This window comes from Rosa rugosa, chromosome 1, assembly GCF_958449725.1.
Source record: "Rosa rugosa chromosome 1, drRosRugo1.1, whole genome shotgun sequence".
NCBI lineage: Eukaryota > Viridiplantae > Streptophyta > Magnoliopsida > Rosales > Rosaceae > Rosa > Rosa rugosa.
This window is the reverse complement of record NC_084820.1, coordinates 48,799,027-49,065,102: the sequence shown is the minus strand read 5'-3', so window position 1 is coordinate 49,065,102 and position 266,076 is coordinate 48,799,027. Positions and strand designations below refer to the sequence as shown.

The window sequence follows — 266,076 nt, the reverse complement described above, 5'->3', positions numbered from 1 at the left end:
TAAATTTCAACCAAAACCCTAAACCAAATTATACTCAAGACTGTTGCTTTCAATCCCAAAACACAAACTAAAACATAATCTTGCATTCATAGGAAGATGAGAAAATCAAACAACAAAACTGGAGTTCAATCCAATCCCCAAAATGCCAAAATCCATAACCAGAAAGCTCAGAATTGAATTAAGGAAGAGAGAAAGAGGAACATACCTACCAAGCCAATTGAGAAAAGCCTCTCACAAACCCATTGATGAATCTGCAAAGTGATACAATCATGTAGAGAGAGAAATATCTCTTTCAACACTCACAGTCTCCAAATCGAGCTTTTGAAGAAGAAAAGCTTCCTCCTTGACCTCCTTACTCTTCCTACCAATAATGAATAGAATGAATCTACAATAAAGTTGTAATCTTTATATAAATCAAAGAGATTTGAGTCTTCACATACTAGTGGAGTTGGAGTGCAAGACGATGAGGACCAATTTGAAGCTCTGGCTGCAGATGAGACCCTTGGAATTGTGGATTTCAGAGCAAAGCTCAAGCCACTGGGCCGGGTCGCCGGAAACCCGATCTCGAGGAGATGAGGATGGCAACAACGACGGGGACTTTGGTTTGGTGCCTGAGAAGCCAATCGCACTTTAATATTCCGACGAGAGGAGTGGCAGTGAAGGAGGAGTTGCCGGGATTGGGCTTGAGGGGAGGTAAGAGGAGGAGTTATTGTATAGGCTCCTAAAATCCCAAGATTTTTTTTTCCTACTATTACGAGTTTTGGGAGAAAAATTGTGTTAAATGTCAAATTTAGCCCTTTAAGTGGCCCATGGCAGCAGTTTGTTCGCACTAGCTTAGCACTTAACGTCCAATTTGGATGCCTGAGAAAATTTTGGGCACAGTTGATGGAATTGAAAGCAAGGGGGTGTTGTTGATGAAATTGAAAGAGGAGGGACTAACATGATGTTTCCATGGAGGATTCTAGAAGCATTTGGCATCATCCTTGGAGAGTTTTAAGGGATTACAACATGCAGAAAGGATCGAATCAAGTCTAGATACGTTGCTTGTTGCTCACTCCTATTTAGACAAAATTAGAAGATGAAAAACAGAAAAATCCCTTATTATTTCCGCAAATATATCTTCTCCAAGATTCTAGAGACTTCTCATTGGTTGGTTGACGCAGAAAAGCTTACATGGATATATTTGATTGGTTGGAACTGTGTGGATCAATCAGATGATTTCTAGAAATTAAAAGAACGATCTAGAAGACTTGGAGACTAAGCCTTGCCATCCCCTATAAATATACACCCATTCTAACGTCAAGTCTCGTTCATTCTTTCATACACCAAAATTCTCTCCACTCTCTAATCTTAAGAGTTATGCATCTTCAAGTAAAGAGGAGGAGAAGAAGAAGAAGCCGTGAGCCTCCCTAACCGCCATCCTTCCACCTTGTACCGGAGCCATTAAAGACTTGCTTTCAAGATTCAAGTGTTCAATGTCTTAAGTGCTCTTCATTCATCCCTTTCACGATGTAATTCAATCTTTTTCCTTGAAAACTCTTTAGTTTTTCTTTGTTTGAATTTGTGAACAATGACGACTAGTTAATATATAACGTTAAGGGCAAAGTTTAAAGCCCGTCATTATTCTTGAATAAAAATTGCGATTTCTATATGTTAGTTTTCATGTTGCTTATGTGAGTTTGCTCAATTGGTTTTGCTCAATTGAAATTTTTTGTATGTTGATCTCAATTGGTTCAAAACTTTTAGGATTTGTATGTAATTGGTGCTAGATTTTAGGTTAACAATTCACATAATAGTTTTGTAACCCTAAATCATAAGTAATAAAGACTTTGGACAAAAGTTGAAATCAATTGATGAGGATTGCAAATAGATTAACTTTTTCATACTAGGTTGTGCACTTAAGTTGACATCCTTTCTTTGTTCTTCGTGCATTGAATATGTTCTTTAATAGCTAACTTTTTAGACTGATTGCATGTTCAATAAGATTAATTTAGGTGCTTTCACTTAGATTAATTACTTAAAAAAAAGTAAAAAATGGGAAATCGTTTGCTTATTATTGTTTCACAAGATCAACATTTTTTTCATAACATAGAAAATCAACTATAGGAATTGTAATTGGAATTATTGCATATGGTTGTGGTTTTTATCTTTGTTCCTTGCATTCCATCCTTGTATATGTGCTTTTATGTTTTATTTATTTTATTTGTTTTAATTTTCTATTTCATAATCCTAAAATCCCCCTAATTTCGATCTCATGTAATTTTGTTTATTTTTGTAAATAATGCTTCATACTTTTATTAATTCTTTATTTGTTTATGCAATTACGGGATACCCTCAATCCTTGGTTTGAACGGTCCCTATTTATTCTATACTGACAACTATATTTTGGAGGGTTAAATTGCGCGCTTGTTTTGAGCATATCAGAGATAAGGTGGAGGTTGCTATGAAATTTAAGTGGCGACTGCGAAACGATTGTCAATGCCAAGTTAAGATTGGCTCACTTGAAGTTTACAAGGCTGAGAACCACAACGCCTGCTGTTTACCAAACGGCTCTGCTTCCATCGTTTGAAACTCAGTCCCCTCCATCGTGTTCAACTACGCTGACGCCACCCTTCGCTGCCACCTAGCTCGCCGCCTCGTCCAAACCGGCGTCACTGATATCTTCACCATTCCCTGCACTAACTGACAACAACCACAATGACGATGATGATCGCGAAAATGATGACCTGATGGAGAAGATCAAGGAGGTCACTCCTAAATTGAGAGAGAGAGAGAAGTCATAGAAGACTTCGCAAGAGTTTGGTCACCGGTCGCCGGATTCCAGCCACCGTCACCCATCAGACTTTTCTAAAAACCTTGCCGAAGGTCCTTAAAGAAGTCGTTAGAGATCTCATAGGTCGCCGGAAACGTTTATTGCCTCCAAATAGACCTGTATTACCCCCAATAAACCTATATTGCCCCTAATAGACCTTTATTGGGGGGCAATAGAGATTCATGAAACCTCGTCGGAAGTCTCCAAAAAGGTTGTCGGAGATTTCATACAGACCCGAAGAGGTTTATTTCCCTCTAAGGCTCTAATAGACCTGTATTACTCCCCAATAGACCTTTTGGAACTAATCTTCTTAAATTTAGACAAGTAAAACTTTAATTAAGGAGAAAAAAAATAAGGAGATTACATCATATAAATTCAAATACGCGACTTGCGGCCGGTGTTTCTTTCGACTTTCTTTACGCGCCTCCCCACTCCCGTCTAAACAAACCAGAAAATTCTCACACCAATGGATCTCGCTCCGATGAAGCGCGACATCGACGACCTGATATCCCAATTCGCCGCCGCCGATTCGACTCGCTTCACCGATATGAAGCAAGTCTGGCTCTCCAACAAGTTCTCCTACATCTACGACGCGCGTCCCACTTGCACCAATTCCCTCGCCCTCTTCATGCAATCCCTCTATTCCCACTCAATCGGACACCTAATCTCCCCCGATTCCTCCCTGTCACGACGGCTCGGCGGCCTCTACTGCCTCTACTGTCTCTACGAGACCCAGCCCTTCAAGCCCCCTTTCAAGGTCTACCTATCCCTCGAGGAGCTCAAGAAGCTCCGGAAGATCGTGGCCGACGCCAAGGTCCGGGGCGTGAGTGCGGCGAGTGCCGTGGTGAAGCGGATGCTGGAGAAGAATGCGTTTTTGTTCGGGTGTGTGGAGACGAACGAGGGTTTGAAAGGGAAGGTGGATGAGTTGACGGAGCTGGAGAACGCGAGGATTAAAGCGGCGTGTAAGAAGTTGTTTGATGATACCAAGATTGAGGAGTTTATTCACATGGATTTGGGGATGGAGGTTGATTTGAGGAAGGTGAAGCAGATGTGTAGGGATTATGAGGAGTTGAAGAGGGTTGCGGCGGTGGAGGGCGGTGATGAAGAGATGAAGGGGGTTTCCCAAGGTAAGGAGTTGGTTGGGGATGCAATGGAGAAGATTGCCAAGGAGTGGGATGCTCAGAGGGAAGTGTTTTATCGGCAGACGGGATTGAGTCAGAAACTGAATGAAGAGGAGCAGCAGCAGCAGCAGCAGCAAGAAGAGGAGGGAGATGATGATAGTTTCGACAAGGAACTCGAACAAATGCTCTCTGAAGCATGATGGTGACTGTACTGTAGGTATTCAGCAAGCTGTGTTTGTCTAGTTTTGTTTAACTTGAGTTTCAGACTAGACCTACCGATGTTGTTACTTGTTGGATAATGATTTTTGCTTTAGCTTGATTAATAGAACTTTTTGATGTCATCTTATCATGGTTTCAGTTTTATTGTTCTATAGTTAAATACCCTATATGTACTGTCTAGATTAGTACATTAATAGAGAAACTATCCTAATTATGTCTAGGTTGCTATTGTAGCTCTCTAGATTTGTTCAGTGGATAATGATTTTATATTGCAGTGAGTAACAATCGGTTGGGATGTAGTGACATCCATACATTTCCGAAAAAAAGATAGTACTACTGTCTAGATTTTGGTTTAGATGCTTTTGAGTTTCTGAGTTCATTCTTGATGTTCTACAGATTTACCCAACGCATAAAAAGCAAGAATATGTTTATGAAGCAGTGCTTAATGAGGTCTGAAATGATGAGGTATGCGTAATTTCATTCAAATTCATAATCGAGAAAAAGAATTAGAAGACATGTATAAACAGAGAATTCTTGAGTAGATAGCCGAAATGTTTTAATGAAAATCATTGCTGTTTATATTCTTTAGATTACTCATTCAAACCTTTCATTCTGTATCTGTAGGTTGTGCAGCCCATAGTTCCAGTAATTTTCCAACACACAAAGGCAACTAGTTATCCATATGGACAAACAGGTTAGCAGCCTCTCAAATTGATGTTGTCACTCTCTCTTTGAACTTTATTTATCGCATGTGGATTGTGCATCCAGAGAAATGTTCATATGATGAGATCTCAAATCCACAAATAAGATGATAGCCATTTTGCTTTTGAATTCTGCAGCTATATCCTTGTATTTGTTAGACTCAAATCAATCTTCATTCTTCTGTAAGATGTTTGTTAAGATTTCCAAAGCATCGCAACACCTGTCAAGGGTCAGCTTGTTCCTTGTGCTTGAAGTCTATAGCAGTCTCTGTATATTATTGATAAAAATGTTCCAACCGTTTATTGGGCTTTTCAAGTGAGTTAGTTCAGTGTTCATTTTGACACATCTTGTTGAGGGTGCAAACTTTTGCTTAACTAAGTTTCATATGACTTCCTTTGCTTTTATTCTCATTAGGTAATTGGTAAATATAACTTTCAGGATAATTATGGCATGAATCGGAACAGCAGGGAATAAAACCTTCAGTTGGTTGAAAACTGCTCGTAGATCAGATCACTAGATGTCCAATTGAACTATGAGCTAGAGGTCTTTTTACTTTTGTTTGGGCCATGGCGGCAGTGCTCCTAAGATCATAGAAGCAATGCTGCAGAAAAAGAAGATTTGTTGCAATGCAGCTCCATAGGAACCATAAATAGTAACGCGTGAAATATTAGCAGAAATAGAAAGGAATGCTGTAACTGGGGTGGGTGTGATCAAACCTATCCCTTTTTTGGGTCGACTCATAAAGTGATCCATAAACATCAGTAAAAGCCAGAGCATATCAGAAAGGCGATACCAACAGCAGTGAGAAGCACTCCGGCTAATAGAAAAAGAAGCTATAAGCTGATGATAATGAGAGCAGTACCGACAGCACCAATAGCATGCTTTCCAATTCCCTTTACTAGGGGGGCCGTCACCAGGGCCTATGATCCAACTCCATACCGAGATGCCCTTCTGATGAGTCTCTCTTTCTTAGGTTTAGTCTGTAGCTTCACTTCCTGGAATTTTGGAATTTACTGATGATACTTTATCTTCAAATTATTGTGCTTGCTGAACCTTTTCACTTGAAGTGAATCGGAGATGGTAGGTTCTCTTGTATGATGCCCCTTCAGATCTCGAGGACATTTCAGTCTCCTCTTCGATCACTGCCTCCTATTACCTGGATCTGTGAGCTAATGTTTTAACATGGTGGAATCCTGATGTAATCTTGCACTTGTATTTGGTGTGGTAATAAGGAAGGACGCTTTGAGCCGTGCAGCTATCCCTTTTACGGGAATATACAAACCAAAGCTTTAGAAACACAGGCTCTGCTTTCTGGTCTCAAGTTATGTTCATCTTTGAGTTTAAGAAGATTGAAGTGGAAGGAGATGCCCAAGGTGTAATCAAGAGCCTGGCAAGTACTAGTTTTGATTTCAGTGAGGAAGGAGTTCTCATGGATAACATAAGAGATTGAAGTTAGAGTTTGGAGTCAATTTCATATGGGTTGTAGCAACGTGCAGCAAAATTTGGATGGCTTTCTTTTCATCTTTCGCTGATCACCTTGCAGTAAAGTTTTTTAAATAGCTTCAAGGGTTAGCACCTGTTTTACAGCTCACCAGATTATTCCATGGTTACTATGTACCAATAATCCACCAGTTACCACGTAACTTTGGCATTCAACTAAACCTCGATCTGCTTTCTATATCTCCATCTCTTGAACCCCATTGTAATTATTGATGAAAGTCTGTCATGTATTTTTAATGGCCAGCTTGTTCCTTGTGCTTGAAATATATGTTTTCTTATTAATTGAAAATGTTCCAACTTGCATTGGGTGTTTTTTTTATTTTTTCATCATTTTTTTCAAGTGAGTTTTGTTTTAGTTTTGGCGCGCTGCAATTTCTTTACTTTTCCTATTGGTTTGGTACTGAGTGCATTTCACTAGTTAATCTGTTACCGGCCTTTGTTGACGTTACAATTTTCCTTGAATTAAGGTGTAGTATTTGTCAAATTCAGTCATGATTCTTCAAGCTAGTTTACTCAGTTCTTATCTATGCAGATTGTTTCTGTGTTTCTATTATTCTTTTAAAAGATTGCAAAGGGAGTGGAATAGAAACAATTCTCTTTTAATAGATCGACTTTCATGCTAGTTCTTGCTTCAGCCCTGCACTAAATCCTAGGTGGTCACTCAATGTTAGCAAATCTGAAGTTCTAAGATCTGATTGCGTTTTTCCAAGTGAGTTCGGCTTCAATTTGGGCATTTTGAAGTCCTAAGCATTTCACTAGGTAACTTTTCTGTATTATTAATTGATTGCTGCTATGTAAAGCTGGAAGAAGAAAGTAAAAATGCAGAGAAAATATAAAGATGCTAGGATATTTTTCTTGTGTTGATGAGAAAAGCTACAACACACTAATCACTTATATGATAAAGCAAGCTCTGATGAAATCATTACCGGCCTTAACTAACTACCTAAAGCCTTCACGTAGTACTTGCGATGTGTATTGACTCTAACAATCTTGAGCTGCTCGGGAGTGGTGATGATTCATGAACTGCGGTCCATCAGTAGACAATGTGCGTTGTTGCAACTTGCTTGTATTTAACACTATGGGATTAAGCATTGGTTGCAACATAGGTGCCTGAATGCTGATCAGTACCTAGTTCCTCTGTAAGGATTTCTGCAAATTGATCCATAGACGGCGCCAATTGATTGGAGAGCAAGTTCTCCTATGGCAACTTTAAGTAAACATCCACTTCTCATGTTTTTAGGGATAGGGTTTGAGGCAAGAGACAGGGTTGATATGTCATCGCAGTTAGAACTGGTGCAGAACGACGAGAGATTAATTCCTTGATAAAGGAGCAGATCCAAAAGTAGTGCCTTGATAAAATGGTCCCTGCACATATCTCAGTGTTCTTTTAATAGCAGCGAAGTGATTTTACATGACATTTTGCATAAATTGACATACTGTTTTTAGACTCTAGGTTATATCAGCCCTTGTAAAGGTAAGAAGCAACAATGCTCCTACATTAACCAAGGCAAGAAGTGGTACTGGGCTTGTTATCTATCATGCTGCTTTGTTGATGATGATATGTCCTGTGCATATTCAGGTGGAAAAACTTTAACTTCCATCTGTGAGATATTGAATGTTGCAGGCCGAGAAAGTAATGTAACAGCCCAAATCCTTCATTTCAAACTTGTTTTGAACCGCAACATCGTTACTTTCTGCGCTGATCATATCATCTACATGAGAGCACTGAATTCAAGTATGAGGTAACCTCTCATTCCAAGTCCCCTTGGTTCCTGCTCGAGACCACAGAGAAATTTAACTAAATTGCAGACACAATTTGGATGCACAGGGTCCTAAATGCCTCCAGGTTGAGCCATAAAAAACATACTTCTTTAAGCACTTAATGAAGAAAAGCACTCTTCACACCCATTTGATGGAGCTCTGAACCAAACTAAGCTGCAAGAGCAAGAAATCCTTCCCATGATTGCTACTGGTGATCATGGGATGATCATTAATGGTAAACGATGTCACAATGGAGAAGTGCATCGAAATATTGATCAGCTGACAGTGCAGAGGGATATTAAAGATGTGTTTCATTGTTGAGCTAGAAGAACTCTTACTGATGTTACTCAAATCACCATGCAACATCAGAAACTGATAGGTGCCCGACTTCCACTGCTGGAAGATGAAGTTGGTGTTGAGTACACAAGGTGAGGCTGTGCAACCGAGTGATACAGGAACACATGGTGCAGCTGAAGGTTGGGGCAGTGAGATGGAGTGGATGAAGTTGATTTGTGTGATTTGAAAGGAAATTGGTATTCATCAAAGATAACATACCTGGAGATAATGCACTTGCCTGAAATAGGATTATATCAGATACAGCTCTCATATCCTAGAGAAAACCTTATAATAATGCACGTTACAGTCTTGGTGAGTGGTGTGAAGCTTATTAAAGTTGTATGGTTTCAATAAAGGAAAGAAAGAAAATCCAAAAACTCTAACGTGATTCAAAGAAGGAATGTTATAAAACACAAGTTAGGTGATTTCATGGACAAGTTTTGGGAAAGGCATTCTATTTATCACGTACACTGATGGAGAAAATGGTAACCTAGTAAATTTTCCTGAGAGACAAGACTCAGACATTGATTTTCAGGAATCAGAATGAACAGATAATTGGACTTAGATGACATGCTTGCGATAATAGTACTGGAGGGGTGACCGAGTCCTCTGTGCCAAAGTGAGTGAGAAACTCAGCGACAAAGTACATTGCTGTTATTATGCTATGAGGTTGACCATTATTAACAATGAGACCTGAATCAGGAGCATAACCAGTATTTACAGCATGGTATATAGGTTAACAATTCTTAACAAAAAAATAAAATAAAAAATACAGGATTTGCCACATTGTAGGTGTGTAGACACTGGGGTAAATGTACAGCTCACGTTAGCAGGTTATCCATTATTGGTGACAACAGGAATAGAGCCATAGAGGAGTAAGCAGGAATTAAGCCAGAAGTGCTAACAGTAGAACTACAAGAATAGCTAATGTGAGTAGCAGCAGTAGTATGTAGGAGTGGATGCATATGCATTATAACTAGGAGTAACACTACTAACAAGTTGCAGAAGAGGGTAAAAATGCAAAGAAAAGATTTCTTCTATTGTACAACACCCTAATGAATTATGTGATATGCTACATGTAAGCTCTAACTAAGCATACTAACTGCATAAAGCCTTCAATTCATCGCTGCCACATGTGTGACTAACAATCTTGAGCTGCTGGTTATGATTCACTGTATTGTGGTTCATCACTGGACATTGTAGCCTTGTCACAACATGTATTTAACATTATAGGAGGCCTAACATATATATACATACACTTTAGTCATCAAATCTTGCAATTCCTTGAATCAAGTTGCAGTTTTTCTGTGTCTGCTATGAATTGTTCCTTCTGTAGATTGTTTCTTTTTTATTCTTCTTTCAGAAAAATTCTCCTAAAGACCTAAATAAAATTGTAGGATATCAGTCAACCCTAGCAAATGTGCATTCCACCTTCAAAAGAGGAGAAGATATATATATATATATATATATATATATATATATATATATATATATATATTCTATGGTCCCATTAGCTTCATGTTGGAGACTGGAAAAGTATAGCATAGATCAGATTACTGAGGCGTAAAAGTTTGAGTTGTAGAGACTCATAGCTGATTCATTTCGCTGTTTGTTAAAATTTTGTGAAAGTTAAGGCCAGTATTTCAAACTGAAATCCGACAGTCCATGACAACGATCGGCAATATCTGAATATCAAATCCTGAAATGTTGTTATTACAGTTCACTTAAAATTTGTATTTATAATTTGCTGCAGCTCACTTAAATTATATATGCAGTCTCAGATAAGAGTTTTTGCACCTAATACCTCCTGTTTGAGTTAACATGCATGATTATTTGGTCGTTCATCAATTAGTAGGAAGTGACAAATGAAACTGGAGACTCTTTTGCATTGATTGATGTATGACATAGAATGATTCTGAGACTCGTCAAATCTATTGTTAAGTACATACTCCAGAAAACCTCCTTTTTATTTATTCTTTCTTTCAATTCTTATTAAATATATAGTCAATTTTGCATGGCACTACTTGGTAAGCTTTTCACCTGAAGGCCAAGACCACTATTCCATCCACCCTTCAATTCTCAACTGCCTCTCAAGGTTGGGTAGGAAGTTATTAACCTTTTTATGTATGATCTTATGAGCTAATGTTAATTGTGCTAACATTGAGTTGCAAGCTGTGGCATCCTTCTTTGACTCAATTCCCAATGAGACTGCATCCCAAGGAGAATGGTCTTTTGGCGTGTTGTCAGTCCCTACAAGTCTGCAGCCATACAGATTGCGTGTCGTAGTAACTGCTTGGTGGTTGGAATTTATAACTAAAAATCGTACGTATTATTAGCCTTAGGGAGATGTACATTACTATATTGGAAGATGTTCATTGATGTTCTGAGTAAGTTCTGGTGTAGTGAATGATAGATAGTCTTGAAAGTCTGCAAAGAATTGTTGGACCCTATAATATGAATGATCAATGGTGAAAGGTAGATCATTTAGCAGTATTCCTTTGATCTTACTAGAATATTCCAGGGTGGCTCAATCATGTTCAAAAACAAGTGGTGACTGTTTAATGAAATTGGACTTCTTGTCTGAAAAGTGCTAAAAACATCTAATATGGTTGCTTGGTATTTAGCATTCTTGTATCTTTCATGTATAATGTTTATGATTCTTCTCTTCTTCCACTGACATGCTATTATTGACCTGGGTAAAGAGTTTTCATCAGGAGAAACAATTGCTCTATTTTGAATTGCAGAAAATCAGATGTTTGCATTTTGAACAAGAAACCACAGTTGAAAGAATAGTACTCTGGAACAGATGAGCTGGAATTCAAACCCTATACATGACTGAGTCATTTTGCTGTATTATGAGTATGATGCTATATTCTCTCATTGCAAATCAGCTTTTATCTTTTTCTGAGAAAGTTAAATATTCTTCTTTGATGACCATATCATATTAGTCTCTCTTTTGTTTGTACGTCTTTGGCCCTTTCTCTTCGCACTTTTTGTAGACTGCATCATTTTAGGTACTCCCCACCTCAAATTTATCAACATTTTTGGGTTACTACTTTATCGTGAAAAGAGAAAAAGAAGAAATTCATTTATGGTGTTCCACCAATACCTGTTTCACTAGAAAACTGAAATTTCTTCAAATCAGAGGTAAAGGAAAGCAAGCTGATAGCTAGATAGATCTTTCTTGTGGGTCAGTTAGGTTTCTCTTTTTAGTTGTTTTCCTCAACTGATGTTAAAAAGGGGTATGTGAATATAGAAGCAAAGAGAGAAATAGAATAGGATCACCTCAAACCAAATTAATACTATTTTTCATTTGTTTTATAATAATCATGTGGTTGCTGCAAAATATCTACCTTTCCAAACTACCAATGCAGAAAGGAACAGTAGTGAAACTGAAAAAAATAACATTATGGTTTGATGATTTTGAATTGCAGATGAATTTAATCATAACCCATATGGCACCAAAATTTTAATTATAGATAGTGATGGATCATAATGGTGCTACTGACTTTTTCTTCTATTTTGTTTCATTTTATTTTATTTTTCTTATAGATTGTCAGGAACTTCAGTTATCATCAAGATTCTCTTATGCCCAACCTAAGGTCAAGGGTAGTTGATGGAACATAGTATGAAAAATCACTAGCTCAAATTATGAATTTTCATTGTGCTAATCTTTAATAACTGCATGTTAGCAACAGTCTGAAGCAAACAAGACTAATTCACTAAAAAAAAAAAATCAATAAGATAACATAGATATGTAATGAAAGATTAACAATGGGATTGTATGAGGGTTTACAATCCTTCCTGATCTGAAGCCATTGATTACTAAACAAGATCTTCTGCACTGCCCTCGGCGATGTACTCTATATGGAGTGAGGTGAGATTCTGAATTACTAGTGTTGGACAGTGGAGGACCTGTGTTCATAACTTCATATAGAGGTTGAATACTGAGTTCGCTCCCATAAGTCATCTAGTAATCCAGTAATAGATCCTACACTTTACCGTAATCAGAAACAATAAAGATAAAGTCCACAGGAATAGAGTTCCATAACAACTCGAGTTACTTGTTCTGTAAGCCATTAACAGTTGTTGTACTATGTGTAAACTTATGATCAAGTCCACTGTTAGTTTGAAATAATGAATTTGGAACGAAATGGGTAGAGACTAGCGTCTTTCTTTTTTTTATTTTCTTTTTTTGGATAAAAATTAAATATTTGTAGTGGAATAAGCTGAAAGCAATAGTACTAGCAGTAAAACTGTTACATAACAAAGAACTTTTAAATTATAGGTACTGATCCTGTGATTCATCCCCCTATATTCTCCCCCAGATAGCAACAGATTTATAACATTACTAACTGTGTGTGTCAGTATATTTAATAGTAGGATGATGATGGTTCCTTGAAGTTTCTGACAAGTGCTAAAGCTTTCTTGATCTTATGATTTTGTATCTTTCTGCATTGCATGAGCTCTTTAATTATCAGATGTTTCTGCCTTGGTTGAGGATGCCCAAGTTTCATTTAAATAAAGTTTCAATTGAATATTTGCTGTTGTAGTCTGTACTAGCTATGAGTTCTTGCTTCTGCAGAGTGCTTTTGTTCTTGTTTTGGACAATTATGCAGAATAAAATTATAGAAGATCACAGCATATTTAAATTCCGATTTCAATTTAGGAAAATGTCTATGCTTTTAGGTTTATGTTGGGGAGTCTGAAAAGATGACATGCATCAGGTCAGTAGGGCATAAGTTAGCTGTAAACTAGCAGTTGTTTATCAAATTTTGGCGAAAGGCCAATATTTCAGACCAGTAACCAGCCATCCAATATAGATGGTTACCATTATCTGAAGATCAAATTCTGTAATTTTCCCAGTAGAGTTGTCTAGCTAGGTAGTCTGTTGGTGTAGCTAATCTACCATTTGGCCTGCTTGAAACCATTGAATTTCTGGAATGACTAATCTCTTTGTGTTGTTGTAATTCAGTTTCAACATATTCTAGAGTGTAATATATATCATAAACTAGTAACAACTTTTCTTTAATGAATTAGAGAATGGGATATGCTGAAAGAAAGACATGCTTTCTGAGAAATTAAAGTTGTATGGTAAAACTGAATGATAATACTTCGTAATCATTTTCTGCTATTGGATTTCTCTGTAAAATTTCAAATTGTTCTTGTTTAGTTACTGGTTTTATATTCTACTGACGAAGCTAGTGACAGTCAGCTGTAATTTTCTGTGGCCTATGTGATTTCTGGTAAAAGCTTTTGGTCACCTAATCCTTCTGTTTGTGCACACATGATGATTTATTTGTTCATCAATTACTAAGAAGGGAGACCTTAGGTGGAAATCAAGTCTTATTTTCAGTTGGCATGCCCTCGATGTTATACTATGACGTCCCTAGTAATGACTACCATAGGATTCTTCAGAGACTCATCAAGATCTATTTTTAAGTGCATACTCCAGAAAATCGCCTTAGCATTTATTTCATTTCTATCTAATAATCCGTTAAATTTTGCATGGTGGCATCTTTTCACCTGAAGGCCAAAGGCCACTATCCCATCCACTCTTCAATACCTAACTGCCTCTCAAGGTTGGATGGGAAGTCATAATTAACCTTTTCTACATATGATCTTAGAAGCTAATGTTAATTTTGCTAAATTACATCGAGTCCTCTTGCATCCTTATATGACTCAATTCTCGATGAGACCACGCTCATCAAAATGTGGATGGTCTTTTGACTTGTCATAGGGCCTACGAGTCTGCTGCCATGAGGATTGCGTGTCGTACTAGTTTGCTTGAAGATTTCAATTTTATACTTCAAATATCATTTTGTTAGTCTCAGGGAGATGTACATTACTATTTTGGATGATGCTCATTGATGTTTTGATGAAATTCTCGTCTGTTGAACAATAATCTTGAAAACCTAAGAATTATTGAACCTTAAACTACCATTTGATGGCGAGAGGTACCTGATATAGCTGTCTTTGTTAGATATATATATATATATTACTTTAGTACTAACATTTTTGAGGTTGGCGTAATCAGGTTCATCAGAATTGGTGACTTGTTGAACTAATGAATTTGAACTCGTTGTTATAGTTGGAAAGTGCTAAAACATCTTAATGGCTGCTTTACATTTATCGTGTCTGCTATCTTGATATCTTATATTATCCTAAATGTATGAACTAAAGGTTCTGAGTTTCTTCTGGTGACCTGGAATTGAATGATTGAAGTACTATGTTTTATTTTTGATCGATTTCCCCTAATTTGAATAAACTAGTCAAAGATATTTGAACAGGAAAGAGACTTGATCTTCATTACAATTTGGAACAAGTAAAGTAGGACTGAATCATATTACTGCATAATCTGAATGTGATGGTGTAATCTCTTACTTCCAAAGCCAACCCTCATTAGCACATCTTTACAATTCGTTAACTTTCTTCTTTGACAGCCTTAATTTTCTCTTTATTCTCTCTTTTGTTTGTATAGCTTTGCCCGGCCCCCTTTTCTCTCAAGTCCTTTTTGTAGACTACATCATTTCAGGTATTCCCTACCTCAAATTTATCAAAATTTCTTCGGGTTAATCTGACTTACTTTATCCTGAAATTGAACAAAAGAAGGAAATCCATCTATGTGTGACATAAATACTTGTTTCGCAAGAAAACTAGAATTGCTTTAAATCAAAGGTAAAGCAAAGCTAAGAAAGGTAGACAGAAAGAGGGAGATAGCTCTTTCTTGTGGGGTGGGTCTTTTTGGTTTCTCTTTTTAGTTGCTTTCCTCAATGGATGTTAAAAAGGGATATATGCAATATAGGACGATAGGTAGAAACCAAAAAACGAACCTCAAACAACTTAATTAATACTGTTTTCTTTATTTGGTTTATGAAAATCATGTGAACTATCTACCATTCCAAACTACCAATATTGCAGAAAGGAAATTAATGTGGTGAAACTGAAAGAATGACATTACAAAATTGGTGATTTGAATTGCAGATAAACTTAATCATAACCCATATGGCACCAAAACTTTAATTATAGATGGTGATGGCTCATAATGGTGCTTCTGACCCTTTCTTTCTTAGTTTTTATTTTCTTATTTGATTCTTTATAAATTGTCAGGAGCTAAAATTTTCATCAAGATTCTGTTGTGCTCAACCTAAGGTCAAAGGGTAGTTGATGGAAGAATGGATGAAGTGGAAATGAAAAAGATACAAGCTGCTATGAAGTGAAAATGAAAAGTTACAAGCTGCTTTACCATGAAATGTGATTGGCTCCAAATCCTCCAATGGTGTTGTTCCGTCGAGCTACTTAAACAGTTAAACCTGCTTGCCACCAAATTTTTTTAAATAATGACCTTGGTCTGAAGTTGAGCACAGATAATTGCTTAGCTTAACCAAAATTATGGAAGTAGGTTTTTGTTATCTTTCGAAGCGGTAAAAACTATTCTCTGGAACCTTATGTAAAACTGAAATACTAGGGTCCAGTTCAAGGAACACATAAATTTACACATATTTTTACACTATTTATTAGCCTTTAGATGAAACTACATCCAACGGCTCTTATATCTTTAGTAAATGATGTGGCAAGTGTGTAGGAATAAAATACATTCCTTTATTAAACATACAAAAATGGAAAAAGGGATACTACATTGAGAAAAAATAAAGCAGATGACTCAATGAAACAACCAAGCGCCACCATCGTTTGTAACTGAATCAATCGCGCCACCATGTTCTTGGCAAACAATGACAAATCAGTTTTTCCGCGACTCTCTTTCTTTTGTTTTTCTTTCTCTCTCTTTGTACATAATATGCTCTCACTAATATCTAGCCAAGGATTAGCCGGTCGCCATAAATGGATGAACCAGACCTAGCTTGTATTTTTATGCAATTTCTTTCTAGCATCATAATTGATAATTGATGTGGTAATGAGAAATTCTTAATGTGAGGATTTGTGGATTGAAATTTTGACTAGATTATCATTGAAAATTAGAAAGGTACATGAGTTTTCAATTCATGACATCGAGAAAACCTACTGCCATTCCGTAATTTCATATGTGTGCAATCTAAGATTGATCCATCGATATGTGCCCCTGTACATGGTATTCGATCGCATCTTCCAATACTGCTTGACAGGTTCTTAATAAGCTATCTCACTTCAATAATTCTCTTCACTTTGATCTACTTGGGATATCTGGTTCATTCATGAATATATTTGGATCGTGCAGGGAGATAATTATCTATGGTCTCCTTTGGGGGTTTACTAATGGCGCACCACCATATATAGACAAATAGCAAACATCTTATCTGCTTTGCATGAATTATGAGAGAGAGGAGGGGGAGGGGGCTCTGTTTGTCGCTGTCGAGGAACACATATGGTGGTATGGCTGGCTCAATTGTGGTGGCGGGTAGGTTGTTGTTTCCTTTTTTGTTGAATTTATTTTCAAAATTCTTATATTTAATAAAGATGATATGGTTTATTTTATATAAATTGCTACATCATTTAGTGAAGCAATATGAACCATTGGATATAGTCAAATCTAATGTCTAATAAAGAGTGTAAAAATATGTGTAAAACTTTGTGTCCCTTGATCCTGACCCTTACTTCTAATGCTGTTTGATAATAGAGTATTATTCCAACCTAATTGGATTGCAAAATTATTCCTAGACTTTGTGAACTTAACCGGGTAACACATACCCCGGCCCTTATATTCTTGCTTGCTTACTTGGATGTTGTGATGGTTAATGATTTGTGTTTAGAATGACATGCTTCCTAATACTTGAACACCAGTTCATATAAAAGTAGAAAATGTTGGTCCCTTGAGGAGGAAGGTCTTCGATCAGATTGCCTAACTCGCTTGTTAGATCGGCCAATAGAAAGTCGTCAAGTGGAAATTTAGAAAAGCAGTGATAATTTGATAATTTTGTGTTGAAAATAAAAAGTATTTGCACTATTGATTTTGTTTATCCGTATAATTATCCTAATTTTATTGACTGGCTAGATAAGTTTGTTAATTAGATAGTCTGATAATAAGAAGCTTGAGGATACCTCTTGTTGCTTTCAAAACCCTTGGAGTTTTCCCTCGCAAGGTATATATACTTTGCTTTTGTTTCTATTAAAAGTTGTAGGCCAGTTTGGGCATAGCCTTTTTTCTTTTAAAGCAAAGATATCATTTTCATTGTTCCTCCTCTTCATTTTGTAAGAATTATTGACACCGAAAGCAAACATATAAGCCAAAAAAAATCTACTTACTACCACAAACCAACAAAAATAATTTGCAAGAATGCATTAATCAACATTCTCCTATTTTTCTTTATATGTAAACATATCACTTTCATAATACAAACAAATCATAATTTTATACGTCATATTTCATTAATAATACAAACATTTCATAAATTTGTTCTATCCAATCCGAAATAAAGACGTTGAAATTGGAGTCCTGTGCTCAAATTCGATGAAATTTTGCTTTCCTTCCATCATTTTCAAATTTTAATTCAATTAATACTTGACATTTACGTGTGCAATTTTACGTTTAAGGAGAAAATAATTTGCCCTGCCTCCTCCTCCTCCTCCTCCTCCTCATGTGATGTTACTGTTGTCTATTTCCCAGGAAGTCCAACTCCAACATATTAAGATTAAAACGCATTTGAGTCAAATACTGGATTGGGGTGGTTTTTCAATTTTCTTAAATAACTCGAAAAGCTTGGAGGCAAATTCATTAATTGCATTCACTCCTTTGGATCCTTTAAATGATATAAAGACACAGGCAGATAAAACTAATGTTAAACAATGATACCAGAAACCTCACACTCACAGGTCACAGAGTCGCGTACTGGTTGTTCGTCATGACTGAACGTTTTGACCTTTAACAATTGGTTAGCTTCAACTTCTTGTCTTCTTTCTTCCACGGCTTGGCTTCTAGCCAAGCCCCATTCATTTTTAATGTTTTTCTCTTCTTTTTTTTTTTCAAAAATGAGGTGATATTGTCAATAATAAATAATTTTACTTACTCTCCATTACCCTTGAGCTTGACAAGGTTAAGCTGGAATTTGGTGAGCATTGTTGTGAGGGTCGGAGTGTGTTTGTATCTAGTGTTGTGGGGGTAGCCGGGTGTACGTTGTGATTGCTGCTAGATAGGCACTTGGTGGTGTGAGACATTAATGTAATTATGATTCTATAATTTAAACTTTATAGTCAAAATTAATTGGCAACAGTTGGAAAGACCCAAATTTTTATAAACATATTTACAAGGCCTCCATTATTTAATATGAGATTTACATTCTCAATAATTCCTACACCCCGACTTGGACTAGCTAGGCTATTGTCTTACTAAACAAGAATGACATCAAATTGATGATTACTTTTTTATCTTGACATGTAGTTATTTGTAGAAAGATAAGAACTTAACTATAGGGTTGTGTTGGCAGTACGTCACTATATCACTGGTACATATGGTTAAGAAACGTAATTATAGGTAGATTAGGAAATAATGTAGATAACCATTAACCAAGCTAGTTGATGTTGAATCCAAATCAAGTTGCTTAAGAGAATATTATGACCATTAGGTCATAATTACAATAAAGAAGAGCAACTATCTATATAATATTGATACTTATCTTGCAGTTAAGAGTCCCTGCTGAGTTAGCTTCCAATGAAATGGCCGGTATTCATATAATGAGATGTGAATCTGATTCATTCGAGTTAATCCACTTAACATAAAGATTGCTTGGCTTCTTTAACACCCAAAAGTAAAGTTATTGCTGATGAGTTTGTTTGGAATCTATAATTTGTAATATAAAAGATTGGATCACCATTGAAAACAAGGTTCAACCACAACTTTCTTTCAAAGATTCCATTTTGGAATTATTATGCTAAGAATGACACATGAGATTTGTTCGAGGAAAGTGATTTGAGTATTGATACATAATTATAGACTAAAAATGTTTCCCAAAGCCAAAGCCATGATATTTAAACATATATTACCTAATTCTTTCATATTGTATTTTGACCTAGTAATGATTGCAAGAGCTATTAGTATTTTGACCTTTTTTTTTTAGAATTAATGTGAAAATGCCTTTCAACATCCATTCTTATTAAAAAGATAAAAAGAAATGTTAGAAGACATTTTTAGATTTTTTATCTTTTCTAGAAATGGAGATGACACATAATACAACTTATGTTTAAGGAAAAAGAGATTTGAGAGAAATTGTAGAGAGAATTGTAGGGAGAATGTAAATCATATTATTGAGAATAGGAGCCCTATATATAGGGATTACAAAGTACTAGTTCTAATGTTACAAGGAATACCAATCCGTGTAGGATTGGGAAATCTAGAACCTTCTCTCCTATTGCTACTCCTAGTTTGATAAGGCACACTAAGTCGATTTTCCTTCAACACTCCCCCTTGTGCCGCTCAAACTTGGTGGTGACGCTTCATCCGTTGCCTCGTTAAAAACCTTGCCAGGTAACAAAAACCCTGTGGGATAAAAATAACCCTGGTCGAAGGACAAAAAGAGCACAACACGTCCTTCACTCTTCGAGATCGAACATGTAGACATCATAACTCCCCCTGATGTCGATATCTCCCCCTGATTGCTACAATCGTGGGAGTTCGGATAACTTTCTCAATCCGATGCTCTTCACATGTTTCTCGAAGGTGGATTTAGGTAACGACTTAGTGAATAAGTCTGCTACATTATCCTCTGATCGGATTTGATTCACTTCAATCTTTAGAAGTGATTGTTGTTGCTGATTATAAAAGAACTTAGGCGATATATGCTTGGTGTTGTTGCCCTTGATGAAACCTAACTTCATTTGCTCAATACAAGCTGCATTATCCTCATAAATGCATGTAGGTTCATCTGTGGTAGACTTCAAACCACAACTTCCTTGAATGTGTCGAATCACTGATCTTAGCCATATACATTCACGAACGGCTTCATGTAGAGTAATAATCTCTGCATGATTCGAGGAAGTAGCGACAAGGGTCTGCTTTGTAGACCTCCAAGATATCGCAGTGCTTCCCATGGTAAAGACATAACCCGTTTGGGAGCGACCTTTGTGAGGGTCAGAGAGGTACCCTGCATCAGCAAAACCCATCAAGACATCATTGTCGTTTTGATGGAGGGGGATAGGGTGAGGCCGGCCACCCTTGATGGTGGTGGCGGCGTTGGTGGCAACATGGCCGGCCACTATGTTATGGTGGACGGCGGCTCCATGCCTAATGGGGTCCGATCCCATTCTTCCGTCATTCCTTTTCTCTCTGTAGGGATAGAATAGGCCCATATCAATCGTACCTCTTAGGTATCGAAAGATGGTCTTTACACCAATCCAATGGTGGCGTGTTGGCGCAGAGCTATGTCGAGCTAACAAGTTCACTGCGAATGAGATATCCGGTCTTGTGCATTGAGCTAAGTACAATAATGCGCCTATTGCACTCAAATAGGGCACTTCGGCCTCTAATGGTTCTTCGTCCTCATCCCTTGGACGAAACGGATCTTTTCCGGGCTCAAGACTACGGCCGATCATGGGAGTACTCGCAGGCTTCGCTTTATCTTCATTAAAGCGCCTTAGGACCTTCTGAGTATATGCAGACTGATGGATCAAAATCCCATCACTACGGTGCTCGAGTTCTAAACCGAGACAAAACCGTGTTTTCCCAAGATCTTTCATCTCAAATTCGGATTTCAAGTATTTAGCAGTTTCCTTCAACTCATCTAGAGTTCCAATTAGGTTCATGTCATCGACATAAACTGCTACGATTGCAAATCCGGAACTTGTTCTTTTAATGAACACGCATGGGCATATTTCATTGTTAATATATCCCTTCCCAATCAAGTAGTCACTTAGACGGTTATACCACATCCGTCCGGATTGTTTTAATCCATATAGTGAGCGTTTTAATCTTATTGAAAACGCGCTCCGTGGTTTAGAGCCACTTGATTTGGGTAATTGAAGTCCATCTGGGACCTTCATATATATCTCTGAATCTAGATCCCCATAGAGATATGCTGTAACCACATCCATAAGCTGCATGTCAAGTTTTTCGGAAACTACCAAACTGACAAGGTAGCGGAACGTTATAACGTCCATTACGGGAGAATATGTCTCCTCGTAGTCGATTCCAGGGCGTTGTGAGAAACCTTGCGCCACAAGGCGGGCTTTATATCTTACCACCTCATTTTTCTCATTACGCTTTCTAACAAAGACCCATTTATGGCCAACAGGCTTTACACTTGGGGGTGTCTGCGTTACAGACCCAAATACCTGTCTCTTTGTTAGTGAATCCAATTCAACCTGGATCGCATCTTTCCATTTAGGCCAATCTGCTCTTCGTTGACATTCTTCAACAGAGCGAGGTTCGATATCATCATATTCTATAATTCCTTTTGCAATATGATATGCAAATGCATCATCAATCGCCATAGAATTTCTATCCATCATCTCATGTACACTAGTGTAATTTATGGAGATCTCTCTATTCTCTGGAGTTAGTTCTGACATTGGAGCGTCCCCCAATGATGTCTCTTGGACATAACCATAATCCGGAATATTCTCATGAGATGGATTATTCACATCGATGATTAATGGATTATTTTGTGCCAAACTCGCTTTCTTTCTTGGGCGAGAATCCATCGAACCTATGGGCCTCCCGCGCTTCCTGGCAGGAGCCGTGGGCCTAGCCACAACGTCACCATCACTAGGGACGTTGGCGCCATGCTCAAATGCCCTTGAGATGGCGTCATGTCCTCTGATTTTAGGGACATCAATCCTTGCAGGCACGTTTGCAGCAGGTATGTGTGATCTCGTCACTTTAGCGATATCAGAAAACGCATCAGGCATCGATTCTGCTACGTTCTGAAGATCGAGAATTCTCCGCACTTCAATTTCGGACTGTGCAGTTCGGGGATCAAGATGAGACAGAGTGGGGACAGACCACGACAATTCCTGTCGTTCCTGTTGAACATTGATGTTCTTATCTCCCCCTAACGACGGGAAGACTGTCTCATCGAAGTGACAATCCGCAAATCTAGCGGTAAAGAGATCGCCTGTCAAGGGTTCTATGTAGCGGATAATCGTTGGAGAATCATATCCAACGTAGACGCCTAATCGTTGTTGAGGACCCATTTTGGTGCGCTGTGGCGGCGCAATAGGCACATATACTGCACACCCAAATATGCGTAAGTGTGAGACATTAGGCTCATACCCAGTCACCATCTGGGACGCAGAAAATGGTTGAGTGGCAGTGGGCCTTAGACGAATAAGCACAGCTGCATGCAATATTGCATAGCCCCAAGCAGAAATAGGGAGATTGGTGCGCATTACCAATGCCCTAGCGACCATTTGTAGTCGTTTAATGGCGGCTTCTGCGAGACCAGTTTGGGTGTGAACATGAGGAACAGGATGTTCAACATCAATCCCAATGGACATGCAATAATCATCAAAAGTCTTTGATGTAAACTCTCCAGCATTGTCTAATCTTATAGACTTAATAGGATGATCAGGGTGGTGAGCCCTTAACTTAATTATTTGTGCTAGGAGTTTAGCAAATGCAGCGTTCCTTGTGGACAATAGCATGACATGTGACCAGCGTGTCGATGCATCAACCAATACCATAAAATATCGAAATGGTCCGCATGATGGTTGAATAGGTCCACAAATATCACCTTGGATTCTTTGCAAGAATGGTATATATTGTCTTTAGTGTCCTTTGCATAGGATGGTCTCGATCCTAATTTTGCTAAAGAGCAGGCTATGCAGAACGAATGATGGACTTTAGAGACAACCAATGAGGATTTTGGTTTAGCCATGAAGTCACAATTGACTTTAGAAGTAGAAGGAGGAGTCAAACAATGATCCATGGCGTCAATGCCATGTTGTTGCCGTAGGGGGTAGACGGCGCCGGCCCTAAGTGGTCGGTCTTGCACAGTCTTGGCGCCGTGAGGCGCAGGTGCATCTCCTCGAACCAATTTTTGGTTTTTACTTCTCTTCGTTCTGAAGAATGGATGTCCGTGTGAAGTCTTTAATATACGGATCATCATATCACGACCTGGGTGTCCCAGACGGTCATGCCAAAGCCTATATGTGTCAGAATCCCATAAATCATATAACATGATTGGATTCAATTACTCGAATAGTGGTTGCATACAACCCACTAGATCGACACATAAGTTTCTCTAATACTCGTTTATGTCCGTAGTCATTAGAGGTGATGCAAAAGAACTCTTGTCCATTCTCACAATGCGTTTCCACATGAAAACCATTGGCTCTTATATCTTTTAAGTAATAAAGTTCGAAAAATATGTCCATGACATGAGATAAAATAAATCGATACTTTATTAATAATAGCCAATGATTACATCAAAGTTTCGTGACCATAATCTAATCCAAAGTAAAATCAAACATTAGACAAATTGTAGTCACTCAATTCGTTCGGTAATTCCAATTAAATATGACCAGGGAAGTAGAGAGATGTCGGTGGAGCGAAGCTCTCTTAAGTACCACTAATCTCAATTACTTTCCTAGACATCATACTTAATTGAGTACGCCTAGAGGAAAAGAGATAATCCAATGAGTCATTTTATTGATTAAGGCATAATTGCCATTACAAAATTCTTGGAAAGTATAAAAGACTATTCTAATAAAAATCTGCGGCATTTTGTCTTCATCGCCAGATTTAAAGTCTTTGTGAACTCGATGTCTTGATCACCATGATGCGGCTACCTTCGTAGGTGCATTGCAAATTCAGGTCCATTGATCAGACGTTCCATATCAGAAATAGACACCATAAAGAGGATTCTCCCTTGATTGAGGCGCATTGGCGCAATATGCATAGTCCCTTGGACTGGTGGCGTTGGAAAGTGGTGCCCATGGCCAACGTTGGCTCCATGGTTTCCAACCCTATTTCCCTCAAAATCACGCCTCCTACGATCGTGCAATTGTCGCCTTGAGCGATTACCTTCTTGAGCATTTCGATCTTATGGATCATGACGTCGATGGCGACTTTCTCTAGCCATAGGACGATGCTCTTGATAGCTATCTTGAAGCCTATCAAATCTTCTTTACACAAGTTCATTGCCATGTCTTTCAGTAGTGGCCATAGCTTCAATAAGCTGTTGAAAACTTGTGATCCATCTTGCATTTACATGAGTCCGGAATAAGTCAGAGGACCTCATAGCACAGGCGGGGAAGGTATTGAGGGTTTTCTCAATCAACTGGTCTTCTGTGATCATCTTTCCACAGAGACGCATCATTACTTTGATGCGGAGGGCTTCCGAATAAAACAGCATGACCGTGTCAAATTCAGAGAAGCGAAGATTTTTCCATTCTGCTTCTGTATTCGGAAGTATGGAGTCACGAACATTGCCATATCGTTCGCGAAGCGCATGCCAAAGCTTTATGGCGCTATCCTCATTTATGAACTCAAACTGTAGGTCACTATCCATGTGACGTTTCATGAAGGCAAGTGCCTTGGAATTATCTTTCTCAGTTTGAGGGTCTGGAGCTGTTTCTATAGGACAAAGCTCTTGGATAGTATGCAATAAATCACTGGCAATAAGGTGGATCTCGACATCAGTGACCCAAAATAGGTACCTTTTGCCTGCATAATCCAATGGAACAAAATCGAGTTTGTTCATGTTTGACATCCTGAAAGATGAAAACAAGAACAAGTTAGTTTCGGAGTCAATGCTTCCACGAAAACTAATATAAATAAGATTTCCGAGCTATGCTACCAAGAAATCGATTTCCAAGAATAATTGGATTAGACTGAAACAATGATGTTTGTATGGTCAAAATAGATGCTCACGAACGCTCTTAGTCCGTAGCATACGAACGCTCTTAGTTCGTTAAATCGATGCTTACGGACGCTCTTAGTCCGAAGTCTTACGAACGCTCTTAGTTCGTTAATTGCGTGAATCCCCACGATTCCGCTTTTCAAGAATCGAACCCACGTTATAAGAAAGGTGGGATGTAGAAGAAGGGAGGTTGCAAGTCCCCGAAGAAAAAGAAGGAGAATTTAAACTTCGGAAAACAAGAACTTTAATTTAAAAACTTACTTGTTGAAAATTCGGAGCAGATTCTGTTCTGAACAGCTTGTACTTCGATTGGTGTACAGATCTCAATATAACTCCGATAAGGCTGAAATTCGGAGGTTAGATGGAAGAGACAGAGACGAACAACTTTTATGAAGAAAGTTTTTCGATCTGAGCTTCCGAACTAGATGTTTAGAGGCTTGCAGGAGGACGGATGTGCACAGGAACGGGAAAAAGATGCAGTGGGTGTGCGTTGGCTTGTTTGCGCAGCAGGGATGCTTCGGTGGCAGCAGGCTGGAACGCAGGGGGCTGCAGGGAGAGGACAGCAGGAGCTGCTGTGCAAGGTTGCAAACGCACGGGCGCGCGGGCTGCAGCGAAGGCTCGGCTAGCTCGGGCTAGGGGCTGCTTTGTGAATGAGTTTTGGTTTTCTGTTTTGTGGTTAGAGTCGTGCTGATAACGTGTTTAAGGAAAAAGAGATTTGAGAGAAATTGTAGAGAGAATTGTAGGGAGAATGTAAATCATATTATTGAGAATAGGAGCCCTATATACAGTGATTACAAAGTACTAGTTCTAATGTTACAAGGAATACCAATCCGTGTAGGATTGGGAAATCTAGAACCTTCTCTCCTATTGCTACTCCTAGTTTGATAAGGCACACTAAGTCGATTTTCCTTCAACAACTTAGTTATTGAATAAAGAAAATTGATCCACATGTTCTTGCCAATTAAACTTGGTAGAAAAGCACGCACTACCTTTGAAAAGAAAATCAAAAGACTCGAAGTACGAGTGCTAGTCTACAATGTCTACCATATGGAGAGAGATGTCCCAATCCCGTCATTAGAACATTTTGCTTTTTTTATTTTTTATTTAATTTTTTATATACGAAAAAGACTTATTAATTAGAGCTGGAAGCCCCTAAGACAACCACAATTTACAATGTCAAATAGTAAGGCTCTTGAGGCCTCAAAGGGGACTCTATTGGTCCAAGTTGAACCTGTTACAACATTATGACCTAAATTGACAGTGGCATCAACCATGAAGTTGGCTTCCCTAAAAATGTGTTTGAAACTAATAAAAATAAAACCTATGGATGTCTCAAATAATCTTTAACAGTTTCCAAGGGGGTTGAATACGCCTGTTTACTGCGTCTATGACCAGTTTGGAAACCCCTTCCATTTGAAGTGTTGTGTAGCCATGTTCTCGTGCACATAAGAGTCCATCTCTTAGTGCAATAGCTTCTGCCAAAGGTATTGTGGTGGATCCAACATTTTTGGTAGCTGCTACAAGGGGATTACCATGACTGAACCTTTTGCTTCTTTCAGTCTTAAAAATTTTGCCTAGTGATGGCAATCTTAAAGGAAACCTAGACAAAGAAGGTTGCTCTATAAAGCTAGCACTAACATCAAGCAATCAACCACATTTACTGCTTTCAATACCTTCGTTTTTTTTTTTTTTTTTGAGAATACTTTCAATATCTTAGTTAGAAATGTACCGCTATGAATACTCTCCACATCCAAACAAATCCACAAGACCTCACTACCCCAATATGGCAATCTCCGTTGCGTTGATTGCCAAATGCCGACTCACGTCCACTACACCTCTTAAATCAACCCAGACGACCATCAAATACCGGCACACCTTCATCTTCATTCTCATATTCACGCAAAAGCTACCATCCCTAACTCATCCACACCACGTCCCAATCCCACAGTTTTCCACCAAAAGCCCCCTATATGATCCCTTGAGTAGATAGATTGAATCTCAAATTGCATACCTTTACACGACACAATGTACATGTGACAAAAAAAACGCATTGACACAAATAAAGAATCACCCATAACGAATGGCGATAAAGCTCAAAATAAACAATGATTATCCCTTTGCTCAACAGATTAGCGAGAAACCCAAGACAATTATTCATCGCTAAACATCAAATTTTGATCATATGAATTTATCAAAACTCCACATAATTGAATAATGAGATTATTAATGAGGTATTATAATAACTGATGTGACAGGCAAATCCAATCAATCTACTATATAATTGAAACAAAATAAAAAATGATGAGCAAGGTAGAATTTTCACTACAAAATTGTTGTTCTATGGAATCGAAAGATAGTTTGCTTTGTCATGTAAACGTCATATAGGAAATTTTAGCATATGAAGTTCCATGTACTTATGGAAAGGGATTCGAGCCAAAAAGCCGAGCCAAAGCTGTGATGGATGGAATCTGAAAATACCGTTGAGCGAAGCGTTGGATATTCAACTGCTTCAAGTCAAAGACTCAAAGGTAGTTGAGAGTCTCAATCCACGTAGAATAGCTAACAGTCAACCCCTACCAGCCTTCTCACCCAAATCAAAACAAAAGAGAGAAACACCCTCTCTTTCACTCCATTTTTGTTTTTATATCCTTAAATCAACCCGCACCCGCCTCTCTCAGCTTCACCTGCAACTAGCTCGCCTCCATTACTAACCATAAAACAAACCCTTTAGTCAGTTGCATCACCTCCTAGCTGTACTACTACTACTAACTAGTCGTCCTCTCTTAATATAACACATGCACCGCGCTTGATTGCCATGGGCGTCGACATGTCCAACAATCCACCAACTTCTCGCACCAAAGACTTCTTTGCCTCCCCTGCTCTCTCCCTCAGCCTCGTACGTATCATCCTCCTCCTCACATTCTCCACGCACCCTTTTTACCATTTCCATGTCTTTCTTTATTGTCTTTTATTAGTTCTTGTTGTGTTTCTCACTTTGGGTTTGGTTGGATATACATATAGGCTGGGATTTTTCGAGATGCCGGGACTCCGGGGGAGACGGCGGCTAATAGGGAGGGGGAAGAAGGGGATGAAGGGAGCGTAGGCGGCCGCCGGAGGTCGAGAGAAGACACGGCTGAGATTAGCAGCGAGAACTCTGGTCCAGCGAGGTCGAGATCAGCGGAGGACATTGATTTTGATGCAGAGTTAGGAGAGCCAGATGAAGATGATGGAGATGGAGACAACAAGAACAAGAAGAAAAAGAGAAAAAAGTACCATAGGCACACCACTGAGCAAATCCGAGAAATGGAAGCGTGAGTAGTTCTTAATTTAATTTCCTCTTTTCTATGTTGAATTTGAATTTACCAATGCGTTGATTTTCAGCTTGGAACACTTAATTCAATGAGTTTTTCTTTTCTTTTTTTTTACAAACCCAAGTTTAGTTTGTTGGAAATTGGGTGAGACTTTGAATAGTGCACACGGTTTTGGAATTATTGGTCGGTTTTGAGTTGTACCGGTCTCTCTTTTATAAAAATTGCATGCCACACTAAGGATGCAGCTTTAAAGAATATACTTTAACAAGTACTATGTTCTAGTGCTGCTACATCAAAGATTCAAAAGAGTTAGTGACATGATCACTCATAAAGAAAACAAGATTGAAAAGTTAAAGATAACACATAGTGTTTGATTAGTGGCCTCCCTTTTTGCTCTTTGTTTTTATGTGTATTAGTTAGCTACAGAAAAGAATACAATTGAAAAGACTGATTAAAATCCTGATGAATGTGATTGGTTTTCACCTCAGTGTTTGTTGTTTTATTAATTTCATTGGAATGCTTGCAGGCTGTTCAAGGAGTCACCCCATCCAGATGAGAAGCAAAGACAGCAGCTGAGCAAGCAGTTAGGCCTTGCTCCAAGGCAAGTCAAGTTTTGGTTCCAAAATCGCCGTACCCAAATCAAGGTAATTTTGTTTTTTCACCATTTGTTTTTTTAAGTCGAATTGTGAAAACTGTAATGAAAATGGGGATATTGGTGTTTAAAGGCTATACAAGAGCGCCATGAAAACTCGTTGTTGAAAGGAGAAATGGAGAAACTCCGAGACGAGAATAAGGCGATGAGGGAGCAAATAAACAAAGCTTGTTGCCCCAACTGTGGCAGTGCCACGACTAGCAGAGATGCCACCTTGACAACCGAGGAGCAACAACTCCGAATCGAAAATGCGAGACTCAAATCCGAGGTAATTATGTTTACAAGAGCACGCCTGATTGATGCTACTGTAAATTGAGTAATGTAACGAGTCTTATGTCCAAAGTTTGAAGTAACGGGGGTACACGAACTTATCTTTATGTAGGTTGAAAAACTCCGAGCAGCTCTAGTAAAATACCCTATTGGGACATCCTCTCCTTCCAGCTCTACTGGCCAGGACCAGGAGAGCAGAAGTTCTTTGGACTTTTACACAGGAATTTTCGGTCTTGAGAAGTCGAGGATTATGGAGATAGTTAACCAAGCAATGGAGGAGCTTCAAAAGATGGCCACAGCTGGAGAACCACTCTGGGTTCGAAGTGTTGAGACAGGCCGTGAAATACTTAATTATGATGAGTACATCAAAGAGTTCAACATTGAAATGCCAGCCAGTGGGCGGCCAAAGAGATCCATTGAGGCCTCAAGGGACACGGGTGTGGTTTTTGTGGATCTCCCAAGACTAGTTCAGAGCTTCATGGATGTGGTAAAGACTAGAACAATTTTCATACTATTGCCTTGTAGGTACAGAATTGTAAGCTAAGGTTTTGTTTATTTTTGTTGTAGAATCAATGGAAGGAAATGTTTCCATCTATGATCTCAAAGGCTGCCACTGTTGATGTTATTAGCAATGGCGAAGGAGACAATAGAAATGGTGCTGTACAATTGGTAAGCATGTTATCTGCAAGTACTGTCGTCGTTTCGTTTCTCCAAAATACTTGCAAGTGAACTAAAGACAAACTATCGCTTTTGATTCAAGAAAACTCAGAGGTTGAGTTTGACTGCAGATGTTTGCAGAGCTGCAAATGCTTACACCTTTGGTGCCCACCAGAGAAGTTTACTTCGTTAGATGTAGCAAGCAACTGAGTCCTGAACAGTGGGCTGTTGTTGATGTTTCAATTGACAAAGTTGAAGATAACATTGATGCGTCCTTGGTGAAATGCAGAAAACGTCCCTCTGGTTGCATCATCGAAGACAAATCAAACGGCCATTGCAAGGTATACAGATGTGTCATACAAATTTGATCCCACATTTATAATCTTAATGCATAGAATATAAGAATGGATCAATTCATCATTGACTACTTTACAAACAAGGAATGAAAAACTATACAAGGTTTTGACAGCTGACTTTGGCCAGGGAATGGAAAACTACACAAAAATGAAAACAGAAACACAGAGGTGAAAATGAAAGAATCATGCATACATTTATATGCTGCAAACAAGGTTTATAATGATATAAGTATGGTCTACAGGTAATCTGGGTGGAGCACTTAGAGTGCCAGAAAAGCACAGTTCAGACCATGTACCGGAGTATAGTCAACAGTGGTCTGGCATTTGGTGCAAGACATTGGGTAGCGACGCTGCAACTCCAATGCGAAAGGCTTGTTTTCTTCATGGCAACCAATGTTCCGATGAAGGATTCAACTGGTATGCCTAGTCAAATAAACTTCAGATATACTGATTGCCTCTTATTAGATGAAGAATACTGATAATTACTGAATACCAGGAGTAGCCACATTGGCTGGGAGAAAAAGCATTTTGAAAATGGCACAAAGAATGACATCAAGTTTTTGTCGCGCAATTGGAGCATCAAGCTACCATACCTGGACCAAGATCTCAAGCAAAACAGGTGATGACATTAGGATTTCCTCCAGGAAGAACTTGAACGATCCGGGAGAGCCTCTTGGTGTGATCTTGTGTGCAGTTTCTTCAGTATGGTTGCCTGTCTCTCCTTATGCCCTCTTCGATTTTTTGAGAGATGAGAATCGCAGGAACGAGGTTTGTAGCCATGACTACCTACAACTCTGCAACTCTGCAACTCTGCTAATCAATAATCTTGTTACTAGTACTATAAGATCTGACATTAATTGTTCTTCAATTGCTAGTGGGACATTATGTTAAATGGGGGTCCGGCGCAAACAATTGCAAACCTATCCAAAGGACAAGATCGTGGCAATGCTGTTACTATTCAAGTGAGCTCTCTTTCTTTATACACTATGAATAAGCCTCATATTTCTAATGCAAAATGTTCATATAATTTTCTAATACAGCCATGCATTTCAATCTTTCAGACAATGAAATCAAAAGAGAACAGCATGTGGATTCTACAAGATAGCTGCATAAATGCTTACGAGTCCATGGTGGTTTATGCTCCGGTGGATATCACTGGCATGCAGTCTGTGATGACAGGATGCGACTCGAGCAACATGGCCGTATTGTCTTCAGGGTTCTCAATTCTTCCAGATGGGTTGGAGTCGAGGCCTATGGTCATCACTTCCAGGCAAGAAGATCGAGGCAGTGACAGTGAAGGAGGAACTTTGTTAACCGTAGCATTTCAAGTCTTGACTAATACCTCTCCTACTGCCAAACTAACTGTGGAGTCTGTAGAGTCTGCCAACACTCTGATATCATGTACTTTGAGAAATATTAAGACGAGCTTGCAGTGTGAGGATGGCTGATCAGCTCAACTTTATGAAGTAGCTAGGAATAGGTTACTGTCAAACATAGGTTTTCATTTTTGGCTGAATTATCAGTGGTTTTAGCAGATGAGGATTTGCAGTTTGTTTCATTCGTTTTTGGTCAGAATGGTGGACTAGGTTTGTAAGAAAGTCTACAGAAATGTTCTGGCAAAAAAAAATTTATTCACAATCTTTATAATTTATAATTGTACTAGTTTCCTTGTATATAACTATTTATCAATGTGATATTGTTTTTAATTTTATTGCACTGTGTTTCCTGAAAAAGGTTCATATAGGCCATAGATTACAGCAGAAAATGACCTCCAGATTTGCCACACTAAAAGCCACTCCAAAAGAAACAGCTCTAGATTATCGGCCAGCGACGTCCAGTGTTTTCAGACCAAAATATAATAAATTCAGTTTAACCCTAAAAACTCCTGTACTTACAGTACGAGGATACCACTTGCATAAGAATCTAGCTAAACGAACACTCTGTTGGTTTAAAGAAAGAAGCATAGTAACCTAGAACTGAACGGCAGGAAGTCAGGAACACAAACGACCAGCATATTCAATTACAATCCGGACAATATTGTCTATGAACTAGCACAAAATATTTTCTTAACTTTACAGATTTTCAGCATCAAAAGTCACTTCAATGAATCTCAGCACATGAATTCTGACCAGCAACATTTGAAGCGTTTGTAGCTGCATCAGCAATTATACATATCCTTTTCCAGTTAAATTCTTTTAAGTTGCAAGTGTTTAAAATTAAAACAATATACTTGCACCTATTTCAGTCTATCGTCAAACCAATAGAATCCAATTTTGGTTCCCAAGTTCCATAATTCCCCTGCCAACCAAAATTGCAATTTTCTTATATAAATTGGTAGTGGGCAACTCATATGGTGAAAACATCATACACTCTGGGAACGGAACAGTCCCAGCAGGAATCTTTTTAACTTAACAAAAGTGATTTTGGAACATGCTCATGGAAACTCAAGCACCAACAAGAATTCAATGGTAAAATGGAAGAACCATTCAAAAGCTAAAGTTCTTACTGGAAAAGTATGATTCTTATCAAACAACTGTTCAGCAATTCCTCCTAACAATGAATGAGACGATAAACTCCAAGTATAAGTTCCATTGCTCATTAGTATTGACCAAAGCTACCTTCGGGTAACCAAAAGGGCAGTCTGTTGGCATTACTTTGTTTATCAAAAGATTCAAAACTCAAAAAATTGCAGCTAGTGACAAACTTAAACTTCTTTTAATCTCAGGAGCATATATCTTGAACTCTATAAAATACAATACTCAACCTACAAAAGTAGCACATTTCGACAAAACTTCAGCACGCAAGCAACATCCTTTCATAGTTTTCTAGTGACTTTAACCCACAATTACCACATTTAGGCCCTCTTAAGTTCACATTCATCAACTTGTCACTCTACTCTTGTATCTATCAGACTGTATTCATTTCAAAATCCAATATGTTCCACTTCTTCAAGCACTTATCACTACCTCCATTGGCCATCCAACAAATCCCAAATGTGAAACCTAAATAAATTCCTAATTTCAAAGAATGACTACAATTTCATAATGACACATGGTGATCATTATCAAACAACTGTTCTGCAGTTCCTCCTAACAATATTTGAGATGATCAACTCCTAGCATTAGTTTAACTGCTCGTTAGTATTGACCATAGTTACCTGACCAAAAGTGCACTCTGCTGGCATTACTTTGTATATCCTAACTCAATAGCCTACAGCTAGATAATCAGCTAGTATTGAATTAATCAATAATTCTTGAAATCTCAGGAGCATGTATCACCCACTCTTTGAAAACAATGATTCCCAACCTACAAAAGTAGCACATTTCCATAAAAATACATCAACAAGCAACAGTCTTTTATAGTTTTCCAGTGGATTTCCCACAATTGATCAAATTTAGGCCTCCTTCTTTCCATTGATCATACTTGTCACTCCACTCTAGTATCTATTAATCCGATTTCATTGACAAAGCCAATATGTTCCCCTTCTTCAAGCTGTCAAGCACTCATCACTACCTCCATTAGCAATGCATCAAATCCCAATCGAAACAAGATATGCATACCATTAGGACTAGAGGCATAAACAAATTCCATGACAACCCATCAAAATCACACCAATTTCAAGCACGAAAAAGCTCAAGCATTGCATTACTTTCCACCAAATTACACTAAATCCACAACATCATCACAAACACTAAGCACAGTTTCATTCCAAAATCACAAAACCAACAATGAAACAACAACATGGACCTCACTCTAAACCTGCTGAGACTCCAAAGGAATCCCAAGCTCCTTCGGCGCGTCTTCCTCCCCGGATTTCTTCTTCGCATTCTTCGGCGGAAGTGGCACGGCAATGAAAGTCTTGGTCTTGCTGATGGGTCTGCTCTTCTCAAGCTGGACCACGTCGCCGACCTCGAACTGGTTATCCGGGTCATGGGCCTGGTACTTCTTCTTCTTCCTGACCCTCCTCTTGTACTTTGGGTGAGGGGCTAAGCGAGTGACCTCCACGGCGACGGTCTTGTCGTTGGTGGAGCAGACGACTCGGCCTTGAAGGTACTTGAGGGCCTTGATGGGTTGGAGGAAGGTGTGGCGTAGTGGGGTTGGGAAGGAGAGAGAGGAAGTGGGTTTGGAGAGGAGAGTGAGAGGAGTTGAGCCATGGATGAATTGGGTTGAGAGCTTGGTGGGAGAGAAGGGGAGGAGTGAAGCTGTGAGTGACATTGTGATGGAGTTTGACAAAGAGTGTGTCTTGGGATTTTGGGTAGAAAGGGATGAAAGGATAAGAGAGATGGGATGAGGTGGGTGTCTGCCGCGCGGGTCTCTCTATCTTTTGGATTGAGATTTATAATTTCTTCTTATTATGGATGTTTAATGCAATTACACGATTAAACGAGTTAAAAAAAAGGGCTATCAAATCTATAAAAAAAATTGGCTCAAAAAGAGCTAAAATCATTTTACCATCATGAACTTTACACTTAAAATTGATTGTGCCCCCAAACTTCTAATTTGATCGCATGTGCCCTTGTACTCTCCAATTTGATCAATTATGGCTAATCCTTCACTAATCTATTAATTTATCCATATATTATTGTCCACTCAAACTAGTTTTTAGCCTTTAATCATGCAAGAAACACACTATTTACATGATCAAGGCTTAAAATTGACCCTAAGTGGCATGCATTGTGACTAATTTATAAAGAAATTAAGCAATTAGTTTACTAATGATTATGATTGATCATATTAGAGAATATAAGGGCATATCTGATTAAATTAAAAGTTCAGGGGCACAAACGATTTTAGGCATAAAGTTCAAGGAAGTAAAATGAATTTAGCTCAAAAAAGAAACCCTAGCCACTAGAGTCCCCAAAGACCGGAGTCGATTTTTCTGCAATTCCTTGCACGTCTGGCGGCGACACAACGTCTAGTCTGGCCTCTTACCTTGCCGACGTTGCATTATGTTGCCGGATGGGTGTTTTGGTGCTATGGCTCGATAGGAAGTGCTGCCCTCATAGTTAGATGGAATTGATCGGTGTCGGGCTCAGATGCGATTTCTCGAGGCACTAGGCCATCGTCACGAGGCTTAGTCTTTATCTTCCATGTGTGACGCCAGCTCTTAGTTTCTACGGCATCTGGTTGTTCTGGTGATTCAACTCGGTTGGGTGCAGATCTACTGGAGGTTTCCACTATTCGTGATTTTGGTGGTTGATGGCGTTCTGGTTTGGCGGAGGAGATGGCAGAGGAGGGTTGTGCTGCTGTGGTACGATGGTCTGTGCAGAGGGAACATTGTTGGTCTTAGTTTCGGGCCAGTTCTGTTGAGCTGTGGGTTGGGCTCTTCCTTGTTGGGTTCCATTAGGCTACAGTCTTTTAGTTGGTTTTTTTCCAATTTTTTTATCTACAATAATTTCCTACCTTGTTAGAGAAAGCTATGCACTTTTGTGCACCTATGTCTTTTATTTTTAGGCTTGCTATTTCTATGTCTTTTCATAGTTCATAGGCTTGCTTTACAATAAGTGAGCATGGATGTTATATATATATATATATATATATATATATATATATATATAAACACACCACTTTTTCTTATTTGCCTCATGTATTCAAGGCAGTGGAAATGTATGTAATGTATTACCCTAGATTGAGTTTTTAATGAGATATCGTTTTGATTTGATTCAAAAAAGAAATTATTAAACGAGTTTTATTTACATTGATTTTTGACAGAGATGATGGTTGAATGTTGACCAGAGTAATTTTCGAGTTTACATGGACATATCTGTGCATATTTTAACATCAAACAGTATCCCGGCTTATCCCTTCCTTTTCTTCACAAAACCTCCTTTTTTTTTTGACCTCCTTACAAACAACCTTCAGAGATGCGAATCACCTCTGAAAATGCTACTTAGCAACCTCCGACGACGATGACACCTATGACCTATGACCATTTCCAGCAAGATGTTTAAGCAATAAGTCGAATATATAGTTCATCACTTCAGCCGACTTCTACTGAATTATGCACACTTTTTCAAAGAGAGACTGCCAATATTATGCAATTCTCGTCATTTCTCTTTCCTTCTCTCTCCTCATCGTGGTTCAACTATATTTTTCTTGTTCCATCTTCTCTTTCTCATTTTCATTCACAAGCGATTATCGTAATCACTCTATTTCTTTTTGGTTTACAGATTTATTGGTCACTAAAGTTTGTCTCATTGATGGACTGAGATGAAATCGCCTTACTTGAGATTACATTGAGGATCATCAAGATCAAAATTGGTGAGCACTAGAGCTCGCTTACCTTTGCTGACGATGTGTCGACAAAAGCTTCCCACAAAAACATAAATGCACATTTTCCCACAAAGATGTTATTTGTAGAAGCCTCTCATAATAGAAGTAAACAAAAAAAAAGGAAGCACGTATGTCGATGAAACTTTCGTCGCCAAAAGAGCCAAAAGACTCCATAGTGTTTAATTTTTAGACTTCAAATAAATTTTCTCTATAAATTATTGCTTATAAGCAATAACATTTCTAGCTACTTGCTGGCGAAATGGTTTATTACTTTTAGATAAAACTCTTCTTTAATTTCATTTTTTACTTTTAGAAGATTGAAAAAGTGAGGCCATGAAAAAGTAAAAAGATTATGATTTCAAATGATTTGCTAACTTTTGGTCTCGATCAAATATCGTAAATATGAGAGCTTTCTAATGAGAACCACTAAAATAAGGTCTAGTTGATAAATTTTTTGTGAGACTCACTTTTCGATTACATTTCCCCAAATCAACCGTTAGATGTTTGATATTCAAATGTAGATCATTTATGCAAATTTTCAACCAAATTGAAATCGTTAAGGCATTCATAATTGTGATTAATCAGTTATGAACATGAACGGTTCATGTTTGACATATTTGGTTTGTCCATTGATTTGATCTAGTTTGGTACCTTAACAATTAGCAATTTGGAAGAAAATTTTCAAAAGTCATCTACTCATGCGCGCATACATAAACATCGAACGGTTGATTTCCCGTAATGTAATTAAAAAGTGAGTCTTCCAAATTGTTGATTATAAAGACCTTATTAAAGTGGTTGATTAGAAAGTCCTCAATCCTCTAAACATACCCATTATAAAAACACAACATATTGTTTTCCATTAACTATTTGCACCATACTTATTTTTTATTTATAGAACTATTTGCCTTCAAATTTGAAATTTTGGGATGGTGAAATTATTTTTTATCGTCCTAAAAATGAGAACTACTCTATAAAGAAGGCACATTTCTCCTTTACTATAACATTTTATACTCAAAGTGGTGAAAATGACTTCAGAATTATTCAGCCAAGAAGAACTACAAATATTTATGTTTAATTGATTCTGACCAGATTTCTGATTATCAACAAGGATAGGGTTATCCTGCTTCCGCTCCACATGGCATCTCATAAGTAAAGCTCGATATCCTACTAAGCGAATCCATCATACACGTGTCATGCTAAGATCCATGCAAAACATCAAAAACCCAAACACACTCATCTCCCTCCCTAAAGTCCTTCCCAGCTGAAACAGAAAACAAAACTAGTACTTGGTCAGATAGAGCGAGTCGACCTCCATTTGATAAATCACCATGGCATCTTTGGCAACCTTGGCAGCAGTTCAACCAGCCACCATCAACGGCCTTGGAGGAAGCTCCCTCTCCGGGACTAAGCTCGTCGTCAAGCCCACTCGCCAGACCCTCAGACCCAGAAATGTCAGGTACTGTAAGTTTGTATTTCCATGCATGAAGAAGAACAATGGTTTACTTATCTTCTCATTTTGAGCTTATTTCTTATGTGCTGGTGTGTTTGTTGGGTAGGAGTGGTGCTGTGGTGGCCAAGTATGGAGACAAAAGTGTTTACTTTGACCTTGAGGATCTGAGCAACACCACTGGAAAATGGGACTTGTACGGCTCAGATGCCCCCTCACCTTACAACCCTCTTCAGGTTCTCTATCTCACCACTTTCATCAGTGTTTAGATTTTAGAATCATTACATAACATATGTGTGGTTTGTTTTGATCCCAAAAAGAAAGAACCAAAAAAAACTAGGAAAAAATCATTAGTGTTTAGATTTTAGAATCACTACATAACATATGTGTGGACGTGTGGTGTGTATTGATCTCAAAAAGAAAGAACCAAAATAATCAAGAAAAAAGAAGAAAGGAAATGTGCTTTCATTGAGAGTTGTACTCAAGACGGGTGCTCTAACCAACTGAGCTATGAAAGCTTTTGACACAACTTCCCGATTTGCTGTACTCATTCATAATTCAGCCATATTATCTTTACTAATAATATTTTAAACGCAGTCATCTATCTTTTTCTCACTGTAAATAAATTATAACACATAGGATATGATATGTCTATAATCCTCTGTCATCTAAAATGTCGTGGTTGATCAATAGCTTAGAGTAACAGCCATATTAGTTTTGGTTACTAATTTGACCTAGTACTCATCTTATTTATCATCGTGCTATTTAGCCAATTAATTCACTATGAAATTGAAGAAATGCTAACAGATACATTGCATATTTTAGACTGAAGTTACTAGACATTGGATGAGTTAGTATAACTAAACTGTAAACTATGCAACTTCAGAGCAAGTTCTTTGAGACATTTGCTGCTCCATTCACCAAGAGAGGGTTGCTGCTCAAGTTCTTGATCTTGGGAGGGGCTTCCACCATTGCTTACCTTAGTGCCACTGCCTCAGATGACCTTCTACCCATTAAGAAGGGCCCACAACTTCCCCCAAAGCTGGGACCACGTGGCAAGATCTGATTTTACTTCTCTGGGATTTTCATCTTTGAAATATTTTCAGTGCATGTAATGTAATTGCTTCTCTATTTTTGTACTTGTAAAGTTTGTCTAATGTGGGAGTAAGACCCTTAATTGATTATTCAAGGATATCCTTTCTGGTGCAAATCCGGGGAACTTTCTGTTTTAATAGATTATTTTTTTACTATGATTCTTCAAGGTCATTTGATATCAGATCTAAGGTTCTTGATCACTTAAGTAAGAAATTTACGATCAAAATATTGCAGACTGTCTCATAGAATTTGTAGCAGAAATTAATGCGTCAGCTAGGAACCAACTCTGTCAAAGAGAAGTCTTCAAAACTATAATTCATTCAGACTACAAAGCCATGTCTCTACAGATTAAATCATATGCAAAATGCTTGATATACACCCCCATTGGATTATCTCATTTTTCCCTAATTACAAAAGGAATGAATAGAATGGAAGTAAGTAATCACAGCTCAAAGAATGAACATACAGGATTTCAGAAGGCCAAGAATTTTAGCTCTTCTATGTTTCGATATCTGTCGTTCACTCTCTGTTGTTTTTGGTTCTTTCTCCTTTCATTAATCCCTATAAATGCTGTTAGTGGCGTGCTGTTGGACTTCTCATTCCACCCAGAGTCTCTAGATATGAAATCTTCTTGTTGGTCACAATGTTGGCTAATTTCTGTATATGTGGATGCTTGACCTCACCGTCTTCTGCTGCAGCCTCTTGTTCCTTCTTTGCCTCGCTGTCACCTTGATCACAGCCCCAACCCATGAAATCCGACAATGTCATCGAAGTGGGTGTCTCTGTTCCCCCATTATCTTCTTTTAGCATGCTCCTATCTGGAGAAGTTGTAGGTGATGATGTAGTTTTTTCTATGAAATTGTGCCTTTTACTTACTGCTTGTAATGGATTATGCACAGCGTAATCTGCATAGAGTACATCTTCAATTCGAGACAACACAGTGAAGGCCAAGCTCTCTAGTATTCTTGAATAGCTTTCGAGAATAGCCTGCCCCACATCCTATGAAGCCAAGAAATAATCCTTCTTATAAGCTCATAAGCATAACCAAGTGTTACATGGGTACATAATAATTGACTACAAACATAATATAAGTACTACTGAGGAAAATGTGGACTAGTACTATAGAATCAAGAAGTCAAAGAGGCTCTTACCGCGTTGTATTGAATTTTACTTATGTCCAATGAAGATTGAGGGATTCCAGGGAACCTCTGCTTGAGAAGGAGTAAGATGGTCTCTGCTCTCTCTTCAAAGAGCTCTCTCTTTTCCAAACTCACAGCTGATCCCCAGCCAGATTTCCCATCTTTTTGGTTCATCTTTCTCTTCCATATCACCATGGAAGCCTCCATTTTGTTTTTGAGGTCTAGAATTTTGTGGTCAGACGATAAGTCCATGGCACAAAGAAATTGGTCCGGATCAAAGAATTCGACTGTAATACTCCTATAGATTTGGTCACCAAGACTTGCCCTCCCATTCTACATAAAACACAAAAAACCAAAAAAAAATTCAATAGAGAACTCATCAAGGGTCTAAAATTGCAATATTGTAGCATTTTAATGAGACTAGTTCTAGTTCCCTCTTTCTTTACCTTGGGAAGGGATTCAATGTAGTTTTCGGGAATCTCCATTTCTGTTAAAACTTGAGCATTTATGGCCATGGCTGCTTTAAGCACTTGGTTGACACAATCTTTTTGATACTGCAAGAATTTTCTTGCCGCTTCTGATAAGCCATCTGGTGGAACTTTAGGAGTAGGTAGCCACCATTTGTCATCTTTTCTCTTTGCATTCCCTTTCTCCTTCTCATCAGCATCTTTGGATACATAATAGAACTCCTGATCGCCTCTGAAGTTATCTAGACAGTCCTGATTATTATAAGCTTCTGTTAGAGGAATAAAATCCATGTAGATTAACCACATAAGACATTGACCATATGGCATTGAGGACATACAATAAGCATTGCATCAAGCTTTTTCAGGGCAGGAATGTTCATGAGAAGATCTGTCCGTTGCCGGGTCACCATTATCTATCAAATCAAAACACACAACCTCTTATCAAGATGATGTGAAATGTGTGCACAACGTAAGCGCTAGAAGAGATTAGATTGTACCTCCATATTGGATCCATCCTTGTTCTTCTGTTGTGAAGCAACAAACTCAACAATGTAATCGGTAACACTTAACAACCAATCTATTTCTTTTCTCCATCTTGCTTTCCTATCCGCAGACATGGGCTCTAGGCGAGTTTGCTCTCCAAAAACAGAAGCTGAATTGCAAATGGAACAGAAATTAATTGAGGGATATGGAATCAGAAATATACAATTGGCCTTTCCAATAGAAAAATACTAATAATATGGCAATGCTACCATCCGTATTTCATTTCACATGACCCTCTTAAGATTCACATTAAAACCTTTTGCACCACATTTACATACCGGCGAGGTTTGTGATGGCATTGGACAATGCCAAAGCTGAAGAAACGCCCTTTCCTCCGCCAGACATATCTTCACCCAAAAGCAATTTAGCAAACCTCTCCCTCATCTGTTCCATATCTGGATGAAAAGCCAAATACCAAATCACATAAAAACTCGATCACATAAACAAACTATTTGATCTCAGCTAGGGATTACATCAAACACCATTCTTGTCAACTCACCAGATTGCTTCTGCTTTTCTTGGGCTTCTATGGCAGCGGTGGCGGCTTCCTCCGTGCTCAGCCTTGGCTTGAGGCCTTTAGCATCGGGCTCAGTAGGCGTCTGACTTCCATCCCCACTATCTTCATCCTCAAAATCTAATGCTGTTGAAGTCTCAATGCTCAAGCTCTTGGCATGCCTGCCTGCGGTCCCATGAATCTCCCTGAGATGGTGCAACCTTTTCTTGTAAGTCTCTTCTTCGTCTTCGAGAGCCCGAACCATTTTCAGCTTTTTGAGAAAGACCTTTATAGAATGGACAAGGGAGAACAAGGCATGAGCGCTGCTGTTCAACCTATTGCCAGGGGTTGATGGAGAGGGATCAATCTTGTCGGCTAGCTGCAACTTTCTTTATTGTTTTACTTGCAGGACAAGGTAGAGAGAGAGAGAGAAAGAGCGTAAAAAGAATGAGAGGTTTCCAACTGTTCAAGAACAACAACGACCCTTTTTCTTGTTGTTGTGGGTGTGGTTGTTGACGATCATTATCTCGTTTGTTTTTTCAGAAATCGGGGAAAGATGTATGTTCTTTGGGTTTTGGGGGGGATTAGTTTTCCTTTCTTTGATGTGGGCGTTGGTGGAACGTGGGGTGCATGTTGTGAGGGATTTCAAAGTGATGGAAAAGAAAAACAAATGTTTGATATTTTTGATGTTGTGGGGGGTTTTTGGATGGTGGAGGTTTTGAAATGGAGGTCAAACAGAACTTGAATCCCGGAAAGACAGAGGTGCAAATTTCTAATTTTCCAGCTCTCTTAAGTGGACGGTTCTGATGGGTCAATACTAGTTCCTCCATTGAAATTATTCATTTCTTTATATATGGGAAGCCACAGAGAGAGATAGAGAGAGATCTAGAAAAAGAGATTGTCTCTCTAATAATTTTTTGGTCAAGGAAAGGGAGAGAATTTAGTTCCTCATCAATTTCTTAAATCATTACTCTCCAAGATCCGGTACGTAATAGGTTCCACCTGCTTATACCGCAGAGAGTAATTTGGTTTTGAGAGTTAAATCCAATTTATGAGCATTGCCTTCTTGACATTAAAGCACAGCCTATTAACCCACCATTTTGGTTTCTACTCGTGAATCTACACTAAACAGCATTTAACATTTTTTTTAACGATGAAGATCAGCTCAATTTTATATACCAACAAGTGGTACCCAATGATACACTCCTACGGGGTAGACAGAACGCCGTCATTTAGGATATACAAAAATCATATTCTAAAACAAATAAAACCTGGCTTATCCAGAGTACACCCACTTTTTAGAAAGTCCGCGCATCATTATTTTAGCAAAAGCCTAGATTTTTAGAAGCAGGTAAATAAAGATTTGAACCGAGTAACTAGTCTTTGCAATCTTCCCACACTCAAAAAAAGAAAGAAGTAGCCATAAGTCAATGTCCTGCACTCCTGCACAAGCAGCTTAATTCTCCAAGGAGCTGAAATCTTGTTGAGCACACAGTTAATGAGAACTTTTGAGTCGCCCTCAACCCAAACATGAGTAAAATGATTTAGAAGAGCAGGATTTAAACCATCTCGGAGAGCAGTTACTTCAACAATAAGAACCCCTGCTTGACCAATTTTCTTTAAAGTAGCAATGAGTGGATTACCATCTTCATTCCTAATCACAAAGCCAGTAGAAGCCACACCATTTCTCACAGAACCATCAAAATCCAGTTTAACCTTATGAGAATCAGGAGGTTGCCATTCAATGTGAATGACTTAGAAACTTTCCTTTTAGGAACATGAGGATTAGCCTGACAGTAACTAGTTCCAAAACAAGGAGCCCCCATAAAAGGTTTGAATTGGGAAGGAACTAGCTGCTGAAAGACTAATCTGTTCCTTGTGTTCCAGATAGACCAAGCAATGAATAAATCGATATAATATCAAAGGGAATATCAGGATTATAAAACAGATAATGTAATCAATCAATAAAACCACTATTCCAGAGTAAAGGAGTATGAGAGTGAGAATTTAGATTCCAAACTTATAACGCAAAAGAACGGTTCTTGAAAAGATGATCAATAGTTTCTACTGAGAATGACAAAAGGACAGTTGGGAGAAATAGCACTATAGTAAACAGAAAGTCTCTATCTCTAGTTTATTGCTCAGACATAATTTGGGCAATCCTAATTTGATAATTACAAAGGTGCTGCTTTACTCTATATATTTTGTGTTTCAACTTTCAACAGAACCTGTCCTTAATCCTCACTGATTGCAAACGCATTGCCAAATGCTGATGTCGGATTTAATCATTTATGCATAATTTTGGTTTGTTTTTGGTCGTAATTGATCAGGGGAGAACTCTGTAGATGCCTTGCTGGAAGCCAAAGGATGAAATTCCCCGATAGTTCCCATTTGCTATTTTTCAACACTATAATAAAACAGTAGATTTCTTAGTACTTTCAATAGGCCTCAGTGCTTCACAGATGTTTTTGCGACAAGTCATACACTCCTAGTCATATCTTGGACTGGAGCAAATCTACAAAATTTCTTGGAGCAAGTAGTAGAACAGCCTAGCAGTTAGCTCTTCCCTCTCCCATTTGGCCAAGCATGGTTTCTTTGTGCTGCAAAGGCATTGTTCTTTTGTGCTATGAAAATGGAACTTTGATACATGTTCGGTGTACAATATACTAATGTTCAATGTTCAATATGTCCTCTTTTGATATATGCATCTTCCCTTTATCTGTTCTACCATTTGGTTGAATCCAATCAGGTTGGCCCCGCTGAAAATAACACAGATTCATTGTTACATGCATATAAGAATGGTGACAGCAAGAAAACTTAGAATTATATTGGTTATTTTGCACCAATGTGCACTCACCTTCCTCAAGACAAATGACGAGTACAAATAGCTACTTCCCATTCATCTTGTGATAGTGTACTTGGATATCACAAAGCAAGAACAAAAAATGTATCAATACCAAAACTGATACCAGACATCATGATGGTGATAGATGTTAAGGGCCAAACAAGTACGACTGTACGAGTAAAGAACATACTCTGATCTTGGTTACCGTCACCTAATGCACCAAGCCTCCACATTAACTCTACGTATTCTGGTCTTTTCATATACTCGTGCACAAATTCATGAGAGTTCTTCACAAAAATTAACTCCATATCATACTGCAAGAGGTCAATACATTTTAAAGTTGTATGCATATTAGAAGACTAAGAGAGTGCAACACCTAAAGTATCAACAACATCAAATTTGAACTATAACTGACTTAAAAGTTAAAAAGCATGTCAATAGCTGAATGAGCAGCATAACCATCATTTTTCTTAAGAGAAACGTCAAAACCATTTCAAAAGAAGTTATACCTCTTCTACCAATTATTTGAATACATGAAAGGGGATGATCCATTCAGGGCAATCAACAGCATCCTGCAAAGCAAAGAATTCAAACATAATGATCTAGAATAACATTTTAGATACAACCAATATTAGCAAAAGCGATAAAAACGAAACAAGTTAGATACCACCAGATGAAACTTGTACTTGATACCAAAGGGGCTTGAAGACTTAAATTTCTGAGCCACACATTATACTTTCGTCAAATTAGAAGGAATTTTTTTTTTAATATCACGTCTCAGCTTGGACAAGAACTAAATATTGGAAAGAGCGTATAAATCAAAGGGCGTATAATTGCAACATTAGTTTAGATACCTTTTCAGAAAATTCTTCATTGAATTGCATCCAGTAGACACTATTTCCAAAGAATAAGCCTGCAGCTGAACAATCAAAGACAAAATAGTGTCACCAATCAATAATGACCAAAAGGGAAAAATGTACAAATTATTTTGTATGATACTCAAAAATGTTATGCACAAATACAAGGGAGAAAATGCTCCCATTAGCTTCATCAGGTGATCACACACACGATTTTTCCTGTAAAACATAAGTAAACAGAAGTATACAGAACATAACAGGAAAAGGAAATAGTCAGATAAAATATCTTAGTATTTGTTAGAACAATCATCCAGTCACAACCAGGCCTTTCCATGTGCCTCCCTGCCTTCCCTCTTGGTCTTTCAACTAAATGTCTGGCATTCAACTTCAAGAGTTTTCCATTTCTAAATCCAGAACTCACATGCATTTCTCTCTAAAGAACCATACAGTGGGAAGAAGCAGAGAACATTGCTCATTGCAAAGTGGTCTAAAGCGATGGTAGTTATTTATTCATTTTATTTTCAGAAATCCCCTAAAACCACTTCACAGACCCAGGCTAGAAAGTGGGAACAACCCCTCCGTCACGTGATTGGCATACAACTGAGTACTCAGCAAGGAAGGATCCTCACTGAGGGCTACCATTTAGTGGAGCCCAACACTGACAGAATAGATTGGTAAGGTTGATTAAGGCCTTGATACTTTCTAGAGAGAATCAGGGAAGTTGAGTATAACTCCACTGGTTTCATTCACAAGTACTAAAACATCTTCTAAAAGTGGATTATCATGCCAACAAATATCCCATATTCCACAACTTCCATTAAAGGCTCCTTTCACCCGTATCCTAATGAACTCCTCTTTCCACTGAAGCCAAAAACAATCAAACTGCTTATCAGCTTATGTGAGGATTTACTCGACAAAGAGCGTGATTTCTTTTTCTTTAGCATCACTCTAAAGCAGAAGCTCTAAGGTGTAAAATAACCTTCTCTCAGCTTTTTGATAATCACATTAGCGTCTGGCATTGTTCCAATGAAAGTTCCGCCCGGGCAAAGTAAGGCTGAAACATTAGCCAAGGCTCTCCGTGCTCGTGCTTTAGTGGACCAGGAATAATGCAAGGCAAACTACAAGATAAAATGTGATTTGGCTTATGATGGTTCGGTTTCAAAGGCTATCCTCACTTCCTATTTTAATTAGTTGCAATATAAATGTATTCTATTGTTGCATGAAGGATTACCTGGCAACTGCAAATATCAAAGGGTGTATCATCTGCTAGGGCTTTATCCAGTCGAACCTGAAAACATGAACATGACATTAATATTTATAGGGAAAACAACTACTCTTAGGATTCATGTCCACACACGCTGCTTAATAGCTGATGGTTGACTGAGTGAAGCACAGGCAACCTCACTAGGGAAAAAGTTATGGTTTAGCAAGCAGCCATTACCTCATAGCAGTCTCCACAGATAAGTCATGCAGGAAATGTAAACTTTTTACGGCGTTGATGATGATCGGCATCACCATTGTAACGGGTACGACAATCTTCTATCTGTAAACAGTTTAAGAGATGATAATAAGATTGTTAATGATGCACATTTAAAAAAAAAAAAAAGGGGTTCTGCATGTCTTGATAAGGACTTGAGCGCCGAGATGTCATTACTTTGTTGGTTTGTCCTCAGGAAATCAAAATGCCATACTTGGAAACAAGAAATTGGGAAGGGTGGTACTGAGAAGAATTAAAATCATTTACTGCTACAAAGAGGTCTGCGATGAATCGGCACATTATGAGGTTGTCCGGGAGTTTTTTTTTTTTTTTTTTTTTTTTTTTTTTTTTTTTTTTCTGTTCTTTCTCAAAACAAAAGACAGAAATGAAAACAAGTGAATAACAAACAAGCAAAAAAATTAGCAAAGTTCAGAAAATAGTACCTTCCATGGGGGGAAGATCGAATTCTAATATTAAACAATAAGGATCGGTTAACACCTCTATGAACTTCTCAACTCAGGACTCCAGAAATCATTTGAATATCATCCTTATGACTAGAAATTTCCACAAGTTATAGTTCTCCCAACCGCATTCCTTATTTCACAAGAAAAAGACTTTTAAACCGTACCAAACCAGAAACTAATAAGCACTCTACAACATTGACCAAGGACACAAACTAGAGAACTGAATAAAAGACCAGCAATGCCGTGGCAAAAATTTATTCTAAATTTTGGACTACAAAAAAAAGACAAACTATGAGGAAGAGCAGAGATGGGCAATGAAAAATAATTCCATCACTGTAAACATTATCTATAAAAAGAATGTCAACCAATGAGTTAATTATAATAAGATTTCTGCACTTACAGAGCCTTCAGCAATATCAATGCCAACATAGTACCCAATTTTGGCCTTGTCCCATTTGATGAGATCACCTCCCTACCGAAATAAGATATTAGAAATTATTTAGTGAAACAAAAGGGGAGGGGGAGATAAATGGACCACCAATACCTTGCCGCATGCAAGATCAAGAACAGCATCTCCTCGGTGAGCATAGAGCTGAATTAAGACACTCTTAATCTGCTCGATAAGAGAAGGAACCATATCAACAACAAAAGTATAGAGTGAGATCATACCATTCAAGTACATAGAGGATTAAAAGACCAACCCAGTTGTTAAGCTTTTTTAAATGGATGACCGGACTAGCTTCTCGTTCTTCCAGAGTTTGATTTGTCCTTGCACTATAATGATCGGCCACTTTTCGTGCAAAAATCTTTGTGCTCTCATCCTCCAAGAAATTTGAATCCTGTGAGAGCACAATGTATGACACTGTGATTAAGACAAAACCCCAACAAAATGCTTGCATTCACCATATTGCATGCGTTGCAGGAAATACAAATGAAGCTTTCAAATTCAGATTCCTCATCATTTATCTATTAACATATCCTTTTTCTTTTGCCTTGTTGTAGTAACAAGAAAGTGTAGTTGATTCAAAAAAGGGGTAACAATAAAGAGTACCAATTGCGCAATTAAGTTACCAACAATGCAAGGTGGGAAACTAAGAATCCCAGCTCGAAGTTATCAGCATAATAATGCTACACCTATAAATTACTAATCGAAAACATGAACAGAAAAACACTTGAAAGCTTTCATCTTTCTCCCTTACACTCACATTCCCAGCAACCCAAATTACCCAATACAGAGCAGACTACAAAACTACAAGACCCAGATCCAAAACCCCTCAAACTAACCAAAAAGATCAAAACTTTACCACATGAAACTTACAAATCCGAACCAAGGAGCAAAAGGGTATGCAAACATTACCTTCTGGGTTGGCTTTGAATCTCGATTGAGGAGGCCCAACAGAGGTTGCCTCGTTTCATGGCCAAGGATCAAAATGGCACTCTCACACAATTTGGGTTCTGCTAGAGAGAATCGAATGCGGCTCAAAATCAGAGCTTTTGCTATCGAAAAGCAAAGAAACAAAAACGGTAGTATATTGATAGTGGTTTTAATGAGAGAGACAAAGGCTTAAAGGGGCTTTTGGGAACAAAGAGCAATGGCTTTGACTACGAGAGCGGCGGCAGCGGGGCCCACTCGCGGCACTGGCTTCGTTCCTCCGATGAACTCTCCGCCGCCTAATCCTGGAGTAGAGGCTGAACCAAGCACCAAGCTACGAGCTTTATGTTGGTTATTCAATGTTTCTCGACTTTATGAATGTGACGCGACAGAAAACCATTTATATGTATTTGTTATTACTTGGGAGACCAAGAGCTTGAAAACCCATCATAGAGCTGACATTGATTTTGTATATATTGTAATATCAATTTCTAGTATCCTTGACATTTGACATTAGCTCAAGTATCTCTCTTTCATTTGGAGAAAAAATTGGTCAACACTACCCTTTTTAAGCGACTGAAAAACAGTGGCCGTTGAAGAGGCTAGGGTCCCAGGAACCCATGAATATGATTATGTACCACGTACACGGTACACCCTATGTTTTTTTCTCGCTGCTAACAGTACATAGGTAACGAAATGGATTTAAAATCACTTTCCTTTTAATGGTCTTTACAGAGGCAATAGCAGTCTGTCAGGTATATTTCATTTGTTATGTCCTAACCATGTTAGGTCGATTTAAAAAGATCGATTCCAACTGTAGCTGTTTTGTTAAAATGCAAATGCTTTGATTGGCCTGTTACAATCCATTTATGTCGAGGATCAAGTTAGAAGGAGACAACAGAATTTCAAATGTGTTGTAGTATATATGAAACATGTTGTATTGTTTATTGTATAAAATGTCTATGTCATGTATAAGATAAGTATTTGAGTGAATAGCATAGGTATAGTGACTTGTGAGTCAAGCTTTATGCCAATGGAGAACAAGTGTGGCAATCATCATCACAAACCACAATGTGGAGCTGCAAATGGAGATGCCACAATGGAAGGCTACAAATGAAGATGCCATCAAGTTGTATCATTATTTACTTCAAATGTATCCCTATAAATACCTCCTATTGAATGAAATGAAACACACACTTGAATCTCTATTCCCTCTCTCTCTCTGTCAATTTTGCTTGTCCTTAAACACGTTATCAGCACGAAATTGCTCTAGAATTAGAATCGAAATTGAAAAGAGTAGAGGGAGTTCAAAATCCGATCGAAGTCATTTTTCCAAACCAACAGAAAACCTCCAAACCCTAACTCATATCAAAGCCCTTGATCCAAGAAGCCCAGAACCGGTTTTAGATCCTCCAGAACCGGCCGGAAACCGCCTGAACCGGCCACCGGAAAAACTGAACCGCTGCCGGACCGCTGCCGAGTCCTGCCGAAGTGCTGCCGAGTCCTGCCGAAGTGCTGCCGAGCCCCTGCCGAAGTGCTGCCGAGCAGCTGCCGAGACCCCTGCACAGCCCCTGCACAGCAGCTGCCGAGATCTGCCGAGGCCCCTGCGCAGCACCTGCCGAAGCCCCTGCCGAGTCCTGCCGAGACCTGCCGACAGCACCTGCCGAGTCCTGCCGAGCACCTGCCGAGGACCTGCGCAGCAGCTGCCGAGCACCTGCCAAGGACCTACGCAGCAGCTGCCGAGCCATCTGCCGAGCAGCTGTCGACAGATCTGTCGAGTAACTTTCCGGCAACTCTCCGGCCACTTTCCGGCAACTTTTCCGGCCACTCTCCGGACACTTTTCCGGCGACTTTTCGACAACTTTTCCGGCGACTTTTCCAGCCATTTTCCGGTGACTTTTCCGGCAACTTTTGGGCAACTTTTTCGGTCATTTCCGACAACACTATTTCAAGGTATTCTTTACTAAAAGTTCCCGCTTTTGAGTTTTTTTTTATTTTTCTCCTCCTTTTTCTTTTTGGGAACTTACAATTAAAAAGCGGAATTATAGAAATTCACGCTAAACGAACTAAGAGTGTTCATAATATTCGGACTAAGAGCGTCCGCAAGCATCGACTTATGACCCTATTAAACATCATTGTTTCGGTCTAATCCAAATATTCTTGGAAATTGATTTCTTGGTAGCATAGCTCGGAAATCTTATTGTTTTAGTTTTTCGTGGAAGTTTTAAACTCCGAAACTAATACATCTTTTTCTTCTTATATTTCAAGGATGTCGAATGAACCTAGACTCGAATTTCAAATCCTTGACTCAACTGGTTCGGATTACCATAGTTGGAAAACTGACGTTGAGAACCATCTCACATCAAAAGGGATATTGCCCATAATCCAGGAACCAAACGCGGGCCTTGTGTTCCAACGAACACCCATAAAGCATGCACAAGCAATTATCTTGATGCGACGCCATATGGACAAAGCACTCAGATTAGAGTACATGTCCATCAAAGATGCAAGGGACCTATGGGTAGCGCTAGAAGAGCGCTTTGATAATATCCAAGATTCCCTCCTCCCTGACTTGAAGGTTCAATGGAACAATATACGCTTCTCCGACTTCAAGTCTGTTGCTGAATACAATTCAGAAGCTCTTCGGCTAAAAGCCATGCTGAAGTTCTGTGGAAAACCTCTCACAGAAGAAGAGCTAATTGAGAAGACTCTCTCCACCTTCCCCGTCGCAGCAATTATACTATCAAAGCAATATCGCACTGAATTTAATGCTGGACGACTTACGAAGTTCAATGAGCTTATCAATATTTTGTCAGTGTTTGAGAAGCACGACAATATCCTTGTGAAGAATTATAATTCAAGGCCCGTAGGAACCAAAAGCGTTCATGAGGCAAATTATAATGCACCCAAGAAAGGGCGCAAGGAGCGGTACCCTACTAATAAGGGGCATGTATACCCTAATAACAGGGGACATGACGGACGAATGGGTCCATACAACCGCCCCAATAAGGAAGGAAACCGCAACTTTGGAGTGAGCACACGTGGTGGCAATTCCACACGTGGGAAAAGAGAATATAACAACACTATGGGCCGTAACACTGTGGGCCGTGGAGGTCGCATAATACGCCGTGGTAGTAGCAGCAACAACCCGCCTAGGGAATATCCACAACGTGCACCTCAAATAAAGAAAGTCAACCACAATGACGTGTGTCATAGGTGTGGATCAATCGAGCATTGGTTTAAGCAATGCCAAGCAAGTACTCAACTAGCTGCACGCTACAAGGAGTACAGGGAAATGAGGGAGCAAGAAGCTCACCTTGCTGAAGAAGAAGATGGTGAAGATGTTATTCTCACCATAAAAGACTTCAAAGCTGAAAATGAAAGCACGAGGATGCCGCAGACTTTGATTAAAATAGTCTTTTCTATTTTCCAATAAAACGGCAAATGTGCCTTAGTCAAATAACAATTGAATTGACTCTTTCTCATGTGGCGTACCCAATGAAGTATGATGTCTAGGCAAGTAATTGAGATTGGGGTATTTAAGCGAGCCTCGCTCCACCAACATCTCTCTACTTACCTGGTCATATTTTATTGGAATTACCAAACGGATTGAGCAATTACAATTTGTATAAAGTTTGATTTTATATTGGAATAAACTTTGGAAACTTTGATGTAATCATTGACTATTTTCCCTATTAATAAAGTATCGCATTATCAATGTCATTGACATGTGTTAATATTCCGAACTTTATTTTTTCAGTATGTCTTCGGGAGAATTGGAATGCCTTCTTGATAGTGGCACCACACATACTATATTACGACATAGGCAATTATTCTTATGGATGACGCCTAGTCAATCTTCAGTGACCACGATGGCAGGACCATCTCAATTGATTCATGGTCGTGGACCAGCTCAATTTCTATTGCCGAATGGCACAAATATTAATGTCGCCGAAGCTTTATATGCTCCAAGGGCTGGAAGAACCCTATTAAGTTTTAAAGATATAAGAGCCAATGATTTTCATGTGAAAACACATTGTGAGAATGGACAAGAGTTCCTTTACATCACCTCTAATAACTACGGAAATACACGAGTATTAGAGAAACTCATGTGTCGCTCTAGTGGATTGTACGCAACCATTATTAGAGTCATTGAATCCAACCATGTCATGAATGAAAATTTATGGGATTCCGACACATACAAACTTTGGCACGACCGTTTGGGACACCCAGGTCGAGATATGATGCTCCGTATATTAAAAACTTCACACGGACATCCATTCTTTAAAACAAAAGGAAGTACGAACCAAAGAAAGGTTCAAAGAATTACTTCTGAAGCATATCATTCGTTTTGCAAAGCTTGCTCTTTAGCAAAAGTAGGATCAAGACCATCCTATGCAAAAGACATTAAAGAAAACATACCATTCTTGCAAAGAATACAAGGTGATATCTGTGGACCTATACATCCAACTTGCGGACCATTTAGATATTTTATGGTGTTGGTTGATGCATTGACACGTTGGTCACATGTCATGCTCTTATCCACAAGAAATGCTGCATTTGCTAAACTCCTAGCACAAATCATTAAGTTAAGGGCTCACCACCCTGATCATCCTATTAAGTCAATTCGTCTTGACAATGCTGGGGAATTTACATCAAAAACTTTTGATGATTATTGCATGTCCATTGGGATCGAGGTTGAACATCCTGTCCCTCATGTACATACCCAAAATGGTCTCGCAGAAGCTGCCATTAAAATACTTCAAATGATTGCTAGGGCATTGGTTATGCGCACCAATCTCCCTATTTCTGCTTGGGGCTATGCAATATTACACGCAGCTGTGCTTATTCGTCTAAGGCCCACTGCCACCCAACCTTTTTCTGCGTCCCAGATGGTAACTGGGTATGAGCCTAATATCTCACATTTACGCATATTTGGGTGTGCAGTCTATGTGCCAATTGCGCCACCACAGCGCACTAAAATGGGTCCTCAAAGACGATTAGGCCTTTATGTTGGCTATGACTCTCCAACCATAATCCGCTACATAGAACCCCTGACAGGTGATCTATTTACCGCTAGATTTGCGGATTGTCACTTTGATGAGACAGTCTTCCCGCCTTTAGGGGGAGACATGAACACTAATGTTCATAAAAAAGGACAGGAATTGTCGTGGTTTGTCCCCACTTTGTCCCATCTTGATCCCCGAACCGCACAATCTGAAAAAGAAGTGCAGAGAATTCTCGATCTTCAGAACGTAGCAGAATCGATGCCTGATGCGTTTTCTGATATAGCTAAAGTGACGAGATCACACATACCTGCTGCAAATATACCTGCAAGGATTGATGTCCCTAAAAGACATAATGCCATCTCAAAAATACATGAGAATGGCGCCAACGTTCCCTCTATGGGTGACACATTGGCTAGGCCCATGGCTCCTGCCAGGAAGCGCGGGAGACCTATAGGTTCGATGGATTCTCGCCCAAGAAAGAAAGCGAGTTTGACACAAAATAATCCATTAATCATAGATATGAATAATCCATCTCACGAGAATATTCCGGATTATGGTTATGTCAAAGAGACATCATTGGGGGACGCTCCAATGTCAGAACCAACTCCAGAGAATAGAGAAATCTCCATAAATTACAATAGTGTACATGAGATGATGGATAGAAATTCTATGGCAATTGATGATGCGTTTGCATATCATGTTGCAAAAGGAATCATAGAATATGATGATATCGAGCCTCGCTCTGTTGAAGAATGTCAACGAAGAGCGGATTGGCCTAAATGGAAAAATGCGATCCAGACTGAATTGGATTCACTAACAAAGAGACAGGTATTTGGGTCTATAATGCTGACACCACCAAATATAAAGCCTGTTGGCCATAAATGGGTCTTTGTTAGAAAGTGTAATGAGAAAAATGAGGTGATGAGATATAAAGCCCGCCTTGTGGCACAAGGTTTCTCACAACGCCCTGGAATCGACTACGAGGAGACATACTCTCCCGTAATGGACGTTATAACGTTCCGCTACCTTGTCAGTTTGGTAGTTTCCGAAAAACTTGACATGCAGCTTATGGATGTGGTTACAGCATATCTCTATGGGGATCTAGATTCAGAGATATATATGAAGGTTCCTGATGGACTTCAATTACCAAAATCAAGTGGCTCTAAACCACGGAGTGCGTTTTCAATAAAATTAAAACGCTCACTATATGGATTGAAACAATCCGGACGGATGTGGTATAACCGTCTAAGTGACTACTTGATTGGAAAGGGATATGTTAACAATGAAATATGCCCTTGCGTGTTCATTAAAAGAACAAGTTCCGGATTTGCAATTGTAGCAGTTTATGTCGATGACATGAACCTAATTGGAACTCTAGATGAGTTAAAAGAAACTGCTAAATATTTGGAATCCGAGTTTGAGATGAAAGATCTTGGGAAAACACGGTTTTGCCTCGGAATAGAGCTCGAGCACCGTAGTGATGGGATTATGATCCATCAGTCAGCATATACTCAAAAATTACTAAGGCGCTTTAATGAAGATAAAGCAAAGCCTGTAAGTACTCCCATGATCGGCCGAAGTCTTGAGCCCACAAAAGATCCGTTTCGTCCAAGGGATGAGGACGAAGAATTATTAGAGGCTGAAGTACCCTATCTAAGTGCGATAGGCGCATTATTGTATTTAGCTCAATGCACAAGACCGGATATCTCATTCGCAGTGAACTTGTTAGCTCGACATAGTTCTGCGCCAATACGCCGCCATTGGATTGGCATAAAGACAATCTTTCGATACTTAAAGGGTACGATTGATATGGGCTTGTTTTATCCCTACAAAGAGAAAAGAAAAGACGGAAGCATGAGATCAGACCCCATGAGGCAAAAAACCACCTTCCGTAATGTAGACGCCGGCGACACCATCAATGGTGACCGACGTTCTCCTCCTCCCCTCCATCAAAATAAAAATAATGTTTTGATGGGATTTGCTGATGCGGGGTATCTCTCTGACCCCCATAAAGGTCGCTCCCAAACAGGTTATGTCTTTACCATGGGAAGCACGGCGATATCTTGGAGATCTACAAAACAGACCCTTGTCGCTACTTCCTCAAATCATGCAGAGATTATTGCTCTACATGAAGCTGTGCGTGAATGCATATGGCTAAGGTCTATAAATAGACACATTCGAGGAACTTGTGGTTTGAAGTTTACCACAGATAAACCTACATGCATTTACGAAGATAATGCAGCTTGTATTGAGCAAATGAAATTAGGTTTCATCAAGGGTGACAATACTAAACATATATCACCGAAATTCTTCTACAATCAGCAACAGCAAACACTTCTAAACATTGAAGTAAATCAAATCCGATCAGAGGATAATGTAGCGGGCTTATTTACTAAGTCGCTACCAAAAACCCCTTTCGAGAAGCATGTGAAGAGCATCGGATTAAGAAGGTTATCCGAACTCCCATGATCTTCAGGGGGAGAATAAATCAGGGGGAGTATCTAGAAACATACTCCACACTTAATGCGCGTTGCACTCTTTTCCTTCGACCAAGGTTGTTTTTTCCCACAGGGTTTTATTACTTGGCAAGGTTTTTAACGAGGCAATTTCGAAGCGCACGGCTTAGACAAATACTATCGACATGAAATATCCAAGGGGGAGTGTTGTAGTATATATGAAACATGTTGTATTGTTCATTGTATAAAATGTCTATGTCATGTATAAGATAAGTATTTGAGTGAATAGCATAGGTATAGTGACTTGTGAGTCAAGCTTTATGCCAATGAGGAACAAGTGTGGCAATCATCATCACAAACCACAATGTGGAGCTGCAAATGGAGATGCCACAATGGAAGGCTACAAATGAAGATGCCATCAAGTTGTATCATTATTTACTTCAAATGTATCCCTATAAATACCTCCTATTGAATGAAATGAAACACACACTTGAATCTCTATTCCCTCTCTCTCTCTGTCAATTTTGCTTGTCCTTAAACAAAATGACTCCTTCCATATGATTATTACAAATCCATTGCATATACTGCCTCTAGTCATAATAAATACATCCTGTGCAATGTCATTTAAGTCCTTTCTAACAATTTTATCCTTGCATGTTCTCATATACAAATTCTTGTCTGAAATCATTTCATCCAAATGAATGATTGATTCTGTTTCTTTTGTTATTAAGCGATGGAAGGGAGTGATCTGTTTTTGGTTTAATAAAACTGAGTTCGTGTGTTGTTTTATGGATAACCTTGTACATATATATATGATTGTGCAGCTAGCCATTTCTTTCCATATAGGCTTCTCTTCATTCTTTTCCTTGGTTGATATGTCTCCGTCTTGGTGAATACTTCAGTAGTCTAAATTTTATCACACATCATGAGTTCCCTTTTGATGTACTTTGATTTGTATTGGATTAAATATCTGTTTGTTTGCAGGGCTTAACAAGCGTACTACCTCAGAAGGACTACATAAGGCCTTTTCTGCGTTTGGTGAAGTAGTTCAAGGTGTTCTTCTGTGAAATTGTTGGCTTTTTTTTTAAGATTTAAATTTTCGAAACATAAACTAATTATTCTCTATTCTATACAGCTCGAGTGGTGACTGATCGGGTATCAGGATTCTCCAAGGGATTTGGTTTTGTAAGGTATTCAACCTTAGAAGATGCTGCCAGGGGCACACAAGGCATGGATGGACAGGTAAGTTGGCAGTATTCTCGATACTGTTAAAGTTGGTTCGACTTTAGACACTAAGCTAAAATAGATTCTCTTAAAAAAAAAAATGAAACAAATTAGATTTTAGTAATTTTCATGTCGTCTCCTCCAGCCAACAAAAGGGGTCTGTTTTACTGTTAGGGTGATCCACCACAAACGGTTAAAATAGTAAATTTTTGAAACTCTTTCTAGTGAAGATGGAACTTACTGATTATTTTTCTCAAACCAAAAAAATTAAAAATTAAAAGGCTTAAGAGCATCTTTAGCAATGCTAGCCATTTTTGAATCAAATTTTAACCAAAGTAGCTAAAAAGTCATTTTGGCTAGCCACTTTAGAAATACGCTTGCATCAGTGCTCTCCATTATAGCTATTTTTGAATTTATATTATTTTTTAAAGGAAGGTTAAATAGTTTAAATGTATTTAAAAATTACATAAAATAACTCAAAATGAATGTTATAAATTATAGAGAGCCTCATCTCGCTCTCTATATTTAGGAGCGAGATAGCTAAAAGTTATAATGGAGAGCCACTTAGGAGTCTAGTGCAGCTGTTAAAATATATAAAAAGCTAAACATGCTCTCCAAAATAGCTAAGGAGCCAAAATAGAGAGTCTGCTAAAGATGCTCTAATAGCCAATTTGCTACCCTAAATTTTCACAATTAGCCAATTTGCTACCCTAAGTATTATTTCTGCCAATTTGCTACCTTCTGTTTTCAAAATTAACCAATTTGCTATCTTTTTCGTCATATTAATTTGTCAATTTCTTCGTCCAAACATGAATTAATTTTGAAAATCTAAGATAGCAAATGGCTAATTTTGAAAATTTATGAATGTAAGTTGGTTAATCTTGAAATCTTAGAGTGGCAAATTTGATGGAAGGGTAGCAAATTGGTTAATTTTGAAAACCTAGGATAACAAATTTGACAAGACCTGCCCCGAATTCCACCCTGAAATCCGAGGTGGCCCTGTGGGGCCCATCCAGGGGCGGAACCGTCATTCGGTCTGACGGGGTCCGGACCCCCCCCCCCCCCCCCCCCCCCAAGCTTTTTATTAAGTACTAATCTGATTTAATTGGTTTAAATAAGTAGTGTAATAAAAGAAACAAAAGTCAAAATAATTAATTTTTATTATCCCAAATAGGCTTTCGATCTTTTCTATTTACTCCATTGCGATGGTAAGATGGTTCTCTTTGGCACTTATTTTTTGCAATTCAAGCAAACAAATCTATATAATTTCATTAGAATTTTATTTTTATAGATATAACTATCATAATTTTTCTTGATTATATTTTGGTCTTATTTGATCAATGATTGATTAAATTTGTTGGTTAATTTTTTATTTTAGAGTGTGGAGCAGGTACGCTTTTTTTTTTTTTCTTTTTTCTTTTTTTACCTTTAAGTCTCGGACCCCCCCAGGCTTAGATCCTGGTTCCGCCACTGGGCCCATCTTAGGAATAACACTACCAAAAAATCAGCAGAGTCACCCCTAAAAATGGACTACCCAACCTGTAGAAACACATTCACATTTCCAATAAGCTATCCTTAAACTCCTAGAGTCACCCTGCTCCCCAAATCACAACAACTCCACAAGCAACTGAGATCCGAAATACAACATGTTCCAAATACACATGTAATTCCCAAACTTTAAAACAATTGCCCCAGAGGTTATCAGAGCAATCTAAAAGTGGAAAATAATTCAAGTTACAAGTAGGTTCAATAAATAATAACCTACAATATAGAAAACAACAACAGCAGATGCTATGCTCTGAATCCTACTATGCCGAATCAGCTACTCTGCAGACTGGGCATTTGAAACTGAAGGGCCCAGGGGAAAGTAGATAAAAACGTTAGCGTGAGTGGACAAAAATAAACCATTATAAAGAAAATGAATTTTATACTTTCCCACGTTTAATCCTTTAAAAACCCGATGCATGCAACAATTAAGGAAAATAATCCGAATGATGTTCAGCTCAAGAAAACCGACTAGCCCCTCTAGTCACAAACCACCAAGTGAAAAGACTGAAACTCCGATACTCAAGAAAATAAGACCAGCCCAGCTGGTTAACAAGATCGGACTAGTCCTACTAGTCAAGTAACAGAAGGATATGGGGAAGAAAATATCACCATGCAATGAAGGGAGCCTCCCAGGCTCTATGCTCAACTCACCCACAAACACATAGTAAGCAGGGAGGAGTACTAATAATGCTTGACTACACCCACATGAGGAGGAGAACTAATAAATCAACCCAGATATGGTGAAGAAAAATAATAGAAAACCGAAAACAAGTAAAGCTTCCCCAAAATCTCACAACAAGGCACGAGTACGATTCCCAACCGTACTCAGAAAATTTCATGAGAAAACAAATGAATCAACGACGTGTCCCACACACCAAGATGTTCTCGAATCAATAAACAAATAAGCGAGCGAGAAAATAATAGATAGATAAAGTTCCATCAAAAATCTCATTTTCGAAAATCTTTCAAAAGTCTCAAAATCGACAAATGATAATATACTTAATTCCGAAAAATCATATCGGAAAAACTTGTCGAAAATCACCATAAATCTTGTATTTGACCATCGTGAACTCATATCCGAAAATCGTGATGGAAATCCAATCAATACTAAATTATAATATGAAACTAAAATATATGCTCGATAATTGAAACGATAAATGAATAAATCAATAATTCAGAAAATAATTGCATGCATCATTTAAATCAAAGGTCCACACACAGTATATGGCTAACGTGGCACCCAAGCGTAAGGATCCTCATCGAGCGATGGGTCGGTACCTCGTCTTGTATACAATTATATTCCGTAAACAACAATCCGACAAATAAATACTATTCTAACGGAACCCCACGTAAACCAACATCTCCATTACTTCTCGGATTCAACCCAAACTTCACCACTAACACCAATTCGTTAATTTAACGGTTTCTTCGGCAGAACCGAGAGAAATCCGACGGTCGGATTCTCTTAAATCAATAATCAAAACTCCCCCCTTTGCATAGTAGAATCTTCAAATCCTCGATTCTCCTTCCACATCTCAAATTGGATCATGAAACTTGGAGGGATTCATCAGCAGAGGATGGGTTTTCGATTAGACCTAGTTTCATCGCCAGATATGGCCGGAATCGGAAGAAGTCGGCTGTTGAAGCAAACTGCTACATTAAACTTTGGAGGTTCGATTTGCAGTTTTCCGGCCAAATCGCCATGAGCTACTACCACAGATGTCTCAAGGAGGAGGAGGCGGTTCGAACCCACCCGGTAGCACGCCGTCAGGTGGCCAGACTGCGGAGATATGCCGGAAAAACGAAAATTGCCAAAGAGAGAAAGGGAGAGAGCTCGAGGGAGGGGAGAGAGAGAGTTACTGCGGTGGTTTCTGGAAATGGAAACCTACCACAGTAACTTCCATTTATATAGAAACTTACTTCAAATAGTAACTTTAGTTTTTCAGCTATAACTTTCGCATATGAACTCCGATTTATACGTACCACATATGCACGGACTCGGTTTAACGTCCTCTACGACTTTCATGAAGAAAATTTTCTCAAAAATGATCCGAACAAAAGGTAGACTTTTTGGTTCACTAAAAGTATCGAAACGAAGTAAAAAAGTGAAAGTAATTGTTGTTTATCGTCTAAATGACTAGTAAACAAGTAAATTGAGATACAGGACGTAACAAAATTAACTTGAACAAAACCTAGGTTGGCAAACTGACACTAAGGTGAAATCTAAGGTAGCAATTAGAGAAAGGGATTCTCTAATCATCAATGTAGAGAATCCCTCTCATGAGATTGTCTCTGATTATAGTTATGTCCATGAATCAATACTGGAGGATGCTCTGATGTTTGAAATGATTCCAGAGAACAAAGAAATCTCAATGGATTATGAGAGTGTATGAGTTGATGGAAAGATCTTCCATACACATTGATGATGTATTTGCATACACTGTTGCTCAAGAAATCATAGAGCACGATAATATCGAACCACACTCTGTTGCAGAATGTCAACAAAGAGCAGATTGACTAAATGGAAAGAAGCAATCCAGGCAGAACTAGATTTTCTGGCAAAGAGACAAGTATTTGGTCCGGTAGTGCTAACCCCACTAAGTGTAAAGCCTGTAGGACATAAATGGGTCTTTTTCAGAAAGCGTAATGAGAAGAATGAGGTCCTAAGGTACAAGGCTCGCCTTGTGGTGCAAGGTTTCTCACAACGCCCTGGAATTGACTACGAGGAGATATACTCTTCCGTAATGGATGTTATAACGTTCCGCTACTTAGTTAGTTTGGTAGTTTCTGAAGGACTGGAAATACAGCTCATGGATATGGTTACTGCATATCTCTATGGGGATCTTGATTAAGAGATATATATGAAAGTGCCTGATGGCCTTACATTACCCAAGTCAAGTGACTCTAAACCACGGAGTGCGTTTGCAATTAGGTTGAAACGCTCACTTTACGGATTGAAACAATCTGGGCAGATGTGGTATGCCCGTCTAAGTGACTGGTTAATTGGGAAGGGATATAAGAACGATAAATTATGCCCTTGCGTATTCATAAAGAAAACAAGTTCCGGATTTGCAATTGTAGCTGTATATGTCAATGATATAAACATAATAGGTATTCTTGATGAAATAAGAGAAACCGCAAGCTATTTGAAATTCGAATTTGAGATGAAGGATCTTGGGAATACTCGATTCTGTCTAGGCCTTGAACTAGAACACCAAGTTTGTGGAATACTAATCTACCAGTCTGTGTATATCTAAAAGATGCTCAGGCGATTTAACATGGACAAAGCGCATCCTGCTAGCACTCCCATGATCGGTCGAAATTTGGATGTAAAGATCGAAAGATCCATTTTGTCCAAAAGAAGATGACGAAGAGGTGTTTGGAGCTAAAATTCCCTATCTAAGTGCAATAGGCGCATTATTGTACTTAGCCCAGTGCACTCGACCAGACATTGCATTCTCAGTGAACTTGTTAGCTAGATTTAGCTCAGCGTCACTGGAATGGTATCAAGAACATACATTTTCCGATACCTAAAAAGAACCATTGACTTGGGACTGTTCTTTCCCTACAGAGAGACAAGAGGGACCGCAGATGGAACTGCAATTCCTAAAGGAAATGTTGATGGCAAAAGCGCCACCCACTACACCGAGACCCCAAATAATGTTTTGGTTGGTTTTGCTGATGTTAGGTACCTCTCTGACCCACATAAAGGTTGTTCCCAAACTGGTTATGTATTTACCATTGGCAACAAGGGGATATCTTGGAGATCAACCAAGCAAATCCTTGTGGCTACCTCCTCGAACCACTCTGAGATCATTGCTCTACAGGAGGCGGTTCATGAGTGTATATGGTTAAGGGCTATCATTACACATATTCGAGGGACTAGTGGTTTGAATTCTACCACTGAAGAGCCTACTTGCATTTATGAAGCAGCTTGCATCGAATAGATGAAGCTAGGACATATCAAGGGTGATAATACAAAACACATATTGCCAAAGTTTTTCTACAATCAGCAACAACAGACTCTCCTCAAGATTCCAGTGAATCAAGTAAGGTCTGAAGAGAATGTGGCAGATTTGTTTACCAAATCATTACCTAAGGTCATATTTGAGAAACATGTGAAAAACATAGGAATGCGAAGACTTTCCAAGCTCCCTTGACTGATGTAAGGATCAGAAGGAGGTGTAGACTTCAGGGGGGTCTAACACACACATGTCATCAACAAATGTAATAGGTGCGTTGTGCTCTTTTTCTACGACGAAGGTGTATTTTTCCCACAGGGTTTTTATTTGTTAATGCTCAAAGTCCGGCGGTAGCCGAACCTTCGTTTAATGCGGGTCCGGTGGGCGGACCGCTACTCTGTAGACTCGGTGATCTTCGCTAGCTGTCAAATGAAAGACAGGGCGTCAGAGGGAGACCGCGTTGGGCGGTCTTCACTTCTCCGATGCCTAAGTCAGTCGATGTATATAGACAGCATAACAATAAATGAGTAGTAAATGCGTAATTAATGAGGAGAGAGGAGAGAACCTTTTATAGGTGAGGAGAAGGCTGATCTTCTCCTTGTTTTCGATGTGGGACTGATGTGCTTCAGTTCCCAGCGTCAGGAGCTTCTGATGCTATCTTGGCACGGCGCGTGGCGGCGCGTCAGCGGTGATCTGGGGGTGATCCGAGGCTCAGGCGGTAGCTCGCCTGGCAGTGTATCCGTAGGCTACTCCTTTGGCGGGAATTTGTACCTCTGGCGGTACAATGAGCATAGCCCAATATAGCTAATTATGCTTGTAAATGTACATGTATGTACATTATTGTTGCTTGGCAATGTTTTTAGTGAGGCAACAATTCATGCACCATTTCATCTTTGACTTGGCACAAGGGGGAGTGTTAAAGGAAAACACGTTATGTGTCTTCGTCTTTGTCAAAGTAAAAGACGAAGAGGGAATTAGGAAATTAGCGGTTACAGCTCAATCCATCTATTATTGTCATTATTGTAATTGCTATTACCATTGTAATCCTCACCCTATATAAAGTGACTATCTAATAAAATGAGTAGACTAATTTTCTCCATTTTACTTTTACAGATAGGAGGTGTAAAAAGCATAGGAGGTCAAGTAAGTAAATTTGGAGGCTCCAATAGAAAAACTCTTTGTGTTTATCTTTTATATCTGTAGTATACTTGGCCTTTATTATTCCTTGATATCCTTCTGTTTTTCTTTATATACCAATTTAGACTATATCGGTTTCCACAATATCCAGTGCCTTTTTTCTGCCTTCATTTCCCTTTTATTTTTCTCATGACATGTTGCATTATATTGGTATAATTATATTTGTATAATTGCTATACCCGATTACTTGATGAACAATTAATATATTACTGCAATTAATATTTTAAATAACTACAGTAACTTATTATTTTTTTTTTTTTTGACTTTGTCAAGGGGAACCTAAAGGCTTCCTAGGCCCAAGATAAATCCCATTCGGCACATGTGAAATGCTCCAATTGTGCATTGCAGCACAGTGCCTGGCCACTTTGACAGCTTCGGGGTTCGAACCTAGGTTGGGGAGCACACCCAACTAGGCAAGAACCACTAGGCCACTTGCAGTAACTACAGTAACTTAAAAAAAATAAAATTATTATTGTTATTAGTGCATATTCGCTCACTTGGTTTGGTTGTATTCTATTAGTTAATTCATATTCATTATACCAACTCCTTGTAATAATCACCAGTTCACAACCTTTCTAAGCGTTTACTCTCTAGTCTCTACTTTGGTAGAGGTGGGCAAAGCGAAACACAAAGGGTACCAATCCCAACCCCAAATGGACTCCATTGATGTGTTCATGCAAGTCCCAACATCGATAAGCGCTTATTTAGAACAAGAACTCGATAAGCGCTTCAACGTCCTCAAGCTCTGGACTGTCCCTAACAAAACCCAGTTCATCAAGGACAACTCCAGTTCCATCCGAGCCATCGTCGGCCACGGCGGCGCTGGAGCTGATGCCGAACTCATCGACAGTCTGCCCAACTTGGAGATCATCTCCAGCTTCAGCGTTGGGACGGACAAGATTGATTTGAAGAAATGCAAGGAAAAGGGTATTCGGGTCACCAACACACCCGACGTGTTGACCGATGACGTGGCTGACATCGCCATCGGGTTGGCGCTGGCGGTCATGCGGAGGCTGTGTGAGAGTGACCGCTATGTCAGGAGTGGGCAGTGGAAGAAGGGTAACTACAAGTTGACCACAAAGGTTCCTTTTTTGTTCTTTCACTGTTTTATTGGTTGTTGTTGGATTTGAATTCAATTGGATTGTTTGCTTTGCTAATTTGCTTGTTTGGTTGTTCTTATAGGCAACTGTTGAAGTCAACTATTGTCACTGTGCTGTGTTAGTTGGGTTTATTGGAATTCCCGGTTCATGATTGTGGTAAAACGTTGACTAATTGTTAACATAGAAAGGACAATTATGAGAAATCAGTAGTCAGGGGCAAGAACAGTGCTTGTGCAAATTAGTAGTCGGTCAAGGTTGCTCACTGAAGATGTCTATGTTGCTATTAACAATATGTGTGTTATTAGGCTTTTCATTTTCTACCATGAACTTTTATTGTTCTGATGTAAGGATTGCATCAACCCAGCAAGATATATTAAGGGTAGTTGGTGTCGGTTAATATAGTGATATGTAATGTACATTTGGTTTGTGAAGAAATATTACTTTGGAGTGGATTGTGCATTGTTTTGTGTAGTGTGTGAAATAGACAATGCAAATTAAATTTCATGTTACCCAAATTCTTGAAATTACATGGTAGAGTTGGTGCTTGTTTCTCTGTTTTCTTTGCAAAGGTGATCGATATTGGTTGAACCTGGCATTTCTCTAATTATTCTACTCTTCTGTGTGTTGCTTTGTGTTTTTACTACTGCTGTGGAGTTTTTAGTGCTCAATCGTTTGTGTGATTGCTTCTGCATTTCTACCTTTCATGTAGAAAAATGCTGCACAGTTGGATTTAGGACCTTTGGAGCTTTTCTTTTAGCTGCTTTTGGCGATATAGCCATGTTAATGGAACCATAAAATGGAAAGTCTTTAAGATTACCATTTCTGGATGCCCAAGGTGTTATTAGGGTAGTTTGGTTGTAATATATTTCTGATAGATATTAGTGTCATATATTGATAGTTTCAAGTTACTAGCCTTTGATTATGCCTCCAAGTTGTATATTTGCTAGAAGAACTTTTTAAATTGGACATAGTAGTAGCTTTCATATAAAATGTCAAGAACTTTTTTGCTTTACCGTTTTGTCTTCCTGGTATAGATTGTTTCCCCGTTTGTAATATTATTTTTATTCATTTCAGTTCACCGGAAAAACAGTTGGTATCATCGGTTTGGGAAGAATCGGCAAAGCAGTTGCCAAGAGAGCTGAGGCTTTTAGCTGCCCCATTGCCTACTTCTCCAGAACAGAAAAACCAGAATTGAAGTACAAGTATTATCCTACTGTTGTGGAATTGGCCTCCAACTGTGATGTTCTAGTTGTTGCGTGCCCACTCACTGAAGAAACCCGCCACATTATCAATCGTGAAGTCATTGATGCATTGGGGCCAAAGGGTGTTCTCATTAACATTGGGAGGGGTCATCATGTTGATGAGCCTGAGTTAGTATCTGCACTGCTAGAAGGCCGATTAGGTGGAGCCGGCCTTGATGTGTATCAAAATGAACCAGAAGTACCAGAGCAGCTGTTTGGTCTTGAAAATATGGTGCTCTTGCCTCATGCAGGAAGTGGTACTACTGAAACTCGCAATGCAATGGCTGACCTTGTTATTGGGAATCTTGAGGCTCACTTCTTGAACAAACCATTGCTGACCCCTGTGGTTTAACAGTTTGAGCATCAGTATATAAAGTCCATTGGAGGCATCACTACCGCACTACTGTCTTCTTCAATAACTAAAATCATTGTTTCTGGAATGGAAAACTCATGTTGAAACAGCTGATTGATACCTGTCCACTATTGAAATTATATCATGGCATTTAAAAATATATATTTGGCTTCTTGGTTTAGTGATTGGTTGCATTGCACTCACTCATCCATCTATTTCAAAGCAAACTAACTTATAATTTGATGAGCAAAGGATGATTTTGGATAAATATACGAAGATTGCTGCTGTAAATGGAATTAGTTGTGGAACGAGAACAGAGAAAACACAGCAATAAGACCAAAATTCTTTTCATGTTTTTTATTTGGATTAAATTCTGCTTACTACCCTGTAATTCTGCTTACGACCCTGTACTTTCAGGGGTTCATCAGTTCAGTCCCTACACTTCTAATTTAATCAGAAAAGTTCTCGCACTCTTCAATTTCATCAAATCGATCAATTTCCTCATCATTCCGCCAATTTCTACTGTTTAGGTGCTGACGTGTCCGGACGCCGTCTGATCTGTCAGATTTGTGGGACCTTCCCACATGCAAAATTCCCAAAATGCCCATAGACTATGAGAGTGAAAATGGGGGTTCATCATGATTGCTACCAACTTCCATATCACTCTCACTAAAACCATACCCACGGACCAAACATGGTTGCTTGGCCAGCAATTGCTGCTTCAACACCATCTTCCTCAGCGATTCATCGCTGTGTTTCTTAACCACCGCCTTCCCATCCTCCACCCGGGTGGCTGCAGGGGTATTACTCCGCGCAACGTGTTGTAGATCGGGATGCTGCACCGTCGTCCACTCCATCGAAGATTTCTTTCACCTGCAAATCCAGCACCCGAGATCCTAGTCGTGATCGTGAATCGTTGACTGTGGAGAAAAGAATTGGATCAGAAAAAGGAGCGGAAGGATTTAGATCTTGATTGAATTTGAAGAGAAGAAAATTAGAGTTACCTGAAGGGAAGTGAATTGTTGATCGTTACTCAACTCTTCGGCTCACTCTCGACCATGCTGCGGACGTCGTCGTCGGAGTTGACGGGTGGGCGGCACAGGAGCTCGATCCGGAGTCGGGGAGTTGGGGGAGAGATCGGAAATCTTCGACTGGAGCTTGGAGAATGCAATGGTCCGGTCGATGGAGATGATCCGGGTCTCGCTGCCGACGTAGCAGAGCTTCCCAGACGGTGGTCGGGGGTGGAATGCGTCGTTGGAGCTGTAGACGAGCTTGAACTTCTTGGGCTGGGTGTGGTTGGTAATGAGCTTCCGATTTGGATTTGGGAAGAACGAAATTTTGTAGAAGAATGAAATTTTGATTTGGGAAGAGATCTATATCTTTGGTTTTGATTTTCATGTTGGGTTTACATGCATCTTGATTTGAATTTTGTTCAGATTTGGTTTTTCTGCATCTTAGTTGAATCTAGAGGACTCATCTCAACCAAATTGGGTTAATTCGCACACCCAAATACTTAAATTTTCTAGGTTTGCTGTGAGCATGATCTTTGGCCGCGAGGGAGGACATTGATGAGAGGTTGAAGAATTAACCCATACCCCCTCTTGTTTATCAGTCTCTCTCTCATCTTCTTCCGGCCATGTTGATCGGTGGAGGAAGTGAGGAACCATAACTAAGAGCTGAGAAGAAGAAGAAGAGAAGACGAGGTTCTGGGGAATTAGGTGCTCGGGTGGGAAAGGGGAGGGAGATATATTGGAGGGGTAGCTTGGGAATTTTGCATGTAGGAAGGTCCCACAAATCTGACAGATCAGACGGCGTCCGGACACGTCAGCACCTAAACAGTAGAAATTGGCGGAATGATGAGGAAATGGATCGATTTGATGAAATTGAAGAGTGCGAGGACTTTTCTGATTAAATTAGAAGTGCAGGGACCGAACTGACGAACCCCTGAAAATACAGGGTAGTAAGCAGAATTTAATCCATTTTATTTTTATTTTGTGTAGAGAAATGCTAGCAACCTTCCCCTCCAACATTCCTCTTTCTACTTTTTCTTTTCATTGCTCGCCACGTGTATTCCACTATCCTTAAAAATCAGATAATTAATAGGCAAAAAAGACACATTTTCAATTTCCCTCTCTACCCCTATTTTTCTTCACCTACAATAATTTTCACATTTATCAATTTCTTCTTTTTCTTGTCTTCATCTGCATTAATTTTCACATTTATCAATTTTTTTTCCATAATTTTTTTTTTCTATTGACATAAGCATATATTCTCGTGTATTAGCGATCAACAATACTTCATTCAATTTCTTCTTCTGCGTTCAATTTTACCATCGGGGATATCCATAAAGATTTCTTCTTTGACATTGTCACTGCCATCCATGTTTCTGACTGCCATTACTCAACAGCCTAACTTTGAAGCAATGGAACATGTCTAGAAAAGTTGTCAATGCCGTAAAGGAACCATCAAGGCATCAAGCATTTTGAATTCTGACATGCTGTAATCTTATTCTATTCTTTTTTGGTAGGATATGTAAGCTTTTAAGCCTTTTCATCCAAAATAAAGAATTGAAATAGAGCAGGGCCTAATAAGCTTGATAATAAAGCAGTAATAGCATACTTATATATACTGGTATAGAAAACGTGAAAATACTAATAGAGCACAACCTGCAACATCCTCTAACAAAAGGCTTTGAAATGAAAAATGGTGCAAATACTAATCAATAACAGAGGAATCAAGGAGAAAGTAGAATTTATGTCATGGCTATAACAATTGATTAATAATCATGAAGAATAGTACTATTAATTAACACATGATCAAAACCAGTTCAGTGATCGATACAGGTAGCTTTCCCAAACAAAAACTAATCAATTTTGCTCCCTTATGCTGCAAATCCAACTTTCTTCTTTTGTGGTGCCACAAATTGTAGAGACGTAATGCTGTACAATTGCATACTGCAGGTAGCTTTCCCAAATAAAAACTAATTAATTTTGCTCCCTTATGCTGCAAATCCAACTTTCTTCTTTTGTGGTGCCACAAATTGTAGAGACGTAATGTTGTACAATTGCACAAATGGTAGATTACACAAATGATTGATTACATAATTTCAAAAGCATAATTCTCTAATCCTAATACGAATCAGAAACATAATTTCATATTGATTTTTCTAGCCTACTCCTCAACGATTAACTATTGTTCATAATCTAATGTAATCATAGGTTTTATTACAAAAAGAAGAAGAAGAAGAAGAAGAAGAAGAAGAAGAAGAAGAAGAAGAAGAAGAAGAAGAAGAAGAAGAAGAAAACCTGAATATTTAGATTAGTTGCCTTTGAAAACCACCGCTGCTTGCGAACCCGGTGAAGAGAAAAGATGGAGACTGGAGGACGACATCAATGAAAGTTAAAGAGTTCCAGTTCCACAACGATTCAAAAAAAAAAAAAAAGGAAGAGAAGTTGATAAACGTGAGAAGACTGAAGAGTTTTAATACTGTTAAAACTTAAAAGTAAGTAAATAGGGGTAGAGAGGGAATAAATTGAAAAGGTGTCTTTTTTGCCTATTAATTATCTGATTTTTAGGGATAGTGGAATACATGTGGCAAGCAATGAATGGAAAAACAAGAAAAAAGTTGGAAAACCACCCCCCCTCCCCCCCCCCCAGAAAACAGTTCTTAAGTTATACACTCTAACTTTGATGTTAGACTATTTCTACATTAATTATGACTTGACGGTATGGAATGTGTCACATTTTAGGTAAATCAAGAAATACAGCATTCTAAAAAGTCTACGTAAAATTAGGAAAGACCATTACTGGTAAGAATTTGAAAAACCAAACTTTCTCAGTAGTCAAATCTTGAAGATTCTTTTGCATGTAAATAAATTGTGTTATGTCTAAGATTCAAGCTCCTAATCAAAATAATACAAGGTTTGTAGTTTTGTAGCAAGCTAATTTTGATCTGGTCTAGCGTCTATGTCTACACTAACTATGACTTGACCATATGGAATATGTCACATTCTAGGTAAATTAAAAAAAATACAGCATTCTAAAAAGTCTCTGAAATTAGAAAAGACCATTACTAACAGGAATTTGAAAAACCAAACTTTCTTAGTAGTCAAATCTTGAAGATTCGTTTGCACGGAAATAAGTTGTGTTATCTTGAAGATTCAAGCTCCTAATCAAAATGATACAAGGTATGTAGTTTCATAGTCAATTGCTACAATACTCCAAGAGGTGAAATTTATGATTCTCATTTTTCTTTTGGACTAATTATGAGCTATTGGTGTACATACTAGCGCATACTTGACTGTCACAAGGTTTCATACCACTACCAGACCCCGCAGGACCACTCAAGTGCCAGGTTCAGTGCCTGGACCAGTACCTAGCCGGGTGGTGGTTATAATGGGCGGCACCTTGGGTGACTCCAAGCAACTCTCAGCTTGGCAGGGCTCCCCAAAGTATGCATCAGAATTGCTATCAGAACCTATCAACAGGGGAACTGCATCCCACATCAAAAATATGGAAAAACCCTTTCCTTGCTGAGAGTACGTATATAAACAAATCTCAACCACCTTCACAAGGGTAATAACTTCTGATCCCATACTGTTACTTTGCCAAATTATATACATAGTCTTACTTAAGCATCGGAGAGGCATAGACCGACCAGCTCAGTCTGTACCTCTGATATTGTGTATTTTCTTGAACAGGGTCCCGGAGTTACTTTCCTATCCGCCAACGGGTACAGCATTTTGCCAAGCTACATAGGAGAAACCAGTAGAAACAATTGGTTGTTATTGTTGTTGTTGTTGTTTTTTTTTTTTGTCCCGGCAATTGTGACCATCTAAGTTCGATTCTCACCAATACCAAAACGGTCAATCCAAGAGGAGATTGTGGAGTTTCGTTGGTAGGACGATTGTTAAAATGAGTTGTAAATACCATACATCAGCCAAACAAATCGAGCATTGACTAATGCATTGCACAAATAGTGAGGACTTTTGTGTGACAGAAATTTGAATTATTTTCTATGTGATGTACCCCAATTTTTTTTTTTTAAATAAAGAGGTTTGGAATGGAGTCAAGCTGGAAGGCTCATGCCTCATCCCCATGCCCGTGTTATTATTTATTAATCGTTGTTACATTGGGGGATGTGTATCTATACCACCCCCAGCAAGCATATTTGCATTACAACAATTATCCTCATATAGGATATCCTGCAAGAAAGCAGGAGCCTCCACTAAAGAAATATCAACAGAATGATCTAAACTAGCAAAGTGAGCTAAAATGATTGACTACACTATTTACTTCTCGATAAACATATCGAATTCTAATAAAACTAAAGGTTTGCATATAATCTTTACAATCATCAAGAATCCGACACTACAACAAAAGTCCTCATTTCCGACGAAAATTTCCGACAGCACAGAATTGCCCTCGCAAAAGAACTCTTTTTCCGACCACCAAAAATGGTCGTCGGAAATGTTCTATCAAAATATATTTTATTTTCGACGGATAATATGCTGTAGGAAAAGAGTTCCAATTTCGTCGGAAAAACAAAAAAAATGGCGGGACCTTTTGGCGCTAGTATTATTTTCGATGACATTTTGTATCGTCGGTAATGGTAGACCTATTTCCGAGAGGCAGTTGGCTTTGTCGGAAATGATTTCTTAATTTCGAGGGCAACAAAGTACCCTCGCTAATGAACAAATTATTTCCGACGGCTAGTGACTCTTGGAAATATTTCTCTAAATTGTATTATTTAATTTTTATAAACATATTATGTCAGAGAGGAGAATTGAGCATAAGATCTCTAACTTTTCAAAATTAATTTTACCATTTTTTCACAGGTTACTTGATGATTATATTATTAGTTTATTAGATTTGATGCATTATATGTTAAAGACAAAACGATTTTATTATATATTGGTTACAAGGTAAGATCGAATAAATCTCATAATATATATACATATACATATACATATCATATACAAGTACATATTATATATATATATGTTATATATGAGTCTCATAGTTATATATTCATGATACATATTTGTGTATTGGATTTATATAAGACTTGATCGATCGATCATGCTAATTGGGAGGTTCCGCCCTAACCCAATATTATTAGTTGCGGAAGTAGATAAGAGATCATCTATGGTAAATCACGATAATGCTAATTGGTAGATTCCGCGCTAACCAGGGTGCTAACTATAAATTCCGCCCTATATAGATAAGAGACCATGCTAACTAGGAGATTCCACCATAAACCCTAAAAGTAAATCATGATTATGACTATCTTAACAATCGTCAATTGTGCTGAAAACTTGTATAAGTAATATACTCATGAAGACCTAAAATTGAATAGTGGAGATGTCCATACATATAATCGAAAAGTGAGTTCATAAGAGATCTCTTAAAATGGCCAAAGAAAAGATCTGTTAGTGAAGGATCACATACATACTACTATCGAAAAGTACTGTTACATAGTACTATTCATTATCGATCACATACATACTACATATATAGTACGACTATCCCTCCACACATATATGCATTCGTATACAGTAGACATTAAGGATGTTACTTTTTGTTCGGCTTCGATTTTGAGAAAATTTTTTTGAGAGAAGTCGTAGAGCACATTATACCGAATTTGTGAATACGTGACATGCTTAAATCGAATTAGATATGAATAAGTTACGGTGTATGGAAGTTTATTTCTCGTTGAAGATTTCGGGAATTTGTTATGGGAAAAATCGACTTTTCCTAATATTACGTATTTAGACAAATTAACCCTAACAGCCCCTCATTTTTTCTATCTTCTTTCTCCGGGCCGCACGACCCTTTCTTCTCCCTCTCTCTCTTTTCCCCGACCTCTCTCATTCTCTCTTCCCTCTGCAACCACCGGGAAATGCCATTCCCGGCCGCCACTGTTCCTCCTTCCCCTTCGAATTCCGGCTGCCATCTCACTACACCGGCAACATCTCTACACCGGCCATATCCGAGCTGCACGAACACCATAGATGGAATCTGTGTTTTGGAGGACTCGAATCTGCAGGTTTGAAATGTGGAGAAGACGGAGATTGCTGGGTCGATTTCTATTAGAATCAAATTGGGTAAGGGTTGTGGCAAATTCTGTTTTTTCGTGGTGTTGAATTTTGTTGGTTTCAGGAGCGTGGAGCTGGAATCGGGTTGGACCATGCTGCTGAGTGGGAATGAGAGGCTGCCTGGTGCTGTTGTGCTGCTAGGGAGAGGCTACTTGAGAGGTTGAGAGGAATGTCTCATTCGGAAACCAGGTTAGTCTCTTTGTATGCTCTCTAAATTTTTTTAATTTAGAGCTAATTTCAATGGCAGATTGGCAATTACAATGAACATGTTTAGCAGTTAGCTTAATTGCAATTCTTACTATTATTCTAATCTTGCGTAGTTATATGAATATGAACCAAGTAAGATGAGTGGATTTGCTGGATATCTGCGGCAACTGTCCTGCAGTACAGCCTTCTTTGGTATTTCTTTTTCCTGACTTATTGACCTCCAAATGACCTGAATTTTTGATATATTTTACTTCTGTTAGTTAGTAAAGGATTTTGAAAGTTTCATGGCATTTCGACATAAAGTGAACGTTCTGTGAATTTTCCAAGTTTGGTCTGTAATTGAAAAAGTTTCAGAATTTATAGAAGTTCTCTGATTTTCTGTTGAGATTTGAACTTCTATTTGAATCATTAAGTTCTGGTTTATCACATTTTTTAAATTGATAAACAGATAAGATAGAAGGCTAGCTGTTTCAGGATTTCCAAAACTAGTATAACTAGAACTAAAGTGTGCCACATTTTTGAATGAGTGGCCTAGTCACGGATTGTGAGAGTAGTAGGGATCCTTGTGACTAAATCAATTGCTCGGGGAATCAATGCAGGAGATGTTGAAGCTTTGGGACGCAGGGATCTACACCTGGCAACTTCACCAAGAAGGTAAAGCCAACTTCACCTCTGAATTTTTGAAGCTGTAAATGTTCTAGTTGGATTTCCTTAATTTGATTGTTGTTTGGCAGAACTTGACTGGAAATAGATGTTTATCTGAGGCCAAAGTCAATAAGATTTGTAAAGCTGCTGAGAAGATAGTAGTTAGTGCTCAATTTCTTCTTAATATCTAGATGCAATTGAAATCCATGTTCTGTTCTTGATTGAAAATCTGCAGAAGTATCTTCTAGGAAGATGTTATTTTGTTGTATTACTTTGAAACTCCATTCAAATTTAATCTAATGAAATGCAGTTAAGGAAATACCTTATTGTTTAATCTAATGAAGTATCTTTTTTTGTTTTTTCCTCCTGGTACATTGTTGATATGGGAGTGTCTTCTTTAATTTAAATTAGGTATGTTCATACTTTACAATAGGACAATATTGCAACAGATTCAAGTGCACACCATGATGAAGATGGTATTGATGAAGATGGTGCTGAAGATGTTGCTGATGAAGATGATGCAAACTCTAATGAGGACTTCTATTAGATATATTGTTAGCTTCCTTGCTTAAGAATGATTGTGTTATAAATACCAAATTTTGAATATTTATCTTTTTCTGAACATGTATGAATGATTAACTATGTTTCTTCTAATGCCATTGTTTTTTATGAACATTTAATTGTCTGCTTGTATATTTAATAAAAAAATTATCTTGATTCATCTACCTCTTACAATTAGGTTAATTGACAATTAAATTGAATGGGAGGAAAAACGAATAAATCTCATGGAAAAACATTTCCGACCACTAGATTATAATTTTTTTTCGACAGGAAATATCAATTTTCGAGGAAAATATGACCCTTGTAACTTATTCATTTTCGATGCCAAATAGTCGTCGGAATTAAATATTCTTATCGAAAATAGTTTTTTCCGACCACTACTATTTGTCGGAAATAAGTCCTTGGAAAAAAATGGATTGGCTAGCAACCAATTTTTTCCTACAAGCAATGAATTATTTCCAACAAACATCTTTTGTCGGAAATAATATTTGTCGTCGTTGAGGAGTGAGAATTCCGACCACCGACAAGTTATTTACGACCACGTCTAGTCGTCGAAAATATATCTTTTTCCAAGGGTTGGTCGGAAAAAGACTATTTCCGATGATATTTTTTCCGAGGACCACCGACGGCACCTAGCCGTCGGAAATAGCTTTTTCCAACGGGAAAAGTGGTTTTTCCGACCAAATCGCACCCTTGGAAATGACTATTTTTGTTGTAGTGCGATTAACCTCTCAAGTACTCTAAACATGGTGATTGAGGGCAGCGACAATAACAGATGAGTCACTTCCAATCTCTACCTTCTTCCAGCCCTGGTAAATGGCCATCAGTATCCCTCTGCTTTACAAGCTCCTGCTCTACAAGCTCCTGCTCTACATGCTTCTATTTCAGCAGAACTCATCTGGGGGAAAATCTAGACCATGCTCCTCTGAAATTACCTACCTCATGTCCTCATCACGCACCATTTGACCATTACTCCTACACCACCATTCACCGATCGAGTCACCTTTAAACGCCTCGTTAACAATAATTTTTAGCCTTCCGTACGAGGGGAAATTCCCACGTTGCAGCGATCCTTCTGCCACGATTATTAGTGGCTTTCTCAGGATGCAAACGCTGGTACTCCCCACCTCACAGCACGCATGCATGTGACGAATGAACCACCCTCCCACAACGTTAGATCATATTGTCCATAAAAGCATGAAGCTCCACCTGCTTCTTGTTCAGAGCTTCCATTACGTCAATAATCCACCCCTGCATGGTTGTAGGCTTGTAGGACGTAGGCCTAACACTACAAGAGAAATTAGCAAAAGCGAGGAATTTCATTGTGACAACCTAAAATTCGTCGCAAAAGCTTGGCAAATACGAGGAAATTTCAGTTGTCGCACATGATCCCATCGGCGACAACCAATTTGTCTCATAAAGTAGGAATTTGTAAGAAATTGACAGTTGTCGCCCATATGACATTATGCGACACCCAATTCCTCGCAAAATATCAATTAAGCGACAATTTCTACCAATTGTCGGTTAATGTTTATGTGACAACTTTAACTTCCTCGCAAAAGATTAATTAGGCGACGACTTCTGTGAATTGTCGCTTAATGTTTATGTGATAACTAGATTTCTGTCACTGAATACTGATTTAGCGACCACTTCTGTGAGTTGTCGGTTAATGATTATGTGACAACCTTACCTTCCTCACTGAAAATCAATTTGGTGACAACTTTATTTGGTTGTCGCTTAATATTTATGTGACAATTTGAATTTCCTCTCTGAAAATCAATTTGGCGACAACTTTAATGGGTTGTCGCTTAATGTTTATGAGACAATTTGAATTTCCTCACTGAAAATAAATTAGGCGACAACTTCTACTAGTTGTCGATTAATGTATATGTGACAACTTTAATTTTCTCACAAAATGCCTATAAGGTGACGACTTTTACAGGTTGTCGCTTGATGATTACATGACAACCTGAACGTCCTCGCTGAAAATCAATTAGGCGACAACTTTTACGAGTTGTCGGTTAATGTTAATGTGACAATTTTAATTTTCTCACAAAAGACCAATTAGGCGACGAGCTCAACGGGTTGTTGCTTAATGTTTATGTGACAACTTAAAATTCATCGCTAAAAACCAATTAGGCGACAACTTCTATTAGTGGTCGGTTAATGTTTATGTGACAACTTTAATTTTCTTGCAAACAACCAATTAAGTGAGGACTTGTACATCTTGTTGCTTAATGTTTGTATGATAACTTGAACTTCCTCGTTGAAAACCAATTAGACGACCACATGTACCAGTTGTCGGTTAATGTTTATGTGACAACTTTAATTTTCTCACAAAAAAACAATTAGGCAACGACTTTTACGGGTTGTTGCTTAGTGATTATGTGACAAGTTTAACTTAGGCTCTGAAAACCAATTAGGCGGCGGTTTATACGAATTGTCATTTATTTTTTGTGCAACTACTCGCTTATTGTTTGAATTTTCTTGTCTGAGATGAAATTTTTTAAGGCATATTTGGGTGAGATGAAATCCCTTTGAGGATATGAAACCTGATTTCATATCCCAAAGGTGTTAGATTGATAGATTCCATACAACGGGGTACGTAACTAGGCTGAGGCATCAGTCCTGCAAATGAACTTGGCTGTATCAGTCATACCTGGCCAATAACAATCGAATCTAATTAGTTTTGTTCTTCTTCTTCCAAACAAGCATATACCCTCCAACAGAACCATCATCCAAAACAGAATCGCAACCAAATCGATAAAGAGAGATTCCAATAATTGATCAAAGTTCCATAATTTCAATGAAATTTAATAAAAAAAACCCATGAAATATGAACAACAAAGAACGAACCTTTCAAAGAGAAGAGTGGGCATTTGAGATTGGGGTTGGGGTTCTAAATCTCATTGAGAAGGGTGGGCACATCTGGTAAATTAGCGGACGAGCTTTCGAAGTCCATCAATTGACAGAAAAATTTCTCCGGAGGCTCCGATGATGAAGGGGCCATGAGAGAGGGGGCACTGTTACCAGGATCGCGGTAAAATTTTAATTAAAAATAAATTACATGTACAACTTTTTAATTAATAGCATGTATAACTTTTTGACGTAAATAACCCTTATACATGTACTATGAAAACTACATTAATTTAAAAGGGTAAACAAGTAAAATTAAAAATTAGAGGTGATTAGGAATTAGGATAGAAAATCTTTTAGATATAGAAGAATCTTCTAATTTTATCAGAAATTCGGAATAGTCATTATCTTAAGAAATCTCTTCACAAAAAACAAAAAGAGGATAAACTAAAAAAAAAAAATCTCAGCATCATCGGAGCTGCAGTATTGCAGAATGGAGGTCTGATCAAGAACACCACCGATGAAGGTCTGATAATAATTCGATGCTTCCATAATTCTATGGTTTCCTTTGAAATCTGTTGGGGATTCTTTTCAGCGAATCATGATTCGATGCTTTCATAGATCTAGAATCTAGATCGTCTGATCAAGAACACCGATGAACTGACGAAGTCTTGATCACCAGTCTTGATTCTTGAAGACTTGACCGTGGACTCCGTCGCGACGGTGCAGTACCAAAAATGTGGCACACCTGTTCGGGGACGAGCCACACTTCCTCCACCTGATCTATGGGGTGATCGACAGAGGAGTGGCATTGGCTATGTGATAAACTCTACACCGATCCAAAATATATTGTATGTATTCTTTACTCCTTTATTTTTTCAAAATATTTTTATTGTTGAATGTTTTTTTAAAAGAAATAATATTACAGTTTTATATATGCTTTGATTAAAAATTTTAGAGTACATAATTAACCTCACAATATTTATAAAGGATAAATGCGAGAAGAATTCAACTAGCCGAAAGAGACAAAGGAGTACGCATCGTGGTGGAGCTATGCCTTTCATTCAACATGCTTTGAGGACAGCCAAGGTAAATTTAATGAGTTTCAAGTGAGTTAATTAAAATGTTATCTTGAATAATTGTTAATTTGGGAGATTTTTTTAAATTGCAGGAGGGCAATCCTTTGTCTTTCATAGACAATTGGGCAGCTATGTATCGAGATTCAAATAGCAATTGGGTTAGTGATGCTGCACGTGATAAATATGTAAGTATTGTTATCAATTTTGTTAAAGTCGTATTAGTTTTGGGAAAATAATTACTATTTAAATATATAAGTAAATAACATATTTATTTTTGTTTTTATATTTTATTTTTGTAGGATCGACTGAAAAATAAGAGAGAAGAGCATAAGGAGAAACTAACCTTGGAGGCACCAGAGGGTACTCCACCAGAATCTGTACAAGTTACTGCGCGTGATGAGATTCTAATCATGGCTGAAGAGTGTGGAAGGAAGGGAAAAAGAGTTCGTGGTTTAGGCTCGTTTCCTCGCATGGAGCTTCCAACTGTTACATCTTCAACAGCTGTGAGTTCTGAGATGAACGTAATGCAAGATAAAGTGAAGAAGCTTGAATCAACTGTGGACACTATGCGGTCACAAAATGCACAGCTAATGACAATGTTGAAGAAGTTCATGATGAATAGCCAAGGTTACTTTGCTGATACAGAAAACATTGACATGAATATCGTAGTACCCAACAGTGAAGAAGATGATGTCTTTGGAAGAGATGAAGACAGTGTCCAAAACAATGGAGATAATTCCGAAATAGAGGATTTGGAGGAAGATTTGTGATTCATAGTTATTTTTAGTAATTTTTGGATTAGGATTTAGCTAGTCTAGCTTGGCAAACAATTTTTCTTTTTATTAGCTATTATTATTTTTGGGTAGAATTTTGTAAACTCTATTTGATTTATGATTTAATAAATCTTTTATTATTATTAATAAATTAATTTTTTAAATATTCAAATTATTTTGAAATTTTTAAATAAATAATTATTAAATGAGACAAACAATCCAGCCTCATTTAAAGTCATTTGCAACAAACAATGATTCTTTTGCATATGTTGCAAATCATTATATGCAACATTATATGCGATCTTGCCTATTATTTTTTTCAACAAATATTTAATCTTGCATTTTATATTTTCGTCAACTATGGTAATTTGACATATCTTTATAAAGATATTGGCGACAATCCAGAGTTGTCGTAAAAAGACTAAATTTCTCGCTTAATTAAATATGCGACACATTTGGGTTGTCGCAACCAGTTGTCGCGTAATGTGTTTTACTGATTGTCAAAAGCGATGAAATAACAGGGTTGTCGTTTTTTCAATATGCAACGCAATAAGTTCCTCGACGAAATTATAGGAGACAAATAAGAAGCCTCGCATATAATTTTCTACAACAAATGCATATGTGTCACATATTAATATATGCAACAAAAATGAAACCTCGCAGTTACTTTTTGCAACAAAAAAAAGTCCCGCATATAAATTTTTGATCAAATATATAAGCCTTGCAGACGGAATATGCAACGTAAACGAGGTCTCGTATATTAGAAATTGTAACAAACATAAAGTCTCGCTTATAGCATTCTGTAACGCACTCACTTGTCTCGCAATATGTCATACGCGAGGAACGAATTGCGTCGCTTATTGAAAATGCAACAAACATCCAAGCCCTGCATATGGAATATGTGACGTAAACGAAGTCTCATATATTAAAAATAGCAACAAATATAAAGTCTCGCATATAGTTTTTAGTAACACACTTGTGTGTCTCACAATTTGTTATATGCGATGAACCAAATGCGTCGCATATTGAAAAAGCGACAACCGTGTAATTTCGTCGCTTTTGACAATCAGTAAAACACATAAGACGACAACTGGTTGCGACAACCCAAAGTCGTCGCATTTTTAATTCAGTGAGAAATTTAGACTTTTTACGACAACTTTTGGTTGTCGCCGATGACGTTTTCTCTTGTAGTAAGGAGCTAAACAGCCAAAAACATGCCGTCGTCACTCACACAATTAGTAAACAAATGAATACATGATTCAATCTCACCCCGACAAAAAGCACAATTAGAAAAAAGATTTATTCTGAAAAAAAAAAAAAAAACTATCAAAAAAATATTTTCTTCTATTTTTACATAATCATCAATTCGGCCAAGCATTAATTCCTTCATCCTACATGGCCAGACGGCGACGTTTGCACTTGCCGTTTTCTCTGACCACCACAAAACACACCCAACATTTTCAGTCAGAGTCCTATAAACTCCAGCTTTTCACAAATCACAGCTTCTCCAAACCTTTTGGGAGGCGCTAAAACCCAAAAGCAACCGAAACCCAGATTTCAAATCCCCCAACAATGGAGTCCATAGGTGTTCTCATGCCAATCCCAATGTCCCCCTACTTAGAACAAGAGCTCGAGAAGCGCTTCAACCTCTTGAAGCTCTGGACCGTCCCCCACAAGGCCCAGTTTGACTTATTAATGATCCCATTTGACTTATTAAACATGGATAGATTTTCAACACAGTTCAAACTACCCAGGAGTACTTCATTATGTAGGATAAGCATTCTCTTGAGTGTCTTCATGCAATGGTGCAGAGGACCGAGGAAGAAGAGATTATAGAAGTATCTTCAGTGGAGTGATTGGGATTCTTACTGCCTTGTTCCCTTTAAACCTGGCCTTCGGACACACCAGATTTCAAGCAAGAGTACAAGAAATAGACTCGGTCCTCATTGTTGTTTTTGTCTCTCCAGCCTTTTTGCGAGTGTTGCAGAGTTTTTCTATTTTGGTAATTTATAATGGTTATTTATTTGCAATAGTTGGATATATGAGATCCGATGGTTGTAAATTAAATAACTACAGTAACTTTCTTTTTACCATAAAAATGATCCCAAAAAAAAATTTCAACATTATTTTTGTTTTTTTTTTTAAAAAAATATTGTTATTATTGTTATTGGTGCATATATTCGCTCACTTGGTTTGGACCGTTTGGTTGTATTCTATTAGTTAATTCTTTTATCCTGTAACTGCCACTATTTTACTTGTTACCAACTCCTAGTAATAATCACCATTCACCGGTTCACAACCTTTCTAAGCGTTTACTTTGGGAGAGGTGGGCAAAGCGAAACACAAAGGGTACCAATCCCAAACCCCAAATGGACTCCATTGATGTGCTCACGCTAGTCCCAACATCGATAAGCGCTTATTTAGAACAAGAACTCGATAAGCGCTTCAACGTCCTCAAGCTCTTGACTGTCCCTAACAAAACCCAGTTCATCAAGGACAACTCCAGTTCCATCCGAGCCATCGTCGGCCACGGCGGCGCTGGAGCTGATGCCCAACTCATCGACAGTCTGCCCAACTTGGAGATCATCTCCAGCTTCAGCGTTGGGACGGACAAGATTGATTTGAAGAAATGCAAGGAAAAGGGTATTCGGGTCACCAACACACCCGACGTGTTGACCGATGACGTGGCCGACCTCGCCATCGGGTTGGCGCTGGCGGTCATGCGGAGGCTGTGTGAGAGTGACCGCTATGTCAGGAGTGGGCAGTGGAAGAAGGGTGACTACAAGTTGACCACAAAGGTTGCTTTTTTGTTCTTTCGCTGTTTTATTGGTTGTACGATGTTGGATTTGAGTTCAATTGGATTGTTTGCTTTGCTTATTTGCTGGTTTGGTTGTTCTTATAGGCAACTGTTGAAGTCAACTATTGTCACTGTGCTGTGTTAGTTGGGTTTATTGGAATTCCCGGTTCATGATTGTGGTAAAACGTTGACTAATTGTTAACATAGAAAGGACAATTATGAGAAATCAGTAGTCAGGGGCAAGAACAGTGCTTGTGCAAATTAGTAGTCGGTCAAGGTTGCTCACTGAAGATGTCTATGTTGCTATTAACAATATGTGTGTTATTAGGCTTTTCATTTTCTTCCATGAACTTTTATTGTTCTGATGTAAGGATTGCATCAACCCAGCAAGATATATTAAGGGTAGTTGGTGTTGGTTAATATAGTGATGTATAATGTACATTTGGTTTGTGAACAAATATTACTTTGGAGTGGATTGTGCATTGTTCTGTATAGTGTATGAAATAGAGAATGCAAATTAAATTTCATGTTACCCAAATTCTTGAAATTACATGGTAGAGTTGGTGCTTGTTTCTCTGTTTTCTTTGCAAAGGTGATCGATATTGGTTGAACCTGGCATTTCTCTAATTATTCTACTCTTCTGTGTGTTGCTTTGTGTTTTTGCTACTTCTGTGGAGTTTTTAGTGCTCAATCGTTTGTGTGATTGCTTCTGCATTTCTACCTTTCATGTAGAAAAATGCTGCACAGTTGGATTTAGGACCTTTGGAGCTTTTCTTTTAGCTGCTTTTGGCTATATAGCCATGTCAAGCAGATGGAACCATAAGATGGGAAGTCTTTGAGATTACCATTTCTGGATGCCCAAGGTGTTATTAGGGTATTTTGGTTGTAATATATTTCTGATGGATATTAGTGTCATATATTGATAGTTTGCCTTTGATTATGCCGCCAAGTTGTATATTTGCTGGAAGAACTTTTTAAATTGGACATAGTAGTAGCTTTCATATGAAATGTCAAGAACTTTTTTGCTTTACCTTTTTGTCTTCCTGGTATAGATTGTTTCCCCTTTTGTAATATTTTTGTTTTCATTTCAGTTCACTGGAAAAACAGTTGGTATCATCGGTTTGGGAAGAATCGGCAAAGCAGTTGCCAAGAGAGCTGAGGCTTTTAGCTGCCCCATTGCCTACTTCTCCAGAACAGAAAAACCAGAATTGAAGTACAAGTATTATCCTACTGTTGTAGAATTGGCCTCCAACTGTGATGTTCTAGTTGTTGCGTGCCCACTCACTGAAGAAACCTGCGACATTATCAATCGTGAAGTCATTGATGCATTGGGGCCAAAGGGTGTTCTCATTAACATTGGGAGGGGTCATCATGTTGATGAGCCTGAGTTAGTATCTGCACTGCTAGAAGGCCGATTAGGTGGAGCCGGCCTTGATGTGTATCAAAATGAACCAGAAGTACCGGAGCAGCTGTTTGGTCTTGAAAATGTGGTGCTCTTGCCTCATGCAGGAAGTGGTACTACTGAAACTCGCAATGCAATGGCTGACCTTGTTATTGGGAATCTTGAGGCTCACTTCTTGAACAAACCATTGCTGACCCCTGTGGTTTAACAGTATACAAAGTCCATTGGAGGCATCATCTTGATCTGGCACTACCGCACTACTGTCTTCTTCAATAACTAGGATCATTGTTTCTGGAATGGCAAACTCATGTTGAAACAGCTGATTGATACCTGTCCACTATTGAAATTATATCATGGCATTTAAAAATATATATTTGGCTTCTTGGTTTAGTGATTGGTTGCATTGCACTCACTTATCCATCTATTTCAAAGCAAACTAACTTATAATTTGATGAGCAAAGGATTGATTTTGGATAAATATACGAAGATTGCTGCTGTAAATGGAATTAGTTGCGGAACAAGAACAGAGAAAACACAGGAATAAGACCAAAATGCTTTTCATGTTTTTATTTTTATTTTGTGTATGAAATCATATACAAGAAAAAAGTGGATTAGTCTGGCTTCGGCTGGGATACCCTGCATATGGTATGTGTGTGTCGCTAACTTCCTAACGCTGACCCCCTCCCCCAACACCACACAAAATCGAAAAAAAAAAAAAAGGTCGATTAATTGCTGAATAAATGTGACCCTAGAAAAACATTTCTTAAGTTAAAGAAAGCCAACAATAAGAATTAAGGAAAACAAATGCGGAAATTATACATAATGCTATGTGTTCTCTGAGATTTCCAATTAGAAATGCTAATGTTAAATTTCTGGGTCACAAGAGGAACTCGATCTAAAGCTAACGTATAGCCCTCGCAAGCGATTTTGCCAAAAAGACCGATAATTAACAATTAACACCATCTTATCCCACATCACAACTTGTTTTTTTAACTGCATATGCATCTTTGGAGTTGTAGACGTAACTAATTGTCAAACCTGAAGCATCATTGGTTATTTATATACACAAAATCTAACTTTGATGTTAGTCTATTTCTACATTAACTATGACTTGACGGTATGGAATGTGTCACATTTTAGGTAAATCAAGAAATACAGCATTCTAAAAAGTCTACGTAAAATTAGGAAAGACCATTACTAGTAAGAATTTGAAAAACCAAACCTTCTCAGTAGTCAAATCTTGAAGATTCATTTGCATGTAAATAAATTGTGTTATGTCTAAGATTCAAGCTCCTAATCAAAATAATACAAGGTTTGTAGTTTTGTAGCAAGCTAATTTTGATCTGGTCTAGCGTCTATGTCTACACTAACTATGACTTGACCATATGGAATATGTCACATTCTAGGTAAATTAAAAAATACAGCATTCTAAAAAGTCTCTGGAATTAGGAAAGACCAAATTACTAACAGGAATTTGAAAAACCAAACTTTCTTAGTAGTCAAATCTTGAAGATTCGTTTGCACGGAAATAAGTTGTGTTATCTTGAAGATTCAAGCTCCTAATCAAAATGATACAAGGTTTGTAGTTTCATAGTCAATTGCTACAATACTCCAAGAGCTGAAATTTATGATTGTCATTTTTCTTTTGACTAATTATGAGCTATTGGTGTACATACTAGCGCATACTTCGGACTGTCACAAGGTTTCATACCACTACCAGACCTCGTAGGACCACCCAAGTGTCAGGTTCAGTGCCTGGATCAGTACCCAGCCGGGTGGTGGTCACAATGGGCGGCACCTTGGGTGACTCCGAGCAACGCTCAGCCTGGCAGGACTCCCCAAAGTATGCATTAGAACTGCTATCAGAACCTATCAACAGGGGAACTGCATCCCACATCGAAAATATGGAAAAACCCTTTCCTTGCTAAGAGTACGTATATAAACAAATCTCAACCATCTTCACAAGGGTAATAACTTCTGATCCCATACTGTTACTTTGCCAAATTATATACATAGAGCTTACTTAAGCATCAGAGAGGCATAGACCAGCAAGCTCGGTCTGTACCTCTGATATTATGTATTTTCTTGAACAGGGTCCCAGAGTTACCTTCTATCTGGCAGCGGGTACAACATTCTGCCAGGCTACACCAGAGAAACCAACAAAAACAATTTGTTGTTGTTGTGTTTTTTTTTTTTTTTTTTTTTTTTGCGGGAATTGTGACCATCTAAGTTCAATTTTCACTAATACCAAAACGGCCAATCCAAGAGGAGGTTGTGGAGTTTTATTGGTAAAACGATTGTTGAAATGAGTTGTAAATACCATACATCCGCCAAATGAATCGAGCATTGACTAATGTGTTGCACAAATAGTGAGGCCTTTTGTGTGACCAAAATTTGAATTATTTTCTACGTGATTGTTTCTGTGTGAGAATACGGGACCTAAAGTAAGAAGCATGATGGAGAGAGAGATTGACACAAGCATGTATAGTGGTTCACCTTGCCCTTGAGGCAAGGCTACGTCCTCTTAGAGATTCTACTAAGAGTGAGGCCAAGTAGCCTTTGTAGTGATACAAGTATGGGGGATCATGGATCCATCCTCTTCTAAGAAGGGGAGGACTTCCTTTTATAGTTAAAGGAAGTCCCATTCTATTCTATATTTCTGATGTGGGACATAATACACATATTTACTTCTCTTGAAGCCTCTTGGAGATCATGGGAGGGTGACCTCCCTACGAGGTACCGGCCGACCTCCACCATAGCGAGGTAGCTCGGGTGTCGGACTACCGGATGCATGTCGTAGATGAGACTAACCATGTCGCGGGGCCCACCTATGATGTCGTTGCCTATGCTTGGCGGTATGTAATATAAGTGATATCAACAAGTCCCCCAAGTCCCTGAGTAAGAGGCGCTTCTTAGTTGGGGAGTTTAAATATGATGCCGCCAAGTATGAGTGACGACCCTGTTGAACGCCATACCCATACTAGTCCCCCAACTCCGTAAGCAAGAAGGGACTGTTAGGGTCTTGTGAAGTTTCCATGGTAGGTTGGTGCCACGGGGCCCATCATCGAGCTAATACCTGCAAATAAGATAAGAGTGTACAAAGAGCATATTGATTGCGCTAGGGCAATCTAGGTGACATTTGAGTCAAATGCATCAAGGTGCATGAATGTTTATATGAGCACTATGCCAAAAAAGCTATCAGACGACAGAAGGCTGATTTTCTGTCGTCTGATTTTTTCAGACAACAAATAAATTAAATGTGTTGTCTGAATACACAAAGAAACCATACTTTTTTCATTTGGAAGATATGGTCAGATTCAGACGACAGATAAATGTCGTTTGAAAAGATTGAAATTTTCTATATTGAACCCTAGCAGAAATTTCAGATTTCCCTCCAACAAATTTTAGGCTTTTCCCTCTCAAATGCCCAAACCATATAGCTGAATAGTGAATGGAGTGATATTCAAACAACACAGCTATGAAATTATGTTGTCTGAATAAGGTAAGTTAAATTTTTTTTTTCTTTTCTTTTTGGCTTAGTTGCGAAAGACTTGCATGTTCAAACATCATGTAACATGTGCATATGCTTTTCAAAATTTGTGGGCCTGTGAGCAATTGGGTTATTTGAATTTGAGTTGATATATGTGTTTTGTTGGTGGCAGGTTTATGGGAGTGGGGGCTTGGCCCCTTGGCATTACTTTCATAGGTTGTATCGCCACAAGTTTTAAACTGTTTAGTCTTTGAGGCATTTAACTTTGGCTAAAGTCTTTGAGGCATTTCCTTATCAATTGATTCGATTTTGATTCGTTCGATTCTTTTTATGAACAAAAATTTGATTTCAGATCTGGATTTTATAGGAGGTTAGATGTAACTAAGTACGGAGGTTGGATGCTCCACTCTGTCTGCCTTCAGAAGGCAACTTTATTTATTTCCCACATATATGGGTTCAATTTCAGAGTAAGTAGTAGCTTTGATTTTTGTCAATCTTCTTTTGTGATGTCTATTGAGTTGTATGTTACAATTCTCTTTCTTGGGTTTTGGCTTGATCAGGAACTGATATAACTCGCTCTCTAACTCTTCTTTTACTTTTCATTTTTCTATTTTATGATGCATATTTAGTATGATGCAATATTGTTCGTGGTGTTCAGTTTTGATTTGGCTTCGAAGAGATTCTAAACCCATGAGCTCCTATGGCTTTCTGACTCTCAAGTATTCTCATGGGTAAACTACATCACTTATTTACACACTCTCTTTCTAATTTTCTTAGTCTCTTCCACCTTCCAATGACTTGAACCTCCTAAAAGCTCTGTTTTCAGGCTTCCAATGAGAAGAATATGCTTGGAGGATCTTTATAAATGACAAAGCAGCTGAGGATAAGGCAGAGGATAAATAAACATGCACGTAGGTTTTTCCTAGACATCACACATATACTTTTCTGCCTTTTAATTCACTGTTTGGTTTGCAATCAATTTCTTATACATGTGATGCTTTTGCATAATATTCTAGTTGTTTCAACGAATTACTCAAGGGTTACCTTGAAGAGACTTGCAGAGCTGCTGTGTCTAAGTATCCATGTTTATAATTTGTATTTATTCCTATAGTAGATACCATTATTATTTTTGCATGTCATGCATTACAAGTGATTGTGTTTGCCTAAGTTCCCCTACCTTGCTCCACATATATTTATTCATTGGTTCTTTATTTTTTCCCATTATTTGTAAGTTTCCACGAGTGTTGGTTTCTGTTTTGTGATTGGTTTTTGTATTTCCTTTGTTGAGAGTACCTGTTGCATGCTGCCCTGTTGTTCAATTACAGTTTTTGGCATGCACTTGGAATATGCTATTGTATTAATTGCTCCAGCTGATAATTGAGTTTCTTGGTTTACTAATTTGTTTAGTTTGTTATTTGATGGTGTCCATATGATAATGGCCTTAAGTTATATCTTGGTTCGAGCACATAACTTAGCTGTATCAATTTCTTGTTAAATCTACATATCATTTATAAACTGGAATTTATTATGTGTAGGATTTTTGCTTATGAAAACTCTAGCTGGAGAACAAGAGGATGATGGACAGCTCTACTAAAGAAATAGAGGACAAGCCTTCTAAGGGCAAGAGAAGAAAGGCTTTGAGGTTAAGAAAAGTGCTGAGCAAGGGCAGATCGTAAGTTTTTCTTGTAGTATATGCTAGTTGCTATTCTGCTTTATTTACATGCATGCAAGAGAAATTTAGTGATAGATTATTAGACCGGGGTAGATAAGACTGCATAGTATAAGGGTTAAATAAGGGGACATGCATTACTTGATTCTTTTCATTATAAACACACCAAGTTGCTCGTTTTGGCTAAGGATTTGCAAACTTTTCATTATAGAAATCTCTATTCTTGCATTAATGCCCCCTCTTTTTATTTATTATTATTATTTTTTCAAATTCTATCTTTGCTCTATTATGTTTTGGCTGATCCAGTAGCCAAATCCAATTAAGTTACTCCAAATGGAGTACTCAAAGAGACTAAACATAAATCTGAACATGTAGCTACCTACAGCAGCACATATTTTCTTATGCCTAGTTGAGTTGTTAAATTCAGGTGATAGTAAAAATTTGCCTTCATACCAGTTATATTTGCTTAGTCATCATGAGCTAAATATGGAATTAACTTAATTAGAGTTTCTATGTGGTGTGCAAAAAAGCAATATATTTATAGAATTATGCTAGTAATGTCATGTATGTTTGGTGCCAATGACAATGTTGTATGCCTTTTACCGTCACATTTATGATCTGTCTTTTGGTAAATGACTTCAGTTTAAGCATGCCTCTTTTTTGGTTTTTTTTTTTTTCATTTATATTTTCTGAGCTGTGTAACTGAATTGTAGATGTAACTGTATTTGACAATGTTACTGAATTGCAGATGGTTTCAATTTTGGCCGCTAGATATATAACAAAAACCTTATAGCAGCTCCATTGAGTACTCTAGTTTATCTTTGTTAATTTCATATAATTGTTTTCAATATATTCTATATATGCAGATTCTTCAAACTCTCAAGCGAGCAATTGGTGTTTGAGTCTGAAATTGGTACGAACCCATCCTTTCATACTCTTTTCTACCAATTTATTCTATTTGGTCATATATACCACCGCCAGCTGAATTAATTTAATTTTGTTTAATCATGCCACCAATTCATGAAAAGGCTTAAATATATTGTTTGTCTTCGTTTTGCTTTCAAGCTTCTGGACATGCCTTTTGTCATTTAGTTTTCAAAATGCAAAGCTACAACGCACCAATTCATAAAGTCAGGATGTCGATCATAATATGATGAAAGGTGCCAGTAATATGGATGCATGAGATACACCTTCTAGTTATACAGAACACCCAATTAACCATATTTGAAGCATCAAAGTTGGAGTGCCTTAAGTAGGTCTCTCTGGCATTCCTTTCATCATTAATTGTGTCTGCTATATATGATGTTGGATATACCCTGCATGAGTTTATGATTTGGAGCAAGTCCATATTTAGTACTTGAGATTGTACCTGATATGATTTCGGTTCTTGATATGGAAAAGTTTAAACATTTTGAATCCATTGAATTTTTGTAATCAAATTCTTTTAACTTTCCTTCATATATAGAGCTTACTGGTGTTTTAGCTTAGAGTTTGAAACTTCCCCCCTTCAGATATATCTTTCAATCTGAATGGTATCGATGGTTTTGTTGGTTAGGGTGATATAAGAAGATCATAAGCCAAAAAGCGTACCAGTTCTGCCATGGATATGAACCCCAATTGATGTCAATGCCTTGGAAAAAAACCCCTCTCTATTCTGCCTTGACTTGACCCCAGGTAACAAACTGAACATGTGGTTTTTTGGTTTTTTTTTCCGTGAAATTTTTGCAGGTATATAGTTTCATTTCAACTTACTGTCTCCTTTATTTCTGCATCATTACATTGAAGGCATTTGCCGACAAATATTTCTGTGCAACCACATCCTATTGAATTGAAGCATAAACGTAATTGTATTTGTCTTCCTCCTGATTCTAACCTCATTAGTGATGTCAAGAATAAGTCTCAAACAAACTTTGTTTTCGAAGATAATCAAAGGGGTTAATTATTCTTCTTCATTTTTTGTTGTTGTTGTTGCTGTTGTTTTCCATATATAAGTGTTCATTCATTGTCTTTATGTGAATATCCCTTTGGTTTTGATGTCCCATTGCAGCTGTATCTTCAAAGTTGTTCTTATTTTAAGGATTTACTCTTCTTGCAGGTTGGTCTGAAAGACCTCAAAACAAAACCAAAAAAAAAAAAAAAACAAGAGAAGAGAACAGGGGAAGAAGGGGAAGAAGAAGAAATTCAGAAGAAGAAACAAAAGTGGAGAAATGAAGAAACTAAAGAAAAGAAGAAGAAGAAGAAGAGAGAGATTATTGAACTGATGTTTACTAAGTTTAGCTCCATTATGGATGTATGTATAGCTGTAGTAACAGATTAATCAAATATTGGTATTTTTATGAATGGATTCCATATTTGATGAATGCATTGGGTGGTTTCCAGATTTACATAATTGTGGCACAATGAGAATACAAATATGTCATCTGAATTAGAAAGCAACAACAAAATGAAATCCAAATATGTTGTTGGACATATCTAAGAACAACAAAAACAAGAAAAAATATGTTGTTACTTGTGCACTCAAACAACAGAAAATTGTCATCTGAAATAAAAAGCAACAACAAAATGAAATCCAAATATGTTGTTGGACATATCTAAGAACAACAGAAACAAGAAAAAATATGTTGTTACTTGTGCACTCAAACAACAGAAAATTGTCATCTGAAATAAAAAGCAACAACAAAATGAAATCCAAATATGTTGTTGGACATATCTAAGAACAACAGAAACTAGAAAAAATATGTCGTTACTTGTGCACTGAAACAACAGATAAATGTTATTGTAGGCTACTAAAGACGATAGATAAATGTAATTTGAACTAAATGCTAATGACAGTTAACTGTTATTGGAATTTGAATAAAACAACACTAAACTGTTATTATAAGTCCATTCAGACAACAGAAATGACCATTTTTCTGTCTTTGGAATAAGCATTAGATCATAGAAATTACAAGGAACTGTTATTTGTTTTCAGATTACATCACATTTATCTGTCGTCTGAATTCACTAATCTCATGTCTTGATTTCATCAGACAAAAGATGACCTAACAAATTTCTGTCGTCTGAAATATAAGACGACAGAGGAAATCTGTCGTCTGATACCCCCAAGAGACGGCACCGTACTAGACAACAGAATTTTTTTTCATCAGACGACAGATCTCCTCTGTCGTCTAATTGCTTTTCTGGCATAGTGGAGATGCATGTTACACATTGTGTGTATGCACGTATTATGTAGTATTGACATACGCCGTACTAGTAGAAAATGTATGTGGTTTTGATAGCATACAAAGTGCATATGATGCAAAGATGTGTGATGAACACGATGACACATACATAATGATATGTATATGTTGTATGCATATGGTGCACATGTTAGGATCGGGAGTGTGGTTACTCGCTGAGTCCCCCAAGTTTATGTAGTTAGTAAAATAAAAGTGTGGATTTGGGTTACGCTTGAGGATGCCGGTGAGGCTGAGCATAGAGCTATAATGGCGAGACTATGGCGTGGCCATGGTAGTCCCCCAAGTATAGGTTAGAGGAAAGAACTCTAACTTACTTAACCCGAACGTATAAGCCATAACTGATTGTTTGGCTCACGTGTAACGGGAATGTAAGAGTTGAGCTCGCTCATGTTGAGTGGGTGTGAGTTTTGTGAGTTTTGTCCTATGGTCTTATTAATGGGATGTAAAAGAAATTTAATTGTTGCGATCAACAATAGGTGAAAAAATTTCAATATTTCCATTAATAGACCATAGCAGAATGATAGTCCCGGTCGGGTACTACCTCCACTTGTGATAAGTGGTATGAATAAGTCCCCCAAGTGTAGAGAACGGTCGGGAGGTGAGATGACTCAAAAGTGCTTATCCATTGGGGGTACCTCGCTCGGGGCAAAGATTTGGATGCAAGGGACTGGACCTTGGCTTTTGTAAGGGAGCTACCCTTTAGTTATCTCGTAGGGATACCTCGCTCGCTCGAGTAGAGGATTTATGAGGGCCTGTAGGCCTCGTGTACCCGGTGGGGTAGATAGGCTGGAGCCTTAGCACCTTGTGGAGTAGATTGCTTCGAGCCTCGTGTACCCAGTGGGGTGAATGAGGGTTTGAGCCTCGTGTACCCGGTGGGGTAGATGAGGGCTTGAGCCTCCTTAACCCAATGAGGCCGAATGAGGGCTGGTAGGCCTCCTTTACCCGGTGGCGTGGCCCCGGGTAGAATGAAGGCTTTGTGCCTCGTAACCCCGTTGGGGTATCTGGTGCCTTTGGCCTCCGGTACCCGGTGGCGTGGCCCCGGGTAGAATGATGGCCTTGTACCTCGTAACCCCGTTGGGGTACCTCGCTCGGGGCGAGGATTTTAAGTACCGCACGTTACACTTATTTAGTGTCATATGTATACATGTAGCAATTTTTAATTGACAGGCAATTAAATTAAGTATTAACACGTAGGTATAATAGATATGATATCGAGACTATCACATTTTGTAGGCATGCTTAGATTATAGAAATCGTTATTTGAAGCATGTAAAGTATAACATTAATTAGCTCTAATTTAAGTGTAAATGAGAACTTATCTTTTGCCGATTGGAGAAGTTGAAAATTGGGGTTGACCCGAGTATAAAGTCATGTTAGAGTTGTCCGCATGATGTTCCATGTAATCGACAAATAATGATCGATAGTCTGCTTGACTTTTTTCGCATAAGGAGGTGCCCGGTTGAGTGAGTGTGACTCCTCAAAAATAAACAAGTGACTAGTACTTGTTCATTTGATTTACGTAACTAATTGTATGGTTGTACAATTTGCTGCCATCTTTGAATGACTGTTGCATGCATCACTAAAATGGCAGAGTATGTAGCAAAATGATGATGAAAATAATGCATGTGTGGTTGAGTTAATTGGCTACATGCTGAGTCTAAGCAAAAATAATGCATGTGCAGGCATTAGAGCCTAGCTACCTCCACGTGTAAACCTTTAAATCTCGATGGAATCGGTAGAAACATCCATTTATGATAATGGAAGCGTAACATTAGGCATGCATAGTTTAAATATGCGAGGATAATGGTAGCATGACGAAATATGCTTGATGAGGAGTTCACGTGCACATGCTTGAGAAATGCTAGTGGTTATCATAGTGCTAGTATTGCTTCACATACATGCAGCCTTAATTGATATATGTACATGCCTGGGTTTGTGAGCATGTAACATTTGGATCATGAAGTACTGGACTTTGGACGTCGTGGCATCAAGATAATCATGCATGCACATGGGATCAAGATAATCAACCTATCTTACCAAGTAGTATATGAACACATTTGCAATATGAAGAACTTATCTCAGCAAGTTCTGGAGCAGCAATGGCGAGAGTGCTGGTTAGTTGCAGGTGCCCAGTTCAAGTTGGCAGGTGATTCGAAGTAGATGAGAGTGAGCAAATCCTGGTGCCTGGACTGGGTGTTAGACTGAATGAGCAAAACCAAATCCATGATCAATTCACAAATACATAAACACACTGAATATTAATCAAGACCACATGAACCAAACTACAAGTTTATATACTAACCTTCTTCGGTATTAGGAGCCATTGCAGTAGCACTAAACGAACTTGACAATGAACGTGGATTGATCTTCTCCTCAGCTCTGGATTCAAGCTCCTTTTTATGGGGCAGGACTTAATGCTTTGTAACCGAGAGAGCAGGGACCAACACATCTATATATATTGGTTATGATCCTAAGAATCCTCCCATAAAGATGTTTCTTAGAATCCAAGTCACCAACAACAAGAAAACCTAATGCAACACTAAGTCGAATTACAATGTAATCCAACTAATGGATTCCTAACCAATGAGTTGATATAATTGTCTCAATAGGTTACTAGGTTTTGTACTTAACATACAACTCCTATTAATGGACAAATTCCAATCTAGTTTGTAAACTAAACATAGATGATGATAGGTCCACATTTATTCTAACATTCTCCCACTTGGACCATCATTGTCTATTCACAAACTGAATCAAGAAAATTTCCAGAAATAGCTGAAGTGTGCACTGAGATGTAAGTGTACCTTAAATCCATTTAATTCTGTCAAAATGCACAACCATTGCAGAATCAAGAAATAGGCATGTTCAAAATGAGCATACTCGTTCTAGACCACAAAGCAATAGTTTCTGCACTTCACATGAATTCAAACTTAATGTGATGCAACCAAATAGCATTATATATCAACCTGCAGTTGCTATTTGATAACAGTCCAACCTAAGTATTTTGAATTTCAAAATCACAACGCAAACACAATTTCTTTACACACAGTGGATCAATGTTTGCTTCTAACTGTATATATGCATATATATAACAATCCACTTGAACTGAACTGAACTGATAAATTGTACAGCTACCATAAATTTATCAAAATAAATAAATAAAGCTGTCAAAACATTAACTGAAAAATACCTCATTTCATTAAATCAAACATGAAGTACAAGGTTTCTGTTACATAGTTCAAAACAGAAAATCAAGAACTGAAACCAAATAAAACTAAACAAAAACAATTTTCTCTAAAACATTTTGCTCCCACTGAACTTAAGCATCTTCAAAACTCGACAAAATTCCCATGTTCCTGGATTGCTCCTTAAAAGCTGCTACTGACAATGCTTTAGTAAATGAATCTGCCAGTTGATCACTTGTCTTGACTCCAGAAATCTCAACTTCACCATCTTTAACTCTCTTTCTGATACTATAGAATTTCAAATCTATGTGCTTAGAGTTATTTGATCTCTTACTATTCTTACTAAAGAACACTGCAGCCTCATTATCACAAAACACCTTCAAACTTCCAGTTACAAGATCACTCAACACTTTAGTCTCCAAGATAAAATTTCTGATCCACAATCCCTCACACACTCCTTCATATATAGCTATCAACTCTGCCTGCATGGTGGAAGTAGCTATCAATGACTGCTTCATTGTTTTCCAAGCTACTGCACCACCTGCTAGCATATAAACATAACCACATGTCGACTTCATAGATGTAGGAAAATTCCCAGCAAAATCAGAATCAGTAAAGCCAACCAATTCAAGCTTTTTCACACGTTTATACACAAGCATATGGTCTTTGGTCCTTTGCAGGTACCTCAGAACCTTCTTACCAGCTGTCCAATGCTCATGTCTAGGGTTTGACTGAAATCTGGATAGCATACCTACTGCAAAAGACAAGTCTGGTCTTGAACAGACTTGTGCATACATCAAACTCCCTACTAGCCTAGCATATGGTATCGATTCCATCTCAGTTTTCTCAATATCAGTTTTAGGACACTGATTTTTAGTTAGTTTATCTCCCTTAGACATTGGAACTTCACCGTTAGCACAGGTTTCCATTCCAAATCTTTTCAGAATTTTTGAAATATAATTTTGTTGAGATAATCCCAACAATCCCTACTTTCTATCTCTCTTAATCTCAATTCCTAACACATATGATGCTTCTCCCAGATCCTTCATGTCAAAGTTACTTGACAAGAAAACCTTAGTATCTTTCAGCAATTTTACATTACTGCTAGCAAGAAGAATATCATCTACATATAGGATAAGAAAGATAAAATTGTTTCCAACAACTTTAAGATAAACACATTCATCGACAAGGTTTTCAGAAAATCCAAAAGATGAAACCACTGAGTCAAATTTCTTATACCACTGCCTACTAGCTTGTTTGAGTCCATAAATGGATTTCTTAAGTCTACAGACCATATTTTCTTTCCCTGCCTCAATAAAACCTTCAGGCTGTACCATGAAGATTTCTTCCTCTAGCTCCCCATTCAGGAAGGCTGTTTTTACATCCATTTGATGTAATTCCATGTCATAATGAGCTACTAGAGCCATTATGATTCTAAATGAATCTTTAGTTGAAACAGGTGAGAAAGTTTCTGTAAAATCTATCCCTTCCTTCTGTGTGAAACCCTTAGCAACTAGTCTAGCTTTATGTCTCTCTATATTTCCACTGACATCTCTTTTGGTTTTAAAAACCCACTTGCAGCCAATATGCTTGTGATTTTCTTTTGGCTTCACAAGCTCCCATACTCCATTTTTATACATTGAATCAAGCTCTGCAATCATAGCTTGAGTCCAGGCATCAGAATCATTACTTCCAGTTGCTTGTTTAAAACTAGTGGGATCATTGTCATCAGATAACGCAGATTCTACTTCGTTTAAATAAACTTCATAAATATCATCCTCCCTTCCAAACCTTGGTTTTCTCACTCTCTGTGATCTTCTAGGTTGCACAACTTGATCTTGTTGTGGTTCAGGTTGAGGTTGAGGTTCAGGTACAGGCTCAAGTTGTGGTCCAGTTTGAGGTTCAGTTGGAATTTCTTGTACTTGCTCCTGCTCTAAGTTTGGTTCAGCCATTTCAGAATCATGGTCACTAGCCTCTAAGACATTATCTATTGCATTTTGATCTTCGACTGGATTTTGGCTTTGAACTAATCCTGAACTTAATGAATTATTTTGAATGCTTGGCATTACTGCTATATTATCCACATTCTCTACAATTTCTTCAAAATCTGAAGACAAGTCCTCAAAATTTGTATTGCAGACACTTTCACCTAAAAATTTAACTTGATGAGTTTCAAAAACTCTAGGTGAATGATGAGGTGAATAAAGTTTATATCCTTTAGACTTTTCACAGTAGCCAATAAAATGACAAGTTACAGACTTTGGATCAAGCTTTCCTAAATTTGGATTATAAATCCTTGCTTCAGCTTTACATCCCCAGACATGACAATGGTGTAAACTTGGTTGCCTACCACACCATAATTCAAATGGTGTTTTATCTACAGCTTTGCTTGGGGATCTGTTGCAAAGATAATTTGCAGTTCTTAAAGCTTCTCCCCAAAACATCTTTGGCAATCCTGAAGTACACATCATACTTCTTACCATGTTTAATAGAGTTCTATTTTTCCTCTCGGCTACCCCATTTTGTTGGGGATTATATGGTGTTGTATACTGAGCCTTTATGCCTACACTTTGCAGATATAATGCAAAAGGACCATTTTGTTGTCCTTGCTCAGTATATTTGCCATAAAACTCTCCCCCCCTATCAGACCTCACAACCTTAATTTTCAAGTCCAGTTGATGTTCAACCTCAGTTTTGAAAATTTTAAAAGCCTCAAGTGATTGTGATTTTTCTGACAGTAAGTAGATGTAGCTATACCTGGAAAAATCGTCTATAAAGGTAATGAAGTAAATATTTCCACATATTGTCTTGTGTCTAAAAGGTCCACATATATCTGTATGGATTAATTCCAACAGTTTCTTACTTCTGTTGGCATTTTTCTTTCTTAAGTTTGTCATTTTTCCTTTATAACATTCAATACAATTCTCAAGATCATCAAAGTCTAATTCTGGAAGTGTTTTATTTTTCACAAGTACTTTCAATCTTTCTTTTGATATATGGCCAAGTCTCCTGTGCCACAAAAATGCAGATTTTTCATTGTGTAAGGTTCTTTTGACACCAGTAATGGTGTTTATGCTTGATGTGTTATTGTTATTTTCAACAAGTAAAGTTTCTTGTTGACCTAACGAACAATTCAATCTTAAATAATCATTCACAATAATACCAGAACCAAAAATAGAATAATCTTTAGGTAAGAAATCAAGAGAATCCTTGAAAATTTTTATTCCATTAGAACCAATGTAAAAGTTACATCCACTTTTAACCAAAAGACTAACTGAAAGCAAATTCCTCTTAATTGAGGGAATATAATAAACACTATCTAAAACCAGAAAATTTCCTAATCCCAAATCTAGTCTTAAAGATCCTACTGCCTTGACTGCAACCCTCATTCCATTCCCAACGCAGATGTTAGCTTCATCACTTCTTGGCTTCCTCTTCCTTATGAATCCCTGCAAAGAATTCGTAATATGTAAGGGACTGCCACTATCTAACCAATAAGAATGAAGTTCTATGTTAACAAAATTAACTTCTAATGAAAAAGTTTCTAAATGATCAAATAAATCAATCTTACCCTTTTTCACAAGCCATGCCTTAAATCCTGTACAGTCCTTCTTCATGTGTCCTACTTTCTTACAAAAGTAGCACTTGAACTTAAATGGCTTGTTGACCTTAGCTGCTGCAGTATTTCTTGATGGCTTAGCAATGGTTTTCTTAGGCTTGAACTTGTTCTGTTTCTTTGGCTTTTCAACTAAATTGACAGAGGTGGAGGGCTGCTTCTCTTTCTTCATCCTACTCTCCTCATCAACACAGATGGCAATAAGCTCATTCAAGGTCCAGTTCTCCTTCTGTGCATTGTAGCTGGTCCTCAAGGTGTTAAAACTAGGTGGTAGGGAGTCTAAGGCATTGTGAACAAGTTGGTCATCCTTAACCCCCATATCGAGATCCCTGAGCCTAGCATTTAATTCAGTAAGCTTCAATATGTGCTGCCTAACTCCTCCACTACCAGTGTATTTTAATTCATTCATCTCCTTATTGAGTCTTGCTGCTTCAGCCTTATTGCTTTCCTTGAATTTCTCGGCTATAGCATCCATATAATCGGCTGCTAGGGCTGGTTCATCTATGCTACCTCTCACAGTATCAGACATGGTGGTCCTCATTACATTCTTAGCCCTATAATTTGCTCTATGCCAATCTCGATAATATTTCTTCTCATCAGGTGAGCTACTGGCATCTATTCCATAGGGTTCTGTATCAGTAAAACATAAATCCATGTTCTCATGTATCATGAGATAAAACTCTATACCACTCTTCCAAGCCTTAAAGTTGGATCCAGTAAGCATCTGGATGTTATTCAAATTCATGTAGGTGATTCCTAGGGAGCAAAATAAAAGAAAAGTGTAAGTTTTAGTTTTCAACAGTTCTCAAAACAAGTTTTGTCAAAAAATGTTCTGCATATATGTGTTAATTCTAAAGCAGTTCATGTAAACACACAAGCAAAAACAAAACTTCTAAAAAAACAAAACAATACCAAAACAAGGTAATTTTAGCCCCAATTCTGCAGTCAATATCAAGTATCACTTTTATAGCAGAAAACATGATATTCTGGAGGTTCCTCAATCATTATGCCACAAGCAGTGAATTCATATTATTCTAAAGACAATCAACATCTTTATGACAAAAGAAAAGTCCCTAGAATCCAGAATTGAACTCAAAATTTATGCATGATGCTGTTCCACTTTTAAACCATATAGCTCAGAACTTCTTTGGAAGACAATATACATATACAGTTTAAAAACAAAACACAAGTTTATGATCTTTTCTTCATCTTAATGAATTTTGAATAACAAGCAGATAATCACTTTGTGCAACATATCCACTTAACCATTTAAAATCACAGACCATGAAAAATTTCCTTTCAATCTGCAACTTTTAGTATAACAAGCATGTACAGGGAGATCGACTTAATCACATGTCATATTATACCATCGCAGACCACTATTTACAGAAAATTTCACAACATATAAACAATCATATTAAAAACATCAGGATATTCAAGTTCATGCTCATTCTGAAACCATCACATCACAAAAACAAATTCTAAAAATTAAGTTTCATCCGGTCACCATCTACTCTAGCCTAGGTGCACGCCGGGAATGCCTCTATTGTTCTTGCACATTATGATGATCAAAATATTCCAATTTTAAAAATCCAAAATTTTCCAGAAAACTCTAACCTTGTTCTTCTTAATTTGCTGCAAAACTTTATCGCGGAAGCATGATTTTCAATTAAAACAGCAATCAATCAATTCGGCTTCTTAATCCGCAGAATTTGGTGTTTTGAATTCCATAGAGGACATAAACGTCCCCTTCGCTTTCAATCCCGGATAGAACCCTAATTCCCAAAACAAAAATTACCGTTGGAATACAACGGTCATCTGCAAGGGTTCTGAATGATCGGACCCGGGTCAGCTTTTTCTGCGGGTTTGGGCCGAACGATTTTTCTAAAAACTGGCCCACTCGTGGCCTTTGTTTTCTCTAGCAAGGTTTAGAACAAGTTTTATAAATTTTTGCTGAAAATAAAATTTTGGTTCTTCCAAAATTGATTAATCAAAAATTGATTTATGTTTGTGAAAACCTGATGCTCTGATACCATTTGTTAGACTGAATGAGCAAAACCAAATCCATGATCAATTCACAAATACATAAACACACTGAATATTAATCAAGACCACATGAACCAAACTACAAGTTTATATACTAACCTTCTTCGGTATTAGGAGCCATTGCAGTAGCACTAAACGAACTTGACAATGAACGTGGATTGATCTTCTCCTCAACTCTGGATTCAAGCTCCTTTCTATGGGGCAGGACTTAATGCTTTGTAACCGAGAGAGCAGGGACCAACACATCTATATATATTGGTTATGATCCTAAGAATCCTCCCATAAAGATGTTTCTTAGAATCCAAGTCACCAACAACAAGAAAACCTAATGCAACACTAAGTCGAATTACAATGTAATCCAACTAATGGATTCCTAACCAATGAGTTGATATAATTGTCTCAATAGGTTACTAGGTTTTGTACTTAACATACAACTCCTATTAATGGACAAATTCCAATCTAGTTTGTAAACTAAACATAGATGATGATAGGTCCACATTTATTCTAACACTGGGTGCCCAAAACAGATACTCGGGTGCCCAGAGCTTCCTTTTTTTTTTTTTTGGCTGCCACAGGTATTTTGAACTGACATAGGCGAGACCCCGGGGGATCTAAATTGACCCAACAACCTTGATTTGACCAGGACAATCGAAGCCCAGGAGCCTTGGTGGGTTGAGTCGTATCTGCGGGTCTCGTGAGGTGAGGAAGATGTCTTCACTGAGAGAAAGAGGCTGTTTTGGCGGGTGGTGCCGGGAGGATGGTGATGATCACCGATATGCTTGAAATGAACAGACCCAGAGCCTCCCCTTTTTTTTTTTAAACCCCGGACGAGTGTCTGATGCTTGAGAGAGCATGGGTTGGTGAAGGAGGCCAGCGGGTGCCGGAACTTATCTGGGTTTGGTAGCTGGTACCGATGATAGTTGTCATGACAGGGTACCAATGGAGGCAGGGGGTACCGGTAAGAAGCATGCTTCAGGTATGCAGAGCTAAGAACTTCTTAAGTGTTGGTGACCAGTGTCGGTGGTCGGTGAGAGTCACCGAGATGTCAGCCTGAGAAGAGTACCTGTGATAGTCTTGTTGTGGTAAGTTCCCGGAGGAATAGAGCGGTACGGGAGTTGATGACAACCTAGGAAGCATGGCTACCCCGATCACTTCCGAAGTGCGGTACCGGTAAGTGCTGCTGGTACCATGAGGCAGACCAGGGTAATTATACCGTACGGGTACCAGAGGTTGGAGGTAGTCAGGGGCGGAACTGTGTAAAGGCCTGCAGGGGTCTGGACGAGGAGAACTGTGTTAATTCATATGATTGGACCCCCCCCCCCCCCCCCCCCCCCCAAAAAAAAAAAAAAAATCTCAGCCCACAGCTTCACAATGTAATCCTACATAAGTTAAAACTGAACAAAAAGAGGAAACTTATTTTGGTTGGTTAGTTAGACCAAAATACATGAAATGTTCCAAGTACAGTAAACTTCCCCACCGTTACTTAGGGTTTGAAAGGAAAGTTTAAAGAGAAAAAAGCAAACAATAATCATATTTGATTTGCTATTAATTTCTAAGTTTTTTTTGGCGTTAAAATGAATTTCGTTTTTTTACGGTTGAATATTTAATTGTGGTTATGGGACATATTCAATAAATTTTTCTTAATGATGAAATACTTTACATGATAGGGTAGTTTTGATTAAAGAACTCTTTTAATTTTCCAAAACAAAAAGACTACCAAAATTACTGTTATACGTGCAAATTTAGTTTATAACTGGACCCCCCCAAGATACAAATCCTGGTTCCGCCCCTGGAGGTAGTCACCTAGAGATTGCGGTGGGTGATGCTGGTGAAGAGTCAAACCCAGCAGGTCCAAGTAGAAGTCGGGGTCTCCGACTCTCCGGGGTGGGATGACACACGGGACTACATGCAGCTGGACCTTGATTCTTAGATTGGTAGTGGTGTGTTGCATGGCAGCATGATGCATGCATGAACGATCAAGAGAGACCATGAGATTCAATTATAGATGAGTACCCGTACGAGGCTGGAGTTGCGGAGTACCCGATGACTCGTGAGTCCCGAAGAAGAGTGGAGCTTGGGAGTGGAGGGTAAGAGGTGTCCAATGAGTACCCATGTACCCGGTGACTCATGGTACTCGTACATAACTCGTGGTACTTGTACATGACTTTTGCTCAAGGTCGGAGGTGTCTTGCGCGTACATGATTGGTGGTTCCCGTACATGACCCTTGCTCAAGGTCGGAGACTCATACCCAAACTTAGGGACCCTCCTTCTAGCGCCAATGTTTCTGTGTGAGAATACGGGACCTAAAGTAAGAAGCATGATGGAGAGAGAGATTGACACAAGCATGTATAGTGGTTCACCGTGCCCTTGAGGCAAGACTACGTCCACTTAGAGATTCCACTAAAAGTGAGGCCAAGTAGCCTTTGTAGTGATACAAGTATGGGGATCATGGACCCATCCTCTACTAAGAAGGGGAGGACTTCCTTTTATAGCTAAAGGAAGTCCCATTCTATTATATATTTCCAATGTGGGACATAATACACATATTTACTTCTCTTGAAGCCTCTTGGAGATCATGGGAGGGTGGCCTCCCTACGTGGTACCGGCCGACCTCCACCATAGCGAGGTAGCTCGGGTGTCGGACTACCGGATGCATGTCGTAGGTGGGACTAACCATGTCGCGGGGCCCACCTATGAGGTCGTTGCCTATGCTTGGCGGTATGTAATATAAGTGATATCAACAGTGATGTACCCCAATTTTTTCTTTTTAAAATAAAGAGGTTTGGAACGGAGTCAAGCTGGAAGGCTCATCCCCATACCCATGTTATTATTTATTAATCCTTGTTGCATCGGGGGATGTGTATCTATACCCCCAGCAAGCATATTTGCATTACAATATCGTCATATAGGATATCCTGCAAGAAAGCAAGAGCCTCTACTAAAGAAAGATCAACAGAATGATCTAAACTAGCAAAGTGAGCTAAAACGATTGACTACACTATTTGCTTCTCGATAAACATATTGAATTTTAATAAAACTAAAGGTTTGCATATAATCTTCACAATCATCAAGAATCTGATTAACCTCTGAAGTACTCTCAACATGGTGATTGAGGGCAGCGACAATAACAGATGAGTCACTTCCAATCTCTACCTTCTTCCAGCCCTGGTAAATGGCCATCAGTATCCCTCTGCTCTACAAGCTCCTGCTCTACATGCTTCTACTTCAGCAGAACTCATCTGGGGGAAAATCTAGACCATGCTCCTCTGAAATTACCTACCTCATGTCCTCATCACGCACCATTTGACCATTACTCCTACACCACCATTCACCGATCGAGTCACCTTTAAACGCCTCATCAACAATAATTTTTAGCCTTCCACGAGGGGGAAATTCCCACGTTGCAGCGATCCTTCTGCCACGATTATTAGTGGCTTTCTCAGGATGCAAACGCTGGTACTCCCCACCTCACACCACGCATGTGACGAATGAACCACCCTCCTACACAACGTTAGAAATAAGGGACCATATTGTCCATAAAAGCATGAAGGTTCACCTGCTTCTTGTTCAGAGCTTCCATTACATCAGTAATCCACCGCTGCATGGTTGTAGGCTTGTAGGACGTAGGCCTAAGGAGCTAAACAGCCAAAAACATGCAGTCGTCACTCACACAATTTGTAAACAAATGAATACATGATTCAATCTCATCCTCCTTATGTAGAAGAAAAAGAAAAGAAAAAAAACTATAAAAAAAAAAATTCTTCTATTTTTACATAATCATCAATTCAGCGAAATTTCAGCCAAGCATTAATTCCTTCATCCTACATGGCCAGACGGCGACGTTTGCACTTGCCGTTTTCTCTGACCACCACAAAACACACCCAACATTTTCAGTCAGAGTCCTATAAACTCCAGCTTTTCACAAATCACAGCTTCTCCAAACCTTTTGGGAGGCGCTAAAACCCAAAAGCAACCGAAACCCAGATTTCAAATCCCCCAACAATGGAGTCCATAGGTGTTCTCATGCCAATCCCAATGTCCCCCTACTTAGAACAAGAGCTCGAGAAGCGCTTCAACCTCTTGAAGCTCTGGACCGTCCCCCACAAGGCCCAGTTCATCAAGGACCACGCCACCTCCATCCGCGCCATCGTCGGAAACGCCTCCGCCGGAGCCGACGCCGAGCTGATCGACTCTCTGCCCAAGTTGGAGATAGTCGCTAGCTTCAGCGTTGGAATCGACAAGGTCGATTTGAAGTATTGCAAGGAAAAGGGTGTGAGGGTCACTAACACCCCCGACGTTTTGACCGATGACGTGGCCGACATTGCTATTGGGTTGTCGCTGGCCGTGATGCGGCGGCTGTCCGAGAGTGACCGGTATGTCAGGAGTGGGCTGTGGAAGAAGGGTGACTACAAATTGACCACAAAGGTTGCATTTTTTTTTTCTTTCACTTCATTGGTTGTTGTTGGATTTGAATTCATTTGGATTGTTTAGTTTGCTTATTCTGCTTGTTGGTTGTGCTTATAAGCAATTGTTGAAGCCAACTATTGTCAGTATGCTGTTTGGTTGTTGGGTTTATTGGACTACCCAGTTAATGACTGTGGTGAAAAAGTTTTACCAATTGTTGACACAAAAAAGACAATTATAAGAAACTTGCAGTTGAAATCATTTGTCGGGGGCAAGAATAGTGCTTGTGCAAATTAGTGATTGGTCAAGGACTCAAGGTTGCTCACTGAAGATGTCTCCATTGCTATTATCATTATGTGTGTTATTAGGCTATTCATTTTCTTCCGGAAACTTTTATTGGTCTGATGTAAGGATGAAATCAACAGCAAGATATATCAAGGGTAATTGGTGTTGGTTGATATTATGATATAGTGATGTATAATGTACATTTGATTTGTGAAGAAATCTTGGTCTGTTCGGACTTCGGAGTGGATTGTGCGATGAAAAAGAGAATGCAAAGTAATTTCAGTCTTGTCCAAGTTTTTGAAATTACATGGTAGGCTTGGTGCTTGTTTCTCTGTCTTCTGTGCAAATGTAAACTGATATTGGTTGAACGTGACATTTCTCTAATTATTGTACTCTTCTGTGTGCTGTTTTGTGTCATTGCTACTGTTGTGGAGTTTTTACTGCTCAATCGTTTGTGTAATTGCTTCTGCACTTCTACCTTTCATGTAGAAAAATGCTGCACAGTTGGATTTTGGACCTTTGGAGCTTTTCTTTTAGCTGCTTTTGTGCTATATAGCCATGTCAAGCAAATGGAACCATAAGATGGAAAGTCTTTTAAGATTAATATTTCTAGATGCCGGTTGTTAGGGTATTTTGGTTGTAATATATTTCTGATAGATACTAGTGTGATATATTGATAGTTTCCAATTACTAGCCTTTGATTATGCCTACCAGTTGAATATTTTCTAGAAGAACATTTTAAATTGGACATAGTTGTAGTTCTAATATGAAATGTCAAGTTCATCAATTGACAGAAAAAATAAAAAACAGTTTTCCTCTTTTTTCTTTACCGTTTTGTCTTCCTAATACACATTGTTTCCCCTTTTGTAATAGTTTTTCTTTCATTTCAGTTCACTGGAAAAATAGTTGGTATCCTTGGTTTGGGAAGAATCGGCAAAGCAGTTGCCAAGAGAGCTGAGGCTTTTAGCTGCCCCATTGCCTACTTTTCCAGAACAGAAAAACCAGAACTGAAGTACAAGTATTATCCTACTGTTGTGGAATTGGCCTCTAACTGTGATGTTCTAGTTGTTGCATGCCCACTTACTGAAGAAACCCGCCACATTATCAATCGTGAAGTCATTGATGCTTTGGGGCCAAAGGGTGTTCTCATTAACATTGGGAGGGGTCATCATGTTGATGAGCCTGAGTTGGTATCTGCACTGCTAGAAGGTCGATTAGGTGGAGCTGGCCTCGATGTGTATCAGAATGAACCAGAAGTACCAGAGCAGCTGTTTGGGATTGAAAATGTGGTGCTCCTGCCTCATGCAGGAAGTGACACTACAGAAACTTGCAATGCAATGGCTGACCTTGTTATTAGGAATCTTGAGGCTCACTTCTTGAACAAACCATTGCTAACACCTGTGGTTTAACAGTTTGAACATTTGTATATGAAGTCCATTCGAGGCATCATCTTGATCTGGCACAGCTGTCTTCTTCAATAACTAGGATCATTGTTTCTGGATTGGCAAACTCATGTTGAAACAGCTGATTGATACGAGTCCATTATTGTAATTATCTCATGGCATTTTAAAATACACAGTAGTTGGCTTCTTGGTTTAGTGATTGGTTGCATTGCACCCACTCAACGATCTATTTCAACAAAAAACAAACTTATAATTTGATGAGCAAAGCAGCAAGAAATATATGACCATAATCTATTGGACGAAAACCCATTCACATATTTTTGCTAAATATGAGAAGCAGCCACAAAATATTGCTCGTACTAGCTAGAACTATGGAGTCTCTGTTTTGGGTTAAGATTGCTTGGAGTGAAGGTTTTGAAGAAATAGTTTACAAGGTTGCAACTAATTGTTAAACATGCAGGATCATTGATCATTTATTTTTATACACAGTCTAATTAAGGTTGCAACTAGTCTCTATTTCTACATTAACTATGACTTGATCATATGGAATCTGTCACATTTTAGGTCAATTGAGAAATACAGCATCTATAAAGTTTTTGTAAACTAGCAAAGACCATTACTAACAAGAAGTGAAACACCCAACTTTCTTGGTAGTCAAATTTTGAAGATTCGTTTGCCTAGAAATAAATTGTGTAATATCCAAGATACAAGCTCCTAATCAAAATGATACAAGGCTGTAGTTTTGTTACTTTTGTAGTCAATTGCTGCAATACTACAATATGTGAAATTTATGAGTCTGCCTTTTCTTTTGGGTTAATAATGAGTTATTGATTTTTTTTTTTTTTTCTGCAATTATGACTAATTTGATTCTCACTAACACCAAAACTGTCAATCCAAGAGGAGCTTGTGGAGTTTTGTTGGTAGGACGATTGTTAAAACGATCTGTAAATATTATACATCAGCCAACTATGAGCTTGTTGAGGTTTTTTTTTTCCTGCAATTGTGACTAAGTTTGATTTTCACTAACACCAAAACGGCCAATCTAACAGGAGATTGTTGAGTTTTGTTGATTGAACTATTGTTAAAACGAGCTGTAAATATCAGACATCAGCCAATCAAATCGAACCTTAAGTGATGTGTTACACAAATAGTGAGGTCGGCCAATCTCGAAAGTGCTGAAAAAAATTATTCTTCTATTTTTAAAAAGAGTCTTCTATTTTTATATAGGAAAAATTATTATTTTGGTCACCCAATTATGACTTAACCGTCACTTTGATACTTTTAATAATTTCACTTTAGTCACTCAACTTAAACATTGTCTATCATTTTGGTCACTGCTGTTAACTACACTGTTAGGTTCTTGTAAATAACTCATATTTTCAGGGCATTTTGGTCAAATTGAGTACCTAATATATATATATATATATATATATATCCACATCTTGACCGTTCAGTTTTTAGGTACTAGTGTATAGATTATCTCTGCAAATTTTCAGCCAAATTGATGATCGTTAAGGCATTGATAACTGCTTTAAAGCTAGTACAGTTCAGGTTGACAGATTCAGTCCGTCCATTGGTTTAAGTGAGTTAGACACCTTAATGATCATCAATTTGGCTGAAAATTTGAAGATATGATCTATACAGTAGTACCTAAAAACTGAACGGTCGAGATGTGGATATGCGACCGAAAAGTGACCGAAAACTCGAACTTCACACGTTAATTTCAAAGCAGAACTCCGCTCTGGATAAAATCTGTATATATATATATATTTTCAAGATATTTTGGCCAAAAAAATAAAGTTTTGAATTTCTCTCTTTTCTCATAGATTCTTTTACTCTTCTCAAAAGAGACACTAAGCTTGATTCTTCTACATTCGTCAATAAAAGTAGTGAATTTTAACGATGTATTTTTTCTTTTTTCTTTTTAAATTTTAATATTTTTTAGTAATTTGACCTAAATGTCCTTAGTTTTAATGATGTGTAATGGAGTATTTAACGGCAGTTACTGAAGTGAAAAATTTTCCTTTTATATAATCTTCAATTCAGATTATTCAGCCAAGCATTAATTTCTTTTATCTTAGACTACCAAACGGCGACGTTTGCACTTGTCCTTCTCTCTGACAACCCCAAAAACACACCCACCATTTTTGGTCAGAGCCTCTGCCACTTCATAATCCTATAAACTCCACATTCACAAATCACAGCCTCTCCAAAACCGAGGTGCAAAAACCCAAAACCAACCCAAACCCAAATTTTAAATCCCCCCCCCCCCCCACCCCCCCCCAAAAAAAAAAAGGTCTCCATAGGCGTTCTCCTCTCCATCCCAATGTCCCCTTAATTGGAACAAGAGCTCGAGAAGCGCTTCAAGGTTGAAGCTCTGGACCGTCCCCCACAAGACCCAGTTCATCAAGGACCTCGCCACATATATCTATGTTGCCTTTATTTCACCCCAAAATTACGAAATATCTTTACTTCTAAATTTGCACACGTGATAATTTGTTATTGGGCAGTTAGACATTGAGAAGGTCAGGTGGCCTAACTTAAAACCTTTTCTAATCTATAGATTTTTTTTTTTTTTTTTTTTTGAGAAGTTCTAATCTATAGATTTTTTTTTGATCAAATGGAGAACTATATTAATAAGAGCAAACTAGCCCAGATCAATACAAACAGGCCCACGAAGGGGGATCCCACAAAGGGGTACGTATATAACATAACACATTTTACACAAAATGATGGGCCCAAAACATGGGACCCAGCAAATAAGTACATAAACATGAGGCCCAGCCCAAATGAACACCGATGACAAATGAATCGTCGTCTCCATCAGAGAAAGCGCGGTCGTCGGGGGGTGTTGCAGTGGTTTTGCCACCGCCTTCTCTCCTTTGCTCGCTACCATGAACCTGTGAACCTTCGCTCCGGCACGCAGGGTGGAATCTCAAGGGATCTCCCTACTTCTTTGTCTTTGAAAAAGACGGGGTCATTCTAGCGTCCAAATCACCGGAATCTAGTCTAGGAGACGGATCCGGTCTCAGGGACGTTACTCTAGCGACATCAAAGGGGTGGAGCTTGCTACAATTAGTAGAGGAGAGAGGGGTTTGTGGATTGAGGTGAGGTGGGTTGAGGAAAAAATAGAAAAGAAAAGATGGGAGGAGGACAGAGAGGAGGATTTTGGCTACAGACGACCATATCTATTGAGTCACAAATTACTTATGCGTTTGTGCCCCAAAATTATGGAAATTGATTTGTCTTCTAAGCTATTTTACCCTCTTTAATCCATTTCCTTTCATTTGTATGAAACCATGCATTGAGAATAAAATGACTATTTGAGACTTGAAATGCGGAGATTTGAAGCTAGAAGAAGAAGACATGGAATTTGGGCGAAAAACACGAATTGGATTTTCCGGCCAACTTTCCGACGAGCCGCCACTCATGGAGGAGCCTTTGTCCAACCAAGGAGGACAATGGTGGTGGAAATTTTCTACCATTTGAAATTCAAATCTCTCCCCACACATTGTCCTTTTGGAGCTTTGCATGCATTTTGGGACTAATTTGGGACCATGGGTGAGAGCATCTCTTCCATCTTTTGTCTCCTAACATAGCTGATTTTGAAGACCTAAGATACCTTATCTTCATCATCTCTTGAACCATTCAGAAATTCTCGCTTCACTTTAGCTCCTTCTTCTCTCCACAACTCCTCCTCCCTTAAATCCAAACACCAAACTCCATCTCCATGACACCACTAATTCCACCACCCATCAATTCCACAACCACCTCAACACTAAATATTACCATCACTAGCTACTCAAGGATTCATCATCTCTACATCATTAAGGAGCTTGTGGAGCAAGGAGGAGGAGACAACCACCACAATATCACACCATGACATAGGAGACCCATCTCCACCACCACTTCCACCACCATCAATAGTCACTTCTCACTCTCTATCTCTCTAATTACTTGATGTATTATAGTATGTTGAAGCTTGTTTATTTATTTATGAGTAAGTAATGAACTTGTTGGGGATAGGGTTGAAAGCCCTAGCCAACCTTGCTTAATTGTAATTGATGTTTTGTTTATGATTTGATGAAATTCATTTACTTAGACCTAATCAATTTGAGTTAATGTGTTTGCCATAACATGAAGTTTTTGCTAATAGATTGATTACCTTTAGGCAAAAGTAAGTATGAAAGCACACCATGTGTGCATGTGAGGGTAGTGAGCTAAAACCACCTAGATATAGGATTGGTTTGCTTGCTTGGTTATCTAAACTCTAAGCTTTATGCATTTAGGGGCAAAGGATTGAGACATATCCGGTAATTGAATTTGTCCCTAGGTAGTTAACTCTAGACTTATCCGGTTACAGTTAATAAAATCAAAGGAGTTTAGGCCTTAGTAGTCTTATCCGGATGCTAAGAGGGTAATTGGACAATAAATTTAGTATCATTCATATTCAGTTGCATTGTTGCATCAAGGGAGGTTAGTGGTAGACAACCCAAATCCTAACTTCCATCCATTTTTCTCCAACCTTATCTTAACTAGTCTCAGTTTACTTTCCTTGCATTTAGTTTAGTCAATCAACCAATCACTCAAACAAACAACCAAACATTCACTATCCATTTGTGCATAACATCATTCACTTGCCATAATTTGTAATGAGCTTTGGTTTTGTGAACTTGTAAATTGTGTGCATTCTTTCTAGTTTTCCTTAGGTTTTCCCTAGTTAGGATAGGATTTGCCAATCCTTATGGGTTCGACATCCTTACTTAATCCCCCTATTCTATAAATTGGCCCTTATACTTGAGGGTGGCTTCAATGCTAACAATATCTCTGTGGAAGGGTTGGGAAAAACAAGCCGCAAAACTAAAACAGTGGACTCTGGGACAAGAAGCCTGAACAAGAGCGTGCTCCCCCGACTCTCAAGTCGTAGATCTGGACCCAATTGGATCTAGATCCCTGCAAGAGAGCAGGGGGAGAAGGGTTTCAAATCTACTTTCTCTCTCTAGTTTCTAGAGAGAAGTCAAAGCACGGGGGGTTTCTACTTAGTCTGATAGAGGCGTTCTAATCTATAGATTTGACCCTCTACTCCAATGAAATGTAAAGCCACTACTAAAATCATACATTAACATTATTCGGGTTCATCTACGGTACATTAATGTACCTATACATTAAGTAGATTAATTCGATACACAAGTAGACTAACTCGATACAGAGATAAACTAATTTAAGATCAAGTCAAACTAGTCTACTTATGTATAGAGTCAGTCTACATGTATCAAATTTAGTGTCACGCCCCAATTTTTTAAGCACAATTAATAAACAATTTAACAAACACAAATACTCCAGGTGTGATTGTTCAGATATTAACGCTAAATACCTAGAAATTTTTTCATTTTAAAACAAGTACAAGATGATGCGCTGAACCCACAATGTCAATACAGACTCGTTCTTTAGAGTCACATATTACGTTATGACAAGTTTACAAATTAAACTGAATAACAATTCAATAAATAAACAACCCCACCATACTCACTACACACTACACATCGGAAGACTAACAAGTGCGTACAATAAATAAGTTCCTAAACTCACAACTGCAACGGCAAGGGACCACATCTGCATCACATTCACCCTAACTTGCAAGATAGACCCCCTACACCATTGAATAGTGCACCGGGTTGAAACAACAAACCCGGTAAGCTTTTACAAGCTCGTGCGAGTAAACTCAAAACAAACAACAGAAGCACGTGCTTAAACCATCTCATCCTAATAAAATCGATATGCAATTATCACGACAAAGAACTTTAAGTTCACATCCTACAATATCATGCTCATGTAAGTTAACTCATATCTAAAATCCACATGCTCTGACTCTCTACTCATGCATCCAATTTCACAAAATTTCAACTAAACAATCAAACTGAAGTGGTGTTTTAAACATTTTAAAACACAATAATCTACAAAATCAACCTTCATTTGTCACAACAAAAGTAGTTGTCACCTCAGTGACGTTTCAATCATTTTAAGTCTCAACGACACAACTACACAACTACGAAATCACACTCCTTTCCTGTCAACATAAAGCATTTGTCAAAATTATGACATCACAACTCATTTCACAATTCACTACAAATCTCAAACCACAACTGTACTCACAATTTGAATTAAGTAAAATTAGTAATCCCTACATAGAAACTTAGTTCAGGAGATCACATTAAAAATAATCAATAGAAATCATAATAATCCCTGCATAGAGTTTATTTCAGGAAATTACATTAAACAAACAATTCAAAAAGTAGTAATCCCTGCATATAACTTAGTTCAGGAGATTACATTAAAATTAACAATCAGAATTTATAGTAATCCTTGCATATAACTTAGTTCAAGTGATTACATTAAAACCAATCAATTCAAAAAATAGTAATCCCAACATATAATTTAGTTCAGGAGATTACAAATAAAATCAAGCAATTCAATACTAGAAATAAACTAGAAATCAATACACATTCATCCATTGATAACACCAATCACCACAACATCAACCACTCAATAACAATCCACATCATTTACACAAAATCATCGCGCATATCATCACATAGATCATCACCTAGACCACCACACTGGTTTTCACATAACGAAATTATTTTCCCAATATTGTTTCCTCATCTCCAACAACCTCAAAATAATAACGAAAACATTTTCCCAATATTGTTTCCTCATCTCCAACAACCTCAAAACAATAGCAATAACATTTCCCAAATATTATTTTCTCAACTCAAAACCATCACCAAAATCATACCTACTTCTTTCAAAACTCAAAGCCGACAAAACCGTCTTTTCTTTACAAAATCATTTATTTTCCTCAACATTACATTGCACAACGATAGTGAACTACACACACAATTCTACCAAGATATATATATATATATATATATATATATATATATATATATATATATATATATATATATATATATATATATATATTTCACCTAAATATATATACGTAGTCATCCACTCAGGGATGCCACTAATACCAACTATAGTTCACAACTACAAAACCCGTGAAAAATTATTTTTATAATAAAACTTCATTTTACTTACCTACGAACCGTAAACGATCAAGTTCATATAATTTAAAATAAACATTTATTTCTGAAAACGATTTAATAATTAAACAAATAATTCCGAATAATAAAATTATTCCGTTCATAAATGAACCTCGTGAGATTTACTCACCTTAAAATCTCGCTGCATCTTCACACATAACCGAGACAAGCATAAAATCACAACAATCCTCTCAAATCAACATCGTCAAGCACCTAATCACACCAAGGTCACACTCAATACAACACAAAGCACACAATCATTATAAAGTTTGAAACACGTGAATTATGAACCGAAAGATACGTCAATTGAGACGAAACCTCATCGGAGGCCACCTAAGGCCTCTATAACACTTCTATGATCAAATCGCCCAAACAAGAGGACAATCCAACGGTCGAATCCTCATGGATCGAAAACCGAACAAACCGAAACCACAAATAACCCAACTCAATCAAAAAGTCAAGCAAACACAAAAGTAAATATACCCACATGTTCGTAATCGACGAATGGAGGGTAACAGAGCAAAAAACTGCTCCAGAGGAGGTCAAACCCGCCGCCACAAGCGACTGTGAGTGAAGCCTACGTGTCGCCGAGTCGACTTCAAAACAAAGAAAATCAACTCCATGACGCGGCTAAAAGTAAGCGCGCAATTTAACCCTGAAAAATGTCATCGTTAGTATATGGTAAATAGGGATCGTTCTAACCGGGGATTGAGGGTACACCTGTAATTGCAAAAACAAGTAAATAATTAATAAAAGCATAAAAAGTAGTATTTACAAAAATAAAACAAAGAATAGAAATATGTACAAGTTAATGTAAAATGGGGGTATTAGGATTATTAAATCAAAAATTAAATAAATAAAATAAAGAAAAAGTTAAACCACATATACAAGGGTGGAACGCAAGGAACAAAGATCAAAATCACAATCATATGCAAGAAATCCAATCACAATTCGTACAGTTGATTTTCTATGTCATGAGAAAGAAGTTGACCATGTGAAACGTTAATAAGCAAACGATTTCCCATTTTTTACTTTCCTTGAATAATTAATCTAAGTGAAAGCACCTAAATTAATCCTATTAAACATGCAATCAAAGTCTAGAAAGCTAGCTAATCAAAGCATGTTCAACGCAATAAACAAAGAGAAAGGTTATCAACTTAAGTGCACAACCTAGTATGAAAAAGTTCATCTATTTGCAATCCTCTTCAATTGAACTCGACCTTTGTCCAAAGCCTTTACTACTTCCGAAATAGGTTCACAAAACTATTAGGTGAATTGTTTACCTAAATCTAGCACCAATTACATGCATATATCCTAAGTTGGCCACCAAAGAACATAAACATATAAAAGTTTTATGTAAAGCAAATTCAATCGAACAAACTCACATAAGCAACTTAGAATCACAATCATAGAATTCGAAAACTTTATTTAAACATAGAATTGGGCTTAAACTTTGCCCTAAACGTTATTGTTAACTAGAAACAAATTCCTACGAATTCAAACAAGGAAATCAAAAGATTACAAGGAAAAAGAATGAAGTACACCGTGAGTTGGAGATGGAGATAGAGGCTTAAAACGTTGGAATCTTGAATCTTGGAAGCAAGTCTTCAAGGTGGACAATGGAGGATATGATCTTCACGGCTCCTTCTTCTTCTTCCTTTCCTTGCTTGAAGACGCGGACTTTGCAACTAGAGAATGGAGAGAAATGGAGAGAGAGCTTTTACGTTTGGAATTTTCTGAATGGGAGAGGTGTTGTGTTGTGGTGTCAATGATGCTCCTATTTATAGGAGGATGGCAACTTAGTCTCCAAGTCTTCAAGATTGATCCACACAGCATTAGCAAATCAAATAATTCCACGTCAGCTTTGCTATGTCATCCAACCAATGAGAAACCTCCAATTTAACACCTTGATTTAGGGAGATTATTTTTGAATTAATTGCATGATTATTTTCTGATTTATCTCCTCAATTTCAGCCAAGAATGAATGTGGACATCAAGGAATGTATCTGGACCTGTTTTCAACCTTTCTGCTTGTTGCAATCCCTTGAATTTCTCCTTCCTTATCTGTCGAAGTCTCCCTTTGGCAATAATCATGCATTTAGGAATTAATTGAGATGTCATTATCCATATATATTCTTGAAATTCGGCCAAAATCAGTTTGCATCTAATATGGACCCAAAATCTGATTTTTAAACTTCTTTTCTTGCCAAAAATGACTCCCAATCCATATCACCTTTGTAGATGACGTTTTGAGCTTGTTCTTGGGCTCTCCTAGTCCACCCAGGTATCCTATTGTCATCAGGACTCCTAGTCCAACGAGGACTCTTCACATGAAATGTTCTTGAACCTTTCGGAACCTTATTTTGCTTTCCTAGTTCAACTGGGACTCCTTGTGTCATTAGGATTCCTTTTCCTGGCAGGAGTAGGTTTCCTAGTCAGTCCAGGAAAACTTCATTTCAGCTCATTCTTGCAGCCCTCGTTCTTTGCCTTTGCTATCTCCAACGTTTTCCTAGCTTCTCTTTCTCCTTTCAGTTTATTTCAGCTCCATTCCCTCCATGAGACCTAAAAATAGAAACATTTATTAAAATTCCTAAAAATAGAAACTTTCCTAAACAAGAATGATTTATTAAAGTAAATAAGTAAGTAAATATGAGGAAATAACATTTAAAATGTGGCATTAAAATGCTCCTATCACTCCACCCAACTTGAAGATCACAACATAATGAACAAGTTTCATAACTAGCACTAAGGCCTATTCAACCTATATCGGATCAAGCTCGAAAGATCTCAGCCGCTCATATTCAAATCTTGATTTCTTCCTCCACACTTCGAATGAATCTTCAAGGCATACATGGCTCGAACCAGGAGGAAGAGAGCTTCAAAACATGACCAGTTTCAACCATCGCCGTGGCCGGAGGAGGAAACGAGATCTGGGTCGACATCGCCTTGATTTTCGCCATTTGATCCGACGTATACGGTGCATCTAGGAGCAAGCCAGTGGCTGGGGGAATGAGAGAATGAAAGTCTGAGCCGTTTGGAGCTGGTTTCACTGCCGGAAGACGCCGAAGGACTCTGGACGGTGGAGAAAAGGCCGGGTCGGGTCACCGGTTTCCCGAGTCGGGTCGGGCTTTCTTGAGAGAAAAATCCTGAAGATTTCTAAAAATGGAAATTATGAAAATAAAATCTGAAAAATCGTATTTATACAAAATTTCCAAAAATAGAAATAACTTCTGCTGACCACAACTTCTTCATACAATCTCCGATTTTCACGTACCACATATCCACGAAATCGTATCGATGCGCTATACAACTTTTGTGAAGGAAGTTTTCGGAGAAACCTAACAAATAAAAAATCAAATCTTGACCCCTCGAAAATAAAGTGTTTCGAGTAAATATTCGTCCGAAATTCTTCTACTTCACCATCGAACCAACTAATCGCATAACAACCAACAAAATAAATTCCGAAAAACACTCAAAAATTAATAATTAATTTCTGGGGTACTACATTTAGCCTACTTAATGTATTGGTACATTAATGTACTGTAAAATTTTCCTAACATTATTGCATTCTCTAGTTTTTTTTTTCCTGATGAAAAAATAACAAACAATGGCTTAATACAGTCTCCTCGAACACAACCAAAACTTAAAAGATCATGATACAAAGTAGTTAAAGCCGACAGAGGAAGAGAGTAGTTCCAACTAGCAATATTCTAAGAACGCCCAAGATCATTGTTGTATCAGCTAGGAAGTTTGTTTCTCTCCAAATGTGCTTGTAGGTATTATGATTAAATTGAGAAGATAGCTGCACAACTCCTTGAAGTAGCTTTCTCATTGTCCATGGTATGGTGTGCCATCAATCAAAATTTTGGAGTCACCTTTTACCTGAATAAGTATGTAACCCTTATGACAAGAGCTGCCTTGTAACCAAAGAGTGCCTTTCTCGGAGTAACCAGCCATGACAAGAGTTGCTCAGAGACAAGTTTGTAACAACATCCTACATGGAGGCCGGTTGAAAGAAACTAGTGAGATCCTGCAAGGGACCAAAGGGACAGGCACCAAAAGGGTACACAATCTCTTGTAGTATTATCTATTGCCCTAGTGGGCATACCCCACTTTGAACAAAGCTGCGAAGAGCAAAGAAACCAACCATGGCATAATGAATGAACAACCAGGTAAAGAGGATGAAGAAAGATGAACCTGAAAAAATGGAAATCGGGAATGAGGGGAACCAATTGGGGAAGGTGAAAGAGAGGCATTGAGCCTTGGATCGGAAGCGAACTCTGGGGAAAAACGGCCAATACAGTGGACAGGGAGAAAACTGAAAAAGAAAAACCAAGAATAGATACATAAAGCCTCAAGCCAAGGAAAAATTGTAGATCAGCGTCTCCCCCGACTCTCAAGCTGATGATCTAGATCAAAAAATGATCGAAATTTGGCAAGAGAGGGGGGAGGATGAGGAAAATTGACTTTAAGGATTTTCTTTAGTAGTGAGAGCAATGGTTTTGCAGTACTAATTAAACAGAGTTGTTAAACTCTGGTGATCTCATTTGGACTGTGGGCTGCAAGTTTACTGTTTTCTTTTATTTTCCTTTTTTTAGGGAACTCTAGGTTAGTAATTTAGTTTACTTTCAATAATTCCCTAAGTTTTTTAGAGAGCTACGCACTTTCGTGCCTTTAGCGAATCTTCCGTAGTAGTATCAATGGATGATTCATGTTGTTTCAATGTATTTAATGTCAAATGAGTGACCTAGTTCTATGTACCATTGTAGTTACTAACACATCTTCTTGTCTATCTATATTTATAGCAGCGGAAGGGTATGTAATATATATATATATATATATATATATATATATATATATATATATATATATATATATATTGTAACAACCTGAACCCGGATTAATCGAAAGAGTCAATTTAATAAAAATTAGTCTAACTCAAATCCTTCCATTGAGTTTCTTCTTATTATTATCTTTATTCGTTAAACATCAATTGAAACCAAAACAAAAGCACACGATCTACCACTATCTTTGATCGATCGCTATCGGGGGTTGCAAGGACAAGAATGGAGCAGAAACGGTGAATTACTTCACTACCCTAGCTGGATCCATCATCAAGCCACCAAAATTAATGGTCTGGCGACATCGAGACGTCATGTGCCAGCGAGCCGAGAAGGAGAGCAGACTTAGGAAATATCCAGAGTACCTCCTTCCAGTGGCGGAGCCACGTTGGGGCCTACTGGGTCCCGTGACCCAGTAAAGTTTATATATTTTCTAGTTTGTTCATATACAGTGTGATTAGTCTGGCATAGTGGAAGCTTGATCAATTGGCAACATTTGGGTCATGGGTTCGAGCTACTATGCACGGATAGTTTTTGTCTGTTTTTTGTTTTGTTTTTTCTGGCCTGAACATTTATGTTTTATATAGGGGGTCTTTCTAAATGTACCCAGCAAATTTCTATGTAGACCCAGCAAGTTTTTTACGCTCAATAAAAAAATAGAATTTATAATTGTACTCAGCAACTTTCCCAACAATACCCTTAGCAAATCTCACATAGAGCAAAACTTGGATTATCTCCGCATCAATTCTCCTAGAGGTTGGGCTCCAATCGGTGGAGGTCGAAGCGATGCCCGAACCGGAAAGGAAGGGTCTTGGAGGGAGTGGTGGAGGCTGGGGCTTTGTCGACCTCGAGGGACTCAACTCTAGCTTGAATATCAAACACGAGTTCATACCCCCATAACCCATAACCAAGCTCTTTGCTCAAGGATAATACCAAGAACAAAAACTGTTGTTCGCTATATCCTGCACCCAATACCATACTCTAACAGAAATACCCATCCTTGATTCCACTCCTGCACACCACTCACTGCTTTGGTGTTAGCCAACCGAGCCCGAGCCTCTGAAAGTCCTCTTCGAACTGCATCTCCTTGGTACAACGGTGGACTTCTTCTACTCGAGTCAGACAAGGTGAAAGGGAGGAGAAGAAAAGAAAACTTGCTGTGAATCAAGAGAGAGTCAGACCGGGTGGAAGGGAGGAGTCTCGAAAGAAAATTGTTCCAATTGCTTGTTGCAGCTGCACTTTTCCACCTTGTCTCCCATTACTTTTCCTTCCCTTTCTTTTCTCTCACCCACTGTTTCCTTGTATCCCATTATTTCTTCCCTTTCCCTTTCTTTTCAGCTTTTCTACCCTTTTTATCTTTGTTTTCTACGCCTAAACCCACAATCAACATCAAAAATTGATGCGGAGATAATTCAAGTTTTGCTGGGTGTGAGATTTGCTGGGTATGACTTTTGCTGGGTGTGAGTTTTGCTAAGGGTATTGTTGGAAAAGTTGCTGAGTATAATTATAAATTCTATTTTTTTTTATTTGGTGTAAAAAACTTGCTGGGTCTACATAGAAATTTGCTGGGTACATTTAGAAAGACCATTTATATATTATGTTTTGGACATTTACACTAGTTTTGAAATTACTTTTAGTATAGTTATTTACAAATTGTTTTAGACAATAAAAGATATCATTTTGGGTGTTTTTTTTCTTTTATTTGTCAATGAATTTTTTTTTCTTTTTTATGGAGTTTTAATATTTGGTGAGTGCCCCACTTGACATCAAATCCTGGCTCCGCCCCTGCCTCCTTCTTTTCCATTTTAGTAGTGTCATGACTATATTGAGAGAAAAGAGAGAGTTGGTGTGATTTGCAGAGAGATCTAGTATTCTTCACACCTTTCCTAACCTCTTCTCTCAAGTATTCAATAGATATAATGAATGGCCCAGATTAAGTGGTGTTAATATTTATGGCTCAAATCACATCATTTTTTATTTTTCTTATTTCTTTCGTTACCTTCAATCTTCAAACTTCCTCTATTTATTACAAATATATCGGGTGTCAATAAAATTTACGAAAATTTCTACAAACTTATCTAATTGTGTAGTTTGATCTCAAATCTTTAAATATAGATTTCACTTCATGGATAACTTCTAAGACTCAAATTGAATATAACTAATTACATTGTAATTTCTAAATATATTAGATATTACAATAATATATTATTAATTTTCAAAGTACCTCGGGTACTACAAATCCACCCTCTTAAAAAAAATTTGTCCGAGGACAAAAATAATAACCATTGAGCATTTAATTAGTTGCACTAACAAATTTTCTTATTATTCATTTTTTTTATAGCCTCTTTTCGATCACCACTTTGTGTATATTTGTTTTTTTTTTTTTGAAATAATGGAATTCCATTGATAATAGCGCATGCTAAGAAGGTCATTACATACCCATCCGCTGACACATAACAATGGCCAGACAAGATTTCGTGGAGGAGCCACAGTGGTATATAGGATAGACCAACTATCTTAGAACTTGCCGCTCACTTATTTAAAAAGTGAGCCTATAACTATGAACTACTCGCATAGTACGTAATAGGCTAGTTATAACAAAACTAATTAAAAATGGGTCCAAAGACCCAATACTCATGCTGGACCCAAGAGACCGGCCCAAAACTGGATTTCATTGTGGCAGTTGCTGTCAGTGGCCCAAGGAGCCCAAGGCATGCTTCCTCCGCCACTACAGTCGCAAATTTCTCCTCCATCAACGCCAGCGACCGATGGGGTCGGAAAGGAGCCAAAAGATGGCTCACCTGTCCCACCGATCTGGACATCCCGATCCAGTTGTGTGCCGGAGCCCATGAACCGCCACCAGTAGCCCGCTTTGCAGAGATCAGCAGCTCCACCTCGCCAACACATAGTGGCGTGCCTCCATCCTTCATATTGATTTCTGTTCCAAACAGATCATAACAAGTGGAAGCGACGGCACCACTATCTCCTACATCAAATTCCAGTTTCATATTGGCGGCTACGCTGTCGAACCATATTCGCGAACCCCCATCAGCAACGGGGAATTCCAGCCACATGAGCGTCTCACCTTTCGCAGCCATTGGAAAAGGCAACCCGGACAAGGAAACCGGGTCACCATCATAGATGAAGCATTCCACCCTTTTGCCGCCATGGCTTTCGCTAGCCCAAATCACAAGGGCCTCAGCAACCCCGTCATAATAACCATCAGCAATAGGGATCAGATTCGGCAAAAACAGATTAAAAGGAGGGCAAAGACGCCCGGAGACTGGAAACTGGCCTGAGCCGCTATGGCCCTCGCCGGCAAGAGGAGGCGGGGTTAGAGTCAGCGCAAAGGGAGGCGCTGTTAGGGAGAATAGGGTTTTCATCTTCCTTTGTGTATATTTGTTTGGTAGACTTATGGTGGGTTGTAATAGACTCTATTGTGAGAATCAGCATATACATTCATGAACTAATAACCCTCAATGCACCCCTTTTAGTTCGATCGATCTGTTCATGTTGGGCTCAATTGAATTACCACCAAATGTAGAATGAAAGCTTATATATATATATATATATATATATTTTTGAAACGGGGTTCGAAACCTAGCCTAACTGGGAGGCTCAGCCCCAAGCCTGGAAATATTATTCATAATTGAAAGATTATTGTACAGTGAGGGGGACATTTTACCTACACCTCGAGTACTAGTACAAGAATTCTCATAGAGTGCATCCCAGATGATCACAGGAGCCTCATCTAGCCAATAATCATCTAAGTAATTTTCTATAGCAAGGTGCGCCAATCTATGGGCTACACAATTTTCTTCTCTATAGACAGAGTAAAGATTAAGAGATGGAATTGCACGCATATACGCTTTGCAATCCTCAACAATGCAGCCAACCTCTGAAAGGTCCTCAGTATTACTTGTATGAGGAGAAATCACCATGGCACAATCCGTCTCTATGTCAACACTAACCATACCTTGATGAATAATAAGCAAGAGACTTGCCCGCATTGCAATTTCCAATTTTACATATATATGAATGATTTTGTGCCCATTCAACAAACTAAAAATTGCAAACAGGTCATCGTACTTGTGTTTCCCAATTTATATATTGTAATATCCTGATAGGAGCTCTTTTCCCTTCTTCTTAGCTTTCTTTCTAGGTTAACCACCCTTGGAAGGTATTGTGAAACAATCAAATATTTTCAACAAAAAATCTTTTTATTAATATTATTTTTTTTTTACCAGTTTATCCTAGTTAGACCTATATATCTCGAAATAAAGCCATCGAGAAGACCCCATACTAAGCGGAATTCCGATTTCATTTTGGGTCTTTCACCTTAGGGAGGCATAATCCCTACTTAATTATCCGCTCAGATTCCACGAGCCCCAATCAGGTTTAGAGTCTTTCACCCAAGGGAGACACAATCCCTACTTATTATATCCCGGGCCTTACCGGATTAAATTCATCAACACTTTTGACCATATGTTTCCTTCAGATCACATAAGAGTCATCCACTGTCTTTATTTTCTTTCAATAAACCATCATGATTTGAAAATTTCAAACTCTCATTAGACGAGACATCGGCGCGCCAACAGACGAAAACAAGATTGCAAAAGTCGGCGGCAGGGTTTTCTTTTCTTCTGCAACGAGAGAGAATAGAAGAAGGAATAATTATAGGGTCCTTGACCCAAAGCACCAAAATTATCCCACTTACCCCAACAACATATTTTTATTCCCAATTACCCATTTTAAAATAAAATGACAATTTTGCCCTTCATATAATTAAGAAACTGCATTCATGCCACAGCTGCCACTCTTTCCTCTTTCTCCTCTCTCTCCACGCCGCCGGCCTGCTGTCTCTCTCTCCCCCTCCCTCCACGCCGACGACGACAACGACACGGTGCTCTCTCTCATCCTCGTCTCCTCCGCCACTGTACATCTATTCCTCTGCCAACGACGCCTTTTTTGCCCCAAAACAGCAACTGAGGCAGTGAGGCCTCTGGTTTCTCTGTGAACTCATACTAAGCCGGCGAGATTTCGTGCGAGTCAAGCAGAGCTTCGGTTGGATCGGAGAGTGAGGTGAGGTCGAGTTTGAAGAAGAGTAGCTTCGGCGAAACCGAAGCGCAGTCTCGGAAAGTTACTCGATCGAGTTATGGAGGAAAGGCGGTGAGGAAATCAACCGTCGGAGACAACGAAGTTGAGGGGCCACAGAGCTTTGGATAAGACGTCGATTTCGATTTCAAACTCAAAATCGATCATAGAGCAGAGGCCACCGACCAGTTCTATTATGACGACGACTCCGACTATTCTTCCAGCCCCTGGTCTGCAACCAGCGAAGAAAGGTGAAGGAGTGGGTGCCCAAACAAATTATTTTTTTGGGTAAAATGGGGGAGAAGGTTGGAAGGAAAAAAAAAACTATCAAGTGACAATTTAAATGGCTATTGAGAGGCAATAGACGTCTATTGGGGGGCAATAAATGTTTTGAATTGATGTAATCTCCTCTGTTTTTTCCTTAATCAAAGTTTTATTTGTCTAATTTTACGGAGATTACTTCCCATTCCGGCAACCGAAAGTTCTATTGGGGGGGGGGGGTAATAGACATCTATTGGGGGGCAATACAGGTTTATTCAGGGGGCAATAACCCTCTCCGGCCCTATATGAGATCTCTGACAACATCTTTGGTGACTTCCGGCAAGGTTTCATAAACCTCCATTGCCCCACAATAGATGTCTATTAGGGGGCAATAGACGTCTATTGGGGGTAATAAACCTTTCCGGCGACCTATGAAATCTCCGGCGACCTCTTTGGGGACCACCGGCGAGGTTTTCAGAAAAGTTCGGTAGGCGGCGGTCGGTGACTGGTGACGGGGCTCTGGCGAAGTCTCTTATGGTTTCTCTCTCTCTCTCTAAGTAACACATGGGTGAGGGTAAAATGGTATTAAAAAAAAAACTTTATTGGGTATTAGGGAAGACTTTCTTAGAGTGTTTTGGGTAAGGGGGAATTAAAAAATCTTAATGGGGTAAGTGGGATAAAAATCTCAAGAAATGAGGTAAATGGACAAAAACCCATAATTATAATAGGATAAAAATCTCAAGAAAAAATCTTTTTTTTTTTTTTTTGGGTAATTAAAGTTTTGTAAATATAAACAGATCAGCATTGACCCATCCCATTGTACATATGATATCTCCAATTCCGTCATTCTTCTGTATATATATAGAGAATTGGGACTTCAGCCGCATCCCAAAAAGTAGAGTTGTCTCCACAAAACTTGCCCTCTGTCGGTCCAGGTAACGACTAGACCCTTTAAAATTGCTTCTTATTTTGTTTTGCTTCTTATTCGTTGACCCGCAATTGCCGTCGGAATTGAATTAATTTGTAGTTCATGCTCGTCAACTAGGATAGCGTTTGATTATAATTTGCTCTTTGTGTTCTAATTCCTAGTTAGGGTTAGGGATTTGTTTCTTGGGTTTTTGCATGCACATGGTTGTGATATTATTCTACTTGATTGTGTGATAGGTTGATTAGGGGTGACACTCAGCATGGGGGAGAAGGTCGAAAACTATTTGTACTTGCAATTTAAGGAACATCTTAGAAGGGTGAATCTTAACAAGCTCGAGGAGCAAAAGGAATCTCCTGAGTTTGAACTAGTGGCAGATTTTCTGGAGGAGAAACTCCCCTATGGAATGTGTGTTTTTTTGCAAGATTCGAATAAATTGTACATGGTTGGAGGAGAAAGGATTCGGAAGAATGAAAGAGCTGGAAGGTATTGGTGGGAAGGATTCCTCGATGCTGCAAATGAACTTGACCCCTCTGGCCTCAGTTGTGATGTTTTTGTGTTAGATTCCTCCAACGGAAAAATCTCTGCTGCTCCTGGTTTTCCAAAACCAACAGGACCAAAGATCAATGCCAGAGCTTTGGCCACCATGGGTGACAAGGTATACGTAATGAGTTTTCGGCCATATTACTATCACGGTACGCTTCCATCTCCGGCCTTTGAGTGCTATGATTCTGCAAAACAGTCATGGGATGAGCTGCCTGTGCCTCCAAATTACTATTGTTCGTCTTCTGCTGCTACTACTTATGGGTTTCATTTTGTGCTGGGCCCAAAGATTTATTTGTGCACTCCTCATGGCTTCTTTTGTTACAACGTGGATCAATCCCCACCTAAATGGGAATTCATAGAAGATGCAGAATGGCAGTTTGATCAGCTCCCCTCATATAATTCAGAAGAGGAAATGGAAGACAACAAGATTGAGGACTACTCACTGCCTCTGATACCGGCTTTGCCCTACCGTTCTATATGTTTTGCAGAACCGGGAAAAGGGGGCCTCGCCGTTGGCTATACTGCTCAAGGATTAGTGGGTTACTTCTTTGCGCCTAATGGCGATCTATTGTATCAAGAGCCACTTAATCAGTTGAACAGCAACTCTAAGCTTCCCTCCCCCAATAGCTATTTCTTTGGTGGAAAAGTTTGCTATGTAGGTGAAAACAAATTCTGTCTCATTCTATCAGGAGAAATTGATCAAACTTCATGGTCGTGGTCATTAGCTGTAGCAACTTTTGATGTGAAATGGAAAGCGGATGTTCAAAATGATGGTGATGGAGGAGGGAAACACTTCTACCATGATCTTCCTCTGAGTTATCATCAGTTTGACAATATTAATTCGTCTTTTTCTAATGCTTGCGAATATGAGAACAACGAGTTTCCGAGGCTTTATGATTACCTTAATTTCCAGGATGCCTTCGTCATGTAAGGTCACCCCCACCCCCCTCTCTCTCTCTCTTAGATTTTAGTATATTAGCAACTGTTCTCATTGTGTTCGATCTCCGTGTGTCTAGTTGTTTCATGGTTTGATGTGCATGATGTCCCATAAATAAAATAAGTAAAGAAGGTGCATGGTTATTATGATAAAAAAAAGTCGGTGCTTGAAGATTTATTTTCAAATAGCAAACTGCTAGTTTGATACCAACCCAAATGATTAGCAGGCAAATACAATTAGTAACTACCTATGTTGGTCCAGTTTTAGCAGCTTGAACTATTCCCTTCAAATTGGATTACATTGCATGTTTTATTGCTTTCATCCTTTTCTTTACCAATGTATTATATGTTGGTTTTTGCTTTTATTCATCTCGGCTTTTGCATGCATTTGCACAGCTATGCAATTATTCTGTCATTTTATTTTTTTGTTCATGTCTCTCAGATCGTCCGAGCCTAAGAGCCAGCGTCACCACAACCACAAGCGCAAGCGGAGTATGATGGGTGTAGGTTTTCAGTTGGTGTGAATTGTCTATGGTTGGGAGGGGTAAGATAAGGCGTGCACAGTCGACTGCTTTTGTTAATGTTGGGTTCTGGTTTTTTTTTTGTTTAATCCCTGGTTTTGGTCCTCCAGTTCCAATGAGGCTTATATTGTGGGCTGATATAAGGCATGCACAGTCGACTGCTTTTGTTAATGTTGGGTTTTGAGCTCCTCCTGGTTATGGTCCTCTCCAGTTAAGCATATATTATGGGCTGATATAAATTGTCTATGAATATCACTACGTTTTGCCACCGCCCACCGGTGATTGATTGACATGGAGAAACAGATTGTACAAGACTTTTGGTACTAGGCTACTAGGCATAGAACTGTGGAATGCATGCCAAGTCAACTTTTTGCTTTGGATATTCATTTGTCCAAAACTTTGATATGTGTAAATTGTAATACTCTTAAATACTAACCAGGTTCTTAAAGCCCCGTCTTAATCATGCCATTTATTTTCTCTTTTGTCTTTTAATCTCCCGTCTTACTTATGCGGATTGGAGGAAGCTTTATTAGATACAAGCTTCTGCTAGTCATGAAAAACGGAAAGTTTTTTTAATCTTGCTTGCTTTCTGGTTAATGGTAGTTTTGTTTTGTTTTTTTGTTTTTCCCTCCAGACTATATCAATTATCAGTTATTGTTGCAAAAGATAGGAAGTAACTGGTCTCTTTAAGCTTTTTTGGATAAATCTACTCCTTTTTGACTTGGAGGAAGTAACTGGTCTCCTTTAAGCTTTTTTTTTGGATGATGGAATATTTCCATAAGCATTTGGTACAAATATTCTTCACTGAATTTTGTTTGTTTGGACATTTACTTTATAGAGCCTCGAGGAGTTGATGTTATCTTCAGTTTTATTGAAGTCAGTACTAAAATACTCCACAACAATTGATGCTTCAAAAGAAAGAATAGTACAGATAGGAAGAATTCCAGAAAAGAATGCTGCTGTTGAGAAGATTAATTGTGGTAAAAAGATTCTCAGCAATCCAAGTTCTTGAAAGCAGTCCGTGTGATTTAGGGAAAGAATATATTTCAGTTTGTAAGAACTATAATGTTGCTCAGATTTCTACTAATTTCACAGTTGCTGTAGTTTAATTATCCGTTCTATCAGAAGGTCCAACAGCACATAAACTCATTTATTGATCACTTGTAAACTAAACATTAATCTAAAGTCATTTTCATTGAGGTCACTTGTAAACTATATTAGCAGCACATAAACTCATTTACTTTTACTGTGCAAATAAATAAAAAAGGTCCAGCAACACACATACTTTGTATGCAACACTTATACATTCAGCATTTTCACTCACAGTTATCAGCAGCACACATTCTATAAGAAACAAAACTAATCACAAATGGTTTTTCTGATACCAGCTGCTCACATCAAGAAACTAGCGATCTTTATGTTTGTAAAGAAAAAACTGCAGAATTGTTCAGGAGGCTTTCAAAGGAGAATGTTGTTACACCATCTCGCTAGAGGACTGGTCCAAATACATTAACCTAAGACATCTTGAATTATGTACAGCTCAAAAAGCTAGACTATTAACAAACTGTTATTGAACCAATATATAGTGTGTTTAAAGCATAACCATGAAGAGATAAAACTCAACAGGGCAAGCTCCCTAAGAGACACTATTGGTTGGGAACTGTCGGTGTCGGTGTGGGAACTCACTCGAATCCAAGTTGGATCTAAAGAACGTTCGTGTCAATTGGAAATCTCAAATTGTGTTTTGCTGGTTCTTTTTCTTGCAGAGAAGGTTGGGATACCAGAATTATTAAATGGAGTAGGTAATGGGGTGGAAGCTCATGTGGCTAAAATTGAATCTGAGATTGGTGACTTTCAGAAGCTGCTGATCACTTGTAGTCTCATACTGAAGAAACTTGGCATCCCTATCAAACAAGTAATCCATATCTCAAGTCTACATCACTTACTTTATGGGCTTGTCCATCTTACATGTTAGCACATTGAAGTTTATTTTCTCCATAACAGTAGTTATTACATTAGGAATGTGTAGCTATAATAAGGCTCTGGTATCTGTAACCAAAAAGAGCTTTGGTATGCTCATTCTTGTTTGCTTTTGCTTTGGATCTCACTCAATAATCTTTTTTGAATTCTTTTTCATGGGAATGAATGCGAACTATGACCTTTTGGGAATGAAATTCCAAGGATTCCAATGTTGTACGCTTGGTGGTTTAATTTCATGAGTACAATTCTTCAATTTTCTAACATGGAACTTATTTAACGAAGTTATCTGATTTCTGTTTTGCAGAGGAAGCTGATCTTGAAATACACCCACAAGTATAGGCTGGGACTCTGGAGGCCTCTAGCTCAGCCAATGAAATCCTAGTAGTATAGAACTAGTATGTCTTTTACACAAGTTGTCTGCTGCGAAATCACTGCTGCAAAATGTATGGAACCTGCAAAGACAAATGTTGCTTTCTACAGATTCTAGTATTTGTTCACTCTAATTTCATGGACAAAGTTTGGCGGTTAGTGGTCAACTGGATTTAGTTGAGCAATCTACTTTGTAACTTCATTGGATCAAGTACCCTCGTTGCATGCGGTGTCAATGTTCTATCTTCTAGCAAAATGTTTTAAAGCTAGCCTGCAAAGTATGATGGCATTGAAGTCTTTATTGGCTTGCCAAACTGATTATCTGTGACAGTAAATTTCATAATATCAAATCTCAACCTTTTCATATCCTATACAGTTGAGCTGTTCAGAAATTTTGTGGTATTGTTGACTCATAAAATATTGGTTGTACAATTCAACCTCTCAACCTTTCCCTGGCATGTTTAGTTCTCTACTTTCTGCAATTGATATTTTCACTAAATCTTGGTTTCGGGCTCTTGGTCGTTGACAATGCAATTCTATAGCATTCAAAAGGCAAGGATGGTTTTAGTGAGAGAAGTTGTCTTTGTGATTTTGTCTTGCTGTATGAGGATTTGACATGATAGACCTGAAGGTCTATCCATACACTGTTCCACTAAAAAGATTGTGTGCGTGTGTGTTTTTCTTTTCCCCTTAAATTTTTAGGTGTCGATAATGCTTCAAAGAAAGATACATGGAATAAAGATCAAAATGAAATGAACCTCGTTGCCTTTTACTTTTGCCACTTAAGAAGAAGCATGAGGAGACTAACCTGAAAAACCGTAGCTCTCTGTTTAAGTCAGGGGTGTTTGTAGGTGGTTCACATTGACTTCTAAGATTAACTCTATGAGTGTGTATTATGCCAATCATAATGGGGTTATTAGTTTTCACATGCACAGTAATTATCTACTAGGTGAATAAGAACTTGTAAGTTGTAACTTCCCAAAGATCTTCCTTGGCAAATAGAAACTTCCAAAAGATCTTGTGTTATAATCATATACTGTAATTGAGCATTAAGACCCCAATTACAAATATGCCCAACATAAGTGCTTCTTTAAGAGCACTAGTATAAATACATGTTTGTGTATGGATACCCCCCCAAAACATCACAAGTTGATTTACTGCAAGAAAAGATAAGCTAGCATTACTGCATTAGTATTGTGTTCCGAATTCCGATCCTGTCTCTTTCATTATACTCTTCTTCCACAATCCAAGTTTCTTCTATGGCGATGAAGAACAAGAGGCCTAGCCAAGGTCGACGCCAAAAGATACCAAAGAGAAGTAACTTGCAAGTCACATTCTCGAAAAGGCTAGTGAGCTCTGCATGCACCCTCTGTGGAGTTGAGATTGTGATCTTAGTCTGTTCTCCGGCTAACAAGCCATTCTCTTTCGGCCTCTTCAGCAGATGTCAGGTTCTTATTTTACTCATGCTTATCGTCAAGTCAATGTCGTGGCTCATACTTTAGCTAGTTTTGCTTGTTCTTCTTCTAGTTCTTTATTTTGGGGCCTTGAGCCTCCAGCTTGTATTGTTGATGTACTTTCTAAGGAGTTTACCTCCCAATTAATTTGAGTTGTCAGTTTCTCTCAGAAAAAAAAAAATCTATTAATAATATAATTTGATCTGTTCAAGGTTGGGCTCAATTGAATTACCACCAAATGTATTGTTGCCATCATCATTCTTCATACATAAAAGGCTTACGTCCACTTGGTATGTTTTACGTGCTATTGCAATCAAACTTGCAATTTCCAAGTTTACATATGAATGATTTTGCGCCCATTCAACAAATTGAACATTGCAAACAGGTCACCGTACTTGTCTCTCCTAATTTATATATTGTAATATCCTGATGGGAGCTCTTTTCTCTTCTTCTTAGCTTTCTTTCTGGGTTACCCACCCTTGGAAGATATTGTGAAAAATCAAATATTTTCGATAAAAAAAATATTATTATTATTATTATTATTATTATTATTTGTTACCGGTTTATCCCGGTTAGGCCCTATATAGAAAACCCCGTACTAAGCGGAATTCCGATTGGGTTTTGGGAAAGGCACAATCCCTACTTAATTATCTGCTCGGATTCCACGAGCCCCAATCGGTTTAGGGTCTTTCCCTTAAGGGAGACACAATCCCTACTTAATTATAGGGAAAAATTCACCAACGGTGTCTAGACACTTAGGGGACTTTCAAAATGATACCTGAACTTACAAAGTTGTCAATGTGATACCTGGACTCATATTTTCGTATCAACGTAGTACCTACGATCAAATTCCGTCACGGAACAGTTATCTAGAGGCACGAGTCCGGCACGTGAGGCACAAAATAAGAGTAAAAGACTAATTTACCCTCAAAAATATTTTTTTATTATATTTTTATTCTTTATTTTTTTTTTCTTTCTTTCTTTCTTTTTCTTTCTTTCTTGTTTTTCTTTTTCAACTTTTTCTTCCCTCTGGTTATGCAGAAGAGACAGCGATTTTTCTGGGTTCTAAAGACGATCGGAAAATCGCTGGCGATTTGATGGAATCGATCGGAATCGCCGCTGCGTTCCGGCCCGGGAGAGGAGGTTGGCCCGGGCGTGCTGCTTGGTTCTCTGGCGAGGATCGGCTCTGGGTTGGCGGTCGGTGACGGGGCAGATCGATCTCGATTTCCTCCTCGCCGGTCATGGTTTCGCTCCTTCTTCTCTCCCTCGTTTCCGGTTCGGTGGTCCTGCTTCTGGGTCTGTGGCGGATGGTGTGCTTCCTGCGTTGGATCTGTGTCGGTTGGGGTGGCGTTTTTGCGCCGGTTGGAGGTGGTTCGTCGGCGGTCCTCTGTTGATTGTCTTCGTCTCCTGTTCGTGGATCCATGGTCGTTCGGTTCGTGGGTCGACGGTGGCGCTCGTGGACTGGCTGGTGGGGTTGTGCTGGTGAGGGGGATCTGACGCTGGTGGTGTTGCGGAGGGGTTGGTGGTTCACGGTGGATGCAGTGGCTGTCGTCCCATACTCCTCTCTGATCCCATACTCCTCTCAGCCCTTCGACCCACTTACCTTCATCTCCCACAACGAAACAACCTCTCCAGGCCGCCATTGGAGCCCTCAACACCATGAATTGAACACTGAACCTAGCACATACAACCCAAGCACAACACCAGTCCAACAATAAGGCGTACTCGCGCCGTCGGGGAAGAACTCCGAAGAAGAAGAAGAAGAAGAAAGAAAGAAATAAAAAAGTAGAAAGAAAGAAATAAAAAAAAAAAAAATTGAGGGTAAATCGGTCTTTTTGCCCTCTTTTTCGGCCTCACGTGCACAATTTAACGGAGTCGTGACGGAATTTGATCGTAGGTACTACGTTGATACGAAAATATGAGTCCAGGTATCACATTGACAACTTTGTAAGTTCAGGTATCATTTTGAAAGTCCCCTAAGTGTCTAGACACCGTTGGTGAATTTTTCCCTTAATTATATTCCGGGCCTAACTGGATTAAATTCATCAACACTTTTGACCATTTATTTCGTTCAGATCACATAAGAGTCATCCACTGTCTTTAATTTTCTTTAAATAAACCATCATGATTTGAAAATTTCAAACTCTCATTAGACGAGACGTCCGCGCGTCACCAAGAACAAGATTGCAGAAGTCGGCGGCAAGGTTTTCTTCTCTCCTGCAACGAGAGAGAATAGAAGAAGGAATAATTATAATAGGATAAGAATGTGCGGATAAAATCTTTTTTTTTTTTTGGGTAATTAAAGTTTTGTAAATATAAACAGATCAGACTGAAGGCCCATCTTCACACCCATCCCATTGTAACATACTCCAATTCCGTCATTCTCCTGCATATATATTGTGGAGAATTGGGACTTCAGCCGCATCCCAAAAAGCAGAGCAAAACCTTCTTCGTCTCCACAAAACTTGCAGAGGACAACTGGTCGGTCCAGGTAACGATTAGACCCTTTAAAATTGCTTCTTATTTTGTTTTGCTTCTTATTCGTTGAGCCGTAATTGCCGTCGGAATTGAATTAATTTGTGTTCTAATTCCTAGTTAGGGTTAGGGTTAGGGATTTGTTTCTTGGGTTTTTGTATGCACATGGTTGTGATATTATTCTACTTGATTGTGTGATAGGTTGATTAGGGGTGACACTCAGCATGGGGGAGAAGGTCGAAAACTATTTGTACTTGCAATTTAAGGAACATCTTAGAAGGGTGAATCTTAACAAGCTCGAGGAGCAAAAGGAATCTCCTGAGTTTGAACTAGTGGCAGATTTTCTGGAGGAGAAACTCCCCTATGGAATGTGTGTTTTTTTGCAAGATTCGAATAAATTGTACATGGTTGGAGGAGAAAGGATTCGGAAGAATGAAAGAGCTGGAAGGTATTGGTGGGAAGGATTTCCCGTTGCTGCAAACGAATTTGACCCCTCTGGCCTCAGTTGTGATGTTTTTGTGTTAGATTCCTCCAACGGAAAAATCTCTGCTGCTCCTGGTTTTCCAAAACCAAAAGGACCAAAGATCAATGCCAAACCTTTGGCCACCATCGGTGACAAGGTATACGTAATGAGTTTTCGGCCATATTACTATCGAGGTACGCTTCCATCTCCGGCCTTTGAGTGCTATGATTCTGCAAAACAGTCATGGGAGGAGCTGCCTGTGCCTCCAAATTACTATCATTTGCGTTCTGCTTCTCCTACTCATGGGTTTCATTTTGTGCTGGGCCCAAAGATTTATTTGTGCACTCGTCATGGGTTCTTTTGTTACAACGTGGATCAGTCCCCACCTAAATGGGAATTCATAGTAGATGCAGAGTGGCAGTTTGATCGGGACACCTCATATGAATCAGAAGTGGAAATGGTAGACCACAAGATTGAGGACCCCTCACTGCCTCTGATACCGGCTTGGCCCTACCATTCTATATGTTTTGCAGAACCGGGAAAAGGGGGCCTCGCCGTTGGCTATACTGCTCAAGGATTAGTGGGTTACTTCTTGGCATCTAATGGTGACCTACTGTATCAAGAGCCACTTAATCAGTTGAACAGCAACTCTAAGCTTCCCTCCCCCGATAACTATTTCTTTGGTGGAAAAGTTTGCTATGTAGGTGAAAACAAATTCTGTCTCATTCTATCCGGAGAAATTGATCAAACTTCATGGTCGTTGGCTGTAGCAACTTTTGATGTGAAATGGAAAGCGGATGTTCAAAATGATGGTGATGGAGGAGGGAAACACTTCTACCATGATCTTCCTCTGAGTTATCATCAGTTTGACAATATTAATTCGTCTTTTTCTAATGCTTGCGAATATGAGAACAACGAGTCTCCGAGGCTTTATGATTACTTCAATTTCCAGGATGCCTTCGTCATGTACGGTCACTCTCTCACTCCCCTCCTCCCCCCCCCCCCCCCCCCTCGGATTTTAGTATATTAGCAACTGTTCTCATTGTGTCTAGTAGTTTCATGGTTTGATATGCATGATGTCCCATAAATAAAATAAAGTAAAGAAGGTGCATGGTTATTATGATAAAAAAAAAAAAACGTCAGTGCTTGAAGATTTATTTTCAAGCCAAATGATTAGCAGGCAAATACAATTAGAAACTACCTATGTTGGTCCAGTTTTAGCAGCTTGAACTATTCCCTCCAAATTGGATTACATTTCTTGTTTTATTGCTTTCATCCTTTTCTTTACCAATGTATTATATGTTGGTTTTTGCTTTTATTCATCTCGGCTTTTGCATGCATTTGCACAGCTATGCAATTGTTCTGTCATTTTATTTTTTTGTTCATATCTCTCAGATCCTCCGAGCCTAAGAGCCAGCGTCACCACAACCACAAGCGCAAGCGGAGTATGATGGGTGTAGGTTTTCAGTTGGTGTGAATTGTCTATGGTTGGGAGGGGTTAGATAAGGCGTGCACAGTCGACCGCTTTTGTTAATGTTGGATTTTGTGCTTTGTTTATCCCTGGGTTTGGTCCTCCAGTTCCAATGAGGCTTATATTGTGGGCTGATATAAGGCATGCACAGTTGACTGCTTTTGTTACGGAAGATGGAAAGTCTTTAAGATTACCATTTCTGGTTGCCCAAGGTGTTATTAGGGTATTTTGGTTGTAATATATTTCTGATAGATATTAGTGTGATTTATTGATTGTTTCCAATTACTATCCTTTGATTATGCCTGCCAGTTGAATATTGCTATAAGAACTTTTTTAATTGGACATAGTTGTAGCTTTAATATGAAATGTCAAGTTCATCAATTGACAGGAAAAAGAAAAAAAAAAAACATTTTTTCTCTTTTTTCTTTACCTATTTGTCTTCCTGATATAGATTAATTGTTTTCCCTTTTGTAATAGTTTTCTTTCATTTCAGTTCACTGGAAAAACAGTTGGTATCCTCGGTTTGGGAAGAATCAGCAAAGCAGTTGCCAAGAGAGCTGAGGCTTTTAGCTGTCCCATCGCCTACTTTTCCAGAACAGAAAAACCAGATTTGAAGTATAAGTATTATCCTACTGTTCTGGAATTGGCCTCATACTGTGATGTTCTAGTTGTTGCATGCTCACTTACTGAAGAAACCCGCCACATCATCAATCGTGAAGTCATTGATGCTTTGGGGCCAAAGGGTGTTCTCATTAACATTGGGAGGGGTCATCATGTTGATGAGCCTGAGTTGGTATCTGCACTGCTAGAAGGCTGATTAGGTGGAGCTGGCCTCGATGTGTAGCTGCTTGAGCTTGAAACTGTGGTGCTCTTGCCTTATGCAGGAAGGGACACTACAGAAAATTGCAATGCAATGGCTGACCTTGTTATCGGGAATCTTGAGGCTCACTTCTTGAACAAACCATTGTTGACACCTGTGATTTAACAGTTTGTGCATCCGTATATAATGTCCATTGGAGGCATCATCTTGATTTGGCACTACAGTAACTAAGATCATTGTTTCTGGATTGGGAAACTCATGTCGAAACAGCTGATTGATACAAGTCCGGTCCATTATTGAAATTATCTCATGGCATCTTCAAATACATATTTGGCTTCTTGGTTTAGTGATTGGTTGCATTGCATCCACTCATCTATCTAATTCAAAGCAAACAAACTTTTAATTTGATGAGCAAAGCAGCAAAGTAATGTATTTGACCATAATATATTGGACGGAAACCCATTCACATATTTGCTAATTATGAGAAGCCCACAAAGATTGCTCGCACTAGCTAGAAGTATGGAGTCTCTGTTTTGGGTTAAGATTGCTTGGAGTGAAGGTTTTGAAGAAACGGTTTACAAGAATGTTGTTTGGGTCCTTAGAAATGGAGGAAAGGATTGATTTTTGGATAAAAATACGATTACACGAAGATTGCTGCTGTAAATGGAATTAGTTGTGGAACAAGAACAAAGAAAATTAGGGATGTTATTCGGTCGGTTCGAATTAGTTATGTTTCTCGAAGGTGGATTTAGGTAACGACTTAGTGAATAAGTCCGCTACATTATCCTCTGATCGGATTTGATTCACTTCAATCTTTAGAAGTGATTGTTGTTGCTGATTATAAAAGAACTTAGGCGATAACTTTAAAACCAAAGCTTTCGGTTTCAAAACTAAGCTATCAATTACCAACCAAATTTTCAGTTTTTAATCATATCTACCAAATTCGTATTTCAGTTTTTGGTATTAATTACCAACTTTAGAACAACTAATTCTTTATAATATAAATTAAAATGAACAAAACTAAGTTTTTCAATTTTATAATCGTAAACTTTGTATTCATCTACTAAGAGCAACTTTAGCAATGCTAGCCATTTTTGAGTCAAATTTTAGCCAAAGTAGCTAAAATGTTATTTTGGCTAGCCACTTTAGAAATATGTCTGCATCAGTGCTCTCTATTTTAGGTAGTTTTGAATTTATATTATTTTTTAAATGAATATTAAATAGTTTAAATGTATTTATAAATTACATAAAATAACTTAAAATGAATGTTTTAAATTATAGAGAGCCTCATCCCGCTCTCTATATTTAGGAGCGAGATAGCTAAAACTTATAATAGAGAGCCACTTAAGAGTCTGGAGCAGCTGCTAAAATAGATAAAAAACTAAACATGCTCTCCAAAATAGCTAAGGAGCCACAATAGAGAGTCTGCTAAAGATGCTCTAATTATAGCTTTCTTTTATATATAGGGGAAATGATCATTTACCCAATTTCAGCTTAAAAATTGCCCACTTGCTCCACTAACAGTTTTTTAACTCCATTTACCCAAAACACTCTAAGAGATTATTTCCCTAATACCCAATTAATTCTTTTTTTATTCTTTTGATTTATTTTTGGGACTTTTTTGCCCTCTCCTTCTTTCTCACTTAGAGAGAAAAGTCATCCTCCACCTTGCTGTGCTCCGGTGACCAGTGGCCGGCCGCGGACTCCGGTGACCGGAATCCGGCGACCGGTGACCGAAATCCCGAATCCGGCTACCGGTTTGGTGACAGGATTCCGGCGTCTGATTTTATTACCCCCCAATAATACCCAGTAATCATATTATTGCCCCCCAATAATCATGTTATTGCCCCTCAATAAACATATTATTGCTCCCCAATAACAAGGGTATTGGGGATCAATAATCAAGGTTCTAAAAAACGCTAGGCGCTAGTCGGGCGGTAACCCGAGGCCTAGCGCCCAGGGGCCTAGGCGGGGACTAGGCGGTTTTTATTTTATTTTATTTTATTATAATAATAAATACAAATGAATTAAATTTTTCACATAACTCTTGATAATTAATTGAATAATTATATTCAAATACTAAAATCACTTAATAATTTGATTGAGTAATTCACGTGCCCTTATCTCAATTCCAATTAACCTTATCATGTCAACGTGGCCAAACCATATGACAACAAAAAGTGAAAAAAGTCAAAAAGCTGCTCACTTCCTCTCTCTCTCTCTCTCTCTCTCTCTCTCTCTCTCTCTCTCTCTCTCTCTCTCTCTCTCTCTCTCTCTCTCTCTCTCTCTCTCTCTCTCTCTCCCCTGCTTCTTCTTCCCGAACTCTATGTCTCTCTCTTCACTCTACCAGAAAATGGAGAACAAGAAAGAAAGCCACCTCTTCTTTTCCCTGACCTTCACTTTCCTCCCTCCTCTCTCAAGTCCCAACCCTCCTCCTCTTCCCCACCTCCGTCCCCTTCCTCTCTCAAGTCCCAACCCGAATCCATCTCTTAAACCTCCGAACCCGACCTGGACTCTCTCTCACTTCAACTCCACCTCCGCCTTTACCGCGACGCCCTCTGCTTCAAAACCCTCACCTCTCTCGCCGCCGCCATCACCTGCAACTTGAGGAATTGAAAAAAAATTCTAGTATTATTCCAGCGCCCAGCAGCTCCGCCTAGACCACCTAAACTCCGCCTAGGCGGCCGCCAAGGAGCCAAACGCCTACAGCCATCGCCTAGCCTATAATCGGAACGGTGACTCGACGCCCAGCGCCTAGGCGGCCGCCTAGGCCGATTTTTAGAACCCTGTCAATAATTAGTGAAAAGTGAAAATATTTATAATTTTGAAAGTTTTTGTAGGTTTATCCAAATAAATAATCTTATTATTGCCCCGTAATAATCTTATTATTGCCAATAATAATTTTATTGCCCCCCAATAATCATATTATTGACCCGCAATAGACATGCATAACTCCTCGATAAAACCTTTTCTTTTTTCTTTCTTCTTTCCTCTTTCCTTAGAAATGTATAAGCCTTATGCCAAATTTACCCAAAAAAAAAAATCCAACAGAACGATGCGTCTGAGCGACGTTGAAGCGTCAACCGTCCGAGAGAAGCCCAGTCTTGGAGAACGACGCCGTCTAAGTGACATTGAAGTGTCAACGTCTGAGCGAAGCCCAGACCCAAACTTGGAGAACGACGCCGTCTGAGCGATGTTGAAGCGTCCGAGCAAAGCCCAGACCCGAACTTGGAGCGTGGAGCTTCGAAGCGTCGCCTCTGTCCGGGAAAGGAAAGCCGCAAGGGAAAAGCAGCGTCGTCGGCGTCACTCAGCCTCTCCGTGTTGCCGCCGTCTCCGTTGCCATCAGGATCCGAACCTGCGCCGCCAAAATCGATGGGGATGTTCCTCGCCGGAAATAGATGAGAGAGAGAGAGAGAGAGAGAGAGAGAGGGAGAGAGTCTGCAGCTGCAGAGAGAGATAGAGGAGAGAGAGTGAACCTGTAATTTTTTAATTAGTTGAAGGTTGAAATTGTCATTTAACACTGAATTGGGTAAATGAGGTTAAAAAAACTCTTAGTGGAGTAAGTGGGCAATTTTGAAGCTGAAATTGGGTAAGTGGCCACGGCCCCTTATATATATGACTTCAAGTTTTAGCCATTTTCAATAACATTTGATTATTTAACCATCTTTGACTAGATTACTTAAAATACATGTCCTATATATTAATGTAGTATATGTAGTAATGTTCATATTGTTATGAAAGTTTTTATGTTTATTTCTTAATATACATGTATGTGTATTGAAAACCATACTATATAAATCTAATATTTAGATAATTGGTAGATTCGGTATTTACCAAAATCAAACCAACTTTTTCTGTAATTTTTTATTTCGGTTTTATTGGTCTCGGTTACCAAAAAGTCAGTTTACCAAACCTAAAACATCGGTTGGTATTCGGTCGATTTGGTAATTATCAAACCAAGTGGTAGCCCTAGAGAAAACATAGCAATAAGACCAAATCGCAACAGCAAGAAACAAATTTAAAAATGCAGAAATTATAAATCACGAAGCAGATGATGTTTATGAGTTCTCTGAGGTTGCCTATTAGAAATGTTAATGTTAAAATTCTGCATCACAAGAAGAACTCGATCTGAAGCTAAAGTATACCTTCGCAATCGATGTTGCCAAAAAGACCGATAATTAACACCACCTGATGCCCAACACAACTTGTTTTGTTAACTGCATATGCATCTTTGGAGTAGTAGATGCAACTAATTGTCAAACCTGAAGGATTGTTGGTCATTTTATATACAAAGAATGTAATTGGATCTGGTCTAGTCTCTATTTCTACATTAACTATGACTTGACTGTCACGCCCCAAATTTCGAATAAAGAAATTCGAATACGAAACGCGATAACCTAACAAGCTCAAAAAGAACATTCAGAAAAATTTTCATTTAAACTATGCAACAAAACGAACTGAGCTCACAATGTCAATACTGACTCGTTCTTTAGAGTCACATATTATATTACTAAAGAGTTTACAAATTAAACTGAATAACAATTTGATGAATAAACACACACAAAACTCACTACACAGCGGAAGACTAAAACCAAAGTACCCTTCTACGTCCAAGCTACGACAACATCAAAACTTCAGTTTCGATGTGAGTAAACTTAAATAACCACAAAACACATTTCCAACTCAAGGACAACAAATCAACATAATGATTAATTTTAAGGGGAAATGATCATTTACCCAATTTTGGGGTCATTTAACCCCATTTACCCAAACACTCTAAGAGATTGCCCACTTAATCAACATTTTTCATTTTTAAACCCCAATTACCCAACCTTTTCGACACGTCCCTGTTTTATTCAATTTTCAGGACGCTTTTGCCCCTCTATAACTGAAACGCTTTCAAAATGTAACAGAATCGAGATTTATGGAGCGAAGCTCTCCGATTTTAGAGAGAGAGTATCGGCTGGATTTGTGGAGAGAGAAGCTCCCTGGTTTTTTAGGGTGGAGCTCTATCATTTTAGAGAGAGAGAGGAGCTGTGCGATTTCTAGAGACAGGAGAGAGAAGCTCCCTGGTTCCGGTTTGTGAAGTTCTCCGGCGATTTCGGTGTGTGAAGATCTGCGTTTTGTATTGGGCGCTGGTGGTAGAAGATTTGCGATTCAGAGAGAGAGAACATCTGCTGCGATTTTCACATGGATCGAGATCGAGATGCTCTCTGTGTTCCTCCACTGCGGTTTGCTTTTGTTTCTTTAGCGGAATCTGCTTCTGTTTGGCTTTTAGCTCGATTAAATCTGTTTGATTTTATGAATTTTTGTGTACGAATTGTTGTGTTATTTTCGAACTGATTTTTCTGAATCAGAGCTTCGTGTTATGTTTGTTTTGGTTTTGAATTGTTTTTGCAGTTTTGATTTGTACTTCCAGTTGTTTTTGAGTGCATTGTGTTAGTTTTGAATTTCTGTATTAATTTCGTGTTTCTATTGGTGAATTCATGCTTGGATTTGGGTTTGAGCTGTTTCCGAAGTGTTGTGGTATTTCTGATTAAATTTATGGGAGGCAGTAATATTTCTAGTGGGGGCTAATAATGTGTGTTCAATGATATTTTAGTATCTATAATTGTTGCTTACTGATCTTTTTATTTGGATGCATTGCAATTTATTACATTTTCAAGATTGTTTTGGCTGTTTTGACTATATTATTGGGAACCAGTAGTCTGTGTATTGGGGGGCAGTAATGTTTTTATGTGTTATTAAGTCGCTGTAATTGTTGTCTAGTTATCCTTCTCATTATTTTAAAAGTAATTTGATACTGGTTCTATTTCGTTTTTGTAGTTTTGATTAAATCAATGGGGGGCACTACTCAGTTTATTGGGGGGCAGTAATATGTGTTTTAGGTTTAATAATAGATTCGTTCGCCTGTGTTTTCTTCGCAGGTCTATGGCTGATCCCCTGGTTGCTAGGTGCCTTTACTCTGGCAAAGGTTATATGATTCCTTTGAATCAATGCATGAGCTACTCTGAGTTGTATGAAGACATTTTCCGTAAATTCCAGTTTTTGCCAAGTGATATTATTGAGCTTCAGTATGCAGTTCCAGGTTGTGAAGTTTGTTTTCTTCGTAACGATCGTGATTTCCAGATGCTGTTTTGCTCTGCTAGAATACATAGGTTAGAGTGTGTCGATATTTCAGTTTTAAAGATTGGGGGAGGTTGTAGGAGATCTTGTTCGGTGGATAGTGGTTCGGAAGTTATTGATGAAGATGATTATTTGGGTGATGCATTCAGGACTGAAGTTCACAAGACTTATTTGTCTGATGAGTGGAGTTCTTATATTCATCATGTCGGGGATAAGTTTCATGGTGCTGCTGAGCTTCGTGAGAAGCTCAGGAAGTATGCAATTGCAGTTGGTTTCGAGTTTGTATTCCTGAGAAATGATTTGGACCGTATTCATGCAGTCTGTGCAAATGTTGGAACCGAAGGTTGTGATTGGCATCTTCGTGCTTTTTCATCATCTGCCAATGGTTGCCTTTATATAACAGAGTTGAATAATATTCACACTTGCAAGGGTGTAGTTAGGACTCAAAAGCACAAGCTTTTGGGATCCAAGGTTGTCAAGACTTGCATTGCTGCTGATGTTAGCTATAATCTTTCATTGAAGCCAAGGGAGATTATGAGCAAGTTCAAATCAACATATGGGTTTGATATTTCCTACAAGGTTGCCTTGAAAGCAAAGCATCGGGCTAAGGAAGCGATTTATGGTTCCGATGCGGACACGTTCAGCAAGTTATCTTGGTATAAGGAAGCTGTTTTGCAGAGTAACCCCGGTTCTTCTTTTGTGTTGGAAGTTGAACCATCTTCAAATCGTTTTCAGAGGCTTTTCGTAGCTTACGGAGGTTGTGTAGAAGGCTTCCAATTCTATTTGCCTGTGTTGTATGTCGATGGAACGTTTGGTAAAAGCATTTACAAGGGTCAGATTCTTTCTGCAACTGGGAGGAATGGAAATCAAGGTAGCTGTATTGTTTATTGCCCCCCCCCCCCAATAAAGTTATTATTGGCCCCCAGTAATATTGGCTTTTGTAATAGTTTCATCTGTGTGCTTAATATTTCTTGTTTTAGTTTCTTTCATTGGGATAGATATCATTTTTACATTGCTGTGCGACGCTATGATAGTTTCCTGCAGTGCAATAACAACATTATTGGCCCCCAGTAGACTGATTTTCCTGTGATCTGGTACATGCAGGTTTCTACCCTCTAGCCATATGTTTTTGTGATTCTGAGACCGATGCAAACTGGACATTCTTTTTCAAGCATTTGAAGAGTCTGCTTCAACCTCAAGGAAGAGTTATCACATTTATTAGTGATCGGGGTGTTGGATTGTTGAGTGCCTTCGATAAGGTATTTGCTGGTAATCCTCATCTGTTTTGTTACAAGCACTTGGTGGCGAACCTTGCCGGTAAATATAGGGGTAAAGGTACTTCAAAATTGATAGAAGATGTTAAGCAGAAGTTTTTTAAGGTTGCATATTCCTCTACTGAGAAGGAATACCGTTTCAATTTGCGGTTGCTTAGAGCAGTTGGTGGTGCCGATATTATTGACCCTTTTCTTGCTGAATTGCCTGTGGAAAATTGGTGCCGTGCATTTTATACTAGCTGTCGATATGGAGTTATGGCTAATGGGATTGCTGAATCATTTAACTCTTGGATTGCAATTGAGCGTTTGATGCCAGTCTATTGTATGCTGGACCAGACAAGAATAAAACAAATGGAGATGGCGGGTAAGAGGATGGAAGAGGCAGAACGTTGGACCACAGAACTAACTCCCAAAATGGAGGAAAGGTTGAAGGTGCAGATGGAGAAATCTCGTTGTTTCAGTGTCCATTATTCTAGTCCTGGAGTTTATGAGGTTAGATCTGACTTTTCATATGTAGTCAACATTTCCGATCATTCATGGTCATGTGTGAAATGGCAGATCAATTGTTTTCCTTGTCCTCACAGCCTTGCTGCATTACAAGCTGCTTCTGAGAATGTATATGATTATATTGATAAGTACTTTCATGTTGATATGTTCAAGAAGAGCTGTAGTTTTCCCATCCGTCCGATAACCAATGTTGATAAGAGGCCCCCCGGGAGGCCTAGGGTGAAGCGGTTCAAGTCGGTTGGAGAGGTTAATTGAAAAGAAGCTGATTCGTTGTGGTCGTTGTGGCAAAATGGGCACTCATAACAAGTTGAGTTGCACTGAACCTCTCGTTCATCAGTAGTATATGGCTCTGTAAAGAGTTTTTAGGTTTTGAATTTGTCTATTGGGGGGAAGTAATTGGTTTATTGGGGGCCAGTAATTGTTTATATTCAGGCTCAAATAATCATTTTACCATTCAGATGTCAGATTCTTACTGTTGGGATGATTAAAATTCCATTTACATAGCTGAAGTTAAATTTTCCAACAGGTTATATGCTTACAGGTTGTTTTCTGGGGGGCAATAAACATATTAGTGCCCCCCAGTAATGTCATCATCAATTCACCGACTCTTTGTATATTCAGGCTCAAACAATCATTATTCTTTCCATGAATACAGAATTATACTTTTGGGTTTATTACAGTTGCTTTTAGATAGTTGAAGCCAATATCCGAACAGGTTTGAGCTGTTTTTAGTGCTTACAGTTGGTTTCTGGGGGGGCAGTAATCAAATTCCTGGCCCCCAGTAATGTCATCTTTTCAAGGACACCTAGTGATTTGAAACCCTTTTCAAATGTTGCCAACAAATTTAAATACCAACTGAGATACTTCTGGCCATCTTCTTAAATGTTAGTGGGGCTCAATAGTATTCTGACCTAAACAACAAAAATTATTGGGAGGTAGTAACATGTCTACTTTGGAGCATTTGTGTAAAGTGCCTGCTTCTAATTGAAGTCAGCAACAGTATATTATATCATCCAAAAATGCAGTTCATTTCACCATAGTTTGAAGATAAGGCTAGTACAAGAACTTTACAATCCCTACTCTTTGGATACGAAAACTACATTTTCTAAATATGTTATATCTAATCTCATGCCTCACTTTCTGCCCAATAGTAGGTGCATGAACCTCTCAAGCAATCTTGTCCTTATGTTGTCCCCGCCTTCCTTGGTTGGTTCTACGCCATTTACAATGCTCTCCATGTAATGGAGCATAAAGGGGCCGCAATCACCACTGTAAAGAAGTAAAAATAATGGGTGTTTAGGAATGTAGGCAGCAACGACAAATGTTACACAACTATTAGGACAAATAGTTTGCTTTAATGTACTTACGATGATGGGTTCTGTTGCGGGCAGTCAAAGTCTTCATAGAGTTCGTAGTCTGTCTCCACAACATTATTGGTTAAGATCCAGTTCCTGGTTTGTTTTTCCTCCTCGGTCATTGCTTCTTCAACAATAATCAGGTTTCCCTTATCATCTTCGCCTTTGCATTTTTCACGAGTGACATCTGGATCTTGGCTTTCGCCCGGTATTCTCATCTTAGTCAAGTTCACAGCATGTATGAATTTCTTTATGTGCTTTACCTGTTTTTTGCAGTTATAGAATTTTAGTTCAACAAAAGCATGCTAACAGTATGGAAAACATAAAACTGCATTCGTGGAATTACTACATACCACTCTTGCTGCATTCCGGTGGTACTTCTCCTCATTGGTGAATTCATCGATTGGTGGCCTCAATGAATTCATATGACTGAACCTCCTTTTTTCATTGTCAATTATCAGCAAGGTGTAGTGCATGTTTGTGGTGTGGTGAATTGGTACTAGCACCTCTTTGCAACGGAAGACTGACCACAGGGGTTCATAAATCATTGTCTCGACACCACACTCAAAAGGTGTAGTGTCCTCATCTTGTTCTTTGGTCTATTCATACTTTATAGCATAGTACTGTATACAGAACGTAACCAAGTTAATTCAAGTTAAAATTAACAATAATTGGGTAATATCCTTGAAACTGGTGCTAGTTTTGCAGGTTTAGTGGGGGGCAGTAGAAACATTACTGGGGGCCAGTAATATGCCTACTGGCACCCAATTTTCCCGACATAGACCACTTGATTTACATTCAATATGAACCAAATAAACAGAACATCTTCAAAACACACCATGATATATATTCAGTATCAAAAATGGGGCAATAATCGCTCTACTGCCCCCCAATAGAATGATTACTGCCCCCCCCCCCCCCATAACACAAAGAGTACGACATAATTCAGCCTTTTTACACAATGTTGCTTTCCAATAAACACATAACTCAATGTATTTGGTTTAGGCTACATACCCCTGCGTCTACTGTGAGGAATCCCACTTGCGCATTTTGCTTTTCTGCATCAGACTTCAACAAGTCAATATAAACGCTGATCACCTGCAATTGGGTCATTGGATTTTTCATCAGAACATTATAAGTGAACAAGAGAAAATAAAATTGCATGAAATACGCATTTTATTGGGGGGCAGTAATCATTATACTGTGACCCAATAAATCATTAAATGGAGCCTTTCATTGAAAGACTTACGTCAGTTTCGATGTCCCCATCTTGGATGATTACTCTTAGGTCGTGCTTGGTGATCCGGCGTAGAAGATCAGTGCTCATCCAATACTCGGTCCTATTCATATTGAAACATTTGATCCCAATGCAGTTTTTATCAGTATGAAAAACGGAATTTGAATTGTTATACCAATTTTAAACCAGGCTGTGTACTTACGTGTCTTTCACAGCAACGTTGAAGAAGTCTCGATAGTGCCTTGCCACTGCTGGGTCCAGTGTCCTCCATGTTCGCTTATCGCATTTGACTCCCTTGATCTTAATATTGTGTTCCATTTTTCTCTGGGCTTGCGGCATGATTCCAGCTTTCTTAGGTGCAGCTCTCTTCCTCATTTTTGCCTCTTCCGGAGTGTCATACTCCCACTCCTCCTCTCTAGCCTTCTTGGCAGCCCTCCGGTATGTCTTCACGTTCTTCACTATAGAATGCATCTCCGGAGTTTTCTTCTGTTGTTCCTGTTTGGCATGGGTCCCTTCCTTCTGTTTTACCTTTCCAACTACTGCCATCACTTCTTTCTCAGCAATATTCCTTATGATGTTATCTAGCTGTTCATCTTCCTCTTCATTACCATGTTCTTGTTGCCCCAGTTGAAAACGGCTTTCATATTGTTGTTCAGGTACTTCCTGTGCAATAGGAAGCTCTGACGTCACCGTGTCCGTCGACTTTCCCACACTGGCTGCATAATGGGTTTCCTCTCCGGCGCTTGGTCCAAAGTTTGGATTTTGATCCTCAACTTCATCTTGAGGGACCACTTTCGGCATGAAAGGAACTATCTCAAGTTGTCTTTGTGGTGGGGGGACCTCTCCTTTCTCCTTTTCAAGCCGGATGTGCAACGCCCTGATGAGGTTATTTTTTGCCCTCTTTTCAATTTCCAGCTCTTTAATCCTCTCATCGGCAACCTTCAGCTTGCCCCATAGATCTTTGTTCTGCGCATTCAGTTCCTCGTTTGCTTTAGCAAGCCTTCCTAGCTTTGCCTCCATTTCTTTTGTGGGCTTTGTCTCACCAATGGCTGCCTCCATCTCCCTGATTAGTTCCTTGATATTCCCCGTCAACCTTTCATTTTGTTCCTCTTCCGCTTGGCTTGCCTGGGGCACCTGTAAAAAAGAGAACCAAGACCTTCAAGTTATTGGTCCCCAATAATGTGTTTACTGGAGGCCAGTAATAATATTATTGCCCCTTACTAGACTACCATAAAAGCTCATATTCCCATGTAAACAAGTCAATGTTTTAAAATTAACAAACAAACATCAGTTATTCACTTCATAGGATTAGTTTAAGGTATAACTGAACATGTGTCAACACATTACTGGGTCCCAATAATGTATCTATTCCCCCACAATTACTGGCAGCAGACAAGCTCAGTTGAGCCACTCACCCAGTTGTCAAAGCTTGGTGTGTCCTGCACCTCATCACCCAGCTCGAGGTCTTCCAGTCTAATTTTCGCATACCACGGTCCATCTTTTATCAGATCCTGTTACATTTAACAAGTCAGTACTGTGTAGTAAACATTGAAAAGAACATAGATGTAATGTTTTTGAAATTTGCTTACCACGGCTAAGTTCTCGTTCCTGTACATCTGCTCCAGGCTAAATATTTCCTTTATCGACCATCGGATGAATCGTGGAGTTTCATTCTGCTTTCCAGGTATCCAGGTCTTTGCTTTGGTCTTCTCAAGGAACCAGTAATAGACGAGAAGAAGGCATCCATTCAAAACAGATGGACTGTTCCTCCTATACTTTTGTAGCCCTTCCATCAAGAAGTTCAGAATTAATCTTGGCCAGTTGTACATGTTTATGTTCTCAATCCGCTCACATACGGCGACCATATCCCATGTGATCTGAGCACCGGTCCGGGCGAAGAAGAATGTGCTGAATAGATATGTCATCATTAGCACGGCTATCTTCCTGGCATCTTTCTCTTTTGCAGGCTTTGTCAACTCAGTCACCAGCTTCGATTCCACCTTTGTTCTCAGGACAGCCTGCGTCTTTAAAGGGCTGCCAAATATTTGGGAGTCTTCCATCTCTTCCCTCACCACCCTCCTGTTCACATTGAACACTTCTCCTTCAGCCGGAAGGTGAAATAAAGCCGTGACATCCTCCTCCGTTATTTCCATAACAACATCCCCAAACTTCCACTTGTTGTCTGTGCGGTCGAAGTGCCTCATGAGTATCTCCAGGTCCGCTTCATGCTTGTGCAGCTGGATCTCGGTTATCTTGTCCTGCCAGAACGGCTCCATCATTTCACCAAAGTCTGTACCCCTCAAAATCTCCTTTGTGATGTCTGGTATTCTATCCTTGTGTGCGTTGACCATTCTCCAGAATGCACTGAGTGTGCACTTCTGTTGCTTCCACTCAATCTTTGCTTTCTGGGTCTCCTTTTTCTGCTCTTCCTTCTTGATTGCCCCTTTCTTTTGCTTCTTGGCTTTCTTCCTCTTTGATTTTACTTCTTCTGAATCCTCTTCCTCTTGAACTGGTTTCCTTTTTGGTTGTTGTCTTGTTTTGATTACAAACCTCTTCGTTGTCTGTTCACCTTCTGATTCTGATTCTTCTTCAGTCGATCGTCCTGAATCTTCATTGACTTCATCTTCAGCAGACTCTTCATCAGAAATGTGATCTGCCTGTTGTCGCTTCCTCTTTCTGATTTCGTCAAATTTTTTTTGCAGGGGTTGGTTAAACGTTGTCTCAGTGCAGTTATCTGAACTCTCTGAACTCCGGTCATCTTCTTCTGAGTCACTCATCAAGGTGAATTTTGGTCTACCCATTCTACACCAAAACAAAACCAAAATGATCATTACAAAATAGTTAAGAGAAGGGTTCTGACTTCGTATGAAGACATTATTGGTTGGCAGTTATGTGTCTACTGCCCCCCACTAAACCATCAAAACTTGCACCAGTTTCAAGGATTCACAGTGTATTGCACTTTATCACAAAGAAAACCAAAATGATCATTTAATAATCAACAAGAGATGATGACTGTCTCCTAAGAAAGACATTATTGGGTAGCACTAATGTGTCTACTGCCCCCCAATAGACCATCAAACATTACACCGCTTACTATGTTTCACAGACTATAGAAGTTAGTCACACTCAAAACAACAGTTAATGTCTAAAAATGCACATTATGAGGGTCAATAATATGTCTACTGCCCCCCACTAGACTGACAAAAACCACACATTTTGCATCAAACATTACACCGCTTCCTATGTTTCACAGACTATAGAAGTTACTCACAATAAAAACAACAGTTAATGTCTAAAAACCCACATTATGAGGGCAAAAATCTGTCTACTGCCCCCCCACTAGACTGACACAAACCTCACCATTTGTGTCAAACACTACACCGCTTCCTATGTTTCACAGTTTATAGAAGTTATTCACACTCAAAACAACAGATAATGTCTAAAAACACACATTATGAGGGTCAATATTCTGTCTACTGCCCCCCACTAGACTGACACAAACCACACAATTTTTTTCATTTATCGACTACTGCAATTTAACACTACATTTACTTTGGAATAGCAGTTTTCAGTCCGTCAATAAATAAAGCAGTCATCATTGGCCCCCAATACAAAGTCTACTGGGGGGCACTAATGCTACAACTTTTAAGGTTAGGACTCCACAATAGGCTCTGGATCACACCTCATTTTCTCTAATTTAACAGATTATAATCCATAAACAACATTCGTATCAGATTTTCTCAATTATGAACCAGAAACCCTATATTTCACAGATTTCGGAACATGCAAAGTCGTTCGAGAAATTTCACAGATATGTAACCAAAATGAAACTTCAAACTACTTTAAACGGAAGATTTTGGTATAGGTTCCTCAGAAAACATGAAGATACTGGAAAACGGAGTCGGAATTTGAGTTTTTACCTTTTTCGATATCTTCGAAGCTGAAAAAGGGAAAACAAGAACCGGACCTTGAAGCGTCATCGCCGTAGAACGGTGAGAATCCAGGTGAGAGAAAGAGGGAGTGAGGCAGAGAGAGAGAGAATCGGGTATGGAGGGAGGAAGAGTTTTGAATCGGTTTGACGTTTGATAGAGATGGGTAACTGACGAGTCGTCCGGTTTTAGTGTAGTGGCACTACCGTAATAACATTTTTTTCCGGAGCCTAGATGAGTCATGACACTGTGGAATTGGGTAAGTGGGCACAAACAGTTGAAGGTGGATTGATTGGGCAAATATTGGGCTAAAAATGGGTAACTGGTCAAAATCCTTTTCTTTTTAAGGAAAACACAACTCACCACCGTGACAAATCAAATCATTCATAATCTCAACAACAAACCAAGAAATCACTTTTCTTTCCTCTCAACAGGAAGCATTTATCACCACAAAGACATGATAAAACATTTCTCAACTCACTACGAGTCTCAACCACAATTGTGCTCATAAATTACACTAAATAAAAACTAGTAATCCCTGCATAGAAAATTAGTTCAGGAGATCACCAAAAAGCACACAATCCAAAATCATAGTAATCCCTGCATATAGTTTAGTTCAGGTGACTACATTAAATCAATAAATAGAAATCATAGTAATCCTCACATATTGTTTAGTTCAGGAGATTACGTAAAGATCAAACAATTCAAATGAAAAAGGAAAGTAAATAAGAAAATCAACAACTCACGCTGAAGCCAAGAAATCACCTTTTTAACTCCATTAAAATGATTCAAACAACACATGCTTAACAATTTCTCAACTCAAGAGTAAATTAAAGCAACCAAAATCAGCTTTACAAATTAGTAAGAATCCAAGTCCCTCATGGACAATAAAAGAAAGAAACACCCGAAACACTCTTTTACAAACATGTACTCATGAGAACGATAACACAAAGTTATCCCCCAAGCAGCACATTGGCGGACAGACTAGAGCTCTAATTGATCGTAACACTCACCCGACCAAAGGCGTGGTTCCCGATTTCCTTGCCTCAATCACCAATGTGACAATAGGTCCTCAAACCGAAACATTTAAAAAGTCCACATGACTCAAAATGTTACACTCAACTGATCAAGGTACTCTTTCAACACAATATAAACCAACAATTAATTGCATGATATATTGCATTTCTGAAAAGAGTAAATGCTCAAAACAATAATCCGAATAAAATCACAATTATCATACTTCTCACATGTCACACTATCAAGATATATATTTCACGTATATATATATATATACACACACACACACACACGTGGTCATCCACTTGAAAAATTATTTTTATAATAAAATCTCATTTTAACTTACCTATGAACCGTAGCCGATCAAGTTCATATAATTTAAAACAAATATTTATTTCCGAAAACGATTTCACAATTTAACAAATAAATCCGAATAATAAAGTAACTCCGTTCATAAATGAACCTGGTGAGATTTACTCACCTCTGAATCCCGCTGCGTCTTCTCTTACAGTCGAGATAAAGTACCGAACACACTCCGTCAAGTACCTAATCACATACGGTTTCATCTCAATACATGAAACACAAAGCGATTAAAGTTTTTAGAGAAACTCAATTAATAAAAAATCAACCCTTTGACCCCTCGAAAATAAAACATTTCGAGTAATTATTCATCCGAAACTCTTCCACTTCACCAATAACTCGAGAAATCGTACAAATGAACACTTTATTAATTTCAGGAAATTTTAAGAAATTAATAACGAAATTCCGGGATATTACATTGACCATATAGAATTTGTCACATTTTAGATAAACTAAGAGATACAACATCTAAAAAGTCTTTGTAAACTAGGATAGACCATTACTAACAAGAAGTGATAAACCAAACTTTCTTGGTAGTCAAATCTTGAAGATTCGTTTGCATGGAAAATAAATTGTGTTATATCCAAGATTCAAGCTCCTAATTAATCAAATTGATAGAGGGTTTGTAGTTTCGTAGTTAATTGCTATATGTGAAATTCATGAGTCTCTTTTTTCTTTTGGGCTAATTATGAGTTATTGATTTTTTTTTCCTTACAACCGTGACCAAGTTTGATTCTTACTAACACCAAAACGGTCAATTCAAGAGGAGCTTGTGAAATTTTGTTGGTAGGAAATTGGTTAAAACAAGCTGTAAATATCAGACATCAGCCAATCGAATCGAGTCTTGAGTGATGCCTTGCATGAATAATGAGATCGGTTCGTGTGACCGAAGTTTGAATTATTTTCCATATGGTGTATCAACTTTTTAGAAATGCTCGAAGCCAAGGTGCTGAATTAATTCGGCCAAGCATTAATTCCCTTTTATCATAGACTGCCAGACGGGGACATTCGCACTTGTCCTTATCTCTGACCACCACAAACACACCCACCATTTTTAGTCAGAGTCTCATAATCCTCCTCCTATAAACTCCACCTTCAGGTTGTGATTTGTCTCCAAACCTTTTGGGAGGCGCAAAAACCCAAAACCAACCCAAACCCAGATTTCAAATCCCCCCAAAAATGGACTCCATTGGCGTTCTCCTACCCATCCCAATGTCCCCTTACTTAGAACAAGAGCTCGAGAAGCGCTTCAACCTCTTGAAGCTCTGGACCGCTCCCCACAAGACCCAGTTCATCAAAGACCACGCCACCTCCATCCGCGCCATCGTCGGCAACGCCTCTGCCGGAGCCGACGCCGAGCTGATCGACTCTCTGCCCAAGCTGGAGATCGTCGCCAGCTACAGCGTTGGGATCGACAAGGTCGATTTGAAGTATTGCAAGGAAAAGGGTGTAAGGGTCACTAACACCCCCGACGTTTTGACCGATGACGTGGCCGACATTGCTATTGGGTTGTCGCTGGCCGTCATGCGGCGGCTGTGCGAGAGTGACCGCTATGTCAGGAGTGGGCTTTGGAAGAAGGGTGACTACAAGTTGACCACAAAGGTTACATTTTCTTTCTTTCTTTCTCTGTTTCATTGCGAAAAGTATGTTGTCAGATTTGAATTCCATCCGGATTGTTTGGTTTGCTTATCTTGCTGGTTTGGTAATTGGTAGTGCTTATAAGCAATTGTTGAAGTCAACAATTGTAACTTTGCTGTTTAGTTGTCCGGTTAAATGGAATACCTAGTTAATGATTGTGGTGAAAAAGTCTACCAATTGTTTAGACACAAAAAAGACAATGATAAGAAACGTGCAGTTGAAATTAGTAGTCAGGAGAAGAACAGTGCTTGCACAAATTAGTGGTCGGTCAAGGTTGCTCACGAAGATGTCTCCATAGCTATTTACGTTATTAGGCTTTTCGTTTTCTTCCAAGAACTTTTACTGTTTCTGATGATGACATCAACCCAGCAAAATATATCAATGATAGTTGGTTTTGGTTGATGTAGTTATTCATAATGTACGTTTGGTTTGTGAAGAAATAATACTTCGGAGTGGATTGTGCATTGTTTTGTGTTGTGTATGAAATAGAGAATGCAAAGTAATTTCAGTGTTACCCAAGCTCTTAAAATTACATGGTAGGCTTTGTGCTTGTTTCTGTTTTGAAAAGGTGAATCGATATTGATTGAACTGGGCATTCCTCTAATTATTGTAAGGCTGTTTTCCTACTGTTGTGGAGTTTTCAGTGCTGAATACTCTGTGTAATTGCTTCTGCACTTCTACCTTTCATGTGGAAACATGCTGCACAGTTGGATTTAGGACCTTTGGAGCTTTTCTTTTAGCTGCTTATGTGCTATATAGCCATGTCAAGCAAATGGGAACCATTAGATGGAAAGTCTTTAAGATTATCATTTCTCGATGCCCAAGGTGTTATTAGGGTATTTTGATTGTAATATATTTCTGATAGATATTAGTGTGATATATTGATAGTTTCTAATTACTAGCCTTTACCTTTTTGTCTTCCTGGTATAGATTGTTTCCCATTTTGTAATAGTTTTTCTTTCATTTCAGTTCACTGGAAAAACAGTTGGTATCATCGGTATGGGAAGAATCGGCAAAGCAGTTGCTAAGAGAGCTGAGGCTTTTAGCTGCCCCATTGCCTACTTTTCCAGATCAGAAAAACCAGATTTGAAGTACAAGTATTATCCTACTGTTGTGGAATTGGCCTCCAACTGTGATGTTCTAGTTGTTGCATGCCCACTTACTGAAGAAACCCGCCACATTATCAATCGTGAAGTCATTGATGCTTTGGGGCCAAAGGGTGTTCTCATTAACATTGGGAGGGGTCCTCATGTTGATGAACCTGAGTTGGTATCTGCACTGCTAGAAGGCCGATTAGGTGGAGCTGGCCTCGATGTGTATCAGAATGAACCAGAAGTGCCGGAGGAGCTGTTTGGGCTTGAAAATGTGGTGCTCTTGCCTCATGTAGGAAGTGGCACTGTAGAAACTCGCAATGCAATGGCTGACCTTGTTATTGGGAATCTTGAGGCTCACTTCTTGAACAAACCATTGTTGACACCTGTGGTTTAAAAGTTTGAGCATCCGTACTTATAGTCCATTGGAGGCATCATCTTGATCTGGCACTACTGTCTTCTTCAATAACTAAGATCATTGTTTCTGGATTGGCAAACTCATGTTGAAACAGCTGATTGATACTAGTCCATTATTGAAATTATCTCACTATGGCATTTTAAAATTCACGGCTTCTTTGTTTAGTGATTGATTGCATTGCCACCCATTCATCCATCTATTTCAATTTTGGCTTTTAATTTACGAATAGACACCAAATTTGTTCGCAGTACCGGAGTGGCATGAAGAGTTGCCAAAGAGTTTTAATCAGCAAACACAACTAGGAGATGATCAAAGAAATTGCATCAAGAAATGAGCACCCCATAATTAATGTCTGGATCATATATAGTGCAGCAGGAGGCTTTTAGATTCAATTGGAATTCCAGTCTTGAAACTATTTCTGTAGTATCCGAGGGCATTTTTCTAGCGTCCAAGATTCGAGTGCAAGGTGGGTTTCTCATGTATGGAAGGAGGCTCACAATTGGAGGGCACACTGGGGAGAGACAACGTTAATTGAGAAAGCTATAAGAAGATTAGTGAGTAGTAAATAATGTACTAGTGTTGAGAACTTGAGATGAGGCAGAGCGCAATGGATTTTATGGACCTTGAGACTGGTTTAGCTGCATATTGAGCTTATGTTCAACACCAGCCTTCCTGCAGAACTGAGCTTAGTCGAGGATGGAGTCAATGTGAGGATGACCAAAAGAGAAGGGTTTGTTGGAAGGAGAAGAGGCTATGATTGCTATTTCAACTCGACATAGTGTGCAGAGCTGATTACCCTTCTCAAAGACTCGAAGAGTCCTAAGTAGTGTTTCAAATTGTGACCTGTAAGTTACCCCTATATTTTGGTAATGGCAATCTTTTGGCAACTAGGCTTCTTGATCTTCGTTACCAAAGTAAAAAGTCGGATAGTGGAGGATATATAATCAGAGTGATTTCATTTAGTTGACCAACTTTTTGGGGGCAACTATAAACATGTCCTTATACTAGAGGAAGTGATTTACGCAAGATTTTGGAAATGACAAATTCTTATTCCCTTAAGTGGGATCAAGAGATCCCATTCATTTCAATCTTTATCAACTCCTATTCATTTCTTTAATTAAAACAAGAAAACAAAAGCACTGCAAGATATACAGATAATTTCAGGCCAATCATTTTGAATCCCCCATACTGCAAGATAAATCTTCAAAAGATGTAGTTTCCCTTTGAAAAACCACCTTTTCCTACTGAATAAACAAGGGAATAACATTTCAATGAGTAAAGATTTGAAATACTAACTCTGGAAGAAGAGAAAGAAAAATGCTAAAGACTGAGATATGTCGCACAAAAGAGGACTAAATGAGATCCAAAGCAACGATCAAGCAAGAATGCTAATACCAATTAGTTAGAGATACGCATTAGTATAACTGTATAGATTCCTAGATTGCACTATTAGAGTAGACTAAATAGCCGAAATCAGTGTTACAGACACAAACTATATATAATGCCCTAATGGTTACTTGTTTACAATGGATGCCATGCCAAAAATCTTCTGCTTAAATGTAACAGCAGCTTTTAAAGTCACTAATCTCAGATTCAAGTACTGTTCCACTCCATTGCCTGTTTCATTAACAGATTCCAACTTTTACTGCAACAAGACCAATTTTTGAGGTGGAAATTCACTAAAACATTTTTCTTCTCAAAACCAAAAACAAACATAAAAATAAAAGTTAAAAACCATTTTGTGCTTTTATGATCTTAATTATCAGTGGGCCTATAAAATACTTGTCCCTTAGGTTAGAGCTTCCAAAGTAGAAACTTCTGTGGCCTGTACTCACCAACCACATACATTGCAGCATTCCGCATCCCACATGGATAATGGAAATCCACTATCAAAGAATCTGTAAGAAATCTCAATCCAATTTGAAGACAATAGAATTGTGCTGATGTGTAGATTTCGTAATCCACATCATCATCTTTCACTCCCATTATAAGCATACCCGCTCTCTCCTAGTTCTAAACATCTTCATTTCCTAGGCTTCTCAACACCACCCGGCCAGTACACAAAGAAAAACAGTCATGGCAAGCTCTGCAATCCAGCAGTCAGCATTTGCCGGCCAGACCGCTTTGAAGCAGTCAAATGAGCTCATTCAGAAGATTGGCGGCCTTGGTGGTGGCCGCATCACCATGAGGCGCACCGTAAAAAGTGCCCCCGAGAGTATATGGTGAGTAACTTGGCTGCAGCCGGTGACTAGAAGCTATTTTCATCTTACTAAAACTCCTTTATGTTACATAGTCACTAGTAAAGGTTATCCCAGCTGATGCAAAAAGTTACATACATTCAGTAGTAAAACAACGTACTCTTAGCATTGAAATGATAATGATTAAGTTACATGTTAACAGTAGATTTTAAACCATAGTGTTCATATATAGCATTAGGAAGTTTACACATATGCATCATATCTTTTATGCAAAGACCTTGAGCTTATGCTGAGATACTTCAAATGTAAATGACAAATAAGTATGGTGCAGACCGCCCAAAATACTTGGGACCATTCTCCGAGCAAACTCCATCATACTTGACTGGTGAATTCCCTGGTGACTATGGATGGGACACTGCTGGACTATCAGCAGACCCTGAGACCTTTGCCAAAAACCGTGAGCTTGAGGTGATCCACAGCCGATGGGCCATGCTTGGTGCACTAGGATGTGTCTTCCCAGAGCTCTTGTCCAAGAATGGTGTCAAGTTCGGCGAGGCAGTTTGGTTCAAGGCAGGGTCTCAAATCTTTTCAGAATTCAGGTGGCCTTGACTATCTTGGCAACCCAAACCTCGTCCATGCACAGAGCATCCTAGCAATCTGGGCTGTCCAGGTTGTGCTCATGGGATTTGTTGAAGGATACAGAGTTGGTGGAGGACCACTTGGTGAAGGTCTGGATTCACTTTACCCTGGAGGAGCCTATGATCCACTTGGATTGGCTGATGATCCTAAAGCCTTTGCTGAACTGAAGGTGAAGGAAATCAAGAACGGGCGGCTGGCAATGACCTCAATGTTTGGATTCTTTGTTCAGGCTATTGTAACTGGAAAGGGACCTGTTGAGAACCTCTTTGACCATGTTGCTGATCCAGTGGCTAACAATGCATGGGCTTATGCCACCAACTTCGTCCCCGGAAAGTGAAGATATTCTTAACTTGATGGCTTGTGTTGAGGTTCTCTTTGTTTGTGCTCCCTGCCTCCCTTGCTTCTGATGTTAATTATTAGTAGAAACTGCTGTATTGAAATGGTTGTATCTTGTATCCATGCCACTATCCAGTAAAAATTCCTTTGCGGTTGAGTTCCTTATTTTTTGAAATGTACTGAACATTCAAGTGTTTTCGTTGACAAATGCATGCTTTAATTTGCTGCAATAGGAGGTATATCTAAACCATAAATGACTCAAAAGGCTACTTCATTATGCAGTTAATAACCCACAATGACAAAAATTTGCTTCTTTCACTCGGTAGACTTTCTCTCTAGAAAGAGGAAACTTCCTTATGCTCACAGATCCATCAAATCCTTGCTATTTGAACAAATGAAGAACTGTGAATAGTAATGGAAAAGACGCACTCAAGTGTTTGAAATTTATCCTGTGCCAGCAATTTAGTTCCTGAACACACCATTCGTGGGCCTTGTCTCTGTGATTTCACCAGTAAAGAACGTAAGTTTATAGAAATTGAACTTACACTAGCTTATACACTTGCAACAGCAGCTGCCAACTCTCCCAGCCATTGACACTCAACACAACAGCAATCTCAATATTTGGTGCTTACTGCAAAAAGATCTCTACAGCATTACCATTGTATAGAATTGCAAAAGGATCTCTCTCTTCTCTTTTTGATACACAATGTTTAATAGATTCAAATTATTAAAGAACTATATAAACAAGAAGAAGAAGAAGAAGCACAGTGCAGTTATATATTTGATTCAGCTATAGTGAGCTACAATTGCTTCTGTTTTATGGCATGTGCACTTTTTACAGGAACCTAAATCAAGTAGAAGATGCATATACAAATGAATATATACTACTAGTATTAGGAATAAGTCAGAAAACGCACCGGATAAGGGATTTGGTCACTTTGGAATGAGTGAGGCCTGGAAAAAAAAGCCTCAAATTGATCCCCTCTAGATACTGCAAAGAAACTTAAGGTGGCGTTCGGTAACGTTTTCAAGTCACATTTTCCATTTTATAAAATGAAAATGGCTTGAAATGCGTTCGTTAATTGGACTGTTTTAAAAAATGCAGAAAATAAAAATTAAAAATAATTTTTTATTTTACTCGTAAAACAGGAAAACGACAAATAGACATTTTCACCTTTTCAATCTCATATTTTAGAAAACACGGAGATATATTTTCCAAAACAAAGAAAAAAAAGAACGTGCTCTCTTCCATATTCTCATGTCGCTCTCTCCTTCTCAAGTCTCTCATCTCTAGTCACCATCTTCTCTCATTGCTCTCTTCTTCCATCACCAGTAGTCTTCATCAAAAATCCTTTTATATCAATTACTTGTGATGTTTTATTTTTATTTTTTTATATACATGCAAAGAACGATTTGAACTAGAGGAGCTAACGCTATCGTCGTCTTGCTATGGTATGTATTTCTTAAGTAATCAATCGAAGCTCTTATAAGAATCCCTATGAGTTTGTATTCAAATCTGTTTGCTGTCTAGAAAAAAAATTATGAGAGTATATGTTTTAGGGTTTAAGTTTTGGAATACCTACATATGTTTTAGGGTTTAAGGTTTATCGATTGACAGTGTTGATCTCCATTCAATTTGGTTATGCTTTGTTCTTATAATTTGACTTGTGTTGTACGATTTTTTTTCTCCTGCTGTTTTCTTTTCTTTGCATTTGTTTGGTCTATTATATGAAGGTCTTTAAATTGCATGTGAAGCTGGGTTATACTAATGTTTAGCTTGACCATAATTTGCAATCATGAATCCCGTAGGTTTTATTTGTATTTGTTTGGTCTATTATATGAAGATCTTTAAATTATGAAGTTGGGTTACACACTAAATATTGAAAATTGAGATTTTAAAAATACTACAACCGAATACATTTTCATTTTTTTTGTATTTTCATACGGCAGTACCGGACGCGTTTTTGCCGTTCTCGTTTTTGAAAATTGTTTTCGGAATAAACTACCAGACACATTTTCGGATCTCAAAAATCCAAATAGAATTTATATGGTTATGATTGTTTTGAAGTTATTTATATGTTTTATTTTCCCCTGTTTTCAGAGTCTGGGTGGCTCCACCTCTTGGTCATGTCAAGGTTAACTTTGATTGTGCCTGGCGGTCGTTAACCAAGAAGTGTGATGCCTGCATTCTGGCCAGAGATTCCAACAGGGGCCGCTTAGCTGTTCGTATTGTTTCTCATGTTTTTGAGAATATTTTGGATGGTCTCTGCTATGCTGCTGTTTGTGCAGCTGATGTTGGGGCCGAACTTGGTGGTCCGTTCATTTTGGAGACCCAGTCTGCATCATTGTACGAGGCTGTTGTGTTGGGACGAGATGGGCTGTTGTCTGCTTCGTCAGCTGCTCGTGTTGCACACCTGCGCTCCCTTCATCTGAACTGGTCCTTGGTGGGCAATGCACAGAACCACGTTGCTCATCGGCTGGCTTACATGTCTTTGAGGGAGACATTGCCAATTGACTAGGCCGAGCAGCTTGAGATTCAATATCCTGCTTGAGTAGTTTAGTGGATATTACTTAGGTTTTTTTTTATTTTTAAAATGTGTATTAAGTAAATGACATTTCTAAGACCTTTCTAAGTAATTCATCACCGATCGATTAACTCTGGTTTCCCCAGTCGAACAAAATCCCTATTTGCTCCTTGAGCAACAAACCTGACAGAATGATAATGACTTAACTTACTCCCATAGCAAAATAAAGAGTCTGATAACTTGCAAATCATGTGTGGGATATTGGCCCTGCCCTTGTGGTATCAGCACTGAGATCATCCCCATTAATTCAGTTATCCTTTCAATAAATCATGCTCCAGAAGCAATATGTCACCTAATGACTGTAATATCAATAAATTCAGTTCTTCTCCAATCAACTCAACAGAAGTCCCAGTCAACGTGCTCCAAGTAATAGCTACACAATGCTAATGTTCATTGGCTCACAACTCTCTCCCCTTGCTGAAATATAGGTTTGATGTGAAGCTATGCATTTATTGAGTGACTTGTTTATGAAACCATGGATCAAGGTGCCCAACATCTTTCTCAGAGAGAAAAGGTTTAATGCTTCAATGGGAAACTTACTTCAGTCAGTGAGGTATATATGCACCCTCGATAAATTTATAGATAAGATGAAATTGATTGAATTGGATAAAACTTTAGGAACATGAAAAAATTTATGTACATGTTAGAACTATAATCAAAGGTGGGTGTGGTGAAAGGTCTGTAACATATATAATCAACTTCCAGTGATCCAACATTAATTTCCTAGTTATGACTCAGTTGGAGCCTAGTAGTGAGCATGTCAGAAGACCAGAAAGCTGATCTAAATTCAACAGACTTTCCCTTTCTAACAGTAATCATTACTCATTTTCTTTTAGATATCGACAGGATCAGCACATCTTCTCTATACTATTCTAACAGTCATGAGTGAACATAGATTGAATCGTTTGCTCTGCAGAATGGCCGATTAACTTGACAATGTTGTTGGTTCAGTTTACTCCTACTGGAAGTAGGCCAGACAGATGTCATAGATACTCTCTACCTATTGCATTACTCATTTTAGCTCCTATTTTACAGTCGAAGTCATGGTGTAAAGCAGATATATGATGAGCAATATGTAGAATTGTCAAAATATTCATTTCATCAGTCTCTAAGAGGAAGTTTCGAGGCAATTAATAAACGAATTATGAAACTGGTGTTTTAAATTCGAGCATGCAGAAATAATGAACCTGCAGAATAGCAGAGAATAAAAAAAAGCAGAAATAAAACCTGAATCATTTCTCAATCTATATTTGTCGTCCTTGCGCAAGAGCCACTCTAATCTTGTTTGTATCGTTCCAATTTTATCAGATGTCCCTGAAGAGACACACCTATCTGCGAGCTAGTTCGATAAAAACATCTTGTGCTGGCATTACTTTACGATGTGGGACTATGAGAGATTTTTCCTAAAAGTGGTTGGTAAATGTTTTATTGCTTAACCTATTTTAACAGCTCATATCTAAGTCAGTAGTTGTGAACTTGTGACCAATCATTATATCAATCTGAAGGTCTTGTTACATGCTTCAATGTGATTGTAATATTATGTAATGATTTAAAGCTTTTATAAACTAAAATTGAACTTGAAAAGTCTTGTTAATACACTAATAAAATCAAGTTTTTATCTCGTCTTCCTTCAAATTTTCATTCCATGGGCTTCCGTTTCCTTAGCAGCTCACTACTCGTATCCTTGTCATGCTCACCTCACCACTGCATCAAGTCATCATGGTGCTCTTCTTTGGTCCTATGAACAATTTTTTGTCTTCCCCCTCTTATGAGACCAAGGAAGGATGGTGACATGGAGAACTGAACTTCAAGAGCAATGAAAATAATCAGCAACCATCTCGCATACACACTATAGATATTTCACCAAATTGATGATTGATCCTTCCAGTAAAGCATCCTCCACTTCCAATACGGAGACTGGAGACAGCAGCAGTTAGACAGCTAAGGAGTCTTGCTGCAAGTTTGGAGAGAAACTTAGAAGAAGATCATAGACGTAGATGTATAGCCGTATAGCTATCTTCTTCATAACAGATTTTTCAGTTCGCCAAACACCAAATTCATCATTCAAAAGCTTCAAACCCACCGGTATAGGCATTTATGGAACAAAGGACATGCAGCATCCTTCTTGTTAGGTTGTGTGGGTTTTTAGGTTGATCCTAAAAGTTCCATGTTTTGAGAATAAAATTAAATTTTCTTCTAAGAAATTTCTTTAACAACTGGGGTCTCATCAAGCAAACAAGATTGTCACTAGGTATTGCGACAACAATGTCATAATATTCGAGAAATATGCGCCTATAGCTAGACAGCTAATTTTATGAGGAAAAGGGGCCAACAAGACTGCTGATTCAACGTTTTTGGGACAAAAGTGAGACCTTAACCAATTCCTTGGGCCTATTGTTCTTTCAAAATTCTGGTAACAAATCACTAAGTAATCAGTATCATATCCTATATGAGAGTTCTTGTAGACCAATTTGTATATGTATACTATAGTTCATCTTTAGCAACTTCATCTTTTGCTTTCACATGTTTGTTGATTGATGTGGCCAGGTCCTTCAAGCTGGTTTTCGTAGAAAGCTTGATCTGCAAATTTTAAAAGAATTTCATACATAAAATGGTCTTTTATGGTCTGAAGAGTAAATAACAGCAAAAATGGAATATGTTGTGACTAATTACCGGGTTCTCTTTATTATTGGCTGCATAAAATAAGAGTGTTGGATAGTCATCTACCTGCAATGGCGAACAATCAAAACAACATAAACTTCTTAGAATCACCACACTAGCATCATATTATCTATAAAGTTCACTGTCATTTGATGTTCATCAATAACATGTCAGGAATTATTGAATTCATAAGAAATTAGGACTAACACAATGGCTTGTACTATTTCTAAGGCACCCAAACAAGGACTAACAGAATGCCTTATACTATTCTAAAGGATCCAAATAAGAACTAACAGCAATGATTGGATTGCACCGATCACAAAGCTATTAAGGCAAAAAGATGAGCGGACCTCTAACACTAACAGCACGAGTAGACAATCTAAATTACTGAAACAAGGTTTGCTCAGAGATAGTCCTCACAGCGACGACCACAAAGCTATTAAGGAAAAAAGATGAGCGGACCTCTAACACTAGCACAGCACGAGTAGACAATCTAAATTACTGAAACAAGGTTTGCTCAGAGATAGTCCTCACAGCTACGACCACAAAATTGTAATAAGTTCACATCTATATCTCTTTAATGCTTATCCGACATCTAATCTCCTAGATTCCATGAAATGCTAGATTTTCAATTAAATGTCATAAACAAAAACGTGATGCCAAAAATAACACATACTTTCAGTTTTGGATGTTCATTTGCAGAAGCATCTATCTTTGCGAAGAATAAACTATCCAAATTTTTGAAATGCTTAGCCAACTTCTCGACGCGCTTGCTAGTGGTCTCACATGTGATGCACCATGGTGTGAACACCTGTTTCACAACAGTGATGAGAATTATATGCGAATAGGCAAAATAATCTGTCTCTATAGATAATATAGGAATTCTTTAGACAATTAAGGTCGTTTCTTCCACTCTTTTTTTTCTCTTTTTTTTTCTTTAGGAAAATAAGCAGGAAGGGCTTGAGCGATGAAGATGTAAAGCATATTCCAAAAATGTATGTTATTTTGAACAACTCTATACTTTGTTTCAAGTTGGTCATCTTTTGTTTTCAAACATACGGTACTTCAGCTTAGATAATAATAGATTGTCTACTAGAAGGAGAATAATGTACATACCTCTAGTAGAACATTCTTGTGGTTATTCAAAATCAAGTCATCAAATGTCTTTCCAACAGCGACATGGACAGTTTCATTGGCCTGCAAATTCGCAGCAGTACAGAGTAGTATGAAATTTAGATACAGGATGTTTTTCATAAACTGTCTAAGAAAGAGTTGACGATTCACAGCTTTTGAGTGACTTAAACCAACAACATGCATGTGATAAATCTATCAGATTATGAAATTAGCATTGAGATTATTCATTGTTTCATTGGTTCTGCCATAAAATAAACTTATTCAGGTGAAAGATAATGTAACACACAAAGAAGCAAACTATATAACTATTGTCAAAACCATAAAAGAAATTTGGAAGCTTTCCAAGACTAGTTTGTCATCTTTGATCCAAAAGCTTTTAAGGGAAAAAACTACTCACGTTATTAGGTATTGCTTGTGATTTGAAGTATGGAGACAAAGTGCCATGCAGAAGCCCTGAGCAGAACTCCTACAAAAGCCACACCAGAAATTTTAGGTACCAACTTAGTTATTTTTCTTAAGGAAAATATGGTACATGAGAAAGTGAGAAACTGTTACCTCTATATTGCTTGGTGTTGGATTTGACTCTAATAGATATTTAGAGTTGACTCGGACATCAAAAGCAGCCACCTGTGCAGAAAACAAACAAAACAAGATAAGTTATAGCCTTGGTAAATATTATTTAGCACAGAGCAAAACTTCATAGCCAACATGCATGTCATTCACAAGTTGAAAACTAACCACAGTGCTCTCTGCTTCTTCAAGCCCAAATAATGTTAAATAAGGCTTGGCAAGGTTTTCATCTGTGATGTCTATATATATAAACATTATCTGGATCAAGAAAGTGATAACATCATCAGTCGATCTACCCAATTCATTCAACAGTTTCAAATTTAGTCCATTTATGTACCTCTGACTTGAATTGTCGAGCAATATCCTGAAGAGGCTCCAGAAGCTTCTTGAATTCATCTTCTTCTGCAAAGACAATGACCTAGGCAACAATGAAAATGAGTCACTAGATCAATAACCTTTAAGTATGTTTTCCCACTTCCACTGATATTGGGCTTCACAAAAAGTACAATTCTCAACAGTTAATCTAAGCCCAAATATAGTTGTTTGATATATAATCTGCATTTTATCTGTTTTCAAAAGAAATTTAATTCATCATAATCAAATGATACAAAAAAGGTGGGGAACCTGCATATTGTCATTTTAAGCATCTTGAATTACTGAAAGAGTGAATGGAGAGAAATATGTCCCTAATATTAAAAGATGCACAAATTGTTAGAAAATCCTAAACTTAATTATGGGTTATTGTTTCTAAAATAATTAATTTCAAGAAGGTCTAGTTTCAGTTTATTTCAGCTATATTCTGAGTCAGATTTATATATGATCTATCTTTTCTTTTTCAATACTATTTCCCAAACTTCAAATTTCCATTTGTGACAAGGTACACGGTAAAGAAAACTAAATTAAACATACACATATTTATGTATCTACATATGTAAGTAATAAAATGTTGAAAGAGGTAAGTATATCACAAGTATCAGAAACCTGAAGTTTAAGAGGGCTGGAGTAAACTGTGGCAGAATTTGATTCAGTCAGTTTGTTAATTAATGGAAACTTGTTATAGTCCAAGAACTTCAATATTTGCTCCATCTCAAATGTCCCTTCTGCAAACCAAACAAATTAACAATTACATCATCGAATTTTGACTCACTGGCATAATTTCAGGAAATGTGAAAAAGGAAAAATTCAACTATGCAAGTTAGCAATACCAAGTTCAGCCTCGTTACATGTTTTCACATAATAAAACTCCAGTTGACTACAGATAATATGCAAGGAAAAATCAATTTTCCTTACCTATTTTATGTATAGGTGCGGAACAACAACAATAACAACAAAGTTAAGCTAGAAACAGCGAGAAATTCTGTATAAAGAGTCGGTAACAAATAAAGGTTCCTATTTGCCAACTCACCATATGCAGTGTATCTTTCAGCCTCACTTTTCACAATTCCAAGGAAAAGATTAGCTGGTTTTACATTTGGAAAGAGAACATTGGCAACATCAATGTCGCTTACTTCTACGAATTGAATTGCATTGTCAGCTGTTGCTGCTTTCACAAATTCTTCATAGTTTGGCCCCTAATTCCACAACAAATGAAAAGGCCCAAAATGTCAATAATATGCAAACAAATTGACAATCAAGGCAGAGATCACAAACATCCCACTCAAGAAACCACCATGTACCTCAAAATTTTCAAACAAACCAACAACAAATATATGATGCTTCTTGAGAAATTCTTCTGCCGCTGGCACCGAGCTTATCCTAATAACAGGCTCACCAGTCTTCTTCCTTGCCCATATCACTATTTCTTCCCTGAATCAAGATTTGCCCCACAAACACGTTAGTATGACATATAGGTCTTAGATATTCATAAATTGATTTCTATGCATACCAATGAATGCAAATTGTTCGAAGACATGTTGACAAGTAGGCAGCAAAAACTGATATTCAACCACTACTGATAAAGTTACTTGATTGAAGTTGAACACATACATCCAACACAAGAGACAATAACAAGCACAAAGATTGCGGCAATGACAAGAGACAGTGATATAACCGACCAAACTAATATTCATTTAGCTAATCCCAATTATTTTAACACAAACATATTCACAATTGAACAGTTTTGGCAAAGTTATAAGCCCACTTACGCAGAAAATCCACCGGTGTACACTTGAGAGGTGCCATTGACAAACAGAAGCAGGGTAGGGAACCCTTTGATCTCAAGCAGCGACGCCGTTTTGGGATACCGCTCTGCATCAAGCTTAGCCATCACAAGAGGACTCCCCAATTCACTGAGTGAAGTTGCAGCCTCAGCAAATTGAGGCATAAGCTCAGCACTTCTGGCACACCAAGGAGCATACCCAAGAACCAGAACAAACTCATTCTTGTCAATCACCCTGTTGGTATTGTCATGGTTGAGCTCAAGAACAATCCTCTGGGCTTTGGTTAACAGCTCTGCCTCTGAAGACCTCACATTAGGAGTCCCTCCTTGCTCTTCTTCTTCTTGTTCCACTTCATCATCTAATGCTAGTAACTCCTCCAATTCATTATCTTCACTTTCAGAAGTGGTGGGTTCAGAGGCTGTGATTGAAGCTGGGAAATTGACTAGTAGGAGAAGGGTGAAGGCTAAAAGGATGAATCTTGATGTGGGTTTTGGTCTAAACATGGTGGTGAGCAATGTGTGAATGTGGGTTTGTGAGATCTATGGAGTGAAAGATAGGATCTTTGTAGAACAGGGAAGGGGGTGTGTGTGAAAACTGAAGCAGGATCTAAATGTGAAGGTCTAGTATCAGTCAAAATATATTGGAAAGGTTGTGCAGTCTACCGCCTTTAATGCCTTGAATGATGCTATTGCCTAATATATATCCCTAAAAATATTGTGTTGTGTGTATTACCTCATTTCATTTTTGCAAATGAAAAAATAAAAAAGAAATGGACTTAGACATAGAAGAATAGAAGATTGATGGCCATGCGTATCGTGGTAGCCACTACTACAACCTTGCCATTTCTATTATTATATTTATACTTGGTTGATAATTGAGTTTGTTCATAACCCGGCCCCTCTTGTTTGTTATCCTATAATCCTATATTACCGTGAAACTTTTGTGTTTTACATGGCTCGCTTAGGAAAAGAAAATTCATGTGGAGTTTGGTTGCACTGTGTGTGTCTGCTTGTGAAGATGTGTCATGTGTAGTTTCATCCTCTTGTTATTTTGATCAATGCGCTTTGCTTTGCCGATATAAATTTTTTACATGATGCGGTTGCTAGCTTCACTATATCCTTGGAATAACTATTTTGGTCTCCTATTTGTTTTGAGCAAGCCGTATGATATTTTGATCAAAGTATGTAGTCCTCTAACAGATGCAATTGGTCCCGTTTGACAATCAGATCGCAGATACATGAATTGGGATGTATTGCCCTTGAGAGTCCCCCATCTATAATACTGTTGTACATGTATATTTGCATTCATACATTCACAACATATATGGTAGAAACAATACCATCTCATACATGTAACGTACATTTACACGAGTTCAACCTATTTACATCCATTTATTTGCACAAATGCATTACACAAAAGAAAATTATCAAAACTAGTCCTGCAGTAACAGATTCTCAAAGTAGGGTTGTTTCTTCAACAATGATGCTCATTGAGGTAAAGACTATAGATATATGTCAGTCGTAAGTGCATGAACTCTGTTTCAACTTGAGGGCTTTGGTGACAGCGGGATCTATAACCAAAGGACATGAGATTGCCCTTATGTGCTTGGTTTTCACTAGATGTCCAACAACGTAGCCTCGAGACTTGATTTCAAAATTTAGAGTTAATGGAATTGGAGCCAAAGCACCAGTCGAAGAGTATTTCAAACTTGATCCAGCCCCATACAGAGGAACCTTGGTTCCTTCAAAGATCACTGATACTGTTCGGGAGCTCTTTCTTGGCTGGTAGTATTTCTTTAACTGCAATAACAAATTTACTTACCATGATGAGCTTCCAATACAATTGGTTCAAGAAGCTTTACTAGTGGGTTCAAACCCGTGGCGTATGTTAATCCTAACTATATGTATTCAATTCAACCCTCAAGTGAACGGGCCAAATTGAAACCCTTAGTATGGCTAAAAAGGGTTTCGGTTTTTGAAATCAATTAAACCCTTTAGTGTGAACTGACCAATTATATTTCGATTAGTTATGAATTGCTTGATAATAAATGGAGATTCAGGGGGTAGAGAGTTTCTAACCTGACCAGTTGCAACAGAAATGTCTGAATAGAGAAGATTGATGGGTGTGGAGCTAACATGAATGCCAAAAATTGAAGCAGGGTTGTGTACAGTGAATCTTAGTGAGCCATTCACTGTCAGCATCTTTGTTGGAACCCCTGAAAAGTCTGAACCCTCGCCAACATAGACATTGCTAACTGTCAAGCTCTGCACATTGAATCATAAATTCTTCGTTTAGGGATTGATTTTCAGCAGAGAAAGATAACAAGACAGAAACCAGTGTGTGCAAATAGGTAAAACCGCCCAAGGAGCTTCAAGGGCAGGGGTTTGTGTTACAGTACATGTAGCTATGTCAAGTCAGTAATATTGCTGTTCCAAACTCTCCCCAAATAGACCATTCAATCTTACCATATTAGCAACAAATCACTAAATACTAAAGCATAAACTCAATACCATTATACACGTAGGCATAAGCCTTGGAACTGCGTAGTCTTGAATGTACGCACAATGTCAACACAAAAAAAAGCAGCATAATATCATATTCACTTTCCCATTTGCTAAATAAACCAACTTGCGAGGTATTTAAAGAAGGAAACCTAAAATGTCCAATACTTACAGGCACCTCTTAGCATCACTATGTAGATCTTGGACAAAATTCACCAAGAAAATTTTCATAATGACTTGAACATTTTGGAAAACTTGAACTAAAAAATAGACAATAAGTTCTCAATTAGCATACCTTGACTAAAACCTCAGCTTTGAAAGGCTTGCTTGCTCCCCAAATGATTAAGCAGAAGATAGTAAACAACACCACAAAGCCAAAGAGAGCAATCAAGATCTGCATACGCCTCGACAAAGCCTTATCAAGATCATCATAATCCCCTTCTTCCATAATCACTTTACACTCCGGCCACCCCTTGTCGTTGTTCCTTTGCTGCTTCCGGCTGCCCTTCCTCCCCGAGGAGGACCTGAACATCCCCGAGAACCGGCTCGCGGAGGAGTTCCTTGAGTGCCGGCCGAAGGAGGGGTGGGAGGGTGACTCCATAGGGCTATTATTGTAAATTGGAGTGGCCTGCATTGAGGAGGACTTGTCTCCATCATGTGAGACTTGTGAGTCCCTTGAAGGGCTTTGAACATAGTACACAGGAACCTTTGGGGACCTTGATGGTGATGATGGAGCTAAGCTAGTCATATCGGACTCAGACTTTGTTGAAAGCATGATTGCTTGTAATAACTGAATGCAGGAAAATCACCGAGTCTCAAAATAGTTGGAAAGGAACAAGAAGATACTAGTGAACTGATCGAGTTGAATTTCACCAAAGGTCTTAGTATCTTAGCAGATTCTCTGATACCCTGAAAAAGTTTCAGAAAGATATCAACATCGATCTTTCCATGCTATAGTGAGAAATTGAAGAACTAGACCAAAGCAGGGAACAGAAATTGGAAACTCTTTATGAAACTTACAAGGCAAGTTTTGCGCAAAGAAACGGTTCTGCACAGATTCGAAGAGCAAGAAAACACAAGTAATTTGAGTGAAAATTCACACAAAGTTTCAATCTTTCAGCATATTCTCAGACACCCAGAAATTGTTTTCAGAAGATAGTGAACTAAAGTTGAATTCTGTACTAGAGAAAAACTGGAAATTCCCTGTACGAAACTCTCTATCACAGTGAAAGGACAATAATCAAGAGCTATCTGCTTTCTCGATCTCTGTCTCTGTCTGCCCCTATGTATGCAAAGCAAAGAGAGCAAGTGAAGTGAAGCTTTCCATTTTCTCTCAACAACCAATAAGAGAAGCCAAGGAAGTCCCACTTGACACTCACCACACCTTGTTCTTTAGGCTTTAGCAAAGACCATGCCACCAGTTGTATTTGGAGCCTTAAGTGTCGGCAGCTCTCAAATTTTCATATAAAATTCATAATTGACAAACTAGTTTAAATGAAAGAGATAATATAATCTGTGGATGTGTGACAACGATGCTCTTAATGAGACTTATTTGTTAGATGGAGGTTTTGACAAAATACGTACCTACCAAGATTCGAGCATGGTGTCTTCTTCTTCTTCAACATGTTTTAATTAAATGGAAAAATTGGTTAGTTCTCTTGTATGGTGTTTCACGTTTATGTCTTTTTGTGGGGTAGTACATCTGGAAATGTGAATTTATATGTGCATTGTGTGCTAAATTTCTAATCATGACATCGAGCTCTTTTTATGAACCACATAACCAGGTACGTCTGTGCAATTGTGCAAATGTCAAGTACCTACTCTTGGCACGTGCGAAGTCCGCATGCCGTGGAATGTGGATGATGGAGATCAAGTTCTAGAAATGCGATTTAATTGAAACAAGAAATTAGGGAGAATAATCTTGTAATTAATATGCAATTGCAATATTGTATAAAATTTGACCAAGTTTTTCTAAATGCAAAAAAAGTAGTTGGTTAAGGGTAGAGAGAGAGGTAAACTCGAGAGTTCGCAGACACAAGGCGGTAATGATTGTTTTGCTGTAGTTTCCAGTTAGCAATGACGTCTTCGAGTTTGATTATGAGGGTCAAAGATAGTGATGGTACATATGCACTTGTTTCCAACAAATTAAGGTGTTTGAGTTCGTGTGTTCACGTTAAATCGCAATGTACTTGCAGCAGTTGTTCTACACAAAGTGAAGGCAAGCCTTATATAATATTTGGTTTTTAAAGTTCACAAACAACTCTTATATCTCTAGAAATCAACTCAGATATTAAAAATTAACTAAATAAGATAAATTTAAAAATTGTTATTGTTTAATTTTTTTAGTATTGTAATATTAAATATTGAATGTTAATGCTTTTGTGATTTTTCATAAATTACATTCTTTTGATATTTTCTAAATTTTTTGACATATTTGTTAAATTAACTTAAGATCAATTCCCAATCAAACTTAAATTAAGCTTCAAGTTTTTCCATAATCGAGCCAAATTAAACTGAGTCAAGCTCGAGCATATTAAAAATTCAACTCAGCTCAGCTCGTTTACATCTTATGCAATGACTTGCTTTTATTAAGGTTTAGATCAGTGATATTAAACTTATACAAATAGTTAAACCAAGACTTTTAAGTATTGGACCACAGTTAAACTTATCAATTTGTTGAATCAAAACAAAATATAAAGTGGTTCAAATCTGAGAAATGGACCACAGTTGGTTAGGCCATTGCCGTCTCACGTGTACACCATTGTTGAAAGCCAAAACAGAAAAGGGGGAAAAAACAGTGGAAGCCTTTCTCTACTATCAGAGCCAGGTTTCGATCCTGGGACCTGTGGGTTATGGGCCCACCACGCTTCCGCTGCGCCACTCTGATTTGTTGATAACATTCCCTATTAATTTATATTTGATCTGTATGGAAAGAAAGAGGGACAAATCTCTAGGCAGTCTTTTTTTTTTTTTTCTTTGGAGTCAGTATTGTAAAGGGACCTATTGTAAATTGGCATGCCCGAGCTAAACTTAGTTTTAGATACTTGACTATAACTTAGATAAGTGAAGAGGTTAACGTCTCTCCTTCGAAAAACACCCAATATATTTTTTTTTTTTTTAATGAAAACAGCCAATATAAATTATTACCCTCCAATAAATCACACCTTCTCTCTACAAATCTATATTAAAGATTGTCTAAACTGAACTTAAAGATTGTATAGAGAACAAACAGATCACTTCTCATCCCTGAAGTACGACAACATCCTTGAAGCTTCAAGATCAAATTTTCAATAGTTTTTTTATTATTATTATTAATTTTTTTTTTTTTTTAAAGATGTGATCAAAGGGTTTCACTCATGCCCCCATGGTGACTCAAATCCATGACTTCATACATAGGTAGTGGGTGCTCTAACCACTGAGCTAACACCACTTCAATAGTTTAAATAATCAAGCACATAAATATCATGACACCACTATTACTGGAAACTATAATTCATATTCAAGGACTGATGGGAAAGTTATTTGTGACCAAATCAGTGAGGTGGTTGAATGGGGCGTATTGTGAGAATACATAATATTGTGATACAATGAAAAATGTAACTTGATGTAAGAGTTTATGATTTTTTTTTTAAGGATTAATTTCAGTTTGTCTCTTAGAGTTGAAAATCATATTAGTCCCTGATTTTTTTTTTTTTTTTAATCAAGCGCATCCCTACACTTTTCAAATTCATCTTCTGTGTCTAATTTTTAGTTCTCCGTCAAAATTTGACGTTAAATGCTGACGTGGCAATGACAAGTTGACACATTTTTCAGCAATACAACCCACATGAAGGGCAAAATGGACGTCTCCTCCCTAATGAAATTTGGTGATCAATCTCGTTCCTCTTCCCTTTCCTCCTCCTCTTTCTCTTTCTTTTCCTCTACCACTGCAAACCAATTGAAATCGAAATCGAAAGTCCCATCAACCATTGACCTAAAACCAATTGAAATCGAAATAGCAAAACCTAGAATTTTTAGTCCCCAAAAATCCCAGATTTGGGCTTGGAATCTAACCGAAACAGTATAAAGCTGCCTCTTCGAATTCGCAAACTGCTTTGTGATTTTCGGATTCGAAGCTCTGTACTTCTCAATCTCTTATTTCAACCGAGTTTCTCTCCTATCCTTCCCTGTAATTCACCAGCTAACACTGACTCACCGGCCATTTATCACCGAGCAAATCGACCGTCCACTCTTCTACGGTCACGGGGATCCAATCCTCTTCTCTCTGCACCCACCGCTGGCCATCTCTGGTTATCTCTGCAAGACACTACAGCCACACCATTTCAATCCACCGGACACCCTTGAACTCTACCTTCTTCGTGGAAACTGTTTTTCCCGACACCCAGTTCATCTTCTTGTTGCAACACCAGTCATCTCCACACCCATCTCATTTGTTAGACCAAAAGATTGGCATCAACAAAGCAAGGCCCCATTGAGCTTGGTGTTGATCGAGGTGGGGTTTGGGGACGGCAGGGGGTTGGGTGTCACCGTACAAGGGGATGTGGAGGTTTAGGGTTGAGAGGGGTCCGATGCCGAGGTCGAAAATGAGGGTGAGTCGGTTTGGGTTAATTTGGAGGCATTAGGATATGGATAAGTGCTGATGCGAGATGGGAATGTGGGAATTTTGCTCGATTTGGTGCTTTAGGGTTTCGAGGGTGGTGGTTATGTGTTGAAATTCAGGTTTAGGTGCCAGCTCTGTGATTGTTGGTAGAAGAGGAAGAAGAAGATGAAGAAAAATGGGTCAACTAATAGGACAATAAAAATGGGGGGTAATAAGGGAATTTCAACTGTTCAATGGGAAAATTGACCAGCTGTATAAGGCCACGTCAGCATTTAAATTCCAATTTGGATGGAAAACCAAAAAATTGACATGGAAGATGAATTTGGAAAGTGCAAGGATGATATTGATTAAAAAAAAGATCAGGGACTAACATGATTTTCGACCCTAAGTTGGAGGAGACAAACTGAAATTAGTCTTCTTTTTAATTAGTTACAAGCTAGCTCGGACCATTTTTCAATTATTATCTTAATTTTTTTTTTGTGAACAATTAAATTTCATACTTAATGCTCATCTTTGACATGTTCTTAGAGCATCTTTAGCAGACTCTCTATTTTGGCTCCTTAGCTATTTTGGAGAGCATGTTTAGCTTTTTATCTATTTTAGCAACTGCACCAGACTCCTAAGTGGCTCTCTAGTATAACTTTTAGCTATCTCGCTCCTAAATATAGAGAGCTTATAATTTAAAACATTCATTTTAAGTTATTTTATGTAGTTTATAAATACATTTAAACTATTTAATCTTCATTTAAAAAATAATATAAATTCAAAACTAGTTAAAATAGATAGCATTGATGTAGACGTAATTTTAAAGTGGCTAGCTAAAATAACTTTTTAGCTACTTTAGCTAAAATTTAACTCAAAAATAGCTAGCATTGCTAAAGATGCTCTTAATATGAGTAAAGTTAAATTGGGTATTTGAAAGAGATTTAATAAGAAAATTTTACTTTCTAAAAAGTAAATAGGAGAAGTAAAGAGCATGATAAGTCAAGTGAATAAATAGGGTAAATTCCTTCTATGGTACCTAAGGTATGACCAATTGGACACTTTGGTACCCAGTTTTCAAAAGAGACAATTTGATACCTGAACTTAGACTTCGTTTGACACTTTGGTACTTCTATTAATTTTTCAGTTAAATGTAAGGATAAAATTGACATTTAGAATATATATATAAATAAAAACTAAAAAACATGAGTTTTGTGGGCTGATAGCCATTCTTCATCATTTTATGGGAAAATTTTAGTAAGAAAATTTTACTTTTTAAAATGTAAATAGGAGAAGTAAACAACATGATAGGTCAAGTAAGTAAATATGAAGAACCCAATATAAAAACTTTTTATTATTAAATTGGCTTCTTCTAAATGTCACTCCTTTATTTGAAGCGAGCTTACAAGAGGAAAAGAATCTCTAATCACTAACAAATAAATGAAAGTGTAGTAACCAATGTACTTAAATATGGTATGATTGAAGACTCTTCGATCAAATAATTATTCAAAATTTTCCGTACTAATTTAATTTAGGTTGATGATATATAAATATAATCTTCAAGCTTCATAGGTAATTAGGAGCCTCCCCTCTTCTGAAAAGAGACCTAGGGTTTTCCCCTTTTTCCATCTCTGTGTCTCGTTCGGCGGCTCTTCCCATGGCAAGCCTCCAACCTTGTCGAGGGTGGTGTGCTGTCAGACGGGGTTTTCTTGAGGCTATTGCTCGCAGAGATTTTTTTGGGAGGGTTGCTGCTCCATGCTTTAGCATGTTGGTGGAGGCTGTGAGTTTCTGGTGCGCAACCTCTGAATGCACGGTAGTTTTGGTGTACAATGGCGGAGCTACGTTGATGGTATCATGAACTCGTTGGTGACGGGGATTGGGGCTGGCAACGTGGGCCTGGCAGTGCAGGTGGTGCCTTGACGGCGCAAAGCATGCGCGTGGTCTTGGCGATTGTGCAGCGCAGGTGTAGCGGCTTGGTAGTGGAGGCATGGTTGTGGCAGCCTAGATTGGGAAGCGATGAAGTTGCTGACGTTGCAATTGTGGTGTGGAGGAGATTGGAACTAGGCTTAGGTTTGCCAAGCTTGCTGGGCTGGAATATGACTTTCTTTGGGCTTTTCTTTCTAATAATTATTTTTTTACTTTCTAATTTATTTTTTTAGGAAGCTATGCACTTTTTGTGTTTGCAATGTGCCTATTTTCTATGAGTTTCTTCATAGGTATAGACTCACTTTTCAGTGAGCGCTAAGTTCGAATATGGTAGGTTTATCCTTATGTACCACTGTAGTCTTTACCACAAATCCTTGATTTGGTCTCAGCTCGTCAGCAGAACGGTATGTAATGACCTACTTGACATGAGTTTTTGGTTGAAAAAACTCATGCCATGTAGGCCATTACTTGACATGAGCATGAGTTTTATTGATGAAATTATCATTTATTAAAAAAAAAAAGTAATTAGGAGCATTTTTTTTCTTTTTATTTATTGATATAGAAAACTCACTAAATTTAAAATAAAATATGGTTCAAAAATGTACATGAAAAATTGGAGGGTTTGGGTGCCCTGACTCCTCAATTACTAAGGCCATCCACTCTCATTTGGACTTTTGGAGAGGCTACCCTCCCTGTTTTGGACGGTCAGTCCAAGTCCCTGAGTCTAGACTGCCTCGTTTTCAGGAGGACATGCAGCATTCCCAGATTGGTCTGTAGTTCTGTACCTTTTTATGTCCAAGAAAATTGGGTCTAATGGGGAATGATGAAAATGGCAATAGTAAAATTAATTTGGTAAGATAAGAGGTGACGAGATAGCCAGTAAATAGGAATGACGTGGCCATGACTCATCCTAGAATCACATTAAAAATTCAAATAAAAAATTAAAGTTAAAACAAGCCCATTAAGTGAGGAGAAAAAACACTATTACTTCGGAGAGAGAAATTCTTGCCTAGGGCACCCGCACCACGTGGCAGTGCGGCCTTCCAATCAGAAGAAAGAAATTTTTCTCTCTCTTTTGAAACTGCCCCTGGTTTTAATATAAAATACCCAAAATACCCCCTACTTGGACACTGATTGGACCGCCGCACTGCCACGTGGTGCGGGTGCCGTACGGAAGTATCTCTCTTGATTGGATTCTGTGCCAGCTTGGAATCTCCCTAGTTAAAAGCCCTCTGTGTCCTCCTGGCTTCTTTATCTATGGTCCCTGCCATTTCTTCTACTACTAAAACAGAAAACTAATCTTCCTTTGCTTCTTGGAGATCAGAAGGAAATCATAATTCTGCAAATCCCAACTGGGCTTTCTTTCATAATCAGAGAGAGAGAATGTTGGAAGGCAAAGCTTTGATACAAGACACAGACATGCCAGTGAAGATGCAGATTCAAGCCATGGCTTCTGCTTCTCAAGCTCTGGATCTCTATGATGTCTTTGATTGCAGATCCATATCTGCCCACATTAAAAAGGTACAATCTTTCCCTTTCATTTCATCCAAGTTTCAAATTTAGCTTTTTGGGTATGTTTTAAAGTACTTAAATTTGTGGTTTTGACATCAATGTCTTGCAGGAGTTTGATAAGAGATATGGATGTGGCTGGCAATGTGTGGTGGGTTCCAATTTTGGGTGCTTCTTCACTCACTCCAAAGGCACTTTCATCTACTTCACTCTTGAGACTCTCAGTTTCCTTATCTTTAGAGGTGTTTCTTCTTCTTCTTCTTCCTGATCTTAGTCAAGACATGGTTTGGTAGAAATGAACAATTAAGTACTAGAGGAAGGCATAGAATGAGCCCGCAAAGCATGTAAATTTTCCTTTTCCTTTTTACCCTGAACTGGAGGAACTGGGTTTTATGTTTAAAAGTACCCAGATGCCCAGCTTTGTAGTGCTTTTTCTATGTAATGGATTGCTCAGCTTAGCACTTTACTCACTCTTAGGGTCTGTTTGTTTGGAAGGGAATGTGATTTCTGTGACATTTTCTATTTTTCTGAGCTTGAAGGAAAGTAGACGGTAGACCCAAAACAGAGGAGAAGGACTTTGTTTTTATTTTGTCATTTTTTACTGGTTTGAGTTTATCTTTTTCCTTTCTGATAAGATGGTTTGCATTTATCTTGATGATGTCAAGCTTTTATTCAAATGTGTTGGCGCATTGAAGAGATTGTTAGGAATTTGTCCTAGACCTGGATAGAGAGCAACAATAGGAAGTTGGCATTTGCCAAATAAAGACACGTCTCAAATTGATAGAACTTGGTGCATCATTAGTAGGATAATGATGCCCCATTAAACTTCCAACCAGTTCTATCTCCATGAGAAATGGTAGTTTAATTTTCTCTCTACTCTTGGAATAATCATCTGTTTTAACCAGAAAGTTACTGTAAACTTCAAAGGTTGTCCTTTTAGTGGGAAGACAAACTACTCTTTATCATTTTTGCTCACCAATTATCGAAAATTTGAAATATTGCACAACTTTCAATCGGAAGTCGGAAGCCACTGGAAATGATGCCATATTTTGGTGGCTTTCCTCAGAATGTTAGATATGAAAATGTAAGAACTCGGGCAGTTATATATCCACTGAATTGTTACCTGATTTTCTTAAGGATTTTGCTGAAATTTTCCATTTTGCTCAAGCGTGCAACTTAGTTTAAATTTTTTAAAATTTTGTAGGACGCGTATGTGCCAAATATGGAGTTGGAAAATGAGAAAAAATTAAAAATTTTATACTCTTCGGTGAATTTAAAAGCATTCTATGTAGTAGTCTTCCTCCTCTATCATTCACAAGTCTCATGTCCCTTTCATCTCCCTCCCCCTAATTTCTTTATCAGAAAGTAAACATACCAACAAGAACTAATATCTTTCAACAAAAAAAAGAAAAAACAGAACTAATTTGTTTCATATATAATTATGAATCAACCAACTATCATATATATATATATATATATATATATATATTTATTTGCTATATGGTCTAATTATGCAGATGCTATAAGACAATCAAACAAATGATATATAAGTACGACCGATCTTCACAGTGAATTATAGTGAATCAAATGAATGGACAGCATTGGGAAGAGTCTCGACTCTTCAGAATCATTGAGATATGTAGACATGAAGATTATCCTCAAGTAATTGACTCTTCCCATTCCCCATGGGTATAAAAGAGGTTATGCCTCGTATCTGCAGAAGCACTCCAAGCAATTGCATACATTCCTCATCATCAAACCTTGTGCTATTCACTAAAAAATGGTAAACTTTTAAGTATGAGTATGTCTTAACGTGGTGTTGTAACCTAATTAGTATTTGTTCATTGCAGATCATCATTCGACTGTGCTTCTGTATCTGCAGGCATACTAACTTTTGATTATTCTTTTATAAATTTGATGACAAGCAGGTATGGGACTATGAAACTAAAAGTTGTGTGCAGACTCTAGAAGGTCATACGCACAATGTAACAGCTAAAAGTCTTCATCCTGAACTTTCCATAATAATTATTACTTCTTAGGATTGGGATTATGGGATTAAGTCTTCAGATATTTCATCTTCACCATTTTCTTTTGGATAACCATCTCCACTATTTACAGCACAGAGGAATAGTATTGTTTCATATATCACTAAAAGCTTAAGCATCTGAAATACCAAGACACCAAGTGTTCACTTCAGGAGCTTTTGCTCTGGTGTATGTAATATACTGGCAGTGACTCAGTGAAGTTGTGCATTTATATAAAAAAAAGTGTTCACTAAATTTCAGAAGAAATCAACAATACATGCAAAAGTAGCGGTGGTGTTCTGAGCAAAGTACCAACAGAACACTACTACAAAGTCAAATCCTAGAACTTGAATTTAGATTTTTGAGAGCATGCATTATATTCTTCACACACCTAAAATCACAACTTGTATATGATTCCAAGTGTAGGAAGAATTTTTGATGTTTGGGGTGTGAAGGAAGTCATTAAGCGAAGAGTTAGAAGATTAGGATATATGAGTGCACATTTTCTCAAACCCCAAGGACTGCTTGTGCTCTATCTTTTTAACCATGTGCGCTATGCCTACCCCTCCTGTTCAGAAACATAATGCATGTAAATAAAAATCTATATCTTGGCCTTGAAATGAAGTTAAGAGGTAAAAAAAAAAAAAAAAGTGATCCATATATGTAAAATTGATGCATACCTAATGTGAGTGCACTCACAAATATTGTCAAAGATAGAATGAAGATGATCAGAGATGCTCTTCCTAATACTTTGATTACTTTTCCTACTACATGTTGCCCTATGATGGCAGAGACAGTAGCCACACCAGCAAAATAGAGAGCTGCAGAAGAGTCAGAACAAAGAAGTCAATATTAATTTGAAAACATAAAGTTGTATGCAAACATTAGTCATCAATTTATTAACAGAAACGTGAATGCATGGCTAGGAAAGTTACCATAAGGAATAGGAAATCGTTTTAGGAGGTAGTATTCCACCACAGACATGGATGAAGAGAATGTCATGATAAATGTGGCTGTGGCACTTGACACCTACATATGTAAAGGTTCTTACCAAGTTACTTTGTGTAAATTTGAGGATTGTAACCAAAACCAATCAGTGATAGGTATTGTCAACACAGTTACTGTATAGTATAATTAATAGAATCCTGTTTCTCATCACTATTGAATATTGAAAAATGTACCTGAGGAGGGATCCCCATTTCCAAAAACATTGGACCCATAATAAAGCCTCCACCAAGACCAAGCAGTCCACCAACTAGCCCAGCTGCTATGCCACAGACACAATAAGAAACAAGCCTGTAAACTCTCCAGTTTGCACCTGTTTCTGATCCCTTTGATGCAAGTATTCTCTTCCCTTGGGACAGTTTAATTACCTCATATGAAGTTACTGCAAGAGTCACAGGAATCTGATTGATTCAAGAAAGGAAGATATTAATAGTTCTCTTAGTAAGGGTAGAAGATTGTTTTCTTGTTACATGAAGCCATGGAAGTTACCTGTAAGAGATCTAGTGACCAGTATGCCACCGAGCATTTTGCCACATAATTCTGTTCCAACAAGCAAGTTTCCTATCAATTTGATTTCTTAAAGCATAAAAGTGAAGAGAAATTTCAAATTAAAAGCTTGTAAGGAAAATCAACCACAGAAGTACTAGTTCTGTACAATTGACCTTAGCAATCTGCAATCCAAGAATTATGACCCACACAGTAGCAATAATTCCAAGTTGCCTCCAGCCAACATTTTCAAGAATAGAAACCTGTTGGGAGGGTCATAGAAGTCAATCCCTAACCATTCATACAAAAGTATAAGCTTTAGAATAGTGACCTCTCTTCTCTTAGCTTGCTTGGTTTCTGTTGGCTCATTGGTTGTACCACTAGCAGTATTTTTGTCTTCAACGTCTCTGATGCTAACACCTAATTTAAACAGCATATTAGCCAAAGATATCTAGGAAGTGAAGAAATGACAGACTACCCCACCCCAAATCCTATACCCTAAACCTCTAAGATATCTATCTGAGTTAGAATAGATGACACAGATTTACCAGAAAGTGAAGAATCGACCTCACCTTTTGATTCCAAGCTTTTGGAAGCGTCCAGTAAATTCTAAGAGCAATGAGAAAATATTCAGCATTAGATGGATTTGAGAAATGTAGAAGACAAATGAACTATCTATGGGAAGATCACCTTTTTGGTTTTAGTTTCTTTCTTCCATGTCTCAACACCTTTGAAGAAGGATCTAGTTGATGTACCTAAAGATAAACAGAAGGAAGTTGTCCAAGTGTGAATGTGGAAGATTAAAGAACTTTAGACAAGAGAAAAGTAGTGTTACCTAAGAGAATAATAATTAGTAAGATGGTGATCATCCAATCAGAAAGAACAACATTCAGGGAAACTCCAATACTGATTCCCAAAACTAACATTGGTTGGAATAGAACTGCAAGATCATAGTCAATAATTGGCAACTCAAGTGTTGGATGCCTCAGCCTTAGATTGTACAACACAGTGGCAGCTGCTCCGCCAGTGATCATGCCTAGAAAAGCATCCAAACATAAACATGTAGAATTGTATTTGGGTGTTCAAATGGAAAAGAAAAAAAATTTGAAAAATAAAAAAGATTGAACAACAGAAAAATTATTGACTGATGCTGTGATACATTAGGTTAAATTTATTAATTCTGTCCAGAAATATATTGGATTTGATAACAGACCCTATAAAGTTCCATGCAGTTCACTGTATCAAAAAATTAGAAAAAAGGTTATATGCAGCAACATACAATAAGTACACAATACTTACATTTCGATATTGCAGTTGCTGATTTCTGATCAAAGCCAATCATGAGAGTGAGCATTGGAACAAAAATGCCACCCCCTCCAACACCTCCCACACTTCCAAATGCTGCTCCAAGGAATCCAATTATTGTACCAACCACAATTTTCCAGCCAAATCTTATTTCCTGTGAGCAATTTTAATTGTTACTAAAATCTGACCAGAAAGCATATGGTTCATTTTTGTTTAACTGTATAAGAGAGGAGAGTAAAAGATAACAAAAGCGATGGAAACTGAAAGGAGAAAAGTTTAACATGGTTTATCATTCTTGGACAGCATTTGCTTATCAAACACATTTCAAGTCCACTATGCACTATCAAATTTAAATTACTTCAAGACACCATATATTCAACAAAGATGATGTGAAATTTGACTTACAGGCCAGACATGCTTATAGCCAAGGACTCCACCCGTATGCGATTTTGACACGCTGACTAAGTAATTAGATTCAACTTCTTTCCCATGATTCTGACTAGAAGAAGCTTGTTGCTCCAAACTTTCAGTTGCTGAAACAGATGCCACTAAAACAAGAAAACAAATCCCTACCTTTGCTATCAACCTTAGCCTCCACCAATTTGATGATCTGCACCATGCCATCTGATACCTAAGATTTACTTCCACCGATTCCTCCTCAACCCCGAAACTCGAAGAATAACATAGGTCTATCAAAAACTTAGGGTTGAAGACAAAACCAAGTTCTTCATTCTTACTATTTAAGGTTCTGCCGAATTTAAAAGTAGTGTTAGTGGAATAATATCTAGGCTAAAATGAATCGATACTCATGCATGTTTCAGCTTCCTTGGGAATGTATTCAGTTGGAATATACTTTTGCTAATTGTCACCATCATAATAAAAGAGTGATTTAGCATTCCCTTGGTAAATAGTAGAAAAGGAGTGGTACTTTTCCTCTTTGTCTAAAGTTGAAATAGAGTGGTAGCCCATCCCGGCCCGGACACATAAGTCTCCCTCAAACACAGTCAAGAACACAAAAATTCATGTTCAGATTGCAATATTATTGAGGAATGCTAATTGCATCCATAGACTGCATATGCCATGAATGAGAAAGAAGCAAAAGTTTGAGCTGAGGGTGTCGACTAGGATAACGACAACGTACAAATCTGTCGGAAAAATTAGTCAAGATAATATCTTGAAATTATTTGTGGTGGAAGTCAATCATTATTTAGACACCAAATAATCAATATATGGGATGCCCACCGAACAACAATTTCTGTGGTGACTTTAGGCTTTTCCTTTTGTGTGGAGTAAGACCCTTATAGATATTGGGATTTTGGAGGAACTGAAAGTGCTGAATTGGTATTTTCTCAATAAATTGGCGAACGTGGCTTTATGAAGTAAGTGTTCTAGTGGTTTGAAGTCATACGTAACTAATTTGGCCTTTCGTTACTTTGAAGATATTTAATTTGAATGTATAGTAATGGTGCAAGGGAGAGAAGAATATATATGCAATTTAGCTCTTTCTCTGGTAAACTTGAACATAGATAGACAAAGAACAATAAATGTAAGAATTGAAAGCTCCAAACTTTTGTCAAAAATTTCTGGTCCCTTCTTGGCCTGGTGGCCTTTGCTTTATTTGTAAAGACTACTAGGTCCAAGGATCGACCGGCATCACCAAACAACAAGAACCAAAATTTTTGTCAAATATTACACATCTATTTGCCCCCTTAAGCCTCAAGGTTCCTTTTGGTTTCACTCCATCTGATCCTAATACTTCTACTTGCAACCTTAAGCCTTAAGCCTTGAGGTGCCTTTGGAACAAGCAAATAATTAGAAGAATGGGGATTGTACCTTCTGAACCCCCTGTAAACCAAGAACCTTTATATCAGTTGAATAACCAGTGAATTTGAAAATTTTAGACTGTTAGAAAACAAGTCAATAATGTATGTCAAGGTTAGACCTAGCAAGGACTTTGTGATGACCGCGTCCATACAGTGGCCATTTTGAGGGAGATGGTTCATGGTCGTGTTATATCGTATTCTTAGGTTAGGAAGACAGGAGCATCAGTTGACAAGCTTGCTTAACTAATAACTAAGAATTTATTTAAAGATGCAACTGTCAACAGTGTGAAATATCTGAACCCACCAAAATTGCTCACATGTTCAAGTTTCAGCTCCGGTGCCTTTAACTAAGCGGTTCGAATTTGATTAAGGAGATATTAAAAAGTAATATACTACTTACACGTTTAAATGTATTTTCGTCGATACTTTAACAACATAACATGCATTTCATTTCATGATATTTGTTAATAACTCACAACAAACTCGTGTAGCCTGCAATGACTCATTCTTTTTTAGTTACGTACTTAACTTGGGTATGTCACTACACTAACCCCTGTTTGCTTTTGTATCAAAAATTCAAAATAGTTGGCCTCGCCCCTTCTCCAGTCAAGCGATATATAATCACAGACGACTAGCTAGTCAATGAAGACGAAGAAACTTTCTCTTCGGCCGCCTTTAGTTGCTGAATATATAAAGAAATGGGCTGAAAGAAATATTCATAATTGGTTGGATATAATGACCAGATAATATATCATTTTATGTACGTAGTTGATGATCATTCATCATTAGACTGTATATATATACCCACTTGAAATTAAAGCACTAAGGAAAGTTGTTGGATCCTTCTTCATCAGCAAAGCACAGTAGCGTATGATATATGGCATGGGTCGTGTTCAAGTTCTTGTCCATTTATTAACATGAACGCGCCAGGCATATATCAAAATGTCAGTGGACATTATCAATTTATTCATTCGCTGATAACAGTGATCCACCAACTTGCTTTAGTTTCTCCCCACGTTTAGTTATATGGATTTAGACAGAACCCCATTCATATTAGAAGCACTAAAGAAAAATTAAACATGTTCATATTACTCTATGTATTATGGAAGAAAGAAGGCAAATAATGAACGCCAACTGTGTTTTCCCATGTATAGATAACAACAGCTAGAAGGAAACAATCTAATCGATGTCAGCTGCTTTCACTCCACATGGAGCCAAAGCAACTTGGCTGATGATTTCACATACCTTGATTAGATTGTAAACAGAAAACTCGTATGATCACCACCAGCAATGTTAATGAAAATTAGAAGTGCATACTTTACAGCCACATTACATGCTTGACATCAGTATCAAAATCAAATATAGATGAAAAATCTTCTAGAGTCCTAGATCACTTCAGCAATTTAGTACCCTTAGAACTACCTCCTTAACTTTAAGCCACCCGGCCACATCCAAGGTAAACATTCAGGCAGTTGGTGTTACGCATGAACATGGCTTCAAATAGTACGTTGAGCAAAAGAGGGTATCGTGTAATCAAGGGTTTTTTTTTTTTTTGGCTAAAAGATCGTGGATAGGAGAGGACAAAAGCCTCCCTAGCTATCACACCATTTTATTAATCAAAGAAGAAGAGCGAAGGAGGGAGACCAAAACCAAAACCTCCTAACAAAAACAAACAACAGACTAACTAAAACGAAATTGAGGCAGACCTCTAATGTCACTATTACAATACGACACGATAAAAGGTGGAGGATCCTCCCACCACACCAAATTAGAACAAGACGAACCATGATTTGCCAACGCATCAGCTATCTTATTTCCTTCCCGAAAAATATGAGAAGCTCGAAAGTTCATCTGAGAGATTAAGGGTTAGAATTTAAAGCTAGCTAGTAGAACTGAGATTAAAATAAAGAGAAGCACATCACATCAGGATGTTTTCTTCACATGGAAGAATTGCAATGCCGCAAAAACATATGTAACTGTGGTGTATATAAGACCCAAGATGATCTCCACATCCATGCACCCTCCAAAGCTTGAATAGTGTAACAGACATCTGAAGACAAGTCCAATTAATATCACTTGAAATGAAGAAGATTGGACCTTTTTTCTGTGCTTTTGCTTACCTTGATTGAATTTGAGCGTTACTATTTGTTAAGAGGGAACTGAAATTAGACAACAATCGTACAATTTACATAATTGTTTGTTGGCTGTCGTTGATTATTTGAGCCAAGATTTAGGCAACTTACCATGCACAGTCATCCTTCATTTCTGAATATTAATTCGTTGATCCAAAACCCATGCACGTGTGCTACAACTCTTTTATGTGAAAAAAATCTTGATGTGCTTCCCTGATCACCTTCATCTTAATGCTGCTAATTCTTACTCTAAGCTACATGATGATACCATGGTATATCCACTTATAATCTTATATATCTTATGCTAAACTTAATTTGAAGCCTTGCCATGCATGTTCATGATAGCACCAAATGTATTCCTTGGAAGCGGTGGAAGGATTGATGTCAAAAAATGTGTAGGCCTACTGAAATATGGTAGTTTTCTGGCTGCAAATGTGTCTTCTGCAGCTAAATCTGCAGATCAATGAGATCAGCAAAAGGGCGAAGAAGGCTCTTTTTATGCCTTAACTACAGCCTATGTAAGTTTCTGGAGCTTTAGCTGCTTTTGCATGGACACTTTGCTACACGTCACTACATACAGAATGGGAGGAATGCACTATCAAGACCATATGATCATGCTCATCACGAACTGCACCAAAACTCGAAATAGGACACAAACTTCATTAAAATTCAGGTTTCAGAACAAAATCCAGTTCTCATACATTTCTGACTTATTTACTGACTCGATCATGCATATTTGGTGTTGGGAATGTATTTGTATTGGTGTATCCATAGAAAGTATAGCACTAGCTCTCTTTGTCTGAAGTTGAAACACAGTGGTAGAATAGCTAGCATCTCTCAAACATTCATGTTCAAAACTTCAAATTGCAAGCTAACTTGAGCTGAATTTACCCGAGTCAACTAGGACGACCTTAATCTTGTATACTCAATATAGCTAGATGGTCGAGTGAAAAGTATGTTAAGAGACTGTGTTTGTAATGATATGAAAAGTAGTAAACAAATAAGGTAATATTGAATCATGTCCTGGTGGAGTTTTTATAGTACGTCTAGTGTGTGTGATTAGGATTCCTATTCCAAATAGGGTTAGTATTCCTAGTAGGATTATTTTTAATACCTAGTTGGATTATTCCTAGTTTTCGAGTCTATTAATACCTCTCGAGAAGATAAGATCATAGAAGGGAACTGTGATTAGATTCATTTGTTTCTCGTTATGCATTAGAAGGGATCTTTTTTGTCAAAAAAGCAAACCAGAGGAGGAAGAAGAGAATGGATGCCCCGCTACAAGAGGTTCACCTGAACTTCGATATCTTCAGAAAGGCATTTGAACAGAAAGATTTCAATGCATGCACCGAGCTCCTCCCGAAACTCAAGACCATGATAGCACAAATGAGAAGCCTCCCGCCGATGTATGAAGCTACACCTAATGCGGTGGGAGAACTAGCAGTAGCAAGGGACATATATGAGCATGCTGTTGTTCTTAGCTTGAAGACAGAGGATGAGGAAGCATTCGAGAGGGATTTTCTTCAGTTGAAGCAGTACTATTACGCCGGTTACGGTCGCCTTCCACCGTCCCCTCAAGAGGACCTGATTTTAGGTCTCAATCTGCTGAGGCTCCTTGTGCAGAACAAAACTGATGAGTTCCACACCGAGCTGGAACTGCTTGCATGCCTGTCACCCACTGCATTGGACAACCCTTGCATCAAGCACGCGGTGGAGTTGAAGCAGTCCTTAATGGAGGAGGGAGGAGCTTACATAAGTGTGTTGCTTGCTCGGCAGACAATGCCAGATGACATCAGTACTTACACTTATGCAAGATATTTCATGGATCTTCTTGAAAAAACTATCAGAGATCAGGAGGCGGACCCTCCCGAGGGGGATGTAAAATATGATGCCGCATTTTTCGAGAAGGCAAAGGAGTCTGCACCTTGCAAGGAGATACCTTCTCTGCAGTTCATCAATCAAATGCTCAGTTGTGCAACAAAATTGGGTCAGATTGATGGTTCAGAGAATGATAGCTAGTAGCTACGGCATGTTCGTTTTTTGACCTCCACATATGATCACATAATCGCGCTTCGGATCTGCTTCTCAATTTTAGTATGTTTCCTAAATAAATGTCAACAATATTTGTGGCAATATTTTTCAGGTTTAATTGACATTGCCATTCGATCATTAGTTTCAGGATTATTCGGGATTGATGCTAACTTGCTAAGTATCAGGAAGTATTTTTCTCCATAATAATGTAGGTATTTTTTACTAGGTAGATTCTCACAGCATTTTCTATATGGTAACCTTGGTGTTACATCCGCAGCGTGGCCGCCTTGGTGCTCGTGTGCCTTTGATCTCGAGTACTAGTGGGTGGTTTTTCTATTCGACAGCGTGCAAGGGTTGCTTCTAGCTAGCATTGGTCTGGTTTGATTTTTTCTTTTTGTTATGGTCATTCAGATCAGTGTTGCAAGGATTCCCAGTTGAAGGAGAGTGGTGCTGTGCTCGTTTGAGCTGCTTCTTACATACATTTACACATGCGCCCGCGCACATACACACAGCAGGTACACAAATTATTTCAAAAATAGTTTTGTTTAAGAGAATATGAATCGGGAGAATATTGTTGTGTATTTCATTCACAATAAGGGCCACTATATATAGAGGATTATATAAGTACATAATCCTATTACAATTAATCTAACATATCGATAGGATATCTATAAGAATATTAGAGCTCTATTACAATTAGGTTAAGCAACCTCGTTGGGTAGAGAGGCACATTAATACTCAATCTTCTGCAACATGCTTTTCATTTTTCAAGTAAAGAATGAGGAGAGTGGAGAAGAGTGAAATTAAAACTATAACCATTTGAAACAATTTTTGCTTTCAAATTAAAACGCATATTCGCTATGTTCTTACTCATTTTCCTTCACATTATCTTACCTTGGAAATAGAAAAGGAAAAACGTGAGCCAACATCTTGAAGTAGTCTATAGATTAACCGTAGAACCAGCTTAGTTGGTCCAAAAAAGTTGTCATTCAGTCCCTACTATACTCGAAGTTCTACAATTCTGAGAAAAGAAAAAAAGAAAAAGAAAAAGAAAAAGGAAAGCTGTTAAGTGCACATGTCTTCAAATCCCATATACTCGTTGTTCTCAATCTCTTCAATCATATTCGCTATGCCAACCCCACCTGTGTCAAAACAAAGCATCCTTCAACCATTAGGAGAAATAAAAATGGGAAAGAAAAAGAAGAAGAAACGAAAGCCATATCATGGCCAGGACATGAAAGTTCATCGAAGTGTTGTTTATACATACCTAGTGATATTGCACTGACAAAGATTGTTGCAGCGAGAATGAAGATAATTATAGACGCTCTCCCTAGTATTTTAATAACCTTTCTCACCACATGTTGCCCTACGAGGGCTGAAACGCTGGCCACAGCAGCAAAGTAGAGAGCTGCAAGATATATTAATAACACAAAGCCAACATGCAATATCTCTTCTTAGAATTCACCATTTTATCAACAGAAATCAGAATGGCTAAGAAAGTTAATTACCATAGGGAACTGGAAAACGTTTGAGGAGGTAGTATTCAACAACTGACAAGGATGCAGAAAATGTCATGGCAAATGTAGCTGTGGCACTCGACACCTGCAAAGAACAAATCATTCATACAGTGAAGCAGTCCAAGTGTTGGATATAATTTTAAGTACAACAAGTAATACTAAAAGATGAAATCACTAATCACTTAAAACATCGTGTTTCCTAGTGGTAACGAAAAAGTGAAAGTGAAAGGAACAGAGTAATGTGGATTCAAAGGAGAATCCCAAAAGCTATATGTGGTGGGAGCAATGATAGAGTTCAAGCAAAGCTTTCAACTTAGAAAAAGCTGCTCTCGATGACTGGAGGATTCATTCTTATACATGCTTGTCCTCCTGCCATCTTGATGTACATACTATGCAGACAACTAAACTTCCTATCAGTACATGTAATCCTTTAGATCGTATCAATAGGGAATTTCTATGGGGAGATTTAATCTCATGTGGACCTCCCCTAGAGAGATTGGATAAAGTCAGCATTCCCAAGCATGCTAGTGGTCCTAGAATAAAAAAATCTTAAGCTATGAACACAGTTCTCCGGTAATTAAGGCTTATGGGCAGAATTTTTCAGGAAAGATTATCTCAAGGGCACTAGTTACTTTGAGAATATAATGGGCATCCTGTTCTTCCAGTACATTAAGGGTGTTAAGTTTGGTAATTCAGCAAGGTTTCAGATGGTGTGTGAGCAATGGGAAAAGTATCAACCTTTGGTTCCATAGTTGATTGGAACCTAATTACCTTGTGAGTTCATTCTCTATTTCTTCATGTCCTAATATTAATGAGTTAGTTGCAGATTATATCATTGATGGAGAGTGGTACACGCAAGCTACTAATAATGATGCTATATATCACATTGCTACTGCTACCATCACAGACATCTAAATTTCCGATTGATACATGTATTGCTTTAGATTGTATCAATAAGAATCCTCACCGGAGATGCAACACTCTGATACGAAACCCCATCCGACTTATAGTAACATGGGATAGTCTACATTTTGACTTATAAACTGATTGCTGCAGGTATACAGGTAGGTAATAAAGAACTTAAAAGCCATGACCATAGCCCTCCTTGCAAAGTCTTTTGGGAGAATAGTTACTGGTGATAAACAATCATGGGCTGAAATGCTCAGGAAAAAAGAATTTCAAGGGTACTAGTTGTTTTAAATATATAATGATGAGTCTTCCTGTGGTTCCAGGACTTGGAAGGGTTTTATGTTTGGTAATGCTCTTCAGCAAGGTTATAGACAGCGGATTGGCAATGTGAAGAATATCAACATTTGGTTTGATAATTGGTTTGGACCAGATTTCCCTATGAGATCATTTTTTGTATCTTCTGGACCAATTAATCCTAATGAGATAGTTAAAGATTATATTTTTGATGGAGTGGATGTATTCAAGCTATAATGTTGCTGATAATGACGTTGGGCATAGGATTGTTGGTATACCTAATGACCCTAAACCATATGCCCCTCTAGGAAGATGGTCTATTTCTTAATGGAACAACTGAATGCTACAATTACATGAAGATATTTAAGAAACACAACCTCAACTATTTCACATTTTCTTCATCAGCAACTATTCCACTTACTAATATCAAAAGGAAGTAAAATATTTACCTGAGGTGGGACTCCCAGCTCCAGAAAAAGAGGACCCAGAATGAAGCCTCCACCAAGTCCAAGCAAACCACCAACTATACCAGCTATTATGCCGCAGCCACAATAAAGAATAAGATGGTGCACTTTCCAATTTGTGCTTGATACTTCCTGGGATGAAATCACTCTTTGTCCATAGTACAGTCTAACAGCCTCGTATGAACTCGCTCCAAAAGCCACGGGTATCTAATTTTTTTTGGAGAAAAAAAATTAGCGAAGAATGATTTTTTGAACCACAATTCAGTAATTGAAGATCAAAATGAGGCTTGTATTTCGCACTTAAAATTCTTGCATTCTGATTATGTAGGACATGGAAGGTACCTGCATGAGGTTCAATACCCAATATGCTACCGAACAAGTTGTGGTATAATACTGTGCAAACCAAACAAGATTCCATCAATGCTAACCCTTGATGCATAAGTTTCTAAGGAAACAACCACTGTGAAAATTAAGAACCTTAGCGATCTGCAACGCAAGTATTAAGATCCAGACAACAACCAGAAGTCCAAGTTCCTTCCAGCAAATATTCTCAATAATAGAAACCTGAGAAGAATACAGAAAGTCAGTCCCTACGACACTGTGTCACCTGAAATTCATGCTGCAAAATGATACCTCTTTCCTTTTAGACTCATTTGTTCCTGATGGACTATCGTTGGTTCGAGCCCCAGGTAAAGGTCTGTATTCAACTTCTTCACTACCATTACCTTAACAAAAAGTAAATTCTTTATTAGCCTCGAGAAGACCTCATTAGGCATCTGAATTTGGAGAGGTAAATGGTGAAAGACCACTGCTACAAAAGGGAGAATGATATATCTACTCACCATTTGACTGCATTAGTCTGGCAACTTCCTGAAAATTCAAAACTTGTGAGCCAAAATGCCAGGGCTAATACAAAATGAACCTAACGAGCAGAGTTTAAGATGACCTTCTTCAGTATAGTTTCTCTTTTCCAGGACTCAACTCCCTTGAAGAAGGCCTTAGTTGATGTGCCTGCAAGTCATCATTAATAATTCAAATAAGTGGTCCAACTGAGAGAAGAAATGTCTTGTATAATTCGAACCGTACCTAAGAAAATAATGATTAGCAACACTGTAATCATCCAGTCAGCAAATATTACATTCAAACAAACTCCAATGCTAATCCCAAGCATAAGCATCGGTTGGAAAAGAAGCGCCAGGTCATAGTCGATGATTGGCAAGTTAAGAGTAGGATGCCTTAATCTTAAGTTGTAAAAAACAGTTGCAGCTGCTCCACCCGTGATCATACCTAAGCAACCGGACAGAACCACACCAAATTGCATTCAGGTACATTTGAAATGTGAAAGGGTAGATTACACACATCAATATGTGAAAGCAACAGAGAACCTAATTGAGACTTAGAAGTTAAGAACCCAATTTCACAGGCAGTCAAACCCAAATGATGAGACATACACATCATTTGGTGGAACTGTAGAAGCAACAAAAAGACCAATTGAAGTTTAGGCTCTCAAGCTCAAACTACCTCCCCTCAAACAAATAGTCAAACACCACTACTGCATAAAATCAACAATCTTATTTCTATTAACAGCAGTTGAGGGCTGAATGACCAATAGGTTTCATTTCAATATTTCATCAACATACAACACTTGAACTTTCTAGGTGCCTAATCAAGTCTGAAGATATTTCATGCCTCTATTGCAGGTGAAAATTGAAAAAGCTGTTAAAGAACAAGTGAGAAAGAACTTACACTTGGATAATGCTGTTGATGATTTATCATCGAACCCGATAATCAAAGTGAGCATAGGAACAAAAATGCCACCCCCACCTACTCCTCCCACAGTCCCAAACGCAGCTCCAATGAATCCAATTATTGTTCCCACCACAATTCTCCAACCAAATTCCATTTCCTGTATATCCAACAATACACTATAAAAAAACAGCATTTCAAAATCATTATTGAAACAAGAATAACCGATCAAGAAGGCAATGAAAATGAAACTTACAGGCCAAACAGCCACATAACCCAATCGACCCGGTCGCCATACAAAGCTTAGCGCACTGTTTAAATAACCAGATTGGAAAGTTGAAGCATCTTGTCGGAATGTTTCTTGTAGTGAACCAATCACTAAAGCCACAACAAGAAAACCAGCCACAACCATTCCCATACTCCACCTCAAACCACACCATGGTAATCCAACTTGAGCCATTTGATTCCTTCAAAAGAGATCAATCTCAAAGGTGAAGAAGAGGTCCTAGCCAAAACCCAGTTCGTATACGAAGCAGGGCTAGCTTCTGTGTCTTTGTGTGTATATATTGTTTTCGCAACTTAATGAATGAGTGCTAGAGGAAAACTGTAACACCCCTAATGTCAGAAATGAAAGTACGAAGAAGTTTCTCTCCAAAAGGAACCCAGAAAATAAGGTCTGTTCTGTCACTCATATAGGCTCTGCTTTGCTCTCTACCTGTCGTTCCTCCCCAGGTCCAAACCTCTAATTGTGCCCCCCTAACTTTGTTTTGTTTGGGTTATTTTCCTTTAAACCCATAATAAAACCCTCCAATCCCAGCCAACTAATTATATATAAAATGACAATGATACTCGATTTTCACTCTGTTTTTCCATTGGAAGCCGTGCAGATTAGAAACTTTGACAAGAAAATCATTTTCTATTGGATTGTGTATGATTTTCTTAAATCTCATCAAACCATTGTTTTATTCGCATTACAACCAGCACGTGAAAGTAAACCTACCTGATTTCATTGTCAACATGAGAAACGAGTGGTTGAATCCCAATTTGGCACTCTTCATCAATCATCCATCTTTGATTCAACATTTATGGATGTGCATCCAATTTTGATAGTGAAATACAAATCAGCTGTCCCAGATTGTCTCAATATATGAAATGCCATCATTGAAACTAATTCAAACTCCACCACACACACAAGTATGGACCTCCAAGTAGGGGTGGCCAAACGAAACCGAAAACCGAAAAAAACCGCACCGAAAACCGAACCGTAGCCGAAAAAAACCGAACAGAAAAAAACCGAACCGAAACAAAAAAACCGAACCGAACCGATTATGTTCGGTTCGGTTTTCGGTTTCGGCTAGGTGAAAACCGAACCGAACCGAACCGAACCGAAATATTGTGAAATTTTATGACCACGGTTTACCAATCCGATCGGGTTCGAAACTATTGTGAAATTTGCTAAATTTTTTACCACACGCATAATTTATTGTAATCATCGCATCCAACGGTCAGTTTTTTTATTTTCTTTGAATTTATAGAGGTTTCTCTTTGGAGTGTATGATATATAAATATAGGTTTATAAGAGTAACTAAGTTTGACCTAGTTGATCGAATTCGAAACGAGAACCAAATTGGCCGGATTTTTTACAACCACCATAAAACATTACAATCTCTTTATCGAGTGGTTGGTTTCTCCAAATTCATTTTTCTCTTCATGGTTGCTTTAGAATGAACCTCAATAATTTAAATACAATATATAAGTCATACTACTTTAGGAGACAAATTGGTATAGGCCAATGTATTGGTAATTAAAATTGAAATTTTTATCTTATGTCAACGCACATCCATCAATGAAATATTTACAAACATGATGTAAAAAAATAAGCACGTTTCGCGGTCGTCACTTTATTGGTCAACCAAGAAAACATACAAGTGACTACGGTTGACCAATCCGATCGGGTTCGAAACTATTGTGAAATTTGCTAAATTTTTAACCACACGCATAATTTATTGTAATAATCGCATCCAACGGTCGGTTTTTTTATTTTCTTTGAATTTATAGAGATTTCTCTTTGGAGTGTATGATATATAAATATAGGTTTATAAGAGTAATTAAGTTTGACCTAGTTGATCGAATTCGAAACAAGAACCAAAGCCAACCATTTCATATAATGAAGCTTTGAAATTTGATTATGAACTACGAAGCAAGATTATTGTCTTGCCAAAAAACAAAAAAAAATTGTTTTATTGAAAAAAAAAAAACTGTTTTATTGAAAGAAAAAAAAAACCGAAAAAAAAACCGAACCGAACCGAACCAAAAAATACACAAACCGAACCGAACCGAAAAATACACAAACCGAACCGACAATTCGGTTCGGTTTTCGGTTTCGGCCTAAAACCGAACTGATCGGAACCGAACCCACCCCTACCTCCAAGTTGCAACTTTGCAAGAGCATAGCCAATCATATTTGCAACCATGATTTTCACAATCTAATTAATTAATTCTCACCAGCACAAATGAGAAAATCTTTCATCACAATCAATCTTGATTCAACATTTATGTACACGCATCATCAAATTTTGACAGTGAAATTTATGAAATGCCATCAACCAGAATGTCTTGTTAGTCCTTTGAAACTCATTCATACTCCACCAAACACACAAGTATATGGATCTCCAAGTCGCCACTTTGCATTAGCATAGCCAATCATATTTGCAAACCACCCATGATATCACAATCTAATTCATTCTCACCTACCCAAATGAGAAAATCTTTCATCAATATCAATCTGGGACTAGCTGAAGTTGAAATTCAATATGCAATTTATAAACCCATGCCGTAATTCAATATATACATTACAGAAGAAGCAACAACATTTGAAGGTAAAACACATTACAAAAAGCTAATCAAACCCAGTAAAACTAAAATCTAATAAATGGGTTTAAGCATAACCTCCAACCAAAATAGGTCCCTCATCATTCTTACCCTCATTCTTCTTCTCTTCAATCTCTAACCCAACCAACCCATCAACACAAGCCTTATCTCCACCAACCTCCCTCACATCTTCACCTCCCACAACCACCTTATCCCTCTTCTCCTCCTCACCGCCCACCACCACTTCATCTCCGCCGCAAGCTCCCGGAGGATTCCCCTCCGTCACGGCTCCGACCACCGCCGGCCAGGGATCCCTGACGCAGTCTTCTTCTTCTTCTTCTTCCTCGTCGTCGGTGAAGAGGGAGGTGGCGCGTGACTTGACGGCGGTGGCGGCTTTGAGGAAGGCTTGCTTGATTGAATCGGGGGGGAGGGCGCAGTCTTCGAGGCCGGCGTCTTCAAGGCGGGGAGGGAGGATGTGGTGCACTAGTGTTCCGGGTTGTTGTTCCTCGGTGGTGGCCTCCATTGTTTGGATCTGAGTCTGAGACAAAGAAATTGGAAATCCCTAGAATGTAGGAGAAGATGTTCGAACTTAATTCCAAGGAGGACATGTATCTCACATGTTCATTTCCGTTTTTAGCCTTGCTTTTACACGTGTCATCTATCCAGGGGGGTGATGGTGTTCACTACGTGTCAAACAGCCACTTCTCGTTAGTATCTTGGTGACTGAGAGAGATAGAGCTGTAGAACTAGTTAATTGTGTAATTTGTCGGTAATATAGATTTTTTTTTTTTGAATATTAATGAAGCTTCATTAATAATTACCAATGGGAGTAAACCCATTGGAATGTGCTCAAAACAAGGACCAAGTACAAATAAACCCAATAAGGAAAATTACAACTCAACCATAATTCACATGGATAGAGCAAAAGAGTGTAACCCTAAATATTAAATAAAACATCAACTCCTACAATACTAACACAGCCGCCGCCGCCCAAACTCTTCCGAACAGCCGCCGCTGCCGCTTCCAGAAGCCAAGAGGATGCGAGAAGCCGAGAAGTGCTAAATCGAGGTGATGAGTACCGAATAACCGTTGCCAGAACAATCCCAAAAAGCAGATCCAGTCAAAACCAAAGTTAAGGGGGATGAGAGAAAGGAACCAATACCACACATTAACTCTCTCTTCTCCACCAGAGAGACTCAAACCGGGAAGGGAACAAAGCCACCGAAATGGGACAGAAGCCAATAGCAAAGAAAAAATCCAGTGGTGAATGGGGGGTGAAACACCCATGCGTGAGCACCCATACTCCTTTTGGTAAGTGATTCTCACTTTTAAGAGGTAGCCACGAAATCCTTCATGGAGTAGGTCTTTGGTAGATGGAGGGGAGCTCGTGTCAGGTGATGGGTGAGGGGAAACATGGAGATTTTTGGATCTGAAATTTTTTTGGGTTGATCGGCAAAGAAAGGAGGAACAAAGTCCTCTAGAACTGGACCTGAGCCAACAAAATCACCACAAGATGGGTGTAAATCACCACAAGGGTGTGAGAAAAGCAAGAGAAAAAGATGAAGAACAGAGGAACTGAGAAAACAGAGAAGCCAAACGAGAGAGGCCGCCCCCAACTCTCAAGCCTTCGAATTCGATCTAGATCCGGAGGGATCAAGATCTGGCAAGAGATCGAGAAGAAGGAGGGAGAAAGGTTTTTTTTCAAGTTTGTTTTCTCTCTCTCTCTAGGTTTTAGAGAGAGACGCTCTCGTTGAAAAAACAATCGGTAATATAGATTTAGTTCAATGTAAAGGTAGACTGGTTCAATACATATGGTCATATACATATCTTATCTTCTATATAATTAAGCTAAGTTTTGAGGGAATGGTTAAATTTTTGAACTATCATATATGTCATCACATAATATAGATATTAATAAATAAATTATCTTTATTTGAGGATAAGATGGTCAATAGATTATATCATCATATTTGAAAAAATTGCAAAACTTTCCATAAAAAAAAGAGAAGCTTCCCAAAATCAAGAGAGAAATTGTTGTAAATTTTTTAATTTTAAAAAATAAAACATCATAAAGCTACCAGGGTTAGTTTCTCACACTTTGTATTATGCACTGTTGGGGTGAACATGTTACAATAAAACTATCTTGTATCTGTTAAGGAAATTAGAATCCCTCCCGTCAATGCTCACAGAGTAGACCGATAGAAAAGTAAGCAAACCACAAGACAAGCGACAAGAGAACGCCGAGATTTAACGAGGTTCAGCATAAATCTATGCCTACGTCCTCCCGAGAGATACATGTTCTTCACTATGAAAATAATTACAGTACAAGATACAATTGAGCTAAATCACCATAACCAAAACCCACAACCCTTGTACACCCACACTCATAGAATTTCCCAAGAACTCACTCTCACCCAAGAGCTGTATTCACTCTTGACATCTATGCTCCCTTACCCAAGAGATATACACTCTCTTGTGGATGATCGCATGCACCGACCATGCCTTGGTTTACTACCCATGCCCTCTATATATAGGCACCCCAATTATAATCCAATTGGTAGTAGGAAAACCAAACCTTCTTGTACAGGAGAAAAGATCATATTCCTGATAGGAATAAACTTTGACATCAACCATGTCCAATTAGGAAGACTAACCAAGTCCAACTAGGACATGTCTTTCCTAATTAATTCTCATCACATCCTAACAATCTCCACCTTGATGAGAATGCCATGCAAAATTACCTTGCACCATCTTTAACCATTGGCCTTTTTTGTACCAGCAACACATAGCCTGAATCAATTGTGGTCCTCCCTGATTCGTAACGGCCAATCCTATGTGTAACTGCACCGAATCAACAATCAACAACTGACTCTGAAGAGGGACCTCAAAACAACCCCTTCCCTAGCAGGATTTCCTTCTCACCATCATCTAAACTCGGAAACTTGTCAACGACGTCTCTGCTGTACCTGCAAACGAGACTCGCTTATGTGCACTCATGTTTCCCATTATCCATCGAGGTTTGACATACCAGATGATACCTACCACACTGTTCTCCTTGTATGAGGACCGTACAGCCATGTGTGATTTTTTCCGGCTCCACCTACTATAAACACTTATAGCCCTTGGAAACCAACTAGCTCCTGAATATCAAATTCCTCTGTAACTTTGGGACATCGTCACACCACCCAAAGTACGCCAATCCCAAATCTAATATTCAGTCAAAGAACATGTGTTACCTATGGAGATTGTGAGAGCATCTCCATATGAAAATCGGTTTCTGCTACAGCAATGACATCCAAGCCTTTTGCTTCATATGATCCTAGTCACGACGCTTGTAGCATCCCTGCCTATGGATTTAGACCTGCTATGATCACTAAATCCCCGACAGTTTTCCGTGCATTATCCGCTATCTTCTCCGGTTTCACATCCTTTCCCTTCAACACTTAACTAAGCCCCGTTGAACTAGGATGTCTTTCACTCACTTATACCCAAAGAGTAAAACTTCCTTTTCTATCAAACTACTCCACCTCAAACTATGAGGCAATACCTGAAGCCATGACGAACAACCACGATCAACATGCAAACCTTCAGCGAACGAATACCACGAACGACGAACAAACACGATCGTTGACACCACGAACCACCTTGGTGAGATATACACTCTTACCAACCATCATTCCCTTGAGTCATATCCTGGTCTCTTGCAACTCCACCTTTGATTAGGATTTTTCCTGAGTCTGGCTCGCACCACCTAGCATCCGAGTTACTCCACCTATCGACTACCTTCGATTAGGACTTTCTTGAGTTTCTGACCCGCTCCACGTTGGTAGAAATTTTCCTCGAGCTGGCTCCACCTAATGCACTTTTGAGCTAACACCTTAACCATCTAACTGACTCCACCTTGAATGATGAGGTGTCCCAGCTGAACCTTCGGCTCTGATACCGCTTGTTAAGGAAATTAGAATCCCTCCCGTCAAGGCTTACAGAGTAGACCGATAGAAAAGTAAGCAAACCACAAGACAAGCGACAAGAGAACACCGAGATTTAACGAGGTTCAGCATAAATCTATGCTTACGTTCTCCCGAGAGATACATGTTCTTCACTATGAGAATAATTACAGTACAAGATACAATTGAGCTAAATCACCATAACCCAAACCCATAACCCTTGTACACCTACACTCATAGAATTTCTCAAGAACTCACTCTCACCCAAGAGCTGTTTTCACTCTTGACATCTCTGCTCCCTTACCCAAGAGATATACAGTCTCTTGTGGATGATCGCATGCACCGACCATGCCTTGGTTTACTACCCATGCCCTCTATATATAGGCACCCCAATTATAATCCAATTGGTAGTAGGAAAACCAAACCTTCTTATACAGGAGAAAAGATCCTATTCTTGATAGGAATAAACTTTGACATCAACCATGTCCAATTAGGAAGACTAACCAAGTCCAACTAGGACTTGCCTTTCCTAATTAATTCTCATCACATCCTAACAGTATCTACACATCAAAAAAAAAAAAAAAAAATTAGTCTACCAATGGTCGATGTCAATTCATTTATGTATCAAACTATTCAAATTAGAGATGGGAAAATTGTCAAAATTTGAGAGGATTAATTTTGGATGCCACGATGGCATTCTTTCCCGCCGTTATTCCCTCTACCGACACCGATGACTTTGAGGTATGTTTATTAATTAATTAATTGATAAGACTACTGCTTCTTGCAATGAGGCTCTCCTGGTTTCTCTACCGTGGAGGATGTGGATTATCTTAAACTCGAGGGAAAACTTTTTGTAGTTTTCATGATAAGTTGATTTGGCATTATGAGAACAAAGGCATGTTTATGGTTGATATCGCGTACAAATGTACAATGTGGTACGCAGCGGCGGATTCACGTACAAGGCTATTTGGACTACAACCCAACTCAAATTTCTCCTGTAAACTTTATCATATCATGGAAGGTACTTCCTTTACATTAGTTTCCCACAGATCAATTGGTTTAGGCAGTGGTATTTTCATGCTTGGAAGGTGCCTTCGATATTCATTCTGAAAAGGGAGGTATTGGCGTTGTGATTTGAGACCTTGAAGTCGTTTTTGTGGAGGTAAAGCTATGAGTACAGAGCAGGTTTTCTCGCCGACCCAAGTGGAAGCGCTTGCTGGTGTTGAGGCTAGGGGTACGTGTAAGCTAGTTCTGGACCGGGGACTCTCTCTTGTTAGGCTGGAGTCAGATTCTCTCCTCCTAGTTCAGGTTGTGCACTTTTTGGATTCCTCTTCTATCAACCTACGCTCTCTTTATAGTGATCAATGACTCAATGTTCTTGCTTTGTTTTACAAATGCCGGGTAATATATACCTTTAGTACTCATTTGTTTAGAAAAGGTCATATGATAACTCATAGTTTAGCAAAGTGGGCATTAGCTAATTGTCCCACTAATTCTTATTTGCCACTTGCTCCTCTTCTGATCGAGGAAGCTTTAGCTCATGATTCTACGTAAGTTTTTGTCTTCAATAATATTTGTTTCTTTTCAAAAGAAAAAAAAAATAGACTAACCAGAGAATGTAATGCCACAAAAATTGAAAAATAGAGTTAAACTTATAAGTCACAAAAAAATATCTCAATTTCAAGCCATTGAACACTCTAGTACTTCAATTTATGAATTTGAGTCGATTGGCGGTGACTATGGGTCGATCCATATCGAGGACAAGGAAACACATTTGTCACGCTCTTTGTATGGGGGCTTCTTTGCTTCAACTTGTTTTGGAATCATAGCCAATCTGCAGTCATAGCTTTGTTCTATATACGAGAGAGGGCTTCGTGCTCTCGCTGCTTAATCATAATTCATAAGCACAGGATCTGAGTGGCGCTTCTTCCAAGCATCATTGCCATCACTTCTTTTTCAGAAATTTCAATGCCATTAAAATGCTGCTGCTTCTTTCTTCTGACAACTGATCGTATGGAAAGTGAAACCCGTAAAGGCCAGAGTTTACTTGGTCTGCAAGTTTTGACCATATTAACACACCAAATTGGGAATCATATAATTACTACGTAGAAATCATTGAGATTATACCTTGTTAGACAAAAATATGTACTCCACGTACGTATTGTTTACCATAGGTCAAATCCATATTTTGTTCCATTCAAATTAAGTTAAATCGATCATAATAATTTCAGACTTTAATTTTGTAATAATTAGAGGAATTCCGGATTACTTATCTGTCAAGTAAATCTGGGTCAAATAAACCAATATATATAAGCCAAAGTTCTTTACCATAGTAAACTCTAATAGCTTTACCTTAATTCGTCTCTGCTTTGCGAAGCTTAATTTTAACTTTCACAATGATAATGAACTGTCTGGTGCTGTTTTCTCTGACCCTCTTGTCAACTTCGATTCGGGTGATGCTGTTGAACAGCAAGACCTCCTCGAAGAACATGGCCATAGCGAGGCTGCTCAACTTGGTGGACTTCGTGTTCGTAGTCACAATCTTCTTCAAGCCTATGAAGTTTGGGACAGTTGTTATTGATTCACTTCTCATGGGTAATCTTTATCTTTTCTATGCATCCTTAATTAGGTTTAGGGGCTTTTCTGTTATTCGTATACTCCTTAATTAGTCAGAAGAAGATGCTATATTATAAGCCAATATTGCATGCTTGCTTTCATAGAGAATAACTAAAGATAAAATTGTAACTTAATTTGTGTCTTCCAATTCACTGTTTCAGTAGTGTTGTAATTTTGAGGATGAAACATAGTTTTTCTCTTTTAAAATCCTACAATCGTACAGTTATCTGCAATAAGCAACAGCCAATCTCTCTTTATCTTGGACTATCTTGGACTAGGAATGTGTCTCCAGATTATCTGTTTATTAACCCCATGTGAGTTTCGTGCTTGCAGGATTGTACTGCTCCCTTGCTTTTAAGATGAATGGACTTTGCCAGAACATCAGGAACCTAAACTCTGAACTTGAGTCCAAGGCAAAAGACGTTAATTCTGCAGAAGCCAAGACAATTTCCATGAGGAAGCAATCTGAAGAATTGGTTCTTGAGCGTGATCGTTTACTTGAGTCATCGGGCACCAGACTCAAACAACTGGAATCTGAGCTCGAGACCAAGACGAGAGACATTAGTATTGCAAAAGCCAATAATACCGCTCTGAAGAAACAGCTTGATCAGCTTCTTCTCGAGTATGATGTTTTACTGGAGAGAAACCAATTTTTAAAGAATCAGTCGGAGTCATTGAACACAAGAGTCAAAGAGCTAGAGGCTGAAGTCGAGACTAGGACGAAAGATGTTAAAGTTGCAGAAGCCAATCACATTACTCTAAGGAAGCAACTTGAAAAGAGCCTCCTCGAGAATGACCGTCTATCTGAATCGAATCAACTTTTGAACAACCAGTTGCAGTCATCGGGCACAAGACTTCAGCAACTAGAATTTGAACTTGAAACCAAGAGGAATGAAGCTAATGCTGTAGAAGCCAAAATTGTTGCTCTAAGGAAGGAAAAGCAAGATTTAAATATCCAGTTGCAATCATCCAGCACCAGTCTTAGATGTAAAGAATATGAACTCGAGACCAAGACAAAGAATGTTACTACAGCCGAAGCGAAGAATTTAGATCTAAGGAAAGAAATCCAAAGCTTGAAGAACCGGTTACATTCATCAGAAGAACCACTAGAGCAAACCAAAGTTTAAAGAACCAGTTACAGTCATTGAGCACAAAACTCAAACAACTAGAATCTGCAAAAGCCGATGCTGATGCTTGAGGGAAGGCATTGGAAACAAAACTCGCAGAAGTAAAATCTGCAGAAGCCACTTTAAGGAAAGAATACCAAATTGTAAAGAACCAATTGCAATCATCAAGAACAAAAAGCGTAAATGAAGCAAAAGCTGATGCCGGTGCCGGTGCTGCTGAAAAATTTGGAAGATTTCTTTTTGACCAGTTTTAGATTACCAACCTCCATCCAGTTGAGCAAAAATAATTTCTAAGACCCCAGTAGTTCTTATTTGGTTTGGGAGTTCTAAGTTGGGTGTATCTATTAATTTTATTTCAGATATACATGTTAGTGAATATTTATTACAACTTCAATAGGATGTCCAACCATGTTGAATAACCTTCATTCACAAGTCACAACATTCAAGTACACTTTGAACCAAAACACACATAGCTATAATCTATGCATCTCATACAAAGGCCTCCTGAACTTTTTTATGAAGATTGTCCTGCCACAGCAATCAATCAACTCGGAACGTATTTGAACTGAAACAGCTATAGTAAATATTCAAAGGCAAAGTACAATAATTAAATATAAACAGTATCAACACAGAATAAACAAATTGACTTTTACCATCCACTTCTTTAAATTGTATCCTTCCTATGTCATGCCTGTTTAACAGTACTGACTTTTTAAATCACCAAATGTCACTGGTAATAATTGGAATCTTTGCAATCCACAGGAACAAGCCCATTCATCCAGTCTTTCAACATTCACAGCCAGTAGATCTTTGCTGCCTCCCTCCACCGGCAACATCGATTGTGTCAGGAAGGTATCTTTCGTCATTGACAAACAAAAAGCACAAGTCAGTACTAACTATCCATGAGAATTTGGTATTCATACTAATAGAAGAGAGCTTAAAACAAGTTAATCAAGTATACAAAGTCATGTGCTTGAAAACAACGGAAGGTTCCTTTATTAGTAAGGATGTTGCAATATTGACATTAATGGAGAAACTTTTGCGAAGCAAAATCCTAACAACTACTTTCTACTAATATTAGTCAACAAGAAATGAAAGCGCAAGCCACCTTTCATTTTTGACACACAGGCCAGTCCCTAGTACAAGACATTGGTATAGAACATACCATGTCATCATGCAGATGAGGTGGATTGTGGGTCTAACAACTCAAAAGAAGCCACTATTAATTTATACAATGAAATAGTAAGGTTTTCCAATGAATATTGTGCATTGAAAATGATAAGCATTGTTTTATTTTTAACAAGTGACATTCTTTAAGTGGTGAGGCCCTTAGGCCCACAATGTCAACACAGTGACATGGTATCCAACACAAGTAGTTCTATTGGAAAGGCTTCCTGTTCTTTTACAATAGCTGTGGAATCAAAAGCAAACTATTCTGCACTAATTATTCAAGACATGCATTTTGGTGTAAACAAGTGTTTCTCCTATTGAAAAGGTTTTTGGTTCTTTTCAAATAGCTGTGAAAATCAAAACCAAACTATTCTGCACAAATCTTTCAAGACATGCTTTTTGGTGTAAACTAGTGTTTCTCCTATTGGAAAGACCTCTGGTTCTTTTCAAATAGCTGTGAAATCGTCAACAAGTGTTTACTATGGCTTTTTGGTGTAACAAGTGTTTCTCCTATTGGAAAGGTTTTTGGTTCTTTTCAAATAGCTGTGAAATCAAAACCAAACTATTCTGCAAAAACTTCTCAAGACATGCCTTTTGGTGTCAACGAGAGTTTCTCCTATTGAAAAGGCTTCTGGTTCTTTTCAAATAGCTGTGAAATGAAAACCAAACCATTCTGCACTAATTTTTCAAGACATGCTTTTTGGTGTAAAGTCTAATAGGTCTGAAACTTTGTGAAGGTTATTAGCTTCCAATACCACTGCTATAATCAGAACTATTCCCTGAGCCCCCATAGACAAAGAATATAATAGTCAACTACCGAATGATTGATCTAAAGGTAGTGCAAAGATAAAGCAAAATATGGGTTTTTAATCTCTACTCTCGATTCATGGTGAACCAGTGAACAATTAGTTCTATACATATAATATGAAAATCCCTCGTTTTGTGTAAACTATTTGTTCAACTAACTGAAGAGGGACTAAATTAAATGCTGAAGGGGGAGTGGGGAAGGGAGGGAGCACAAAACAAAATGACCATTCAGCAATATAAAAACTTACATTTCTTCTTCAGGTTCATTCTTCAGTGCGTTTTTCGCTATACATTGGAAGGCATCATCCACGTTAAAGCCTTCTTTTGCAGAGGTCTCAAAGTATGGTATGTTTCCCTTGGAAGCACACCAGGCCTTCGCTTTCTTTTCAGAAACCTACAACCAACAAAGTAGAACCATATGACACTATAACAAAAGAGCATATGCATATACATTTCTAGAACAACAAAACAGATCCTCCATACTTGGATGACTTACCACTCGACTATTTCCACCATCAACATCAATCTTGTTCCCCAACACAACAAATGGAAAGTTCTCGGGATCGGATGGACTAGCCTAAACATCAGATCCACAACACATAACTTCAGTAATGTTTCATTATCATTTTAGAGTATCTAGGAAGTTGATCTATTGGTAATTACCTGAATCAGAAATTCTTCTCTCCAGTTGTTAAGATTATCAAATGATTTCATGACATTCACATCATACACAAGCACACAACAATCTGCACCACGATAGAAAGCCACACCAAGACTTTGAAACCTTTCTTGCCCAGCAGTATCCCAAATCTGTAATAAGGAGAAAAATGTGTTAACCTTCTAATCTACAAGTGAAAGTACTTAAAATTTCTCTGTCAGATAAAATTTCTTTTACAGTTAAACTCAATTTCTGCAATCAAGCATCATTTTCCAAGTACAGAGTTATCAGAAAACAAGGGAAACAATTCAAGACTTGTTCTTCATGTCACTTCACATTACTGAATCTGCTAGATAAGATGGCAACACTACAAAGGAGCATTATATGTAGAATTTATCTTTTCTAATGTACGAGGTTGTATATGGAACAAACAATTTCCAGAACTAAAGAAAAGGGCAGAATTTGCCTCCCAATTAATTTTTCTGTTCTCTTTCGAAGCAAACTCATTAGGTGATGTATTTAAGTCAGTCTTTCCCTTTTAACACCAGTGACAAAGAAATGGATAGTGGAAACTATTCTCATGAGTATGGGAACCCCACAATTCCCCCAATCTTGAAAACAACCTTGATCTTAAAAAAAAAAAAAAAAAGGAAAACTCAAGTTTGCATCAAAACTTGAAATGTGTCATCCCCTTAGACCATTAAAGTATAACTAAACCACATTTGGCAGGTCCCTATGTCTTAATGAGATTACATCATTGACAAATGGTTTCTAAACAGAAAACAGAGCTATCTGAGAACTTATATTAACATAATGTAAGCAATAAGAATTTAATGACAGCTAACCAACCAAACAGCCCACAAGTACACAGTACGATCGCTATAGCTGAAATATTCATTCGATTTATTCAAACAATAAAACAAATGAATGCTGAGAGGTCTCTCTCACCTGCAATGTGAACAACCTATCTTCAAACTGAACCTCCTTGGTCAGAAAATCCGCTCCGATTGTCGCCTTGTACTGATTACTAAACTTACGATTCACATACCTAAAATTGAGAAAACAAAAAACACACAATGAATCAACAAATCAAGAAACAGAAACAAATCACTACAAAATCCATGATCTACATTTCGGAACGCACTGATTCATAAGCGATGTCTTCCCCACCCTGCCAAACAAAACAAAGCAGATATCAGCACGCAACGCATTTCCGATTTCAACAAAAAGACATGATCAAAGCCCTCGCATCAATTACAAGCAGAGGTCAGTTTTCAATTGCATGAAATCTAGACCAGAGATTCATAACATTTCCTTTTCTTTTCATCTAAATTCCATAACGAATTCCTAAGAACGCGAAATTTGAAAATGAAATAAAAAAAAAAAAGCGAACTGTAATTGATGTTGTTTAAAGCAAACTGACCCGCTGTCGCCGAGGATAATGACCTTTAGAAGCATGCGTCTGCGAGAAGCCATGGATCCGAAGCTTTTGAGGAATTGAAATTAGGGTTTCGCGGACAAAGATTTGGGAGCTTTTTCGAAATTTTGGATTTGAAAGTTTCAGAGAGAGAGAGAGGGGAATATTATTAGAGCTGGTATTTTGAGAGCGGAGCTAACTGTTTAGTTTTTTTTTGTACCAATTGAAGTTGGACAGCCTGGACATGCTTCCACTGGAACAGAACGGAGAGTATCTGATATCCCAAAATTACCCATGCCTTTTAGTCAAAATAACTATTGCTTGGTAATGACTTTTTTTCAATAAATCAATTATTCGGTGCTTGACAGAGAAGACAATTTTGAATTTTGTTGCTAATACCTGTACCAAATGTTGTTGTTCCGCAAGTCATTTGTTATGGTGGAATTATGCACTTTCAACAAGTTTATCCAAAAGGGATGTAGAAGTTTTGAAACACACAAGAAAGTGACAAATGAAATGAAGCACTTTTACAAACTAACTGTGTTACGCACTTAATTTCGACATTTTAATACTATGCATGATATGTAGATGGATTCTAGAAGTCTGAGTTTCGATGCGACCACACAACCTGCACCACCTTCAGGCCAACTTAAATGAGTGTTGTAGGAGTTTCAAGTTGTAATTGGTTTTTGTTATAAGAAAATTCATGTCTAAAAGCTTTTTTTCTTCTTTTCCTTCTTCCTGCCCAAAAAATCAGAACACAACGACTAAACGAATTTTTTTTCTTAGTCTATGCATAATTACATTTGTAATGGAATCCATACCATCCGCAGATGAAAATGAGTATATGAGGACTCAGGTGGCTAAAAAAAATATAAATATAAATGAGAAATGGGACGAAATGAAAAGGTCAACACCTACTTTCACAATCTACACTCTTCCCCATCACAATAGGTGGCACAAAATGATCAATAGGGCATGTGCAGGGGCAACAATCTTGGATTTATGGCTACAGATTTTTTTCAATCCATAACATAACATATACATAAGAAGCTAGGAATGCAGAGGAAATCATATTCACATATAGGTCCCTTTCTAACTTTCTTTACATGTCACCCTCATGTTCTCCGTCTACTCCTCCATCATAGAGACCCTCCCAGTTTCATGCAGATGATACAACCAAATAGGTTCCAGCAAGTCCTTGGCTTTTTCCAGTTTTTCCCTTCCATCTTCATCACACTCTTCCTCAATTTCTCTCTCGATCTGAGGGTAGATATCTTGCAGAAATGCCAACATCAAGTCACCCCATTCCCTATCATCATGCTTGAATATCTTCAGGCATACAAAGCGTAGAAGTCCAAAAACCAGCCCAAAATTTTTCTTTTCCAGCCCTACTATAGCGCCAATCATGAAGATTGCCCCAAACACACCCTGCATGCTGAGATTTTCTTTTAACAATTTGACAATCATTGTAAGAAGTTTTTTGAAAGCAGGAAACTCCTCAGGTTCAGAGTCTCCATCATCTTCTGGCCGGACTTCACTAGCTTCAGAGAGTTCAGTCTTGGCTAAAATTAAGAGCCATGATGGAAAGTGGACTCTGATGCGATCAGCTGGACTCGTTTGCGACTCTTCTCCCATAATCTGTTTCATAATGTGCCCAGATCCTAATGCCAAAATCAAGTCAGGAACCCAAGGCTTCACTGCTGCCACCACATGTCCAGCATAGGTTGAGCCCAAGTATAATTCAATCGAGATTATTAAATCAAGCATATCGTTGGCAAGATCAGACGCTTCTGCTGGAGGTGGTGAAGCTTCAGTAGCATCTTTAAGAGCTAGATTAAGTAACTTTGCTGCATAGGTGGAGGAGCTTTTCAAACAGAGAACTACATCCTTCAAATCTTCCTCCTCAAAATCAATTTGCTCACGAGGTTGTTGCTCCAAAGTAGATATGACACATCGTATATAACCTGATGTGGATCTTAAGCACCTTTCCAGAGTTTGAGGAGCAAAACCTATTGTAGCAGCATCAACCATGAACCTTTGGACTGCAGTAAGCATCTTCACCTTGTTCGCCAACTTCTTTGGTTCAGTATATACATTTCCTGCATAAATTGTTAATTATATTGTTCAATCATGAGGAAGTCAGAAGCTTATATTAAACACTACTTGTGTGAAGCAATGATATATATTTATCATAGAAAAAGTGGTTATGCTTTGCGCACACATTGTTTAATTTCAAATGATATCCAAGAAAAAAGACAGTAACCTTGAACAAATAAATATCAAGCTATGCAATGTGTAATAGCGCAGAAGACCATGTCGAATGAACGTAGATAGTGCCTACTCAATCATTGAAGACTGAAAGCTAATTCACCATTCAACTTCAGTGATCTCGCATATGTAATTTGTGCATCTGTGCCCTAATTACTTACCACTATCACTCGCAATGGAGGCATGTGTTTGAGGTTCTCTGTGCCTTTTTTCACGACGACTCGCAGACTTATCACTAGCATGCTTAGATTCTGAATAAACTCTACTAGACTGTCCAGAATCGCCTATTCCACATAGCTTCTCTGTACAATTAAGCACATGATCCAATGCCTGTTCCAACTCGGTCTGCTGAAAAAGAAAACAAAAGCAGAACTTTAAAAGTGAGTCATGGCAGATGGATTACTTTGTTTTTAAAGCAATGCTCATCAGAAATTACAACAAGATGGAAGACAAGACCCAGTATGAATATCAGGTATGTGAGACCAGTAAAGGTATATAGTACATGAGCATATCTCCAAATCAAACTCAGAAGTCAGAATTGAACATATATCAGAATCAGTTCACAAACACAAAATACAAAATAAATGACTGGTGCAGCAAGAAACTTGAATGAGAAAATTACTAGAAAGAAGAGCCACAACATATTTGTACTAGACAAGTCAAAATAATCTCTTGCAACGCAAAGTGAATGGTATGAATGAGTTTGACGTAGTTTTCTCAATGTTGAAAAGCTTTCAATGAGCATCAACACAATATGTGCAGGGTCTTATTTGTTTGTCTATGCCCTATAATTTGTAAAAATTCTGCCAGAAGTCTCACAAAACTCAATACATTTGAGAAGCTCAACACCTTGAATTTATGCAAGAAAAAACAAATTTCTATTCAATTCTGTTAAGTTACCATCATTTCACAATTGAGGAATTGATCTTCCAAAATTCTAATCATGGCTGTGTGAAGATTAACAAGATGAATGCAAAAACTATTTCAAATTAGATAAAACATAATTAAGACAATGAACAGCATGGAATTTCAAAAGAAGTTAATGTGAAGAAAATGACTACAAAAGAGCACACGAACCAAAGGTGAGACACAGTAATACATGTGAGAGAAACTCTAGATTAGATATGTTGAACCATTAAAAGATGAACAGGATCACTGCTGAGAGATAAGTCACTTGCCTCCAAAGTAGACCCTGATGAATCCGTCCCATCATTCTTATTGGAAGAGACATTTTGAAGCGACAAATGCAGCGCAAGAGCTGTATATGCTGAAACAGGAAATGTGTCCACATATTCATAATCCATGCACCGCACAATGCTGACCTCAGAAATGACCTTTAGACATATTAGTAAAGATTCTAGAGTTTGAGATCCCAATATAGCCTTCCGAGTATTGACAGATACAAGCAAGTCCCTGATTTGCCAGGCTATTCCTGCCGCGACTGAATAATCGTCCTCAAAACTGGTGACTTTTTTTCCACTAAGATGTTTCTGTCGAGCTGAAATTTTGCCAGAGGACTTTGATTTCTTTCTTTTCGCAGAGAAAACACTTAAGTTCTTAATTTCACTGCCATATTTAATATGGCAACGATAGGCTGATTTCTGCAGAAGTGCTGTTAGAGCTTCCAGCATACCATCAATCGCATCACAAGACAGCAACAAATTGTGAGCAGACCTCACTTCAGATTGCTTCTCCACATTTTTGGATAAACCACTACAATTAGTCACCAGATGCATACATTCATCAAGAAGTCCAGCCACATCATCAGGAGAGACAGTTGAAACAATGTTGAATACACAAGACTGAGCAGGCCCAGTAGGTGCGGCAGCAATCAAGTACTTCAACTTTTCACCATCAAAGAATTCTTTAAGCTCCTTCTTGAAAACTGGATCACCAGCTAGGGTATTGCAAAGGTTGGAAGAAGAAGTAAGTAAACCCTCAACTTGTTGTTCATCCAGATTATTAGGTGGAAGGACCAAAGTAATCATTACCCTAACAAGTTCCAACAGAGACTTAAGAGATGCCCCTTGGGATGCAGCAAATTCACAAAACCTTGCTCCAGCCATCGGAGACCTTTTTACAAGTGTAGTACAACGATTGCATGCTGTTTCAACAGTTTCTTTTGAGGGAAAGTATGATGGCATAAGCAACCTTGTAATTTTCTGAGCAACTTGAGGTTGATCATTTTCAAGGGTAGATAATAGTACATCTAACTTCACTACCTGTTGAAAGATGGAACAAGGTAAACAAACCAACAGATACTAAGGAAGGCATCAAATGTAACAAAAGCACTTATACGAAGCATAATTCTGAGAGCGCTTTGTACCTTATGGAACTGGAAGTTTTGAATATCCCTTATGAGAAGGAGGAGATCTACCATGGCAACTCTTATTGATAGGACATTGTCCATCATCAAATGCCCCAATCTGGGTAGAAGCACATTGAGAAATTGATGACATAGAGGATTGCCAAACAAATACATAGTGCCATTCAGTGTGGAAAGCCTAACCTCATGACTTGTATCATGTGACATATCATCAAAAATTCTAGTAACTAACTTTGTGATGGTAGGCGAAGGGATTACTTCCCAAAACAGATGAAGAATTCGACAAGAACCTTCCACTGCAACCACTCTCACCTCTGGACAATCATCTACAAGTAATTTCCCCAATAAAAAGAACTGCTTATCAAGCAATGAATCTTTGACCTCTTTAGTCGAATCAGGATCTTCAAGGGGGAACAAGTCCAAAAGTAAATGCAGCGCATTTTGACGAACATTAGAATTCGCAACCTACCATAACAAACCAACCATTCAAAATAAATACCAAAAGTACAGTCTCTGATACCACAAATTAAACTTGTTAACAAAAAAACAACCTGCAAAGAGCGAAATATGACAGGCTCCGAGAGCTGGAAAAGAAGCTTCTCGACACCAGCAGTGGTCCTCTGGTTTATAAACCCTCCCAAAACCCTTCTAATAGAAGCAGCAAATGCTCCAGAGCTGGCGTGTATAGCACCCTCAATCAAAACCTGCAAGAACCCGTTCTCAATCTCACTCCTCAACTCCCCCTCTGCCACTTTCCAAGCCCGGAACAAAACGTCACCGTACGCCTCCAGCATCGACTTCCTTCCAAACGGAATCTGAGACTTGATCACAGCCAAAACCTCCTTCAACAGCTGCGAACTCAACCCAAACAGAAACGCCAGAAACTTCCTCCCCTCCTCTGTTTTCAGAAACAGCGGCGAAATCACGCACCGGATTAGCAACAGCTTCAAGTCCTCAATGCTCTCGTCCTCGAAATCGAAGCAGGTGAAAGCCTCGCGGAGGGCGTAGACTCTGTGGACGTCTGCCTTCTTGTTCAGAGTGAGAGATCTCGAGAGCAAGAAAGGGAGCGACTGAGAGATCAGCGATTCCCGGCCCGGCAACTCCTCCTTCCACCACTGCTCGCACAAGTTCGCAATCGCCGATACCAGCGCCGAGTCCGACTCCAGAATGATCAGATTGTCGTGAAGCGCTTGAACTCCCGGCAACAAATCCAACGGCGGAAAGGCGTTCGCCGGATGCCCGGCGCATAGTTGCGCGATACAGGCGAGAATCTGAAGCTTCGAGAGCAGTTGATGCTTCTCCTCTTCAGGATTCGGGTCCGGATGGAGGTCTGGTTCGGGTTCGCGGTCGGGTCGGGTCTTGGAGCTCCGGCTGGACCTGCGGGGGCGCTTGGTGGGGGGAGAGCGAGGGGATCTAGGGTTGGGGTTGGGGTTGGGTTGAAGAAGAAGGGTCTGGAAGGAGAGGATGGCGTGGGAAATGGAGTGGGAGAGAGAGATGGGGAGAGAGGAGGAGAGGTCGGAGGAGGGTTTGATTTTGTGGATTAGGGTTTTGAGAGAGGGCTTTGAGGATTTGAGGCTGAGCTTGGTGGCGGAGGTCAGAAACTCTTCGGCGGAGGATTGGAGAGAGGAGCGGAGCCGCTTCTCCATGACGACGGCGGTAAGTGTCTGTTTTCAAAATATGAAACCGTTGCCTTTGGGAGTTTGGGTTTGGGATTTACAGATAGAGAGAGAGAGAGAGAGAGAGAGAGAGGAGCACCCATCTGTGGGGGAGATATGCCAGTGATTTGTCTGTTGTATATGTTGAATAAGTTCAGGTTTTTTAATTTCAAATTGTTTTTGGCGCTCTGTCATTTAACCATTAATTGCTTCGTTGTTTACCTGATTGGTCAAAGGAAACCCTCGGGGTATGTGTTTGGATGAGAGAAAAAATGATGGAATTTAATTGAAAGTGAGGATTTCATAATTTCTAAAAGCTAATTTCTTAAGTTTTGCATTATCAGATTGAAAATTTTAAATTTCTCTATGGAAAAAAATGAAGGAATTCATTATTTAAATTCATCACTTCAATTTCCACTAAAATATGTGTCATTTACGAATTCTTTTGCAATATTCAATTTTTATTTTCAAAACAAGATTTTTTCTATCTTATCTTTTTATTTGTTTTAAACTTTTCTTAATTGACGAAGTGGTGTTAGTTCAGTGGTTAGAGCACCCACTACCTATGTACGAAGTCATGGGTTCGAGTCACCATGGGGGCAGGAGTGAAACCCTTTGATCCTCTTTAGAAAAAAAAGAGTTAAAAAAAAAAAAAAAAAAATCTTTCTTAATTTATTACACATTTCAAATCCTAAATAGATGCAACCAAACAATAGAAATTGCAATTAATGGAATTTTAGATTGATGGAGTTAAAGATTCCATCATTTATAAATTCCTACGAATTTTATAATTTTCTCATCCAAACGCACATTGTTTTGGATTTTAAAAATCCATGGGTATTCAATTAAGATTTTAAAAAGTCTTTCTAAATCTTGTGGTATTCAAAAATCCAAAGACCTTCAAGGATTTTATTAGATGTTGGAGGATTCTAGGGTGCTTGGTATAAATACCAAACTCAATCAGAAATCCACTCTCAAGAGGTGAGATTTTGACATCTTTCTTTTTCTCTCTTTCTGAAGATGAAAATACCTTAAACGATAGAGGATGAACCGACGACGATCTACATCCACTTTGTTTATAGCGTCTTCAGTTTTTTTCACGTCTCCAATTGATTGAGACTGGGAATCTGACCAAATTGACTATCAGTCAGTTCACGATTTGGTGAGCGCCTTAGCGGAGGAGGCAAACCCCAAAACCTCAAATTAAAGTAAATTACCAATTCGTGAATCTCAACACGAGTTTGGGTTGGTTCTTTCTGATTCTAGTTTGAAATGCTATTGAGAAATTTGAGTTTGGGTTTACTACCATGATAGTTATACATGCAAATTTTGGTTTTTGTATGATGAATTTTGAAAGTGGATATGCTTCTGAGAAATTTGGGTGTTATTTGACTACCAATGATGGATGAAATGAGTTTATGATTCCACTTGAAATATGTCAATGGCTATTGCTTGGGAAAGAGTATCTAAGAAATTTAATACTAAGGTAATGGTGAATGGTGATGTTTGTGTTTGGTTATCTAATTGTGCTGTTGAATAGGATGCATGTGGATTCACTTGATGGCAAATTTTGCAAGACAATGCTATGCTAATAGCATTGAACTTGCTCAAATCAGAACATATTTTGAACTTGAATTGCTTCTAATTTTTAGCTGTATTAGTATGTTGTTGTGGGAGCATAGTTTTAACTATATTTGACTGCACTGTGTTTGTTCGGCTTTTTTTTGGTACTTCTCCTTTACGGGAAATCAATAATAGCATTTTCCAACCTCAATATTGGAAGAATCGGAAATTTAAAACCATTTTCTTTTCCTGTTTACGTCAGAAAGCTAATGCCAGGATCACTAAGGTGTGAGTTTCTATAGGGAATCCTGATCCAATATATGTTATCCTTTTTCTTTTTTTTTTCATTCACTTATTTAAAACACCAAAATGATAGGATACATGTACATGAGGTGCATAGGAAGAACAAATTAGTGAAAATGCACAAGAGAATAGAAAGCCCAATGCCAGGATCACTAGAACTACACCAGAATAACAAACTGTAAGCTTTGTGAGAATTCACAAGAGAATAGAAAGATATACTAGTGCCCCTCACAATTTCTTGATATGATTTGGTAGATATCATCTTTTTATTAGATGCTCACAGATGTTCCTTATTCTTATTGTGATAGCTTGCTTTCTAAGCAAGTGTATCATTGTAAATGTAGTTCTTATCGGCTGCTAACCACATAATTTATCATGCAAATCTTCTCCAGGTAGTGGTTTGTCAAAGCCAAGATGACAAGTGAAGTTCTTTCTCAAATTCAATAGCATGTGTCCAGTTCTTCTCTTGTTTTTATTGTGTACGAAAGTCTTGTACTCGTTGAAGAGAGGCTTATTACTTGCATCTTTCCTGAAGCTAAGCTTTTGTCTTAACCTGATTTGGTTTTCTTTGCTATAAACCAAGATGACAAGTGAAGTTCTTTTCTCAAATTCAATACAGTGTGTCCAGTTCTTCTCTTGTTTTTATTGTGTATGAAAGTCTTGTACTTATTGAAGAGAAGCTTGTTACTTGCATCTTTCCTGAAGCTAAGCTTTTGTCTTAACCTGATAAATATGTTTATCTTTGCCATAAACATCACATATATATCTCACTTAAAATCTTTTTTTCTCCTGAAACAGGATTATGCTTATTTTCTCTTTATATGTTTGCGGAGAGCAATGAGTCGATCAGTTCAAGTTTGTCTCGTTTTATGGGGAGAAACAATGGCCTTACAAAGGAAGACAGTGAAGAGCAGGAGGATACGATGTAGGCAACTAGCATTGTTTTCATAATCAGCGTGTATAATCTTTGTATATTTTTGTGTGGCTGTAATTCTAGCTTATCTAGTCACCTTTTGAAATATACATGACTTCATGCTCAACCCATCTTGGTATGGTCATACATTAATTTTTATCAATGTACAAATTTACAATACATTATTAGTGAAATTTGGAAATCTGGAGATCTGGAAGAAAAGGTTTTTCGGGCCTGAAAGCTCGAAAGTTTGGAATACAATACAAATATTGCTAAAATCCAAACAAATCTTTCTAGTATAATACATTAGAATCTGTTCAAATCCATATGAAGTTAAAACAATCCGTGGATTCTGCAAAATCCATAAGAATCCACGGATTATAAAAAGTCATACAAAATCATTTAAAATCTAGATTGAATACACCCCCCTTAAGTTTAGTTTTCCCCATGGGAGTAACCCTTTGGTATCATAGTTTAATCCAATATTATTTAAGACCGTAAATAGAACGAGTTTAAGCGGATCGATCTAAATCCAAAGTCATTTAGCAACAACAAATTTCAACTCAACTTGATCCGATAACTTGGCGGATTGTTGATAGTTCAATACAAATTCGTATCCGGAGGAATAACATATACCTAACCCAATCCATTTTTTATAATGAATATTCTTAAATTTTAAGTAAATAATATTAAATATTTTATCATGATATCTCATAAAAGTTTTATAAAACATTGAAACAAAATAAAAAAAAATATGACCAATTGAATTACATAACCAAACGACGTCAGTTGGTGGCGGTTCGGTGCAGCGACGATGGTTAGTCGGAAGCCGAGGTGTTGGTCCGGCTACACAGGCGGGTTCGCTTCGACCCGCGCTCCCTGGCCTGGTTTCTGGGCCTTTGGTCTTCCTTTGGCTACTGGGCCGAATCTGTGGGCTGGTCTTTTTACTCCTTTATGTTATTTTCTAGTTTCTTTTGTTGCAGTTTTATTTTTGGGTTTTGATTTGTTGGTATTAAGCCACGACCAAGGTTTGGTTTATGGTATTAGATGTTGTTCCAATTGTGTTAGGTATTAGCTGTTGGGTTGTGTGTACTACAGGATGTGGCAGAGACAATCTTTGCTTCGGCCTTCCGGTAGGTGGTTCCTATCTGGTTTTGGGTCAGTGAAAAGTCTGGCTGTGCCATAGATGAGCATTATTGGCCTTCTAGTGGGTTGTGCTGTTAGCCAAATAGTTACCCTCAAGTATAAGGGGTACAAGTAATAGTATAGGGATTTAAGAAAGGTTGTCGAACCCACGAGGATTGGATTCCTTTTACTAGCTAGGGTGTTAACCTAAGGAGAGCTAGAATATGCAAATGTACAATCATAAACCTAAATTCACAAGAAAATCTAGGCTCATGATGAGTATGTGCATTGTGATGGTAGTGAAATTGTTTGTTAGATAGAGTGGTGAACCAAATTAAAATAAATGCTCAAATATAAACTAAACTAGTAAAATAATGGATGAAGTTAGAGGTTGGATTGTCTACCACTAACCTCCCTTGTAAGTATTGAAGTTCAAATACAAGTGATGCTATTCTAATTTCCCAATTACCCTCTTTGCATCCGGATAAGACTACAAAGGCTTAAACTCCTTTAATGTTATTAATTCCAACCGGATAAGTCTAGAATTAACTACCTAAGAACAATTCCTATTACCTGTTAAGTCTTAATTCATTGTTCCTAGATGCATGAAGCTTTGAGTTTAGATAATGATGCAAGCAAACCAATACTAGATCTAGATGATTTTAACTCACAACCTTCACATGCACATAGAGGATGCTATCATGCTATCAATGCTCAAGGTTAACTACTCCCTAAACATTTTTTCATGAGATGACAAACACAACACATTCAAATTAGTTAAGTTTGAATAAAAGCATTCACTTCTTGAATTAGCATATGAAGATGAAAATCACAAATAATATCAAATGTAAATTAAAACAACAATTCATACAAGTTTGGCTAGGGTTGAACAACAATTCATACAAGTTTGGCTAGGGCTTTCAACCCTAGCCCCAACAAAGTAACTACTCACTCATAGTCATACAAATTGGCATCAAATCTATAAAGTAAATCAAGGTAAATTAAAGAGTTAAGGAAAGAATGAACTAGTTGAAGCTTGACAAATCAATGGCTAACTCCTTCTTTGTTTTCCTCCTTCAATGCTCCTTGAATCCTCCTTGAGGGTGGAATGGATGGATGATAAGCTTCTTGATGGTGATGATAAATGGAATGGTGATGAAGATATGATGCTCATTTGGCCAATTTTGAGTGGTACTGATGGAGTAATGGTAGTGGTGATGGTAGTTGTGGGTTTGGATTTTGGGAGGTGGATATGGAGGTTTTATGAAGGAGATGAACAGAGAAAGAAGATTTAATGGGATGGAAGGGTTGATGTTGAGAGTGAGAAGAGAAGGTGTTTATATAGGGAAGAAAAAGAAGAGTGAAATGATGAGTGAAATAAAAATAATGAAAGTGGAGTATGGAAGTGGTTTGTAAAATATGGAAAATATGGAGTAATGATGAAATGAAAGCAAAGCATGAAGGTGCAGAAGTATGGAAGTGATGATGATATATTAAAGAAGATGGAGTAGAAAAATATATCCAAGGAAAAAGAGAAAAACATCTAGCTTTCTTCATGTGGGTAGGAATATGTTGAGCTGTTTTTTTAGGTCACTTTCTACCCCTTTATTCCTTCAATTATTTCTCCACCAAGACTTCATTATGGGCCTCCGATTTCTTCATATCAAATGTTCCTCTATGAGTGTAAATCATCCTGGTAGAATTTCAGAATAGTAGTTGGGCCGGAAATGCTACTAGACTCCTTACAGGTCTAGTTTTCCAGTTTTGCTTATGCAGAAAATTGGACTGATTGTTTGAAGATCTTCCACTTCTATCTGGCTCTTGTACTCTTCATAAGAAATGTTTTTTAGGATGTCTAGAATAGATCTGAAGAGTTTCAGCTCATTTGGAGTTCATTTGGTCAAGCGTTCGATCCTTCTTCCTTGTCTAGCTCACTTTCTCCTAGCCGGAGTAAGAAAATGTTCTAAGGTTGACTTTTTAGTGCATTTCCATTCTTCTCCATCATTTCCTAGCATGATAAGGAAAACATAATAAATATATATAAATAAACACAAAGGTGAAGCACAAGTACAAGATTAGGGAAATAATGAAATTGGATTAGTCAACTTTAAATTTGGACTTTAGAACAAGTAATTTCTATGTTTTAGGGGACAAATATATATATGAATTATGATCCAACATGTGCCTATCTGGGTTTGGGTCAGAGGCGATGGCGATTTGGAGCAGTTGTGGGTTGACGGTGTTGACAATATGATGGTGACGGTGTTGGTTTTATTTTAGTCCCAGGTCTGAATGTTCAGTAATTATTTTGGTCGGGTTTAGGTCACAACGAGTGTTGGCTTGGTCAATCAAAAGCTGGTCAGGTGGACTCTGGAGGGCGAGTTAGTGTTAACACAAGTGAGTTGCTCCTGCGTTTGTTGTCTTTGTCATATAGTTGTAGTGCATGTTTGGAGTCAGGGCCTTTTTTTGGCTCATTGAGTAAGTCATTTTAGAGTTCCAGTGTGAAATCTAGTGGCTATTTCTGTGTAAGAGATGTTGCCTAAAACTCGTTGTAAGCAGTTCATTATTAATGAAGTTCTTCTTGATAAAAAAAAAAAAACTTATTGTGGAGGGAAGTAAGAAAACCTAGAGTGTAGAGAGAACTACACAGGGACCCACAACAATAGCCGGCAACCGAAACCGGAAGAAGTCGAAGGCCAAGGCCAAGGCCGCCGGCGTCTCAGTCGGACAAGAGGAGGAAAGAAAGAATTTTCTGGTTCACATATATGGACTTGTGAAACGGATCTGGACCAAACCTCTTCTTTTCCTCTCGGGGTTTTGCATCCTATGGCTCAGTCCTTCTATCTCGTTCGTGTTTGACCGATATGGCGTCAAGATGACTTGGATCGATTGCTTTCTCACTGCGGCCGTTATAGTCTCCATGGGGTTGACACTCTACTATTTCTTGAGCTTAGTTGCGTCATGAATTGCCCAGAAATATATTTTCAGTAAGGACGAGGACCATCCAAGTCAAGCCAAGATTGTCGACTATGTTTAAGGACTCGAAAGATCAAGTTACCAAGAATTGGGAAAATTTCTTTCAGAATTGTAATGTGGATAAGCCTTCAACTTCATTAGGTTTGCTGTTGCCAAATTCAATGAAACACTTCTGGGATTATCTGGAAACTATGAGATTCATATTGAAGGCTTAAAGACTCTTATTCAAGAAACCGAAGAACGAAACAAAAGACTCTGCCGTGATTGCGAAGAAATGCGGAAAAGAGAGACACATTTGGTAGAAGATCATGGTAAAGCATGCATGAAGCTTGTCTCACCTTAAATTGAGGTAATTTTAATGAATGAAATTAATCACCAATTTGAACCTCGGTAAAACGTTGGTCAGTTTCAGGATTTTTCCATCTCTTTTAATTAGTTATAAACTAAAACCCGAAGATGTATGGAACTATGGTTGGTGGTGGATGACTAAAAAAAAAACCAAAATACTCATTAGAACAATACACTAAGGTAAAAAAAAATATTGTATTGACAAAATTTTTTATCAGAACGGATCAGATCATTAACATATTGGATCAACATAAATTCATGTTTGATCCGTTAAATAAACGGTTTAATGGATTCGGACCATTAACAGATCAACGGATCAAATTTTCAATCCAAACGGATCAAATTTTCAATCCAAACCAGCCAATAACCACGGATCAGGATCAAAATTTGGTCCATTGACAGGAGCTCGGTATAGTTTGTGTTCAACTTACTTTTACTCTTGATAAAATTCATTTTGAGTCAAAAATTTATCCTTTATATTGGATGCAATCCAAACGAATTTTATTTTTTTGTTAATTGCGGTCCAATGACTTCTCTACCACATAGCTTTTTTTTTTGTTTTTTTTCTTGGAGAGTTTCCGTCCTCTACATATCATTACATTTTTGTAATTGGTCTAGAGAGAGTAATAGGGTTTTGAGGTCTTGAAGTCTTTGAGATGCTTGCGTGTCCCGTCTTGTAAGAAATTTTGCCCACGGTATAAATAAAATTTGTGTTTGCAAAAATTAATTAGACTAAGGTAAAAATTTGTGTTTGTAATTATTCGTTTTCAATTTAGTCTAATTAATTGAACTACGGTATATTGTCATCATAATTAGCATAAGGGTCTTCCTAAATAAATCCAGCAAAAATCTGCACTCAATCTTTTGTTTTTAACTTTCCAAGTTACCCCTATTTTTCAACACACTTAGCGTTCTCTAACTCTGTATTAGATTTTGCGTCAATCTTACAGGTACGGCAGTCCTTCTCTACTTTGTCAATCTCCTCATCTAGAAACACTTATCTTTCTATTGGCTTCATTTTTCATTTGAGAGTTGTGAATTTTTATCGATCATATAGGACATCTGGGTTTCTTCTTCAATCAAGTATTGTAAATAAATAATATGGCTTTTTGGGATAAAGATTCTTGATTGAAATCCAAGTCAAGATGTATATAAATTAGAGAGGTTAGGGAGAAATTTGTCTTGAGGAAGAGAGTGAGATGGTAAACAAAGAGGATGGAGAAGATTCAATAACTATGAAAATGATTTTGCTTTAACAATTCAACTCCGTATATTTCTATTACACCAACCATTTCATAACCCGTAGATTTTATATTTTAGTGAGTTTGAACTATTAATCTATACTTTCAACAATCACTTAATGACTTCAAAATCAGACAAGAATATGAGACATTAACTATAGGTTTGCACTAAAATAATAGACTTGCTCTAAATAATATATTTCTAATTACAAAGGCACTAATATTGTCATCGGTCACACATCTTTAACATAAAAATTTGGTCGTTACATAATTAATATCAATTATCTCACCAATGTGTTATGCGTGGCAAAATAATAGTTGTTCTGCTGTTGTAGATCAGATTTGTAGTAGTGATGAAAAAGCTCAACAATCGTTCTCAATGACAAAACACAATTTTTTCTGCTTGAATTCAAACTTCAAGAAGTAGATTTTTGAAAGTTAAAGATCGGCATATATGCTATCAACAAGATTAGCCACCACGACTATGCTTTCAGGAACTATTTGATTATCATCAATGACAATCTCTTCACCACCCTCATGCTTGTGGAGATAATGGTTGACAAGGCGATGAACCGTGTTGCTGTCAAAATGATGGCTTCCACACAAAGCTTCCGCAGAAACTTCATGAAGATGTGCACCGATACAATGCTCAAGGCATTCCACACATTGTTGGGAAACCTTAAGAGATACTGCAGCATTGTGTAGGCGAATCAGACGTTTAACATTTGGTACTCGACACACTTGGCTCAAATACAGAGGAGCAACTCCTTCAAGCAATGCTCTCTTATCCCCATCTCTCACTTGTGAAGAAGTTCCTTCGGATAAGTGTCTCTTGAGAAAATACTGTGAAACATGGGAATCAATGGTGCGGATACATCTCTCTGCAATCCCACATCTCTTGGCAAACTCTAGAACCTTAGGGTCATTGCAAGACTTCAGAAGCTCTGCACATGTTTCCCAATGCTGATAAAGTGCTGATACTTCAAGATAGTCTAGAGTTTGTTGAATTAGGTATGGTCATCCCCCAACTCCAGATATTCAGCCGCACAGAGGAAATGAAGAGATGTTGAAGCCTTCACTGGACCTTTGATGATGGTTACTCCAAAATCATTTCAATTCCGCCATAATCAAAGCCAAATTTCTAAATTCATTGAAAAAAAATTATAATATAACCTAGAAAGTATTTGATTTAAAACATCATTTGTTGAACCAATATGTTTTATATTGAAAGTTAGCTACATGCATGATATCATCAAATCAATGATCCAAGGCTGAAGCTGATACCTAATAGGCCCAAAGCTTAAAAAGATGCAAACAAACAAGAGGAGAAAAAAAAAAAAAAAAAGACCAACGATGAACGATATACGATTTGTGCAAATACCTAAAATTTACTCATAGTTTGACCTCAATTTAGACCTAAATTTCTCTTCATCAATTCGATTCATGAATCGCTAGTTTATGAGGCTTTCGCTCTCTAAAGTTGCAGTTAATGGCACAAGCACATTAATCATATGGAATGATGATATACATAAGGTTTTGTAACGACAAGTCTGAGACATTCAATTTTAAGTCGTGATAAGCATAGATCATAAGTAATTATGTGTCTCGTTCCATTCCATTTCAGTCGAAAATTTACGTTTCAATGCCTAAATCACACCTAAATGTGTACTGACGAGTTTTTATTGAATATTCCAACTTAATATGCAGAAATAGCGCGATGTGGATGGTTGAAATAAGTTATCAAGTTGAAGAATCAATTAGAAAATTTCATTAGATACTTTCACCAATTCATATAAAGTTTTGCAGATGAAGGTTAAAGGCTCGAAAGCAACTGGATCATCAGTACTACTGTATAATGAAGTGAAGAAATTAACAAGAGCAGATCAATCCTGAAGAGATGCCCCATTAACCAAACTATACACAGCCACAAACTGGTAGTACCTTTCATGCTGGTTGTTTACAAGAGAATTACCTCTTAAGTTTTCACCATTGATTCCAAATTTGTAAATGCATGCATGTTTGGTTATAAGTTTTATCTTATCCTTTTGTCATTCTGATTTAATTTCCCCCACCTACATGTTTGATTCAGATTTTATTGAATTCTCAAACAGAAGTACAAAAAAAAAACCAAAAAAACAAAAGTATCCCATTTACATCGGCAATAATGAGGTCCTGATCACTTGCCACTAAATTCATTGAAGCCTACATTGCTTGGCAGCAGGGATTTGTTTATCAAAATATGAACTAGAATTCAGCGGCCTCGAACTTTTGCATGATATCACAGGAGGAACATTGTTGAAATTCCACATGGCAGCTGAACATATTTGAGAAAATTCAGGACAGGATATGGAATTCAGATGGTTAGAAGAACATGCCTTTGTCACTGGTTTCTCATTAAAACTTGCAAGAATTGTCTCTCAACCTTCGAGTGATATGGGTGTGGGATTTCTAGGGTCTGCATAGTAGGAGGATTCCGCCACTGGGGCAGAAGAGGCCCGGTGACAAGAAGCGTCTTAAGCAATCGACCGGCTTCCATCAGAGCCTGCAACAACTTCCTTTTTTGAGGCAGACTCTTGCCTTTAGCAATATAATCAATTTTAGCATCCAAACCGAAAGAGGCCACTACACCATTGGGAATATTCTTAGTAGTCCCGATAAGTTCTTCTATCAAAGGCTGGTTCAAAAAACTCGTGTGGCTAGAATCGTTGATATTCGAGAAATCTGGTGAAGAAAGTGCATCAAATAAGGATTAATCAACGAGAGAAGAGTCATATAATTGGGGATTGATGCATGCTTCAAATAGGCGGTTCAACTCAGATATGCCTGAGTTTGCTTTTAGGGGTATGAAAATGGGTGGGACAACATTAAGAAACTGTTCAATTGGAGCAGAATTAGGGTTCATCTTGTTTAAAATTTGCCGCAACTCATTTCTGTCTTCATCTCTTTCTTTATATGCAACCTGTAAAAGACTGAGTATCTTGTTCGCATTTTGTTGACTCTCAGCTGCTAAACTCTTCACTGATTCTAGTTCAAGGGTGGTGCTCAAAATCTTCTGCTTCAAGTCATCTGTGCTCTTTGAATTCAAACAGGTAAATGGTCGAAAATGGGAAAAACAACGGGTAATATACAATACAGAATTTCAATTTTGAAATATAGTGAACTGAATATAATTACTACTACAAAACATCATAAAACACACGATTGAAGTATAACAAAACGATGGAGTTTTGATCCAATTGCAAGCCAAGCAATAACCATGAAAAAAAAGATTAACAAATACGTCACTTTAAACAAGAAATGATAGGAATGACTCACCTCTTCACAAGTCATCCATATAGAACTCAAATCCTCTATAGTAAGTGTGATCAAGTATATCACCCTCTTTGGTAAGAACTTGAGAAATGTAGAAAGAGAGGATATAAAAGAAAATGGGAGAGTGTGAGTTTCGACCAAAGGTCAAATGTGACTCATTTATAGAAGATCCAACGAGGCATGATTTATCATTAGAAGAATCCAAGAAAGCGTCGTCGGAGTCAAAAAAATTAGGAGTCAAAGAAATTAGTAAGAATATTCTCAAAAAATCATTATGCATAAATTCACGAATAGAATGAGATAACATTTAATATAATTTGCTATAAATTGTATCTATATTTATGGAATGCAAATTAATTTTCCGCGTTTTTACATAATTATATACATTTGGGGATTGGCCACTTTCCATGAATGACCTATTTCAAATTAAACTATTAAAGTTTCCTTTTGGTGGCTGATGAGTGTTAAATCTTTATTTGGTATAATGTGGAGTAACGTTAGCAATAACATTCGTTGTCGTCCAGCGGTTAGGATATATATATGGCTTTCACCCAGGAGACTCGGGTTCGAATCCCGGCGATGGAATTTTTAAATGTCCATTTTTATTTTTTGGCTTTTCCACGTGTCCAAACTGCATGAAAAGCCCACACTCTCCACGTGACGACAGATTGGGCTACGTGACACTTGTAGGCCGAAGCTTCTCTCAAATTGAAACCTAATTAGAGTTGAGAAAATATTTGTAGGATAAAAACTAATATAAAAGGAGGGAGAAGACATTAGAATTTGGGCATCCGCTTCACAACATTTATATCTCTTAAATTTCTTCACATTCTGAGTTCAAAAAGTTCAGAAAATAAGCCTTGCATTGTAACATCATCCCAGCGATTCTTTGTGTTCAAGAGAATCTGTTAAGTTGCCTCACCATCTCTTTCCTTTATTCGTATATGTTTTTTTCTAATTTAAATTTCTGTTGTGATTGATATTACTATGAACTTGATGGACATGTGGAACTAACTCTCTTTTAGTCAGGAATGAATTCAAATCCCCGGATATGTATAATTCACATTGATGTTTCTCTTTATTTGTTTGCTTTGATTCATGAATGATTTGTTTAATTGTTTTATTTATATCTTTTATATGTTAGCGTTTTATGGTGGCCAACATAAGATGTTTTTGTGTATTGGAGCTAGGTTTAAGTAATTCACATAATAGTTTTGTTATTCTTAAATCATAAGTAGTAATCATTATGAACACTAGTGAGAGTTAAACAAACCTAGGCTAATGATAGATGGCGTATCCACTTGAATTGGTTTAGTTAGCAATCAGACTTTCCATGGCTCATAATGATCTTTCTATATGATTCATGACTTGTGTATCTTGTATGTTCTTATAAAAAGAATAGTTTTAAACTTAGTGTGTATCATGGTTATCTTTGATTGTTATGCATTCATGGCTGAGTAAAGAACTTTGAGAATTCAATCTAATTTATATGTATCCGGTATGTGAAAAATAAGTTTCTATCAGTGAAAGAGTTGAGATGTTCAGCCTGGCCAGGAAGAAAAGCTATGATGGATTATCGGATCAATGTGTAATGTAGTAAGTACTACTTGTTGGAAAATTAAACACCGGCCACACAAGTACCAGTAGTAGAGATGAAAGAAGAAATAACCAGGCCAAGAGGAAAACAAGATTTAACGAGGTTGAAAGAAAGAGCATCCATCCCCAATGGCTAATTTATAGCCAACATGTCTCAGAGAAAAAGTAATCCCACACCACATGTGATTTGAAGTTTTCTTTGGTCAAAAAGTGATTTGAAGAGATTTATAGATTTAATACTACCCGATGATGAGAAAAAGTAGATAGGTGATCAAAATCTAATGTTATGTACACGTGTTTGCAACTTCTACTTGTGGAATGTCCGGCCAACTTTATGCCTATATCTTCGGAGAGTTTTCATCTTCACTAATGAGAAAATTACATAAGCACAAGATTACACGGCTCAAGTTTATGCGCAACCAGAGCCATTTGTATCCAAACAGATACCACTTGTACAACTTATCTCAACCTAGAAGAGATCACTCTAACCATTAGCTATTCTCACTCTTGCACACAACTCACCCGACTCCTATACACGAAGACCCGCTCTTGCTCTTGGCTTTCTAGTGCTAGTTTATGAAACTTCTTCATGTCGTCCTTGTATTCATGAGTGTTGTACGTATTCCATGCTTCCATAGGAGATGTAGACCATACTTCGACCTGGTATGAACCCTTCATTTAATTCCTCTAGAGAAAGAGTGGAAATGAAATCATGAGATTGGAAATGATCTCCTTCCAAAGCTTGAACTACTTGCTTTTAGTCGGTTTGAAAATGAAATCAGCATTTGCATAGTCAGATTGGAAATGATTAAACATCTTAGGAATGTCGACAATTTTAACCATACAAGTACACTAGGACAGTTCTACCAAACAGAATCTACATGCATCTGTCCCGAAGCAATGATCTTCTCTTCCACCCTTGTTTATAAAATACCTCATGAATACAGTAACAGCACATCTTGACTACCATTTGCACGTTCTTCGAAAGGAAGCTCTTATTTCCTCGGGCCAGAAGACAAACTTTCAAAAAGCAGTGTCGTTTTTAGTAAAAATGTGCACACTGACTTACAAGCTGTTCTTGCTGCTGCTCTGGAAGTGCAATGTGTTGAGGAACATGATCGATATTTAGGTTTGCCTTTGAGAGTAGGCAAGTCTAAGATACAAGTCACACAACGGTTCCAGTACATAAAGGAAAGGTTGACAAAGAAATTGGTCAGTTGGAAGTCCAAAATTCTCAGTGGTGCAGGTAAAGAAATTTTAATTAAAGTTGTTGCACAAACCATGCCATTATATGCAATGAATTGCTACTTACTTCCGAAGGGTATGTGTGATGACATCCATCAATTATGTGCTTCTTTCTTTTGGGGTGACACGAATGAGAAGAAAAAAATTCGTTGGAGAAGTTGGGAGAAATTATGTTTGACAAAGCATGAGGGTGGTATGGGATTCAAAAATATATATGCTTATAACTTGGCGATGTTAGCCAAGCAAGGATGGAGGATCATCACCAACCCTCATTCATTAATTGCTCAGCTTTACAAGGCAAGATACTTCCCAAATTGTTCGTTTTGGGAGGCTACATTAGGAGATGCACCATCATTCTCTTGGAGAAGTATACTAGAAGGCAGACCAGTTTTAAAAGCAGGCACCAAATGGAGAATTGGTGATGGTTCACAGGTCCATATTTGGAATGATACTTGGATTCCAAAATGCCCTACATACCTCATTCAACGACCGGTGGACACTATTTTTGAAAAGGTTGCTGACCTTATAAATCATCAAACTCATACATGGATTGATGCTTATGTGCACACTCTTTTCAATTATAATGTTGCTGAGCACATTCTTAGTATTCCACTGAGTCGAAATCCTATGCAAGACAAGCTCTATTGGAGTTTTGAGAAACGGGGCCTGTTCACTGTTAAGAGTGCTTATTTTAGTGCCAGGGAGTATGTTCTTGTACAGGCTTTAGCAACCTCATCTACTGGTGATCCTTTTAAGGAGCTGTGGAGGAGACTTTGGAAGACAAAAGTGCCGGGCAAGGTCCAGATTTGCGTTTGGAGGGCCTGTCACAACTTGCTTCCCACAGGAGAAAGGCTACTCACTAAAGGGTATATGGGGGATGTTCATTGCCTTCTATGCAATCATGGGTGTGAAGACACTGCTCACTTATTTGGTAAGTGTCCTACTGCTCTTGAGTTACTCTCTGCCGCACCCTTTAATCTGCATCACACTATACTGCCAAACTTGATTTTTAAAGAATGGATGTTGGAGCAAGCAGTCCATCTTAAAGCTGAGGTGTTTGAAATTAAAGCTTGTTATGCTCATATGGGGACTGTGGAAAAATAGAAATGCTATGTTGTGGGAGAACAAAGTACAAACTCCAAATGATATGTTGTTCAGTTGCTTCACTTGGTTGGAGGAATTTCAGAATGCTCGTAAACCGGCTGTGCCGAACCTCCCAAGAGCAGTAAAGCACTGGCAGGCTGCTGATACACTGAAATTAAATGTTGATGGTGGTTACTTGCCACAGGGAACATGTGGTGGTGTCCTGCGTGACTCAAATGGCCAGTTCAGGGCTGCCTTTAGTCAGCCGGTATGCCATGTTAGCTCTGCACAGCATACTGAGTTGCTGGCCATCAAAGCAGGGCTAGACTTGGTCCAACATATGCAGCTACAGAACATCATAATTGAAACAGATTGCCTACAAGCAGTAACCGACATTACAAGCTCAGTTCCCATTTTGTCATCGCTGGGCAGTATACTCAATGACATTCAGTTTACAATGCGGGGCATTCAAGGAGTCCAAATCAGTTTTGCCCCACGTTCTTGTAATAGAGTAGCACATAGATTGGCTAATATTGCCTATGAGTCTGAACAAGGAGAGATGTGGTTTGACCATATGCCGAGCTGCATTCTTGACATTCTGCAGCAAGATTGTAACCCTGCCTTAATCTCAGTACTGTTTCCTTAAAATATATATATATATATATATATATATTCAAAATCTAGGGGTGTCTAGGTTTCAAAGGACTTTGCAGATTGTAAAAATCTTTCCAAATGAGTGAGATATGTTGGTTGGACTGGAGGGAGGTCAAATTAGACAGAAAACTGGGGAAGTGCTCTGTTTCTTGAAGATCAGTTGCTTTTGGAGCAGCACAGTTTAGGAATCCAATGGAATGATCAGTACAGCATTTGCATCAAACCTGGCCCTTTTATGAAAATTCTTTGTTTCCAAAAAAAAAAAATGCATCAAAGAGGCTTGAATTTGAGAATTTATATCTCAATCCTTAATCATGTAGAGTCAGTTGTAATACAAGATAGATCAAGGTTTCAAGAACTATATTGAATACAATTTAAATTACAATAAAAGACATGACAAACCAACTTTTCAGTTTATTGATATACAGAATACAAAATATATGTATTTGGTCAAAAAAAATAGTAATACAACATGTACACAGAGCTTTCACTAAACTACATTAAAAAATTATTCCTTCTCCAAATTGTGCCTACAGTAAATGATGTCAATTTTGTTCCCTCTGCCAACTCCATCTAGGAGCTTATTGGGGACTAATGTGATTGATAGATTTTGATATGAACACACTAGCCACCAGATCCAATCAAACTTTAGTATGGGAAGAAGCACTTAAATGGTTCAAACAGCCGAGTATGCAACTCAGAGGAAAGCTCACTTACCTACCTAAACAATAGATACATTCACTTTACCAAATGTACAGTTAGAAGTGGTGTTTCCAAGTAAGCATGCCAATAGCGTCTGTGGTTCAGCAAGTTAGGGAGCATACAGGGTGGAGAGTGGGAGAAATTGGCATTGTACGTTCAAGAATCTGGGAATCGGTTGTCAAGAGCTTTTACCATAAATAGTCTTGGCTGTCTTTGTCCATTCGCCCGTGTTCGATATCTTGACTGGTTTGTTGGCCTTCACCACTAGAGGCAGATTGGTGCTGGCCAAAATCACTGCTGGGCCCACTGGTCTCACTAATTCCTTGATCTAGCTCTTGGCTTTCTAGTGCCAACTTTATAAAGTTCAACACGTCTTCCTTGTATTCACGAGTGCCGTATTGTGTGCTTTCAGAGAAACTGTATATCATACTTTGACCTGGTATAACTCCTTCATTTAATTCATCTGGAGAAAGATTGCCTTCCAAAGCTCGAACTACCTGCTTTTGGTCAAATATTAGAATAAAATGCCAAAGGCTGAACTATGGTGTTTATATGGGTTTCACACATAATCAGCATTTGAAAAGTCACATGATATTATTATGTATATAGTCACGCATTGTTCAAGTTTTGCCGTTAAATGAGATAACAGTTTTTCCTACTATATAGTCATAAACAAGAATCCAACATCTGTGGGAAGAGCGTTTCCTTTTCCACCATAATTTATCAAATACCTCCATGGATACAGTAACCACACATCTTGACTATCATTTATAACTTCTTTGAAAGTTTGGAGGCTCTTATGTTATGGCCGTTCCCAAGTGCTAATAGTTTGAACTATTCAAGTAAAAGCCAACCATTAAACCAAGAGAACCTACCAGGGATTGGTGGTTTGGTCCTAGGCCTATTGTCAGTTGGTCTCGACTGATGTAAAACAAAAACTAAACGGGTCATTCTAGAAGAAGAAGATTTCAAAGATGATCTAAAACTGATGCTTGAACCATCCTTCCAAAGTAGTAGCCTGGCATAGCTTATGATACACTTCAACAAAGACAAAATTTTAATAAACACACCAAATATATATGTATATATTTACATATATTAAGAGGCGTCCTACGAGACTCCATACTCACAGAAAGATATTTGAATTGTAAAGAAAAAGGAGGATGTAAACAAGACAAATAGTTCTATCGCATCAGCTCAAACAAACTTTGGAACTTTGTAAGATTACCTGGCTCATCTTTGGCCGACGGCGGGCAGAATGACGCACAGAAGCAGCAGCGCAGACAATCATACGAGCCATTTCGCTGGAGTTGTAATCATTCTGCAACCTTTCATCAACAAGACCATCAAAGTTTCCCTTTTCCAATGCTCGCGTGAGCAAAGGCCTTGCCTGAAATTCAATAACAGTGTCTATAATCTTTCCGGGCCATTCAAGCTTCATAGTTACTAAAAGTTTCACAGGGAGAGAGCAGAGCAGAGAATTCTCCATGAAAGCATATAGCAAGATTTGACGAAAGAAAGCCATAACATAAAACGGATAGGTCATGAAGCAACTGCGTTATCTTCTAATAAGATACAGCCATATTACCACAAACTGATGCAGATGAACTGCCAAGAATTAGTAGTGAACATATTGTATACGCACCCACTCAACCATGCTATCATCAGTGAAGGAATGAGTTTTATCAATGGGTTGGCGTCCAGTAATCAATTCCAATAGCACGACCCCGAATGAGAAGACATCTGACTTATCACTGAGCTTTCCACTGGATGCATATTCAGGAGCTAAGTATCTGAATATTTACAAACAAGTAACGGATGAAACACTGTTAGTAAATCAACCAACCACTACAACCTTTCAGTACAAACTTAGACTGCATGGAACCTACAAATCAGTGTTGAGTAATGCAGACTACATCAATCTTACCCAAAAGTTCCCATAACCCTTGTGGAGACATGAGTATCTGTATCTAAGGCCAACTTGGCAAGTCCAAAGTCTGCAACCTGAACAAAGAATACATACAATACATAGTACACGTTAATATTATCTGCATTTGATAAGAAATGCAAAATACATTCAATAACTCCTCTTAAGAGTATATTGTCTTATTCGGAAACTAAGCAGTACTGATAGGAAAATTTTACATTTAAAGTTATCCCGTAATATCCAACTAACACACATTTCTTTGATTTTGACATGGGCAGTGGCAGATGAAGGAAAACAAAGTCATCAAGGATCAAGATATTGGTGATATAGTAACAAACTCTAGACCTCGTATATACATGCTTCTCTCCTTTTCTATTTCAATTGTAGTTATAAGCAAAACAAAGTCAGACTTAGTGTAATTTTCATCGCATTACCAAATTGACCATCATGTCTTCAAAGTAAGTGTAATTTTTTACATAAAGGATTTGTTTTTCAGACTTAGTGTTTATGAGATTACTTTAGTCATCAAGCTTTAAAGCTTTGTGACCAACTATGCAGCAAGAACATCATGAGCTTTATACATTTGAAGTTTTTGATGAATCATATCAAAATGTGAAAGCTATTACAACCTACCTTTGCCAGCTCTGTGACCAACTATGCAGCAAGAACATCATGAGCTTTATACATTTGAAGTGTATGATGAATCATATCAAAATGTGAAAGCTATTACAACCTACCTTTGCCTCAAAGTTGTCATCAATAAGAATATTGGCAGCCTTGATGTCACGGTGTATGATCTTGGGATGACCTGAAGATATCGCTCAAGAGTAGGCAACTTGCAAGGAAAATAACAGCCCAGAAAATTTGTATGTAGTTCCCAAAATAAAAAAGCTAGCATTCAAAGAGAACTTACAGTCCTCATGGAGATATGCCAATCCTTTTGCAGATCCTAGAGCAATTTTCATTCTTGTTGGCCAAGTCATAGCTGGTCGCCTCTTTCCTGCAAAGGTTTCTTTGATAAGATTCTCTCAGAGACCAGACTGCCCTTTTTTTTTTTATTCTTTGGTGATTGCAGGAAAACAGCGAGGAATATAATAAACAAAAAACCACCGAAAGGACTTACCATGCAAGTGAAATTCCAAGGTGTTGTTGGAAACGAACTCATAAACAAGCAATCTCTGGGCCCCACTAATGCAGTATCCAACCAGTGATACAAGATGTCTGTGATGGACACGATTAATGACTTCAACCTCTGCCTGGAATTCACGCTCCCCCTGTCCACTCCCAGCTTTCAGCTGTTTAATTGCAACCACTTTCCCATTTGGAAGAATACCTTTATGGACAAAACCAAAGCCTCCTTGACCAAGAAGATTGTCGTTGGAGAATCCATTTGTTGCCATAACTAATTCGTCATATGTAAATGTGCTTTCGGAAAATCCAAAGGCTGGGGGCGGTTTATCTGATCCATACGATTCATCCTTAGAAAGTTAACGGCCGTGGGGGAAGATAAAAACATGCATGGCTAAATATATAAGGGATGCACATGACTGCTTTCCTTTGCTTAGGGTCTATATGGTCTGGAATCTGGATGCATGCTAATTGAACGTATATGACTTTGTATTCAAATTCATAAGCTTTCATGAAAGTTTACATGCAAACGCGCGAATGTCTGACACTATTTTTCTCACTGAGAGCAAGGTGAAAGCCAATTTAGCACGAGATCGATGGTGGTTGTCTTTCGACACTATCAAAGATCGATGAAACATTATTACACCAACAAAAGAACTGCATAGACGAAACCATTCTGTTTTCCCTAGTCCAGAGATTTATAAGGGCTGCTTGGTGGGGAACGAACTAGGACAAATAAAAGGTGCTACGAGAAAGCAAGTGAAGTGTAACACGATAAAGATCTATGAAGACAACTAAATCATCAATTAAACTAAATATATAATCTCCAGTGGCACGTCTAAATCAAAGTCAGCAGTTATAGAAAATCAGGAAAAATTTAATGAATGAGTCTCTCACTACTAGAATCTAATAGGATCAATACAAGAAATAAAGATAGGATCAATTTCAAATCAAATTTAGCATTCCACTGGCAATAGGAACCTTCATTGTATTAACTCCACTGCTAGCTAAGCATTTCTAATAGGTATAGAGTACTCTATACCTATACCTAGTGGTTTACCCCAAAAAAAAAAAAAAAAAATATCAATATGCAAGAACTTCAAGATTTCTGCTTATAAGTTTTGAATTACCTTTGAGTTGTTGCCCTGACTCATTAGCTCTCGCTAACCTGTTCTTCCGTCTCCGATAGATAAAGAAGATAATGACCACTACAACAAGTACACTGAACCCTCCTGTCGCAACTCCGACTATAACCCCGACCGGCGTGCTCCCCGACGCGGATGAGTTGGTTGGTGTCGGAGGAGGGAGAGACGCGGATGAGTTGGTTGGTGTCGGAGGAGTAGTGGTAGGATCAGTACCGTTGCCCTGCTCCGACATGGCCGGTGAGGTTTGAAAGGTAGCGGGGGATTGAAGCGAATCGGAGGTTTTTGAATTTGACTTGGTGAAGAAGATGCAGGGTCTGAAGAAAATGAATAGTCACACCATGGTGATGGTGGTTGGTGTAGAAGAGATGAACACATTTGGTGGGACCCGGTTTTGGTTAAGTGAGAATTGGGGGGATGGAAGACCGTTACAATTCGTATTGCATTACGTCATAAAAGAAAAAATGAGTTCGGTATTGCATTACGTCATAACAGAAAAAATGAGTTGGATTTGGAAAATTCTTCATTCTTTTTTAATTTTTTTTTATTCTGATTAGAATCGAGAATTTTATGTTAAATTATTTTTTATGTAAAAAAATTACTGAAATATAAAAATTAGGGCTAAATACTAGTTAGTACCCTATAGTATAGGTACAAAATCAATTCAGTCCCTGGACTTCTAATTTCATCAAAAACACCCCTGCACTTTCAATTTTGATCTAATAGGTCCAATTCGTTAATATTCTTTCAAATAGTTGGATTATTTGTTGAAAAACTATTTATTTTTAATAGTAGGACTCACTCCTAAATTAACAATGCAGACCACCTTGACACCACATCATAAAATATAGGTCATATATGATCCACATTAACAAGTTAAATAACTCAATTGTCGGAAAACTAACAAATTGGACCTATTAGATCAAAATTGAAAGTGCAGGGGTGTTTTTGATGAAATTAGAAGTTCAGGGACTGAATTGATTTTGGACCTAAACCACAGGGTAGTAATTTGTATTTAGCCCTAAAAATTATGTATTCAAATCTCATTGTTAGATGAGTGGGATTGGTGAAGTGGGTAGAGATCGAAAGGAAAATACAAATAATAAAGATAAAAAATTGATATTATGGACTCCTCAAAAAATCTCCAATTAATGGTGGCATAATATTCAATTCCTTAGAAATTGTTGAACCTTTGTAGTCCATCAATGAAATTATTTCATTTGAGGGTGGCATGATATCCAATCCCCTAGAAATTGTTAAACCTCTGTAGTCCATAAATGGAATTACTTCATGGTGAGAATGAGTTGGGGAAAATATTTTAAAATTAATTCCTACATAAAATTACATAAGAATAATTCGTGAAGAGTTACTGTACTTAGAGCAACTCCAACTTCCCTATAATTTCTGTATTATAGGGAAGCAAAAATCAATGCTTTAGCCCCTTTTTCTTCTTCAACTCTAACAAATTTTCTATTTTACAGTAATCTCTAAAATCTCCATAATTCTTTCTTAAAATTTTAGAGATTGGTATAAATTTAGGGAATTTGGTTTTCTCTTTCCTCACTATCCATAAAATGGGGATAGTTATATGGAATCTGTTAGAGCAAAAGAGACTCATTTTTCCCTAAAATAGAGAAAAATCAAAATATGGGGAAACTGTTGGAATTACTCTTATTGGCTGAAAGAGTTGCTTGGCTTGCTTCTACTTAATTGTTTACACTAGTCAAGTCTTTCCACGTCTTGTCAGTTTTCATACGCTGAAAAGTCACGGCACAGCTTCCAAGTCTTTACACTGTCAGTTTCCAAGTCTTTACACTAGTCAAATCTTTCCACGTCTTGTCAGTTTTCATATGCTAAAAAGTCAGGGCAACACAACTTCCAAGTCTTTACACTAGTCAAGTCTTTCCACATCTTGCCAGTTTTCATATGCTGAAAAGTCACGGCAACACAGCTTCCAAGTCTTTACACTGTTAGTTTCCAAGTCTTTCCACGTCTTGCCAGTTTTCATATGCTGAAAAGTCACGGCAACACAACTTCCAAGTCTTTACACTGTCAGTTTCCAAGTCTTTACACTGTCACTTTCCAAGTCTTTACACTAATCAAATCTTTCCACGTCTTGCCAGTTTTCGTATGCTGAAAAGTCAAGTCACGTTGCTGTGGGTTTATTATCCGCTTGTATTTTATCAGCAAATGCAGAGATATTAGGTCTTTAGCCATGCCACTACGGCTAAAGTAAATATAGAGATATTCAATCAAATATGAAATATCAAAGAGTAATCACTATCTTGGATTAGTTGGCCCAAAGCTTATCAAATGCTACTAATCATATTGATTAGAAACCATCAAAATGAATGATGTTCCTATTAAAATACCAAAATAGCTTATAATATGACAACTATTTGAAACTCATTGATAATCAACGCACAATATAACAAAAGGTACAATGTAGAGAACTAATTTTTGTGCAGACCTTATATACAAAGTAAAACACAACATATATGAATTTGTTTTTATATTCTTTAGCCTGCTAAAAGATTTAGTCTCATGCCACGATGCTTCAGCCCCTCTCTGCTACAAATTCAGGCTTTGTTCTTTTACATGGTGTTAAGTATAACACGATTGAGAGACTTAATTGTCTTGTTTTTATTCATCTCATAACAGAGGTTTATATAGAGAGTTTACAGAAATATAAAATGCTACCACTGATAAGTGCTAACTACACTATAGTATGTCTACACTATAGAATGATAAGTGCTAACTACACTATAGTATGTCTATATTATAGAATGATAAGTGCTAACTACACTATAGCATGTTGATGTTGATATTAGCTCACTTAACAGGTCATCAATACAAAACTTACCTGGGTTCACCATATTCTTTTACAACATTCATCTTAATTATCTGTCACTGCCTCTTCCTTTGCAGGAAATAACTAAAACAATTTTCAAAAGTGCCGCCTTTCTCGAAGAAAGAAATTTCAGACACAACAATGATAGAAGATCTCTCCTATAACAAACAACAAGTGAGAAAAGATCTCAAAGTTCCCAAGTCCAGCACCTTTGTGTGACTAAAAACTTTACAACATGAGCACTAAAGCAAGCTGCTATACATCTACTCATAGCTGACCGAGTTATCACTGTTTCACCCAAAGAAGAAAAAGAAAGATGTTCAACTGTGTTCAACTGCAGTCATCATCCAAAGTTACAAAATCTTGCAGATGGAGAATTTGAGAAATGCTATGAAAACATAATATTAGCTAATGCACACCTCCATATCAAATCAAGAAAAAGTATCTATTTACATCATGACCATTACATTAAACAACTCTAAACTACTTGGATATATGCATTTAGCAGATACCAGGCATAAATAGTGATGTAGATATTGAAATTGAAAACTATAAAATGATGTCCAAGACTGTAAATACTTTATCGTCTAACCTTTGAGTGTCACAGTGTTGGAGGATAATACAAATAAATCAATGATCAAAATCACAGAAGGATATTCCCAGACCTGTAGAAGGGGTGCTTGAATTAGATTAGACGTGGAGTCTAACCAAGTATACTTAAGGAGAGTAAAAAAAAAAAAAAAAAAAATTAGAACAAGAAACCATCAGATTTGCAAACCATCATTGCAATTAGAAACATCTTGAAGTAACTTGAGATAAGTACTGCCAGCAGAAGGTCTTTGTACCTATGTCAAAATACGCAGAATCATATAACATGTACAGTATAACATATATGTTATGCTCTAAAAAATACAAAAAAAGCTTTATCACAGCATTAAAGCTTGGCTGGAAGATTACTGTTATATTCTTTCAAGCCATGACACTGGGTGATAATAAACCATTTCCCTTGTATGTTCTGTATTACTTTCCTTCCATTCCATAAATTTCAAACTATGTTGTTTTAGACATTTTGACCAAATTCTCACTAATCTTAGGTTCACCATACTCTTGGGTATCCACTATCACTCAATATTTTCGACTGGTCACAAATCAAAGATTTTAGAAGCAATTATCTACTTCAAACTTCTCAGTTTATCAAATGATTAAGATATGCGTGCTTTCTGACCATAATGCATGCTTCAAAGAATATGAAAGTTCCTATCTTTACACACCGAACCTAATCATAATACCCCTAGCATTTATTTTTACTTGCTGAAATTAACAAAACCCAGAAACATTTTTCATGGAAATAAATAAACAGGTTTTAGTTTTCAAATATATTTCAGTCTCAAATTGGATAACGGTATAAGGGAAGAAAGAGCTAGCTCACCTCGGACTTCTCCTTTGATCGGTGACCGATCTGCTGTACTCCAGCTTCGATCATCTTTCTGTGTCTGTCGATCAACAACAACAACTGCAAGATCAAAGCCATCTCCTTCTCCCTGTCTCTGTCAATCAACAGAAGAAACAGCAGCACACACAATCACCCACAAAACCAAATTCAAATGCCAAAAGAATCCAGATAGATAAACCCACATTCATATGCACTACCTAGAATTGCATGCACCGAACTTCAAAACCCAATCAATCGCACCCAAAATTCAAGCTTACCTTCCCTTTTCTGTCTTCTCCCGAATTTCTTTCACAAAAACCCACCAAATGAGCCTTTTGTATAATGGACAATTCTGGATTACATTTGGCTACAGTCTGTAAGTGGTTTCTTTTTTCTTTTCTTTTTTCCCTATAATTGCAGTTCTATATGTTGGGATTATAATGTATGTCTTACGCACTTTAATACGCTGCTGTCTGCATAATGCCTCAGAGATTATGAACCCAAAGAAGCCATGTTGACAATGACAAAGGTAGAATTATGTGTGTCTGTCTATATGAAATCATTTTGTGTTTTTGTAGTACTCCTGGTTCAGAAGAATCAGTTCTCCATGAACATGTCTGTTTACTCTGAGTTATAGTATGTGATGAAATAAAATTGGATTTCACAGGACATCCAAAAAGAGAGAGACAAGATAAAGGACAACTCTGTTCAGGAGGTTGACTGTGACATTCTGGAAAGCTGAAAGATCGTGTACCTCTTTGTTAAGCTAAAATTGATCAGTTTGAAGTAAGTATTAGTTCTTGGCTTTCTAAATTTCAGCATGAATTTGGCTTCCCAGTTTATAGATATCTTTTCTAATATTCTAAAAGTAGTTATTCATGAAAAGTACTTTTAGGTAGACGCATGGCTAGAAATCTGTATTTGGCGACAGGTTATTTTTGCATCTGAACATGTTAAAGATTGACCTTGGATATTATGCTTGTGGACAAATTACTCATATGTCTAAATTCCTGCTACTATGTGTTGCCAGTTACTGCAATCATCTCATTTGGAAATATATGCCTATTGCAATAGTTCCGACATTTGGCAACGTATTACCCCATGAGTTAGAATATTAAATACATGATTACCTAAAAATATGCTCTGTTTCTCTTCCACATGGTTGACAATATTGATTAGACTTTTTACTTTTTTATTTGATTTCCAATTAGAAATGGACTGCATGCTTTTTTGAGTTTTTTGCAGACATGAATTTTCTATTACTATAGCATATTGGATTTTGGTTGTGAAAATAAAATATTTGTGCAATCCCAATGGACATTGTATCTTTTCTGGATTCTTATATAAATATTAGCTCATGATTTAGGGAATCTAAGTTATTTTTGAAAGGAATTGAGGGAATACAAAGCAAAAGAATTTCAAGAAGAACTTTGTTGCTACTTATATCGTTTCATGTTTTATACAGGGTGAAGTAAAGAAATCTAGCCAATGCTATACCTTGAAGAAATCAGATATTGCAAGCATGGTGGAAAAAACCGCTGAAGTTAGGAGAACGAAGGAGGAATTGGAAAAATATATAGCCCCTGAAACGAGCTGTTTCCCGCAGCCAAGGATGCAACTGACATGATGGAATCAACTAAGGACACATCTGGAGAATTAATGTAAAGTAGTTGGTCTGGCCATGCCCTTTTCACAGAAACATATATAGTCTAATGGGTTTGAATCCATTTTGGAAATGCAAAGCTAAGTCTTAACAATTTTTTTGCAAAAGTAGTTGGTTAGCATCTACTGTTTTGAAAATTGTAAATACAATTATAAATCACTACAACAAATCTGGGCATTAATGACCAAATCATAGTGACCAACTCATAGTTGGTCATTAATAGAATAGAATTAGTGACTAACATTATTCATTGGTCATTAAAATAGTTGGCGCTAGATTTTTTAGAACTCCCGCCTAATTATGATTTCGTAGTGACCAAATGCTTAATTAATAGTGACCAGCTTAGGTTTGGCCACTGCAAGTTTTAATAACACCTGCACTTAGTGACCAACTAATTCTTTAATGTATTATTTCAAGCGGTGATTCCCAAATTTTCACAAAGCGGTCTCCCAAAGTTATAAGCGCGCGATTCCCAAATTTTCACAAAGCGGTCCCCAAAGATAAATTTCGTGTTCTTCTCCTGACTCAGATTCATCTTCTCCTCCACTACTATTGCGTTCTTCACCTTCCATCTTCTCCTCTGCTCATATCCGCTCCATGCTCAAAGACGAGGTACTCCTCCTCCTCCTCCTCCTTCGTTGGTTTGAATTGTGTGAAATGGCTTCGTTTGTGATTTCGGGTTGAGCTATTTGACTTTCGGTTTTTTCATTTTTTGGCAATCAAATTGACTTTGGGGGTTTGAATAGAGAGGTTTCATGAAGCAATTTGGTACTCAATTTAATTTTAGGGTTATAGCTGTTTGATTTTTGATTTGATTTTCCTTATTTGTAATGATTAGGTTGCTGGGCTTTTCATATTTCTGGTTCAAGGTTCAGCTGGAGTCGAGAAGAAGGATTGGCTTTTTGTATTTCTGGGTAAGAAGTTGCTAGTCGTTCAACTTATTTTTGACTTGAATATTTATGTTACTTGCTATGCCAGTAATAACGTACTCTTATTCTCGTTGGGTTTGGGGAATTTGAAATTGAATATATATGGATGCCAAGATTTTTGTATTTTATCTTTGCCAAAACAGTACTCTTGTTAGGAGCAGTAAGATTGAGTTCATTGATATTCTTGCTGTTCTAATGTGCCAAAATATGTCCCTGCACAAACAAGCCAATTTATTTATTTGTTTGGATTGTCGGTATTGTTATTATTATCCTCTAATGTTTGGTTTTTGATATAAATGTGTATATATAATGTAAAGGGAGGAGCTGGAAAGTAACGACATTGTAGTTGATGACTGGTTAATAAATTAGTAGCCTTCTGATATAGATAGCTCAGATTCTTGCTTTTTGTTTTTTTACATGGTTTTTGTTTGTTTCTTGGTACCCCTTTTGATGTGGGAGAAAATAATATGGAAGTTCATTGGTAAAAGTGAATGAAAGGAATGGCTGGTTATATAATTGAAATGAATAATGGAATTAATATATGTTGAAGGAACTAATATGGTTTTGACGCTTGAAGCTATAAGACATGTGAATGTGAATTGTTCAACAGCTTTTTGGTATTTGAGGTTCAAGAGCTGTAAACTACATTTGAGTAATAAGACACACTTTAGAATGCAGATTATAGGTTTGTAAATTTGCATGCAATATGTCCTTTGAGGGATGCACGTACAATACCTTTTTTTTTCCCCAAGTTTTCACCAATTTGCATTAGTAATTTGAACTTACCTCTGGTTTTGTTTTTTTTTAGTATTTGTTTTGAGTTAAATTGACTCATAATATCTGCTCCTTAGGATCCAATAAACTATCTCTGATGGCATGTTGATCAAATAAACTATGTTCACCATTTTCCCTTGGATGTGAGATATAGATAATTCCACTTCTAGTGCTTTGCTTCGGATATGCATTGTGAGAACAAAAATGCTCGATAAGTTATTTCAGTAAAAATAATTCTCTTTGCCATCCCTTTTGTATTTTTGATATGAACTCTTTTTGTTTCCTTATTATCTTGTTTCTTTTTGTCTGTTAGCACATCTAGAACTGTCAATATATGGGGTCTTGTTGTGACTTTGATTCTTACGGAGCTAATTAGATTAATGGTTCAGTGATTGGTACAACAGGGACCTCATGGTATATATTTATGGGCAGTCAAGGACTAAACACCTTTCTTAATGGAAACTAAATCAGTAAATCCTTATCATAATGTACCTTGGAAAACAGTAATCGTATATGTACAACTATTATAGCAATAGACATCGCTTAACAATGATTGAATGTTTAACTATGTTTACTGGACTAGAACATATCTTTCTATTCCTATTCCCTGTTCTACAAGAAGTATGATCAAGTGCATTAAAAAAAGAAGAAGTTGTTACTGTACTATTCATTAACTTGTCCAATTTTTGCAGCTTTCAACTACTGAATAGGAGCCAACAAGTCTCAATATCCAATTTACAAAAGAAGGTAAGACTTCTTTTGTTATTTCTTATTACAAACTTTTTTTATGGTTATGAAACATAGATATGCTCTATCTTATATTAAAATATACTAAAACATAGATATATAGTACTTCTTGGCTAGTATAATCAAAGCAAGATGGTCCTTTATTGAATAGCTTTCTATTGAAATTTAGTTGTTATAACTTAGTTTACTGTCTCTTTTCTAATATTTGCTAGAGTTAGTCTGTATCGTTGATGGATAGAAGTTGGATTCAGTTACCCACTAGGGGAAGGAGAGAATATATCAATGGGGTGAAACAATTCATGAATTTCGCAATTGCCCACATGAAGCCAGGGTCTGATTTGATACCTTGTCCGTGCATGGATTGCAATAATTTTCGTAAATATAGCCCAGACCAAGTTGAGGATCATTTATATGCAAATGGAATGGCTAAGGGTTACACTAAGTGGACAGATCATGGAGAAAATGACGATGATTTTGAACTAGAAGATGATATTTTGGAATCTGAAAATGAAGAGGATGTTGATGATGTAGTTGAAATGTTAAATGAATTCCAAGCTCATGATGATAGGGAATCTCAAGAACATGTCCCTATTATGGAAGAAAATAAGTTTAGATGATTGATGAGGGATGCAGAGCAAGAATTATATCCTGGTTGTCGAAAATTCTCTAAATTATCCTTCATTGTAAAGCTGCTTCATTTAAAGATAATGTTTCGTGGTAGCAACAAGTTCTTTTCAGCATTGCTTGAGTTAGTGAAAGAGGCATTACCTGATGGAAATACATGTCCTAGATCTCATTATGAATCAAATAAGATTATACGAGACTTGGGTCTTAGTTATGACAAGATCCATGCATGTAAAAATGATTGTGTACTCTTTTGGGAGGAGTATGAAGATAAATTGGAGTGTCCGATATGTCAGGAACCTAGGTACTCTTTTGATAATGGGAAGAAGAAGATTCCCCAGAAAATCTTGAGATACTTTCCATTAACTCCAAGGCTGCAAAGATTGTTTATATCGAAGAAAACAGCTGTAGATATGAAATGGCACAAGGATAAACGACCAGATGATGAGTATATGAGGCATCCTGCTGATTCTCAAGTGTGGAAGGACTTTGATCTAAAGCACGAGTCATTTGCTATGGATTCTCGCAATGTTAGGCTTGGATTATCATCTGATGGCTTTAATCCATTTGGTAATTTAAGTACCTCTTATAGCATGTGGCCTGTTTTTCTTGTTCCATACAATCTTCCGCCGTGGAAATGCATGAAAGATCCATACTTCATGATGTCATTGCTTATTCCTGGACCAAGAGCTCCTGGAAATGACATTGACGTGTTTCTACAACCGTTAATCAAAGAATTAAAGCAATTATGGGAGGTTGGGGTTGATACATATGATGCTGGTTCTGGACACAATTTCCGTTTAAGAGCTGCATTATTGTGGACAATAAACGACTTTCCTGCATATGCAAATTTGTCTGGATGGAGTACCAAAGGAAAAATGGCGTGTCCTACTTGCAATGACCAGACACCTCATCAATGGTTGAACAATTGGCAAAAAACTGTATATTATGATCATCGTCGTTTTCTGCCACAAAATCACAGATTCAGAAAAAATTTGGAGTTTAATGGTAAAGTTGAGAAGAGATTAAAACCTGCTTTATTATCAGGGGATGATGTGGTTCGCCAATTGGCTCATGTTTCACAACCATGTTTTGGAAAGGGGAAGAAGAGAAAGCGTTGTGCTGATCATTTGAATTGGAAAAAACGAAGCATTTTCTTTGACTTACCCTATTGGCACGCACTCAAGCTACGCCACAATCTTGATGTAATGCACATAGAAAAAAATATTTGTGATAATATTTTGGGTACATTGATGGACACTGAAGGTAAGACGAATGACTCATATAAGACTCGTCTTGATATGGAAGAGATGGGCATCAAGTCTGATTTACACCCTAAATGTATTGATGGTGTGATTAAGTTTAGACCAGCATATTACACTTTTAATACAGATGAGAGGAAGGGTTTTTGTGAGTTCTGTAGTTGTACGAAACTTCCAGATGGCATGGCTTCAAATATCTCTAATTGTGTGAACTGTGCTGATTCTAAGATTTATGGTTTGAAAAGTCACGATTGCCACATTATATTGCAGCGACTTCTTCCTGTTGCCTTGCGTGGGTACTTGTCTAAAGATGTTCGTGATGTCATTATTAAATTATGTTTATTCTTTAAGGAGTTGACTTCCAAGACTTTGAGATTGGATGTTTTGGAAAGACTAGATAAGGATATTGTCGTACTCCTATGCAAGTTAGAGTTGAACTTCCCACCCTCATTTTTCAACATTATGACTCATTTGCCAATTCACTTGGCTTATGAGGCCATACTTGCTGGACCAGTACAATACCGATGGATGTTTCCATTTGAGAGGTAATATTTAGAAGCTTTAATTTCTTATGTGGTTGTGTTGATGCATTTATTTCTTTTTGGCATGTGCTGATTCTTTTATATTTGTGGTTTGTGCTTATGCATATATTTGTGGTTGTGGTGGTGCATTTAAATTTTTGTTCTTCTTTGGTACGTGCTGATGCTTCTATATTTGGGGTTGTGTTGATGTGGTTGTGCTGATGCATATATTTTTCTTTATTGTGTTGATGCACTTATTTCTTTTGTTGTACTAGTGCTAAAAAGACTATCAATTTGTTGAGAATGTTAGTTCATTGCTTCACTAGAACTGCATCATTTTCGATTTATTTTGGATAAGAAAATTTATCTTCTTTGACCTCATTAATCTTTATTTGTAACATAATTGGATTACTTTATGTATACATAGTTTGGTATTAACTGTTATTTACATATCCTGGTTGCAGAAAAATGCATAACTTAAAGGATTATTGTAGAAACAAAGCCCACCCCGAAGGATCAATTGCGGAAGGTTATTGTGATTGTGAATGCCTGACATTTTGCTCCATGTACTTTCGTGATGTTGAGACAAAGTTTAACCAAGTAGACAGGAACCATGATGTAAGTGAGAGAAGGATGGGTTTATCTGTTTTCACACAGAATGTTAAGTTGTTAAAGGGAGCAGTTGATGATGTTCTTAGCCTAACTGACTTTGCAAGGATTCGATGGTATGTGCTGAATAATTGCGATGAAGTACTGCCATATATAAGGTACATGAGCTGCTGTAATGTAGATGTGTATTCTTAATAGGCAATAATTTGGCCAAGTTCTGAATATTTCGTTCTGCATGCAGGGAACATAAAGCAGAACTTGAGAGGCAAAATATTCAAAACATAGCAAAAGAACAACAACAGAAGTTTCATAAATGGTTTTTGCGACGTGTGAGTGATGAATATTTTAGCATATATAATTCCAAACTGTACTTGTGTATTTTTCATTGCTTAGTCTAATATTGGTAAGTTGTGTAAATAGGTTCAACAGATGCAAGTTGAGGATTCAACAGAAGATGTTGAATCCTTACTAAACTTGGCCAGTGGACCTCAGCGTGAAGTGGCACGATATAGTGGGTGTATCGTCAATGGCATAAGGTTTCATACTCAGAAACGCGACGCAAATAAAAAAACTCAAAACTATGGAGTGGTAGTCAAAGGAGAGCATCGTGGTAAAAGTATTGACTTTTATGGTGTTTTGAAAGATATAATTGTGTTATCATACCTTGGAAATAATCAGGTGGTCGTTTTCAAGTGTGATTGGCTGGACCTCAATGCAAGAAGGGGAATTCAAGTTGATGAGAACCAGTTTACAAGTGTTAATTTTACCAAAAAATGGTATATGAATGATCCATTTGCATTGGCATGTCAAACACAGCAAGTATACTATTTGAAAGATACAAAGCATGGTAGTAATTGGCGTGTTGTAGAAAGGTCGCAGCCTAGAGGGATGTATGATTTTACAGAAAAAGAAACTGAAGTGGGTGATTCATTAGAGGAGGTAGAAGATCCATATCAGCAAGAGTCACATGGCTATGTCGATTCAGTTGAAGTTGATGTTGGAGAGACGTCATTACATAGAGATGACATAGAAATGATCGTTGTTGATTTGAATGCTAAAGATAGCGATGCAGAAGATGGCGACTTTAATGATGAAGATAATGAGTTGATGTCTTATGATGATATCGAGGACGACTCTGCGTAATAGAATCCATGCATATTCTATTCCACAATTTTGTATTGTCATGATTTTATCATATGTATGTCAATGTCATACAAAGCTTGGGTTTTTAATTCTAACTTCCAAGTTCATTTTGATACTAGTTCATTAGTTTGTTTAATGCATTAGGATAAATATATTTATTTTGTTGTATAAGGTAAGCATTAAAACAATTACTTCAAGAGATTTAGAGTCATGCTAATAGCTCTTTTTTTCATGACAGGTTGTGTGTGTGTATATATCATTATGGCTAATGGTAGACAAGGTCCAAGGTTTCTACATCAATTGCGGACGAATGCACTGCCACAACACCAAATGCGATCATCTACTCAAAAGATTTCAAAGCTTGCAAAGTCTTTTAGCAAGCCTACAACACCAGCACAAGCACCGGCAGCCCCATTGCACTCATCAGTAGAGCAGATTATCACTTCCATTCCTACTCAAAAGATTTCAAAGCTTGCAAAGTCTTTAAGCAAGCCTACAACACCAGCACAAGCACCGGCAGCCCCATTGCACTCATCAGTAGAGCAGATTATCACTTCCATTCCTACTCATGTTCCAAAACATCATTGTCCACCTCAAGTTCAATCATCACCACTTATGCGAATGCTAAGATCAACTTCTGTTAAGCAAGGGTCAACTTCTATTAACCAAGGATCAACTTCTATTCAACAAGAGTCAACTTCAACTACAAATGCCACAGAGCCTACTCAAGTTGCTTGTTCTCCCACGGTAGAAGAGATCACTAATACTAATAGTAAGTAATGAAACAAAATGTACATAATATGATTAATAAGTAAAACAAAAATAATTTGTCAACTGAGCTTTGATAATTTAATGGTATAAATAGTATTTTAAATTATTGTTTTATATGATCAGTTTGATAATTCATGTAGGTGGTGCAGTTTGCAAGAAAGTGCGTGGTGAGACTCGATGTCTTGAGCTATCCAAGAGGAAGCGCGATGGTGTTCAACTTGATATTGATATTCCAAAGCATACTATGAGAGCTGTAGGAACAAATTGTCAATTCTACATTACGGGTATGGGGTGCTTTGTTCGAAAAAATGTTCCACTGCAAATTAAGAAGTGGTCTGAGCTCTCAAGAGAAGATGTTGCTTTGCTAATTCGCCATGCCCGTGTAAGTATACCATTCCATTTTCTTCAAATATACTAGACCTAAATTATGTACAAAAAATTATTGTCTATCACATGAAATCTGCCTTGTTTGCTAATATGGTATCATATGATATTAGGAAAAATTCAAGTTGAGCAATGAGTCTCATGTCGATGAGGCAATTGAGAAACATATGATGAGATATTTTACCACTTGGCGCTATAATTTGCGTAAGAAATTTCTGAAGATGTGGAAGAGGAAGATTGGAACTATTTGATCGCAAATCTGTGGCAAGATGGAAAGTGGCTGGTTAGAATTCTTTCAATGTTTATTTTTTCAAGCCAATTAGTAATTTTTTTTTCATCTACAGTTGTACTTGCTATAGATTGTGGAGTTTGTGATTTGATTTTTATACAGGAAACAAGTGAAAAAAACAGGAAAAACATAGATAAGTTGGAGATAACACATTGTGCAGGGACAAAGGCATTTAGTCGCCTTAGAACTGAAAATGTAAGCTTCAATTTCAGTTTTTTTGTTAAGGCATGTTCAACTATGAAAGGTGTATGTGACATATATTTTGGGTTGTGGTTAAACTAAAATAGCGAAATCCTGAGAATGGAGAGGAAGTTGGTCGTATTGACCTTTTCAAGCTCACACGATATAGCGAAAAGAAATCTGCATGGGTTGGTGATACTGCAAAGAATGCTTTTGTGAGTTGCTATATTTTTTATTTCAATTATTGTGTTATTGTAAAAATAACAGTACTTACAAAATGGTTTATATATATATATACATGTCCACTCTTTTGTAGGAAGAGATGAAGAATCTACAAAACGAGCCACAAATGAATGAAGAAACTGGTGAAATAATGTCTGAAGATGAGATCTATGATAAAGTTCTCTAGAAAATTGTTGGTCCACCTCGATCAGGCTATATACGAGGCTTAGGAGCTGGGCCAAAGCCTAAAAGATCTAAACTTGCAGCAAATGATGCTCAACTGAGGGAGGCAAATCAAAGGGCAGATCAAGCAGAAAGACGAGCAATGCAGCTTGCAGAGGAGTTGATGGCTGTGAAGTCTACTGCAGCTCAGCAAAATGAGGAGTTAAAGACAGTCAAAGCTGGTGCAGCTCAGCAAAATGAAGAGTTAGAGGCAGTGAAGGCTAGAGCCACTCAACAAAATGAAGAGTTGGAGGCACTAAAGGCAAGACAAAATCAGACCGACACACTTTTACTTAAATTGATGGCACAATTATCCCAAAACTAAAGGTATGCATACATGAGTCACTTGGGTTGTTGCAATTATATTATATTATGGAAACATAATTATTATAGTGTATAGTGAATACTAGGCCTTTTTAGATGCAGCTCTTACTACATTAGGATGAAGGTTATAACTTGCTATATATGTTTTGTTATATTGCAGATTTGGTCTAAGCTTCAAAAAGTATGTACATCTTGCAAACTCTCATTGAAGGCTCATTGAACTTCTAGAAAGACTTGAATGTAGTTTTGTCTATTTTGAAATTGTTATCAAGGATGGATATTAACATCTCTATATTTTGGATTTGCAAATGTAGTATTTCAAGATGGAGATATTGACTGGTTTTAGAGTACATTTCACTTTGTGGTGTTGGACTATATATTGAATGCTACTTTTAGAAGGTTATTGCATGAAAAAATGTACATTGTCTCAATTTTGAAAATGTAGCGACACACTTAGTGATCAAGTTTGTTGGTTATTAACATCAAACTTAACAACCTAGAATAGTTGCCAATTTAGTTACCAAATTATCAGTGACCTAGTAATATGGTCACTAAAATTATTCAATTTAGTGACCATTGGTATCACAATTTAGTGATGAACATGTAGGTCACTAATGTCATTATCATTTGTGACCATATGATCATGGTCACTAAAGACATTTTGAATTAGTGACCAAAAATTGTGGTCATTGAAGACATTTCGAATTAGTGACCAACTTACAATTGTTGGTCACTAAATAGAATCAGTGAGGGACCTATAGTGACCACCTAGTGACCACCTGAATTTGGTCACTAACCATATTTAGTGACCAAATTTGCTAGTTTTAATGACCAATGCAGCGGTCACTAATACCCAGATTTGTTGTAGTGAATGTATAAAAGAATGTTCTTTAGTTAATATGTTCGTAACCATATACCCATAGCATCCCACGGGCATCACTGCTAATTTCATACTATATATCAAACAAAACATATGATCATCTTGTTTACTCTATAACGAAGAAAGCATTCAATTTGCCCTAACTTAGTCTACTAGCATGCATTAGAGTTTTCAGTTTGTCCTAACTTGAGATACTAGCGTTACAGTTTTCAAGCTCATTTTTTTTAGAATGCAGTTTTCAAACTCTGGTGTTTGTACTACTCGTATTTTGAGCTAATAATTCATTAATGAACTCGTTGTCTATTTGCAATTCAAACTCGGGCCATCTTTTTTATAAAGAAAAAAGTCACTAGACTATGGATATAATCTACAAAATCTAATAGATGAGGTTTTGTTAAGGGAGTTGATAATTGAACTACATAGATTATCATTATGGATGCTTATGTCAAACTAAACAACAAATTACTAGAATCAAAATAATTCCAAAACATATTCATCATTTTTTTGAACGAATATCATATCGATATATTAATAACTCAAGCCAGAAAGGGTCATTACATATCCTCCCTTTACCATCAAGGGGTAGATAAAGAGTTTGTGGTAGTAGCACAGTGATACATAGATTATGTCCAATCATTTGACGATTCCATGCTCATAAAGGGAGCCTATAGACTATTAACTACTAGTCTACTACATAGTAAATAGGCAGATTAAACTAGACTCGATGACGCTCACTACAAAACTAGAAGCATAGCTCCCTAACAAAGTAGGGAATTATTGTAACTAAAAGGACTAAACTAAAACAGCAAGCCCAATGGGAACCCACAAAGAGAGTCCACGCCCAAACTTTAACAAAAGTGGCCCAAACCCTAGGCCCAGTCACGTCTCCTCCGAACGGGTCATAGCACGCCAGCAGGCAGCAGCACTGTGAGCCCTGGAAAAAAAAGTGTCGAGCTTAGCGACGATCGTGCGATAAATTATTCAACGATCTCGGTAAACGTGGTGACGCTCGAGAAAATTTTTGAGAATTTTCACAAAGTGAAATCTTAAATTTAGGAGTTGGATAATAAAGTACACGACATGATGAGTTCGTGGAAATTTTTGGAGAATTTTCCGGATAACCAAGCTATTTATAGCGATTTTCCGAACTTTTGGGATTTTGGGAAATTAATTTAAGAAAGAGAAACAAGTGGCGCAATCCTAGCCATCTACATTTTCCACCGCTTGATCCTAGCCATCTACCTTTTTCACCGCTTGATCCTAGCCGTCCATTGTTAATTGGACAAGTCTATATAAGGCTGTGAACAGTGGGAAGAACAAGAAGAATCGAGAGAGAGGGAGAGCTCGGTGCTCTCTGACCCGAGACGCAGCACGACCCGAGAGAGAGACCGACCGGAACTTCCACGTCCGGCCACCCCACGTCGGCACGCTGCCACCCACGTCTTCGTCTCTGCGTCGCCTACCTCCCTGTAGCCTCTGATCGTCCATGCATCAACTGTGAACGGAGAATCGACGGCTAGAAGCTCCGAGACTTCTCCGGCGAGTTCTGCAATTTTCGGGGATTCCGGCCATCATCTGGGCTATAATTGGTATGAAACTTCGTCTCCTCGTCATGTTCTACATGCCTGTGTAATTAGTTTTCAAAATGGATTGACAATTTCGTTTCTGGGTTCATCTCGGTCCTGCCGTGTTCTTCAGCGCCGGCGACTTTTCCGGCATTTCTGGTCTGGGTTTCGGCTTCAGTTGCAGCTCTAGACGAGAGATTGTGAAGCTTTCTGGGTTGTAGCATGAGGGATCATCAGCTCATCACTTTCCCGGTCCCGGCAGTGCTTTGGGCTCGGTTGCAGTCGACTTCCGAAGGTATAATTCGACTTCTTGAGTGGAAGTTTGGTTCTTGTTGGGTAAATCGGAATCTATTGCTGGTATTGAAACTTTGGAATCGATTGTTTGTGTGTGCAATGAACTGTGGAGTTGTGGTGGAGCTCGGGTTGTTTGGGTTGTGTGTTTAGTTTGTTAAGTTGTTGTAGTTAGCAAGCTGGAATATATTTTGACTTGAAAGTGGTTGCATTGTTGAATGGGTATTATGTTGCATGTTTGAATTGTGGCTGTTGCGATAAGAAATTATGAATTGGTTGTGGAATAATCGAAAAATGGTCAAGTTATGAAGCTTGGGTGTCCTTAGTAATTTTGAGTACACCTTGTATGAAAATTTGAAAGTATGGGTGTCCATGGTAATTCTATCAGAATTGCTATCCGACGAAATTTGAGTTAGAAATAAAGTTGAGTGTTGAAGTGATAACAAGTAGAGAGAAAAGAAAGTAATATATATTGGGTGGTCTTGGTAAATCGGGTGCACTCAATATATGTTTGGTCGATATCGTAACTTCAAGTGAATGTTCGATAATTTAGGTAATTATCGAACCTATCTCGATTGGTCAAATGTGGTCAAACTGGTCAATGTTGGTCAAACTAAGAATGTCGGTCAAGTAGTGGTCAAAAGGGTCAATCCTGGTCAAACCAAGAAAGGTTGGTTTGGACGATATATTAATCGTCGAGATTTCCTATAATTGTTCAAAAGATATTAACTATTGAAATGTCGGAATCTAGGACTCCAACTACCCGAGGAACAGAAGGTTCGCGACTCTCGGAGTACGTGAGGGAAAGCATCGGAATCCAGGTAGGGATTCAGGACTCTCCTCGATTAGTTGTTTTCTTATATATTGTGTTAAAATGATGCATGTAAAGTGATGTGGCTTGGTTAAGTTAAAATGCAAAGCATACTAACCAAACCGTATGAGGAATGTGATGGCTTGAGAGCGAAGGGGGCACTGACTTCCCTGGGTTCGATCCCCTAAACCTCCGGAGGGTTAGCTACACCGGTCGGATAATGAGCGATCGCAAAGATGACCTGATTCCGTGTGTGTAGCTAGGTAGCGGACGCTCTCGCTACGCTTACCCGGTTTACAAATTAGTTGAGGTAAGGTCGTGTAGTGGGTCTATGGGACCGGCCATCGGGTAAGATTCAGCGCGCATGTTTACTTGAGTATCTTGCATCGATTTTCGAGTCAGAAAGCATTTTATAAAGTTTGTTGTTCTTTTAAATACTTGGTTTAAGCATGTTTTCATACTGGAGCGCTCCAAATATTTATTTGTGATTTTCAAACCTAGTCGGGTTAGAGTTCCTATTGAGCAGCGAGGACGAAAGCTCACCCCTACAACAGTATGGATTCAGGTACTGTGCACTGGTGACGGGATAGTGGCGGATGGAGCTGGGTGTGCAGCAAGTTCGGTAAACCCTTGTCTGGAGTTTGATCTAAATCCTTTTTCTAGAACTTCGTGTTTCGGAGCTTGTTGCTATCTAGCCTCGTGTCAAATACAGTTGAATTCTCTTTCATTGAAATTCATACCTCGTGTGAGTCTTTACCCAAGCTTGCTGCCAACCAGTACTCGCGCCTCCACCACCAAAGCCTAGATGTCGTCGACGATCCAAAAGTCACCAACGTAGGAAAACATCAGAAAATCCGAACCCAAATCGGGTTGAAACACCCGAGCATCCAATGCCATGATAGTCTCAGAGCCGGCGACGCCAAAGGAGCGATGAAGACCGAGCCATCTAGAAGATGTGACAACAACCTAGTACCAAAAAACGCACCGGAATCCGACGCCAAGCTAGTCCATCAAACTCCGATCGCAACCCCCTTCTGAGTTCCTCTGAGCACTAGTATCACAACTCCCGTCTGGCAACAAGCTGCACAACATCGGAGAGGCCAGGGGCCGGCCCAGACATCGGGCTGCTGCCAGACGTGAGCAGCTTGTAGAAAGACTACTTCTGATCTTAGGTGGTTAGGGTTTTTAAAACATAGGTTATTGACTGCAGAGTACTTTAAACAAGTTCTGTGTAATTTTATAAACATATTCATCATTGTAACCACTCCACTCTATTTTATGTAGAATAAATTTCATCATCATGTATATATGTAGCATATGAGCATATCACATGAAAACCTTTTCTTTGTTTTGGACAAGTTTAACTTGTAATTAAGAGAAGCCCTTCTGTGAACCCAAAAGTAAAACATACAGATATGTAATTATTTACACATGCAGTACGCACAAAATGTAATGCTCACATTTATTTTCGCCTGGAAGATCTCCATCGTAAATCTGCACCACTCCACGTTGTTTGCTGTTCTTTCTCTTCCTCCTATAATAAACCATGAAAATGCACACTGCAACGACCAGCACTAGTACAGCGCCTGTCGCAGCCCCAGCGATCAGTCGGCGGAAGTTCCTTTTGATACTGGAAGCGTCATCGATGGCGCTAGTGACCTTGATTCATATCCTGTTTCGGGAGGTGGAGGGGAAGATTCATATGGGCTCTCAGGAGGTGAAGGTGGAGATTCATAGTCTCTGTAATTAGGTGCCTCCTCCGGTGACGACATAGCAATAATCTTGATAAAAAAGAAGTGATGGTTAGGATTAAGATAGGCTTAGTTTTCTTATAGGATGTTGTGTTGTATAATGATCAAAGTGGCGAAATTATTCCAGTTGGTGGATTTAATACACGTACCACCGGCGATGGAGCTTTAGAGATGGGTGTTCCTATTCTCTGAAGATATATATGGCCGGCCGGCGATGGAAACAGTTTGTTAATGTGTCTACATTACCATACCACCTTGGAGTTATGAGTTTATGTTTTCATAATTAGCATAGATCAAGACTAGACCAAATTAAAGACCACATTTTGATTAGCTAGCTAGAAGCGAATTCGAAGTGGCAATAATTATTCTTATATATGTGGATGATCGAAAGGCATCCTTCACTTAACAATACTATATATTCTATGACAAATGGATTCAAAAATAAGAAAGCAAATATCACGATTGCAATAGCCATTTACTTGTGTAAGACGTGCATGTTTCATGTTCCTGACGTACTTTTTCTCCCCTGAATGTTTTTGGATCAATTGTTTGTGTCGTTTGTGCGTTGTTTCATGTTCTGACAAGCTATGTTACTCTTACAAGCACGAATTGGTACGTGATTGAGCGATGGAATCAATTGGTAGTCGTGAATATAGTTATTACGGGGTTGTGGTTGCTGAGTCTAGGTTCGATTGTTATGCTTTATGCGACTATCGTGTGCATACCTTCTATTAATCTTGCAAAACTAGTTACTATCACAATGTTAGAACACAACATATATACATATAACTTTTTTGGGGCCGTGACCACTTACCCGATTTTAGGTTAAAAATTGCCCACTTACTCCACTAAGAGTTTTTTAACCCCATTTACCCAATCCAACAACTATTGACAGTTTTAACCTTATTTTAATTATTAAATTACAATCATCTCTCTCTCTCTCTCTCACACACACATTTGCTTCCTCACCCAGACCACCGCCGTCAAGCCCTAGGCCTCGTAGCTTCCATCACCGCCGGCTACCAATGGGAATTTCTCGGCCATCACCGCCGCACTCCATAGTCGATCCTATGCCTCCATCGTCGCCGTCGTCATGCTCGTCTGCTGCAACAAGCTCGGCGACTTCTCGATCTCGTAATTGGATTCGACAACTTGTTGGGGTCGTAGACAGAGAGGAAGGAGAGTCCGGAGATGGCGCCGAGGAGGTAGGATTCGGATCGGGCTTGGACGGCGAGGCCGGAGTTGTTGGTGGTGTCGGCGTCGAACCAGAGGACGGGGACTTGTGGCGGAGGTCGAGGAGGAGGGCGATGTGGCCCTAGCAGTCGCCGGCGAAGAGGAGGAGGTGGCAGTTGGAAGGATTGGTTGAGAAAAGTCCCGGCCGGGGGGGGGGGGGGGTTGCTGAAGCTTGCTCCGATTTGGTGGCCAAAGCAAATTTCTGGGTGGCTTTTTTTTTTTTTTTTTTTTGGAGAATGAGATAGTCTTCTTCTGTTTCTATCTCTCTGAAGTGTTCCAGGATGGAGGTGTTGGCAACAATTGATGGAGGTGTCGGTTTGTTTTCACCGCCTCCGTGAAAACTCGAAACAAAACAAATATAAAAATTACTGGGGGGCAATAATAAAATTATTTATTTGGATAAACCTCCGAAAGCTTTCAAAATTCAAAACATCTTCATTTTTCACTAATTATTGATCCCCAATAAACTTGTTATTGAGGAGCAATAATATGTTTATTCCTCAATAACAAGTTTATTGGGGGACAATAATATGATTATTTTGGGGCAATAATATGATTACTAGGTATTATTGGGGGGGTAATAAAATCAGACGCCGGAATCCGGTCACCGGTCCCGGTAGCCGGATTAGGGATTTCGGTCACCGGTCGCCGGAGTCCCGTCACCGGAGTCCGCGGCCGGCCACTGGTCACCGGAGTCCGGCAAGGTCTCCTATCACTTCTCTCTCTAAGTGACAAAGAAGGAGAGGGCAAAATTGTCCCAAAAATAAACAAAAAAGAATAAAAAAAAAAACTTAATTGGGTAATAGGGAAATAATCTCTTAGAGTGTTTGGGTAAGTGGGCAATCTCTTAGAGTGTTTGGGTAAGTGGGCAATCTCTTAGAGTGTTTGGGTAAGTGAGCAATTTTTAAGCTAAAATTGGGTAAATGATCATTTCCCCAACTTTTTTAGTAAGGGTTTTCGCAATTTTTAATTTTGATTGCTTTAATGTAAGGTGTTCAAAGAGCTTTCACTTGTAAGTTTTTATTTTTCGCATAAAAAATATTAAAAAAATTTGAATATCGTCATTTCGACAACACAAAATATATTTCCATAAATGAAACTGTTTTTGAGGTAAAAAAATTTCATAAATTAATATGACCCTGGATCATGGCCAAAGAATAGTACAAGATAGACTATTCTAAATAGACAATGTAAGCTCTGAGTAGTCTATGCTAACAAATTCAACTCGCCTTGTAGGCAAACTATTCTATCTAACTCTACTACGCCAAGCACGTTATTGTGGTACGAGAGAGCAAGATACTTCTACAAAGGTTTATAGAGAAGCTTCTACTAGCTAGTATATACAAAATCTAACTAAAGCATCTAGGCTAAAAACCCAATGACCCAAAACCTGAGACCAAGCCCAAAAGCCAAGTCCCAGGCAAAACCCAAGCTAGCAGGGGGATGAAGACCATGCACCTCCTGCCAAGCCGTTGCCGCCACCGCCAAGCTTTCCGATGGCTGGCCTTTCCAACACTACATCAGACCGGAATCCTGCAAGTGCCGCTGCCTCTCTTCTTCAAACTCGCCTGGCCGGAAGAAGCAATAATTAGTTACGACTAGAACCAATCCGGAAAAGCCCGATCAGAATGCTGACACACCTTCACCATAGGTCAACCGTCTATCAACCTGATTCCAAATAGCCGAAACCCACTGAATCGTTGCAACCCGAGAGCGACACGGATCACCGATGTCGATCCGCCGCTGACACACTGCAACCCGCATCTCATGTACTCCACAAACACCACCACGACTGCACAGACCCCCCTCCAAGAGCCTTCTCACCCAACCAAGGCCGGCGCTAGACGCGATCGTTCACGGCCGCCGATGTGCACGAAACCCTAAAGGCTAGGGTTCCTCTAGTTTCGCCGCTATGCACTATTGTGTATATATTATGTTTCTATTTAATTGTAATGTATGCGTATGCAAAATTGTTTCCATAAATGAAACCGTTGATCTTTAAGACACCTTTTTATTATTCAACTCAATCTGTAAAATTTTATCCATATTAAAACTATTTGGTCATCAAAAATTGTAAAATTATTAAGAGTAGTGCTACAGATCCCAAAAAATTATACCAAATATGAATCCCAAATGACGTGGTAGCTGCCACATAATCTATTTTGACTTGCTAATTTCTAATGTGTAAATAAAATTAATTTCTTTGAGGATCTAATATAATGTTTTAATTCAAAACCCTAATATCCACACACTGGCAGTATTTTTCTTGACTTGAGTTTAGAGTTGTAGAAAAGCCATTTCTATCCAGGTTACTTCTTTCCAGTGCATCTCCGCTTTCGAATATCAAATGGGACATATCTGTATTTGATCATGTGTAGGATTTGTCGTTTCATTGTGAGGACAAATAGCATAATCCAGTAGCATTTCAATATTGGCCAGAAAACAGGCACATCCAACACAACGATAAAGGTCATGATAAATGCAATAAGGAAAGCCTTTGTGATGGAATACCAGAACTTAAACTCCGAGAGGCGGCGAACGAAAGGCCTGAACTCATCAGAACCTTTGGTAGGCAATAAAGCCCCATCCAAAGCTTCAATTTCCCAGTCCATCTTTGGTGAGAAGAACCCAATCAAGAGGTTCAAGACGTAGATTCCAAGTCTTTAAGAAAAATACTACTGAAGAAGAACCCAATCTTTGTTTATTTCCTCTTTAAGAAAAATATAATTTTGCATAGAACATATACCATGTGGAAATTATAAGTGATGATATGGCATGTGCCACGTCATTTGGGATCTTATTTTGGTACAAATTTTTGGGATCTCTAGCATTTTTCAATTATTAAACTAATAGAGAGACCGCCAGATATATATAGCTGATCGAAGTGAGAAAACTTGTAAAAATGTTTTATAATTTAGCCCAAATTTTGCTGGATCCATGTATTAAAGGAGGAGCCTATGAGTGACTATAATTAAAGGGTGTGCGAATTTTTTTTAGAAGTGCGGAAGTTCTTATTGGAAAAGGCATGTGTATATGTATGTTTTTCAATAAGATCACATAATTATAACTATAATTATGTAAGAGAAGCTTCTACGACAACTAAATTAGAGATTCTTACATAGGGCAAACGTACCACATGGCGGTGGGGCAGCCCAATCAAAATTCAGAAAATTTTAAGTGTGTTCCTAAAATATCCTGACTTATTAAAGTAAAATATCCAATACACCTCCTTGCATATTCATTGATTAGACAGCCCTACCAGCCATATGGTACGTTTGCCCTACATAAGAATTTCTCGCTTCAAAGAATCGAAATTATAAAGAGCACACTTATATATGAAGAGATCCTGTTATCTTGAAGATCGATCATGTGATCACATGAGAGCATAAACCATAGAGTTAATTTCACACACGAAGAATATGGAATAAATTAGAAATAGGAGGCGAGTCTTTTAATATCTCCAACTGTGGACTGCCACGGAGTGCAACAAGATCGATGTGATCAATGTGAATCGCATATAGTTTTGCTTATGATCGATCATGATATGATGTTTGAACCATAACAATTAAAGGGGCAGGGCAGAGGTCCTCTTTGCTACGCAGCTAGATATATGGATTCTTGTGATAAAATAGTATTCAATAAATATGAAAATTTGATTGAAATTACACTGATGTGATTTAAAAGCTAGTTTTGTAAATAGTGTCTTGCTAAATTCTAAACTCTCTCACAAGAAGAAACCTAAGTGTTCTGTGTATATATCCCATTTAGGTTTGATAACTTCAAGACACTCCATACTCATTTGAAGATAATGTAATTAGATTGTTTTAGTCATTGTTTCAGTTAAAAAAACACTTCTTTGTTGTAAATATTATTATCTATGTGGATATCCACGTAAATACTCATTAGTTATGTACTTTGACGTAAACCCTACCTCTATATAAAGGAGGCTAATGAGACTGAATGAGAACACTTCTACTTCCTCCCGACTATTCTCTCTATATTCTCTCCACTTTATAACACGTTATCAGCACGCTCTGCTCTAAAAGAGTTCTTTCTTATAAACTCTATGATGATCAAAGAGTTCTTGGTGCAATGTTGTTACTTCTAACCAAGATTCATGATCTACGAGTTTTACTTATTTGTTTTTCTATTGATATGATTTCCTTTTTAAAATCATGAGGATGAGTACATACATATTGGGTGATGCAATTTTAAAAATCACCGAGAACTTTATGTAGTTTTGATAAGAGCATATTTATGCGATGTTAATAGCGTTAATCTCCATACTTTCTTTGTTAGTTTAGTGTATTTTCTAGTTATTTACTTTGTTTATTTGTTTTATAGGTATCTTGGAGTAAAGAAGAAGAAAAGAAGTAAAAGAGGGATTGAAAAGCAAAATCGGGAAATCTGCCTGTGCAGATCAGTTAACTTCGACAGAGCACTGAGACCAGCTCAGAACGATCCAGAGGATGATCTTTATATTGATGGATAGCCTCGGATGTCTAGTTTCAGAATCTTTTTACGGCTCATCAATATCATTTTTCTAGAGGAAGTTATGGCCGATTTAGTACAAGAGGTCAGGCTGAGCGTGAATCTGAGGTTGGACGGGAATTTATGTTTCGAGGCCCAAATCACACCAAGAAGCCCGAGGACGAGTTTGTGCTTCATATTCCGACTTATGATGGACAAATGGCACGATGTGAATGGTTAGAATAAGTCATCAAGTTCAAGAGCCAATAGGAAAACTCCACCTAAGCACGTGAACCCTAATTCTTTTAGGTTTTGGATTTCCTAACCTCTAAGCATATAAAAGGAGATCAATCTGCAGCAGCTCTCTCTCTCTCTTCTTCTTCCTCCCTTTTTCATTATTTTGTGATTTTGGTTCCAATTATGTGTAACTAAATTTTCAGTAGTTAGGGGGCAGTTGAAGCCCCTAGACATGATCCATAACATACTTTGACATTCAATTTGTTTTCTAATTAATAAAGTTGAGGTTTTGTTTACCGTATTTCTCATTGATGAATTCTATGTTTGTATGCTTTGGAGGCCTACTTAGTATGCATGCTAGGGTTCTAATACTTTGATTGTTTGATGCCTGGATCGATAGTTGGATTCCTCAAATTATCTAGAGAAGTAATTGGTAGTTTTCACTAGCAAGTAAACAAAACCCTAGGTTTAGCAAGGCTCTAAGTTATTTGCGATGCCTAGTGATTGCTCAAACTCTTTTCAAACTTAATGATCTCTGCATGTTTAATCTAATAAACGTACCTTTAGGTTGCATTGCTTGGGAATAGTCTAGGTGTAGAGCACTTCCTGCCTAGCGTACAAAGTAAGAAAGGGTAATAGGTTGTGTTCAAGCGGACTGAGCCAATCTGAGTGTCTTCAACTAAGTTAATTGGTAGAAAATTGGACAAAGTGTGTTGTGTGTGATTGTTGGGGGTGGATACTTCCTTCCTAGCTAGTTTCATCATCTTGATATCAACCAATCTCAAATCTGTCTCACACTACTAGAATAACTTAATCAGACGACAGCCATCAGACGACACATGAATTTTTGCTGTCGTCTGAGTTAGTCAGACGACAGATTTTTTAAACCTGTCGTCTAACATCTACTCATCCAACACATGAACCTTTGGTATATTTGAGAGATTTCAGACAACACTAACAAGAATATGTGTCGTCTGAAAAAAGAAAAAAAACTAATTTATATTTATTTTTTTCCCACTCAAAACACTCAAAGCCTTTGTGAAAAACACCTGTTTCCCTCCCTTAGCTAAAATTTTAGGTCACTCTCCCTCCCAAATTGCTCTCGGCCTCCCTCTGACTCAATAAAATTTTAGGTCACTCTCCCTGCTCCCAAATTGCTCTCGGCCTCCCGCTGACTCAGTATCGCGCTCAATCCCCCTCACCATCGCTCTCACCCTTAATCCCCCTCACCCTCTCAACCTCATCGACCCTCGCTCTCAACCTCGCTCTCACTCTCAGCGGCTTTTTCTTACTTGAAGCTCTGATACAACAAGCTCAGCATATAATTTGTAGAAGTAAGGAGATCGAAACGAAGAAGGAAGAGATCGGCAAACTAATTGCAGACCCACTCAGGCAACGATTAAAGCAGAGAGAAGACTCTAGTGTGAAATAGGAGCAACTGGAGTTCGAGAAAGCTGTCAAAGGAGCAAATCAAGGTCCAATTTCATCGCTTTAAGTATCCAATTTCTGAAATTTCCAATTGGGTTTCTCGATTTTGATTGTTGTTGAAAACCTAATTGCATGCAGTTCTGTTTATTGCTTCTGGAGACGACGATACGATTAAGTGCAGAAGCGGTGGGCTTAACTCTCCTCTCCATTTTGCTGCAGCTAAAGGGCACAACGAGGTCGTTTTGGGTTTTCTTTTTTTCTTTTTATGGGTTTGCTTCCCATTTGAAATTGATGATCGTTTGGTTTTTCTGATTTTGGTTCTTTTCTGGCTTTGATTCAGATTATTTCATTGCTTTTGGAGAATGGAGCTGATGTAAACTCCAGAAATTGATGTGGGCAGGTATGATACTTGGTGTTGTCCTATACTTGTAGTTGTGAGTTTGTTTATTTGATTTTGAGCATTCCAGTCTCTGTTTGAGTTAATTCTGAGATGTGGGTAGTTAGAAAGATTGTAACTTTGTGTGGTTTGATGCATAAATTGGGACCTGGAATTGAAAATTGAAGATCATGATGTGATAATTGGACTCATGCCTTGTAGTTTGCTGCTTGTGTTTGTGAGTTATGTGATGTATATATGCCTTGTGGACTTATGGAGCTGATGTAAATTCCAGAAATTACTGTGGGCAGGTATGATACTTGATTCAAATTCGGATATTGCTGTTTCTTATTTATTGGGTTTCTGAAATCAATTGATACTTTGAATTTTGAAATTGGATGGTTGCTACTTTGAATTTTGAAATTGGATTGTTGCTGCAATTGTTCATGTTTGTAAGTCTGGAATTCCTCTTGTTTCTTAATAGTTAAAACTCAAGTAGCCATTAAGAGTGTACTCGTCCATTCTCTATTTTCCTACTGTTTGGTTATCGAGTACTTCATTTTGATTCTTGTATACTATTATGTTTTATTTAACAGAGATCTGCGGTACCACTTGTCAAGCCTCATAATTTCGTGCACGCTGATGATTATTTGGTTTTGGAGGATGAAAGTGGAAGAGTTAAGCTTGCTGGGACCGTGCTTTCACCATCTGTATATGTAACAGGTATGTGTCGTCACTTCTGGACTAAAGAGAGAAATAAACTCCCATTTTGTATTTTTTTCAGTGTTGAATCTTGTTTTTGCCCGTGGTTGTTTAACTCACTAGTAGTTACAATTGCTTTCTTTTGGACATTAAGATTAAATCTGTATGTCGGGTCCTCGAGGAAGCATTATAACTTTGATCGCATGTTTGTGACATTAATTGAACTGTCCATTTTGATCTGGAAGAGTAAATTTGCTTGACATTATAATACCAATTCACTAAGTTTCAAGCATGCTCATTTTACATTGACGCGCTGATAGGGAATATTGTTGGCTTGCACGGAAAAGAGACCGGTGCAGGTGAATTCTTAGTACTAGATGTTCTCGAGGCTGGCTTACCACCCCAGATTGAGTGTTATCCTTTCACAGATAGGGATCCCTTCCTGATGGAGAAATCTTGGGTGTCATCATTATTGTTCTTACTTCTGGATATATCATTTTACTTATTAATCTAAATAAATGTTATTTGCCAAAAACATACTTTATTTTTTTTTCTCTCTCATACCTAATTCTTAATTGATTTTACAACTTATCAACTCGATCAGCTTTTAAACCATAGAATCCAACTTGAAACTAATCATCAACTGTCTGTGATATCATCTTTTAATTAGAATATTTGACTCAAACTAATTGATTTGTATTACACTTAGCAA

General features: G+C 38.1%; 25 protein-coding genes, 6 long non-coding RNA genes, 2 other non-coding genes and 3 pseudogenes across 48 annotated transcripts; 22 read left to right on the top strand and 14 right to left on the bottom strand.

Moving 5' to 3' along the window:
• Positions 1-3,166: 3,166 nt before the first annotated feature.
• Positions 3,167-6,655, top strand: LOC133725240 (uncharacterized). Of its 4 annotated transcripts, none has more exons than XM_062152406.1 (4): positions 3,167-4,150; positions 4,549-4,617; positions 4,777-4,846; positions 5,293-6,655. In XM_062152406.1, exon 1 carries the CDS (start codon positions 3,279-3,281, stop codon positions 4,131-4,133), a length of 855 nt encoding a protein of 284 aa, XP_062008390.1. In that variant the 5' UTR covers positions 3,167-3,278; the 3' UTR covers positions 4,134-4,150; positions 4,549-4,617; positions 4,777-4,846; positions 5,293-6,655. The 4 variants fall into 4 exon arrangements, with proteins under 4 accessions (XP_062008390.1, XP_062008391.1, XP_062008392.1 ...); XM_062152407.1 differs by lacking the exon at positions 5,293-6,655 and adding an exon at positions 4,992-5,189; XM_062152408.1 differs by lacking the exon at positions 5,293-6,655 and having other exon boundaries at positions 3,167-4,146; positions 4,777-4,847.
• A 3,556-nt stretch (positions 6,656-10,211) lies between these two features.
• Positions 10,212-15,926, top strand: LOC133725241 (uncharacterized). Its single transcript, XR_009854322.1, has 4 exons — positions 10,212-10,773; positions 11,196-11,310; positions 14,933-14,986; positions 15,562-15,926. It is a non-coding gene; the product is annotated as an uncharacterized LOC133725241 (long non-coding RNA).
• Positions 15,927-27,879: 11,953 nt separating this feature from the next.
• On the top strand, positions 27,880-32,195 carry LOC133725238 (homeobox-leucine zipper protein GLABRA 2). 2 transcript variants are annotated; one of them, XM_062152401.1, is made up of 11 exons: positions 27,880-28,134; positions 28,260-28,549; positions 29,076-29,193; positions 29,275-29,469; positions 29,584-29,958; positions 30,039-30,140; positions 30,260-30,469; positions 30,727-30,901; positions 30,981-31,252; positions 31,360-31,446; positions 31,525-32,195. In XM_062152401.1, the coding sequence occupies exons 1-11, from the start codon at positions 28,054-28,056 to the stop codon at positions 31,930-31,932; spliced, it is 2,313 nt and encodes a 770-aa protein (XP_062008385.1). In that variant the 5' UTR covers positions 27,880-28,053; the 3' UTR covers positions 31,933-32,195. The 2 variants fall into 2 exon arrangements, with proteins under 2 accessions (XP_062008385.1, XP_062008386.1); XM_062152402.1 differs by having other exon boundaries at positions 27,881-28,134; positions 31,546-32,195.
• A 1,904-nt stretch (positions 32,196-34,099) lies between these two features.
• Positions 34,100-34,823, bottom strand: LOC133725239 (small ribosomal subunit protein uS17c). Its single transcript, XM_062152403.1, has one exon. It carries the CDS (start codon positions 34,697-34,699, stop codon positions 34,238-34,240), a length of 462 nt encoding a protein of 153 aa, XP_062008387.1. The 5' UTR covers positions 34,700-34,823; the 3' UTR covers positions 34,100-34,237.
• A 3,173-nt stretch (positions 34,824-37,996) lies between these two features.
• On the top strand, positions 37,997-39,457 carry LOC133725236 (photosystem I reaction center subunit VI, chloroplastic-like). The gene is made up of 3 exons (XM_062152400.1): positions 37,997-38,213; positions 38,314-38,440; positions 39,091-39,457. The coding sequence occupies exons 1-3, from the start codon at positions 38,086-38,088 to the stop codon at positions 39,268-39,270; spliced, it is 435 nt and encodes a 144-aa protein (XP_062008384.1). The 5' UTR covers positions 37,997-38,085; the 3' UTR covers positions 39,271-39,457.
• Positions 39,458-39,586: 129 nt separating this feature from the next.
• On the bottom strand, positions 39,587-42,696 carry LOC133725235 (rop guanine nucleotide exchange factor 12). The gene is made up of 7 exons (XM_062152399.1): positions 41,948-42,696; positions 41,727-41,843; positions 41,403-41,557; positions 41,244-41,318; positions 40,885-41,157; positions 40,451-40,771; positions 39,587-40,298 (listed from the first exon to the last, which is right to left on the bottom strand). Exons 1-7 carry the CDS (start codon positions 42,204-42,206, stop codon positions 39,873-39,875), a joined length of 1,626 nt encoding a protein of 541 aa, XP_062008383.1. The 5' UTR covers positions 42,207-42,696; the 3' UTR covers positions 39,587-39,872.
• Positions 42,697-43,969: 1,273 nt separating this feature from the next.
• On the bottom strand, positions 43,970-49,404 carry LOC133729597 (mRNA cap guanine-N7 methyltransferase 1-like; annotated as a pseudogene).
• Positions 49,405-64,945: 15,541 nt separating this feature from the next.
• Positions 64,946-67,226, top strand: LOC133725234 (glyoxylate/hydroxypyruvate reductase A HPR2-like). The gene is made up of 2 exons (XM_062152398.1): positions 64,946-65,434; positions 66,527-67,226. Exons 1-2 carry the CDS (start codon positions 65,006-65,008, stop codon positions 67,043-67,045), a joined length of 948 nt encoding a protein of 315 aa, XP_062008382.1. The 5' UTR covers positions 64,946-65,005; the 3' UTR covers positions 67,046-67,226.
• A 6,648-nt stretch (positions 67,227-73,874) lies between these two features.
• On the top strand, positions 73,875-75,597 carry LOC133739836 (uncharacterized). The gene is made up of 5 exons (XR_009860847.1): positions 73,875-74,331; positions 74,463-74,541; positions 74,949-75,003; positions 75,084-75,155; positions 75,444-75,597. It is a non-coding gene; the product is annotated as an uncharacterized LOC133739836 (long non-coding RNA).
• Positions 75,598-82,548: 6,951 nt separating this feature from the next.
• Positions 82,549-84,852, top strand: LOC133725233 (glyoxylate/hydroxypyruvate reductase A HPR2-like). The gene is made up of 2 exons (XM_062152397.1): positions 82,549-83,061; positions 84,152-84,852. Exons 1-2 carry the CDS (start codon positions 82,633-82,635, stop codon positions 84,668-84,670), a joined length of 948 nt encoding a protein of 315 aa, XP_062008381.1. The 5' UTR covers positions 82,549-82,632; the 3' UTR covers positions 84,671-84,852.
• Positions 84,853-88,103: 3,251 nt separating this feature from the next.
• On the top strand, positions 88,104-88,846 carry LOC133707667 (uncharacterized). Its single transcript, XR_009845252.1, has 3 exons — positions 88,104-88,419; positions 88,611-88,683; positions 88,767-88,846. It is a non-coding gene; the product is annotated as an uncharacterized LOC133707667 (long non-coding RNA).
• A 2,003-nt stretch (positions 88,847-90,849) lies between these two features.
• On the top strand, positions 90,850-91,764 carry LOC133718301 (uncharacterized). Its single transcript, XR_009850230.1, has 2 exons — positions 90,850-91,295; positions 91,717-91,764. It is a non-coding gene; the product is annotated as an uncharacterized LOC133718301 (long non-coding RNA).
• Positions 91,765-96,179: 4,415 nt separating this feature from the next.
• On the bottom strand, positions 96,180-96,974 carry LOC133729592 (secreted RxLR effector protein 161-like). The gene has a single exon (XM_062157150.1). The coding sequence runs from the start codon at positions 96,972-96,974 to the stop codon at positions 96,180-96,182; it is 795 nt and encodes a 264-aa protein (XP_062013134.1).
• Positions 96,975-105,587: 8,613 nt separating this feature from the next.
• Positions 105,588-107,999, top strand: LOC133725232 (glyoxylate/hydroxypyruvate/pyruvate reductase 2KGR-like). The gene is made up of 2 exons (XM_062152396.1): positions 105,588-106,133; positions 107,288-107,999. Exons 1-2 carry the CDS (start codon positions 105,711-105,713, stop codon positions 107,804-107,806), a joined length of 942 nt encoding a protein of 313 aa, XP_062008380.1. The 5' UTR covers positions 105,588-105,710; the 3' UTR covers positions 107,807-107,999.
• Positions 108,000-125,935: 17,936 nt separating this feature from the next.
• LOC133725230 (uncharacterized) lies at positions 125,936-128,506 on the top strand. 3 transcript variants are annotated; one of them, XM_062152393.1, is made up of 4 exons: positions 125,936-126,037; positions 126,267-127,500; positions 127,952-128,053; positions 128,141-128,502. In XM_062152393.1, exons 2-3 carry the CDS (start codon positions 126,290-126,292, stop codon positions 128,031-128,033), a joined length of 1,293 nt encoding a protein of 430 aa, XP_062008377.1. In that variant the 5' UTR covers positions 125,936-126,037; positions 126,267-126,289; the 3' UTR covers positions 128,034-128,053; positions 128,141-128,502. The 3 variants fall into 3 exon arrangements, with proteins under 3 accessions (XP_062008377.1, XP_062008378.1, XP_062008376.1); XM_062152394.1 differs by having other exon boundaries at positions 126,267-127,505; positions 127,952-128,506; XM_062152392.1 differs by having other exon boundaries at positions 127,952-128,503.
• A 5,660-nt stretch (positions 128,507-134,166) lies between these two features.
• Positions 134,167-136,874, top strand: LOC133725231 (uncharacterized). Of its 3 annotated transcripts, none has more exons than XR_009854321.1 (4): positions 134,167-134,324; positions 134,510-135,737; positions 136,167-136,465; positions 136,736-136,874. XR_009854321.1 is itself a non-coding variant. In XM_062152395.1 (3 exons), the coding sequence occupies exons 2-3, from the start codon at positions 134,533-134,535 to the stop codon at positions 136,246-136,248; spliced, it is 1,287 nt and encodes a 428-aa protein (XP_062008379.1). In that variant the 5' UTR covers positions 134,167-134,324; positions 134,510-134,532; the 3' UTR covers positions 136,249-136,705. The 3 variants fall into 3 exon arrangements, 1 of the variants encoding a protein (XP_062008379.1); XR_009854320.1 differs by having other exon boundaries at positions 136,167-136,454; positions 136,736-136,870; XM_062152395.1 differs by lacking the exon at positions 136,736-136,874 and having other exon boundaries at positions 136,167-136,705.
• On the top strand, positions 136,355-137,227 carry LOC133729576 (glyoxylate/hydroxypyruvate/pyruvate reductase 2KGR-like; annotated as a pseudogene).
• A 5,766-nt stretch (positions 137,228-142,993) lies between these two features.
• On the top strand, positions 142,994-145,224 carry LOC133729569 (uncharacterized). Its single transcript, XM_062157116.1, has 2 exons — positions 142,994-144,059; positions 144,293-145,224. Exons 1-2 carry the CDS (start codon positions 142,994-142,996, stop codon positions 145,222-145,224), a joined length of 1,998 nt encoding a protein of 665 aa, XP_062013100.1.
• Positions 145,225-153,841: 8,617 nt separating this feature from the next.
• LOC133725229 (glyoxylate/hydroxypyruvate reductase A HPR2-like) lies at positions 153,842-156,163 on the top strand. Its single transcript, XM_062152391.1, has 2 exons — positions 153,842-154,469; positions 155,475-156,163. The coding sequence occupies exons 1-2, from the start codon at positions 154,047-154,049 to the stop codon at positions 155,991-155,993; spliced, it is 942 nt and encodes a 313-aa protein (XP_062008375.1). The 5' UTR covers positions 153,842-154,046; the 3' UTR covers positions 155,994-156,163.
• Positions 156,164-158,049: 1,886 nt separating this feature from the next.
• LOC133739829 (chlorophyll a-b binding protein 151, chloroplastic-like) lies at positions 158,050-159,242 on the top strand (annotated as a pseudogene).
• Positions 159,243-162,993: 3,751 nt separating this feature from the next.
• Positions 162,994-163,096, bottom strand: LOC133727622 (U6 spliceosomal RNA). Its single transcript, XR_009855301.1, has one exon. It is a non-coding gene; the product is annotated as a U6 spliceosomal RNA (small nuclear RNA).
• Positions 163,097-163,999: 903 nt separating this feature from the next.
• Positions 164,000-169,001, bottom strand: LOC133725227 (protein disulfide isomerase-like 1-6). Its single transcript, XM_062152390.1, has 12 exons — positions 168,282-169,001; positions 167,814-167,943; positions 167,543-167,708; positions 167,119-167,237; positions 166,475-166,555; positions 166,306-166,395; positions 166,123-166,194; positions 165,965-166,033; positions 165,550-165,630; positions 165,110-165,244; positions 164,446-164,499; positions 164,000-164,352 (listed from the first exon to the last, which is right to left on the bottom strand). Exons 1-12 carry the CDS (start codon positions 168,797-168,799, stop codon positions 164,257-164,259), a joined length of 1,611 nt encoding a protein of 536 aa, XP_062008374.1. The 5' UTR covers positions 168,800-169,001; the 3' UTR covers positions 164,000-164,256.
• A 619-nt stretch (positions 169,002-169,620) lies between these two features.
• On the bottom strand, positions 169,621-172,216 carry LOC133739821 (NDR1/HIN1-like protein 13). The gene is made up of 4 exons (XM_062167630.1): positions 171,818-172,216; positions 171,093-171,706; positions 170,375-170,560; positions 169,621-170,095 (listed from the first exon to the last, which is right to left on the bottom strand). Exons 2-4 carry the CDS (start codon positions 171,570-171,572, stop codon positions 169,811-169,813), a joined length of 951 nt encoding a protein of 316 aa, XP_062023614.1. The 5' UTR covers positions 171,573-171,706; positions 171,818-172,216; the 3' UTR covers positions 169,621-169,810.
• Positions 172,217-173,612: 1,396 nt separating this feature from the next.
• Positions 173,613-173,684, bottom strand: TRNAM-CAU (transfer RNA methionine (anticodon CAU)). Its single transcript has one exon. It is a non-coding gene; the product is annotated as a tRNA-Met (tRNA).
• Positions 173,685-178,553: 4,869 nt separating this feature from the next.
• Positions 178,554-179,295, top strand: LOC133739811 (dynein light chain 1, cytoplasmic-like). Its single transcript, XM_062167620.1, has 2 exons — positions 178,554-178,826; positions 178,927-179,295. Exons 1-2 carry the CDS (start codon positions 178,689-178,691, stop codon positions 179,080-179,082), a joined length of 294 nt encoding a protein of 97 aa, XP_062023604.1. The 5' UTR covers positions 178,554-178,688; the 3' UTR covers positions 179,083-179,295.
• A 1,045-nt stretch (positions 179,296-180,340) lies between these two features.
• LOC133725226 (sulfite exporter TauE/SafE family protein 3-like) lies at positions 180,341-184,697 on the bottom strand. Of its 4 annotated transcripts, none has more exons than XM_062152386.1 (12): positions 184,040-184,696; positions 183,629-183,788; positions 183,165-183,365; positions 183,020-183,084; positions 182,878-182,938; positions 182,661-182,749; positions 182,506-182,592; positions 182,333-182,383; positions 182,020-182,244; positions 181,774-181,867; positions 181,519-181,659; positions 180,341-181,406 (listed from the first exon to the last, which is right to left on the bottom strand). In XM_062152386.1, exons 1-12 carry the CDS (start codon positions 184,256-184,258, stop codon positions 181,321-181,323), a joined length of 1,479 nt encoding a protein of 492 aa, XP_062008370.1. In that variant the 5' UTR covers positions 184,259-184,696; the 3' UTR covers positions 180,341-181,320. The 4 variants fall into 4 exon arrangements, with proteins under 4 accessions (XP_062008370.1, XP_062008371.1, XP_062008372.1 ...); XM_062152387.1 differs by having other exon boundaries at positions 182,902-182,938; positions 184,040-184,692; XM_062152388.1 differs by lacking the exon at positions 182,506-182,592 and having other exon boundaries at positions 184,040-184,697.
• Positions 184,698-188,855: 4,158 nt separating this feature from the next.
• LOC133729561 (26S proteasome non-ATPase regulatory subunit 8 homolog A-like) lies at positions 188,856-189,608 on the top strand. The gene has a single exon (XM_062157103.1). The coding sequence runs from the start codon at positions 188,856-188,858 to the stop codon at positions 189,606-189,608; it is 753 nt and encodes a 250-aa protein (XP_062013087.1).
• A 940-nt stretch (positions 189,609-190,548) lies between these two features.
• Positions 190,549-197,219, bottom strand: LOC133725225 (sulfite exporter TauE/SafE family protein 3-like). Of its 2 annotated transcripts, XM_062152382.1 has the most exons (13): positions 196,976-197,219; positions 194,807-195,752; positions 194,551-194,710; positions 193,891-194,091; positions 193,751-193,815; positions 193,647-193,674; positions 193,438-193,529; positions 193,282-193,368; positions 193,147-193,197; positions 192,790-193,011; positions 191,129-191,222; positions 190,888-191,028; positions 190,549-190,762 (listed from the first exon to the last, which is right to left on the bottom strand). In XM_062152382.1, exons 2-13 carry the CDS (start codon positions 195,008-195,010, stop codon positions 190,686-190,688), a joined length of 1,422 nt encoding a protein of 473 aa, XP_062008366.1. In that variant the 5' UTR covers positions 195,011-195,752; positions 196,976-197,219; the 3' UTR covers positions 190,549-190,685. The 2 variants fall into 2 exon arrangements, with proteins under 2 accessions (XP_062008366.1, XP_062008367.1); XM_062152383.1 differs by lacking the exon at positions 193,891-194,091.
• A 269-nt stretch (positions 197,220-197,488) lies between these two features.
• LOC133729552 (uncharacterized) lies at positions 197,489-197,944 on the bottom strand. The gene has a single exon (XM_062157091.1). It carries the CDS (start codon positions 197,942-197,944, stop codon positions 197,489-197,491), a length of 456 nt encoding a protein of 151 aa, XP_062013075.1.
• A 7,563-nt stretch (positions 197,945-205,507) lies between these two features.
• On the bottom strand, positions 205,508-209,360 carry LOC133725224 (ras-related protein Rab7). The gene is made up of 7 exons (XM_062152381.1): positions 209,170-209,360; positions 208,891-208,917; positions 208,695-208,794; positions 207,752-207,898; positions 207,585-207,665; positions 207,337-207,482; positions 205,508-205,967 (listed from the first exon to the last, which is right to left on the bottom strand). Exons 1-7 carry the CDS (start codon positions 209,220-209,222, stop codon positions 205,898-205,900), a joined length of 624 nt encoding a protein of 207 aa, XP_062008365.1. The 5' UTR covers positions 209,223-209,360; the 3' UTR covers positions 205,508-205,897.
• A 663-nt stretch (positions 209,361-210,023) lies between these two features.
• On the bottom strand, positions 210,024-215,527 carry LOC133725223 (uncharacterized). 2 transcript variants are annotated; one of them, XM_062152379.1, is made up of 5 exons: positions 214,312-215,527; positions 213,761-214,225; positions 212,613-213,656; positions 211,596-211,782; positions 210,024-211,265 (listed from the first exon to the last, which is right to left on the bottom strand). In XM_062152379.1, the coding sequence occupies exons 1-5, from the start codon at positions 215,404-215,406 to the stop codon at positions 210,295-210,297; spliced, it is 3,762 nt and encodes a 1,253-aa protein (XP_062008363.1). In that variant the 5' UTR covers positions 215,407-215,527; the 3' UTR covers positions 210,024-210,294. The 2 variants fall into 2 exon arrangements, with proteins under 2 accessions (XP_062008363.1, XP_062008364.1); XM_062152380.1 differs by having other exon boundaries at positions 211,596-211,779.
• Positions 215,528-232,113: 16,586 nt separating this feature from the next.
• LOC133725220 (proline-rich receptor-like protein kinase PERK15) lies at positions 232,114-237,031 on the bottom strand. Its single transcript, XM_062152376.1, has 8 exons — positions 236,662-237,031; positions 235,527-235,862; positions 235,317-235,403; positions 235,141-235,211; positions 234,404-234,480; positions 234,122-234,269; positions 233,705-233,866; positions 232,114-232,973 (listed from the first exon to the last, which is right to left on the bottom strand). Exons 1-8 carry the CDS (start codon positions 236,906-236,908, stop codon positions 232,665-232,667), a joined length of 1,437 nt encoding a protein of 478 aa, XP_062008360.1. The 5' UTR covers positions 236,909-237,031; the 3' UTR covers positions 232,114-232,664.
• A 6,043-nt stretch (positions 237,032-243,074) lies between these two features.
• On the top strand, positions 243,075-252,023 carry LOC133725222 (uncharacterized). 3 transcript variants are annotated; one of them, XM_062152378.1, is made up of 7 exons: positions 243,075-243,231; positions 243,458-243,533; positions 250,140-250,381; positions 250,497-250,666; positions 250,775-250,867; positions 250,960-251,067; positions 251,169-251,606. In XM_062152378.1, the coding sequence occupies exons 1-4, from the start codon at positions 243,217-243,219 to the stop codon at positions 250,632-250,634; spliced, it is 471 nt and encodes a 156-aa protein (XP_062008362.1). In that variant the 5' UTR covers positions 243,075-243,216; the 3' UTR covers positions 250,635-250,666; positions 250,775-250,867; positions 250,960-251,067; positions 251,169-251,606. The 3 variants fall into 3 exon arrangements, 2 of the variants coding, with proteins under 2 accessions (XP_062008362.1, XP_062008361.1); XM_062152377.1 differs by lacking the exons at positions 243,075-243,231; positions 243,458-243,533 and adding an exon at positions 248,512-250,000; XR_009854319.1 differs by lacking the exons at positions 243,075-243,231; positions 243,458-243,533 and adding an exon at positions 251,781-252,023 and having other exon boundaries at positions 250,028-250,381; positions 251,169-251,623.
• Positions 245,426-249,228, top strand: LOC133726487 (uncharacterized). Its single transcript, XM_062154033.1, has 5 exons — positions 245,426-245,653; positions 245,774-247,500; positions 247,941-248,243; positions 248,327-248,414; positions 248,506-249,228. The coding sequence occupies exons 1-5, from the start codon at positions 245,426-245,428 to the stop codon at positions 249,226-249,228; spliced, it is 3,069 nt and encodes a 1,022-aa protein (XP_062010017.1).
• Positions 252,024-253,813: 1,790 nt separating the features above from the next.
• Positions 253,814-255,952, top strand: LOC133739803 (uncharacterized). Its single transcript, XR_009860829.1, has 3 exons — positions 253,814-254,089; positions 254,199-254,360; positions 255,108-255,952. It is a non-coding gene; the product is annotated as an uncharacterized LOC133739803 (long non-coding RNA).
• An 8,459-nt stretch (positions 255,953-264,411) lies between these two features.
• LOC133739796 (uncharacterized) lies at positions 264,412-265,776 on the top strand. Its single transcript, XR_009860824.1, has 5 exons — positions 264,412-264,522; positions 264,627-264,686; positions 264,851-264,973; positions 265,259-265,385; positions 265,685-265,776. It is a non-coding gene; the product is annotated as an uncharacterized LOC133739796 (long non-coding RNA).
• The last annotated feature ends 300 nt before the right edge of the window (positions 265,777-266,076 follow it).

Coding starts and splice junctions, on each gene's coding strand:
- LOC133725240 (XM_062152406.1), top strand. CDS start 3,279: ATGGATCTCGCTCCGATGAAGCGCGACATCGACGACCTGATATCCCAA.
- LOC133725238 (XM_062152401.1), top strand. CDS start 28,054: ATGGGCGTCGACATGTCCAACAATCCACCAACTTCTCGCACCAAAGAC. Junction 28,550..29,075: donor CAAATCCGAGAAATGGAAGC/GTGAGTAGTTCT, acceptor GAATGCTTGCAG/GCTGTTCAAGGAGTCACCCC. Junction 29,470..29,583: donor ATGCGAGACTCAAATCCGAG/GTAATTATGTTT, acceptor ATCTTTATGTAG/GTTGAAAAACTCCGAGCAGC.
- LOC133725239 (XM_062152403.1), bottom strand. CDS start 34,699: ATGTCACTCACAGCTTCACTCCTCCCCTTCTCTCCCACCAAGCTCTCA.
- LOC133725236 (XM_062152400.1), top strand. CDS start 38,086: ATGGCATCTTTGGCAACCTTGGCAGCAGTTCAACCAGCCACCATCAAC. Junction 38,214..38,313: donor CTCAGACCCAGAAATGTCAG/GTACTGTAAGTT, acceptor TTTGTTGGGTAG/GAGTGGTGCTGTGGTGGCCA. Junction 38,441..39,090: donor CACCTTACAACCCTCTTCAG/GTTCTCTATCTC, acceptor ATGCAACTTCAG/AGCAAGTTCTTTGAGACATT.
- LOC133725235 (XM_062152399.1), bottom strand. CDS start 42,206: ATGGTTCGGGCTCTCGAAGACGAAGAAGAGACTTACAAGAAAAGGTTG. Junction 41,844..41,947: donor AGAAAAGCAGAAGCAATCTG/GTGAGTTGACAA, acceptor CTTTTCATCCAG/ATATGGAACAGATGAGGGAG. Junction 41,158..41,243: donor AGCTTGATGCAATGCTTATT/GTATGTCCTCAA, acceptor TATAATAATCAG/GACTGTCTAGATAACTTCAG.
- LOC133725234 (XM_062152398.1), top strand. CDS start 65,006: ATGGACTCCATTGATGTGTTCATGCAAGTCCCAACATCGATAAGCGCT. Junction 65,435..66,526: donor ACTACAAGTTGACCACAAAG/GTTCCTTTTTTG, acceptor TATTCATTTCAG/TTCACCGGAAAAACAGTTGG.
- LOC133725233 (XM_062152397.1), top strand. CDS start 82,633: ATGGACTCCATTGATGTGCTCACGCTAGTCCCAACATCGATAAGCGCT. Junction 83,062..84,151: donor ACTACAAGTTGACCACAAAG/GTTGCTTTTTTG, acceptor TTTTCATTTCAG/TTCACTGGAAAAACAGTTGG.
- LOC133729592 (XM_062157150.1), bottom strand. CDS start 96,974: ATGGAAACCTGTGCTAACGGTGAAGTTCCAATGTCTAAGGGAGATAAA.
- LOC133725232 (XM_062152396.1), top strand. CDS start 105,711: ATGGAGTCCATAGGTGTTCTCATGCCAATCCCAATGTCCCCCTACTTA. Junction 106,134..107,287: donor ACTACAAATTGACCACAAAG/GTTGCATTTTTT, acceptor CTTTCATTTCAG/TTCACTGGAAAAATAGTTGG.
- LOC133725230 (XM_062152392.1), top strand. CDS start 126,290: ATGGGGGAGAAGGTCGAAAACTATTTGTACTTGCAATTTAAGGAACAT. Junction 127,501..127,951: donor TTCCAGGATGCCTTCGTCAT/GTAAGGTCACCC, acceptor CATGTCTCTCAG/ATCGTCCGAGCCTAAGAGCC.
- LOC133725231 (XM_062152395.1), top strand. CDS start 134,533: ATGGGGGAGAAGGTCGAAAACTATTTGTACTTGCAATTTAAGGAACAT. Junction 135,738..136,166: donor TTCCAGGATGCCTTCGTCAT/GTACGGTCACTC, acceptor CATATCTCTCAG/ATCCTCCGAGCCTAAGAGCC.
- LOC133729569 (XM_062157116.1), top strand. CDS start 142,994: ATGGCTGATCCCCTGGTTGCTAGGTGCCTTTACTCTGGCAAAGGTTAT. Junction 144,060..144,292: donor TGGGAGGAATGGAAATCAAG/GTAGCTGTATTG, acceptor TGGTACATGCAG/GTTTCTACCCTCTAGCCATA.
- LOC133725229 (XM_062152391.1), top strand. CDS start 154,047: ATGGACTCCATTGGCGTTCTCCTACCCATCCCAATGTCCCCTTACTTA. Junction 154,470..155,474: donor ACTACAAGTTGACCACAAAG/GTTACATTTTCT, acceptor CTTTCATTTCAG/TTCACTGGAAAAACAGTTGG.
- LOC133725227 (XM_062152390.1), bottom strand. CDS start 168,799: ATGTTTAGACCAAAACCCACATCAAGATTCATCCTTTTAGCCTTCACC. Junction 165,631..165,964: donor CACAAGCAATACCTAATAAC/GTGAGTAGTTTT, acceptor GCGAATTTGCAG/GCCAATGAAACTGTCCATGT. Junction 164,353..164,445: donor CCAATAATAAAGAGAACCCG/GTAATTAGTCAC, acceptor TAAAATTTGCAG/ATCAAGCTTTCTACGAAAAC.
- LOC133739821 (XM_062167630.1), bottom strand. CDS start 171,572: ATGCTTTCAACAAAGTCTGAGTCCGATATGACTAGCTTAGCTCCATCA. Junction 170,561..171,092: donor AAGCTGAGGTTTTAGTCAAG/GTATGCTAATTG, acceptor TTCAATGTGCAG/AGCTTGACAGTTAGCAATGT. Junction 170,096..170,374: donor TTTCTGTTGCAACTGGTCAG/GTTAGAAACTCT, acceptor TTGTTATTGCAG/TTAAAGAAATACTACCAGCC.
- LOC133739811 (XM_062167620.1), top strand. CDS start 178,689: ATGTTGGAAGGCAAAGCTTTGATACAAGACACAGACATGCCAGTGAAG. Junction 178,827..178,926: donor TATCTGCCCACATTAAAAAG/GTACAATCTTTC, acceptor AATGTCTTGCAG/GAGTTTGATAAGAGATATGG.
- LOC133725226 (XM_062152386.1), bottom strand. CDS start 184,258: ATGGCATGGTGCAGATCATCAAATTGGTGGAGGCTAAGGTTGATAGCA. Junction 183,085..183,164: donor ACTAATTATTATTCTCTTAG/GTAACACTACTT, acceptor GTTTATCTTTAG/GTACATCAACTAGATCCTTC. Junction 182,384..182,505: donor TTGGATTGCAGATTGCTAAG/GTCAATTGTACA, acceptor TTGTTGGAACAG/AATTATGTGGCAAAATGCTC.
- LOC133729561 (XM_062157103.1), top strand. CDS start 188,856: ATGGATGCCCCGCTACAAGAGGTTCACCTGAACTTCGATATCTTCAGA.
- LOC133725225 (XM_062152382.1), bottom strand. CDS start 195,010: ATGGCTCAAGTTGGATTACCATGGTGTGGTTTGAGGTGGAGTATGGGA. Junction 193,816..193,890: donor GCTAATCATTATTTTCTTAG/GTACGGTTCGAA, acceptor GATGACTTGCAG/GCACATCAACTAAGGCCTTC. Junction 193,675..193,750: donor GAGAAACTATACTGAAGAAG/GTCATCTTAAAC, acceptor TTGAATTTTCAG/GAAGTTGCCAGACTAATGCA.
- LOC133729552 (XM_062157091.1), bottom strand. CDS start 197,944: ATGGAGGCCACCACCGAGGAACAACAACCCGGAACACTAGTGCACCAC.
- LOC133725224 (XM_062152381.1), bottom strand. CDS start 209,222: ATGGCTTCTCGCAGACGCATGCTTCTAAAGGTCATTATCCTCGGCGAC. Junction 208,795..208,890: donor AAGACATCGCTTATGAATCA/GTGCGTTCCGAA, acceptor TCTCAATTTTAG/GTATGTGAATCGTAAGTTTA. Junction 207,666..207,751: donor GAGAAGAATTTCTGATTCAG/GTAATTACCAAT, acceptor TCTGATGTTTAG/GCTAGTCCATCCGATCCCGA.
- LOC133725223 (XM_062152379.1), bottom strand. CDS start 215,406: ATGGAGAAGCGGCTCCGCTCCTCTCTCCAATCCTCCGCCGAAGAGTTT. Junction 214,226..214,311: donor TCATATTTCGCTCTTTGCAG/GTTGTTTTTTTG, acceptor TTGTTATGGTAG/GTTGCGAATTCTAATGTTCG. Junction 211,783..212,612: donor CATCAGGGTCTACTTTGGAG/GCAAGTGACTTA, acceptor TTTCTTTTTCAG/CAGACCGAGTTGGAACAGGC.
- LOC133725220 (XM_062152376.1), bottom strand. CDS start 236,908: ATGTCGGAGCAGGGCAACGGTACTGATCCTACCACTACTCCTCCGACA. Junction 234,270..234,403: donor AGGGTTATGGGAACTTTTGG/GTAAGATTGATG, acceptor GTAAATATTCAG/ATACTTAGCTCCTGAATATG. Junction 232,974..233,704: donor GTCGGCCAAAGATGAGCCAG/GTAATCTTACAA, acceptor GACCAAAAGCAG/GTAGTTCGAGCTTTGGAAGG.
- LOC133726487 (XM_062154033.1), top strand. CDS start 245,426: ATGGATTGCAATAATTTTCGTAAATATAGCCCAGACCAAGTTGAGGAT. Junction 245,654..245,773: donor ATAGGGAATCTCAAGAACAT/GTCCCTATTATG, acceptor CTTCATTTAAAG/ATAATGTTTCGTGGTAGCAA. Junction 247,501..247,940: donor TGGATGTTTCCATTTGAGAG/GTAATATTTAGA, acceptor TCCTGGTTGCAG/AAAAATGCATAACTTAAAGG.
- LOC133725222 (XM_062152377.1), top strand. CDS start 249,439: ATGCTAATAGCTCTTTTTTTCATGACAGGTTGTGTGTGTGTATATATC. Junction 250,001..250,139: donor AGAGATCACTAATACTAATA/GTAAGTAATGAA, acceptor TAATTCATGTAG/GTGGTGCAGTTTGCAAGAAA. Junction 250,382..250,496: donor TGCTAATTCGCCATGCCCGT/GTAAGTATACCA, acceptor ATATGATATTAG/GAAAAATTCAAGTTGAGCAA.